This window comes from Oncorhynchus keta, chromosome 24 (genome assembly GCF_023373465.1).
Source record: "Oncorhynchus keta strain PuntledgeMale-10-30-2019 chromosome 24, Oket_V2, whole genome shotgun sequence".
Classification (NCBI taxonomy): Eukaryota; Metazoa; Chordata; class Actinopteri; order Salmoniformes; family Salmonidae; genus Oncorhynchus; species Oncorhynchus keta.
The window spans coordinates 31989553-32277910 of NC_068444.1; the positions used below are offsets into that span (position 1 = coordinate 31989553).

The window sequence follows — 288358 nt, forward strand, 5'->3', positions numbered from 1 at the left end:
ATGGCCTCTGCTGGATTTCAGAGGGGGAAACGTGAAGCGCAACAATATTGTTACTTCAACTGAGAGGAATTTGTGGGCACTAAATCAAAAACACAAACCCCAGGAGGGGGATTGGGCCACTGGAGACTGTCGAAATCAGACAGAGCAACAAACAAACATGCACACAACACACAAACACCAACCTCTCCACTACAGCTCGGTTGTTACCAGCTGTCATCCGCGAAAGACAGAACCACCACTTGCCAGAGACCCGCCTCAATCTTTACACCCTGCTTTCTGTTTACATACAGAAGCCATGGACCATGACATTATCTGAAACACAACACATTGTCATGTCCGCTCATTTCCTCAATGTACCACAGGGCCTCTTCAGTTATCACCCTGGCCAATGCTCCTCTGGACCATTTCCCCCTTTCCTCATCGTCAATGGCAACTCCTGTCAAGTTACAGTAATGTGCATGAGCTGCTGTTGAATGGGACTGAATGGACTGAGTGTGTCCAAAAAGCAAGTTACTCTGACAGTTATTTTGTGATCAGGGCCCATTGTTGTTATAGACTGAAACATGTTTTGATACATAACAGCCCCATATCAAGGAATCATTGTCACAAGCTCCAACTAGTCAGCTTTTTAAGGCCTACTTCGACAGCCAAGCGTCTCTTCATTGACAACATGTAATCCCAAAACTGGATCTGTATTTGATTACAGAACAATACCCAGAAGGCAGTTTGAACCAGGACACTTTGGAAGCAAAAACAAACAAAAACTGTGTCATTGTTCTAAATCGTGTTTTGCCCATAATAGTAAGTCAACTAATTCTTAAGCTATGAAAATATCTGAATGCGCAGCGTTAGTTCATATTGCATGGTGCAATCACTTTATTAATAGGCAAAAGCAGTTTGTTTGGATATCATATCCCCATGATAATTGAATCCAAATGTTTTGAAAGGAAAGTTTATCCAGGACATGACTGTTAGCTATATTACAGATTAATTGATTTGGTCTATTCAGAGTCAATAAACAGGGGATAAAGGGGGGTGTTGGAAATGCCTATAAACACTGACCTTGGTCTCTGTGAACCTACAGAGACAAGATATCCTATATATTTCTGACATCACATTGCTTTTGTGGATCATGAGTCAACAAAAGAAAAATGCATTATGTTCTCTATGGCTACAGAACTAGTAATTATTTCCCAAATAGGCATCTTCTGCGTGTGTGTGTGTGTGTGTGTGTGTGTGTGTGTGTGTGTGTGTGTGTGTGTGTGTGTGTGTGTGTGTGTGTGTGTGTGTGTGTGTGTGTGTGTGTGTGTGTGTGTGTGTGTGTGTGTGGTTCTTCTATCCTTGTGGGGACCTAAAATCCCCAAAAGTTCCCCACAAGGATAGTAGAACTAGGAAAATTCTCCCTCGTGGGGACATTTCCCACATCCCCATAAGGACAAAGGCTATTTTAAGCTTAAGGGTTAGTTTTAGGGTTAGGGTTACAATTAGTGTTCGGGTAAGGGATTAGTGGTTAAGGTTAGGAGTTAGCTTTAGGGTTTGGGTTAGGATTATAGGTTAACGTTTAGGAAAAATAGGATTTTGAATGGAAATGAATTAGATCCGCATGAGGATAGTGTATGTGTCCGCGTGTGTGTACATTTGTAATTATCGTTAACATCTAACATATACAATTCACACACTGACAGACGAATAGATTACACATACTAGGCCTACATAACACAAATGCACAGTACGACACACAAACATGTATACAATTATACATAAACATACCTATACCATATACAGACTATAAAGTAGGCTTGTGCAAACAAATATACAGACAAAACAAACATCTAGACCTCTCAGTGTCCACTAGCTTCTAGCTCTGTCCTGGTCTGCATGTGGGGAATCATGCAGCTGCTTTCGATTATCAGTAACCGGATTCACTTGTTTTAATTTAACTCACTACTGTAGCCTTGTTCCATAACACACATCAGAAACATGATTATCCACCAGCTTTATGTCCAATTTCCTTTCCAGTAAGGGCCTAAAGGGGAGAGATGAAAGCCTTCACACCCATTTGCCTACTTTAATAACTCACTACTATAAACCATGCAAACCACACGCACTGCCATCTCATCTCTTTGCATACTGTATATGAAGAGACGTGACTTCAGTCCTCTGTTCGTATCATTTCCATGTGTTTGATGCCATTGCATTAGCTCCATTCCAGACATTATTATGAGCCATCCTCCCCTCAGCAGACTACTGTTGTAACCTGACCTGGTTATTTCACCGTCAACTCAGCTAACAATCCAATGTACTCTTTCATATCATCTGTTCTCCATGGATACTTTCAAATGCATTTTCTACCATAATATTATTACCTCACACTACAACAACACAGGTCAGGCCCTAGGGGAGAATTGAGCCAAAGGGTTAGTTGGGCCACTTTCTGTTTCTAGGAAACCATACACAAAATGAATCACGTGACCAAATAAAATAAGTCCTGGAGTCTGTGAAGGAAGAAACAACATGGAAAAAGCAAGTTAGGTGCCCAAAAATTATTTTCACAAAGTAAAATTAATTTATTGTGTTATTGATTAAAACACACGGTTTTGCAATGAAGGTCTAGTTTCCGTACTCCTCTAAGTTCATTAAATTCTACACAACACCTAGGAGGCTCTTGGTTCTCACCCCCTTCCATAGACTTACATAGTAATTATGACCACTTCCGGAGGATGTCCTCCAACCTATCAGAGCTCTTGCTGTCACGATCGCCGTCCTCGTGGAAATAACCGGACCAAGGTGCAGCGTCGTGAGCGTACATATTTCTTTATTATAAATGTTGCCAACAAAACAAGAAACAACAAAAACGAACGTGAAGCTTACTAGGGCTATACAGGCCACTAACAAAGACAACTACTCACAAAATACAAAAGGAAAAAAAGCTGCCTAAGTATGATTCCCAATCAGAGACAACGATAGACAGAAGTCCCTGATTGAGAACAATACCCGGCCAAAACATAGAAACACAGAACAGAGTTTCCCACCCGAGTCACACCCTGACCAACCAAACATAGAGAATAAAAAGATCTCTACGGTCAGGGCGTGACATTTGCAGCATGAACTGACATGTTGTCCACCCAATCAAAGGATGACAGAATGAATCTAGTGCATAAAGCATACACTACAGATAGCTAGCACTGCAGTGCATACAATGTGGTTAGAAGTTTACTCAAAGAGAGAGAGAGAGAGACAATAGTTTAACAGTTTTGAACAAATTCATTTCTTTAAAAATGAAGGAGCAGATAGAGGGATTTTGTTGTATTTTTTTCACTTTCACTTACTTAGCTAGCAAATGCAGCTAGCTAGTTTAGCCTACTCAAACACCCGGTTCAAACAGAGAGGGATGCTATGTTAGCTAGCTGGCTTTGGCTATCCAACACTGGTACTCTTCCAAGCCAAGGTAGGCTTTTGTTTTAATTAACTTACTGTTGACTTTGAAGTTAATATGGTGACAACAATGTAGGCTGTGTGCAGCAGTTAGCGTTCATGATATGAAGGTTTGGAATGGAAAAGTTTTTTCGTCTGGTCGGAGAAAGCTGATATCTTGTGCACAAGGAAGGGAAAAGGTGAAAGGGGGGCATAGATGCGAGAAGGAATACAATGATCAGAGGGATCATGCTGTTTGTATGTGGCAGCTATGAATGTGAACTGTGTTTGCATGTGATCAGGGGTGTATTCATTCTGCCAATTCAGTAGAAAAACATTTCTTAAATGGAAGCAAACAGAACGAAACGGGGATAAACAAACCTGGATTTGTCTAATAGAAACTCTTGTTTGCAACTGTTGGACTAATGATTACACCCTAGATCAGCTAGATTAAGGAAAGAGTGTGCAAGGCAGTATTAAATGTGTCAATGCCCGTCAACAAAAAAGTGCACTTAAGTTGTAAGCTTTCCTCATGATGGGTATAGAGAAAATGAAAGTAGCATGTACTAGCCTAAACCTATTGATGTTACATTGAGGTGGGTGAATTGAATATGAATGACAGTCATCCAATATGCTGTAATAGAAATAAAGCCATGCCCATAAAAAATGATAAATCTCACTCATCTTAAATGGCATCGACCATCACTGTTTTATATATCAGTTGGAGTCTTCAATATGAGGTCCTAAACCTAGCATGAAAGTGTGCAGCTGTGTGGACTAATATAGTCCAAATGTTTGCTAAGGGTAAGTTGAGCCAATGGCAACCATACCAATTATATTTGATATTTTGACCGTTTTATGCATAATATAGTATTTTTGCAATGTATGTCATGCATATGAACTCAAGAGAGGGCTGGGCGATATGGTCAAAATATCAGTATTTTATGTTTCGAATAATAAAAGTTGTACATCTGCTTTATGAGTAAGTAATGTGTGACCCTAGTGGCAACACATACATTCTAAGTGGTTTCAATGGGTTTTTCTCCATTCTGATTGTTCTATACTGTTCAATTCAACATCAACCTAAAATAATTTCCTGCATTTCCATCAATGTCTTCATTTCCTGCACTCATTTGAGATCATTTCCACACTGCCACAATATGGGCAAAAAAACTAGGACTTTTTTTAAATCAAATGTTGCAATTGTGATTTGATTTGCGATTTAGATCAAAACACTTGGGTGAGATTGTTGGAATCATGGAAATAGAATGTGTATTCTAATTCTATAGTGGACACTTTGTTGTTTGACAAGACAATGAATGTAAATGCCAGGGAGGAGTTATTGTGACAGGGTAGGAACGAAGTGTTTCCTAGGGGACCTATAATCTTAGGCTACATTAAATGTTTCTTCATGTAGCCAACATATTCATGTATCACCTATTCCTCTTTGATTTAGAAGATACTGTTGCACTAACAACGTGCTGATTTAGGCCTACACCAGCACTGGTATCAGGCTGTTTTAGCTAGCTATGCTTGCTCTAACACAGTACATTTATTAGCTAGCTTGCTAGCCACCTAAATAGTGATTAGCATTAGCGGCTAATGCGATGTAGCTAAAACTTGATAAGAAAACACAAACCAGCTGTTTGCAATGTAAGAAAATAACTAATAGTGCAGTTATACACCACTTGTGGACTTATATGAAGAAGCAAAGTGGAAACATCGTTGTCATCGACATTGTTGCATGTGCTGAATTGAGCAAGCAGACTGAAAGCATTGTCTAGTGGTCAAGCAACAACAAATGTCGTTTGTGTTTTCCTATCCCTCCATTGGTGTGGGGGCTGTGCTTTGGCAAAGTGGGTGGGGTTATATCCTTCCTGTTTGGCCCTGTCCGGGGGTGTCCTCGGATGGGGCCACAGTGTCTCCTGACCCCTCCTGTCTCAGCCTCCAGTATTTATGCTGCAGTAGTTTGTGTCGGGGGGCTAGGGTCAGTTTGTTATATCTGGAGTACTTCTCCTGTCCTATTCGGTGTCCTGTGTGAATCTAAGTGTGCGTTCTCTAATTCTCTCCTTCTCTCTTTCTTTCTCTCTCTCGGAGGACCTGAGCCCTAGGACCATGCCCCAGGACTACCTGACATGATGACTCCTTGCGGTCCCCAGTCCACCTGGCCATGCTGCTGCTCCAGTTTCAACTGTTCTGCCTTACTATTATTCGACCATGCTGGTCATTTATGAACATTTGAACATCTTGGCCATGTTCTGTTATAATCTCCACCCGGCATAGCCAGAAGAGGACTGGGTACCCCACATATGCTCTCTCTAATTCTCTCTTTCTTTCTTTCTCTCTCTCGGAGGACCTGAGCCCTAGGACCGTGCCCCAGGACTACCTGACATGATGACTCCTTGCTTTCCCCAGTCCACCTGACTGTGCTGCTGCTCCAGTTTCAACTGTTCTGCCTTATTATTATTTGACCATGCTGGTCATTTATGAACATTTGAACATCTTGGTCATGTTCTGTTATAATCTCCACCCGGCACAGCCGAAAGAGGACTGGCCACCCCACATAGCCTGGCTCCTCTCTAGGTTTCTTCCTAGGTTTTGGCCTTTCTAGGGAGTTTTTCCTAGCCACCGTGCTTTTACACCTGCATTGCTTGCTGTTTGAGGTTTTAGGCTGGGTTTCTGTACAGCACTTTGAGATATCAGTTGATGTACGAAGGGCTATATAAATACATTTGATTTGATTTGAAATGTGCTCCTTGAGTGACAGGTGGCAGGGCTAGATCTATGTGGGAAGCGGCGTGGAGCGAGAGAGAACGGAGAGGGATGGCTCAAGTACTGGTGTAAACTTAAAAAATGGACATTACACACAGAATATCACAACTAACAAACCAAACATTCAAATACTGTTATAGAAGGTAAAGTAATAACCCCAAAACGGTGCACCAATACCGGTATATAGTAAAATATGGTATCCCACTCAGCCCTAACTCAAGATAGTGCAATTTTATTGTTACAGGGCAGACATCATCATGCCCCGTGTATAAAAAACAAAACAAGCAGGGGTCTAGGCCCCTTTGAGGTTCTTCCAGCCAAGGAAGTGAGAGAAGGGAAGAAGTCCATTTGAGCAGAAGCAAGGGATGAACAAATTGACTGAATGACACTGAAGAGGTACATTAACAAAAAAGAAAATGAACATGTACCTGTGTGAAAGAGAGGCTATGATAGAGTAGCAGAGGCACGCAAGGTCTTTTCTGATGACAAGGAGTCGGAGCTTGATAAACATATCAGAAATCTAACAGAACAGTTTACAGAACAGTAGCCTCAAATGCAGAGAACTTGCCTATGAATTGGCACATCGAAACAACATCCCTGTCCCAAACAACTGGTCAAGAAATGGAAGGGTAATTTTTTATTTTATTTTACTAGGCAAGTCAGTTAAGAACAAATTCTTATTTTCAATGACGGCCTAGGAACAGTAGGAACAGTGGGTTAACTGCCCGTTCAGGGGCAGAACGACAGATTTGTACCTTGTCAGCTCAGGGATTTGAACTTGCAACCTTCTGGTTACTAGTCCAACGCTCTAACCACTAGGCTACACCACTCCAGAGTTCTCCATTAAGTGTTTAATTGGGTTGAGATCTGGTGACTGACTCTCTCTCTCTCACACACACACACACACACACACACACACACACACTTTGAACCCCCTACGCTCTTATGAGTCCCCTCTTTCAAAGTCACTGAGATCTCTTCTTCTAGCCATGGTAGCAAAAATAATGCACAACTGGGCATTTGTATACATGACCCTAAGCATGATGGGATGTTAAATGCCTAATTAACTCAGAAACCACACCTGTGTGGAAGCACCTGCTTTCTATATATGTTATATCCCTCAATTACTCAAGTGTTTCCGTTATTTTGGCAGTTACTTGTCCAGCATACCACACGCCCATTCCATGAATTAAACTTTGACCTACCAGCACCATCACAGAACACCGTCAACCACCCAAGGTGGCTCAATTTACACTGTCCCTTAACTCAAATTACCATGTAAATGGTGCTTAGAGACCACTTTTTTTGGACAACGTTTTCAAAACTGTCATGTTTACATGACTTCTGATTATTTCCAGGGATACACACCATCCTGAAATATATGTAGAAAGAAGAAAGAATACCATATTTCCCTTAACCTAATGATGATGAAAGTAAAACAAAAAAGAGTAAGTGTCATCATACCCCACTCTCCCCACTCTATGGGTCAGACACACTAACAGAAAAATCGAATAGTCCTGCGCTTATGATTTGATGTATTTCTAAATTGATGCGTGACGTCAGAATTGCGCACGCTTTTACTGTCATATGTAATATTCTAAAAGTGAAATAAAACGTTACACTAATAACCGAAATCCTAACCTGAGATCCCATTTCACTGATAATTTACTCCCAAAACACTGCTCATCACGCGCACAGATAGACGTTTGTTTCATTACGCATTCCATTGAATATTTATTATATAGCAGTAACTTTTGTATAAAAACAAAGAAATACCTGTGGGAACCTGATGGTAAGGGGGTACCTCTTTGTTGCATTCTAGTGGAGCTGTCGGGAGTGAAGCGACTAAGCGAGACTGCCATTTGCACTTAATTCAAAAGTCCATGAAGATGTTTCGAAGCAGTTCAACGGAGTGCTATTCTGACTCCTTGGGACGTCCCTACCCTAGAACCTTAACCCTTACCCTAAACATAACCTTAACCCTTACCTAACCGTAACCATAACCTTAACAATTTTAAATGTCAACTTCAATGGGAGGTATGGACGTCCCAAGGATCCCAAATAGCACGGACAGTTCAACTAAGCGGCGCTCGACGCTCACGGAAACAGCTGTGCCAAATGTCCGAGTCACTCAATCTTCAGACAGCGTTGAAAATAGGTTTGTGGCGGTAGCCAGCAGGGCAATCGTGAGAAATAGAGACGTCATTACTCTGTTTGGTATGTAGGCTTGGGGAGTGACGTCTTCTCTTTTAACATTAGGATGACCAATATGTGATGGAATGCAAAGAAGAAAGTGATGTGATTTGAGAATTAGAAATACCAATGTGAAATCAAACCAATTACTTAAATAGATGTGCTACATACAGTATGCATCACTTAAATATTTTTGTCAAGACATTGCATGTGAGGTAGGCATAGGGTCTATAATGTATTTTTATTCCATTTGAAATACATTTTAATACGTGACATATATTTCTAGATGTATTTGTAATACATAGATTTGTATGGAAATATATTATTTGGCCAGTTCTTTACATTTCACTTTTTCTTTGGTATGGGCCAAGTCAAAAATAAAGAATAAACGTCCATAATGACATGAAAAGGTATAGACTTATACATAGGCCTATTTAGTAAGGCTACATTACATATGATAAACATCACCAAATCAATATCTGGCTGAATCATTATTTAGGCATAAATAACACTTAAACTACAACATGTCCTACCCCCTGAAATGAGCTAATTAGCTTTACCTACAACCCATTATAAACCTTGTGCTCCTCAATTTACCTCTGTGTTTGCCTCTCAAACTCGGTCATGTTTAGACCAGATACAGATTTTGTCAAATTAACTTCAGAAGTAGAAAATGTTTGCAGTTTAGCTAACCCTAACCATTTTCCTAACCTAATAATCTTTACCTGCTACATTAAATGATCCTAATATGCTGCATAGGTTAAGTTCTCCTAACCTGCTATGAAAAGTCAAATCTGGCAAAAGCTGTATTTCTTCTAGCCAAAACCCTCAAACTCTGACCAGGAGTTATTTACATTTCTTTAGCTTAACCTTGGCGTTTCTATTGTAGGCCTATAACATAATCGCATTTTACCCCAGACATTGACTCGGTACTGGTACCCCCTGTCTATAGCCTCGTTATTATTATTTATGACATGTTTTACATTAGTTTATTTTAATATTTTCATAACTCTATTTCTTGAACTGCATTGTTGGGCTTGTAAGTAAGCAATCAACCAATCAAATGTACTTATAAAGCCTCTTACATCAGCTGATGTCACAAAGTCCTGTACAGAAACCCAGCCTAAAACCCCAAACAGCATGCAATGCAGGTGTAGAAGCACGGTGGTTAGGAAAAACTCCCTAGAAAGGCCGAAACGCATTGTTGTATTAGGCGCAAGTGACAAATACAATTTGATTTCATTTGATTTGTAACTTTTAATCCACAGTGTCACACCCTGATCTGTTTCACCTGTCTTTGTTCGTGTCTCCACTCCACCCTGATCTGTTTCACCCGCCTTTGTGATTGTCTCCACCCCCCTCTAGGTGTCGCCCATCTTCTCCATTATCCCACGTGTATTTATACCTGTGTTCTTTGTTTGTCTGTTGCCAGTTTGTCTTGTCAAGCCTACCTGCGTCGTTTTCCGTGTCTCTGTTTTCTAGCCTTCCTGGTTCCGACCTGTTCTGCCTGCCCTGACTCTGAGCCTGCCTGCCTGACCATTCAGCCTGCCCTGACATCGAGCCTGCCTGCCCCTCTGTACCTTTTGGACTCTGATCTGGTTAAAGAACTTCTGCCTGTCCTCAACCTGCGTATTGCCTGCCCCTTATATTTTAATAAATATCTGTGACTCGAACCATCTGCATCTGGGTCTTGCCCTGTGCCATTATAGTACGAACTGGCCACGACTGACCCAACAGACTCAGATCGGTTCCGCAACGCTGACTCCCTGCAGGGAGCCACCATTGTAAAAAAAAAATGGGGAGCTACTTTAGAGCCTTATGGAAGGTCTCCATATGCTGCCGGGATGCCATAACCAGGGTTTCAAGACATTACTAGAGCAATTCTGTGGACTATCTATAAGGCAGCATGCCACAACGGAGACCTCCCGGACACTCAGTAATTCCCCTGTCAGTGATGATTTTGTACAGTCTACCCTGGCTTCCCGAGAACCCGGGTTACCTCCTCCTGAGCGCTATGTTGGAGACCCTGGGACCTGCCACCCGTTTCTTTCCCAGTACTCCCGCATCTTTGAGCTGTCATGGCGGAGGTATTCGATTCTCCGGCGTCCGGGAGAGAGGCAGCCGGCAGCTACTTCGATTACGACAAGAACCGCAGTCTCTGTTTGATACCTTTCTTCATGGACTATCTGAGGAGATTAAAGATGCGCTTGCAGCTCGGGAGTTACCCCTGGACCTCGAATCCCTCATAACCTTAACAATAAGGATCAATGGATGTCTATAGGAGCGAAAGTCACCGGAGTCCCCTTGGGAATCATTGGGAACGAGCGACTTGTTTTCTACTGTGCCTAAGCAACAGGGCAGAGCTAGGTTGTTGCCTCAGGAACGATTGCAGAGGTTTAACTCCAACAGTTGCCTGTATTGTGGTGCTACAGTGCACAACAAATCCACCTGTCCGGTAAAAGACCAGAATCATCAGCTAGGTAAGAGTACTATAGTGGGCCATACTGGGAGTTTTCTAACTCCCATACCTTGTACTCTCTTCCATGTTATCCTGCTGTGGGGTGGCCGGTCTAAATCTCTCCGAGTGCTCATTGACTGGAGCTGGTGAGAGTTTTATGGGCGCTACTCTGGTATCGGAGTTGGGTATCTCCACACAACTCCTCTTCATTCCCATGGACACCAGAGCACTGGACGGACCCACCATAGGCAGGGTCACTAATAGTACAGTTCCCATTAAACTGAGTGTGTCGGGCAATCACAGTGAGTCCATACAGCTTCTTCTTGTTGAATCTCCCCATGTTCCTGTTTTGGGATTCTCATGGCTCCAGAGGAACAAGCCCATTATTGACTGGACCACTGCTTCTATCCTGGGTTGGAGCTTGTTCTGCCACTCACCTGTCCCAGCGGTCTGCCTAGAACCAAAAGCAGCATCCCTGTCCAATCAACTCAACCCCGCTGAGAGAAACAACAACGTAGGGAATTGTGAACTTCTGGCAGTCAAGATTGCGTTGGAGGAGTGGGGGCACTGGCTGGAAAGGGCGGAATATCAATTTCTGGTGTGGACCAATCATATGAATTTAGAATATCTCCGCACCGCCAAGCACCTTAATTCTAGGCAGGCCCGTTGGGTCCTGTTATTCACCAGGTTCAACTTCACCATCTCCTACTCCCAGGGTCCAAGAATGTGAAGCCGGATGCTCTCTCTCGCCTGTATAGTTCTGCTGCCACACTGTCTGACTCTGAGACCATCCTCCCTACCTCATGTCTGGCAGCTACAGTTGTCTGGGGTATCAAGAGCATAGTCCGCAAGGCACAACGTTCCCAGCCCGGACCCTGCATTCTGCACCCTCATTGGGTCGTCGTCCAGCCTGTCCTCCAAGTTTCATGCCCAGTCCAACAGCCAGTCAGAGTGTGCCAGTCAAGACCTGGAGACTGCGCTTAGGTGCCTCGTCTCGACCAACCCCACCACCTGGAGCCGGCAACTTGTGTGGGTGGAGTACACCCGGAACACTCTTCACTGCTCGGCCACTGGGCTCTCGCCCTTGAGTCCTCCATGGGTCATCAGACCCCGCTCTTCCCAGAGCAAGAAGAGGTCAGCATACCCTCGGCCCAGATGTTTGTCCGCCACTGTCAGTGTACCTGGAAGAGAGTTCGGTCTGCTCTTCCCAAGGCCACCTCCAGGTATTGTCGACAAGCGGACCGCCTCCGTACTCCGGCTCCCCGCTATCTTCTCGGGCAGAGGGTATGGCTGTTTACGTGGGACCTGCCCCTCTGGGTGGAGTCCCATAAACTTTCTCCCTGTTTTATTGGTCCTTTCCTCATCTTTAAAGTCCTTAGTCCCACTGCTGTTTGTCTTCTGTTGCCCCATACCCTTCGTATACATCCCACTTTCCATGTGCCCAGGATTAAGCTCTTGTCTCGTCCTTTGTCTCATCCTGGACCTGGCCCTCATTCCCTCATTCCCCTGCCAGCACCCCGGTCAAGCAGGTATGTGCCCAGGTAGGACGCCAAGTGTGTGTGTGGGGGTGGGGGGGTCTGTTTCACCTGTCTTTGTGCTTATTTCCACCCCCCTCCAAGTGTCGCCCATTATCCCCAATGTATTTATACCTGTGTTTTCTGTTTGTCTGTTGTCAAGCCTACCAGCGTGTTTCCATGTTGATGTTTTTCCTAGTCTCTGTTTTCTAGCCCTCCTGGTTCCGACCTGTTCTGCCTGCCCTGACCTCGAGCCTGCCTGCCCCCCTGTACCTTTCAGAGTCTGACCTGGTTAATGAACTTTTGCCTGTCCTCGACCTGCCTATTGCCTGCCCCTTGTATTTAAATAAGTATCAGACTCAAACCATCTGCCTCCTGTGTGTGCATCTGGGCCTCGCCCTGTGCCGTTATAAGTAGGCAGAGGCTAGGCCTAGCTAGACTAATTATTGTGGAATGTTCTGTTTTGTAAAGTTGAGCTGAGTGGGCTATTTATATAATCATAGAGTTTTATGGAAACTCATTATAGCAGGTCATGATCACACCTCTCTCTGAAGTCTTTGGCCAACAGCAACTGATCTATGAAACATATTGAACTCATCCTTTTCCATATTCCCACTGCCCGCATCCGCAAGTCTCTCCAGAGGGTGGTGCGGTCTGCCAAACACATTACCAGGGGCAAACTACACGCCCTCCAGGACATATACAGCACCCGATGTCACAGGAAGGCCAAAAAGATCATCAAGTACTTCAACCAACCGAGCCACTGCCTGTTCACCCCGCTATCATCCAAAAGGCGAGGTCAGTAAAGGTGCATCAAAGCTGGGACCGAGAGACTGAAATCAGCTTCTATCTCAAGGCCATAACACTGTTAAACAGCGATCACTAACACAGAGGCTGCTGGCTATAGGCATAGACTAGAAATCACTGGTCACTTTAAGGAATGGAACAATAGTCACATTAATCATGTTTACATATCTGGCATTACTCATCTCATATGTATATATATACTCTATGCTATTCTACTGTATCTTTGTCTGTTCCGCTCTGACATCGCTCATCCATATGTATATAGTCTTATTTCATACCTGGATGTGTGTACTGGGTATACAGTGTGTAATTTGTTAGATATTACTTGTTAGATATTACTGCACTGTTGGAGCTCGAAGCACAAGCAATTTGCTACACCCAAAATAACCTCTGCTTATCACGTGTATATGACCCATACAATTTCATTTGTATGATTGTTGCAGTTTGCTTTCTTAATAACTGACCAGAGAGCAGTTTTGGTGTGTTGGGGAGAGCAATTTCCAAATGTATCCATGTTGGCAGTTAGAAAAAGTAGGATCACAGCCACCTCACCTTACAGTGTGTTTTTCCATGAATGATTACCTGATGAACTGGTAGTCATGTAAGCATGTCTATGTGTGTGAATGATCTGGGGAGAGAGAGTTTCTGGACCTTCTTGTGCCAGAAGTTAAAGCTTTGAAGCTCATAGTTTGCATGTGTGTTATTGGCTATCCTCAGTCTTGCATAGCATCACCACTATTACCTTGGTCGGTCTTGCGTGGCATTAAAAGGTTTGGACACACCCACTCATTCAAGGGTTTTTCTTTATTTTTACTATATTCTACATTGTATAATAATAGTGAAGACATCAAAACAATGAAATTTTACATATGGAATCATTTAGTAACAAAAAAAGTGTTAAACAAATCTAAATATATTTTATATTTGAGATTCTTCAAATACCCACCCTTTGCCTTGATGACAGCTTTGCAAACTCTTGGCATTCTCTCAACCAGCTTTAGGAGGTAGTTTCCTGGAATGCATTTCAATTAACAGGTGTGCCTTCAGTTAATTTGTGGAATTTCTTTCCTCCTTAATGCTTTTGAGCCAATCAGTTGTGCTATGACAAGGTATGGGTGGTATACAGAAGATAGCCCTATTTGGTAAAAGACCAAGTGCATATTATGTCAAGAACAGCTCAAATAAGCAAAGAGAAATGACAGTCCATCATTACTTTAAGACATGAAGGTCACTCAATCTGGAATATTTCAAGAACTATGAAAGTTTATTTAAGTGCAGTCGCAAAACCCATCAAGCTCAATGAAGAAATTGGCTACCTTGAGGTCCGCCACAGGAAAGGGCCAGAGTTACCTCTACTGCAGAGGAAAAGTTCATTAAAGTTAACTGCATCTCAGATTGCAGCCCAAATAAATGCTTCACAGAGTTCAAGTACCAGACACATCTCAACATCAACTGGTCAGAGGAGACTGCGTGAATCAGGCCTTCATGGTCGAATTGCTGCAAAGAAACCACTACTAAAGGACACCAATAAGAAGAGACTTCCTTAGGGCAAGAAACACGACCAATGGACATTAGACCTGCGGAAATCTGATGAGTCCAAATTTGAGATGTTCGGTTCCAAATGCTGTGTCTATGTGAGACGCGGAGTAGGTGAACAGATGATCTCCACATGTGTGATTCCCACCGTGAAGCATGGAGGATATGGTATGGGGGTGCTTTGCTGGTGACATTTACCACAGTATTCTGCAGCGATACACCATCCCATCTTGTCTGCACTTAGTGGGACTATCATTTGTTTTTCAACCGGACAATGACCCAAAACACACCTCCAGGCTGTGTACGGGCTATTTTTACCAAGAAGGCGAGTGATGAAATGCTGCATCAGATGACCTGGCCTCCACAATCACCCGACCTCAACCCAAATGAGATGGTTTGGGATGAGTTGGACCGCAGAGTGAAGGAAAAGCAGCCAACAAGTTGTCACGCCCCGATCTGTTTCATCAGTTCTTGTGAAGCTCTCCACCTCCTCTAGGTGTCACTTATTTTCCCCCGTGTCATTTATTTATCCCTGTGTTTCCTGTCTCTCTGTGCCAGTTCGTCTTGTATGTTTTCAAGTCAACCAGCGTGTTTTTCCCGTGCTCTGGTTTTCTATTCTCTTTTTCTAGTCTTCCCGGTTTTGACCCTTGCCTGTTTTTTGTGGACTCCGTTCCAGCCTGCCTGACCCTTCTGCTTGCCCTGACATTGAGTCAGTCTGCCACTGTACCTCTTGGACTCAGAATCTGATTTTGACCTTTTGCCTTGTGCCTTTCTCTTGCCTACTCCTTTTGGATATAAATAAACAACTAAGACTCTAAACCATCTGCCTCCTGTGTCTGCATCTGGGTCTCGCCTTGTGCCATTATACAAGTGCTCAGCATATGGGGGAACTCCTTCAAGGACTGTTGGAAAAGCATTTCTCATGAAGCTGTTTGAGAGAATGCCAAGAGTGTGCAAAGCTGTCATCAAGGCAAAGAATGGCTACTTTGAAGAATATAAAATCTGTTTGTTCAGCACGTTTTGGTTACTACATGATTCCATAAGTGTTATTTCATAGTGTTGATGGCTTCACTATTATTTTACAATGTAGAAAATAGTACAAATAAAGAAACCCTTGTTCGAGTAGGTGTGTCCAAATTTGACTGGTGCCGTATACAAATGTTATGATCCGTTTGAGCAAATACAACCAATGTTCTGACTGATGCTGGTCCATCAAAGCTTTTTAACTCTAATCTTGCCTGAATGGACAACAGAAAACAGGTGTCACCAAACTAAACTTATTAACTGTAATTCTCATGTTAAGATAATCGCTGTAGAGAATTACCTGTGGGACCGATATAATATATCAAACCATCTGTTCAAACCAGAAACAGGTTGGTATGTAGTCTAAGTGATGGTAAGTGAGTTACCCTCTTGATTGAATCAGGTCAATGAATGAGCTAGTTGAATATCAATGCTTCACCGGTACTAGAGGGGAGTAGTATGGGCTGGCCTGGCGTCACTGCATACTTCCCATGAGTCATAGGCTGGAGGGTTGAAGGCAGAAATAAGAGTTCAGAAAGACCTTATGATGTTATAATTTAACGTAGGGCATGCCACTTTTTATTTTATTTTTATAAATAACAGCAGAGCCAGACAGAAATAGAGGCTTCTATTTTAGTTCGTGTGTTTCTGTTGGATGCTTTCGTCTGGGGTGTGCATGCGAGCAGGCGAGAGAGTGGAGAATGTGTTTTGTTTCTCATTCTTTTCCTTGAAAAAGGAAAGAAAGAAGAGAGGAGCGAGCAGCCGGAACCCTTCTAAATAATTTTCAATCTGTAGAAAACTACCCACAATTGTCGAAATGATTAAACGTTTAGCAAACGATTGGAGAGAAGCTCTCCTCCAACCAACAGTCCAGAGTAAAGAAATGCTCATTTTGGTGTGATTGGAAATTGGTTGTTTTTTGTAGGTCTTGGTTCCTTGCCCTTCTCTCTGTCATTCCAGATATGAGTATCTCTTCAATAACAGAGAGTAAATTGATTTAGTCTCATTTTCAAAGCTCCCCACAATCCCTCAGACTGTAACAGTGGGTTTGGAGTTACTTCTAAGCCCTACACTCATAGTTTGTGTTACGTGATCGTGACAAAGGTCAGAAGTTAGGTCGTTTTTCATAGTGAATCTTAATTATACACTCCAATAGCAGTTACAGTACAATGAATCACCATTATGTGAAGACATTATGATGTGAAGACATTAGTCGTTCCTCTCAAAGTGGACTGGTTCCCTCCTCTTTTTCTTTCTTTCTTTCTTTCTTTCTTTCTTTCTTTCTTTCTTTCTTTCTTTCTTTCTTTCTTTCTTTCTTTCTTTCTTTCTTTCTTTCTTTCTCTTTCTCCCTCTCTCTCTCTCGCTCGCACTCTCTCTCGCTCTCTCTCTCTCTTTCTAAATCCCTCTCTCTGACTTTCTTTCTGTATTTCTCTCTCTCTCACACTCTTTCTCTGGTTGAAGCTATATGGAGTCCTTTTACACACACACACACACACACACACACACACACACACACACACACACACACACACACACACACACACACACACACACACACACACACACACACACACACACACACACACACACACACACACACACACACACACACACACACACACACACACACACGCACACACACACACAAATCACCCCAGAACAGTGTCTCACAGTGATATGTGGTATGGGATCCCTCAGATCAACATATTTCCTTTTATTCAAATGACTCTCTGGTTTTATGGAATACATAAGAGTCCAAACCTGTTCAGTAATAATAAATAATGATTTAATCTACATTATGAGAAACCTCATCACCTGGTTCAAATATTACAACCTTGTGCCCCGGCCAGCAGACGTTCAGAGAAGTCCTGATGCCAAGTCAATGAAGAGCTCTTCCATGAGATGATTTGATGACAGAATTAGAGATTGACTTGAAAGGTTGAATATTTTATGTCTGGGTCCCAGTGCCAAGAAGTTCTATTGCCTAACGGATGCAATCACTGTGTCGCTGAGGCATGGTTAGAGGGATATACTGCCATGTTCAGGTCAACTTCGCCTGTAGTGTAAAGCTCTAATGGCGTGGCAGTTTCAGCTCGTGTTTGCTTAGGAAAAAAGATTGATCATAATAACAACATTAGTAAATGATAAGTGACTCAACCGGAGTTGAGAGTAGAAACCAATAGGCACCTACAGTTCTGCCTGAACAGACTCCCATATGATGTAATGTTTCTCGGAGGCAATAGCGCAAGCACTAACACATGAAAGACGTTGGAAATTGGAAACAGATTTACAGATTTGACCTGACAAGTGTGTTTGTATGTATCCTGTTGGGTGTGTGTGTGTGTGTGTGTGTGTGTGTGTGTGTGTGTGTGTGTGTGTGTGTGTGTGTGTGTGTGTGTGTGTGTGTGTGTGTGTGTGTGTGTGTGTGTGTGTGTGTGTGTGTGTGTGTGTGTGTCTGTGTGTGTGTGTGCATCCCTGCGTGTGCTCCAACTAGTCAGGTGGCCCTCCTGAATTACAATTCTGTTTTTGCCATCTGTGAAACACACACTAACACAGACAGGGCCAGGAAACTCTTAATGCACAGACATGAGCCCCGAGGTGCATTCTGCCTGCCTGCCTGCCTCTGTCAGCCAGCCGAGCCACCAGCCAAGCTCTATAGGACTCAGATCTCACCCAATCTGCAGCCACTGAAGTGAATTCTGCCCAGTTGTTTCTAATTAGGGCCCAGCTTCTGGGATCAGCCCAGCAGATACCTTCATTCTGAACAGACACTGTGGACCTCCTTCTATAAACAACCAAACCGTCTGCTTTCTGATCTGACTGGGCCTCATCAGACCCACACACACACACACACACACACACACACACAGCTCGCCCCAGCCAAAATGTCTACAAAGGCTTCACCGCTCGCTACACTTTTGACTTATAATCTTATTTTGAATATTGGTTGACGTCACAGAGCAAGCATCCCTGAAGTTAACTGTGTGTGCCAGGATAAATCTAAACACAATGTCTCACAGCAACATCCCTGAAACGCAACAATGTCAGAACTAGTGCTATCAAACCATCTTTCTGGAGCAGCTCTCAAGTGCTTCCATTTCGATATTTACTCAACATGCCTGTAGTCTGTCTCGCTCTCTCGCCTTCTCTCTTGCTCTCCTCTCCTTCTTTCTCACTCTTCTCTCCTGTGCACATTCTCTCTCCCTCTCCCTCTCTCTCTATCACTTACTCAGTTGCTCCCTGAGTAAGTAAAAAAACAAAACATTCCACACCTACCTGCAATATTCACAAACAGTTCCAAGCTATTTTCCCTATCCGTCTCTCTTTTTCTAAATCTGATAATCCGAGAGGGAGAATAATGTGATTCACCTTTGCATTATCACCCTAGCTTCTATGACGGCTATTATCATCTTCTTAGGTTACCCATCCAAAGCCTACAGTTATGAATCTTAATAGATCTGTCTTTGAAGCCTGTATCACACAGCATACTTTAGTGAAATATCTTCATCCTCTGTTGTCACACTTTGATTACTAAAGTAGGAGTGAATCGAGAAACTGTTACAAGCCCTTAATATTGAGCAAGTCAAGTAAAGGACAGCTTGGTTACGAGTCTTTCATCAATGACATGCGGTATTATTTCATGATATTTATGTTATAAACTGGGTTATTTCTATGCCAGTACTAATAACCTTTAGAAGCTCTACCTGATTTGTGCAATAGATACATCCTTATCAACCAGGTGAAAAGAGGTTTAGCATTCTCTCCATACCAGGGCTGCCTGGAGTCAATCCCATCTCAATTCAGGAGAACTAAATGTACTGAAACTCTCATTCAAGAACTGAAAAAAAGTGGCATTTTGGATTGTTCAACTCAATCCACCAATTGATTTGAACAATATACGGAATTGAATTGTGTTTCATTTTCAATTCGTAAACGTAAATGTATTTAAATTCATGACTTGACAAATTGACCCACACCCTGCTCCCTAGAAGCAGGGCTAGAAGAAAAGACAGCACAATACTCACTCTGATCATTCAACAGAAGACCTGTTGCTGTAGAGAAGAGGAATCCGGATCCACCTTCGGGATGTCCTTACCCGACCTCCCCCAGGTTCAGATAGTACTGCAGTGACTGAGGTGTGAGTTCTCACTAAGTATTCTCCCCTCCCTGTCGCCTTGCTAGAGCCCAGATCTGGTACTAACTCTAAGTCTATTTCTAATCAGCACTGCTTTGTTTGCCGACCGTGTCCGGGTTGTTACCAGTCTAGGGTCTTATCACAGAGCTCTATTTGAGAGCGTGGTGAGGTCATCGGACAAAGAGTGACTTCTAGAAAATCATCTGAGACGATGGGTAATTAAGAGTTTCGGTGGTCTTCCGTCCTCAAGAGAGCGAGAGTTGCACCCCTTCTGAAAAAACCTACACTCAATCCCTCCGATGTCAACAACTACAGACCAGTATCCCTTCTTTCTTTTCTCTCCAAAACTCTTGAACGTGCCGTCCTTGGCCAGCTCTCCCGCTATCTCTCTCTGAATGACCTTCTTGATCCAAATCAGTCAGGTTTCAAGACTAGTCATTCAACTGAGACTGCTCTTCTCTGTATCACGGAGGCGCTCCGCACTGCTAAAGCTAACTCTCTCTCCTCTGCTCTCATCCTTCTAGACCTATCGGCTGCCTTCGATACTGTGAACCATCAGATCCTCCTCTCCACCCTCTCCGAGTTGGGCATCTCCGGCGCGGCCCACGCTTGATTGCGTCCTACCTGACAGGTCGCTCCTACCAGGTGGCGTGGCGAGAATCTGTCTCCTCACCACGCGCTCTCACCACTGGTGTCCCCCAGGGCTCTGTTCTAGGCCCTCTCCTATTCTCGCTATACACCAAGTCACTTGGCTCTGTCATAACCTCACATGGTCTCTCCTATCATTGCTATGCAGACGACACACAATTAATCTTCTCCTTTCCCCCTTCTGATGACCAGGTGGCGAATCGCATCTCTGCATGTCTGGCAGACATATCAGTGTGGATGACGGATCACCACCTCAAGCTGAACCTCGGCAAGACGGAGCTGCTCTTCCTCCCGGGGAAGGACTGCCTGTTCCATGATCTCGCCATCACGGTTGACAACTCCATTGTGTCCTCCTCCCAGAGCGCTAAGAACCTTGGCGTGATCCTGGACAACACCCTGTCGTTCTCAACTAACATCAAGGCGGTGGCCCGTTCCTGTAGGTTCATGCTCTACAACATCCGCAGAGTACGACCCTGCCTCACACAGGAAGCGGCGCAGGTCCTAATCCAGGCACTTGTCATCTCCCGTCTGGACTACTGCAACTCGCTGTTGGCTGGGCTCCCTGCCTGTGCCATTAAACCCTACAACTCATCCAGAACGCCGCAGCCCGTCTGGTGTTCAACCTTCCCAAGTTCTCTCACGTCACCCCGCTCCTCCGCTCTCTCCACTGGCTTCCAGTTGAAGCTCGCATCCGCTACAAGACCATGGTGCTTGCCTACGGAGCTGTGAGGGGAACGGCACCTCAGTACCTCCAGGCTCTGATCAGGCCCTACACCCAAACAAGGGCACTGCGTTCATCCACCTCTGGCCTGCTCGCCTCCCTACCACTGAGGAAGTACAGTTCCCGCTCAGCCCAGTCAAAACTGTTCGCTGCTCTGGCCCCCAATGGTGGAACAAACTCCCTCACGACGCCAGGGCAGCGGAGTCAATCACCACCTTCCGGAGACTCCTGAAACCCCACCTCTTTAAGTAATACCTAGGATAGGATAAGTAATCCTTCTCACCCCCCTTTAAGATTTAGATGCACTATTGTAAAGTGACTATTCTACTGGATGTCATAAGGTGAATGCACCAATTTGTAAGTCGCTCTGGATAAGAGCGTCTGCTAAATGACTTAAATGTAAATGTAATGTAAATGTGGTCACCTTGGTAACGATACAAGGCAGATGCGATACAACACAAAGACAAACTATTCAGATGTTCTTGATTTCATTCATACACAGTTATTGCTTAATCATCACTACTTTTTTCATACTCGGGTACAAATCAAACACGTAAAAGAATCACGGATGTACTGTATACTGTGCTGAGCATTGATGAAAAGTATCATTTGGGTTCAGACTGGGTCTCTCTGGGTCATATAATATTGACTACAGATGTAGGATCTTAATTTGATCAACCTGTTGCTGGACAACTTTACTGCAACTCAAAAGAAATATAACACTTGTAGTATATTTGAGGTTTAAATAGGCTTCTGAAATGTGTCATTTTCACTTTGACATATTTCATTTGATTTTCCCTTACAAAAAATGTATCAAACCCTACAAAACACAATGAAATTAGTAGACAACAGTGTAAACTCTCCAGTGGGTGTGTAGCAAATTATTATTTAATAACTGCCAATAATGTAACAGCTGCTAATAATATAACAACTTTTGCCTTTATAATGTAATAAATTCTGAATGCATAACATAATACAGTTTTTGTGCATAATATAATAATTGTATTATTATTATTACACTATGTGTTGATTATTACATTATAAAGTGGTTTTAAAATGCATCAATAGTGTAATAACTTAAAATATTAATTTAATAACAATCTAAAATCTCTCTCTTTCTTTAACGGCATGTCTATTAAAACCTCTAAAAGTCTATTCCTTTGGGGGTTTCGAATTGTGAAGATGGTCATTTAGCTATTTGATTTTTTTAAATGTGGACCCCTGTAGGTATAACAATTTTTTTGAATTTGCCCTTTACTACTATAGCCCATATAAATGCATTGAATAACACATTCTACGAGATATAAGACAGCTAAGCAAATACTGCTGTTTTTCCCGACACCTACAGTTTTTTATTTATTTTTTATTTCACCTTTATTTAACCAGGTAGGCTAGTTGAGAACAAGTTCTCATTTGCAACTGCGACCTGGCCAAGATAAAGCATAGCAGTGTGAACAGACAACACAGAGTTACACATGGAGTAAACAATTAACAAGTCAATAACACAGTAGAAAAAAAAGGGGAGTCTATATACAATGTGTGCAAAAGGCATGAGGAGGTAGGCGAATAATTACAATATTGCAGATTAACACTGGAGTGATAAATGATCAGATGATCATGTACAGGTAGAGATATTGGTGTGCAAAAGAGAAGAAAAGTAAATAAATAAAAACTGTGGGGATGAGGTAGGTGAAAATGGGTGGGCTATTTACCAATAGATTATGTACAGCTGCAGCGATCGGTTAGCTGCTCAGATAGCTGATGTTTGAAGTTGGTGAGGGAGAAAAAAGTCTCCAACTTCAGTGATTTTTGCAATTCATTCCAGTCACAGGCAGCAGAGTACTGGAACGAAAGGCGGCCGAATGAGGTGTTGGCTTTAGGTATGATCAGTGAGATACACCTGCTGGAGCGCGTGCTACGGATGGGTGTTGCCATCGTGACCAGTGAACTGAGATAAGGCGGAGCTTTACCTAGCATGGCCTTGTAGATGACCTGGAGCCAGTGGGTCTGGCGACGAATATGTAGCGAGGGCCAGCCGACTAGAGCATACAAGTTGCAGTGGTGGGTAGTATAAGGCGCTTTAGTGACAAAACGGATGGCACTGTGATAAACTGCATCCAGTTTGCTGAGTTGAGTGTTGGAAGCGATTTTGTAGATGACATCGCCGAAGTCGAGGATCGGTAGGATAGTCAGTTTTACTAGGGTAAGCTTGGCAGCGTGAGTGAAGGAGGCTTTGTTGCGGAATAGAAAGCCGACTCTTGATTTGATTTTCGATTGGAGATGTTTGATATGGGTCTGGAAGGAGAGTTTGCAGTCTAGCCAGACACCTAGGTACTTATAGGTGTCCACATATTCAAGGTCGGAACCATCCAGTGTGGTGATGCTAGTCGGGCATGCGGGTGCAGGCAGCGATCGGTTGAAAAGCATGCATTTGGTTTTACTAGCGTTTAAGAGCAGTTGGAGGCCACGGAAGGAGTGTTGTATGGCATTGAAGCTCGTTTGGAGGTTAGATAGCACAGTGTCCAACGACGGGCCGAAAGTATATAGAATGGTGTCGTCTGCGTAGAGGTGGATCAGGGAATCGCCCGCAGCAAGACCAACATCATTGATATGTACAGAGAAAAGAGTCGGCCCGAGAATTGAACCCTGTGGCACCCCCATAGAGACTGCCAGAGGACCGGACAGCATGCCCTCCAATTTGACACACTGAACTCTGTCTGCAAAGTAATTGGTGAACCAGGCAAGGCAGTCATCCGAAAAACCGAGGCTACTGAGTCTGCCGATAAGAATCTGGTGATTGACAGAGTCGAAAGCCTTGGCAAGGTCGATGAAGACGGCTGCACAGTACTGTCTTTTATCGATGGCAGTTATGATGTTGTTTAGTACCTTGAGTGTGGCTGAGGTGCACCCGTGACCGGCTCGGAAACCAGATTGCTTAGCGGAGAAGATACGGTGGGATTCGAGATGGTCAGTGACCTGTTTGTTGACTTGGCTTTCGAAGACCTTAGATAGGCAGGGCAGAATGGATATAGGTCTGTAACAGTTTGGGTCCAGGGTGTCTCCCCCTTTGAAGAGGGGGATGACTGCAGCAGCTTTCCAATCCTTGGGGATCTCAGACGATATGAAAGAGAGGTTGAACAGGCTGGAAATAGGGGTTGCGACAATGGCGGCGGATAGGTTCAGAAATAGAGGGTCCAGATTGTCAAGCCCAGCTGATTTATACGGGTCCAGGTTTTGCAGCTCTTTCAGAACATCTGTTATCTGGATTTGGGTAAAGGAGAACCTGGAGAGGCTTGGGCGAGGAGCTGCGGGGGGGCCGGAGCTGTTGGCCGAGGTAGGAGTAGCCAGGCGGAAGGCATGGCCAGCCGTTGAGAAATGCTTGTTGAAGTTTTCGATAATCATGGATTTGTCGGTGGTGACCGTGTTCCCTAGCCTCAGTGCAATGGGCAGCTGGGAGGAGGTGCTCTTGTTCTCCATGGACTTCACAGTGTCCCAGAACTTTTTGGAGTTGGAGCTACAGGATGCACACTTCTGCCTGAAGAAGCTGGCCTTAGCTTTCCTGACTGTCACGAACCGGCTCAAAGCCCGTAACAAAGGGAGACAACGTGGAGATAAGGAGTAGCAAAATATGTATTTATTAACTAAAGCAACTAAGTATAATATACAATGGTGTGTGTAATCAGTAATCAGTAGTGTAAGTGAGTGTTTTGCATGCATGAATGTGATAATGCAGGGTGATGAAAGGTGCCAAAGCAAACAAACAAAAGGCCACCAAGAACCACAACACAATCTACAAAAGGTGTCTGCATGGAGAGAGTCTCCTCCATGAATGTGGAAGAGGTCTATTTATCCTGGGAGACACCTGGCTCAGGTGTTTCCCATGTAGCTGACGACCCTCCCAACTCCACCCACCGGCATCCTAATAAGGAAACAAGAACAAAGAGAGAATACGGCAGACAGAGTGGGAGGGTCGTCACAATGACTGCGTGTATTGGTTCCTGACTTCCCTGAACAGTTGCATATCGCGGGGACTGTTCGATGCTATTGCAGTCCGCCACAGGATGTTTTTGTGCTGGTCGAGGGCAGTCAGGTCTGGTGAACCAAGGGCTGTATCTGTTCTTAGTCTTGCATTTTTTTTAACGGAGCATGCTTATCTAAAATGGTGAGGAAGTTACTCTTAAAGAATGACCAGGCATCCTCAACTGACGGGATGAGGTCAATGTCCTTCCAGGATACCCGGGCCAGGTCGATTAGAAAGGCCTGCTCACAGAAGTGTTTTAGGGAGCGTTTGACAGTGATGAGGGGTGGTCGTTTGACTGCGGCACCGTACCGGATACAGGCAATGAGGCAGTGATCGCTGAGATCCTGGTTGAAGACAGCGGAGGTGTATTTGGAGGGCCAGTTGGTCAGGATGACGTCTATGAGGGTGCCCTTGCTTACAGAGTTAGGGTTGTACCTGGTGGGTTCGTTGATGATTTGTGTGAGATTGAGGGCATCTAGCTTAGATTGTAGGACTGCCGGGGTGTTAAGCATATCCCAGTTTAGGTCACCTAACAGAACAAACTCTGAAGCTAGATGGGGGGCAATCAATTCACAAATGGTGTCCAGGGCACAGCTCGGAGCTGAGGGGCGTCGGTAGCAGGCGGCAACAGTGAGAGACTTATTTCTGGAGAGAGTAATTTTCAGAATTAGTAGTTCGAACTGTTTGGGTATGGACCTGGAAAGTATGACATTACTTTGCAGGCTATCTCTGCAGTAGACTGCAACTCCTCCCCCTTTGGCAGTTCTATCTTGACGGAAGATGTTATAGTTGGGTATGGAAATCTCTGAATTTTTGGTGGCCTTCCTGAGCCAGGATTCAGACACATTTACATTTACATTTAAGTCATTTAGCAGACGCTCTTATCCAGAGCGACTAACAAATTGGTGCATTCACCTTATGACATCCAGTAGAACAGTCACTTTACAATAGTGCATCTAAATCTTAAAGGGGGGGGGGGTGAGAAGGATTACTTATCCTATCCTAGGTATTCCTTAAAGAGGTGGGGTTTCAGGTGTCTCCGGAAGGTGGTGATTGACTCCGCTGTCCTGGCGTGGTGAGGGAGTTTGTTCCACCATTGGGGGGCCAGAGCAGCGAACAGTTTTGACTGGGCTGAGCGGGAACTGTACTTCCTCAGTGGTAGGGAGGCGAGCAGGCCAGAGGTGGATGAACGCAGTGCCCTTGTTTGGGTGTAGGGCCTGATCAGAGCCTGGAGGTACTGAGGTGCCGTTCCCCTCACAGCTCCATAGGCAAGCACCATGGTCTTGTAGCGGATGCGAGCTTCAACTGGAAGCCAGTGGAGAGAGCGGAGGAGCGGGGTGACGTGAGAGAACTTGGGAAGGTTGAACACCAGACGGGCTGCGGCGTTCTGGATGAGTTGTAGGGGTTTAATGGCACAGGCAGGGAGCCCAGCCAACAGCGAGTTGCAATAATCCAGACGGGAGATGACAAGTGCCTGGATTAGGACCTGCGCCGCTTCATGTGTGAGGCAGGGTCGTACTCTGCGGATGTTGTAGAGCATGAACCTACAGGAACGGGCCACCGCCTTGATGTTAGTTGAGAACGACAGGGTGTTGTCCAGGATCACGCCAAGGTTCTTAGCGCTCTGGGAGGAGGACACAATGGAGTTGTCAACCGTGATGGCGAGCTCATGGAACGGGCAGTCCTTCCCCGGGAGGAAGGGCAGCTCCGTCTTGCCGAGGTTCAGCTTGAGGTGGTGATCCGTCATCCACACTGATATGTCTGCCAGACATGCAGAGATGCGATTCGCCACCTGGTCATCAGAAGGGGGAAAGGAGAAGATTAATTGTGTGTCGTCTGCATAGCAATGATAGGAGAGACCATGTGAGGTTATGACAGAGCCAAGTGACTTGGTGTATAGCGAGAATAGGAGAGGGCCTAGAACAGAGCCCTGGGGGACACCAGTGGTGAGAGCGCGTGGTGAGGAGACAGATTCTCGCCACGCCACCTGGTAGGAGCGACCTGTCAGGTAGGACGCAATCCAAGCGTGGGCCGCGCCGGAGATGCCCAACCCGGAGAGGGTGGAGAGGAGGATCTGATGGTTCACAGTATCGAAGGCAGCCGATAGGTCTAGAAGGATGAGAGCAGAGGAGAGAGAGTTAGCTTTAGCAGTGCGGAGCGCCTCCGTGATACAGAGAAGAGCAGTCTCAGTTGAATGACTAGTCTTGAAACCTGACTGATTTGGATCAAGAAGGTCATTCAGAGAGAGATAGCGGGAGAGCTGGCCAAGGACGGCACGTTCAAGAGTTTTGGAGAGAAAATAAAGAAGGGATACTGGTCTGTAGTTGTTGACATCGGAGGGATCGAGTGTAGGTTTTTTCAGAAGGGGTGCAACTCTCGCTCTCTTGAAGACGGAAGGGACGTAGCCAGCGGTCAGGGATGAGTTGATGAGCGAGGTGAGGTAAGGGAGAAGGTCTCCGGAAATGGTCTGGAGAAGAGAGGAGGGGATAGGGTCAAGCGGGCAGGTTGTTGGGCGGCCGGCCGTCACAAGATGCGAGATTTCATCTGGAGAGAGAGGGGAGAAAGAGGTCAGAGCACAGGGTAGGGCAGTGTGAGCAGAACCAGCGGTGCCGTTTGACTTAGCAAACGAGGATCGGATGTCGTCGACCTTCTTTTCAAAATGGTTGACGAAGTCATCTGCAGAGAGGGAGGAGGGGGGGGGAGGAGGATTCAAGAGGGAGGAGAAGGTGGCAAAGAGCTTCCTAGGGTTAGAGGCAGATGCTTGGAATTTAGAGTGGTAGAAAATGGCTTTAGCAGCAGAGACAGAGGAGGAAAATGTAGAGAGGAGGGAGTGAAAGGATGCCAGGTCCGCAGGGAGGCGAGTTTTCCTCCATTTCCGCTCGGCTGCCCGGAGCCCTGTTCTGTGAGCTCGCAATGAGTCGTCGAGCCACGGGCGGGAGGGGAAGATCCAGCTGATTGTGAAGATCCAGCTGATAAAAAGTTGGAAGTTTACATACACCCTAGCCAAATACATTTAAACTCAGTTTTTCACCATTCCTGATATTTAATACTGGTAAAAATCCCTGTCTTAGGTAATTTAGGATCACCAATATATTTTAAGAATGTGAAATGTCAGAATAATAGTAGAGAGAATTATTTATTTCAGCTTTTATTTATTTCATCACATTCCCAGTGGGTCAGAAGTTGACATACACTCGATTAGTATTTGGTAGCATATTTGGTAGCATTTTGTATGGGATTGAGGTCAGGGCTTTGTGATGGCCACTCCAATACCTTGACTTTGTTGTCCTTAAGCCATTTTGCTACAACTTTGGAAGTATGCTTGGGGTCATTGTCCATTTGGAAGACCCATTTGCGACAATGCTTTAATTTCCTGACTAATGTCTTGAGATGTTGCTTCAATATATCCACATAATTTCCCCTCCTCATGATGCCATCTATTTTGTGAAGGCCCTCCTGCAGCAAAGCACCCCAACAACATTATGCTGCCAACCCCGTGCTTCACAGATGGGATGGTGTTCTTCGGCTTGCAAGCCTCCCCCTTTTTCCTCCAAACATAACAATAGTCATTAGGCCAAACAGTTCTATTTTTGTTTCATCAGACCAGAGAACATTTATCCAACTAGTACAATCTTTGTCCCCATGTGCAGTTGCAAACCGTAGTCTGGCTTTTTTTATGGTGGTTTGGAGCAGTGGCTTCTTCCTTGCTGAGCGGCCGTTCAGGTTATGTCGATATTGGGCTTGTTTTACTGTGGATATAGATACTTTTGTACCTGTTTCCTCCAGCATCTTCACAAGGTCCTTTGCTGTTGATCTGGGATTGATTTGCACTTTTCGCACCAAAGTCCGTTCATCTCTAGGAGACAGAACACGTCTACTTCCTGAGTTGTATGACGGCTGCATGGCCCCATGGTGTTTATACTTGCGTACTATTGTTTGTACAGATTAACGTGGTACCTTCAGGTGTTTGGAAATTGCTCCCAAGGATGAACTAGACTTGTGGAGGTCTACATTTTCTTTTCTGAGGTCTTGGCTGATTTCTTTTGATTTTCCCATGATGTCAAGTAAAGATGCACTGAGTCTGAAGGTAGGCCTTGAAATACATCCACAGGTACACCTCCAATTGACTCAAATTATGTCAATTAGCCTATCAGAAGCTTCTAAAGCATAACATAATTTTCTGGAATTTTCCAAGCTGTTTAAAGGCACAGTCAACTTTAGTGTATGTAAACTTCTGACCCACTGAAATTGTGATTCAGTGAATTATGAGTGAAATAATCTGTTTGTAAACAATTGTTGGGAAAATGACTTGTGTCATGCACAAAGTAGATGTCCTAACCGACTTGCCGAAACTATAGTTTGTGAACTTCCGACTTCAACCGTATATACTGTAACCCCTATTTTTGTTGGCACAAAACTACCTCCATACTTACATAAAATGTGTTAAAACTGGTACCATTTACCATGTACGGAGAATGCCATTGTGTTCGTGAGAGTCTCCTCTTTCTATAGAGTGATCATATTAGTTTGTTTGGAGACTACAGATGTTTTCGTGAGAAGACTGATTTTTGGGACGTCTCATGGTCTGACAAGCACCGCTGTAGCTCTGCCACGTTTCACCGCAGATGCGGAAGGGTGACATTGGCGGATGCAGTGGAGTGCGACCCAGATGCAATGCAAAAAAACAGACATCTCTAGTTCTAAGTCTATGTAAATGCAGCTGATAGACCCAAGTGGACCCGAATGGACCCGAAAACTACTCTGCATAGACTATAGCATATTTATTTTAATCTAATAAAGTGAATATATTGACTTATAGAAGGCCTCGCCAACGTATAAATACCTATTCGTTAACCAGAAGAGCAACTTGGCTGAAACATGTTTTTAATCAATTGAGATTTTTGTAGTAGATTGCAACAAAAAAAAGCACGCACAAGCACGCACACACACACACACACACACACGCGCACACACACACACACACACACACACACACACACACACACACACACACACACACACACACACACACACACACACACACACACACACACACACACACACACACACACACACACGAACGCACACACACACGCACACACACACACAAGCACACACACACACAAGCACACACACACACACACACACACACGAACGCACACACACGCACACACACACACAAGCACACACACACACAAGCACACACACACACACACACACACACAGACACACACACACACACACACACACACACACACACACACACACACACACACACACACACACACACACACACACACACACACACACACACACACACACACACACACACACACACACACACACACACACATGCACACATACACACACACAGACTCACTGATTCACTGACTGACTAGGGTTATGGGTGTTTATTGGAGGGTCAATCGTGTAATTTGAAAGTCTTGATGTACTGCTTCAGGAATGTGGTTTGGTTTTTAGTAAGCTATTACTGAAGCATGACACTTGATATGCATAAAAAAGAGAGTGAATATTGCTTTATTGGTTAAAGTTATTATACTATTTATGGAAAAACATATACCATCTTCATAATGTAATAATCAACAGATAATGTAATAATTATTGTGTTTGTGTTCAGCATATATATTACATTATTGGAAATGTATTTCCTTATTAGCATTTATTACCTTGTAAATGCAAACATTATTACATTATTGGAAGATATTACATTATTGGCATTTTATTACATTATCAGTTGCTACAGGGTGGTTTATTTTTGACAGAGGCTGGTCTCTGGGAAAAGTGGAGCTGGTTAGAATGATGGCAAGTTGGCAGGCATTAGGAGCTCTGTGGGATACTCACAGGCTAGCTCATCTGATATGCTGTAGAGGAGAGGAGTAATATATTCAAGTCCGTCTGGTATACATAGGAAGCAAGAGCAGTTAGCTCAACACTAAAGCTTCAAAACAGTCTGAGGATCAGAGATGTAAAGTAACTAATTGCAGCTACTATACTTACTGTAATTGAGTAGCTTTTACAACTATAACTTTATTTTTTTTTAAATTGTCACAAATTTTTCTTCTACTTAAGTAGAATGTCATTGAAGTAACAGTACTTCTACTTGAGTAGGATATTTCAGTACTCTTTCCACCCCTGTTGAATGAGCGAAAGAGGGAATTTGTGAGTGAGTGAGGGAAAGATTATGAATAGGTGAGTGAGTGAATGTCAGCTGAATGTCACCCCTCTGTAAGTAACAGAGGGGTGAATGAGGGATTTTTTGGGTTATAGACATATTTATCTGTAGAGTCTGAAGTACAGTATATTGACGTCTGGCAACTTTATTATTTAAAAAAAAAATCTAATGTTAACAGTATACATTTAACAAATCGTTTAGTTTTGAAACTTTGTTTTTCATTTTTTTTTTGCAACTCGTCAATGAATTTAGCTCCTACTGTACATTAATTTCCTCTCTTCCTTTCAATTTAATGCAAGGAAAAGAGTAACAACATTCAGATAACCTTAGCAAAATTTGCTAACTATCCAGGTCAGTGTTTTTATTTTAAAAGTAACAAAACTTTTACTCACTTTTTAAATTAGCTACTTTTTACTTTTACTTGAGTAGCTATTTGACACCAGTAAATGTAATAAAAAATAGTATTAAAGTAACAGTACTTCTACTTGAGTAGGATATTTCAGTACTCTTTCCACCCCTGCTGAGGATGAACTGAGCTGAAGATTTTAAACTGCAATTGCAACGATTTAGTATCCACAACAAATTTATGCGACGTCTTGCTCCGACCAAGACGTTGTTGGTCGCATAATGTGAGCGGTTGAAAGACGTGTGATTATGGGTCTTGCGCTCAACCCAATTTACATTTTAGGCCTGAATTGGCAAACATTTTTGGTTGTATCTTGTGTAGTGTGGGGGATGCTAGGATTAGACTTTTGCAACTTGTCGGCTACATTGCATTGCTACAGCAAGAGAGAAGAAAGCCACGGGCGCCACAACACATTTCGAAATCGCTGGGCGGGGGGTCTATAATAGTGAAGACATCAAAACTATGAAATAACACAAAAAAGTGTTAAGCAAATCAAATCACTATTTTATAGTTGAGATTCTTCAAATAGCCATCCTTTGCCTTGATGACAGCTTTGCACACTCTTGGCATTCTCTCAACCAGCTTCACCTGGAATGCTTTTCCAACAGTCTTGAAGGAGTTCCCACATATGCTGAGCACTTGTTGGCTGCTTTTCCTTCACTCTGCGGTCCGACTCATCCAAAACCATCTCAATTTGGTTCAGGTCGGGGGATTGTGGGGGCCAGGTCAACACACCATCACTCTCCTTCTTGGTAAAATAACCCTTACACAGCCTGGAGGTATGTTGTGTCATTATCCTGTTGAAAACCAAATGATAGTCCCACTAAGCCCAAACCAGACGGAATGGCGTATCGATGAGATGACCTGTATGCCTGACTGTTCCTCCTGCGTTCATAAATGATAGCTGGCTACACCGATGCCCTGAAGATCGAGGTGATGACAAAGGAGTTGTGTAAAGCCAAAGCAGGAACAGACTGGTATTCCAAGCTACCTCACGTCATTGCTCCACTCTAATGATTCAGCTGTTACGAAGACAAATGCGTGACTCAGTGGTTTTTCTACCTCAATTATAACCATGAACTATATTCTCATTTATGAAAAAAAGGTTCTAAAATGTAAAAATGCTCTCTTGAAATGTGTGGAGAAGTCGGCACCACCACTGATTGATGGAACTGTTACAGGGTCTACCTAACAATCTAACAATTGTCTAAATTTAGATCTGATTCCGTATTGCTGTTCTCCCTCCTGTCGGTCTATGTGGCCCAGGACCCAGTTATTACATCAGTTTTAGCTGTTTTGAGTGAGTGCGCTCAAGGACTGGGCTGAGAACACAATGTCATCCAACCGTAACAGAAACTGTTGGTATGTTGAACCTGACCCAGCATGGGGTGTAATGACAAAACAAGCACGATTATTCACTTCCAGATATATTATACTCTACCCAGTGCAAACTGAAAACATGCTCATATTAGTGCCTGTCTCTTCACACATGGTGGTATGGAAGGACTGAGAGCCCAGAGATCTGGGTTGCCTCAAAGCCCCATTTAAAGTCCTAAAATCTTTATTAACAAATGATTATATACATTCCTATCACTCTGGATGAAAATCATTTTTTTTGTGTACAGTTGGTATAGGTTGATTTCAGTAAAAAGATGAAAGCGTAAAATAATGGCATCCACTGACAAACTTCTTTACAAAGTCTTTGGATTGCTAAATGATCCATGGGGAATTGTCACGTTCTGACCTTAGTTATTTTGTTATGTCTTTGTTTTAGTATGGTCAGGGCGTGAGTTGGGTGGGTAGTATATGTTCTTTTTTCTATGTTGTAGTTTTGTCTTTGGCCTGGTATGGTTCTCAATCAGAGGCAGGTGTCGTTAGTTGTCTCTGATTGAGAATCATACTTAGGTAGCCTTTTCCCACCTGTGTGGTGTGTTTTGCGTCACCGTTCAGGACTGTTCATTTTGTCGTTTTATTGCTTTTGTTCAGTGTTCAGTACTCTTATTAAAACAATATGGACACTTACCACGCTACGCATTGGTCCTCCTCTCCTTCTCACGGCGAATATCACTACAGGAATCAAATTGTCAAACGTTTGAAAGTACCGTACTTCAGAAACAATTTTCATCTAAACACATAGTTACAGTTATCTGTAATCTGATATACTTGATTAAATAAGGCTTTCAACAGCAACCAGCAATGGTGGCCAAATGTCTGTTTTCTCCAAGCCTGGATGCTTAGGTGAAAGCCCTTAGATGTGCATTGATCATACATGTCTTGGTGGGCTACAAGTAGGTAAGCTGAACTATAGACAATTTGAGGAAAGGGAAAAGAGTTATTGCAAAGCATGCTATTCAATATATTATTAGAACCATTCAGAGGGACTCTGTGGGTTTGGAACCCTGTAAGTATCACTTTCCTCCAACTGTGACTGGACCACACTGCCTCCCACAGACTACAGGCCCAGTAACTACATACAGATGCTAGGATGTTGCTTCACGGAGTGGTGATACCTATCAGAGGGCTAAGACTATTCTAGAAATATTGGCACAAACAGTTTAGAAGATGCCGGAGAAGTCCCGTTCATTCCATATCAGCATGATAGACATCAAAGAATTTGAAGGGGGACGAGCTAAATGATCTGTCCTGTTTGGTGCAGTCTTGTTTTCCTGTGTCTGTCTCCCATTGAAATGCAATTGAACTTGTTCCCCCCTTAAGGAACAAGGCAATGGATCCAAAATGCTGCCATGATAGTCGTTACTGAAGCTATATTAGGCCTGTATTGGATTACCCCAGTTCGAAACCACCTGACTCCCCCACAATGTGCATGTTTATAATGTGATGAAGGCACATAACAACTATCTTATGTCAGGGAGAAATGCATTCAAACTGTTCAATAGCAAATGCCTTTCATGCACACTGGATTTATGACTTGGTCGCACAGGCGGTTTATTTAATATATCCAAAGTGTGTATCAATGGTTTGGAAAGTGTTCACACGCCAAGCCAGGAAATTAGATTTATGGACTTCATAATCAACATCCTTTCAACGTCTCTCGTTGTTTAACATGTAAGCTGTTGGTTCTGCTACACGTTACTGTTGTTTCCCCCCGCACAGTTCGTCAGTGCGGTGATTACCAGATTTCACACTGCAAATCGCATGTAGGAATACAACATTAACATTTTTGCTGACATCATATTTATATATTGAACATATTTTTGTTCTATAATGTGTGTATGTTAGCTTTATTAAGGTGCATTGGTTTGGGGAGGCTGAAAACAGATGGTTTCAGAGCAAAAGGGAATCATTTGAGAACTGTTGAACGGTACATTTTATAACAAACAGTTTTTCATAACTTTTAAACTTTTGCCGCAACTAACTTTGAAAGCCTTGATAGAGTGAGTCTAAGGCCATAACTTAACAGGCGTGTGTATACATGTATTTAAAAGCTTATGACAAACAGTGACAAATAAAATTGACATTTTTCTCTCTGCTTTCTCCCGGGGTGTCTAAACATCATGTAGCCAGTGACTTTAATATGTCAAAGGAGTATGAAACATATCCTTTGCTAGCCAACATAAACACACCACTGTTGTTTCTAAATCTACTGGGACATCTCCACACAGTCGAGCTCGGTTGCACAGCTTACAGAAGAATCCATTTATGATTTGTCTTCAGTCCGCTACAAAGGTCTTCACTTCAGTAGTTTCATAGCTGTTGGACCATGGAAACAATGCGTCGGGAATAATGGACGTCTCTCGAACACGATCCAGGGTTATAGGAGTTGTAACATAGCGAAGGCTTTTGACATTTGACATTGTGCTTGTTGGTGGAGTACGCATATAGACGTTTACATTTTTTAAATTCACATTTGTCACACTTCTTTGAATAACATGTCTATTTTCTCAGACTTTTATGATACAATTTTACGATTAAGAGGAATACAATGTATTAGTCATACTAACAATACATTAATATTAGACTAAAATGTATTCTCGGTCACTTAACATGTTTAAATGATATAACATAACTCTTATCGAGCTATTTCTTCTCCATTTTAGATCATACAGAGTTTATGACTGACTAAATATGTTTGATTGAGGGACTATTTGAGTCGATAGCCATAATGCGCATATACAGTACCTGCTGTATGTTAAAGACCCAGTGTGGTCAAAATTCAGTTGATCTGTATTTTGTGTCATATTTGTACAACAGCTTATAAAACTAACATTGTAAAAGTGTGAACAAATGTGATCAGTGTTCTTTCCTGATAGTTGCTGTTTGAAAATACAATCGACACAGGAACTTCTAATCAGCAGGTTTTGCATAGGTGGAGTTATGGCCTGCCTAGTGACATCACCAGGCGATATGTTAATCGACCAATAACAATGAGCGTTCCAAACCTCTCTGCCAATAACTGCTAGTCTTCAGGTTACATATCCCTCCCCTTAGGCCCCTCTAATTATGTCCCTCACTCTGGGTGCTCCCAGACAGTCCTACAATGGTTCCTCCTTTAAAAGTTGTGATCTTGCTCTGCGGGACTTAAGAGGTACTAAGCGTCACGGCTTCATTGCTCCAGACCACCACAAGGGGGAGTAAGAGCACTCGTTATGCATTTGGGTCCCACGGTTTTTATATGACCAATCATATCGAGTGGTTCCTTGCCTTGTGGAGTTCTTCAACAAAGATGGCTGACAAAACATTACGGTGGAACCAGATGTATGTTGTTATAACGTCATAACGAGTCAAGCAAAACATGTACAATTGAGAGGAATATGTTTGTTATTGTAGAGACAAAAGTTTGTGTATATTTTTTGGCCATAAAGTTAATTTACAAAAATCGCTATTTAGCAAGTTATCTGACTAGCTAACATTAGCCAGCTAGCTAGTGTCAGGAGAATGAATTTGTAATATGTGTGGTTTATGTTTTAGGGACTCCTGAGAAAACAAACAAATGAGGCTGTCGTCTTGGGAAACAATGGATGTAAAGAATTGTCTTTAAAAGTTATGTCATACTGCGTCACACCCTGCGTGCTGCTGCAGAATTCTGTGGCACGTCATTTAATTCTCAACCATTTCTTCTGTTACTGCAAGTTATTGCTAGTTGGACCACCAGAGGGCATCTTTGAGAAGCATTTGATAGTATTCTGTATTGGCATTACCAGAGAATTTAAAACCTAGAATTTAAAACCTACCTATAGTATATGGGATTGATTTTAGAATTCTTTCTTGGGAAATTTTTGTTTCTTTTTTAAGATTATATTGATGCCCCAATGAATCAATCTAAGCAACATAAAAATAAAAAAAAATATCAAAAGCTAGAGATTTCTGTGAATCCATCGCATCCGCGTATGTCGGCCTTCAATGTCAGCGGTAGAAGGTAGTACGAGCTTCAACCATGGTTGTCAAACCACAAAGACGTCTGTAGCGTCCGAATGGTTTGGCCTACAAACTAGTATGACCACTCAATGGAAAGATGAGACTCTCACGAACATGATGGTGTTCTCTTCAGACGAGCCCCATGCAACTCTTCTGAAGTTGGTGCCGCTGATGTGCCAACTTCTGTCTGTAGTGTCCTGAACAGTTTGGGCTACAAATCAAATCAAATATGAACTGTCACATGTTTTGTAAACAACAGGTGTAGACTAACAGTGAAATGGTTACATACGGGCCTTTCCTAACAATGCAGAATACAATAAAAAATGTAATAATAATAATATATATTTTTAAATTTTAACATGAGGAATAAATACATAATGAGCAATGATAGCTTGGCTATATACATATGGTATCAGTACCTAGTCGTTGTGCAAGGGTACAAGGAAATTGAGGTAGATATGTACATATAGGTACTGTAGGGGTAAAGTGACGAGGCAACAGGATAGCTCATAGACAGTAGCAGCAGTGTATGTAATGAGTGTGGAAATGTGTGTTTGTGGCAAATGTGTGCCTGTGTGTACACGTTATGTGAGTGAGTGTGTGTACAGTATGTGTTGAAATGTCAGTGTAAGTATGTGTGAGTGTGTGGGTAGAATCCAGTGTGTGTGTGCATACAGTCAAAAAGAGTCAATGCAGATTGTCCGAGTAGCTCTTTAGCAGTCTTATGACTTGGGGGTACAAGCTGTTCAGGAGCCTTTTGGTCCCAGACTTAGGGCTCCGATACTATTTGACGTGCGGTAGCAGAGAGAACAGTGTATGACTTGGGTGGCTAGAGTCTTTGACCATTTTTAGAGCCTTCCTCTGACACCATCTGATATGGAGTTCAACCCCACGCACTACCCTCTGTAGCGCCTTGCGGATGCTGAGCAGTTGCCATACCAAGCGGTGATGCAGCCAGTCAAGATGCTCTCAATGGTGCAGCTGTAGACCTTTTTGAGGATCTGAGGGCCCATGCCAACTCTTTTCACCCTCCTCAGGGGGAAGAGGCATTGTTGTGCCCTCTTCATGACTGTGTTGGTGTGTTTGGACCACGATAGGTCCTTAGCGATGTGGATACTTGAAGCTCTCGACACACTCAACTACAGCCCTGTCGATGTGAATGGTGGCCCTCCATTTCCTGTGGTCCATAAGCTCCTTTGTATTGCCCATGTTAAGGGAGAGGTTGTTGTCCTGTCCTTCTCCCTATAGGCTGTCTCATCATTGTTGGTGATCAGGCCCACCACCGTCATGTCATCGACACACTTGATGATTGTGTTTGAGTAGTGGGCAGCCACAAGTCGTGGGTGAACAGGGAGTACAGGAGGGGACAAAGCACGCATCCCCAAGGACCCCCGTGTTGAGGGTCAGCATAGCGGTTGTGATGTTGCCCACCCTCACCACCTGGGGGTAGCCCGTCAGGAAGTCCAGGATTCAGTTGCTTAGGGAGGTGTTCAGTCCCAGCGACCTTAGCGTAGTGATGAGCTTGGAGGCCACTATGGTGTTGAATGCTGAGCTGCAGTCAATGAACAGCATTCTCAGGTAGGCAGTGTGGAGTGCAATAAAGGTGGTGTCATCTGTGGATCTGTTTGGGTGGTATGCAAATTGGAGTGGGTCCAGGGTTTCTGCGATCATGGTGTTGATATGAGCCATGACCAGCCTTTTTGTGGAATTTCATTGCTAAATAAGTGAGTGCTTTGGCATGGTAGTCATTTGGACAGGCTACCTTGGCTTTCTTGAGCACAGGGACAATGGTGGTCTGCTTGAAACATATAGGTATTACAGACTGGGTCAGTGAGAGTTTGTAAAGTGAAGCCACTTGCCAGCTGGTCACCGCATGCTCTGAGTACGCATCCTGGTAATTCGTCTGGCCCTACATCCTTGTGAATGTTAACATGTTTAAAGGTCTTACTTACATTACAAACGGAGAGCGTGATCACACAGTTGTCCGGAACAGCTGGTGCTCTCACGCATGGTTCAGTGTTGCTTGCCTTGAAGCGAGTAAAAAAGGCATTTAGCATCATTGGGTAGCTCTCAGCTGGGTTTCCCTTTGTAATCCGTGATAGTTTGCAAGCCATGCCACATCCGTTGAATGTCAGAACCGGTGTAGTAGGATTCAATCTTAGTCCTGTATTGACACTTTGCCTGTTTGATGGTTTGTCGGAGGGCGTAAGGGGATTTCTTATAAGCATCCAAATTACTGTCCCGCTCCCTGAAAGCAGCAGCTCTAGCCTTTAGCTCAGTGCAGATGGCTTCTGGTTGGGATATGTATGCACTGTCACTGTGGGCACGTCGTTAGTAATGCACTTATGAATTAAGCCAGTGACTGATTTGTTAAACTCCATAATGCCATCGGATGAATCCCGAAACATATTCCAGTCTGTGCTACTGAAACAGTCCTGTATTTTAGCATCCACTTCATCAGACAACTTCAGTATTGACCGCATCACTGGTACTTCCTATTTGAATTTTTGCTTGTAAGCACAAATGATGAGGACAGTAATGGACAGATTTGCCAAATGGAGGGCAAGGAAGAGCTTTATATGTGTCTCTGTGTGTGGAGTAAAAGTGATCTAGAATTTTTTCCCCTGTAGTTGCTCAGGTGACATGCTGGTAAAAATAAGGCAAAACGGATTTCAGTTTTCCTGCATTAAAATCACCTGCCACTAGGAGTGCTTCCTTTGGATGAGTATTCTCATGTTTGCTTATGGCCCTATACAGCTCGTTGAGTGTGGTCTTAGTATGGTCATCATTTTGTGGTGCTAAATCCAGTAGACAGCTATATAGATGAAAACTCTCATGGTAAATAATATAGACGCTGCTGTTCTGTCCTGACAATGCACAGAAAACCCAGCTAACTGTATATTATCCATGTCCTTGTTTAGACATGACTCTGAACACAATAGTATATTACAGTTGTTAATGTCCCGTTCAGAGGATCGTCTCGAACGGAGCTCGTCCATTCTGTTCTCCAGCGATTGCACTTTCGTCAACAGAACATTTTACATTTACATTTACATTTAAGTCATTTAGCAGACGCTCTTATCCAGAGCGACTAACAAATTGGTGCATTCACCTTATGACATCCAGTGGAACAGCCACTTTACAATAGTGCATCTAAATCTTTTAGGGGGGTGAGAAGGATTACTTATCCTATCCTAGGTATTCCTTAAAGAGGTGGGGTTTCAGGTGTCTCCGGAAGGTGGTGATTGACTCCGCTGTCCTGGCGTCGTGAGGGAGTTTGTTCCACCATTGGGGGGCCAGAGCAGCGAACAGTTTTGACTGGGCTGAGCGGGAACTGTACTTCCTCAGTGGTAGGGAGGCGAGCAGGCCAGAGGTGGATGAACGCAGTGCCCTTGTTTGGGTGTAGGGCCTGATCAGAGCCTGGAGGTACTGAGGTGCCGTTCCCCTCACAGCTCCGTAGGCAAGCACCATGGTCTTGTAGCGGATGCGAGCTTCAACTGGAAGCCAGTGGAGAGAGCGGAGGAGCGGGGTGACGTGAGAGAACTTGGGAAGGTTGAACACCAGACGGGCTGCGGCGTTCTGAGGGTAGGGGCGGTTCCGAATGTCAGGGATTAGGGCCTGGTCCGAAGTGAGTAGCATGTCCTGTGGCGAAAACTCATTGAAGTCTTCTACGTCAATCGGCTGAATTGGGACTTTAAACATAACAGACATGTTTGAATCTGACATGTTTTCCATATTCCACACACACCCCACACACGTTTTCAGTGAGCAGTGAGAGAGAGAGAGAGAGAGAGAGAGAGAGAGAGAGAGAGAGAGAGAGAGACAGAGAGAGAGAGAGAGAGAGAGAGAGAGAGATAAGGATAAGGAGAGAGATAGATAGAGAGAGAGATATAGAGAGAGATGGAGATGGAGAGAGGGGAAGATGGAGATGGAGAGAGAGGGAGATGGAGAGAGGGGGACATGGAGAGAGAGGGAGAGGGAGATGGAGAGAGATAGAGATAGAGAGAGAAGAGGTGAAGGAAATGATCCATCACCCGAGATAAACTGTAAACAGCCTAATGACACGTGGCAATATAAAATGGAAAATTCAAATAAACACCAGTGGGCCTGTTTGGAGGCTGCCCTGGTACAATAGCCCAAACAATTGGGCATTTGAGTAATCATTACCAACCATAACTCAGAGCAGTGGCCATGTTAAATAAACAGTACACTTCTGGAAGGCATATACAACTAGGCCCACATTTACTTTAGGCGGATTACAGGAATCTGTGTGGTATGGGACACTGGACAGCCCTGGGGTCCTTGGCATCCCTGAAATGTCATATCAGTATCTTATGAGTTTTAACCAAAGGAAGACCCACTACCGTTACAAAATAGGCAAGAGAAACTTACGGCTAGTTGAAGACCGTCTACTGCATGCTAACCTGGTCCAGCTCTGTACGTGCTTTAGCCAACTCTGACTATCATTATAGTGTATGAATACACATACTGTATTTCATACACAATTTATACACACAAAAGTGGATACACATACCACGTTCGTATAGCACAGCACTCGCACTTCCCATACGAACACCGCTGTATAAGTATAAGTCTGTTTCACCTTAAATCTGGACCTTGTTGTAGGCTAACTTATGAGATGGTAAAAAGAGAGAAGGCACCTCTCCCCTTTCTCTCTCCTTTCTCTCCCTCTAACCCTCCCTTGCCTTTGCCTCCGCCTTTCAAGTCTGAAAGACTTTGTTATAGATCCAGAATTGATTTATAAAAGCGTAAACTGGTGTGTGTCCAGGAACATTCTCCACGCTGACCTCATGGGTGAATTCCTGAGCTCTAATTGACTCCTAATTGGGGCCTGATTACATGGCCATTAGACCGAGTTCAGCAGAAACAACATGGCCGACCCCTCGGCGGGCTTAACTCTAGCTCTCACTGCTGCCAATTACCTTTATACAGCCCAGGTAAGGTGTCATTGTGGGGCTAAAGCTCGCTGCTATCTCTAATGGTCAGTGGAGAGGAGGAATAACGGCACGTACCGTACTGGAGTATGGATGGAGAACATGTTGAAAGGTGTTGTTCGCTTTTAGAGGACTCCAATAATATCTCAGTTTGATGTTGGCCATGTGTTGCTGTTGGGCGAGTTTTGTGTAATGTAGTGTTTTTGTGACTGGCTGAACATGAAAGATTGGGAAGTCATACATTGAATTTAAGACTTAATTCACTTTTTAGTCAACTCATTACCTCAACTATGTGTTTCAGTCTTCAGTAGCTGAACAACATGACAGATTTTTGAAAGGTGTTCTGTAGTCCATGGCCCTGGTTGTCAAACGAACTCTAACCCTCCCTAACTGGTTCCTCTTTCATACTTCACAACATTTGAAATGAAAGCCATCACGGCCATCAGTGATTTTTCCCTAGGTTTGAGTTGTCAGCCACATGTCCATTCAAACAGCAGGTCAAAGCCAAGTCGTTGTCTGAAGATCATAGGCCTGTCTATTTAACAGCAGGGTCTAACACGCATAACAACTGGACTGGCCTCTATGAAGTTTCTGTGTACAACGTGTGAAAAAAGTTTCATATTGATGTTATTCTGCAGGTCCCCGGGCGGCCATTACTAACCCAATATTCTGTTGCAGAGTGAGAGAGCCTCCAGTCTGTTGCTCTTGGCCACTTACCAAAACATGAAAGCATGAAAATGATCCATCCAGTCATGGAGCCCCACAGCACCATCAGTGTTCCCTACTTACACAGACTGTGTGTGTGCGTGCGTGTGCGTGTGTGTGTGTGTGTGTGTGTGTGTGTGTGTGTGTGTGTGTGTGTGTGTGTGTGTGTGTGTGTGTGTGTGTGTGTGTGTGTGTGTGTGTGTGTGTGTGTGTGTGTGTGTGTGTGTGTGTGGACATGGTTGAAACTAGCCCCCTCCCACACCCACCACCACCTCTGCCATATTTCCCCAGAAAAGTGTAACAGGGCTATTTGCAGCTATTTGTAATGCCACATATTTGAATGGCCACAAGGTCCAGCGTTTATAGCTGTGCGGAGAGCATAGATAAACAGTGTTGACTTCCTCTCGGCTTGTTATCAGCTTTCTCATACACTCACTGCCCTGCTCTGTAACCCTGCGGCTCTCAATGTGTCATATCCCACTGGAGCACTGGAGGATGGGGCCCAGAAATAGCCTGTGTGTGTGTGTGTGTGTGTGTGTGTGTGTGTGTGTGTGTGTGTGTGTGTGTGTGTGTGTGTGTGTGTGTGTGTGTGTGTGTGTGTGTGTGTGTGTGTGTGTGTGTGTGTGTGTGTGTGTGTGTGTGTGTGACAGCCATGGGAGAAGCCTTCACACTGCTCTGATGACATGTTGACCTTAGCATTGTTGTCAATAAAACTACGTTGAAACCTTAACTTCCAAATGGTGTATCAAAGATGACTGCCAATCCACCCACCAGGGAATTTAGGCTTGAATGGGAATGTGATGAGGAATTGAGATGGTATGTGAGGGGAATAAGGTTTGGGTTGAGGGCTGGGTTTAGGAGTGTAAGGGAACAAGGCTTGGATGAGAGCTGGGATGAAGAGTTGAAATCAAGCTTGAGTTGACCCTGCACTGTGGGGTCTGTGTGGTCTGTGGGTTTGTGTTGCATGTATGCTTCACAGAAACAGATGTTTGTGCTGATGGAGAGTGGCATGTCTTCAGCAACGCTAGACTTTGCGTCATGTTGCTCGATTACACAACTTTGCCAAGAATGGCTTGGAACTATACAAATGTGAATCACTATTTCGCTCACATATGTGTGCACGTTTTAGGTGTGCCGTGTACACGTCTCAATGCCAGTGTAGCACAGCCAGTGAATTGAAGGAAAATTAATTCTAGCAGAAAATAAATCAAATGGAGAGAGAGAGAGAGAGAGAGAGAGAGAGAGAGAGAGAGAGAGAGAGAGAGAGTGAGAGAGAGTGAGAGAGAGTGTGAGAGAGAGTGAGAGAGTGAGAGCGAGAAAGAGCGAGAGAGAGTGAGAGCGAGAAAGAGCGCGTGAGAGAGAGAGAGTGAGAGCGAGAAAGAGCGCGAGAGAGAGAGCGAGAGAGAGTGAGAGCGAGAAAGAGCAAAGAGCGAGAGCGAGAGCGAGAGAGGGAGAGAGAGAGCTAAAGTTCTCAGTGAGTTATACTTGAACCCCCTCCTATGGTTACTCATAGTACTGATTGGGCAGGAAACTGTCTCTGTGTGTACCACTTCTGTGTTCAGCCAACCATGGAAGAAGGAAAAAAATCCTGCCAGAAACCTGTTGTGATGTGTATGTATGTTTGGTGATGTTGCTAACATTAAACATGACAGGCTTTTAGACAAATATTAAAGATGTAATTTACCTGTTGAGAAGCAGCAGACTGGGATGATTTATGTGAATATGGTCTCTACTGATTGATCTATTTAGAAACAAAAACCATTACACTATAAAAACACACTGTGGTTTCCTCAAAATGGTACCTGAATAAGGAAGCATGTCATGAGAAGGCTTGCCAGGTCACCTGATAAACAAACCTACATCCTTGGGGAAGGCCCTTTCCTGTTTCAGCATGACAATGCCCCCGTGCACAAAGCGAGCCAGGCCTAATCGCCCAACATCCGTGCCCTCACTAAATACTCTTGTGGATGAATGGAAGCAAGTCCCTGCAGCAATGTTCCAACATCTAGTGGAAAGCCTTCCCAGAAGAGTGGAGGCTGTTATTGTCACGTTCTGACCATAGTTCTTTTGTGTTTTCTTTGTTTTAGTGTTGGTCAGGACGTGAGCTGAGTGGGAATTCTATGTTTTGTGTTTCTATGTTGGGTTTGTTGTTTGGCCTGATATGGTTCTCAATCAGAGGCAGGTGTTTGTCATTGTCTCTGATTGGGAACCATATTTAGGTAGCCTGTTTTGTGTTGGGTTTTGTGGGTGGTTGTCTTCTGTCTATGCACCAGATAGGACTGTTTCGGGTTTCACATTTGTTGTTTTGTAGTGTTCTCATTTATCGTCTATATTAAACATGTTGAACACGGAAGAAAACAGTTATAGTAGCAAACGGGGGACCAACTTCATATTAATGGCTTTGGAATGAGATGTTCAACGAGCAGGTCATGTAGTGTACAGTACAACTGTTTCCGCGGGGAACCAGGGCTATCGCTCAATGCAAGCCATTTAGATCTATGGTGTTTATCTGGTGTTATTCCAGGCTGATTACATGTACACTATAAACAGGGTCCAGAGTTTTCCTGATCAGGCCATGCGATCAGGAAAACCTCAAGGACCTTTCACCCAAAAGTCACTGTGAAGTCTTCAAGGACTGCACACCGATGGCTGACAATGGTGTAGTCATGAATATAACAATAAATACACTGGAGATTATACTACTGATGAAGAACAGTGATATGACACACACAAAGGTTACACAAATGATCGACAGCACAAGCACATACACATCCAACTGATTGTAATCAAACACTGTGCATAAAGAAAAACAATGTGCTTGTCATTTGGTCATTTAGTTTCTGTAGGTTTAATGAAAGATTGGTGTTACAGGATACTGTTATTGTTTTCTATACCGAATAAAAATATAAACACAACATGTAAAGTGTTGGTCAAATGTTTCATAAACTGAAATAAAAGATCGTAGAAATGTTCCATTTGGACAAAAAGCTTATTTCTCAAAAATGCTTGGCACAAATTTGCCAAGATAATCCATCCACCTGACAGGTGTGCCTATCAAGATGCTGATTAAACAGCATGATCATTACACAGATGCACCTTGTGCGGAGGACAATAAAAGGCCCCTCTAAAATGTGCAGTTTTGTCACAACACAATGCCACAGATCTCTCAAGTTTTGAGGGAGCGTGCAAATGGCATGCTGACTGCAGGAAAGTCCACCAAAGCGGTTGCCAGATAATTTAATGTTAATTTCTCTACCATAAGCCACCTCCAACGTCGTTTTAGAGAATTTGGCAGTGCGTCCAACCAGCCTCACAACCGACTACCATGTGTATGGCATCATGTGGGTGAGTGATTTGCTAATATCAATGCTTTGAACATGGTGGCACTCTGGCGCCGACAGAGATGGCCGCCTCGCTTCGCGTTCCTAGGAAACTATGCAGTTTTTTGTTTTTTTTACGTGTTATTTCTTACATTAGTACCCCAGGTCATCTTAGGTTTCATTACATACAGTCGAGAAGAACTACTGAATATAAGATCAGCGTCAACTCACCATCAGTATGACCAAGAATATGTTTTTCGCGACGCGGATCCTGTGTTCTGCCTGACAAACAGGACAACGGAATGGATCCCATGCAGCGACCCCAAAAAAAACGACTCCGGAAAAGCGGTCTTCTGGTCAGACTCCGGAGACGGGCACACCGTGCACCACTCCCTAGCATTCTTCTTGCCAATGTCCAGTCTCTTGACAACAAGGTTGATGAAATCCGAGCAAGGGTAGCATTCCAGAGGGACATCAGAGACTGTAACGTTATTTGCTTCACGGAAACATGGCTCACTGGAGAGACGCCATCCGAGGCGGTGCAGCAATCAATCCCTATACCAGTCTGCTGTTCCCACATGCTTCAAGAGGGCCACCATTGTTCCTGTTCCCAAGAAAGCTAAGGTAACTGAGCTAAACGACTACCGCCCCGTAGCACTCACTTCCGTCATCATGAAGTGCTTTGAAAGACTAGTCAAGGACCATATCACCTCCACCCTACCGGACACCCTTGACCCACTCCAATTTGCTTACCGCCCAAATAGGTCCACAGACGATGCAATCTCAACCACACTGCACACTGCCCTAACCCATCTGGACAAGAGGAATACCTACGTGAGAATGCTGTTCATCGACTACAGCTCGGCATTCAACACCATAGTACCCTCCAAGCTCGTCATCAAGCTCGAGACCCAGGGTCTCGACCCCGCCCTGTGCAACTGGGTACTGGACTTCCTGACGGGCCGCCCCCCAGGTGGTGAGGGTAGGCAACAACATCTCCTCCCCGCTGATCCTCAACACTGGGGCCCCACAAGGGTGAGTTCTGAGCCCTCTCCTGTACTCCCTGTTCACCCACGCCTGCGTGGCCACGCATGCCTCCAACTCAATCATCAAGTTTGCGGACAACAACAGTGGTAGGCTTGATTACCAACAACGACGAGACGGCCTACAGGGAGGAGGTGAGGGCCCTCGGAGTGTGGTGTCAGGAAAATAACCTCACACTCAACGTCAACAAAACTAAGGAGATGATTGTGGACTTCAGGAAACAGCAGAGGGAACACCCCCCTATCCACATCGATGGAACAGTAGTGGAGAGGGTAGCAAGTTTTAAGTTTCTCGGCATACACATCACAGACAAACTGAATTGGTCCACTCACACAGACAGCATCGTGAAGAAGGCGCAGCAGCGCCTCTTCAACCTCAGGAGGCTGAAGAAATTCGGCTTGTCACCTAAAGCACTCACAAACTTCTACAGATGCACAATCGAGAGCATCCTGGCGGGCTGTATCACCACCTGGTACGGCAACTGCTCCACCCTCAACCGTAAGGCTCTCCAGAGGGTAGTGAGGTCTGCACAACGCATCACCGGGGGCAAACTACCTGCCCTCCAGGACACCTACACCACCCGATGTTACAGGAAGGCCATAAAGATCATCAAGGACATCAACCACCCGAGCCACTGCCTGTTCACCCCGCTATCATCCAGAAGGCGAGGTCAGTACAGGTGCATCAAAGCTGGGACCGAGAGACTGAAAAACAGCTTCTATCTCAAGGCCATCAGACTGTTAAACAGCCACCACTAACATTGAGTGGCTGCTGCCAACACACTGACACTGACTCAACTCCAGCCACTTTAATAATGGGAATTGATGGGAAATGATGTAAATATATCACTGGCCACTTTAAACAATGCTACCTTATATAATGTTACTTACCCTACATTATTCATCTCATATGCAAACGTATATACTGTACTCTATATCATCGACTGCATCCTTATGTAATACATGTATCACTAGCCACTTTAACTATGCCACTTTGTTTACATACTCATCTCATATGTATATACTGTACTCGATACCATCTACTGTATCTTGCCTATGCTGCTCTGTACCATCACTCATTCATATATCCTTATGTACATATTCTTTATCCCCTTACACTGTGTATTAGACAGTAGTTTTGGAATTGTTAGTTAGATTACTTGTTGGTTATTACTGCATTGTCGGAACTAGAAGCACAAGCATTTCGCTACCCTCGCATTAACATCTGCTAACCATGTGTATGTGACAAATAAAATTTGATTTCATTTGATTTGGAGGTGAGGTTATGGTATGGGCAGGCAGAAGCTACGGACAACGAACACAATTGCATTTTATCGACGGCAATTTGAATGCCCAAAAACACTGTGACAAGATCCTGAGGCCCATTGTGAGGCCCGTTTATTTTTAAAGGTATCTGTGACCAACCAATGTATATCTGTATTCCCAGTTGTGAAATCCATAGATTAGGGTCTAATGATTTTTTTTTAATTGACAGATTTTCCCATATAAACTGTAACTCTTTGAAATTGTTGCATCTTGCGTTTATATTTTTGTTCAGTATAGATTGTTGCACCTGCATGGGTGAGAACAATGAAGTGTGCATGAATGTTATACAATGTGTTAGAGCTGAAGACCACCCCTTCAAATACACAGGTGAGTTCATTTTGAGTGGTATGAAATCCCCTGGGACATATGTGACATGTTTTAGTGACTTTTTTTTAGTTTTTAATGTTGCCAGAGCCCTCCAAAGATGGAAGAAATTACAACCTCAGCGGGGGCTGTGCCTCAGCCGACACATGCCGCTTGTCTGCGAAACTCCCCTTTGCTACTAACTACAGCCGTTGTAAAGGGAGTCTGTGTAACAAAGCCATGGGGATGAGTCTGAGTTCTCTCCCTCTTCTGCTGGGTCTCCTCCTCATCTCACTGGTCTAGTTAGTGGGAGAATTCATGGTAATCCCAACCGTTAAGAGTGATATGTGTCCACAAGATCAGGAAATGTTGGACGTTAATTTGTTAGATAGAAATTAGGAAGGATGATGATTTCTATAATGATTTTAAAATAAAAAAGTAAAAAGTAGGCCGTTTTAATATTTTATTTTTTAATGGTGCTCTTTATATCGGGATATGATTTTTACAATATTTTATTATATAAATGCTCCTAGAAGACTAATAAAAACAATTTAACTTCAAACAGACACTGTGGTTTATTATATTAGGGAGTGTGTAGTGTGAGGGCTTGACTCAACAGGTGTGTATGTCTGGAGTATGGAGAAGACATTCTGGATACAGCTCAAATCTGAGTAAAATTTTTGTTAGTTGACCCTTGTGAAAATAATTTGACTGTGAATTATTTTTATTTAAACAAAGGGAAGAATAAAATTTATCAAATAAAAAAATACTCAGCAATCTAAACAAAATCCTAAAAACCTGAAGAAAGGTTTTGAGAAATGTTTGCAAATATATTAAAATAGAAAACTGAAATACCTCATTTATATTTACATCCTGTTTCCATTGATCATCCTTGTGATGTTTCTAGAACTTGTGGTAACCTGTGGTAAATGAAATTGATTGGACATGATTTGGAAAAGGCACACACGTGTCTATATAAGGTCCCACAGAACCATGCCATGAGGTCTCCGTAGAGCTCCGAGACAGGATTGTAATCGAGGCACAAATCTGGGGAAGGGTACCAAAACATTTCTGCAGCTTTGAAGGTCCCCAAGAACACAGTGGCCTCCATCATTCATAAATGGAAGAAGTTTGGAACCACCAAGACTCTTCCTGAAGCTGAACCCCAGGCCAAAATGAGCAATCATGGGGAGAACGGTCTTGGTCAGGGAGGTTGAATAAGAACCTGACGGTCACTCTGACAGAGGTCTATAGCTCCTCTGTGGTGATGGGAGAACCCTCCAGAAGGACAGGGAGTTATGCTGAGATCAAGATAAAAAAAATTCACAGATGTGCCCTGTAATTACAAAACTATACACATCAAACACAAAATGCCAAACAGAACATAGAAAATAGAGATCATAGAAAACAAACATTCATCATTAATAAGGTCATCAATCAGCAGTCTGAACTGCCCTGAACTGCCCTGAACTGCCCTACTTCCCAAACAAAGTCAAAAACATTTGACTCCACCATCAGTGGTGTAAAGTACTTAATTAAGTAGCAATACTTTAAAGTACTACTTAAGTCATTTTTGGGGGGTATCTGTACTTGTAACGAACCTCGTCCTCCTCTTCTGAGGAGGAGTAGCGAGAAGGATTGGAGGACCAATCTGCAGCGTGGTAAGTGTCCATAATGTTTATTTTAATACATAAACTGAACACTACGAAATACAAAACAATAAACGTGAAATGAACCAAACAGTCCCGTGTGGCGACAAACACTGACACGGAAGACAAACACCCACAACTCAAAAGTGAAACCCAAGCTACCTAAGTATGATTCTCAATCAGGGACAACGATTGACAGTTGCCTCTGATTGAGAACCATACCAGGCCAAACTCAAAAACCAACATAGAAAAACAAACAGACTGCCAAAATGGTCGAATTCACGCACTTATCAAGATAATATCCCTGGTCATCCCTACTGCCTCTGATCTGGCGGACTCACTAAACACAAATGCTTGGTTTGTAAATGATGTTTGACTGTGCCCCTGGCTATCCGTAAATGTAAAAACTAGAAAATCATGCAGTCTGGTTTGTTTAATACAAGGAATAATTTGAAATGATTTATACTTTTACTTTTGACACTTAAGTATATTTTAGCAATTACATTTGCTTTTGGTACTTAAGTAGATTTAAAGCCAAATATTTTCAGACTTTTACTCAAGTAGTATTTTACTGGGTGACTTTCACTTGTACTTGAGTCATTGTTTTATCTTTACTTTTATTCAAGTATGACAACTGGGTACTTTTTCCATCACTGGCCACAATAGATGATGTCACCATAGTCTAAGACCGGTAGGAACTTTGACTGAAGGATCTGCTTTCTACTATTAAGCAATAGTATTTCTACACAAGAAGCCCATTTGTATTATCTGCTTCTTAGGTAACTCATCGACTGAATGTGCTTTTCTTTAAAGACAACTTGTCGTCTATCCAAATTCTGAGATATTTATGAGCAGGGGCATGATCAATGTGGCCACCATCCAAGCTATAAGATGCCAAAACATTTGAGTCATTATGGTGCGCTCTCGAAAACAAATGAGGAAGCATGTTATGAGAGGGCTTGCCTGGTCGCACAAGAAACCTATCAGCACCCTTTAAAACTTTAAGTCACAATACTTGCCAACTATCTGATATGAGATTAAATGAAAAGATCATTGAATCTCATCAAATAGTTGAACACTGGCTTATTTACATGCGTTTTATTTGAAACTCAGGAATGGGAGTGCATTGCATAGGAAGATAGATGTAGGAATTGTACTGTATGTTCTTTATTTTATGATACATGTATTTTGACTTTGTAACCTTTACTGTGTATGACCTTTGAGTGTTGTTTAAAAACTGCTAGGAGGAGGGTGCAGAGATTGAGCTGCTAGATTTCATGCCCAAGGAAGTCACATTTCCTTTCTCTTGCTTGTTTAACAATAAGTGGACCTTTATCTCGAGAGGCCTGGAGTTTACATCAGTGAGAGCAGTTTCACAAGGGTAAGCCTATAGTATTATAATGATTTGTAGTAGTTCGACTGATCAATAGCCTTTTGTCCAAATAAGGTTAAAAAATATATATATTAACATGGACGTAGGGTCTAAGGACTGTAAGATAGATGGTAGAAAGTGAGTACATTTTCGTTTGAATTTCATACAGTACTCTGCGTGTTTGTCACTCACTTCTACTCGCAATTGAGTTCTTGAACAGAACCACTTCCATCTTCCAGTTATTTTTTTACTGCATAGCTATCCAAGATGAAGCTAATCCTGAAAATCTCCTTCACCTTCACACTGTTCTACACAGGTAACCTTTCAAATGGTGTTGTTTGGTTCCAATCTGTTATTGGAGCCAAAATGTCAATATGTTCACCTTATTTCCACATACGGGAGCAGTTGGTATACAAGTTTAGTCTGTTAACTATTAGTTAGTGCGTTTGATCAATATATAGATGTTTTGTGACTTTATTCCTGTGATCTGGTGTATTCTTCAGTAGCAGACACACTACAATGCTACACTTGCGAGTCTGATGAGTGCAGCGAAGCAACGTTGGAGTTGTGTTCTGGGGGAGAGGTGTGTTCCACTAGGACAACAGTATTTGGTGATTTAGGTAAGTCTGGTTTGGAGTTGACTGTGTTCTTGTAATGAATGGCTGCAATAAATTACAGGCTGATTACATAAATATGGTCCCGACCCCCCCCCGGACAGAAGAGACTCTGGGGCCCTTTCACTTTAAAGTCACTGTAAAGTCACTTTTACCCCCCGTCAGGCACCAGAGTCTCTAAGGATTGCACCACGAGAGAGGAAACCTGTGTATTCATGGACGCTACAACAAGAACATCAATCAGTGGTGGATACACACACACCTCCAACGCCGCGTACTGCTGCAGCACGGACGGCTGCAACAAGAATACTCTCCCAGGTAAGCTCATACATCCTTTCTCATTTCTTCAATTCTCTCAGAATCACACTGGTGACGTGGTTTCAGTATTTCATAGAAACACTACGGGCAACATTTTCTTAGTTTAACATTGTGCATAGTGAAAAACGTACCATGAACCTCATTATAACCTGGCAGCGTGATTTAATTGGATAATTTTCTTCAACAATGTGCATTATAAAGAGATCACTAAACTCACCTCCTTATAACACACATTGAAGAAAGAAAAGTTTTCAGCAAGATCACACTGTGAGTTTACAGTGTGGTTTATGGCTCTTTTGCATGAGGAAAACGTTTCCCCTATGTATTGTCAGTGCCTGATAAGTGGAGACTACTACTGATATAGGGCTGCAGGTAACCTAGGAGTGTTGGCAGGAAGTGGGCTGGCAACCGGAGGGTTGCTGGTATCAAATCCAAGCTCCACCACTGTGGCAGCCCCCCCGCGACTCTCCAACACATGTGTATTTTCACTGTCTTTCGGAGGGGTTTGTTTATAAGTGGATGTCACATGTCGGTTGGACCAATAAAGTCATCTTATTTTAATAAAGGACAGAACAGTGACACGACATCTGAAGCATGTATAAGGCTACACATCTGAGAGACAACACAAGCACAGCCATTATGTCAAACACTCCAACCGATTGTAATCAAATAATTGATCAATCAAGTTCTTGATATTTAGTTTAAAATATGTAGGTTTAATTAAGGACTTGCTTTACAGGATACTGACATTTTTATTTTTCACCTGTGGTACAGTTCTCAGTGACAAGCCCAATAAACTACAATGTTACACCTGCAAGAGTAAAGGGGATCAAGTCTGCAACACAGTTGTACAATGTGTTGGAGTTGAAGACCACTGCTTCAAATATACAGGTAGTTCATTTTCAGTGGCATGAAATCCCTCGGAAAGTATTGAACATTTGCTTCAATGATTTTTGTTTTGTTTTTCATGTTGCCAGTGCCCGTTGGTGATGGAAGTAATGATGGACGACACCTGGGCTGTGCCTCTGCTGATGTATGCCGTTGGTCCGAGACATCCCCCTCTACGCCTAACTTCAACTGTTGTGAAGGGAGTCTCTGTAACAAAGCCACAGGGATTGGACTGAGCTCTCTCCCTCTTCTGCTGGGACTCCTCATCTCACTGGTCTAGTTAGTGGGAGGATTCACGGTACTCCCAACCGTTAAGAGTGATGTGTGTCCACAAGATCAGGAAATGTTGGAGGTTAATTTGTTTGTAGAAATTAGGAAGGATGATGATTTGTATAAGGCTTTTAAAATAAATAGTAAAAAGTAGGCCGTTTTAATATCTTTAATTTGGCACTCTACTCTGTAGTGGGATATGATTTTAACATCACTGTATTTTATAAATGCTTATTATCACTATACCACTGCAGTGTATGTTACATAATGTATAGTACAAAGCTCAAGGTTGCACCCTTCCTCTCTCATAGGGCCCCAATCAGGCCTTTCCTACGCACTTCTCAGTAGTTGGTATTCAGACTTACCTTATGAAGGTGCATAACGGGCCTTGCAGGTGTGGTTTCCTTGCGCACACTGAGTAAACAAATGTAATTCAGCTGCTGAAAACCCCACTTGCTGGCCAATATATTTTCTCACAGAGTTTTCATTCAGTAGGGTTTTCAGTACATTTATCTTAAGCAATTCCGTTAAAACCATAACTTTTTGGGTGACTTGACCAAATTCACATAGACATGTGAGTTATAGATCTTTCATTCCCATTGAAAGCAAGTCTAAGTAGCAGTAGATCTGTTCTATGTGTACTATTTCTATGCTTCCCGTTCTGAAGTTCCATTTTTGCATAATTTATTTTTGGCTTTGTACACCACTTTCAAACAGCTGAATATGCAATATCTTTGGTTATGGAAAATATATTTCATAGCGGTTTAGATTGTACAATGATTATCTACACAATGACTGCTTGTTATGTCACATTAACTGAAATTCCGAGAACTATTTGATTTTTTGCAAACAGCAAATGGCGGAGTGATCTCTGCACAGGGTGTCTTTACGGTGTGCCTTTAAGTAGAATTTTGTGGACAGAGTGTCACGCCTTGGTCTTAGTATTTTGTGTTTTCTTTAATTATTTGTTCAGGCCAGGGTGTGACATGGGGTTATTGTATTGTCGTATTGGGGTTTTTGTAGGCATTGGGATTGTGGTTGATTAGGGGTGTGTCTAGTATAGGCTTGGCTGCCTGAGGCGGTTCTCAATCAGAGTCAGGTGATTCTTGTTGTCTCTGATGGGGAACCGTATTTAGGTAGCCTGGGTTTTTAGGTAGCCTGGGTTTTGTATTTCGTGGGTGATTGTTCCTGTCTCTGTGTAGTTTCACCAGATAGGCTGTAATTAGGTTTCACGTTCCGTTTTGTTGTTTTGTATTTGTATCAGTTATTTCATGTACCGCGATTCATTCATTAAAGACATGAGTAACCACCACGCTGCATTTCGGTCCGACTCTCTTTTGACAAACGAAGAACGCCGTTACATAGAGTACATTGAGAGAATGGGTTCAGAAAATAGGAATCAATGAGGGAAAGCCATCTAAATATATGCATAATCATTACCATTTCAACACCAACTGGTAAATGTAAAAATACTCTGATCTTGTAGATTATGAATCATAACAAAACAGGTTTGGAGAGCCTTTATGCACAAAAGACACTGAATGTATAAAACATTAGGAACACCTGCTCTTTCCATGACATAGACTGACCAGGTGAATCCAGGGGAATGCTAGGATCCCTTATTGATGTCACCTGTCAGTGTAGATGAAGGGGAAGAGACAGGTTACAGAAGGATTTTTAAAACTTGAGCCAATTGAGACATCGATTGTGTATGTGTGTCATTCAGAGGGTGAATGGGAAGATAAAATATTTCAGTGCCTTTGAATGAGGTATGGTAGTAGGTGCCAGGAGCACTGATTTGAGTGTGTCAAGATTGCTGGATTTTTTAATGCTCAACAGTGTGTATTCTTATTTTATTGAATCTTCATTTAACTAGGCAAGTCAGTTTAGAACAAATTCTTATTTTCAATGACAGCCTAGGAACAGTGGGTTAACTGCCTTGTTCAGAGGCAGAACGACAAATTTTTACCTTGTCAGCTAAGGGGATTTGATCTTTCAACCTTTCGGTTACTAGTCCAACACTCTAACCACTAGGCTACCTGCCACCCCTCACGGCCTACCCCGGCCAAACCCTAACCCAGATGACGCTGGGCCATTGTGCGCCGCCCTATGGGACTCCCAATCACTGCCGGTTGTGATACAGCCTGGAATCGAACCAAGGTCTGTAGTGATGCCTTTACGACTGAGATGCAGTGCCTTAGACTGCTGCACCACTTGGGAGCCCAATAATGATCCACCACTCAAAGGACATCCAGACAACTTGACACAACTGTGGGAAGCATTGGAGTCAACATGGGCCAGCATCCTTATGGATTGCTTTCAACACCTTGTAGAATCCATGCCCAGACAAATTGAGACTGTTCTGAGGCCAAAGGGGGTGCAACTCAATATTAGGAAGGTGTTCCTATTGTTTTGTACACTCAGGGTATGTTGATGAATCAAAAATACATTGGTTTGATTCATTTTGAAAATTGCCAGATTCAAATCTTTAACCCATGGTAATGTTGGAAGATTAGTGTATATGCAATGATAGTAGGGAGAATAGTGTACAATAGCAGGCTATTGACTCGTCTATTGCCTGCACTAACCATGGAACTGTGTGATAACACAAACTGTTATGGCTTGGTCTGCACTCGGCTCCATAGCGATTTAATTAGCCTACATGTCCTTTTGGTAACACTTTACTTGACACCCAGTGTCATAACACGGTCATAACCATGTCATAATATGTCATACCAGCTGACATTACGTGTCATAACCTGTCATAATATGGTTAGAACCCTGTCATGACACATATATTTTGACTTGTGACAAATTGCGTTATTTTATGGCTGGTTATGACACCTGCGTAAGAGTGTCAAAACCTATAAAACCTCCCACACAAGGCGAAACATTCCATGATACCGTAGCCTACGTGTCAACAGTTTGTTTATGTTATATAACATTTACTGAAATGTATCATATTAAATTATCATTGTAATTGCGTACACATTGATGTCAGACATGCACCTACCCCAATGCTCTGTTGCTGATGACTGGGAAGAATGCAGGAGAAGATTTCAGGATCAGGATAAAGATGCCCTCTTTTTGACTGATGGCTGACTTAAGGGCATGTCCGTGATAGGCCTATCGGGCTTATATGATTATGATAGTCATAATGCTTCATGGCAGTGTCATTAAGGGCATTTTCCACATTATTTAAAATGTGATGAAAAAAAACGACTGTAAAGATTTTATTACAACAACAACAAAGGATTTTAGAAACAAACTTTCAAACGAAAGGAAACTGAACAAATGTGGGTTTTGACACGCTTATAACCAGCCACAAAATAACACACATCACAACAGGTGTAAACATATGACATGGTTATGACTGTGTCATAAGATGTTATGACTCTGGGTGTCAAGTATAGGGTTACATGTCTTTTTTTACATTATCAACTGTTACTAATGATCCTCAGCAACAACCACATGTCCGTGACGAGGTTTACAGAGGAAGCTAATGAAGGTAAATGAAACAATCTAATTAAATGAAATGATAATGTAGACTATACAAACTGAAGGGAACTAACAGTAAATTGTCAGTTGAATAGTGGTATTTAAAATGATAGAAATAGGGAACAGAGAAAGTCGGGGATAGCCTATAATTAAGACAATTAAGACATTTAAGAGTGCCCATCCTTGCAAGTTAAAAGGCCGTACAATTTAAATTCTGCATAATGGGTCCGCATTTCAGAAACTACTGTGGGATATGTTGATATGCTTCAGTTTGCTGCCATATGGCTGGTTTCAGCGATTATAAGGTCAAATACATCTATATCTAAAACACGTGTCATTTATATTTACAATTCCCTTATGTAACGGCGTTCTTCGTTCGTAGAAAGAGAGTCGGACCGAAATGCAGCGTGGTGGTTACTCATGTTCTTTAATGAATGAAATGACGATACATGAAAATAACGTAATATACAAAATAACAAACGGAACGTGAAACCTGTCCCTGTCCGTCCCTCTCGCTCTCCCTACACCCCTCTCTAACCTGGCCCACGTCAATGCAAAATCCCCCTTTACCAAACCTAACAACACCCGTGCCCTAGCCCATACTACTCCGGCAAAGGCACAATCCCAAAAGACATGGCGCACAGTCTCCTCCCTGCCACAAGAGGATCTTTGACAGGTGGGGGATTGCACCAAACTATACCGGTACAAGATGGAACGTACCGGCAAACACTTATGAAGGCTCAACCAATTCAGGTCCTTGAGCCTGTTGTCCAGACCCCGCGTCGGCACTCCCTCCCAGACCACTTCCGAGATGCCCACTACAGGCGCCGGACTCCCTGCCTTTCTGACCTCCTCGTACAGTTGCCTGTGATCTAAACCTACTCGGGCAACTTCAACCTCAGGGTGCGCACGCAGCCACTTGGCCGCATGACCAAAGTGCCACGGCAGCTGTTCCGCCCGAGGACCCGTGTTAGACCACACCATTATGCTTCTCGCCTGATACGAGAAAAACACCCGCAGGAGGAAAAACACCCGAGAATCCTCAGGGCCCCCTCACAGAGAGATAACCCCCCAGGCACATCCGTTCTACCGCGCCATCTTCCGAAAAACTTGACGGAAGACTTTGCATGGTTCAGAACTGCTCCCGACGCTCGGGTGAAATCCCCAAAGATGGCAAGGGACCTTGTCAGGCACGAGTCCTTGCACAACAGCAAAGAAGTGTCGTCGGCATACTGCGTCATCTTAACACGCAGCCCACCACTTCCAGGGATCAGCAAGCCTTCCACCCCTGTGTCTTCCCTAATGGCAGCCCCCAGAGGCTCCATGTACAGAACGAAGAGGAGAGCCGAGAGTGGGCACCCCTGCCTGACCCCAGACGAGAGATCAAAAACGTCACCCAAGTGACTATTTACACTAACTCAACCCCCCTGGAGTTGCGCCATGTAGGACCATCCATTTTCGGAGTAGTGTGCAGACCACCATCTACCAGACCATGGCAAGCCATTAGCCTGGCAATGGCGCCCGCACTGCTATCCCCCCCTCTTCCTAAATCTGTATTAAAATCCCCCCCTATCACTAATTTCCTATTTGTGACACACAGGGGCGTCAGACAGTCCACCATCTCCCTCCTGTCTGCCACCACCTGTGGCCCATACACCACCACTAATCTAAATGTACAATCCCTTATCGTGACATCCACCCCTATAACCCTCCCCTGCATTACCACAAAAGAATCCTCCACTTTTACCTCCCTGTGCCCACACAAAATCCCTACCCCCGATGAGTGCAACCCCCCAACACCCCAAACCGACTCCCCCTTGTCCCACTCCCTCTTAAACCTACTAACATCCCCTCCATCCCTCAGGTGAACCTCCTGTAAAAAACAAAAATCAAACCCCACACCCTCCAAATAACTAAAAACCGCCCTCCTCTTAACAAAATCCCTTAAACCCCTTACATTTAAACTAACAAACGTAAAATTAGACCCCATGAAAAAATAAAAACATGTAATACACTCAAATTCTAAACCCAGACAGAAAAAAAAAAAAAAAAAAAAAAACAGGAGACTCACCCGATGCTCCCCTGCTCCATATCTACCGGTGAGAACACCATCCGTAATCCCGACATCCCCTCCTCTTCCTCCATCACACCATCCCAGGATGCAGGAATAGTGTTTGGCTCCGGGGTGCCCTGCACCCTGGGTCTACCCCCACAATCCTCCCCCTCCCCAGTGTTGCAGCTGGTTTGGAAAAAAATCGGGGAGGCTGAGTCCCCAAACAAAAAACTCCCCACCTCCTCCTCTACCCAGTCCTGAGTCTTGTTAGGTGTGTCCCCACCCAACAGGAGTTGAGGGCCTGGGGAAACCAGCAGCAACCCAGAGGTTTCTCCCACCCCCATCACTCTCTTGGCCATCCCCTCCCTCTCACTGTCGGCCAATCGCACCCTCCTCTTCATTCTCTTCTTTGGTGATGACGGCAGTGGAGAGATACCACCCTCCCCCCCGCCAGCTCCTCCACCATACCCCTCATCTCTTCCACCAGGGCACTTTCCCCCCAGTCCACTTGCTCTTCCACCGTCTCCTTCTCCACCACTCCTCCCTCGCTTTCTTCTCTCTCATGCTCCTCCACTCGGTTGCCTTCTTCCGCTGCTTTACCTGGTTCTCCTACTCTCGTGCCTTCCGTTTCCTTCTCTCTTCCATCCGCCGCTTCTTGCTCCTCCTCCTTCCTTGTGGCCTTCCCCTCTGGTCCTGTACTCTGGTCATGAGGCGTGCTTCCATCCCCTCCTCTTCTTCCCCCATCCCCCGCTCCTGCTCCCCCCCCAGCCGCAGACGCATATGACCTCTGACGGGCCGGGCACCCCCGCCACAGGTGTGCTGATGAGCCACACCCATGGCACGTCTTAGGCTTGTCACAATCCCTCGCCTCGTGTTCCTCAGATCCACAAAATCAGCATTTTCTTGTGCTGCACGAGGCGAATATGTGTCCGTAGGCCATACAGCGCCTGCAAAATGGGGGCTGACGTGCATAAAACAACGTCCCCCTGTCAGCCCCTAGGGAGAACATAGCAGGAGGATGGAGGTAGCCACCATGTCCCTTTGGATCCTCTCTGAGGAGGGCCTGGAAGCCTCTCCTCCCATTCCAAAACCCAAGGGAGTCTTTGAGGTGCCTTGCTGAGGAGACGTTATCCATGTATCTCCCGAGAAAAGCCCTCACCTCTTCGTCCTTAACGTAAGGGTTGTAAATGTTGACAGTTACAACCCTAAAGTTATTCTTCGCCAGGCTTGTTATTTCGTAGTGGCACATCGGCCTCTCACCTCCCACTGCTCTTGCCCTTCTCAGGATATCATCGTGTTTTTCCTCTGTATATAGTGCCACGTCGTATGCTCCCTCCAACGAGTTGCCTTGGAAACAAAACACGTCCTTCACCGTCAGCTTTAGAATCCCCATCAATATTATCCTTCCAAAAGATTCCCGTCCTAAAGGCTCCAACTCCTTTTCCTTCCAAGCAAACCGAATCGTGTTGGCCAGCCCAATCCCAGGGACCGACCGTGTTGATGTATTTAGCACCATCTCCGCAAGGAGAATGGCGCTCGTTCTCTTCTCTTCCAAAACAAGGAAAAAGGAAAAACCAAAGTGACCGAGCCTATCTGGTGAAACTACACAGAGACAGGAACAGTCACCCACGAAATACAAAGCGAAACCAAGCTACCTAAATACGGTTCCCAATCAGAGACAACGAGAATCACCTGACTCTGATTGAGAACCGCCTCAGGCAGCCAAGCCCATACAACACCCCTACTCAGCCGCAATCCCAATAATACAAAAACCCCAATACGAAATACAGCAACATAAACCCATGTCACACCCTGGCCTGACCAAATAATTAAAGAAAACACAAAATACTAAGACCAAGGCGTGACACCTTATCCAAACTGATTACTCATTTAACTAGTTCTTATCAAGTTGCAAATCACTGTGCATAGAGAAAGGTATTGCTTCTTTCGGGGAAAAATGAAGTAGATGTTTTTTTCTCACTTGGAACCGGCAGGATCGCTACACCTTATTCATGGTTTCCTTGTGCATAAAAGTGGTGGAAATATTGGGAAATTAAGTCTATTCTCATGCTTAAGTTCAAGGTCAGAATACATACTGTATAGAGAGAAGTGCATACAAAGGGAATAGAGTTGCATTTACGCGCTTAACTCAGGTCGGAACTGGGACCATAGTGATGGGGGTAATCCACGTTATGTACATTTAACAACAATGTGGGATTACAAAATATGTGTTTATGTTTGTTTGACATTTTCTGTACGATTTCTACTTTTTAAAGTACTCTCGGAAGACTAGCCATTGGTGGGCTAAGAGAGGTCCTAATAATAAATAAACTATAAAAATAAAAAAATTAAATGTGTTTTATTCGTACCTGAATGAGGGAGTGTGTCCTGAGCGGGCTTGACTCCACAGGTGTGTCTGTCTGGAGTCTGGAGCAGCGTCCTGGGCAAACTGTACACTGAGTCTACAAAACATTTACAAACCCCTTCTCTTTCCCTGACATAGACTGACCAGGTGAATCCAGGGAAAGCTGTGCTCCTTTACTGATGTCACTTTGATGAAGAGGAGGAGACAGGTTTAAAGGGAGGATTTTTAAGCCTTGAGAAAATTGAGACATGGATTGTGTATGTGTGTCATTCAGCGGGTGAATGGGCAAGGCAAAATATTGAAGTGCTCTTGAACCGGGGTATGGTAGTAGTCACGTTCAATAGTTTTCCGTGTTTATCAAGAATGGTCCACCACCCAAAGGACATCCAGCCAACTTGACACAACAGTGGGAAGAATTGGAGTCAACATGGGCCAGCATCCCTGTAGAATGCTTTCGACACCTTGTAGAGTCCATATCCAATGAATTTAGGCTTTTCTGAGGGAAAAAAGGGGTGCAACTCAATATTAGGAAGGTGTTCCTAATGTTTTGTACACTTAGTACACTCAGTGTGGATCAAGTAATTGACCATTATGAAAATAGACTCTATATGAATGATAAAAAAACATGATTTGTTCCAGTTTGACCTTACTGTGAGCATGATTTGTTCCAGTTTGACCTTACTGCGAGCATGATTTGTTCCAGTTTGACCTTACTGTGAGCAATGATTTGTTCCAGTTTGACCTTACTGTGAGCATGATTTGTTCCAGTTTGACCTTACTGTGAGCATGATTTGTTCCAGTTTGACCTTACTGTGAGCATTGATTTGTTCCAGTTTGACCTTACTGTGAGCATTGATTTGTTCCAGTTTGACCTTACTGTGAGCATTGATTTGTTCCAGTTTGACCTTACTGTGAGCATGATTTGTTCCAGTTTGACCTTACTGTGAGCACATAAAGGAATGCCAAGGTTACATTCACACAAAAAGGACGCAGTGTCAGCAGCAAATGTGTTGAGCAAATGTTGTATATTTTGTTTGGCAGACCTTTGTGTCTGCTATGATAAACCAACCACTCTACAGCCCTTGGAAATATGGAGATAAATGTCACATTATAACAATACTGTACCTGATACATTTGGGGGATTTGGGAAATTAATGATTAACTTCTGTGGATAAGAAGCAGTTTGAATAGGCTGAACGATCAGTAAATGATGTGAAACGGTTGAAAGACAGCTGTATTTGTAAGGAGCTCAGTTCATTTGTACCTCATAGCGGTCTATCTATCCACGATGAAGCTCATCCTGACAATCTCCTGCGCCTTCACACTGTTCTACACAGGTAGCTTACTGAATCCAAGTAGATTGGTTCTTACATACACCTTATTTTGACATACAGCCGTTATGTTTAATTTGATGTATAATAACACGATGACGATCGCAATTGATGAGTTTAGTTAATTGTTTGTTTAACGATCGACCACTATTGATATATACATGTTTCTTTTTTTCATAATCTTGGATGCTTTGGTTTCTAGCTGACATGCTCAATTGCTACACCTGTGAGCCTGAGGATGAAAAATGTCGGACAACAGTATTAAAGAACTGTGTGAAAGCAGTATGTTCCACCTTAACAAGCATAGAATATCCTTCAGGTAAGTATGGAGTTGAGTCTGTTCTTGTAATAATGGGTTGTAAATACATTTCAGACTCATTACACATTGAAGTATTTTTCCCCCAATATGTTTATATTTTATATTTCAAATGTACAATTGCACCATTGTTACAGTTTGCATTGTGAATGATTTTGAACCTCTCCTCTCCTCTCTCCATCAAATTCAGATTCCATCAGAGTATCTAAGGGTTGTACGTATGTCGCCGAAAACTGTTATTTCATGGATAAAGTAACAGAACTGTCAATGAACAACGGATACAGACAAGCCTCCCAATCCTCGTTTTGCTGCAACACGACAGGCTGCAACATAAACACCCTCCCTGGTAAGAACACCCATCTTGTCAAATTTACAAGCTCTCAGCTCTCCATTGATGGTCTAGTTTGAGAAAAGCAACGCTTGATATTTATTAGTTTGCGTAGGTTGTTATTTAATGACATGGTTGTTAATCTGTGGTCCGGGCAGCCCTCAGTGACAAGCCCAATAAACTACAATGTCACACCTGGGTGAATGGTACTTATGAAGTTTTGCAATGCGTTGGAATTGAAGACCACTGCTTCAAATATAAACGTGAGTTCATTTTCTCTGGCATGAAACCCCATGAGACGTGACACGTTTGAATGATTTTAATACATTTATAGAGTTCCAAAGAGACATTGACAACAGAGATGTGTTAGAGTCTTTTTTTGTTTTGCATGTTGCCAGAGCTCACTCCTGATGGGGGAAAAGTCACCATTTATGGAGGCTGTGCCTCCAGTGACTCATGCCTCTGGTCTGAGATGCCCAACCAGACGAACCTCAACTGCTGCAAGGGGAGTCTGTGTAACAAAGCCATGGGGATGAGTCTGAGTTCTCTCCCTCTTCTGCTGGGTCTCCTCCTCATCTCACTGGTCTAGTTAGTGGGAGGATTCATGGTAATCCCAACCGTTGGTGTGATATCCACAATAAATCAATGTGTCAATATATTGGTACATCTAAGAAATTTGAAACATAAGTAATATTATTGTGTTTGGATGTTAATTTATTCGCAAAAGAAATGGAAATTGTAGAATTGTTTTAAAATCTGTAGTCACTCATGTCACTCTTTACTCTTTACTTGTACGTTACGTTACTGTATATTATAAACTGCCCTGAATGCTGATTGGCTGACAGCCGTGGTATGTCAGACCGTATACCACGTGTATGACAAAACATGTATTTTTACTGCTCTAATTACTTTGGTAACCCGATTATATTATGCCTTTATATTATTAAGCAATAAGGCCCAAGGGGTTTGTGGTATATGACCAATATACCACGGATAAGGCCTGTATCCAGGCACTCTGTGTTGCATCGTGCTTAAGAACAGCCATTAGCCAATTTATATTGGCCATATACTATACCCCCTTGGGCCTTATTGCTTAATTATATAATGGCATAATATAACCACAAAACTATGTTACATACGGTACAGTGCAAAGATCAAGGTTGCTCCCTCTCTCTCATCAACTTCAATTGTACTCTCTTCCTAAACAAAGGTCTTACACACATCTGAAAGCAAGAAAGGAAAAGGAAATAGAGAGAAGGACCACCAAACATCTGATGCTAAACCAAAGAATGTTAACGAGGCCATAAATATATTTTTATACCTCTCTACTATGTTTGATATGATGCCATTATTGGGTGAACGTAGCAGGGTAAAGTCAGGTCTGATGGGGCAGAATATACAGATTTAGGAGATAGGTTTTTTCTCAGGTTTAGGATCATACCCCTATATTTTCACTTCTCTTAGTTTTTTCTGTACTGCTTTTTAGTTGAGGCTTGTAGCTAGCTGAGGGTTGTAACATGGCAGTGTGTACCCATTTACATCAACAGTTATTATCAATCAGTTATTATATGCTTAATGTGCTTTGGGACTAATAAAATAAAAGTAAATAATCCTATATGTGGATGCCTGTCATCTTTATTTGTTTATTTTGTGAAGATTAATAATCCCACAGTGGCTCAGACACAAAGGCATCTGTGGTAGTGTACATAACCATGCGAACAGATAGCCACCCGGCTAGCTGTTAACAACAGCCCTCTTGTATCAGTGACGAAGACCCTCTTTGATTGTGGAATGGAAAGCCGGACCCTGGGTTGGTCTGGTTGTTGCCTTTGGTCTGTCATGCTAATCTTCAAAGAGGGAGACGAACTGAGACTCCTTGGTCGATGGGTTCCGGGCACACACATACACTGGGTTCCCGGCACACAAACACATACACACACTCGCTCAGACACACTCACCCACACTTACGCAGACACACACACACAGACACACAGACACTCTCTCTCCCTCCCCCTTTCTCTCCTATGGAGGTCTACGCTGTTTACTCAGAGTTCACTTATCCCTTTGAAAGTGGACAAAAGAGGACAAAGACAAATATTTTATATTATGCTGCTGATAATGCCTTTATTTCATCCCCACATCAGAACCCTGAATGATAATAAACACTTTCTGTTTTCCTTTGCCAGATTTGACATATGTATCATCATGATGTTAGGATTGCTGATATTTACTGTACGTGACAGAAAGATGGAAAAACACAAACTGTTCATTGGTGGTTGGATCTTTTTAATCAGGAACAGAGAAAGTACATCTCAGATACTGTATAATGAATGAAGTAGTAGTGCAATATTTAGTGTTTATGGCCAATGCTTTTATGTCCCATTTGCTTTTAGATTTATCAGTCTTTCAAGCTTCAAAATGTTATGTTCATACTATTTTCACAAGGAGATAGGATTGCTTGATGTGCTTTATACGTCAAAGTAAATAGAAACGTAAAACCTCAATAAAGTTCCCAAAAAAGGTCATGCTTTATTAGGGTCAGCTATTGGTTAGGACCAGCCCTTACCCTTAAATAGAGGTCACTGGAGTGGTTGGATGAGGTTGACTAGGGTAGCTGTTTGTACTGCACTGGTGCCACTTTGTGGCAGGTATTGGCAATTGCATGTTTCTGTATTTGGGATAAGATAAATGGTCCGTCTATGGCGTCTTGCTCAACATTATACGCAAAAATGTGGGATAGCCTAATACAAGGCCTACGATTTGAGACTGAAATTGTTTTCCTTGAAATGGTGTGGTGGTAGGCCACCCTGAATATTTCCTTTTGCGCACAACGTTTTACCAAAGTGTATCACCTGTTGCAGTGCTTCTCATGTAGACTAAAGTGAATATTCTCCTCGGTCTTGAGAAGTCGGCACACAAACAGAAAGCGCGACTAGTTACCTAGTTAACCTATCTGGAAGAATGACATGGGTCAGAGCCAGGGGGTAGCTTTTGTTCCCCAAGCAACGGATGGTTCATTAATGCAAACACAGCGTTACTATGGAGGCCAGGACACAATCACTTTATACACAAACCCTCTCACGCCACCGGGTCACTGTGGTAGTGGGCTGAAAAGCCGAGGAGGATAGTAGAACAGGGCAAGAATGGAAGATTCTCCGGCGGAGGACAGGAGATTCGAATTCATAGAGAAATACGTGTTAAAAACTCTAAAACTGAAGCAAGACCGTTGGCAAAAATGTATTTCCACCGATGACAACAAGCAAGTTATTCAAGAGTTCTTGGACAAACCCGACCAAATGACACTGGTCGTGTCTCTGAATGCAGCTGGCCACTTGCTGCTCACTGTCCGGTTTCCAGCGACCGTTAAAAACAAGGGTGTTTACTTCGTCAAAAGAAGCAAAACAGCTCTAACCCCTGACTCAATGAAAAGTCATTTGGTATATGGAGACTTGTCCTACGCGCCGCTTGACCAGTTTTCTGCACTAGTGGAGGAGGTAAGAATTAAAGCAAAGCTCACTGCTCAGGACAGCTCACCCATAACAGGTGTGTGTGTGTATGTTACAAACACTTGAACTAAAATCAACGACTATACTTTACATAGGCATCTCATATTATGTTTAGGTAATGAAATGAGCAGTGGTGGAATAAGTACCCAATTGTCATACTTGAGTAATGGTAAAGATACCTTCATAGAACATATCTCAAGTAAAATGAAAGTCACCCAGAAAAATACTTACGTATGAAAAGTAAATGTAATTGCCAAAATATACTTATGTATCAAAAGTAAAAGTATTACTCATTTCAAATTGCTTATAATAATCAAATCGTACAGCACAATTAACTTGTTTTTTAAATTATTATTTACCAGCGGATAGCCAGGGCACACTACAACACTCAGACATAATTTACAAACGAAGCATTTATGTTTAGTGAGTCCTCCAGGTCAGAGGCAGTAGGGATGACCAGGGATGTTCTCTGAGTGAACTGGACCATTTTCTTGTCCTACTAAGTGTAACGGCGTTCTTCGTTTGTAGAAAGAGAGTCGGACCGAAATGCAGCGTGGTGGTTACTCATGACTTTAATGGAAAAAGTGACACATGAAATAACTAACAAAATACAAAACAACAAACGGAACGTGAAACCTAATTACAGCCTATTTTTTTTTATTTTTTTAAATAAAAAAATATTTATTATCTTCAATACCATTATTCATTCTTTACAACTCATAATTTACATACATACTCAAATAATGGTATTTTAATTAAACTAATTAAACTAAACATAAACCCCAAACAAAACCTCAGGGGAGCATCTTCCCTCCCCGTCACCCTACAAAATACCATTCCCTATCTCCCTGTCCCTAATCTATCCTCTTACAAATCTAAATGACACCCGGCCCTAAACCCCCCTTCCACCTCTCCCGAGCAGCATGCTGCCCCCACTTCCTCTCCTCCCTCTTCATCCTCCCCCTCAAATCTCCTTCCACCCTCCTCACTATCCCTTCCACCCCCTAATCTCTCCCTGTCTTCACCATGTTCTGCCTTGCTTCCCACAGCCCCCGTTTAAAGAGACTCATGAGAAACCAGAGCAGAAACCTGTCTCTATCCGTCCCTCTCGCTCTCCCTACACCCCTCTCTAACCTGGCCCACGTCAATACAAAATCCCCCTTTACCAAACCTAACAACACCCGTGCCCTAGCCCATACTACTCCGGCAAAGGCACAGTCCCAAAAGGCATGGCGCACAGTCTCCTCCCTGCCACAAGAGGATCTTGGACAGGTGGGGGATTGCACCAAACTATACCGGTACAAGATGGAACGTACCGGCAAACACTTATGAAGGCTCAACCAATTCAGGTCCTTGAGCCTGTTGTCCAGACCCCGCGCCTGCACTCCCTCCCAGACCACTTCCGAGATGCCCACTACAGGCGCCGGACTCCCTGCCTTTCTGACCTCCTCGTACAGGTGCCTGTGATCTAAACCTACTCGGGCAACTTCAACCTCAGGGTGCGCACGCAGCCACTTGGCCGCATGACCAAAGTGCCACGGCAGCTGTTCTGCCCGAGGACCCGTGTTAGACCACACCATTATGCTTCTCGCCTGATACGAGAAAAACACCCGCAGGAGGTAACCGGACGGGTGTATCACTGGCTGAGCAAGCTCCGTTAACAAGAAAGAAACAAAAATTGTGTCCAGCTTGAGGGGGAAATGTGGTACCCCCCTACCTCCCTCCCCGATGGGACAGATCATGCGTGCCCTGGCGACCCACTCGCACCTGCCACTCCACATAAACTGAAACACAAGCCTCACTAGAGGCCTCCTCAGACAAGCCGGCAATGGGTAGATGTATGCCAAATACAAAAAAGACGGCAACACATCCACCTTTAGGACCAGGACTTTGCCCATAACAGACAAATACCTAGCTTTCCACATTGCTAGCTTCCTCTGTACCACTGCGATACGCATGTTCCAGTTTAGCGTCGCTGAGCCGGAGGTCTCAAAATGGACCCCGAGAATCCTCAGGGCCCCCTCACAGAGAGATAACCCCCCAGGCACATCCGTTCTACCGCGCCATCTTCCGAAAAACTTGACGGAAGACTTTGCATGGTTCAGAACTGCTCCCGACGCTCGGGTGAAATCCCCAAAGATGGCAAGGGACCTTGTCAGGCACGAGTCCTTGCACAACAGCAAAGAAGTGTCGTCGGCGTACTGCGTCATCTTAACACGCAGCCCACCACTTCCAGGGATCAGCAAGCCTTCCACCCCTGTGTCTGCCTTAATGGCAGCCCCCAGAGGCTCCATGTACAGAACGAAGAGGAGAGCCGAGAGTGGGCACCCCTGCCTGACCCCAGACGAGAGATCAAAAACGTCACCCAAGTGACTATTTACACTAACTCGGCACCCCGCTCCGACATATAATGTACGAATCCATCCTATAAACTTCTCCCTAAATCCTAATCGACCTAACACTCTGATCAGGCTTTCACCTGATCTAGCGCTGCTACCATTAAAGGCAGTCCTCTATCTTCATTCAAGCGATGGAGTCTCTGATTAACTGTAGGTTCCATCTAATAGAGCGGCCCTCTACCCCGCACGTCTGATCCTCATGGACGATGTAGGGAAGGGCTGTGCGCAACCGGTCTGCTAAAACCTTTGTAATCTACACACAGCATGGTCAACGGCCGCCAGTTGCCACGGTCTGTTACTTCCCCCTTCTTATATAAAAGTGACAGCACACCAACAGCCATTGATCCCCCCCGGGACCCCCGTCTCAAGGATGGCCTTCAAGACTTTGAGGACCACTGGTCCAAGTATACCCCAAAACTTGAGATAAAACTCAGCCGGCAGCCCATCCATCCCAGGCACCTTACCTTTTCCCATCCTCCTAAGAGCGCTCTCAACCTCTTCTAGTGAGATCTGGGCCTCCATCACTTCTCTAATGTCCTCCGGCAACCGCCTGGACAAGTGTTCTAAAAACACATTTCCCTGCTCTACATCTATTTCCCTTTCCTTAAATAAACCTTGGAAATGATCAGTTGTCACCCTGACCATATCCTCTGGTTCTCTAACTATACTACCATTTTCTTCCCTAACACCATGCATTACCTTCCTACTCTGTCTTGCCCTAACCAACTTAAAGAACATAGCAGAACAAGTCTCATTATGTTCTAGAAAGCCACTATGCGCACGCTCCAGGAAAGCTCGAGCCTTCCGCTCCTGCAACTCCCTGAGCTGCGCCTTTAGGGTTGCGGATCTCTCCCAGTCAAACGACCCGCCGAGGTTGCCTGCTTCGTATTCGAGTTCAATTAACCTTTGGATACGATCCACCTCCCTCCTCTCCTCCCTTTTTTCCCTCTTGCAATACCCTATTATAAAAGCCCTAATCCTCACCTTAACTAATTCCCACCACTCTAACACCCCCTCGCACATGGACCGGAGGCCCTCAAGCCTCCAAAAGAAACCATAAAACCCGTCAACAAAAGCCTGCTCCTCCAGCACATCCCGATCTAGCTTCCAGTACCCCCTACCAAAGAGGCAGACTGGCGACCCCACCTGCAGGAGCACCCCGTCGTGATCCGAAAAGAAAACAGGCAACAGCCGCCCAGACAAATTACCCAAAGACCTGGGTACAAAAATATAGTCGAGCCTCCGCTCAACCCCCCTGGAGTTGCGCCATGTAGGACCGTCCATTTTCGGAGTAGTGTGCAGACCACCATCTACCAGACCATGGCAAGCCATTAGCCCGGAAATGGCGCCTGCACTGCTATCCCCCCCTATTCCTAAATCTGTATTAAAATCCGCCCCTATCACTAATTTCCTATTTGTGACACACAGGGGCGTCAGACAGTCCACCATCTCCCTCCTGTCTGCCACCACCTGTGGCCCATACACCACAAAAGAATCCTCCACTTTTACCTCCCCGTGCCCACACAAAATCCCTACCCCCGATGAGTGCACCCCCCCCAACACCCCAAACCGACTCCCCCTTGTCCCACTCCCTCTTAAACCTACTAACATCCCCTCCATCCCTCAGGTGAACCTTCTGTAAAAAACAAAAATCAAACCCCACACCCTCCAAATAACTAAAAACCGCCCTCCTCTTAACAAAATCCCTTAAACCCCTTACATTTAAACTAACAAAAGTAAAATTAGACTCCATGAAAAAATAAAAACATGTAATACACTCAAATTCTAAACCCAGACAGAAAAAAAAACAAAAAAAAAACAGGAGACTCACCTGATGCTCCCCTACTCCATATCTACCGGTGAGAACACCATCCGTAATCCCGGCATCCCCCCCTCTTCCTCCATCACACCATCCCAGGATGCAGGAATAGTGTTTGGCTCCAGGGTGCCCTGGGTCTACCCCCACAATCCTCCCCCTCCCCAGTGTTGCAGCTGGTTTGGGAAAAAAATCGGGGAGGCTGAGTCCCCAAACAAAAAACTCCCCACCTCCTCCTGTACCCAGTCCTGAGTCTTGTTAGGTGTGTCCCCACCCAACAGGAGTTGAGGGCCTGGGGAAACCAGCAGCAACCCAGAGGTTTCTCCCACCCCCATCACTCTCTTGGCCATCCCCTCCCTCTCACTGTCGGCCAATCGCACCCTCCTCTTCATTCTCTTATTTGGTGATGGTGGCAGTGGAGAGATACCCCCCCCCCCCCCCCCGCCAGCTCCTCCACCATACCCCTCATCTCTTCCACCAGGGCACTTTCCCCCCAGTCCACTTGCTCTTCCACCGTATCCTTCTCCACCACTCCTCCCTCGCTTTCTTCTCTCACATGCTCCTCCACTCGGTTGCCTTCTTCCGCTGCTTTTCCTGGTTCTCCTACTCCCGTGCCTTCCGTTTCCTTCTCTCTTCCATCCGCCACTTCTTGCTCCTCCTCCTTCCTTGTGACCTTCCCCTCTGGACCTGTACTCTTGTCATGAGGCGTGCTTCCTTCCCCTCCTCTTCTTCCCCCATCCCCCGCTCCTGCTCCCCCCCAGCCGCAGACGCATATGACCTCTGACGGGCCGGGCACCCCCGCCACAGGTGTGCTGACGAGCCACACCCATGGCACGGCTTAGGCTTGTCACAATCCCTCGCCTCGTGATCCTCAGATGCACAAAATCTGCATTTTCTTGTACTGCACGAGGCGAATATGTGACCGTAGGCCATACAGCGCCTGCAAAATGGGGGCTGACGTGCATAAAACAACGTCCCTCTGTCAGCCCCTAGGGAGAACATAGCAGGAGGATGGAGGTAGCCACCATGTCCCTTTGGGTCCTCTCTGAGGAGGGCCTGGAAGCCTCTCCTCCCATTCCAAAACCCAAGGGAGTCTTTGAGGTGCCTTGCTGAGAAGACGTTATCCATGTATCTCCCCAGAAAAGCCCTCACCTCTTCGTCCTTAACGTAAGGGTTGTAAATGTTGACAGTTACAACCCTAAAGTTATTCTTCGCCAGGCTTGTTATTTCGTAGTGGCACATCGGCCTATCACCTCCCACTGCTCTTGCCCTTCTCAGGATATCATAGTGTTTTTCCCCAATACGAAATACAACAACATAAACTCATGTCACACCCTGGCCTGACCAAATAATTAAAGAAAACACAAAATACTAAGACCAAGGCGTGACACTAAGCATTCAGAATGTAACGAGTACTTGGGTGTCAGGGAAAATGTATGGAGTAAAAATTACATTATTTTCTTTAGGAATGTAGTGAAGTAAAAGTAAAAGTAGTCCAACATATAAATAGTCATGTAAAGTACAGATACCTAAAAAAAATGACTTAAGTAGTACTTTAAAGTATTTTTACTTAAGTACTTTACACAACTGGAAATGAGTGAATAATAGCTATTATTATTATACATTATTTTGTAATACTCTTTACTGTTATAAAGTTGATGTTATACTTATTCACCCCCTTATGCCTTTCAGGTTGTGGTCCCATTGCTGTCCAACGGCAGGAACCACAGTGAATGGCCTCAGGTGGTATCCCAGGACATTCAGCGCCATGTTCATTCCCTGAAGACCAATGTGTTTGTGGTGTCTGGCCAAGTGAAAGGAAAGACTCTGCTGCCTTTACCACCTGGGGCAGAGAGAGTAGAGCAGGCTGCCTTGGAGAGGGACAAGAGGTAACCTAAATGACCGGCTGTCTCATATTATAACCGGACATTACAACACAGTAGGGTTATGCATTATAACATGTAATAACATTAATGTTCAAATACACTGCTCAAAAAAATAAAGAGAACACTTAAACAACACAATGTCACTCCAAGTCAATCACACTTCTGTGAAATCAAACTGTCCACTTAGGAAGCAACACTGATTGACAATACATTTCACATGCTGTTGTGCAAATGGAATAGACAACAGGTGGAAATTATAGGCAATTAGCAAGACACCCCAATAAAGGAGTGGTTCTACAGGTGGTAACCACAGACCACTTCTCAGTTCCTATGCTTCCTGGTTGATGTTTTGGTCACTTTTGTATGCTGGAGGCGGTGCTTTCACTCTAGTGGTAGTATGAGACGGAGTCTACAACCCACACAAGTGGCTCAGGTAGTGCAGCTCATCCAGGATGGCACATCAATGCGAGCTGTAGCAAGAAGGTTTGCTGTGTCTGTCAGCGTAGTTTCCAGAGCATGGAGGCGCTACCAGGAGACAGGCCAGTACATCGGGAGACGTGGAGGAGGCCGTAGGAGGGCAACAACCCAGCAGCAGGACCGCTACCTCCGCCTTTGTGCAAGGAGGAGCACTACCAGTGCCCTGCAAAATTACCTCCAGCAGGCCACAAATGTGCATGTGTCTACTCAAACAGTCAGAAACAGACTCCATGAGGGTGGTATGAGGGCCCGACGTCCACAGGTGGGGGTTGTGCTTATACAGCCCAACACCGTGCAGGATGTTTGGCATTTGCCAGATAACACCAAGATTGGCAAATTCGCCACTGGCGCCCTGTGCTCTTCACAGATGAAATCAGGTTCACACTGAGCATGTGACAGACGTGACAGTCTGGAGACGCGGTGGAGAACGTTCTGCTGCCTGCAACATCCTCCAGCATGACCGGTTTGGCGGTGGGTCAGTCATGGTGTGGGGTGGCATTTCTTTGGGGGGCCGCACAGCCCTCCATGTGCTCGCCAGAGGTAGCCTGACTGCTATTAGGTACCGAGATGAGATCCTCAGACCCCTTGTGAGACCATATGCTGGTGCGGTTGGCCCGGGTTCCTCCTAATGCAAGACAATGCTAGACTTCATGTGGCTGGAGTGTGTCAGCAGTTCCTGCAAGAACAAGGCATTGATGCTATGGACTGGCCCGCCTGTTCCCCAGACCTGAATCCAATTGAGCACATCTGGGACATCATGTCTCGCTTCATCCACCAACGCCACGTTGCACCACAGACTGTCCAGGAGTTGGCGGATGCTTTAGTCCAGGTCTGGGAGGAGATCCCTCAGGAGACCATCCGCCACCTCATCAGGAGCATGCCCAGGCGTTATAGGGAGGTCATACAGGCACGTGGAGGCCACACACACTACTGAGCCTCATTTTGACTTTTTTTAAGGACATTACATCAAAGTTGGATCAGCCTGTAGTGTGGTTTTCCACTTTAATTTTGAGTGTGACTCCAAATCCAGACCTCCATGGGTTGATAAATTTGATTTCCATTGATAATTTTTGTGTGATTTTGTTGTCAGCACATTCAGCTATGTAAAGAAAAACGTATTTAATAAGAATATTTCATTTATTCAGATCTAGGATGTGTTCTTTTAATGTTCCCTTTATTTTTTTGAGCAGTGTATATAGGTGTGTTATAACATATACACCTGTATTTCCCCAGACTTGATAGATATCAACATGTTTTATGATTCAGCTGGAGTCACCAGATCTTTAGGCTACCCTAACCCTAACTCAGACCTAACCCCTAACCCCAGTCTCAAACCCCTATCTAACCCATGTTATCGCCACCTACAGGGGAGATGTAGTGGACAAGAGCATCATCCATGCCATTGAGTCAGTGGTGATAGAATGGAGCCACCAGATTCGTGGGGTCCTGAAGAAGGACTCATCTGAGCCTCTGCTGGAGGGAATGAGTCCCACACCACACACTGAGATCAACTTCTGGAGGAGCAGGTCAGTACTGTAGTGGGCCTACACTATATGCCAGGGCCCTGCGTTGTGCTCACTAGGCAGGAAACAGTAGCATGTTTTTTTTAAACAGTGACCCATATATAAAGAAATGTTTGTTTTTTCTCGATATGTATGCATATAAAAACGAATGCATATGGCACTACTCCAATTAACTTCTCTGTGTAGATATGCAGACCTGGAGTGCATCCACTCTCAGTTCAAGTCCTCCAAGGTGACCAAGATGGCAGAGCTGCTGGATGCCATGGAGAGCAGCTACTACCCTGCCTTTAAAGACATGCTACAGGACGTTCTAGCAGGTAAACTAAAGCCCCATTTTAACAAATTGGCGATAAAGTGAAACCGCACTGTGGGTTCAACTAATGTTAATGCTGTAATGGAGGTGTTCATTAGGTGCTACTAAAACTAAGACACCGTGCAAGCTTTCTACTATCTTTGTGTCTGAAGGGACTGGGGACCCCGGATTGTCCTATTATATTAGAATGTAGTGAACTTGAACTTGTGTGTGTCTGATTCTGTATCTGCCTGTGTGTGTTTGTGTGTGTGCCCCAGCCCTAGAGGAAGCTAAGGACATTTGTACGTACCTTCGTCCGCTGCAGCGTCTCTTTGAGGACCTGGAGAATGTGGAGTTCCCTGAGGTCAAGGGTCAGATAGGGCCTCTGATGCACATTGTGTGTCTGGTGTGGTCCAACTCACGCTACTACAACACCCCAGCACGCCTTATCGTCCTGCTACAGGAGACATGCAATCTACTCATACAACAAGTACACGAATATACAGTCAATCATGTAATACTGGTGGTAGTAATAACTCTATGAAGTACTTTTCCTCCATTTTGCAGTAATGCGACATGTTCTCCAGTTGCATTGAAAAACAATTGTTTTTAAATGACGTTCATGTTTTGATGTGTGCTTTACTTACACGACGTACGGGACTGTGACCATGACCACATTCATACAGTCTCATGAATATACATGAAGGTTGTGGATTTGACTGCTAACTGCTGTTTTGATTGTTGTATATGTATAGGAAGGTGAATATATGTATATCTATGGATATGGGTCTTCATTTGACATCACAAGCTCTGATTTGTCCTCCACCTCAGGCGCGGGTGTATCTGAGCCCAGAGGAGGTGCTAAAGGGAGACGTGTCTGAGAGCCTGCGGAAGGTCCAGACCTCACTGGACATCCTAAACACCTTCAGACTGACCTATGAGGAGAAGAGGGCCAGCCTGGGCCAGTACCAGAGGAAGGGCAGGGAAGTCCGACCGTGGGACTTCCACCCACTCATGGTCTTCTCTGGCCTCGACCGCTTCATGGACCGTGTCAAAACCATTGAGGTGAGGATCAATTCATTAAAAACAGGGTTGACTTTTGAAAAAATATTTATTTTTAAATTTGCTTTAGAAACATTTATGGAATATTGAAACACATTAACTTATTGAACACATCAAAGTAGTGAAAATACACCCTACAGACATCAAAATTGTACAGATATCAGGATTCATATCTATTCAGTCCAAACACACTAATAAGCCAAACATACTGTGTACTAGGGTTGGGCTGTATTAAGATTTTCATACCATCATACAGTTCCTGTACCATACCAGGTTATACGGTATTACCGGCAGTGTACACAAGGGGCACTATTTCTTTCCAAACCCCCCCAAAAATAGCAACGAAAAGTATTGATCCAAGCTAGCCACTTAACTAGCAAGTTAGCAAACCAAATGCTGGAGCCCTGAGCTGGAGATAATGTATTAATCACATATTAATCCCCCCCCCGTATTTTGAAAATCATACAGTCGTCATTTACCATACCTTGTTATACGGTATATACTGTATACTGCCCCAGCCTACTGTTTACCATAAACACCATAACCGCAGCCAATACACTACATTAAATGTTTAACAGGGTCTCCTCTGTGTTTGTCCCTCTCTGTCCCTGTCTGTAGGATGTCCTCCTGACAGCAGTGGACCTGTTAAAGCTGGAGAAGGTGGAGTTTGGAGGCATCCGAGGCAGAGCTCTAAGCCAGCAGGTCCTGTGGCTCCACCAGGAGTTCCTGGACACATATAAAGTCCTCACTGAGAAGCCCTACGACTGCCTCGACGTCAACAATACGGTACAGCAGGGTTCCCCAACTGGCAGCCCGCGGACCGAACTATGGCGCATGGGTGATTTTATTTGGCCCCCGAAGTTTTCTGAGCAACAAAAAAAAAAAATATATATATATCATATATGTCTTTTTTTGTGAATTGTTGGACATAAAAGACTGTAAAAATACATTTGTTCCAATTGATTGTTCCAAAGTATTCCCACGCAGAGATATATGTGATTGTATTCAAGTCTAAGCAAGGTTTGAAATTATTATGTTTTAGTCAAATATTATATCTGTTTGGGCTTCTTGCTGTCAATTTGCAAATTATTTGTTTTTATGTTCCGGCCCCCTGACCATCCACTGAGGAAGAAATCGGCCCGTGGCTGAATCTAGTTAATGATCCCTGCGTTACTCTATAATGAAGAAGGAATATGGGAACAAGGGGCAGTTGTATGGACCCAGATTAAGTTAATAATAATCTACTGTAACAGCAGATATGGTTAATATTGGCCAAACACATTTGAAGTGATGCAATTTATTTGTGGGCTGTCTAAAAGCGCTGTCAAAAAGGGCTTGAAAGGACTGTCTAACTATCGACCTGACTGTGTGTGTGTTTCTCCATGTAGGAGTTTGAGGCAGACGTGTGTGAGTTCAGATGTAAGGTGGAGGATACAGACCGTCGTCTGGGAGCAGTTTTCTGTCAGGCCTTCGATGATGCCTCTGGACTGGAGCACGCATTCAAGGTGAGGAGAGGCACACCACACACACACACACACACACACACACACACACACACACACACACACACACACACACACACACACACACACACACACACACACACACACACACACACACACACACACACACACACACACACACACACACACACACTGATACCCTTACTGTCCTCCCTGCAGGTGCTAGATATGTTTGGCAGCCTGTTAGAGCGCCCCCTCGTGGCAGCGGATGCTCTGGACAGATATCCTCTCCTTATCAGCCTGTTTGACAGAGAGCTAGACTGCTGCAAACTGCTCTTCAACAAACACACACACACACAGGAGGAACTGGGTAAAACGCCTTGCTTTTAACTCACGCCATTTTATATCATAATTTCGTACCAAAGTAATACATGTAAAGAAATCATCAACACTCTTGCTATGATGAACGTTTCACCGTTTACTAGTTTACTAGTTTGCCTGCCACTGTTATCACTGCTGCCACATGATACTGTTTCTCCAGAACCTTTACCTCTCTAGTTCGTTTTTCAATCTGTGCGTTTCTATCACTCCAGGTTATACTCCTGTGAATAGGAACATGCCAGCTGTAGCAGGAGGTATGAGGTGGGCTCAGCAACTACAGGAGAGAATCCAGACCCCCTTCTCCATGTTCAGATACATCACCCACCCGTGAGTCTCCTCTCACCCCGCATCGCTACTTTACCCCTTAGATTCTGCTGCTGGTGGTTGTACCAGTATTAGCTTAGCAGAAGTTCAGCCTTTGGGTGTGGTGGTTTCTTCTCAGGTGTCTGGAGTCTACAGCAGGAGAAAGAGCCGTACAGAAGTATGAGGAGATGATGCAGTTACTGGATAGGTATTTTAACTCAATTTTATCTCTGTAACCCCCCCCCCCGAGATATTTTCTGCTACCACTTTCTGAACAACTCTATTGAAATGCGTTTAAAAAGAAAATCCTGTAAGCTTTAGAAATGCAGCATTTCTTTCTAGTGTAAATCAGTGTAGTGGATTACGTGTATGGAAGGCAGGGCCACAGCGGAATATAGCATGGAGACATAGAGCTCCAGTCGTGATTTATGTTTCCATTGTGTTAGTGTGGTTCACGGAGTTCTCATAATCTCATATGCTCTGTCATCATACTAATACCCTGTGTACAATGGCCCTACACAACACGTCCAACATAGGAACCTGCAAGACAAAGTGTTTCAATGATGTTCTCTCTGTGTGTGTGTGTGTGTGTGTGTGTGTGTGTGTGTGTGTGTGTGTGTGTGTGTGTGTGTGTGTGTGTGTGTGTGTGTGTGTGTGTGTGTGTGTGTGTGTGTGTGTGTGTGTGTGTGTGTGCATATTATTGTTATTTTATTGTGTTGCTATTTTCTTTTTGTATCTATTTGTTAATTTCCTTACTTTTTAACGGCATTGTCGGGAAAGGGCTCGTAAGTACGCGTTTCACTGTAAAGTCAACACTTTTTGTATTCGCCGCATGTGACAAATACCATTTGATTTGATATACGCACGTACACACATAACCACTCACATTACCACTCACATTACCACTCACATTACCACTCACATTACCACTCACATTACCACTCACATTACCGCTCACATAACCACTCACATTACCACTCGCATTACCACTCACATTACCACTCACATAACCACTCACATTACCACTCACATTACCACTCACATTACCACTCACATTACCACTCACATAACCACTCACATTACCACTCACATAACCACTCACATTACCACTCACATAACCACTCACATTACCAATCACATAACCACTCACATAACCACCCACATTACCACTCACATAACCACTCACATTACCAATCACATAACCACTCACATTACCACTCACATTACCACTCACATTACCACACACATAACCACACACATTACCACTCACATTACCACTCACATAACCACTCACATTACCAATCACATAACCACTCACATAACCACTCACATTACCACTCACATAACCACTCACATTACCAATCACATAACCACTCACATTACCACTCACATAACCACTCACATTACCACTCACATTACCACTCACATAACCACTCACATTACCACTCACATAACCACTCACATTACCACTCACATTACCACTCACATAACCACTCACATTACCAATCACATAACCACTCACATAACCACTCACATTACCACTCACATAACCACTCACATTACCACTCACATAACCACTCACATAACCACTCACATTACCACTCACATAACCACACACATAACCACACACATTACCACTCACATTACCACTCACATAACCACTCACATAACCTCTCACATAACCTCTCACATTACCACACACATAACCACTCACATAACCACTCACATAACCACTCACATAACCACCCACATTACCACTCACATTACCACTCACATAACCACACACATAACCACTCACATAACCACTCACATAACCACTCACATTACCACTCACATTACCACTCACATAACCACTCACATAACCACTCACATAACCACTCACATAACCACTCACATTACCACTCACATTACCACTCACATTACCACTCACATAACCACTCACATAACCACTCACATTACCACTCACATTACCACTCACATAACCACTCACATAACCACTCACATAACCACTCACATAACCACTCACATAACCACTCACATTCTGTTGCATCAAAGGTACAATATCACCCGTTCCATTGTTGTCCCTGCACCCAATCTAAAATACCACGATGAACAACATCTGTCCCCTGCACCCTGCTCACTCCAGTCAGACTTTAGGGACCTTGTTATACAGTTGTAATCAGCAGTGCTGCTTACATATTCCAGTCAGCTATTAAAGGCATTCAAACACACACACACACACGCATGCACACACACGTGTACACACACACACAGGTCATTATGCTAACACTAAACACTGATTTATAGTTTTAGCCCAGGCGTTTGATTGCCTCAGCGTCTGCTGTGCCTAACTCGGGAGATGAACCATCAGCAGGAATCCAATAAGGACCTCAGTGCTCTGAAGCCCTCACCATAAACAGTCTCTTTACAGATTGGTACAGCCGTCCAGGAGCCTGACATATTGTCTGTTCTCTGTAGTGAATGAATCTGTTTAGTCGTCCCCTACTGTATGTTCCTCCTCCTTTACTAGACTCCCTGTGTATGTGAGAGATTCAATAAATGAAATCAGCCACCCGAACCTGTTCACCCCGCTATGATCTACAAGGCGGAGACAGTACAGGTGCATCAAAGCCGGGACAGACAGACTGAGATACAGCTTTTTCCTCCAGGCCATCAGACTGTTAAACAGTCACCTCTGGCCTCATTCACTGTTCTCTCTACCCTGCACCTTAGAGATTGCTGCCCGATGTATATAGAGAACACTGGTCACTTTAATAGTGTTTACATACTTTTTACTCACTTTATACTGTAGTCAAGTCATTGGACACTGGTCACTATAATACTGTTTACATACAAAACACACCATTATATGTCTAAATATATGCAGTACCAGTCAAAAGCTTGGACACACCTACTCATTCAGGGGTTTTTATTTATTTTTTTATTTATTTTGTTCTACATTGTAGAATAATAGTGAAGACATCAAAACTATGAAATAATACATATGGGATCATGTAGTAACCAAAAAAGGCTTAAACAAATCAAAATATATTTTAGATTTTAGATTCTTCAAAGTATCCACCCTTTGCCTTGATGACAGCTTTGCACACTCTTGGCATTCTCTCAACCAGCTTCATGAGGTAGTCACCTGGAATGCATTTTTATTAACAGGTGTGCCTTTTTAAAAGGTCATTTGTGGAATGGGTGGCTACTTTGAAGAATCTCAAATATAAAATAAATGTTGATTTGTTTAACACTTTTTCAGTAACTACATGTGTTATTTCATAGTTTTGATTTCTTCACTATTATTCTACAATGTAAATGTAGTTAAAAAATAAAAAATAGTTAAAAAATAAAGAAAAACCCTTGAATGAGTAGGTGTGTCCAAACATTTGACTGGTACTGTATATTTAAGCAATAAGGCCCGAGGAGGTGTGTTATATTGTCCATATACCACAAACCCCAGAGGTCCCTTATTGCTATTATAAACTGGGTACCAGCAGTAAAAATACATGTTTTGTCAAACCCATGGTATATGGTCTGATATACCACAGCTGTCAGCCAATCAGCATTCAGGACTTGAACCACCCAGTTTTTAAATATATATATTCCGGTCTCTGACAATGCTCGTTCTGATATTTCTTATTTTCTTTTTTTTCTGGATAATGTGTGTATTGTTTATTTCACTTTAAAAAAATGGTATTACTGTGCTGTTGGAGCTAAAAACACAAGCATTTCGCTGCACCTGCGATAACATCTGCAAATTCATGTACACGACCAATGCATTTAGATTTGATATGTCTGTGTTGTTCTCAATCCTCAGTTTTGGTTTAGTCGCTTTCGCTGCATGTTTCTGTTTGTTACTAAAGAGCATTCTTCTTTTTTAATACAGTGGCTCATTAGAGAAACAAATGTCTGTTAATACAGTTCATTGAAATCTGCAGTAGCTTGTTTAGCAGTGTAATAGGAATGTGTTACTTGTTTTGTTAATTGATCAACTAACTTACTCTCTAAACCAGTGTTTCCCAACTCCGGTCCTCGAGTACTCCCAACAGTACACATTTTTTATTGTGGACAAGCACAACTGATTCTTCTTGCCAACTAATCATCAAGCCCTTGACAAGTTGAATCAGGTGTTTTTGTCCAGGGCTACAATAAAATGTATGCTGTTTGGGGTAGTCGAGGACCGGAGTTGGGAAACACTCAACCAACTAATTCTCTAAACCAGTTTTCTGGTCTACTTGATAATTTGTTGCCTTCACCCGGTGTCCCAGGTCTAAATCAGTCCCTGATTAGATGAGGAACAATGAAAAAAAAAGCAGTGGAACTGGTTTCGAGGTCCAGAGTTGAGTTAAACTAACTAGCTTTGATAACCAACTACCTCCCCCAGTTACTCCTGTCAGCTGTTTGATGTATGGACTGAGACGGTGGGAGAGAAGTCCCAATACAATCTCAACCTCCCCCTCATCAGCCGAGACCCAGCTACCCGCCTCATCTCTGTCAATTTCAACCCACAGGTACTATAAACGTAACCCCGTCAGTTTCAACCCACAGGTACTGCTAGGGGGAAATTATCTTGTATTCAACATTACTGTAAATTACATTGTTGCTACAGTGAACTTGTTATTTTTTCCTCTCCCCCTCCACCTCTCTCTCTTTCCCTTCCTCCTATCTCCTCCCCCTGAACCCCCCAGTTGGTCTCAGTCCTGAGAGAGGTGAAGTACCTGAAGGGCAGGCAGACAGAGTCCATCCCGGACACTGCAGAGCAGGTGTACACTAGCAGGGGTCAGCTGTGGCAGTACATAGCCAACCTGGAGCTCACTGTGAGGCGATACAACAAGGTGGTGAGCACGGTTCTGGAGGTGGAGCACCCACTGGTCCAAGGTCAGCTCAGAGACCTCGACACGCATCTCAGAGAGGCAGAGGAGGACATCAACTGGAACAGCCAAGGTCAGAGGTCAAAACTACAGGGGGAAGTGGGGCATTACGGGTGCCCTAATGTTTCAACTTGGGCAAAAAACGTCCACAATTTCCTTCTCACTTGGACTTGGCTACATTACTCTACTGTTCTACTGTAACTACTGTATATTCTCCTCACATGCCTATTTCATGATGTTCCCTCCACCCTTGTCAGTTCCGGGACAGGACTGACTGCGATGTCATGACATGAGACCCCAGGAGAGAAGATGTGTTTGGAATAGATGACTAAGCCACAGTGCTTCAATCATTGATTGATACAGTGTGATTCAAACCGTGTTGTTTGTGAGAGTTGTGGTGGTGCCTACTGTAGGACCCACAGCTTCCTGAAGGACAGGGTAGAGAAGCCTGTGTGGCTCAGTTGGTACAGCATGGCACTTGCAACAGCAGGGAAGTTGGACGATTCCCACAGGAGACCAGTACAAAAAAGACGAACAAATATGTATCCACTCACTACTATAACTCGGTCTGGATAAGAGCTTCTGCTTGATGACAAAAAACAACAACATATATATATATATACAGTACATACATTATGACTACAGTCTCAACGTCAACAGTGAAGAGGCGACTCAGGGATGCTGGCCTTCTAGGCAGAGTTGCAATAAAAGATTAAGATTGGCAAAAGAACACAGACACTAGACAGAGGAACTCTGCCTAGAAGGCCAGCATCCCAGAGTTGCCTCTTTACTGTTGACGTTAAGACTGGTGTTTTGCGGGTACTATTTAATAAAGCTGCCAGTTGAGGACTTGTGAGGCATCTGTTTCTCAGACTATACACTCTAATGTACTTGTCCTAATGCTCAGTTGTGCACCAGAGCCTCCCACTCCTCTTTCTATTCTGGTTAGTGCCAGTTTGCGCTGTTCTGTGAAGGGAGTAGTACCCAGCATTGTGCGAGATCTTCAGTTTCTTGCCAATTTCTCAACTGACGAGTTTCAGAAGAAAGTAATTTGTTTCTGGCTAGGAGAGATCTAGGAGAGATCTAGGAGAGATCAAAAAAAGGACCTTATAGTTGAAGACTTTTTTTTGTCCCATTAAAGTACATTGCAATGACTTAGGAAGTGTTCAAACTTTGGAGAGGTGTGTGGCCAGATGGAGACAAAAACAATATGTTACTTCTGGTGCTGCTTACTGTGCTGGATGCACTTGGGATAGTTATGGAGAATAATTAAAGGGGACAAGGTGTTATATAGAGCCTGCTTTATGGTAGATGTATGTGGAGCCAGTTCCCTATCATTTCACATTGAGGTTTTAGTAGAAGATGAAGGAGTTGGATAGCCTGGGTGCAAGTCTATTTAGCTAACTTGGTGAAGATTGTTTAGCATGGCATGAGTGGAATGACAGCTAAACAGGCTGGTAACCAGACTAGGGGTTGGGTTGGTAGCACCGGATGCCTCAGTGCCCTGCTTAAGAATAGATCAGTGGAAACACTGTAACAACCAGCTTTCCTTAGAGGGACATTACACTTCAACATTTGTCAGACATTTTTTCAGGGATTGAGGCGAGTAGCTGGATCTACACAAGTTGTGGGACATGGTTTCATCTTCACTTTACTTTCAAGGTCTGAAAACTTTCTGACAAACATAGATTTGAAACTGTGATGGCCCTTTTAACATGTGTCCATTTCCTCCCCCTGTTTGTGACCAGGTATCTGGGAGTACATCCAGGAAGTGCGTGAGTGTGTGTGTGACCTGGAGAAGAGGCTCCAGAGAACCAAGGACCACGTGGAGGAGATCCAGGGCTGTATGAGGGCCTTGGCCAGCCCCCTCTATGACCGAAGGGAGGGTAAGAGAGACACCCTTCTCAGCCTGGATGACCGGGCTGACAGGCTGGAGAGGTGTTACGCCCAAATACGCTCTTCCGGAGAGAAGATACACTTCCTGCTGAAGGTGACTATACCAAATAACATGAAGGTCATAAACACTTCTGGCTTTGCAGGGAACTTTATTGACCATATTAGGAGTTATGTGTTAGTCATCATTGCAAAAGTTTCGAATTTGGCAATTTTTGCAAATGTTTTGTTGTCTGAGTGAGGGAAATGCTGTGAATTAAGAGGACTCAATTTATGTTGAAAGATGAGACGTTGTGGATTATAATAAATACGGCTTTGACGTCAGACAAGCAATCCAAACCCCCGCGAGTCCAAATGTGCACTTCACATTTCCATATCATAAAACATGTCATATGCAGTGTCACCTTTTATGGTCATTGTGTTTGATGTACAGTTACAAGATGACATGGGGTCATACCCTGGGTTGTTCTGAACAGAGTGAGCCTACGTCTGCCCATTGTGAAGAAAGATCCCAGTGGGAAAAAGCAAGTGTGTGCACCCTTGGCACCTTTCTCTGCTCACCAAAATGACCATCTGTTTCTCTGAATTGCCTTGTGAAAGCAGAACACTGTAAGATTTTATAATTTTATAACTTAACCAGTCATATTGGCAATAGAACAGGCTTTCAAATGATGCCCACCTGACCCAGATAGTGATATACAATGGTCCGTTTCTGCGTAAACAACAACAGGGATGCAGAGTTGTGTTCCTAACAAAACAACCACAAGTGTGCTTGCTGTAGTTCCTCATCGGCACAGCTAGGAGAGCACAAAAAAGCACTTTATAGTTGAAGACAATTTTTTTGACCCATAGAAGTGCATTGAAATTGCTTAGGAACTGTGTACAATTTGGAGAGGTGTGTGTCCACTTGGAGACACCAGTCAGTCACCTCACTCAAACCCTTGTTATTTTGTTGTCTTATGTTGCACCTTCCCCACATCTTCCAGGAATATTCTCATCGTGTTACTGAATGTATCCAGAGTATTTTCAGATGTTGTTATCTGTGGAAATACTGTGAAAAGTACAGTAAATGCAAAACGCACAGAAAATCAAGTGTAATGTTTGGATTTAGTCTTGAGTCTGGTGAAATGATCTAATGATATTCCCATAAACTCCACTCTATTCCCTTTTAATTGGTACTATGGTTATGCTTTACTCACATATGTCTTATGTCAGAAACATTTCAATGTAACCGTATGCGTATAGGCCAATCCCCACGAATGTAAAGGGTTAAAAGGTGTGCATTATTCATTTCTTTATACAAATAAAAGGTGCATGTTCCGTGTACATGTTACTATTTGATTGTGAGTGTGGGTGTCTTCGTTCTGTGACAGAGTAACCTGGAGTTGTTCAGAGCAGACCCAGGTTCTGAGGAGTGGAAAGCCTATGTGGAGTACATAGACGACATGGTCATAGACGGCTTCTTCAATGGCATCGAATGCTCCCTCAAGTTCTTCCTCGACAACACCGGTGAGCAATGATCCGTTCCACTTGAATGATCAGTACATTTGTTTGTGTATCCACCTCAGGTTGGACTAACATGCTGGCGAGCCCTCCTGAGTGTAAGACGAGCACTTTGTACGAGACTCATACATTTTTGTGAAACAGCCCCCTTCTTCTCTCCCTCAGACCAGCGTGCTGGTGTGGCCCCTCTGTTTGAGGCCCAGCTCGACCTGAGGGTTCCTGACATGGTGTTTAACCCTTCGCTGGAGTACGGAGTTGCCGATGGCTTCTATGACCTGGTGGAGAGCCTGGTCAATGACATCTACAGGACCTCTTCTCTGGTGGCACGCCTGGCCGCGCACAGCAGCGTCCCACACTACCAGGTACTACAACACTACCATGGTTGCAGAATGCAGATAACTTTCCCTCAAATTCTTCGGTTTTCCAGAAATCCCTGTTGGAAGGTTCCCGGAATCAGGATGACAAAACCAGGATTTCTGGAAAACCTGGGAATTTGGGGGGAGTTGTTATATATCAAGTTTGCCACCCTAAATGGGATACTGTGAGATTCTGGCATTTTTTACCATGTTTATGTCTCTGCCTGCAGCATCAAGGAAGTTAGCGGTAGCTTCACAAGCCAATGCTTACTATAGCGTTAGCGCAATTACTGTTAGTCTACAGGTATGCACACAGAGTCATAAAAATGGTATGCACGAATCTCCCAGTATCCATTTAACCCATCATCTAGAATGTGTATTGTATCTATAATCTGTCATCTATAAAATCATCTGTAAAATAATTCTAATCTGCCGACTATCAGGCTGTTATGGAAGACATGGCTGATTTGGCGGACATGCGCCAGCTGCTGATGGAACGTGTGCAGGGCGTCATGGCGACGTGTTGTGAGTTCCGTAACTCTTTGGAGCGCTATGCATACCTGTACGTTGACGACAGGAAGGAGTTTATGCGCCAGTTCCTGCTGTACGGCCACGTGCTGACCAGTCAGGAGATAGAGACTCATGCAGAGGATGGAGTCCCAGAGAACCCACCTACACTGGAGCAGTTTAGAGAGCAGGTGGATGGGTAAGGGAAATAAATAGTGTATTTTTGAGTGTGTGTGTGCAAGTGTGTATGTAATGATGACTGTGTGTGTGTGTGTGTGTGTGTGTGTGTGTGTGTGTGTGTGTGTGTGTGTGTGTGTGTGTGTGTGTGTGTGTGTAAACCCAGGTACGAGCGTATCCATGAAGAGGTGCAGGGTCTGGAGCCAGTGTGTGTGTTCCAGGGGTGGATGAGGGTCGACGGACGGGCCTTTAAGAGTGCCCTGCTCAACATCGTCAGGAAGTGGAGTCTCATGTTCAAACAACACCTCATAGACCACGTCACAAACAGGTCGGCAGACTCTAACTCTACCAATATCCCACACAGGTTGTTAGGCAGATACCAGAGGATTCTGGGGAGAAAAAGCACTCTGTCAAAGTACCCTTCTACTTCATGTTGTCTCTCTTGTTTGTAAACTTTTAAACATTCTCTCTCTCTCTCTTGCTCTCTCTCTCTTGCTCTCTCTCTCTTGCTCTCTCTCTCTCTCTCTCTCTCTCCCTCTCCCTCTCCCTCTCTAGCCTGTTAGACCTGTTTTTAAACATTTAAACATTCTCTCTCTCTCTCTCTCTCTCTCTCTCTCTCTCTCTCTCTCTCTCTCTCTCTCTCTCTCCCTCTCCCTCTCTAGCCTGTTAGACCTGGAGGAGTTTATCAGTCTAGCAGAGCACGGGCTGGGTCACAGGGTGGAGCAGGGCGACTATGGTGGCCTGGTGGGGGTCATGGGTCACCTGCTGGCCGTGAAGGAGAGGCAGGGTGTGACGGACGCCATGTTTGAGCCGCTCCAACACACCATTACCCTGCTCAAGACATATGAACAGGAGCTGCCTGATGTGGTCTACAAACAGCTAGAGGTGACCCTTGTCCAAAGTCAATCGATCAATCTCCTACCTCTCTCCTTCCTCCTCCTCTCATTCCTCTGTCCCCTTCTGTGCTTCCTTTTGGCACTCATCCCTCTGTTTTGTCCCACTCCCTCTTTGCTCCTTCTGGTGGTACTCCTCCTCCTCCCGATACTCATCCCTCTCTTCCTCCTTTCTCTCTGTCCAGGAGCTATCAGAAAAGTTACTAATGTCTCTGTCCCTCCTTAACACACATTGTCCCCCTCTCCCTCCTTCCTCTGCCTTACACTTGTCTATTTCTCCCTCCCCCTAGGAGCTTCCAGAGAAGTGGACCAACGTGAAGAAGCAGGCGGTGGTGGTGAAACAGCAGGTGGCTCCTCTCCAGGCCAGCGAGGTGGCCGGACTACGCAGGAAGTGTGCCTCCTTCGACGTAGATCAACACGCCTTCAGAGAGAGCTTCAGGAAGAATGGGCCCTTCAGGTGACGCGCGCTCCCACACACAGGCTGAATTACGTTGACGGAAAGTTGTCCTCTCCCTTGTGAACTCATTCAATCCTCAGTCCTAAACAGTCTCTTAGCTCCTACCCCAGGACATGTGTGCTATTTGATCTAAAAGGGCTGGATACTGTAGGTGTAAGCAATGTGGTTATGGCTCCACATCCCCAACCAGAGGGCTAGGTAAAAACATTGCTTACACCCTTCTGCAAGCAAGACAGGCTTCTCTCCGTCATGGGCCACCATTGTTGTTCCCTCCTGTCACACCTCTACATCGACCAGTCTATAATTGTGCAGTGAACAGTTAACGACACAACGCTTACACATTAGGCAAGCATAATTGAATCTTTACATATGCTAATTACCCACACAGGTAGTGGTGCTCCATCATGCTGTCTAATTACTTAATTAATTATGCACATAATTTTTCCTCTGTAGTGACATGATTTTCTCATTAATGTCATGGATGTCCGGGTTGATAATTGACTATGTGCCTATGTGCCTATGGGCCTGGGTAGCCAACCTCCATTCAAACATGACTTAACAAAGTAGTCAGCTGAAACGGTGACAGACTGGTGCTCAGGCTGGTGTGATGTAGGTTTGTCAGTAAGACCCTTTACACGAGGGGCTTTCAAATCTATTTTCTCCCTGGTAGTTAATACATTTATAATGTCAGGTTAACTTAGTATCAATGTGAAACCATATCAGATGCTGAGAGAGTAACCTTGCTGTGTGGTTCCTCTGTGTGTTATTGTAGGTTTGACAGTGAGAACCCGTATGCCATGCTGAATGCATCCCACAAACAGATCCAGGAGAAGGAGGCTGTGATGGCTGGGCTGGTGGAGTCTGCCGGCCTGTTTGAGGTGACTGCCTCTGACTACAGACAACTACGACAGTGCAGGTGAGACAGGACTTTGCCCACAACGTTTCTTCCTTCGAGAGAGTTTGTCCTTCTACGGTTTTGCCTTAGAAGATCCAGGCCGGGTTACTGTAAAGCACTCGGTGTCAAATGTTTTTTGTGAAAAGTACTATATTAACACAATTGTTTGATTGATGTACTGTCTGACTGACTGACTTATTGTTATATCCTGTGGTTCCCCAGGCGTGAGGTGGGGCTGCTGAAGGAGCTGTGGGACATGATAGCTGTAGTAGACAGTACTATGGTTGCCTGGAGGACCACACCATGGAGAGACATCAACGTCGAGGACATGGAACTGGAGTGTAAACGCTTCAATAAAGACATCCGAGCATTGGATAAAGAGGTGAGAGGGAGAGATGAGGAGGTAGAGGAGAAGGAGGTGCAGAGGGGAGAAGAGGAGAGGGAGAGAAAGTGAGATATTACATTGGCCACAATCAAAAAGGAAAAACCCATTGTAAAAGAACATGTACATTTCCAAATACATTTCTCACACCTTGCCTCTCCCTTACTTTCTCTTGACACTCACCAGTGTTTTTGGTGGTTAATGCTGAATTGTATCATAAAAACCCTTCTTCCCCCTAGGTGCGATCGTGGGAGGCGTTCTCGGGTCTGGACAGCAGGGTAAAGAACCTCCTGACCTCCCTCAGGGCCGTAGCAGAGCTCCAGAACCCTGCCATACGGGCCAGACACTGGCACCAGCTAATGGCTGCCACCGGGGTGCGCTTCACAATGGACCAGGAGACAACACTGGCGGACCTGCTGCAGCTCAACCTGCACAACTTTGAGGAGGAGGTGAGGGGCATCGTGGACAAGGCTGTCAAAGAGATGGGAATGGAGAAGGTGCTCTCTGAACTCAACTCTACATGGACCGGTACAGTACAGAATATCCTTAAACTGAACTCAATTAGGACTTTTGTCAGATGCCTGTACATTTCATGTTTAATCTGTGATTGGTTTGGTTGATTGACTGACTGATTGGCTTGGTTGATTGACTGACTGATTGGTTCGGTTGATTGACTGACTGACTGATTGGTTCGGTTGATTGACTGACTGACTGATTGGTTCGGTTGATTGACTGACTGATTGGTTCGGTTGATTGACTGACTGACTGATTGGTTCAGGTTGATTGACTGACTGACTGATTGGTTTGGTTGATTGACTGACTGACTGATTGGTTCGGGTTGATTGACTGACTGACTGATTGGTTCGGGTTGATTGACTGACTGACTTATTGGTTGACTGACTGACTGATTGGTTTGGTTGACTGACTGACTTATTGGTTCGGGTTGACTGACTGACTGACTGATTGGTTTGGTTGATTGACTGACTGATTGGTTTGGTTGACTGACTGACTGATTGGTTCGGGTTGACTGACTGACTGACTGATTGGTTTGGTTGATTGACTGACTGATTGGTTTGGTTGACTGACTGACTGATTGGTTTGGTTGATTGACTGACTGATTGCTCCAGGTATGCAGTTCCAGTACGAGCCTCACCACCGTACCCAGGTGCCCTTGCTGCGCTCGGACGAGGACCTGATTGAAACCCTGGAGGACAATCAGGTCCAGCTGCAGAACCTCATGTCCTCCAAGTACATCGCCCACTTCCTGGAGGAAGTGTCACTGTGGCAACGGAAGTTATCAGTGGCAGACGGAGTGATATCCATCTGGTTCGAGGTGCAGCGTACCTGGACCCATCTGGAGAGCATCTTCATAGGCTCTGAGGACATCCGCTCACAGCTGCCCGAGGTCAGACACACACACACACACATGCACACACATCCTCCCACATGCTCAAAGACACACACACACACATGCTCAAAGACACACACACACACAAATGCACACACACTCGCATGCACGCATGCACTCCCATTTCACAAGTTTGTTTTTTTATCCTACATAAGGGCTCTGCCTGTACCACTTTCATGCATGTTAATTAATAAATCGCTCGTTGTCTAAACACCAGCCTACTTTTGTAAATCAGAATTACACATTTCCTTAATTACCTTGATGGCGATGCTGTTCCTCCGGTTCCAGTGGTAGTCTTAAAGCGAAATGTTTGTAGTTAATATCTCTCTGTGTGATTGTCCTCTGGGAACTCCTATCCCCTGGCCTGGCTCCCACAATGCAACTCTCCCCAGGACTCCAAACGCTTTGAAGGGATTGATGCCGATTTCAAAGAGCTGGCGAACGCAGCCCATAAAACGCCCAACGTGGTGGAGGCCACCAATAAAGCAGGCCTGTTCAGCAAACTGGAGGACATTCAGAGCAGGTGGGGGAAGGAGAGGGAGTCTGTGGTGGTGTGATGGGATTCTCTGTCTCACGGTGCACTGAAATTTGTGTTCGAGCAAAGAGAATGAAGAGATTGTGTTATCGATAGAAAAAGGCAACACATACAAATGTAAGAACTGACCCATGGATGTATTTATACACTTGCACATATTCACACAATTCACTGATAATGGGTGTGTGTAACCTTGTGTAGACTGTCTCTGTGTGAGAAGGCCTTAGCTGAGTATCTGGACACCAAGCGTCTGGCCTTCCCCAGATTCTACTTCATCTCCTCTGCTGACATGCTGGACATACTGTCCAATGGAACCAACCCACTCCAGGTAGGAACCTATACTCATTAGGTGTATCCACAAAGCCTCTCAGGTTAGGCATGCTTATTTAGGATCAGTTTAGCCTTTTAGATCATATTGAATACAATTATATTGACAGATTGAGACCTGATCCTAGATCAGTTTTTTTGCTCATACCTGTAGGACTCTGAGTCTCCACAAGGGAGCAGTGTTGGTCATAGTTTGCAAGAGTCTTTACACCTCATCCTGGGTATAAAAAGTGCTAAATTATTCTCTTCAATATTGAAGGATAGTTGAACAACGACTTTTGTTGAAACCTGTCAATAACGCGTGGTCCTGACTTTCCCTGACATTAGTCCCTACTCTTCCCGCTCTGTCCCTAGGTCCAGAGACATCTATCCAAGCTGTTTGACAACACAGCCAAGATGCAGTTTGAGACTGACACGGAGGGGAACCCTACTAAGACGGCTCTGGGCATGTTCAGTAGGGAGGAGGAGTATGTCCCCTTTAATCAGCCCTGCGACTGCACCGGACAGGTAACACTATGATGGGGGACAGGGATTGAAAGATGTTATAGCATTTGTCAGATGTTCTCTGTCCAATCTGTGAAATCTCAAAGCCTGTAAATCACATGTATTAGTTCCCTATTAGACACCTTTCGTTTGAATGAAAAGCCAGTTGTGTTTATTCATGTTGTCTGATGCCCCTCGGTTCTAAAATGACAAACACATTCATAGAATGGCTGTGTAGTATGTCATCATTATCTGTGTGGTTGCACTGTGTTCTATGTCATCATTATCTGTATGGTTGTCTTCAGGTGGAGATGTGGTTGAATCGGGTTCTGGAAACCATGCGGTCAACAGTGCGTCATGAGATGACAGAGGCAGTGATGGCCTATGAGGACAAACCCAGAGAGCAGTGGCTGTTTGACTACCCCGCTCAGGTACATTAGAATTAGAAGGTGTGTTAGAGCAGGGCTGTCACAAAAGCCTGCACACCAAATAGCTCTCCAGGAGGAGGGTTGACCGCTCCTGCCATGACCTGTGTCTTTTTAGCGATCTGTGTAGTGCTCTCAGCTCTGTAACTCGAACCTCTGTCTTCCTCTGACCTTTGACCTCTAACTTCTAATGTGTATATCGCCCTCTAGGTGGCCCTGACGTGTACTCAGATCTGGTGGACGTCAGATGTGGGCATGGCCTTCTCCCGTCTGGAGGAGGGATATGAGAACGCCATGAAGGAATATAACAGGAAGCAGGTCGCCCAGCTCAACACACTTATCTCCATGCTGATTGGACAGCTGTCGCCGGGCGACCGCCAGAAGGTCATGACCATCTGCACCATAGACGTCCATGCGAGGGACGTGGTCGCTAAGATCATCGCTCAGAAGGTATCAGTTTCAGTTTGTTTTCAACCTTCTCAATTATGAAGTTAACATAATGATAAAGGGTTTTTAAAAGTTTTGCAACTTTAACGAAGACAGAAAGTGTGTTGGATGTTTTTGTTTTACTCATCCCTGTTTTTCGTCTTCTTCCAATTCTCTCTCTCTCTCTCTCTCTCCATTCCCCCATCGCCAGGTGGAGAACTCTCAGGCGTTCCTATGGTTGTCTCAGCTACGTCATCGCTGGGATGAGAAGGAGAGACACTGCTTCGCCAACATCTGTGACGCCCAGTTCCTCTATTCATACGAGTACCTGGGCAACACACCACGACTTGTCATAACCCCTCTGACTGACAGGTACACTGACCAATAAAAACAATGTTTTCATCTCACTCACAGGTAAGTACTACTATGGTAGTTTACTTTTTTGATAGACAAGTTAGGGCGAGCCTAATCTCTCGTGAACAGATTCTGAGCGAAAACCAAATAATCTGTCAGGGCGTGATGGAATTGGTAGGATAACGAGCAGCAGTAGTTCTGGTGTTTGGATTTTCGTCACTGATTTATTGGATGTATCAGGATTGGGCGAAGGCAGTGCTTAAACTTTGACTGCTTTGCACATGTGGTGAAATTATCCCTTAACTCGGCACATGCAATGGGGCGGGGGCGGTTGTGGGTCAGGTCGGCTGTGGGCAGGGTGGCTACTTTGATGAATCTAAAATATGTTTTGATTTTGTTTAACACTTTTTTGGTGACTACATGATTCCATATGTGTTATTTCATCGTTTTGATGTCTTCACTATTATTCTACAATGTAGAAAATAGTCAAAATAAAAACTCTTGAATGAGTACAGTTGTGTCCAAACTTTTGACTGGTACTGTACATGTACCAGTCAAAATAGATTAGCTAGCTGGCTAACATTATAGGTTTAGAGTCAAGACTTGGGTTCATCATTTCTGTAAACACTTTTTATGCATGCTTATTTTTATTTTATCTTTATTTAACTAGGCAAGTCAGTTAAGAACAAATTCTTATTTTCAATGACAGCCGAGGAAGAGTAGGGGGCCAGAACAACAGATTTGTACCTTGTCAGCTCAGGGATTTGAACTTGCAACCTTTTGGTTACTAGTCCAACACTCTAACCACTAGGCTACCCTGCCTAGTGCAAAGTCCAAAGAAGTATGCTCTCAATGCAGTTATGCAGTCTAATACACCTACAGTGGGATGCCAAACTTGTTTAGCATTATCTAGTCCAAATATGGCACGATTCCACTGTTTTTATCCATTAGCATCACTTTCAATGAGAAACTTTTATTTTGGAGGTGAACTGCAAATTCACTATTGTGGCTAATTATTTTTTTAGGCAAGTCAGTTAAGAACAAATTCTTATTTACAATGATGGCCTACCAAAAGGCCTCCTGCGGGGACGGGGGCCTAGGATTGTTATTGTGGTTAGCTTCTCATATGTAGGAATAAGCGGGTACCAGGGCCAGAGGACTGACACATTGGCCAACATTCCGATAGAAATGTATTATGCAGAACGAACACGCCTCTCTGATTCTAAGGAATCATGTCAGTTCTATTCATGTCATTTCTATCTGCAACGTATTCCCTTGGATTAATAAGACAAATCATAAGGAACATGTTTTGTTGTTTAGCACCTTTCATACAAGCAATTGCAGCTTGAACCAGGTTCCTACATTATTATGGGAAATTATCACAGATAAAGTCTGAATATAAAAAGTGGATTTATGACCTGTTTCTGTAGTCCTCTGGCAAACTGTGCTGTGGCTGTGGAACTGACCATTAGCACATTCCCTTTGAAGCCAGAACAAAGCACCACAAAGACAATGGTGTTTGATGGCTGAATCACTGATCAGCGGCCATGTGCTCGTAGAGGCAGCATATGGCCAGAGACTGTGCTCTATCTCGTTATCTCTGCCTGTCAAACTGTTGACCACTGACCCTCTGTCATTCAGCCATACTGGAGTCAGGCAAAGTTTGATATAAAGTTGTCATTCACTCACAAATGGCTACTGGCCAACTTAAACAGTTTGATTTCAGGTTTCAGATGTGTTTGGATTTCAATCACATAATTCTGGAAGCTGTGTTTTTAAGGATTGTGATGGCATCCCCCTGGTAGAAAAACAATGATGTAATCATGCATACACAATACTTCTCAGTTAAAGTGTTTCAGCCCCTTCTGAGAACTGTGTTTAGGCATTCAGAACAAGCAGGTTTGTAGCCACCCAGACAGTTGTGAGATATATGGCCATATTTCCTAAATGACTATTAAAAACGTTGGCAACAGTCTCTGGATGACACAAATTGGATCGTTTGTCTTCCGGTAGCTTGCATATCTCTTTAACACACTCTCTCTCTCTCTCTCACAATATATTATCTATTTACCCTCTGCTTTCTGAAACGATTACCACATTGATTTCAGAGGCGAAACAACGCATTTATATTGATGATGAATTTCAGATTTGATCGTCTCCATCAGTCCTCCTCAACACCTTAGTGTGCTATTGAAACATGCAGATTGTTGTTGCATTTCAATGCCTGCTTGTTATTTGACTTGAGTTAATCAGCCTATGAAGTGAAGTTGTTATTACTAAGAATGTGTGTGTGTTTCCCAGGTGCTACATCACTCTTACCCAGTCCCTCCACCTGACTATGAGTGGTGCTCCAGCAGGCCCAGCAGGCACTGGCAAGACAGAGACCACCAAGGATCTGGGCCGAGCCCTTGGCATCATGGTCTATGTATTCAACTGCTCCGAGCAGATGGACTACAAGGTGGGCTCCCACTCCTTCTGCAGACAGGCTATGAATCATCTAAGTCAGGGTTGGGCAACTTTTGATGGGGGTGGGGGACACAACAAAACAACTCATCATGTGGGCCCGCAGTTGCTCACAAGTCTGCGTACCCACATCATACCTCACACGTTGTGGGCAAAACATCTTAGTGGCCCCACTCTTGACAGCAGAGAACATTTAAAACACTTTTTTAGAATTCATTTTGTGCAATTCTACACATTTTGCCACGGAGTGTAGAGCAAATGTTGCCATTTAAAGTAAGTTTGCTGCAATTCTACACACAGTTTCCCATGAGGCGGTGAGGAAAACTGGCTGTCTTACAGCTAGTTTCCTGCAATTCTACACATCTTGCCATAGGGTGGAGAGAAATGTTTGCAGTTTTTAATACACTGCTCAAAAAAATAAAGGGAACACTAAAATAACACATCCTAGATCTGAATGAATGAAATATTCTTATGAAATACTTTTTTCTTTGCATAGTTGAATGTGCCGACAACAAAATCACACAAAAATGATCAATGGAAATCAAATTTAAAACCACACTACAGGCTGATCCAACTTTGATGTAATGTCCTTAAAACAAGTCAAAATGAGGCTCAGTAGTGTGTGTGGCCTCCACGTGCCTGTATGACCTCCCTACAACGCCTGGGCATGCTCCTGATGAGGTGGCGGATGGTCTCCTGAGGGATCTCCTCCCAGACCTGGACTAAAGCATCCGCCAACTCCTGGACAGTCTGTGGTGCAACGTGGCGTTGGTGGATGGAGCGAGACATGATGTCCCAGATGTGCTCAATTGGATTCAGGTCTGGGGAACGGGCGGGCCAGTCCATAGCATCAATGCCTTCCTCTTGCAGGAACTGCTGACACACTCCAGCCACATGAGGTCTAGCATTGTCTTGCATTAGGAGGAACCCAGGGCCAACCGCACCAGCATATGGTCTCACAAGGGGTCTGAGGATCTCATCTCGGTACCTAATGGCAGTCAAGCTACCTCTTGCGAGCACATGGAGGGCTGTGCGGCCCCCCAAAGAAATGCCACACCATGACTGACCCACCGTCAAACCGGTCATGCTGGAGGATGTTGCAGGCAGCAGAACGTTCTCCACGGCGTCTCCAGACTCTGTCACGTCTGTCACGTGCTCAGTGTGAACCTGCTTTCAATTGTGAAGAGCACAGGGCGCCAGTGGCGAATTTGCCAATCTTGGTGTTCTCTGGCAAATGCCAAACGTCCTGCACGGTGTTGGGCTGTAAGCACAACCCCCACCTTTGGACGTCGGGCCCTCATACCACCCTCAAGGAGTCTGTTTCTGACCGTTTGAGCAGACACATGCACATTTCTGGCCTGCTGGAGGTCATTTTGCAGGGCTCTGGCAGTGCTCCTCCTTGCACAAAGGCGGAGGTAGCGGTCCTGCTGCTGGGTTGTTGCCCTCCTATGGCCTCCTCCACATCTCCTGGTGTACTGACCTGTCTCCTGGTAGTGCTTCCATGCTCTGGACACTACGCTGACAGACACAGCAAACCTTCTTGCCACAGCTCGCATTGATGTTCCATCCTGGATGAACTGCACTACCTGAGCCACTTGTGTGGGTTGTAGACTCCGTCTCATGCTACCACTAGAGTGAAAGCACTGACAGCATTCAAAAGTGACCAAAACATCAGCCAGGAAGCATAGAAACTGAGAAGTGGTCTGTGGTTACCACCTGCAGAACCACTCCTTTATTGGGGGTGTCTTGCTAATTGCCTATAATTTCCACCTGTTGTCTATTCCATTTGCACAACAGCATGTAAAATGTATTGTCAATCAGTGTTGCTTCCTAAGTGGACAGTTTGATTTCACAGAAGTGTGATTGACTTGGAGTTACATTGTGTTGTTTAAGTGTTCCCCTTATTTGTTTGAGCAGTGTATATCTGAGTGAGACTAAATTACAAAATCAATGGGTGCCCCCCGGATAATTCGACCATGATAACAAGTTTGGATAGCTGGCCACTGAACTAATTTAGCCATCTAAAAAAAGTTAACTGACACGGTCTAATTGACTGACTATCAGTGACTGACATAACAAGAGTAAAACATCTGATGCACAACCAAATTTCGAAATTTTACCTTGTGTAGTCTACTATTCTAATTCGCAACTGTAAGTTGAGACCCAGACTGAGTTTTTTTTGGGGGGGTGGGGGGGCATGGGTGGATGGGGGGGGGGGGGCCTTCAAAAGGGGGCGGGCCGCCAGTTACCCTGATCTAAGTCCTGCTTCTCCAACTCTACTCGGTGTGGATATCTGACACGGAGAGGAGGGTAAAGAGAGCTCCCTGTCGGTCTTTTCCTCTCTCTCCCTCTGTCCTTGAAGGAAGAACATAACAGTTCAACCTGATGGATGCATTTATTTTGCTGTTAAGTGGTGTCAGACGCCCTTCTCAGTGTTCCTGCTTCAACACACACACACACACACACACACTGCATATAGAGTGGTCAATAGAGACGCAGGCACAATCTCTTCATACAGCTTGTTGCTGCCTGCCTAGACAGGATAATTATTATTGCCCTTCTCACTCTACACACACACCACACTGTGTCAGAGAGAAGCGCTAATATGCACCAGGAGATGCAGCGATGGTGTAAAGTCATACAACCAAGCGGCACACACAGTCAGGCTTGGTTAGTATCAGGGCTCTGCCCCATAATAGAGAGGAGAGACTTGGATCCTACCTCTCTCCTGTCTAGTGAATCTCAGGAGGCTGTTTCTGTGTCTGTGGAGAAAGCTGATGGTGTGAGTTGGCATTTAACCTTTTTCATATTGGAGTAGACAGACGGCAGCAAAATGTCACCCGTTTAAGCAAGAAAGTTTAGGCCCTTGCTTTTGTGGTAAATCTCAAACGTCTGTCATTCTTACTTTCAATTTTACTCTGTATAGAACACATCTCCCTCTCTCTTCTCTCTCTCTCTGACCCTTCCTGCAGTCGTGTGGCAACATCTATAAAGGCCTGGCCCAGACAGGAGCGTGGGGCTGCTTTGATGAATTTAACAGGATCTCTGTGGAGGTGCTGTCTGTGGTCGCTGTGCAGGTAAGCATGTCCCTGGGCTAATCATACAGTGCGCTCCAAAGGTATTGGCACAGTGACCCTTTTTATTTAGTCTCTGTACTGTAAAGAAGAATATCATATGTTACTATTAAACACTTCTATTGCAGATAGTCCTGAATGAATCGTGAATAAGGATGAGCGAGAAGGTTAGACGCTAAAATATCATACCCCCATCCAAAATGCTAACCTCTCCTTTTCTTGTAATTGTGAGAGGTTAGCATGTCTTGGGGGTATGGTATTTGTGTGACTATAATTCCCACTCATTATTCACGATTCATTCAGGACTATCCATAATCATAGTATCATCCACATGACTGTAGATGTGTTTAGAAACATTTTACTCTTCCTTAAAAGTGACTCCTAAATTACACAATACATTATTTACCATTAATTTCTATTGGGCACAATACTTTTGGAACTCACTGTATACAGTACTAATAAGCAATGATTGCATTGAGTTAGCACAGTACCCATTCATATTTTGTCATCATTGTAATGTGTATCGTTGCAAAACTCATAACTAGCCTACGGATATTGTTGTACTCACTTTGTCTAGGTGTCCTAGGCCTAGTTACATGACCTGTAACCTAAATGAATGTATGCATTTATCTGACAAATCTGCATTTGAGGACGTGATGGATACATTCTTCCAGGGAGACAGCAAACCTCTTAAAACCAACAAACCCCCAGTAGCATCACTGCAAACTGGGACACTCACCGACGATCACCTTAATTGGTAGCACCTGATGTGCTTATCAACCAGACTCAGTATTTGGACAAGGTTGCTGCTGCCACCTGGGGGATGGAGTATGAAAGTGTATCCCAGATGGTGTGTTTGTCTATGTCCTAACACTTACCTTAACCCATATCATAACATTATGTGCAGTAGATGATGCGAATAGGGTTTCATCATCAGACTGGTAGTATAGCACAGCACAGCCAGTTTCTCTGCCCTCTCCTCGGCAGCTAGCTATGAAAGGAAACATTCTCAATAAGTCAGTGAGAGAGAGAACTTTGAAATTGTAAAGTGGCAGAACGGAGCAATAGCTGGGCGTTAGCAGGCGTATTGAATAATAAATCAAGCTTTGCTTGGAAAGGATGAAAGGAAGAAGACCTTGGATAAGACCGGGCAGAAAACAATCAAATGGTTCTGAAGGGCACTCTCCTACCCGCTCCAGTACCCTCTGTCACGCTCGTGAAAAAGGTCGGACCAAGGCGCAGCGTGTGTCAGGTTCCACATATTTTATTCGGGTGAAACTTCTACAACAAAAAAAACCCCAAGCACCGCCACATAAGTGGTGCAACTTGCACACATAAACAGTATCCCACAAAGCAGGTGGGGGAAAAGGGCTTCCTAACTAAATATGATCCCCAATTAGAGGCAACGATTACCAGCTGCCTCTAATTGTGAACCATACAAAACCAGCAACATAGAAATACACATTCTAGAACACCCCCCTAGTCATACCCTGACCTAAACCACTATAGAGAATCCAAGGGGTCTCAATGGTCAGGGCGTGACACTCTTCTCCTTCCTCTGCGCTTCACCCAGGTTGTGTTCATAACAGCACGCTACAGAAAACATTTTAAACTGTTTTTCAACGGAACAACAAAATGAGCGTTTCTCATTTCTCAAGTCCTGGTAGTGCCTCCCACCCTCTTTCTCAGTCTGTTTTTCTTCTGTTCTTTGCTTAATTAATACGACCCACCCGTCTTCTCCATAAGCGAATGTCAGAGGAAGGTGTACGATAATCCATTCTGTTTAAGGGGAGAGCAGGCGCCATAACGTAGCTGCAGTTTGTTAGTGCGTTCGCAGGTGGCAGGATCAATTCTCCATTAGGTAAAGGGCAGGGAAACAGAAGGCAGCACAGACACAGCTGAATGGAGACAAATTAGCTCAATTCAGCCCCTCTCTTATCCTCAACACAACTGTCTGTTGGTGAAATTGTCTGCAAAATACCAGACTGGATGATGAACAATGACTAATGGGTGTATAATTATGAGAGTGCTGTTTCATATGCACAGAGTAAACACATCATTTTCTAAACTAATCTATTTTACCACACCCTGTACAGTCGAGATCTTGGGTTCAGCCAAGGACAAGGAAAAGTTAATGTCATTCTTACTGTACACATCCTAGACACACACACAGATTTGCCAGTCCTTGCTGTGAGATTTTATCCCACTCTTCCACCAAGACACCTGCGAGTTCCCAGAGATTTCTGGGGGGAATGGCCCTAGCCCTCACCCTCCAATCCAATAGGTCGCAGACATGCTCAATGGGATTGAGATCCAGAGTCTTCGCTGCCCTTGGCAGAACACTGACATTCCTGTCTTGCAGGAAATCATGCACAGAACGAGCAGTATGGCTGGTGGCATTGTCATGCTGCAGGATCATGTCAGGATGAGCCTGCAGGAAGGGTACCACATGTGGGAGAAGGATGTCTTCCCTGTAACGCACAGCATTGAGATTGCCTGCAATGACAACAAGCTCAGTCCGATGATGCTGTGACACACCTCCACCTCCGAATCGATCCCACTCCAGAGTACAGGCCTCGGTGTAACGGTCATTCCTCCGACGATGAACGCGAATCAGATGATCACCCCTGGTGAGACAAAACCGTGACTCGTCAGTGAAGAGCACTATTTGCCAGTCCTGTCTGGTTCAGCGACGGTGGGTTTGTGCCCATAGGCGACGTTGTTTCCAGTGATGTCTGGTGAGGACCTGCCTTACAACAGGCCTACAGGCCCTCAGTCTAGCCTCTCTCAGCCTATTGCGGACAGTCTGAGCAATGATGGAGGGATTGTGCGTTCCTGGTGTAACTCGGGCAGTTGCTGTTGTCATCCTGTACCTGTCCCGTAGGTGTGATATTTGTTTGTACCGATAGTGTGCAGATGTTGTTACACGTGGTCTGCCACTGCGAGGACGATCAGCTGTCCATCCTGTCTCCCTGTAGCGCTGTCTTAGGCATCTCACAGTATGGACATTGCAATTTATTGCCCTGGCTACATCTGTAGTCCTCATGCCTCCTTGCAGCATGCCTAAGGCACGTTCACGCAGATGAGCAGGGACCCCAGGCATCTTTCTTTTGGTGTTTTTCAGAGTCAGTAGAAAGGCCTCTTTAGCGTCCTAAGTTTTCATAACTGTGACCTTAATTGCCTACCATCTGTAAGCTGTTAGTGTTTTAATGACCGTTCCACAGGTGCATGTTCATTAATTGTTAATGGTTCATTGAACAAGCATGGGAAACAGTGTTTAAACCCTTTACAATGTGAAGTTATTTGGATTTTTATGAATTATCTTTGAAAGACAGGGTCCTGAAAAAGGGATGTTTCTTTTTTTGCTGAGTTTAGTCCCTGACTGTCTTATATCTCTATATATCTCTGTATATCTATATATCTGTCCTGTCCAGGTGAAGAGCATCCAGGACGCCATCCGAGACAAGAAGCAGAGGTTTAACTTCATGGGCGAGGAGGTGAATCTTTTCCCCTCTGTAGGTATCTTCATCACCATGAACCCAGGCTACGCTGGCAGGACAGAACTACCTGAGAATCTCAAGGCCCTGTTTAGGTAACACATGGAACACGCACAAAAGTGTTTCCTTGCTTTTTAAATGCTGTAATGTCATTTTTTTAACAGTGAAATGATGAGACTGATGGAAAAACAAAGATGAGTTACCTCTTTCAAGGCATTCACCGTGGGATGTTTATGATAATGTTGACGGAAGAAAAGCTGACAAATGACAATGAATATATTCCAGTCCCACAGTTACATGTAGTACTCTTGGTGAACTAAATGTCCCCGACAGGATTTGTACCAGGATTGACTAGAAGCCACATGACTGTGTCAGCCCTCTGAACTAAATCTTACTCTCTATTTCTCCCTCCTTCCTTCTCTCTTTCCCTCTCTACCTCCCTCCCTCTCTGTAGGCCTTGTGCCATGGTAGTACCAGACTTTGAATTGATCTGTGAGATCATGTTGGTGGCTGAAGGTTTCCTCGATGCCAGAGTCCTGGCAAGGAAGTTCATCACCCTCTACACACTCTGCAAAGAGCTGCTTTCCAAACAGGTACAGTATGCTTCAGATCCCTGATCTTATGCACTAGCTCCATTATAGCCTGGTCCCTTGTCTGTTTGCTCTGGCTTGGCAACTCACATGGTCATTGTGGCAAGACAATGACCATACAGTAGGATTTGGCAAGACAGCACAAACAGATCTGGGACTAGGCTAGGCTCCATTATGTCCATATTGGTTATTACACAAAAATGGCTCGATATAGAGAAGAACTGAGTCATGACCGCAGTAAAATTCCATGTGACTGCTGAGTCATGGTAATCTCCTGTTATGCACTCTGGACATGCATTAGTAGTACGATCATCAGGTAACTAATGGCCTGGTACTCGGGGCTCTATTTAAGCAATAAGGCATGGGGGGGGTGTGGTATATGGCCAATATACCACGGCTAAAGGATGTTATTTTGCATGACGCAACGGGGAGTGCCTAGATACAGCCCTTAGCTATGGCATATTAGTCATATACCGCAAACCCCCGAGGTGCCTTATTGCTATTTTAAACTGGTTATCAATGTAATTGGAGCAGCACAAATACATGTTTTATCATACCCTTGGTATACGGCTGTCAGCCAATCAGCATTCAGGACTTAAACTGTCCAGAAAAAACACACAAAATGGGAAAACACAAAACCCATAGACGTGCACACAAGTACACCAAACAGACGGTCACAATAATTAATCCCGCACAAGGAACCAGGCGGGCCGGCTGACTAATAAAGCCTTACTACTATACTACCTAACTCAAAACAGGTGCACTCAATAAACACATAAGGAGGGGGAGGAAATAATCAGTGGCAGCTAGTAGGCCGGCGACGACGAGCGCCGAGCGCCACCCGAACGGGAAGGGGAGTGTCCTTCGGTCGGAGTCGTGACACCACCCAGTTTATAATATGAAATAACTTGCTTTGTGCAAACTTGTGTGTAAAAAGATATATGTATAGATTAAAGTGTTAGAATATCTTGTTTGCGCCTCCCGAGAGGCGCAGCGGTCTAAGGCATCACTACAGACCCTGGTTCGTTCCCAGGCTGGGTCGCAACCGGCCGTGACTGGGAGACCCATGAGGTGATGCACAATTGGCCCAACGTCGTTTCGGGTTAGGGGACAGTCTGGCTGGTCTGGACGTCCTTGTTCCATTGCGCTCTAGCGACTCCTTGTGGCGGGCTGGGCGCATGCACACCGTATGGTGTTTCCTCCGACACATTGGTGCAGCTGGCTTCTGGGTTAAGCTAGCAGTGTGTCAAGAAGCAGTGCGGCTTGGCAGGGTCGTGTTTCGGAGGATTCATGGCTCTTGACCTTCACCTCTCCTGAGTCCGTACGAAAGTTGCAGCAATGGGAAAAGATTGTAACTACCAATTGTATATCACGAAAAAGGGGTAAAAAATATGTTTAAAATATGTTTGACCATTTGTCCTTGTCTTACTTTCAAAATATGTTCAGCTGAAACCAGAAAAAAGGACACAATCATGTTTGGCATTTCAAAACAACAAAGACTATGCTTTGTCTGTCTAGCAAACAAGCACTTTCGGGAACTTTTGGTACATCCATTTCTATCCCTTCCATTACATTTCTATCCCTTCCATTACATTTCTATCCCTTCCATTACACATCTTTGTCATTCTTGGAAAAGGAAAATGTGCCTTAAATATTAATGTTCCGTCTCTCCCTGGTGTCCAGGACCACTATGACTGGGGGTTGAGGGCCATCAAGTCTGTCCTGGTGGTGGCTGGCTCCCTGAAGAGGGGTGACCCAGATCGGCCTGAGGACCAGGTCCTCATGCGGGCTCTGAGAGACTTCAACATCCCTAAGATCGTGACAGATGACATGCCAGTGTTCATGGGGCTTATCGGAGACCTGTTCCCTGCTCTGGACGTCCCCAGGAAGAGAGACCTGGAGTTTGAGAAGCATGTCAAGCAGTCTGTGCTGGACCTCAAATTACAGGCTGAGGATAACTTTGTACTGAAGGTGAGTTGTAATTACCTGTTGACCAGGGTGGGCTGTTTCAGCCTTTAGAGAGTGTTGGTTAAAAGTTATGTTTTCATGTTGATGAATGACTTCATGAATGAAACAATTCATATATAACAAGTGACCCAGGCCTAGAATCATCAAAAAATACATGAAAAGACACCGTTTTTTGACGGTAGATGATAACCCTGTAAGAGCCCAGCCCATAATACTGTAATGTCCCTGACCTTCAATAACACTGCCAGGGAAAAGAAACCACACTTCAATCTTGGTAATTAACAATAAAACAACAAATTCAGCTTTTGCGTTCCTCTGCTACTAGTTCCCTTTTCTCCAAAAGCCATGTACCTGGTGTTGCACTGTACTGTATCAGTGGTAAGTACACATTAGTGTCAGAGCAGTCTGGGTTGTGGATGAATCGGCCAAATATACCCAATCCAAACCCTCCGGTTATACTGTAATAACGTCCCAGGTGGAAAGGTCCACCGTCCTTATTCTAGCCATTATGCTGCGTTCACACACACACGCACACACATACAATGTCAGAGACAGAGGAAAGCGGGGCCAGGGGAAATGAGTGCAATCTGCAGCAGGTCAAAGCGATATGGTAGCAACGTAATGACACTCCATCACGCCGCTGTACCGCAAGAGCAGCTCTTAACCCTGCCACTGTCACAGACACCACACATGGATATAAACAGGGAGGGAACAGGCTGATGAGACAACGGCAGGTCAATAATGATCCATTTGTATCGTCTGAACCTTACACTCTCCGTCTCTGTCGGACACCCTATTCCCTGAAGCCATGTTAAACTATATTATAGTGCACGACTTTTGGCCACATTCTGTTGGTCAGTAAGATTAGAGTGAAAGGAGGAAGTCCAGAGGGGAATGGGTTTATTTGACTTTAGTGTTAGCCTGTCATAATGTTAGCCTGTTGTAGTGTTAGCCTGTCATAATGTTAGCCTGTTGTAGTGTTAGCCTCTCATAATGTTAGCCTGTTGTAGTGTTAGCCTCTCATAATGTTAGCCTGTTGTAGTGTTAGCCTCTCACAATGTTAGCCTGTTGTAGTGTTAGCCTCTCTTAATTTTTGCCTGTTGTAGTGTTAGCCTCTCATAATATTAGCCTGTTGTAGTGTTAGCCTCTCATAATGTTAGCCTGTTGTGGTGTTAGCCTCTCATAATTTTAGCCTGTTGTAGTGTTAGCCTCTCACAATGTTAGCCTGTTGTACTGTTAGCCTCTCATAATGTTAGCCTGTTGTATTGTTAGCCGCTTGTAGCGCTAGCATTAGCACCTGTCAGCTGGCCACATCTCAAATCTAATATCAATGTGGGTCTTTCGGATGCTAACACTATGGTGAGGGTGAATAGCTTGAGTCAATTGCATTGATTGAGAATGCCATCAGTGAGTTTCACTGTGAAAGGAAATATGATTTTCTCTCGCACTCTCGCTCTCTCTCGTTTTCTTACCGTTACAGAGACTTTGATATTTGCCACAATGTACTTTAATCTGTTATTTTCTCATGTTCCTGTCACATCCACAATTCAAGTTGTTAATATTTTGTGCATCAAAGTGTTGCTGATATTAATGAGGTGAATTTGATACTTTACATAACACAGATGAGGCCGTTTTAGAGGAAGCATAATTTGTTCTTTCCACACTGTTTGCTGTTTGCTTTATGCAGTAAATAGTGCTCTTTCACAGAGCTGTAACGTGAGTGACACACTGTATGGTACTGATCTACTCTGCTGCATTGCAGTGAACCATACCATTCTTTATAGCAAAACCATACTATTTGTCTCTCCCTTTCTCTCCCTGGCTCTCTCTCTCTCCTTCCTTCCCCCAGGTGGTACAGTTGGAAGAGTTGCTGGCGGTGCGCCACTCTGTGTTTGTGGTGGGTAATGCAGGCACAGGGAAGAGCCAGGTGATGAGGTCTCTCCAACGGACTTACCAGAACATGAAGCGGAGGCCCGTGTGGGCGGACCTCAACCCCAAAGCTGTGACCAATGATGAGCTGTTTGGCATCATCAACCCTGCAACCAGGGAGTGGAGGGATGGTGAGGGGAGGGCATGATGATGACGGTCGTGATGGTGATTGTGATGATGATTGTCATGATGGTGATGATGATATGACCAACATATAGACCTTCGATACATGTCTGTTTTCCAGGTCTGTTCTCTAACATCATGCGTGAGCTGGCTAACCTCAGCCACACTGGGCCTAAATGGATCGTACTGGATGGAGACATAGACCCCATGTGGATTGAGTCTCTCAACACTGTCATGGATGACAACAAGGTGTGTGTCTGTCTTCCTGTCTGTGTTTCTCTGTCCGTCTGTGTAATAACTCTCTGTACCTTTCCCTGTATTAGGTGTTAACCCTGGCGAGTAATGAACGTATCCCTCTCAACCCGACTATGAGGTTGGTGTTTGAGATCAGCCACCTCCGGACTGCTACTCCTGCTACTGTATCTAGAGCCGGTATGCTAGTCATTCGCATCCTCCATTACCTCTCCTCCTCGTGTCCTTATCCTATCCCTGTCCCCCTGCTCTCCTCTTCTTTTGTTGTTATCCTAGACCACGTATTTCACAGTTAGATCACATTTGACATGTATTTGTACGTACTGTGTAGTAGTTACCTGTTTACATGTGACTACAGAGTAACAAGCTCTGCTTGTCCCTCCAGGCATTCTGTATATCAACCCAGCAGATCTGGGCTGGAACCCACCTGTATCCAGTTGGATTGACAGGAGGGAAGTCCAATCGGAAAAGGCCAACCTGACAATCCTGTTTGACAAGTACCTCCCCTCATGTCTAGACACCCTCAGGTCCAGGTAACACATCAGCTGTCAGTATGGAATGGTTCATAGTGATCTAGATGGTTCCTCTGGACTGAGGGGAGAGAGACTGTAGACATGGAAGAGGGTGAGAGGGTGAGAGGGAGTAAGAAAGTTTAGAGAGAGAGAAGACAGAGAGGGCGAGTGACAGAGAGCAATAGGCCTAAATAGTGTAAGACATAAAACAAATATATATACTGTATATTTATTTCACTGATAGTCTTACCCCTATGTCTGTAATGTGTGTGGTCAGGTTTAAGAAGATCATCCCAGTCCCGGAACAGAGTATGGTCCAGATGCTGTGCCATCTGTTGGAGTGTCTGTTAACCCCAGAACACACCCCTCCAGACTGCCCTAAGGAACTCTACGAACTCTACTTTGTCTTCGGTGCTGTCTGGGCCTTCGGAGGTGCCATGTTCCAGGACCAGGTAGGATGGTTGAATGATTCCTATGATTGTGGTTGGTCCTCTGTAGCTCAGTGGGGCTTGCAACACCAGGATAGTGGGTTAGATTCCTAGGACCACCCGTACTTAAAATGTAAGTTGCTTTGGATAAAAGTGTCTCCTAAATGGCATATATTATTATGAAGTATTTTTGTGAGACACATTCCTACGTAGTGGATAAGTGCTTTCCCTCAGAGTCAAAGAATAAAATAGATTGCTTCAGAAAAAGTGGTATACTTTTATCACGGGTGCAAACGCTTTAGTAAATCGTCATCTAATTCGCTCTACAACTCCCCTCAAAGCTTCAGATGATGAGAATTGCTTCGCATATATTTCAGTAAAGTATGGTGGCTTTCAATGCGAGGACTCCGTACTGTATTGCAGCTTCATCTTCAAAACTAAGTGTATTCCACTCACAGTCCTAAACACTATAGCCGGCTGAATTTTTAACCAGAAGCGAACAAAGTGACGAGCGGTTGCTAAGCAACTCAGACAGCTCCGTACAGTAACCATGTCCATCTACGTTATGGGATAAAACAGTCTCTCCTAGCATACCAATGTACTCCACTATATTTCCTTATCTACACTGCATTTATATGCTAAGTGGGTTTATTGACTGTAGAGCAGGGCCTGAACACAGTAGACAGCCTGGAGAGAGGGAAAGGAGAGAGGAGAGAGAGGAAATAACAGCTCAGGGATTTTAATTTTTTACTGATGGGTACCCACTGGCCACAGACGTCATTTCAACATCAAGTTCAACATCAACTCAACATTAAGGTTGAGTTGTTAACTAATGTGAATTCAACGTGAAATCAACAAAAATGTCCCCAAGTCATTGGATTTAGGTTCAAATTTACATGGACTTTTTTGAAAATCCAATCGCTTTTCCACGTTGAATCATCGTCATCACATTGACTTTTCTTGTTGAAATGACATGGAAACAATGTTAACCAGTTTCCACCAGTGGGTAGTTGTTCCACCAGTGGGTAGTTGGATAGGAGTGTCTGTTTCATTTGATTGTTTTTTAATGCAGACCGAAAGTGTGATCGCAACGCAATAAACCATAACTTCCTCTCCCAGAAGTCTCTCAAGACTATTGAGATTGACCCAGTGTGTGTGTGTGTGTGTGTGTGTGTGTGTGTGTGTGTGTGTGTGTGTGTGTGTGTGTGTGTGTGTGTGTGTGTGTGTGTGTGTGTGTGTGTGTGTGTGTGTGTGTGTGTGTGTGTGTGTAGTTGGTGGACTACCGTGTGGAGTTCAGTAAGTGGTGGGTGACAGAGTTTAAGACCATCAAGTTCCCCTCCCAGGGGACCGTGTTTGACTACTACATTGACCCCGACACCAAGAAGTTTGAACCCTGGTCCAAGATGGTGCCCAGGTTCGAGATGGATGCTGATATTCCTCTACAGGTACGGTAAAGTCTTGTGTTACTGGTGTCACTTCATGTCACTTCTATAGTGACAATATACCATGCATTAGCTGCTTCAAAGCTCTTCTATGTAGTCATCGACGGTCTACAGAAAAATATCTTCTCATTACATATTCTTTACAATTTATCAGATGCTCTTTTCTCCAGAGCAATTTACAATAAGTGAACATCAGTGGCGTAAATATTGCACAACATCCGGCTTGAAGGACCACAATAAGTAATGGTTTAGGTTGTAATTGGAGTTGAGTAATCTGATCCTAGATCTGTGGGGAAACACCAACCTGTAGAGTATCTACAGTCTATCTGAACTCTGTCCCCTATCTCCACTCTCCCAAGGCATGTCTGGTCCACACCACAGAGACTATCCGCGTCCGTTACTTCATGGACCGCCTCTTGGAACGCCGCCGGCCCGTCATGCTGGTCGGGAATGCCGGTACTGGGAAGTCTGTTCTGGTCGGAGACAAACTGGGATCACTGGACCAGGAGAAATACATGATCAAAAACGTCCCCTTCAATTATTACACCACCTCTGCCATGCTACAGGGTAGGGAATGGTCTGCTACTACTAGTGTACAACTGCAAATAAATATACTGTAGCCTAGCTGGTTCTCTCCATTCCCTCTTTCTACACTCATCCTCCATCCATCTCTTTCTACACTCATCCTCAATCCATCTTTCTACACTCATCCTCCATCCATCTTTCTACACTCATCCTCCATCCATCTTTCTACACTCATCCTCCATCCATCTTTCTACACTCATCCTCCATCCATCTTTCTACACTCATCCTCCATTCATCTTTCTACACTCATCCTCCATTGATCTTTCTACACTCATCCTCCATCCATCTCTTTCTGCACTCATCCTCCATCCATCTTTCTACACTCATCCTCCATCCATCTCTTTCTGCACTCATCCTCCATCCATCTCTTTCTGCACTCATCCTCCATCCATCTCTTTCTGCACTCATCCTCCATCCATCTCTTTCTGCACTCATCCTCCATTCATCTCTTTTTACATTCCCATTCCTCTCTCTTTCCACTCTCATCCTCTCCCTCTTCCCTCTCTCCTGCAGCGGTGTTGGAGAAGCCCCTGGAGAAGAAGGCAGGCCGTAACTATGGTCCTCCAGGCAGCAGGAGGCTGGTCTACTTCATAGACGATATGAACATGCCAGAGGTGGACGCCTACGGCACCGTGCAGCCACACACACTCATACGCCAACACCTGGACTACAACCACTGGTGAGAGGACGTGCACACACAGACCCTGCAGTCACACACACTCATACGCCAATGTAACAGTGCTCTTGCGTCTGTTCTTGCGTTGTGTACAACCATCGACACAGACTCCAACTTGTAGCACCAATCATGGAGATTTATTCTGATAGATACAGCACAAAATTGCACATAATGCAATGCACGGCTCACCATCCAACAATGCACTCACACACTGTACAAAATATTTGAAACCCCCCCACTAGACACAGTAAGTTGCTAGCTAGTATTGGCGGGAATTCTTTACAACAAAATGCACAACAAATATGCACCGAAAACGTTGCATCTTATGTGTGATGTTCTAATAATATTTACAAACAAATTGATATAAATTGTACTTTAAAATCATCACTTGGGAGTATAAAAATCACTTTCAACCAACAAATTACCCCTGGTTTGGTGCTTGTTCACTGGGACGATTCTAATTTAAACATCCGCCTTCGTAAGCAAGCCACGCAAACCAGCCAAGAAGATGCCATGTTGAGTAGGTGAAGACAAGACAAAACTAAAAACAAAAGCCCATTGGCTTAACAATAAAGTGGCAATGTGAATCACCAATATAACCCTGTTACACCCAACACCTGGATTGTGAGGCACAGCTGAGTGAGCATAATAATTCGCTTTTTAACATTTTTGCTGAACTGATGGTCTGCATCTGATGGTCAGTCTGAGGGGATGGAGAGTGCAGTGGTGAGGCTGCCTCTCACACGACTCACCATCCCTCTCTCCCTCCCTCCACTGAGAAAAGTAGACAGTCGTCAAGCTGATGGCGAAACTCAAGTCGCAGTGCATTGTTTCCGCCTCATGCACCAATTAATGTTGTTAATTCGATGTCCAGATAAAGTGAAATATTACTTGATATAAAAAAAGAGTCAAGCCGCTAATAATAACAACGCAGGTTTACGGAAACACTTTGCTGTAGTCGTTCATTACAGCTGCAGTGCTGGTTGTAGCGCGAGTGGAAGTAGGGAAAACATGCATTTTATGGCTTATTAAAGTTTTGAAGTTTAAAGTTTTGAACAAAGTGTTGACATTGCTGAATAACTTAAAAATGGATTTACTCATAAAAACAGCAGCGCTTTGCTGTATTCGTTGAATCTCTCACTAGTCATGCTTTTAAACGTTTTGAAATCTCAGTTTCAGCTTTGCTGTGTGCTCAAGGCTTCTTTTTACAGTCTATGGCTCAAGGAGACTGAAGACGCTGTGATCTAAGCTAACTGGTTTGCCAGCAGTAGGCCTATAGGTGCACTTGATTTGCTTTCTGGGTTCTACCTTCAGACACATGAAATGGTTTAGAATGGGAAACTTTGCCTTCCCGGCGCTAGGGCTTCTGAATCAAGTGCACCTACTGCCAACAGCATGAAACAAATAACAAAAATAGGAACGCAAGGCTTTATCATAGTTTTTTGAACAGAAATGTTTGGTGAACGACTAGGAATGCTTTGGAGATCAACCAGTTGATCAACCGGTTGGTGACCACTGCAGTAGATGTATACTTTTTGTCCTATGTATTGTTATCACAGATGACAGTGATGTGTTATGGAAAATAACTATGTTCCACTTCATAATTTAAGAACCCTATAAATGTTGGACAATTACAGTAAAGGCACATTAATTCAGAGTTACTGTTCCACAGCTCTTTTAAAGAGGGTACTGGCTGGCTAACCCTGCTATAGCAAACCTACTGCAGTGGGTTAGTCCAATAATTGATCTGTTATTCAGCTTACTACAGCAGAGCATGTCTTCAGTTTACTATTCAAAGGGACACTCACTGCAGTTGCTGTTACTAAAATATCCTACAACTTAAATGATGTCCAATGTGAGAGCTTGGGCATGTGATTTTCCTTAAAAGGATTGTGTAGTTGGGGCATCAGGCATAGTAAGCGTATTGTAGACACAGCCACAGGGGTGTGTGTGTGTGTGTGTGTGTGTGTGTGTGTGTGTGTGTGTGTGTGTGTGTGTGTGTGTGTGTGTGTGTGTGTGTGTGTGTGTGTGTGTGTGTGTGTGTGTGTGTGTGTGTGTGTGTGTGTGTGTGTGTGTTTTACACACGGTCAGCCAGTAGAGTTATGGAGAGTACCTCAGGTATGAAATTGAGAGGGGAAAGGGTGTTACTAAACTATGCTGGCTTAAGGCAGAATTGAGGCGTGCATATTGACAGGAGCACATGAAGAGTGTGTTTCTGTATTTCATTGCAATGTGTATGTGCCTGTGCTTTTGTGTGCCTGTGGACGTGTTTAACTATACTTATGGGGACCAGAAGTCCCCACAAGAATAGTAAACGAACAAAACATTGACATTTTGTTAGTCCCCATACGGTCAAATGCTATATTGAACAAAAATATAGACGCAACATGTAAAGTGTTTCTTGAGCTGAAATAAAAGATTGTAGAAATGTTTCATACACACAAAAAAACGTATTGTGTACAAATGTATTTACATCGCTGTTAGTGAGCATTTCTCATTTGCCAATATAATCCATCCACCTGACAGGTGTGGAATATCAAGAAGCTGATTAAACAGTGTCACGTTCTTTAAGGATCGTAGACAGGTGCAGGAATGCGTAATAGGGGGTTTTATGACTCCACCCAAAATACTTGAACATGACACGGGGACGAAGCCCAAAACAAACAAGTATATAAAATACACACGGATGTAACCCAAACAAAAGAGTGAGGTTTAAACGTCTAAAGATTACACGGGGCGAGACCCGTAATAACACTACACAGGACGAGACCCGAAATAACAAGTGCACCAGCAGCGGGACGTAACCGGCCTCGGGGACGACCACAGGGGCATGGTGTGGGTCGGGCAGTGCGCCAACGTTGAAAAGCACTGCGGTGGCAGTCGGCCTGTTCCTTGTGCCGACGCACGGCCCGCCAGTTCCTTGTGCCGACGCACGGCCCGCTGGTGACGAGTGTGCACAGCGTTCCAGGTCTCCTCAGCCCACCCAAACCACTCGTCCACCGCAGGGGCCTCGGTCTGGCTCGAATGCCAAGGTGCCAAGGCCGGCTGATGCCCCAACACGCACTGGAAAGGAGTGAGGTTTGTGGAGGAGTTGCAGAGGGAATTCTGCGCGTACTCAGCCCAAGGTAGAAAATCCGTCCACTCCCCCGGCCGGTCCTGACAGTAACACCTTAGGAACCTGCCCAGTTCCTGATTGACCCTCTCCACCTGCCCATTAGCTTGAGGATGGTACCTGGAGGTGAGACTGACCATACCCCCAAGGCATTCCATGAAAGCTTTCCATACGCGTGAGGTGAACTAATGACAATGATCTGACACAATGTCCTCTGGGATCCCATAGTGCCGGAAGACGTGTGTAAAAAGAGCCTCCACGGTTTGCATGGCCGACGGGAGCCCGTGCCGAGGAATGAGGCGACAAGCTTTGGAAAACCAGTCCACAACGACAAGATCGGTGGTGTTCCCCTGGGAGGGGGGAAGGTCGATGACAAAGTCCACCGAGAGGTGAGACCAGGGAACCGGCAGGGGAAGGAGCTTTCCATAAGGGAGGTGTCTGAGTGTCTTTGACTGAGCCCAGATGGAGCAGGAAGAGACGTCCTCGCCAAGGTGGGCCACCAGTACTTCTCAGACAGGCAGGCGATGGTATGGCTTTTCCCAGGATGACCCGATACAGGCGCCATGTGTGGCAGTTAAGGAGGCAGTCCTGTACATTTACATTTTACATTTAAGTCATTTAGCAGACGCTCTTATCCAGAGCGACTTACAAATTGGTGCAAACACCTATGACAACCAGTGGAACAGCCACTTGCATCTAAATCTTGTTGGGGGGGAAGGGGGGTGAGAAGGATTACTTACCCTTACTTACCCTATCCTAGGTATTCCTTGAAGAGGTGGGGTTTCAGGTGTCTCCGGAAGGTGGTGATTGACTCCGCTGTCCTGGCGTCGTGAGGGAGTTTGTTCCACCATTGGGGGCCAGAGCAGCGAACAGTTTTGACTGGGCTGAGCGGGAACTGTACTTCCTCAGTGGTAGGGAGGCGAGCAGGCCAGAGGTGGATGAACGCAGTGCCCTTGTTTGGGTGTAGGGCCTGATGAGAGCCTGGAGGTACTGAGGTGCCGTTCCCCTCACAGCTCCGTAGGCGAGCACCATGGTCTTGTAGCGGATGCGAGCTTCAACTGGAAGCCAGTGGAGAGAGCGGAGGAGCGGGGTGACGTGAGAGAACTTGGGAAGGTTGAACACCAGACGGGCTGCGGCGTTCTGGATGAGTTGTAGGGGTTTAATGGCACAGGCAGGGAGCCCAGCCAACAGCGAGTTGCAGTAATCAAGACGGGAGATGACAAGTGCCTGGATTAGGACCTGCGCCGCTTCCTGTGTGAGGCAGGGTCGTACTCTGCGGATGTTGTAGAGCATGAACCTACAGGAACGGGACACCGCCTTGATGTTAGTTGAGAACGTCAGGGTGTTGTCCAGGATCACGCCAAGGTTCTTAGCGCTCTGGGAGGAGGACACAATGGAGTTGTCAACCGTGATGGCGAGATCATGGAACGGGCAGTCCTTCCCCGGGAGGAAGAGGAGCTCCGTCTTGCTGAGGTTCAGCTTGAGGTGGTGATCCGTCATCCACACTGATATGTCTGCCAGACATGCAGAGATGCGATTCGCCACCTGGTCATCAGAAGGGGGAAAGGAGAAGATTAATTGTGTGTCGTCTGCATAGCAATGATAGGAGAGACCATGTGAGGTTATGACAGAGCCAAATGACTTGGTGTATAGCGAGAATAAGAGAGGGCCTAGAACAGAGCCCTGGGGGACACCAGTGGTGAGAGCGCGTGGTGAGGAGACAGATTCTCGCCACGCCACCTGGTAGGAGCGACCTGTCAGGTAGGACGCAATCCAAGCGTGGGCCGCGCCGGAGATGCCCAACTCGGAGAGGGTGGAGAGGAGGATCTGATGGTTCACAGTATCGAAGGCAGCCGATAGGTCTAGAAGGATGAGAGCAGACGAGAGAGAGTTAGCTTTAGCAGTGCGGAGCGCCTCCGTGATACAGAGAAGAGCAGTCTCAGTTGAATGACTAGTCTTGAAACCTGACTGATTTGGATCAAGAAGGTCATTCTGAGAGAGATAGCGGTAGAGCTGGCCAAGGACGGCACGCCTGTGTGCATGTAGCCGCGGTTTTCTGGGCACTGTGCAGGTGCGGGTTCCGTGCGCAGGGCCTGCCGTATGTCACAGGTGTGGAATATCAAGAAGCTGATTAAACAGTATCACGTTCTTTAAGGATCGTAGACAGGTGCAGGAATGCGTAATAGGGGGTTTTATGACTCCACCCAAAATACATGAACATGACACGGGGACGAAGTATATAAAATACACACGGATGTAACCCAAACAAAAGAGTGAGGTTTAAACCTCTAAAGGTTGGGATGTGCCAGCACGGGAGCAATGGTGAAGCGTGCCATCAGTGTCTCCGCCTCTGCCATCCAACGAAGCCGCTGGGAACCTACTCTCAGCAGGGAGGTAAGAGGCGCGACCACCATGCTGAAGACCCGGAAGCCCCGGATGAACCTCCGGAAATAGTTGGCGAACCCCAGGAATCGCTGGACTGCTTTCACAGAGTTGGGGATGGGCCATGGCCTTGCTCCTCCATTTCCACTCCCTCCGTGGACATGAGGTAGCACAAAAATGACAACGACCGCTTCCCAGCACATACCTGACTAAGGAGACATGCTGGGCGCGGTCAGCAGAATAGATCAAATTGTTGTCTATATAAACCACTACGCCCCAAAGGGGCGCCGTCCCCCATCTTTCTTTTTAACAAAAAATAAGCTTGAGGAGGCTGGTGACGTGGATAAAACCCTGCTGGAGGCTCTCCTGCCCAGTCATGTGAAATCAATAGATTAGGGATTCATTTCATTGACTGATTTTCTTTTATGAACGATAACTCAGTAAAATCATTGACATTTTTGTTCAGTATATTTCTTGGGGTTTTAGGGATAAGGTAGAATTAGTGTTATGGTTAGAATTAGGTTTGGGGTTAGGAGTTAGGTTTAGGGTTTGGGGTTAGGTTTTCGGGTTAAGTTAGGGATTTTGAATGGTTATACATTGTGTCCCCCCACAAGGTTAGTTAAGTGTGTGTGTGTGTGTGTGTGTGTGTGTGTGTGTGTGTGTGTGTGTGTGTGTGTGTGTGTGTGTGTGTGTGTGTGTGTGTGTGTGTGTGTGTGTGTGTGTGTGTGTGTGTCCAGGTATGACAGGAGTAAGCTGCTGCTGAAAGAGGTCCACAGTGTGCAATACGTGTCCTGCATGAACCCTACAGCAGGCAGCTTCACCATTAACCCACGACTACAGGTACACACACAGACACGCTTACAAACAAGCACAGACAAACACGCATGCACTCACACACATGCATGCATATCTGATGATGTTCCGTTGTCTCTATTGCAACGTTTCATTAGCATAATTATGGACCCCTAAACATATACACATCATTTTTTAATTTTCTCCATTTCTCTTTGTAGCGTCACTTCTCAGTGTTTGCCTTGTCCTTCCCTGGAGCGGAGGCTCTTAGCACCATCTACAGTTCCATCCTCTCTCAGCACCTCAGGGGAGAGGGCTTCAGTGCTGCCCTGCAGAAGAGCTGTCCTACCCTGGTCCAGCTAGCTCTGGCCCTCCATCAGAGTCTCACCTCCACCTTCCTGCCCACCGCTGTCAAGTTCCACTACATCTTTAACCTCCGAGACCTCTCCAACATATTTCAGGTGATGAATGCAAATGAATGAATGGATTGACGGGTGCACACACACACACACACATTTACAATTTACTATCCCTGGTGACATTTTTTACATTGATGCAAATGTTCAGTTACTGAAGCTGGTACTGTACACTCAAAACTAAGACCTAGGGCATTTTCTCCTTCATTCATGAATTGTTCCATTAAAACAGCACTAGTTAAATGATTTGGCATGTGCACTCAAAACCCATCTCTTTTACTTTTTTAATATATTGTATCAAAGTTTGGATTGGTAGAGTTTTATTGCACCCCAGGCGGTAAAAGTTTAAGTACTGTAACTAATTTCTCATCTAAATGATTATTGATTTAGTAAGGTGTGCCTAGTGTAGAGAAATAAGGCTGAAATTTGCAGAAAAAGAGAGAAGAATGGATTTGCTCTCAGGGGTGTTTGTAACGATTTAATGTATTTAAATGAATATTATATTATACTGTAACCTCTAAAGCTGTCATGAGAGAGAAGCTTATGCGCAATATTTTTCTGTCACGATCATCAGCGATTCCAGGGGGGCAAAGACTCTCATTTAATACAAGCACCAATACATAATTAATACTCTAAGCCGTTCAAGCATAGTACTTTAGTTTTCCTAATTCCTTCCCTGAGACCTCCAAGCCTTGGAACTGTTTCGAGTCACACCCTTATCCTCTTATAAAATGTGCATACAGAACGTCGGAATGTACAGTAAGTCATACTTCAAAAGAACAGGTTCTCAGTTATTCATCATTATTAGCCTTAAATCTAAGAGTTCAGGTTTAGCAATTATAATGAGTTGAGGTTGAGCTATTATAATTATTCCAACCTCACCTTTAACGATGAGGGACCATAGATTCAACACTAGAGAGTTTATTATCTATAATTACAGACCACGGACTCCAGCCCTGCTGACCCCTTTATGTTACCTTTTAGACCTTAAATCAACGTTGACGACAGTACAGCATTGATTTCAATAGCAGTGGCCTGATGGGGGTAGAGCTCATTAAACGTAGCTTTTGAACTTCGAAGAGTCTCAGTGCGGTGCGTTTTGGTGAAGCCTGCATTCTAAAGGGTCTGTGTAGTGTCACTGGTGTCAAGCGGGTAGAGGGTGTGGGAGAAAGGTGGGAGAAAGAGAGAGAGAGAGCAGGATAAATCCTTGTTGTTTTTTCAGCTGGGGTAATAAGGAGAAAGTGAGATGGGGCTCAGACACAGCCCATAGTTCTCTTTTGAACTTGTCTCTCCATATGTCTTCACTATTCAGCTGCTAACTAGCTCCAGGGCCTGAGGATAGCTAGCTACACAGGGTTGAAGAGACACAGCCTGCTCACACACTCTAGTCCACATTCCACCTTGTCTGCTTGTCCTCACTGTTTTTAAGAATGGAAAGTTCTTTCATTTACAAATAAAGCTCCTGAAAAGTTTACAAATCATCTTAGTGTCTTCAGACATTGTCGGTGCCCCAAACTTGTTCTTTGAAATAGCTAGTCAGACGAAGTGAGGACTAGTAAGTATTATGGAGCAATAGCCACGCAGGTCCTATTGTGTTGGTGCTTACCATTACGTCATAGTATTTCTTCTATCGCAATTTTGCTGTCCTCTTGTGTTCATTAAAGTTAGCGAAATGTGGATTATTTCTGAAGAGCTTTACCTAAGGAACATTAGTTTGGTGACTTTTAATGAAGCAGCAGTTAGTTTAGTTTCTTTGTAAACACTGGAACACTGGTACAATCAGCCCAAGGCGACTACTGCCTCATTATCATCAGCTCTAATGAGGGAAACCAAGCTGAGGAACCTAACGGGGGAAAACACTTTGTTACAGCATTTCCAAGAGAAGTGTTCAGACAACATTCAAGGTAGTGTCTAAGCCTTTCTTCTCTTCAGCAGAAATCCTCATATTTTCCAATAGTTACAGTCCTCAAGGTGGTTGTCACAAGGTTGTATTGATGTCACAAGAAGTGATCAGTTATTTTCTCCGGTATTCCTCTCTCCTCTTTCTGTCACTCTTTGGTTTTCCTCCGTCCCTTATTGATTGAACTACAACCACAAGGCTATCACTAAACACTTTTGTAGTGTTTGTCAAGTTTTCATAGTTACTTCACTGACAACAACTCAAAGCCAGATCCAGCTTAATATGATGACAGAAACACACCATCATCCTATGGGGACATGTTGATGTTTGATAGTTAACTAGATGCCAGTAGCCAAATCCCTGCTAATAGGACAAGAAAAACACTCTATGTTCCTATAGGGATGTGTTGTGAGAGAACTGTATGCCACAGCACCAGACCGTCAGGAACGCTGTCTATCGTTTGTTTTTCTGCCGTACACGGCCAGCGGGCATAACAGGGATCTGTCTGGCGAACATCACCCTAAATGAGCTCTGGTAGAACAGAAGGAGAGTGGGAATGAGGGAAAGTGAGAACAAGGGAGAAGAAGAGCGATGGGTAGGAGAGGGGGAGGAGGGAAGGAGAAATGGAGGGAAGAGAGCAGGAGAGATGAGAGAAAGTTATGTCAGCATGGTTAGGAGAGAGAACTCCATCTACTGTATTATACTTAGGGTTGCAAAGGGTCACAAACTTTCCAGGATATTTCCAGAATTTTTCCATGGGAGGTTAAGCCTGGCAATTTGGGGAATGTTGCTTAAATTCATCAAAAAAGTTAGCTTATAACAGTGAACCGTTTTTGTGGGATACACATAAGGCAATTCTAGGTCTTGGGGCATATTTTGGTTAAATTGCAACCCTCTGAATACACAGTTCATTCTTCCATCACATGTGCAAAGCACTCTTCCATCACATCATTCTCAAGAGCTGATTCTCAAGATCTTGCACACTACTGAGATGCTATTGAGCCAACACTACTACAATGTCTGAGCCAAGGACTACATGCTTTCTGGTAAGTTTTGATTGCAATACTGGGTGGGGTGAATAGATTTTATACGGCAGACATTATTTTTTGTTAACTAGTAAATAGTAACCTACAGCAAAGTGTGTTTAAATCATGTTAACAATTTCTGCTAGTTAGTTTTAGCTGCCATGTGGGTTTTAGCTTGCTTGAGCCTCCTAACTGAGGAGTGTTAATTCACCTGTTTCCGTACATTTCATTTTATAATGTTTATCTTAGAAAAGAGTTGTTTAATCTAACTTTTCTAACCTTTACAGGAAAATGCCACTAAAAAAAATCTGATGTGTGGAGACATTTCACTGCAGCTAATGTAGAAGGAAAAGCTGTGTACATTTGCGAATACTATGCCAAATCATATGTGAAGAATGCAAGAAAGATGCAGAATCATCTGGCATAGTGCAAAAAGTTCCCTCAAGCTCACGACAAGCAACCTCTGACAAAATACCCTCTACTTCTATTCGAGGTGAAAATGTTGAATCAGACACCTTATCGATAGCAACAGCTCATGGTCCTCCTGGAATCAGACACCTTATCGATGGCAACAGCTCATGGTCCTCCTGGAATCATAAGTTTCACTCAATGGAGGAACGTAGTCAGATAAATGCTGATGAATGTCTTGCTCGAGCTGTGCATGCAACTGGTTCACCTCTGATGCTCACAGGCAATGCATATTGGAAGAGATTTCAGAATGTTCTTCTCCCAGCATACACCCCTCCAACCAGACATGCTTTATCTACTCATTTGCTGGATGCAGAGTTCAACAGAGTTCAAGTGAAGGTCAAGCAAATCATAGAGAAAGAAGACTGTATTGCAATCATCTCTCATGGGTGGGCGAATATTCGTGGGCAAGGAATAATTAACTACATAATCTCCACCCCTCAACCAGTATTCTACAAGAGCACAGACACAAGGGACAACAGACACACCGGTCTCTACATTGCAGATGAGCTGAAGGCAGTCATCAATGACCTTAGACCACAGAAGGTATTTGCACTGGTGACAGACAATGCTGCGAAACATGAAGGCTGCTTGGTCTAAAGTGGAGGAGTCCTACCCCTCACATCACACCCATTGGCTGTGCTACTCATGCATTGAATCTGCTCCTCAAGGACATCATGGTACTGAAAACCATGGATACACTCTAAAAAGGAGCTGAGGAAATGGTTAGGTATGTGAAGGGTCTTCATATAGCAGCAATCTACCTCACCAAGCAAAGTGAGAAGAATAAGAGCACCACATTGAAGCTGCCCAGCAGCACTCGTTGGGGTGGTGTTGTCATCATGTTTGACAGTTTCCTGGAGTGGAAGGAGTCTCTTCAAGAAATGGCCATATCACATTCAGCCGTATGAACAGCCCCATCAAGAGGATCCTCCTGAATTATGTATTGTGGGAGAGAGTGGTAAGCAGCCTTGAAACCTATAGCAGGAGCCATTGCGCGGATTGACGGAGACAATGCCATCCTGTGTGATGTTCAGACTCTGCTTGCAGATGTAAGAGAAGAAATCCGTACTGACCTGCCCACTTCACTGTTGCTCCAAGCAGAGGAAACTGCTGTTCTGAAATGCATCAAAAAGCGTGAAGACTGAAGTCCATACACGCCGCAGCATACATGTTGGACCCCAAGTATCCTGGCAAGAGCATCCTGTCTGGTGCAGATGCATATGGTGTCATCACTACTGTGTCTCGCCACCTTGGCCCGAATGAGGGAAAGGTTCTTGGCAATCTGGCGAAGTACACTTCCAAGCAAGGGCTTTGGGATGGAGATGCAATATGGCAGTCGTGCCAACATACTGTATCTCATCAGCCACCTGTTGGAAGGGATTTTGTGGATCTGAGGCTCTTTCCCCTGTAGCCTCCATCATCCTCTAAATCCCACCAACATCAGCCAACATCAGCCACCTCAGTGCGCAACTGGTCCTTGTTTGGGAACACACACACCAAAGCATGCAACAAAATTGGTGGCCATCCGTGCAAATTTGAGGCTTTTTGAGCCTGACAATATCAACAAGGTTGGAAAGTGACAGTGAAGATGAGGCCTCAGAGTCTGATGTTCAAGAGGTGGACATTGAGGAGGTCCAGGGCGAAGACATGGAAGCCTGAGAGGAAGACAACCAAAGCTTTAGTTTCTAGACTATCATTTTACAGATAATATGTTGAAAACGTTTTTGGGAGATGTAATGGATGGGTGGCAGGGTAGCCTAGTGGTTAGAGTGTTGGCCTAGTAACCGGAAGGTTGCAAGTTCAAACCCCTGAGCTGACAAGGTCATGTGTCATTCTGTCATTCTGCCCCTGAACAGGCCGTCATTGAAAACAAGAATTTGTTCTTAATTGACTTGCCTAGTTAAATAAAGGTCAAATGAAATTTAAAAAAATTGGGGATCATTCAATATTCCCTTGCTTTTGCTGTTCAGTGAAATCATCCCATGTGAAGAGTCAACTCATTTAAATAGTTTTTTAAAATTTCTATTGTTTGGATTTAATCATTTGCAATTATGTCTACTGATGGTAAGGTAAAATGTTTATGTTTCTGTATCCATATGATATGGTAAATATATCCAATGCAAAAAACATCTACATTTAAATGGTATGAATATAAATGTACATATATTTCCGTTAATTCCCATATATTCCCGTTAATTCCCACGGAAAGTTTCACCTCTGAATATTCCCCAATGTGCAACCCTAATTGTACTGTCAGTCTAACATAGAAAGCCCAGTCCGCTGAGCTGGGGATAGCTGTAGTAGTTAACCAGGGAGGAGGAGAGGTGTTGTTCGGAACCCAGAGCGACTGGTCGGCAGAGAGGAGTGGAAACAAGCCTCAGACGAAATCAAATCAAATTGTATTTGTCACATGCTTTGTAAACAACAGTTGTAGACTAGCAGTGAAATGCTTACTTACGGGCCCTTCCCAATAATGCAGAGAGAAAATAATATATATATATATATATATATATATATATATATATATATATATATATAATAGAAAAAGTATAACACAAGGAATAAATACACATTCCTTGGCTATATACACGGGGTACCAGTACCAAGTCGATGTGTAGGTAATTGAGGTTGACTTGTACATATGTAGGTAGGAAAAAAGTGACTAGGCAACAGGATAGATAATAAACAGTAACATCAGCGCATTTGATGAATCAAAAGAGTGCAAGAAGGGTAGTCCAGGTAGCTATTGGTTAACTATTTAACTAACTGTTTAGCAGTCTTATGGCTTGGGGGTAGAGGCTGGTCCTAGACTTGGTGCATCGGTAGCAGAGAGAACAGTCAATGCTCTGACTCATACCCATCCCTCTCTTCTGTGGACAATGATAGAGGGGGAAGAGGGGTGGGGTGGGGGGGCTGCCAAAGAATGACTGGAGGAAAAGAAGAGGAAGATATTACACAGATACCTCCAACGCACTCCGTTACGACAGTCATCATCAGATCGGATTCAGTTGGCTGTAACACGCGAGGTGATGATGACGACGTTGATTTGCATACGTTCTGCTGCCTGGAGCACACAGCATCTGTTAGTTTGTGTTTTTTCTCCCTCGATGACGGGCCGCAGAAAGGGACAAACAGTGCCGGGGCTTCACCGGGCCTATTCCTCATGCTAGGACAGCTGCTGGGAGAGGAAATGGGATTACACTGAGACATGGATGAGTTCTAGTCTTTCCCTGTGGGACAATGTTAGTGTTTAGCTCATCCAGAGCAAAGCATATCATCTTAGATTAGTTAGACATTCATCTGTTGGAAGGTATTATTTGATTGATCTGAAGTTTGCCATTCAGTTCATTTGGGAGCGTGTTGGAGATGCCAGGGTTTGGCTTGTGAAGAGAAAAGTATGATAAATGGTCTTACTTTTATGAAATATGTGTCTCTTAAATAAACAGTAATTACTCAGAATATATACATGAAATCAAACCAAGAAGTCCCATTGATTTATTTTCTTGCTTACATAAACCCCTGGTCTTACTTTCTCTCACTCCTTTTCTACCAGCATTTAGCCCCAACAGTGATCGACTTACCCACATTTATCTTTCAGAATCTGATCCTTTTTATGGTATAACTTGACTTTATCTGCCTCCTGTCCTGACCAGGGTATTCTGTTCTGTACCTGTGAGTGTCTGAGGGGTCCTGTGGATCTGGTGAAGATCTACCTCCATGAGTCCAACCGTGTCTACAGAGACAAGATGGTGGAGGACAGAGACACACAGGCCTTTGATAAGCTGCAGGCAGACACTGTGAAAAAGTTCTATGAGGTAAGGAGAGAGTTTTACCAAGTTACACCCAAAGAAATGGAGACACACACGCAGGCGAGCACGTGGACGTACTCCCCTACACACACACACAGGCACACACACGCAGGCGAGCACGTGGACGTACTCCCATACACACACACACACACAGGCACACACACGCAGGCGAGCACGTGGACGTACTCCCCTACACACACACACATGCACACACACGCAGGCGAGCACGTGGACATACTCCCCTACACACACGCACAGGCACACACACGCAGGCGAGCACGTGGACGTACTCCCCTACACACACACACAGGCACACACACACAGGCGAGCACGTGGACGTACTCCCCTACACACACACATGCACACACACGCAGGCGAGCACGTGGACATACTCCCCTACACACACGCACAGGCACACACACGCAGGCGAGCACGTGGACGTACTCCCCTACACACACACACAGGCACACACACACAGGCGAGCACGTGGACGTACTCCCCTACACACACACACAGGCACAGGCACACGTGGACGTACTCCCCTACACACACACACAGGCACACACACGCAGGCGAGCACGTGGACGTACTCCCTACACACACACACAGGCACACACACACAGGCAGGCACACACACACACACAGGCACACACACGCAGGCGAGCACGTGAGCGTACTCCCCTACACACATGCACAGGCACACACACACAGGCACATACACGCAGGCACACACATGCAGGCACACACCCACAGGCACACACACACGCAGGCACATACACGCAGGCACACACCCACAGGCACACACACACGCAGGCACACACACACGCAGGCACACACACACAGGCACACACACGCAGGCACACACCCACAGGCACACACACACGCAGGCACACACACGCAGGCACACACCCACAGGCACACAGACACGTAGGAACGCACAGACACGTACACCCACAGACAAAAGAACGGGCACACACATTTCACACACACACTTCACACACAGGCATGCAAACACACGCTGACTCACACACACACACACACACACACACACACACACACACACACACACACACACACACACACACACACACACACACACACACACACACACACACACACACACACACACACACACACACACACACACACTGTTGAGGAGAGAGTTTTACCAAGTTCAGCAGAGGAAGACGGAGCAAGAGGTGGAGGGGGGAAAATCATTAGACAGCCTGCTCAGAGTTGGAGGCCGGACATCAGTGACCAGCGCAGCGAGGAGAGGGAAGAGGAGGGGAATGGAGAGAATAGTAATCAGGAGACTGACTGTCAGGGCCTGGGCCACCAGCCCAGCAAATTGGAAAACATTTTAATGGTTTTCTGACCGCTGTGCCCTGACTCCCTACCCTCCTGACTTTATCACAAACACACTGTTCATGCTTACAGCCAGGGAACTGACACCTACACACACAGGGGAATACACGCAGACACACACACACCCACAAGTTGATCACACACACTTTTTTTGCACACACACACACACACACACACCACCAAAATATAAAGCTCCGGTTCCGGCATGTCAGCTCGTCGTTTTCAAGTGTTCTCTAATGAGAAAGAGACAGGAGAAAGGAGAACGTTATCACAGTTCCCCTCAGATGAGCTGCAGTCTTAGGGAATACACTGTAGGAATGTACATTTCCTCAAACAGAGGCCTGCGTTTAGAAACATCCCGCTATCATAAATATTTGAAGTGTTAAACATAACTAGTAAAAGTGAACACAGAGTAGCCTACTCCAGGAAATGTTTTGTTTGCTGAATGCTGAGTTCCTCCCTGTCCAGACTGATTCCATTTAACCGTTCCACTGTAGCTAACTGAGGCTTTGTCCTAAATGGAGCACTATTCCTGATATAGTGCACTGCTTTTGAACCAGAGCCCAGGCCCTGGTCAAAAGTAGTGCCCTAAATAGGGAATAAGGGGCCATTTGGGATGCATAAAGAATGTGTCTCCCCTCAGGATATGGAGGAGACGCTGGAGCAGGCCAGGGAGATGAACATGTTCTGTCACTTTGCCTCGGGGGTGGGGGAGCCCCGGTACATGGCTGTCCAGTCCTGGAGCTCCCTCAACAAGACACTACTGGAGGTCCTGGACAGCTATAACGAAGTCAACGCTGTCCTCAACCTGGTTCTGTTTGAAGACGCTATGGCTCACATGTAGGAAGGAGAAACCTCTATTTGGCTTTTTAATGTACTTATTATAGGTCCCTCTTTTGCTATGTCACTAATAAAAAAGAAATGAACTGAGAAACACTTTTAATGACGTATCATCAGTAAATAATGCCGATTGCCTCATAAAACCTCTGCTTTTGTCCCTCTCTCTCTTTCCCCTCGATCTCTTTATTCCCCTCCCTCTCTCTCTCCCCCCTCCTGTAGTTGCCGTATCAACCGTATCCTGGAGTCTCCACGTGGTAACGCTCTTTTGGTCGGCGTAGGCGGCAGCGGCAAGCAGAGCCTCACTCGATTGGCTGCCTTCATCTCCAACCTGGAAGTGTTCCAAATTACCCTCAGGAAAGGCTATGGCATCCCTGACCTCAAGGTACACGCACGCACGCACACCCGCACCTGCATGCACTGACCGAGACCATTGCATATTGCATGACTTAAACTACAAATGTTCCCCATTCTGTTCTACTGGGAACTTATGTCTAGCAGCTGACCAGCTAAATGCTCCCTCTCTCTCTCTCTCTCCCTTCTCCACTCCCACCCTCCTTCCCTCCACACCTCTCTCTCTCTCTCTCTCTCTCTCTCTCTCTCTCTCTCTCTCTCTCTCTCTCTCTCTCTCTCTCTCTCTCTCTCTCTCCCGTCATCCCCCCATCAGACTGACCTGGCATCCCTCTACATCAAAGCTGGCGTGAAGAATGTTGGCACGGTGCTGCTAATGACTGATGCCCAGGTGGCAGATGAGAAGTTCCTCGTTCTGGTCAACGATCTTTTGGCATCGGGTACGAATGGGACGGGGACATTGGGGAAGGGAGTTGGCTGGGACATTGGGGAAGGGGGTTGGCATTGGGGTTGGCTGGGACATTGGGGAGGAGGGTTGGCATTGGGGTTGGCTGGGACATTGGGGAGGGAGGTTGGCATTGGGGTTGGCTGGGACATTGGGAAAGAAGGCTATGTGTCACCCTGTTGGCATTAGGTAAGGCAGGGGAAGCCAGAGCCATATACAAAGAGCTCCAATATACTGTATCTGGCCTTGCCAATAGCTGCCCATGTAGATGAATGAGAGGAGAATTCTCTATTTCACAAAGAAGAACAGCCAGTTAACATGGCTTTGTGTGAGTGTGCTGAAACACTGCTACTGCATCACTGTTAGAGGTGATGCCAAACGCAAATGTCCACCTCCGGGTAGACAAACAAGTCAGTTCTAAACTACAATTCTATTCCATTATTCAGATGGATGAGGAGGAGAAAAAACCTAAGTAAAAACCTAAAGAAACAGGATTTCTTTCTCCTCTCTGCCTTCCTGTGAGTCTGAGTTGCAGTACTGTAATAGTAATGCTCAGAGCTTCACCGTAAATCAGTGATGTGAGTCATCCAGTCACTAGGACCCTCGCCTGTCACTACCTCCTGTTTACACCCCTTCAGTGTTAGAGGAAACAGTGCCACTGTTCGCCCCAGCACATTCTGTTATTGTTTTGTTGATAAAGCATCCAGCATGGTAAAAAAACATTTGCAGGACCTATTCTGCTCTTCTATCCCACATGAAGTGATGTGAAATTATACAAGTGGGAAAAACAGTGTTCGTTGTTTGAAGTAACTTCTTTATTGTTGTAATATCACAGATTTATCCTCATCTGAATGTTCTATTGTAGATGAGCTCCCTATTGGTTTAGATCTGAATGTTCTATTGTAGATGAGCTCCCTATTGGTTTAGATCTGAATGTTCTATTGTAGATGAGCTCCCTATTGGTTTAGATCTGAATGTTCTAGTGTAGATGAGCTCCCTATTGGTTTAGATCTGAATGTTCTATTGTAGATGAGCTCCCTATTGGTTTAGATCTGAATGTTCTATTGTAGATGAGCTCCCTATTGGTTTAGATCTGAATGTTCTATTGTAGATGAGCTCCCTATTGGTTTAGATCTGAATGTTCTATTGTAGATGAGCTCCCTATTGGTTTAGATCTGAATGTTCTATTGTAGATGAGCTCCCTATTGGTTTAGATCTGAATGTTCTAGTGTAGATGAGCTCCCTATTGGTTTAGATCTGAATGTTCTATTGTAGATGAGCTCCCTATTGGTTTAGGCCTGAATGTTCTATTGTAGATGAGCTCCCTATTGGTTTAGACCTGAATGTTATATGATCGGTGAGATCCCCATTGGTTTAGATACTTCAACAACATGTTGGAGTGTTCCAATATATGACCCTATATGTGGGATGCACAGGTAGCATCTATGGCACTTGCACTTAGAAATGTACATTTCTACATAGTCGAATTGTGACATGTTAGTAATGGTCTGGAACAGAAACCTCCATACACAGTAGCCCCCCCAGGACTGTACGTTACCCACCATGTCTCTGTGTGATGTGAATGTTCTATCCCAGGTGAGATTCCTGACCTGTTCCCAGATGACGAGGTTGAGAACATCATCGGGAGCGTCAGGAATGAGGTGCGAGGACTTGGAATGATGGACACCCGGGAAAACTGCTGGAAGTTCTTCATCGATCGAGTCCGCAAGCAGCTCAAGGTGACAAACTGTCTTGCTCAGGGACATGGAGCGTTTCTTTGAAGTTCATACCTCTCTCGGGTGTAATAAGTTGAGAAACATGAATAATAATCATTCAAATGAAACTGGTCTAGAAGTGGTTGTAAACAGGTTTCTGTAACCAGCTTTGCCTTCCGAGTTGTTACCACTTCCTGTGTCAGACCATAGAGATTATACTATTCAGAGGTTCATGACATTTTTCAGATACATTTTTTTTAGTAAGGTCTAGTCTTATTATATTGCTGTGAGAGCTGTAGTTTGGGTATGAACTGTAGGCCAGCATTTCTCTCTGTGTGACTACAGTCCTGATGAGATCGTGCCACCACTATACCCTGTTGTCTGAGGGAAAGCGTCAGGCCAGGGGTTAGCAGTATTATTATTATGATGAGGTTTGGAGCAGAATAAATGAGGGTAGTAGAGTCCCATGGGTCGGTGTTTAGAGAGGCTGGATCACACACATATACACAAACACACACACACACAAATAGAAAGGTGGACACACATACACGCACATAAACACATACAGCTGTATTCCTCATCCCTGTGCTAGGTAGGTGGCTGTGTGTTTCTCCCCTGGGGGCAGTGGGCTGACGGTGTGTGTGTGTGTGTGTGTGTGTGTGTGTGTGTGTGTGTGTGTGTGTGTGTGTGTGTGTGTGTGTGTGTGTGTGTGTGTGTGTGTGTGTGTGTGTGTGTGTGTGTGTGTGTTTCTCTGTGTGTGTAGGTGGCCCTGTGCTTTTCTCCGGTGGGCAGTAAGTTGCGGGTGCGTAGCAGGAAGTTTCCAGCTGTGGTTAACTGTACAGCCATCGACTGGTTCCATGAGTGGCCACAGGAGGCGCTGGAGTCTGTCAGCCTCAAGTTCCTACAAGAGGTCGACAACATTGAGGTGAGATCTCTCCTTCTCTCTCTTTTTCCCTCACACTTTTCTTTCCCACTCTCTCTCTCATTCTCTCTCTCTCTCTCTCTCTCTCTGTTTCTCTCTTTCTCTCAAACACTTTTCTTTCTCTCTCATTCTCTCTCCCTCTCTTTCGTAATCCTCATCCACAATAAAACCTCTAACACTCTACCTCTGTTGTCCTCCCAGCCGGAGCTGAAGGAGTCAGTGAGTAAGTTCATGGCCTACGTCCACGTCAGTGTCAACCACACCTCCAAGGAGTACCTGTCCAATGAGAGGCGCTATAACTACACCACTCCCAAGTCCTTCCTGGAGCAGATCAAGCTGTACCAAAGCCTGCTGGCCAATAAGAGCAGAGATCTCACCATGAAGATGGAACGCCTGGAGAACGGCCTACAGAAACTCAACAGCACCTCCGCTCAGGTCAGACCTTACCTTACTTTATTCTAACTTAACCTACTGTACCAGCCTCTTTCTCACCTTAACCACCAAGATGGAGAGGCTGGAGTATGGCCTGTAGAAACTCAACAGCTCTGCTCAGGAGATTTTTAAGCCTTGAGACAATTGAGACATGGATTGTGCATATGTGCCATACAGAGGGTGAATGTGCAAAACAAAATATTTAAGTGCCTTTCAACAGGGTATGGTAGTAGGTGCCAAGCACACCGGTTTGAGTGTGTCAAGAACTGCAATGCTGCTGGGTTTTTCAGCTCAACAGTTTCCCGTGTGTATCAAGAATAGCCCACCACCCGAAGAACATCCAGACAACTTGACACAACTGTGAGAGGTATTGGAGTCAGCATAGGCCAGCATCCCTGTGGAACGCTTTTGACACCTTGTAGAGTCATCAACAAATTGAGGCTTTCCTGAGGGCAAATGGGGGTGCAACTCAATATTAGGTTAGGTGTTCCTAATGTTTTGTACACTCAGTGTATGTTCCCTGATTCAACACTTGAAGGGACAGGAACACATCAGCAAGTCCCACACGCAAGAAAGTCTAATTATAGTGTTGGTGACACACACACCCTCCAACGTTACTAGCATTAATGCATTACAATGTGTCACCAACCCCCTATAGGAATACCCAGCAGGTCACATACATACATTACAGCACATACTTACCCTGTAATTGTGTTGACTGTTCATTACAGTTACACCCCCTGACCCCTTTTACAACAGGCTTCATTAATGGTCGTTCTATATGTGTTCACGTCCCTATGACAAGCCTCTTGCAATAAATGTACTTGTTTTGTAACATCAACACTTAATTCAGAAAGTCAGAGGTCGGCTGTCTGGTAAACAACAATAAACAAGGTTGCAGGGGTTAAAACGGGGAGATGAGGCTGAAAATGACTCATCGGCTCCCCAGAGAACATATTAAAGGGATTCCTGTGGGCTGTATTCAGCTCCTCTGGTCTGGATTTTGGTCTGTTTTTGTGGCAGCCATCTTGGATGATGAGTGTTAATAGTGTTTTAATGAGAGGAGAGAGAGTGGGTTGGAGCTGAGATGCGCTGATACCGCAGGATGTATCTGGGAGCGGATCAGGGGAGTTCTTGCGCTGCACACACATGCACATACACGTGTGTGTGTGTGTGTGTGTGTGTGTGTGTGTGTGTGTGTGTGTGTGTGTGTGTGTGTGTGTGTGTGTGTGTGTGTGTGTGTGTGTGTGTGTGTGTGTGTGTGTGTGTGTGTGTGTGTGTGTGTGTGGCTCCTAGACTTGCCTCTATCAGTGTAGAGTTGCGTGGGCGAACAGTGCTCTTATACTCTTTATAATGAACCTACACACACACACACCTCCTCCTCTTCTTTTGTCTCTCTGACACTAATCGCTGTGGGAGGCTAATGTCTCATCTCCAGTCGTGTAAATGTGAGGGTTCTAACCTCCAATCTACCCTCATCCACAGATCCCTGACAGGGAGCCAGATAAAGGAAAAATTGGAGGTTATATATAAAAATGATTTAAAAGCCCAATGCAGCCGTTTTTATATATCAATATCAAATACTTTCTAGGTAACAATTAAGTTGTAGATTGTATTTTCAACCAGCAACTGTCCAATTCTTTCACACTTGTACAGTGTAAGTGTCATTAGCTGTTGTAAAATATTATTGAAAACATAGGAAAAACTTAATTTCAACTGCACTGGGCCTTTAATGATACTTCTTCAACCACGTTTCTCTGTTCTGATAACATGATCTGATGAGTTCTAGTGTATCGGTCCCAGACTCCCAGTCTGATGAACTGGTTATGGTACTGTAGGGGAAAATACCTGCTCTCCTGTAAATTAGATCTTCAGAATTTCATCTTCCATAGAGGGAGGGTGGTAGGCAGTTATACGGATTTTAATTGATAAAGACAATGCACCCTGTCTAGAAGCTAGGGTATTATGTGTGGGTGTTAGATAGCCCCATACACAGTGGTACGTGTTTACATGTATATAGAGAGCTGTCCAGATGTAGAGCGATTTCACTGTTTATCTCACAGCCACATCTCATAACAATTAGCGATCGCTCTCTCGCAATCCATCTCTCTCTCGCTCTCTCTCTCTCCCTCTCTCTCTCCATCCCTCTGTCTCTCTCTCTTTCTCTCCCTCTCATTCCCTCCATCTCCCCCTCCCACCCATCACTCTGATGGCTCACTCGGTGCCCGTCAGGTTCTGTCTGGATTGATTTCATCAGGACCCAACAGAGATATCTTCTACACAACACCCTCAGCACTCTCACATCATGTGTAGTTAATTATCTCAAAGAACAACAAATATCACTCTGTTTTATTTCCCCTGTGCAACATTTTGATGAAGTCAGATGGTAATGTAGAAACATGCATTCTGTGGAAATTGTGTGTGTTTCAGGTTTTCATTTGTGTGTGGTGTGTGTGGCATGAGTGTATGTGTGTGGCATGAGTGGGTGTGTGTGGCATGAGTGGGTGTGTGTGGCATGAGTGGGTGTGTGTGGCATGAGTGGGTGTGTGTGGCATGAGTGGGTGTGTGTGGCATGAGTGGGTGTGTGTGGCATGAGTGGGTGTGTGTGGCATGAGTGGGTGTGTGTGGCATGAGTGTGTGTGTGTGGCATGAGTGGGTGTGTGTGGCATGAGTGGGTGTGTGTGGCATGAGTGGGTGTGTGTGGCATGAGTGGGTGTGTGTGGCATGAGTGGGTGTGTGTGGCATGAGTGGGTGTGTGTGGCATGAGTGTGTGTGTGTGGCATGAGTGTGTGTTTGTACCTGCATGCATGCATGTGTGTATGTGTGTGTGTCTGTGTGTGTCTGATTAGAGTTCTAGCGCCTAACGCTATTAAATTATCCAGTAGATACAGTTGAAGTCGGAGGTTTATAATAATAATAATAATAATATATGCCATTTAGCAGACGCTTTTATCCAAAGCGACTTACAGTCATGTGTGCATACATTCTACGTATGGGTGGTCCCGGGAATCGAACCCACTACCCTGGCGTTACAAGCGCCATGCTCTACCAACTGAGCTACAGAAGGACCACACTTAGGTTGGAGTCATTAAAACTTGTTTTTCAACCACTCCACAAATTTCTTGTTAACAAACTATAGTTTTGCCAAGTCGGTTAGGACATCTACTTTGTGCCTGACACAAGTCATTTTTCCAACAATTGTTTACAGACAGATTAGTTCACTTACAGACTCCCAAGTCTGGTTCATCCTTGGGAGCAATTTCCAAACGCCTGAAGGTTGTTTTTTTTTAAACATTTTTTTCTCCTTTATTTAACCAGGTAAGCTAGTTGAGATAAAGTTCTCATTTGCAACTGCGACTTGGCCAAGATAAAGCATAGCAGTTCGACACATACAACAACACAGAGTTACACATGGAATGAACAAAACATAGAGGCAAAAAAAAGGTACCGCATTCATCTGTACAAACAATATAAACCCCAGGGGACCATGCAGCCGTCATACCGCTCAGGAAGGAGACGCGTTCTGTCTCCTAGAGATGAACATACTTTGGTGCGAAAAGTGCAAATCAATCCCAGAACAACAGCAAAGGACCTTGTGAAGATGCTGGAGGAAACAGGTACTAAAGCATCTATATCCACAGTAAAACGAGTCCTATATCGACATAACCTGAAAGGCCGTTCAGCAAGGAAGAAGACACTGCTCCAAAACCGCCATAAAAAAAAGCCAGACTACGGTTTGCAACTGCACATGGGGACAAAGATCATACTCTATGGAGAAATATCCTCTGGTCTGATGAAACAAAAATATAACTGTTTGGCCATGATGACCATCGTTATGTTTGGAGGAAAAAGGGGAATGTTTGCAAGGCGAAGAACACCATCTCAACCGTGAAGCACGGGGGTGGCAGCATCATGTTGTGAGGGTGCTTTGCTGCAGGAGGGACTGGTGCACTTTAAAAAATAGATGGCATCGTGAGGGAGGAAAATTGTGGATATATTGAAGCAACATCTCAAGACATCAGTCAGGAAGTTAAAGCTTGGTCACAAATGGGTCTTCCAAATGGACATTGACCCCAAGCATACTTCCAAAGTTGTGGCAAAAAGGCCAAGGACAACAAAGTCAAGGTATTGGAGTGGCCATCACAAAGCCCTGACCTTAATGTCAGAGAAAATTTGTGGGCAGAACTGAAAAAGCGTGTGCGAGCAAGGAGGCCTTCAAACCTGACTCAGTCACACAAGCTCTGTCAGGAGGAATGGGCCAAAATTCACCCAACTTATTGTGGGAAGCTTGTGGAAGGTATCCGTTTGACCCAAGTTAAACAATTCAAAGGCAATGCTACCGAATACTAATTGAGTGTATGTAAACTTCTGACCCACTGGGAATGTGATGAAAGAAATAAAAGCTAAAATAAATCATTCTCTCTGCTATTATTCTGACATGTTGCATTCTTAAAATAAAGTGGTGATCCTAAGTGACTAAATGATTAAGTGACTAAGGATTAAATGTCAGGAATTGTGAAAAACTGAGTTTAAATGTATTTGGCTAAAGTGTATATAAACTTCCGACTTCAACTGTATACACTACCGTTCAAACGTTTGGGGTCACTTAGAAATGTTCTTGATTTTGAAAGAAAAGCGCATTTTTCGTCCATTAAAATAACATCAAATTGATCAGAAATACAGTCTAGACATTGTTAATGTTGTAAATGACTATTGTAGCTGGAAACGGCAGATTTTTAATGGAATATCTACATAGGCATACTGAGGCCCATTATCAGCAACCACCACTCCTGTGTTCCAATGGCACGTTGTGTTAGCTAATCCAAGTTTATAATTTTAAAAGGCTAATTGATCATTAGAAAACCCTTTTGCAATTATGTTATCACAGCTGAAACTGTTGTCCTGATTAAACAAGCAAGAAAACTGTCCTTCTTTAGGCCAGCAGCACGGCCAGGTGGACTGGGGACAGCAAGGAGTCATCAGGCCAGGTAGTTCTGAGGCATGGTCCTAGAGCTCAAGTCCTCCGAGAGAGAGAACGAAAGAAAGAAAGAAAGAAAGAAAGAAAGAAAGAAAGAAAGAAAGAAAGAAAGGGAGAAAAAGAGAAAGAAAGAGAGAGAGAGAATTAGAGAGAGATATTTAAGACAGGAGAAATACTCCAGATATAACAGACTGACCATAGCCCCCCAACACATAAACTACTGCAGCATAAATACTGGAGGCTGAGACAGAAGAGGTCGGGAGACACTATTGCCCGACGATACCCCCGGACAGGGACAACCAGGTAGGATATAACCCCACCTACTTTGCCAAAGCACAGCCCCCACACCACTAGAGGGATATTTTCAACCACCAACAGGGCCGAGTATAGCCCACAAAGATCTCTGTCACGGCACAACTCAAGGGGGGGTGACAACCCGGACAGGAAGATCACATCAGTGACTCAACCCACTCAAGTGACGTACCCCTCCTAGGGACGGCATGGAAGAGCACCAGTAATAGGGTTAGAGGCAGAGAATCCCAGTGGAGAGAGGGGAACCGGCCAGGCAGAGACAGCAAGGGTGGTTCGTTGCTCCAGTGCCTTTCCGTTCACCTTCACACTCCTGGGCCAGACTACACTCAATCATATGACCTACTGAAGAGATGAGTCTTTAATAAAGATAAAGGTTAAGACTGAGTCTGTGTCTCTCACATGGGTAGGCAGGACATTCCATAAAAATTGAGCTCTATAGGAGAAAGCCCTGCCTCCAGCTGTTTGCTTAGAAATTCTAGGTACAATTAGGAGGCCTGTGTCTTGTGACCATAGCTGTCACGACTCCGACCGAAGGACACTCCCCTTCCCGTTCGGGTGGCGCTCGGCGGTCGTCGTCGCCGGCCTACTAGCTGCCACTGATTATTTCCTCCCCCTCCTTATGTGTTTATTGAATGCACCTGTTTTGAGTTAGGTAGTTAGTAGTAAGGCTTTATTAGTCAGCCGGCCCGCCTGGTTCCTTGTGCGAGATTAATTATTATGACCGTCTGTTTGGTGTACTTGTGTGCACGTCTATGGGTTTCGTGTTTTCCCATTTTTGTGGGGGTTTTCTGGACAGTTTAAGTCCCCCTGTTTGGGGCATTTGTTTGTTCTTTACGCCCTGTGTTTTCGTGGGGTTGGCTTATGCTTGCCGTTTCTTTGTGCATTAAAATAGCACTCCCCTGAACTCTCTGCTTCCTGCGCCTGACTTCTCACCCACTACACTCAGATCGTTACAATAGCGTACATGTAGGTATGTACGGCAGGACCAAATCAGAAAGATAGGTAGGAGTAAGCCCATGTAATGCTTTGTAGGTTAGCAGTAAAACCTTCAAATCAGCTCTTGCCTTAACAGGAAGCCAGTGTAGAGAGGCTGATCAATTTGATGTTATTTTAATGGACTTTTTTTCTTTCAAAAACAAAGCGACCCCAAACTTTTGAATGGTAGTGTACATGTTATCTCTCCATTTGTGTCCCCTTTTTGTCCATTTCTCTGCTTTGAGAACATCCTAGTTTTGTTTTTATGCAATAGATCAATATTATATGAATGATAGAATGATGTCTGTTCTGAGGGTCGGGTCTTAAAAATGTTTGGTCCTGTAAAAACACACATCAGAGATTCTATTTGTCGATAACAGATTCATTCTGTGTGTGTAATATATGTGTTGATGTCTGCTTATAATACGTTATCATCGTGACAAAAATGATCAGCAATACAGCCTTCCTGTCATCACAGATCTCATATAAGGCATGTGACACTCTGCTCTCCACCGGTCACTATTACAGGTAGAAGAATCAACCAAACCTCAACCATGACCTGCCATCTCCTATTCTCTCCTGTGATAGGTGGACGATCTGAAGGCCAAGCTGGCCGCCCAGGAGGTGGAGCTCAAGCAGAAGAACGAAGATGCTGATAGGCTGATCCAGGTAGTCGGTGTGGAAACAGAGAAGGTGGGTGGCACTGTAAAACATTGTTGGTGGTGGGTGGGTCGAGTTCCCCTCATCCTTCCCTAAACACGGACACGGACAACTAAAGTGCTTTTAGAATCTGGATAATTGCAATCCACATGTTCTAAAGCATTATTGTGAATCACTTTGAGACTTTGTGAGAAGCATTGCTGTGTACGACAATAATTCCCACGTCCTTTTTCTTTGACCTATGACCAGGTGTCTAAGGAGAAGACTGTGGCGGATGAGGAGGAAGAGAAGGTGGCGGCCATAGCGGTGGTGGTCACAGGGAAACAGAGAGACTGTGAGAAGGATCTGGCCAAGGCTGAACCAGCCCTCATAGCAGCACAGGAGGCTCTTAACACTCTCAATAAGGTGCACACACAAACACACAAATACACTCACAGTTTGATACCTTATGGGTTTCATTTCCAGTATATCAGATTTGATATGGAATTATGGTGTTTTCCACAAAATAATGTACTAAAATATTCACGGCTCAATGTCCAGCGGTTTCTTACTCTCTAGCCCTATAGCCGTTCTCTGTTGGTTTTATATGGGAGAGCTGTGGGATTCACTAAGCACCTGAGTGGTTTAAGGTGTTCTGTGTTCACCCAACCAGAACTGACATCTCTTTTCCGGCTAGGCTACCCTCTCTAAAGACTCCAATTAGTATTCCCTGTTGTTTTCTTCTTCTTCTTCTTCCTTCTTCTTCTTCTTCTTCTTCTTCTTCTCAAAGTCAGAAAATTGTTCCAATTTTTATAAAATTACTTTTTTTCTAGAATGCCCTGACTGAACTGCTGATTAAAGACTACTTTATTGAAAAGTGTATTTACTGTGATACAGTATGTGGTTGTCGCCCCTATCTTAAGATGAATGCACTCTGGATAAGAGCATCTGCTAAATGACTAAAATATCATATAAATGTAACTGTAGTCCTTTACTCCAGTTTTTCATGTGTTTTTATTCATCCTTCCCTTGCACTGAATAACCTGGCAGAGTGGAAGTCCTTCAAGTGCATTCCAGTTTTTAATCTCTGTCATTGTCTCTATCCCTCCTTCTCATTTTTCATAATAGCCTGGTCAAGCTGATGTCCTCCAAATGCACTTTCTCTTTCAATCCATTCTTTCTTCCCTCCATCTCTCCCTCCAGAACAACCTGACTGAGCTGAAGTCGTTTGGTTCTCCTGTGGTGGCTGTGACCAACGTGACCGCTGCAGTCATGGTTCTGATGGCACCGGGTGGTCGAGTTCCTAAGGACCGTAGTTGGAAGGCTGCCAAGGTGATGATGGCCAAAGTAGATGCTTTCCTGGACTCCCTGGTCCATTTCAACAAGCAGAACATCCCAGAGCCCTGCCTCAAGGCCATACAGCCCTATCTACAGGTAGAGTACAGTCTTACCTATTGGTAGAGTACAGTCATACAGCTTTACCTGCTGGTAGAGTACAGTCATACAGCCTTACCTACTGGTACAGTCACACAGCCTTACCTACTGGTACAGTCATACAGCCTTACCTACTGGTACAGTCGCACAGCCTTACCTACTTGTACAGTCACACAGGGTTACCTACTGGTACAGTCACACAGCCTTACATACTGGTACAATCACACAGCCTTACCTACTGTTTTATTTTAGGTAATTTGATTGAGAATAATTCAGTGATGATAGTGTCATATTATTGTGATACTTTATTAAACCGTCTTTTGAGGAAGGTGAGAGTGTTGAATCTGTTAGAGTACCCAAGAACGCAACATGCAAGACCAGTTGTACTTACCAGCTTGCATAACCTCGGACATGATGTCAAGCAGCACATTTTCATTGAACGTGTTAATCGTGTCCCTCCACCCCATGCCAACACTGCAGGACCCAGAGTTCCAGCCTGAACTAGTGGCCTCTAAGTCCAACGCTGCGGCGGGCCTCTGCTCCTGGGTCCTAAACATCGTCAAGTTCTACCAGGTGTTCTGTGAGGTGGAGCCCAAGAGACAGGCTCTGAGCAAGGCCAACGCTGAGCTGGCTGCAGCCCAGGAAAAACTCACAGTCATCAAGACCAAGATCAACGTGAGTTAACCTAACACTGATCAGGTTGAATCTGATTTAGAAACAGTTCTTAGTTCTTGGTTTTATAGTCCACTATATCATGGTATCAGAAGTCACATTGTGAAAATGTAATTCATCTAATTACCTAATAATAAATTGTATGTTTCTTTAAGGGAGTATAAAATACATTCTATTCAGAGGCTGTTATATCTCTCTCAAGATGACTATCCCAATAGCTGTAAATAATAGCTGTGAGTCAACGGCCTATTGTGTATTTGACATTCAGACCCTCATTCTTAGTAGCGTCTATGCAGTCCCTCTTTCTGAAGTCAGACCATGTAGCAGCCCTGCCGTAGCAGCCGCCTTGCTGTCTGCCAACGTCCAACCCTGAAGAGTTTCTAGTTTAGACTCTAATAAGTTCCAAATCCACTTTTTTCCGCCTGTCGTTTGTTCAACTGTCAGCCAAAGCATTTGTGCAGAAAATGGCTCCTGAGCCAGGGGGAATTAGCAATCCTCAGTATCATATAATATGAACCTGTGTGTCTCCACCAATTAATTGTGTTTGTCCTTGTAATAACTGCCTCCGTATGCCTAATAAATCCTTTGTGAAGATTGATCACATTTCAGCAACTTTCAGAAAGCTGTGAAAGTTTTGTTTCATCCGGAGTAGCTTGTCGTCGGGTAACAAGTGTTTAGATCATTTGAAGTTTTATCTGTCAATTTACCAAGCAATCTCTCTGTCTCTGTCTCTCTCTCTGTCTCTCTCTCTGTCTCTCTCTCCGTCTCTCTCTCCGTCTCTCTCTCTGTCTCTCTCTCCGTCTCTCTCTCTGTCTCTCTCTGTCTCTCTCTCTCCATCTCTCTGTCTCTCTCTCTGTCTCTCTCTCTCTGTCTCTCTCTTCATCTTTCTCTCCGTCTCTCTCTATGTCTCTCTCTCTGTCTCTCTCTGTGTCTCTCTCTGTGTCTCTCTGTGTCTCTCTCTCCGTCTCTCTCTCCGTCTTTCTCTCTGTCTCTCTCTGTGTCTCTCTCTGTGTCTCTCTCTCTCTCTGTCTCTCTCTCTCTGTCTCGCTCTCTGTCTCTCTCTCTGTCTCTCTCTCTCTGTCTCGCTCTCTGTCTCTCTCTCCGTCTCTCCCTCCGTCTCTCTCTCTGTCTCTCTCTTCATCTCTCTCTCCGTCTCTCCCTCCGTCTCTCTCTCTGTCTCTCTCTTCATCTCTCTCTCCGTCTCTCTCTCTGTCTCTCTCTCCGTCTCTTTCTCTGTCTCTCTCTGTGTCTCTCTCTGTGTCTCTCTCTGTCTTTCTCTCTGTCTCTCTCTCTGTCTTTCTCTCTGTCTCTCTCTCTGTCTCTCTCTCTGTCTCTCTCTGTCTCTCTCTCTGTCTCTCTCTGTCTCTCTCTGTGTCTCTCTCTGTGTCTCTCTCTGTCTCTCTCTCTGTCTCTCTCTGTCTCTCTCTGTGTCTCTCTCTGTGTCTCTCTGTCTCTCTCTCTGTCTCTCTCTGTGTCTCTCTCTGTGTCTCTCTCTGTGTCTCTCTCTGTGTCTCTCTCTCTCTCGTCTCTCCCTCTGTCTCTCTCTGTCTCTCTCTCCGTCTCTCTCTCCGTCTCTCTCTCCGTCTCTCTCTGTGTCTCTCTCTGTGTCTCTCTCTGTGTCTCTCTCTGTGTCTCTCTCTGTGTCTCTCTCTCTCTCTGTCTCTCTCTCTCTCTGTCGCTCTCTCCTGTGTGTGTGTGTGTGTGTGTGTGTGTGTGTGTGTGTGTGTGTGTGTGTGTGTGTGTGTGTGTGTGTGTGTGTGTGTGTGTGTGTGTGTGTGTGTGTGTGTGTGTGTGTGTGTGTGGTTGTGTGTGTGTGACAGCACCTTAATGAGAACCTGGCCAAGCTGACAGCCAAGTTTGAGAAAGCCACGGCCGACAAGCTCAAATGCCAGCAGGAGGCCGAGTCCACCGCTCGCACCATCTCTCTTGCCAACCGCCTGGTGAGTTGGCCAGACACACACACACACACACACACACACACACACACACACACACACACACACACACACACACACACACACACACACACACACACACACACACACACACTTACCTGGGGGCATACACATCGCCTGCTGATCAGTATTCAGTAAAGAGATGTGTTGTGTTGACAGTGTGAGAGTGGTAATCTCCACTTGATGAGAGACAGGCCAACAAAGGAATAGAAGGATCAGCATTTTCTAAAAGTGTCAAACAACATTGTAATCATTATTGCTAACTTAAGCTTATTATTTTCAAACCAGCTGTGTTCTATACTTTTATCACACTTCTATTCATTGATGTTATTGTAATTAAGACAGGCTACTGACGGTATACTTTTTTAATGAGTCTACAGCTAGCAGGGTGCAGTGTGGGTAATCAATGTCACTCAGGGCAGAATGCTAATTGTAGAGCCTTAACTTTGACTTTTGTGTTAATCATGCCTTGGTATCAATATGAGATTTGTATGAAAATTCTAGATTTTTTTTCATAATATTTTTTTTACTTAACCAGGCAAGTCCGTAAAGAAGAAATTCTTATTTACAATGACGGCCTACCCCTGCCAAACACTGGGCCAATTTTGCACCGCCCTATGGGACTCCCAATTACATCCGGTGTGATGTACATCCTGGATTCGAACCAGGGACTGTAGTGACGCCTCTGGCACTGAGATGCAGTGCCTTTGACCACTGCACCACTTGAATTGTGATCTGGCCTGTCTCACTCCATGGTTATGTGTGGTGTTGTGTCCTGCCGCGTCACATTGTGTTGTGATCTGTAGGTAGGTGGTCTGGCGTCGGAGAACGTGCGTTGGGCGGAGGCAGTGGAGAGTTTCAGACGTCAGGAGAGGACTCTGTGTGGGGACGTCCTCCTCATCACAGCGTTTGTCTCCTACCTGGGATACTTCACTAAGCGCTACCGACAGCAGCTCATGGACAACATCTGGAGACCATACCTCAGTCAGTTACAGGTGGGACAACACACACAGAGCCATATGCATGCACACATAATAATCAACATTTCTGTTATCACATCATTGTAAAAGTGTTTGCCATTCATTTAATGAACGTCCTGAAAAGCAGCTGGTGAATAGAATCAGGGCTGGACCAAATGCCCCCCCCCCCCATGAATCTCCAAGAGGATGTTGTCCACCCCTGATCCATGCCATTTTGATGCCTGTGGCTTCTATGCTTGTTTACTAACCACCGTCCCCCATCCCACCTCCCCTCTCTCCCAGGTGCCCATCCCAGTGACCCCTGACCTGGACCCTCTGACCATGCTGATGGACGACGCTGACATCGCGGCGTGGCAGAATGAGGGCCTGCCGGCTGATAGGATGTCCACGGAAAACGCCACCATCCTCACTTCCTGCCAGCGCTGGCCCCTCATGGTGGACCCCCAGCTACAGGGTGTCAAGTGGATCAAAAACAAATACGGAGAGGATCTACGCGTCATCCGCATCGGACAGAGAGGGTGAGTCACAAGATGGCAGCTGTTCTGGAGAGAGTTTTTGAAGAGGGTATATAATGGGCTCTCCTTGACAATCTTAATAGAGACCATAATTGCCTCTTTTATTGGGCAGAGTGGGTGAGAAAGACTTTACTCAGAATCACTTCCTGGTTTAATGAATTGCTATAACGATGTAGATTAAACATTTTCTTCAATGAAATTTCCACATCATTACCCATCACCGAGACTGTTCAACAAGCATAGTACAAAAAGTCTTTAAAATATTGGCTAAAACTGATTAAGGCTTAAGCTCTTTCTAGTGACAGTAAAACTCCTATTCACGGGTCTGTGTTGACTTCTGGGCATGTGTCTCTCAGGTATCTGGACTCCATAGAGAGAGCTCTGTCTGCTGGTGATGTGGTTCTGATCGAGAACCTAGAGGATACGATAGACCCTGTTCTAGGGCCATTACTGGGGAGAGAAACCATCAAGAAGGGCAGGTGCGTGACTCTCTAAGTGATTTCCAAAGCATTTTCTGTCAAATCTGAAACCTGCTTTAAAATAAACCTGTCAGCCAGTTCCAGTAGGCTGAATCCTACCGACCTTGCACGGTCACTGTCAGAAATTGAAGCGAGAAGTTCATTGACACATTTGAAATGTGGATTTATCCTAGTCCAGCACGACTTCAATCATCACACCTCCAACTACTCTCCTCTCCTCTCCTCTCTCCATCCACCTCTCCTCAGGTACATAAAGATAGGTGACAAGGAGTGTGAGTACAACCCCAGCTTTAGACTGATTCTCCACACTAAGCTGGCCAGCCCACACTACCAGCCCGAGCTCCAAGCCCAGTGTACCCTGATGAACTTTACCGTGACCAGGGATGGTCTGGAGGACCAGCTACTGGCTGCTGTGGTCAGCATGGAGAGGCCTGACCTGGAGGAACTCAAGGTGGGGCACAGTTAGCGTTTCGTCTATGATGATGGTCGTTAGCTAGGTTTCCACCCCCACCCCCCAAAAATGTTTTCAAGGGAATGATCAAATATTTGCATGGCAAATATATGCACGTTTTAACAGCGGAAGAGTGTTTCCTTCAAACTGACTGGATGGTTTTGTCACAAAAACTGTTGCGATAAACAGCGAACTTGCCCAATCTCGTCTTGGTGCATGCTGTCTAGACAACAGTTTGCTGATAACGTGGAGACGGTAGGTTATATGATGTCATATGGATAAGAGCAAGATACATTTTATTTGATAATTGGCAGCCAATCACCGATCATCATGTCACCAGCATACAAATAATACCCTAGATATCTATTGGAAATTTGCATCAAGCTCATCACCGTCCATCACTTAACCACCATGTGAAGTTCATAACTTATTTCATTTGTCTATTCATCTCTTCATGCTTTTCCACGTCGTGGTGGGAGGACAACACAACACATCATGGTGTGAATCCTTGTTTACTTCAATGTGACGGTTATTATATCAATATTGACAAGTAAAAGTGTTTCCACAGCAAATTTCCCGATCTATTTCACCACAAAAAAATCGACACATCTAGTGTATTTTGTATTGTCAACATTAGGACATTATACCAACAAATGTGCTGTTTCCATCAGGCCTGTCAGGAGTGTTTATATACGTCCGCATAACATGGTTGAATGGAAACATGGTTATTCTGTGGTGAACGTTCTGGCACTAAACGGCCACTGTGGCTAATATGGAGAGAATCAAAAGGGATCTGAGATAGGAATTCTAGTACCGCTTCTTTACGTGCTTGAAACTTCAGGCTTCCCTCTCATTCAACTGTTAATGTACACCATCGTTCAAAAGTTTGGAGTCACTTAGAAATGTCCTTGTTTTTGAAAGAAAAGCACATTTGTTGTCCATTAAAATAACATCAAATTGATCAGAAATACAGTGTAGACATTGTTAATGTTGTAAATGACTATTGTAGCTGGAAACGGCAGATTTTTTTATGGAATATCTACATAAGCGTACAGAGGCCCATTATCAGCAACCATCACTCCTGTGTTCCAATGGCACGTTGTGTTAGCTAATCCAAGTTTATCATTGTCCTGATTAAAGAAGCAATAAAACTGGCCTTCTTCAGACTAGTTGAGTACCTGGAGCATCAGCATTTGTGGGTTCGATTACAGGCTCAAAATGGCCAGAAACTCATCAGTCTATTCTTGTTCTGAGAAATTAAGGGATTGCCAAGAAACTGAAGATCTCGTCCAATGCTGTGTACTACTCCCTTCACAGAACAGTGTTAACTGGCTCTAACCAGAATAGAAAGAGGAGTTGGAGACCTCGGTGCACAACTGAGCAAGAGGACAAGTACATTAGAGTGTCTAGTTTGAGAAACAGAAGCATAACAAGTCCTCAACTGGCAGCTTCATTAAATAGTACCCACAAAACACCAGTCTCAACGTCAACAGTGAAGAGGCGACCTTGGCCTTCTAGGCAGAGTTGCAAAGAAAAAGCCATATCTCAGACTGGCCAATAAAAAGAAAAGATTAAGGTGGGCAAAAGATCAGACACTGGACAGAGGAACTCTGCCGAGAAGTCCAGCATCCTGGAGTCGCCTCTTCACAATTGACGTTAAGACTGGTGTTTTGCGGGTACTATTTAATAAAGCTGCCAGTTGAGGACTTGTGGGTGTCTGTTTCTCAAACGAGACACTAATGTACTTGTCCTCTTGCTCAGTTGTTGCTTCTTTAATCAGGACAACAGTTTCAGCTGTGCTAACATAATTGCCAAAGGGTTTTCTAATGATCAATTAGCCTTTTAAAATTATAAACTTGGATTAGCTAACACAACGTGCTATTGGAACACAGGAGTGATGGTTGCTGATAATGGGCCTCTGTACGCCTATGTAGATATTCCATTAAACATCAATAGTAATTTACAACATTAACAATGTCTGCATTGTACCTCTGATCAATTTGATGTTATTTTAATGGACAACAAATGTGATTTTCTTTCAAAAACAATGACATTTTTAAGCGACCCCAAACTTTTGAACGGTGGTGTGTGACGAGCTACATTACTGGAAGTGGGGAATCAACAGTGAGGATACTGTAGGAACATATGGTGTGACTCTCCCTTGGGTATCGAAACGAGCTCTAGACATTTACCAGTCAGACACTCAAACCAGTCCGGTTTCATTTAGTCTTTTCATCTTTCGTCTTCAGATACCATCTGAGAGTTAGACTGTCAAGAGTCGAGCAGGGTTTGATGTCTCTTCTCCTTAGGTGTAACTAACAACAGATTCATCAACACTGACTAGAGTTAGCGACTTTTTGCAGCCTCTCATCATTATCTCGCTCCTCTTCTTTTAACAAAGTTTTAACATCACAAGCGGCTGCGATAGAGCCCGCGGCGGCGAGCTCTTTGATTCCAAAAACAATCGTCAGACGCTTTGATTAGCGAGACGTTAACTGGAAGGGTGATAATTATTGGGCCCTGGGTCCATCACGTAGAGAATATTGTGTGTGTGTGCGCGCGCGTGTGTGCACGCTCACATACGTCTGTCTGCCCTCGTCAATTAACTAGCCTCATCAACTGCATCTTGATGAGCAACTACTCAGCATTGTAATAATAATGTCGGTAAACTAGCCTGTCGCTTCAGTAACACCTCAGCATTACATCTCAAATGACACCCTATTCCCTACGCAAGTAGTTCACTATTTCTGACCAGAGTCAATAGGATGTCACCTTGAACTGTGTACCAAAATAGCACCCTATTTTGTAGACAGCGCATTACATTTAAACTTCATCCTCTGGTTGAGAATATGGTGTCATTTGAGATGCTTGGCTTGCCTTCCAGTGTTGAAGGTAATGAGAGTGGAGGGTTGTTATGTAGGGAGAGAGAATGGCCAACATGTGCAGTATCTGAATGCAGGTAACTGGAAGAATGGTCTTGATCAAAGCCCAGGAACTTAATGATGCCACATGCTCACAGCATCGACGATAACCAGGATCGGCTTTGTGTCCACGGCTGTTGGATATGGATGTCCAGAAGCCTTTAGACAGGACAGTCACTGAAACACTGCTACTATCAGCATCCCTGTCCATCCCCCGCACTCAGTAATACACACACACACGCGCGCATACACACTCAAGCACCCATGCGCTCACACACACGCACACACACTCTTGTCTTAATCTCCCTATCTCTATTCTCCACTCCCCCCCCCCCACCACCGCATTAAACCAAATCAGAAAGCCCAACTTTACTCAGAAACACATTCGGCTGACGGCAGTGTTTTGGGAGAGATCAGGAACTCTGATAATTGTAAAACTCAGTCAGCGGGTCGGAGTAGTGCGGAGTGGAGATTTACTGTAGCAGTGATTCTATTTACATCCAGTGGATTTCATTCAGCTTGCTGCTTGTTGGCATTGGGCCTCTGTAGGGAGGGTTTAATCAGACCTGTAGGCTTTCATCTGAAGACAAATCATAATTTTTAATAACCTGAAAACACACATGCAGACACACACACACAGAGAGATGGGCACACACACACACACACAGATGGGCACATACACACACAGAGATGGGCACACACACACACAGATGGGCACACACACAGAGAGATGGGCACACACACACAGAGAGATGGGCTCATACACACACACCGATAGGCACACACACACAGACGGGCACACACACACAGGCGGGCACTTACAAACACACACAGAGATGGGCACACACACACGGAGATGGGCACATACACAAACAGATGGGCACACACACACACACACAAAGATGGGCACACACACACACACAGACGGCACACACAGACGAGCACTTACAAACACAAACACACACACAGCTGGGCACACGCACACAGAGATGGGCACAGACACACACAGAGATGGGCACACACACACACACAGAGAGACGGCACACACACACACACACAGACGGGCACACACACCGACGGGCATTTACAAACACAAACACACTCACAGATGGGCACACGCACACAGAGATAGGCACAGACACACACACACACACACAGATGGGCACACACACACAGATGGGCACACACACACACAAACACAAACGCACACAAAACGGCAGTGTTATTTTAAGCCGCCTGTGTGTCCCCTCAGCAAAACGCAGCGGAGAAGTGAAATGTGATTTAATGAAGCTTGTTTAATTAGCATTTCATGGAGATGGGAGGAGAGGAAGAAGAAGATGAGGAAAAAGAGGGGAAGGAAAAGACGTGATGTGGAACTCTTATCTTTTTAATTAACGTTAAAAGTTAAGCGGGGTAAACGCGTGGCTAACTCCATGCACCTGCTATCCAAACAATTCCCAGTAGAATTTGTTTATTTGGTTATAACCTGTTCTGTGTTCCCCAGTAAACAACACGTTTCCTCTCTACTGACTGATAACAATCACAGTACTGATAGGAGCCTGTAAATAGAGCCTGCCTGTAGACCTGTTTATTGTCTCTGAATCAACTTAATGCCATTATTCCTCTAATGAGTTTAGAGTTTAGCTACTGAGCTGAATAGGATAGTTTGGATACTGGATGCTGATTGGTTGATAGGCATTAGTTATTCATGATAATCCACGGGTAATAATATAATATTTGCCATTTAGCAGACGCTTTTATCCATAACATTTTAGTCATGCAAGCATACATTTTACATTCGGGTGGTCATGGGAATTCGAACCCACTACCCTGGCGTTATAAGCGCCATGCTCTACCAACTAAACCACAAAGGACCGTAATTTGTGATAACAGTTACATTTGAAATATTCCCGGTCCCATAGTTCAGCCAGGCAATTCATAAACTTTATCTCCACTGGAATAAAGATGTTGCCAACATTAGATGTTTTATTCAGACAGCGGGGGTTTGTATAAACCTTGCTGCGCTTTGCATTCACGTCTAGCCTAAGAACAGCCCTAAACTGTGTGTTACTCTCGATAATCCACGGGTTCTCTTGCCTTATTGCTTAATGAACTCATCCAAAGTCCAGTTAAGAAGTGTCAAATGTCAACACTCCATTTTCAGAGAGGGGGACACCCATAGAATCCCCCTAACAATTTTAATAACGGCCTCCCACTCGGGTGCAGTGTTTTTGTGTGTGTGTGTGTGTGCGTACATGAGTGTGTGTCTGATGCAGCCTAGGAGAGTGGGAGAGAGGGAGAGAAAGAGAGGGAGAGAGATCCGTTTTCCATATTGCCTCATCAGGGCTGTTCACGGGCTCTCAGTAATCATCTGCCTGAAATGATAGATGTATTATCTCTTTTTAATCCCAATTAGGGATTTCTGCTATCTGGTTAATTGTTTGTTTTTCCCAGGCCGGGTAATTATGTGAACAATATGCAGACTGAGAACTAAACATTAATAACTGACTTGTTATTAAAAATTGGGGGGTGTTTTGATGTGGCGAGCTTTGCCCTCGTACAGTGGAAAGAGAGGGGAGACAGAAGAGAAAAGGTCAAGGTCGTGACGTGAACTCACAGGGCAAATTGCTTCACTTGAACCCCTCCTCCAATTATACATATACTTGTTTCTCCAATTATGTACCTCCAATTATATACAGTATGTCCTTGACACCATTCTTGTTACTGATTTGGAACACATTGGCATGTAATTGTTTTGGGACTAACTAGAATCAATCACCCAACCAGGTTACAGCTAAGAAGTAATCCGTACAAGAGCAGGAAGACTGTGTAGGAAAGTTTTTTGGGGGGATGAAACGGCAGGAGGCCAAGCAGAGCGAAGGACAACGAAACAAGGGTCCTGACTATCTTTGAAAAGTGAAAGTTTCTTGGTACCCTGGCATTTTAAAACAAAGGGTGTTAAAACCAAAGCATTGAGGCTTTCTCAGAAGGCCAGGTTCACCTCTCCATATGGTGTGCGATGATTAATACCCCTTAATCCAGGCCATGTGCAGGCATTCAGGAGTGTGTGTGTGTGTGTGTGTGTGTGTGTGTGTGTGTGTGTGTGTGTGTGTGTGTGTGTGTGTGTGTGTGTGTGTGTGTGTGTGTGTGTGTGTGTGTGTGTGTGTGTGTGTGTGTGTGTGTGTGTGTGTGTGTGTGTGTGTGTGTGTGTGTGTGTGTGTGATCCGTCCAGTGCCTGTCCGTGTGTTTGTGTTTGTTTGGTTTACCATCAAAGCCTGTGTATCCTGCAGCAGCATCGACTCTCTCATCAGACGGCAGCAGGGTGGTGGAAGTCTGTTGGCCGCTGCTTGATGTCGTCAGCCTTGAGAGGAAGACATTCTAATCCACCCCAGAGCCTCCTCTTCATCTATCCAGATAGCCCATGCATAGACCATTGATTGCTTCTGCCTTTGAGGCATCCTTCAGTATGCCTGCACTGAATTAAGCCCCCACCATCACCTTTAATGCGTGTTTATCTACCACCAGCAGTAATTAGTGTCCCGAATCAAGGATGGTTCCACACGTAGTTCAACAGTGTTTCTAATCAAACATGACCATCGTCCAACCCTGAGCAACCCATCGCCCTTGGTGCCTTGTTTACCTCAAGGAACTTTCGAGGTTCGCCAAGGATAGAATAGAATAGACTAGAACTTTACTGTCCACCCTGAGAGTGACATTAGCATTTGGCTTCACCTCACGAGATAAAAGATAACCCCAGGTCAGCCGCTACGGAAGAGAGAGGATTTGTTTTAATGGCTGCCATTTACGCCTCTCTCTGTTCTCTGTCATTTTGTGTTTCAGTTCTTTATTTGTGTTTCTTTGAGTTTGTTAATCTTACCTTTTTGACCCTTGTGTGTCTCTGTATTTTACTGCAATGTTTTATTTCATCTGTTTTAGTCCATCTGTTTTAGTCCAATCTTTATTTTCCATTTGTTTATTTCTGTCTGTATGTTACTGTAGTGGAACCTGACGAAGGAGCAGAATGGTTTTAAGATCACGTTGAAGATGCTGGAGGACAACCTGCTGTCCCGTCTCTCCTCCGCCTCAGGGAACTTCCTGGGAGACACAGAGCTGGTGGAGAACTTGGAGATCACCAAACGCACTGCCGCAGAGATAGAGGAGAAGGTTCTCTCTCTTTTATTATCTCTATTTTTATCTCTGTCTGTTTCTGAGTCTCTGTCTCTCTCGCTTTCTCTCTTTCTAGATTTCTTTCTCTCTTTCTCATCTCTGTGAAATAGCAGGAGAGGAGAAGATGGCTTTGGAGTTTAGGATGGTTTGAGTTAATATTGGAGAGGGTCTGGGTTGAAATATTTACGAGTATATAAGCCTGAGGTAGACTGCCATTAGGGTTTAGCTTGTGCCTAAACTGATTTGACGGGAGAGGGGAATCTATGCTCTCTGACATATACAGTTGAAGTCAGAAGTTTACATACACCTCAGCCAACTACATTTAAACTCAGTTTTTCACCATTTCTGACATTTAATCCTAGTAAAACTTCCCTGTTTTAGGTCAGTTAGGATCACCACTTTATTTTAAGAATGTGAAATGTCAGAATAATAATGATTTATTTCAGCTTTTATTTATTTCATCACATTCCCAGTGGGTCAGAAGTTTACATACACTCAATTAGTATTTGGCAACATTGCCTTTAAATTGTTTAACTTGGGTCAAACGTTTCGGGTAGCCTTTCACACCTTTCCTCCTGACAGAGCTATTGTAACTGAATCAGGCTTGTAGCCCTCCTGGATCGCACACGCTTTTTCAGTTCTGCCCGCACATTTTCTATAGGATTGAGGTCAGGGCTTTGTGATGGCCACTCCAATACCTTGACTTTGTTGTCCTTAAACCATTTTGCCACAACTTTGGAAGTATACTTGGGGTCATTATTCATTTGGAAGACCCATTTGTGACCATGCTTTAATTTCCTGACTGATGTTTTGAGATGTTGCTTCAATATATCCATATAATTTTCCCTCCTCATAATTATACCTATTTTGTGAAGTGCACCATTCCCTCCTGCAGCAAAGAACCCCCACAACATGATGCTGCAACCCCCGTGCTTCATGGTTGGGATGGTGCTCTTCAGCTTGCAAGCCTTCCCCTTTTTCCTCCAAACATAACGATGGTCATCATGGCTAAACAGTTGTTTTGTTTCATCAGACCAGAGAACATTTCTCCAAAAAGTACGATCTTTGTCCTCATGTGCAGTTGCAAACCGTAGTCTGGCTTTTTTATTGCAGTTTTGGAGCAGTGGCTTCTTCCTTGCTGAATGGCCTTTCAGGTTATGTTGATATAGGACTCGTTTTACTGTGGATATAGATTCCCCCAGCATCTTCAAAAGGTCCTTTGCTGTTGTTCCGGGATTCATTTGCACTTTTCGCACCAAAGTACGTTCATCTCTAGGAGACGACGCGTCTCCTTCCTGAGCGGTATGAAGGCTGCGTTGTCCCATGGTGTTTATACTTGCATACTATTGTTTGTACAGATGAACGTGGTACCTTCGGGTGTTTGGAAATTGCTCCCAAGGACGAACCAGACATATGCAGGTCTACACTTTTTTTCTGAGGTCTTGGCTGATTTCTTTTGATTTTCCCATGATGTCAAGCAAAGATGCACTGAGTCTGAAGATAGGCCTTGAAATACATCCACAGGTACACCTCCAATTGACTCAAATGATGTCAATTAGCCTATCAGAAGCTTCTAAAGCCATGCCATCATTTTCTGGAATTTTCCAAGCTGTTTAAAGGCACAGTCAACTTAGTTTATGTAAACTTCTGACCCATTGGAATTGTGTGGAGTGGTTGAAAAATTAGTTTTAATGACTCCAACCTAAGTGTATTTAAACTTCCGACTTCAACCGTAGTATGCAAAGATACGACAAAGCTAGACGTCTGCTCTCAATGCTACTGTAAACCCTAAGCAAGCGGGGACGTCGTAGCTCTGCACCTTTTCGGAAATATATTAGCAATGGTACTTTATGGACCTTTTACCGCAGTGGGCTAAATCAGGGTCACAGAGAGTGTTTCTTGGTAGTCTTAAAAAATCTACTTTGAAACAAAGTATACACCAAAAAGAAGAACCTGCACCATGTCAGATAAATTTAAAAAAACAATGACTTCTGAAAAATATGAATAACATTCCACCCATGAGGCCACTAGAGGGATATTTGGTCATTTGACTGCAGGAAAGGGTCATCTCCACATCTAGTTCTCCACCTCTAAAGACTATCCTACAGATGTTTTTGAATACACAGTATATTGAGATGCTGATGCAGAGCCTCCTGCTCACTGCTGACTGTACTCGCTTACTGTAGATCGAAGCGTTGGCACAGTCACAAATTGGGAAACTTGGCAAGTGAGCAGTAGAAAAGCTCTTCATTAGGCTCAAGGACACCGCTTAGAGACTGAGATGTGAGAGTTGATTCCTTTACAAAGTGCCACTACTTTGTTAATACTGGCGCAGTATGTTCAGTGAATGTGTGGCAACATATTTTTCACCTTCTCTATAGGCATGTTGAATTGGATCATTAAATTGGAATTGCTGCTTTGTTCAGTGGGAGAGGATATTGTACTCTCTGTTATAATTCGCTATAATTTCCCTGGCTGGTGAATGAATCCTATGTGTGTTTCACGTGCCTGTGTGTGTATTTACGCATGTGTGTGTGTATGTGTGTATGTGTGTTTGCTGTGTGTGTATTGCAGGTTAAAGAAGCCAAGGTGACCGAGGCCAAAATCAACGAGGCGCGGGAGCACTATCGGCCTGCGGCAGCCCGAGCATCCTTATTGTACTTCATAATGAACGACCTCAATAAGATCCACCCAATGTACCAGTTCTCTCTCAAGGTACACCCACCTCTATTGACCTGACCTGTTATTGACACTCTCTAGTGAGCACACACACAGTTCACTATTCTCTCTCTCTCCGTACATTCTCTAATAACCCACCATGTTTCTCCCGGCCTCAGAGCTCCCCAGTGAGCTAAGTCTTTACCCACGCTGCTCTGTTTTCTGCCTTTTCCTCCATTAGTTTCCAGTGTTTTATGCTTTCTGCTCTTTGTGTTTGTCGCTTCCTAACGCTTTTATGCTTCGCCTAATGTCCCTGCTATTGTCACCCTCCAAAGCACTGAGGAGTCACGGGGTGAGATATGGTTTGCAATCACACTGCTCTCTGCAGGTAGCTAGCCACCCTGGGCCAACTGTAGAGAGTTTAAAGGCCCAGTACAGTCAAAAATGTGATGTTCCAATATTTGATATATATTTTCACACTGTGAGTTTGGAATAATGCTGTGGCATTTTCAAAATGAGGATGATGCCCTTTTAGTGTACGAGCTGTTTGAAAAGACCGCCTGAAATCTCAGTCTGTTTTGGTGGGATGATGTTTTGGCCTGCCTGGTGACATCAAAATGAGTTCGCCAATAAAGAAAAAGAGTTACAAACCTCTCTTCCAATAACAGCAAATGTTCAGTTTTCCCCTCCCACTCAAACCACTCCCAGCAAAATTATTGCTTGAGAAATTGCTCTTTGCTAAGAAGCTTTCTTTTACCCTGTTTTCTCCCCAATTTCGTGGTATCCAATTGGTATTTACAGTCTTGTCTCATCACTGCAACTCCCGTATGGACTCGGGAGAGGCGAAGGTCGAGAGTTGTGCGTCCTCTGAAACACAACCCAATCAAGCCGCACTGATTCTTGACACAATGCCCACTTAACCCGGAAGCCAGCCATGTCAGCGTGCACTGCGCCCGGCCCACCACAGGAGTCGCTAGTGCGCGATAGGACAAGGACATCCCTGCCGGCCAAACCCTCCCCTAACCCGGACAGCGCTGGGCCAAATTGTGCGCTGCCCCATGAGTCTCCCGGTCGCGGCCTGGACTCTAACCCAGAATCTCTAGTAGCACAGCTAGCACTGTGATGCCTTAGATCAATGCACCACTCGGGAGCCCCTCTTTTTGAAAATTTTAATTGAAAACAATCACAGTATGGTACTTAATTGTTACCCAGAAATTATTTGATATTGAGATAAAAACGGCTGCATTGGACCTTTCACCAGATGAAATGTCTCTGCTGTAGATAAAACGCACAGGGCAGACGCATATATTTTAAATGCAGTCAGTTGAACAATTGCCTTCCAGCTCGTACTTTGGATATGTTTCAGGAAATAAATCATTTGGGTTCTAGAAGTGTGTCTGCTATCCATTGTGTTTTTATGCTCCAGACGTTCATTGTGGCGTTCCAGAATGTTCTATCCATAGTGTCTGTTATCCAATGCAGTACTGAGTCTGTTCTATCCATTGTGTTTCTATGCTACAGGCGTTTAGTGTAGTGTTCCAGAAAGCGGTACTGAAGGCCCAGGCAGACGAGGTGTTGAAACAGAGAGTGTCTAACCTGATAGACAGCATCACTGTCCAAGTGTTCCAGTATACCACCAGAGGCCTATTCGAGTGTGATAAACTCACATACATCGCACAGCTCGTCTTCCAGGTACACAGAAAGTCAGAGTTCAAAGTTCAATAAAAGCTTTATTGTACATTTTTGGTCAAATATAAATGTTTTACATGTCATTACACAGTGATGAATATTAGGTACTGATCACTGCCCTTTAAAACTTCGGAGGTCTCCTTTTCTGTCTTTAAAAAATAATAATATAGGAATTCATGTTATTTTGTCATTGTGAACCCAGATCCTGTTGATGAATAAGGAGATCAACCCTACAGAGTTAGATTTCCTGCTGAGGTATCCCGTCCAACCAGGAGTGACCTCTCCTGTCGACTTCCTGTCCAACCATTCCTGGGGCGGTATTAAGGTGAGGCAAACAGGAAGCGAAGATGACACAGACCTTCACAGTTGAGGTTGAAGACGCGTCTAACCACAGATCTAAGATCAGTTTACCCCACAAAAGCCAAACCTTCACCATCAGGGGACAACACGCTACTTTAAATCAGTGTCTAGGGATAAATTAATCTTACTACATACTTTAGAACAAACCATCCACTGACTATCCTTGTCATTTATGTATGACTGAACTCCCCTTTTCCCCTGTAGTTATTTTAGCACTCAGTCTGTTTCCACTCCATAACTCAGTACATCTGTGGAAGATAACAGAACATAATGGGTACAGTGAAGTCTACTTCCACTACAATAAAGCAACCTTGGTCCTCCAGTACCCCCAACAGTACACATTTGTATTGGTACCCTGGACAAGCACACTTGATTCAACTTGTTAACTAATCATCAAGCCCTCGATCGAATCCGGTGTGTTTGTCCAGGGCTCCAACAAAAATTTGAACTGTTGGGGGTACTGGAGGACCGGAGTTGGGAAACTCCGCTCTTAGCGGTAAGACCATTACCGCTAAAACATGTATGAAATAAAAAGGCATGCCATTCTTTTTACAAAAATGTTCATTTGAGAAGTTGCTGCCTCTCAAGGGTTCACTACTCTCACATATCTATTAGGTGAAATTCCACATTGTGCCACCACAGCAGCAAGATTTGTGACCTGTTGCCACAAGAAAAGGGCAACCAGTGGTGCACAAACACCATTGTAAGAGGGGGGGTGTGAGAGAGAGGGAGAGAGATCTTTCCGGAAAGGTGGGGGGCTACGACATCCCCACTTGCTCAGGGTTTACAGTAGCGTTGAGAGCAGATGTCTGGCTACTGTACTCCAGAGAGCATAGTTCCCCCTCCCATCAAATCAGTTGATGTACAAGCTAAACCCTAATGGCAGTGTACCTCAGGCTTTCGTACTCATAAATATTTCAACCTGGACCCTCTCCACTATTAATGATCCTAAACTCCAAAACCATCTTCTCCTCTCCTGCTATTCCACAGAGATGTCGGTCTAGGTACGATTAATTTAATTCAGTCACTCTAGGAACATAATCAGTTGGAGAGGATGAGATCCTGTGATAGTGCCTGGTGGCCGTGGCCCTCTTAGATGATATTAGAAGGATGGGATGGAGAGGAAGCCACAGGGGGCTGTAGTATTCTCTCCTGACCTGAGAATCTGCCAACCCAGATACTGGTAATTAACTAAGTGGAGGAGTTGGAGTGACTTCATCTTAGCTCATTAAGGGCCGTGGTGGGTATTTCCGGGGAAGGAGTTGTGATGTTCTTCGATAGGACCTTGACTTGATTGACAGAGACTGAGATGAGAGGACAGGTGTGTGTGTGTGTGTGTGTGTGTGTGTGTGTGTGTGTGTGTGTGTGTGTGTGTGTGTGTGTGTGTGTGTGTGTGTGTGTGTGTGTGTGTGTGTGTGTGTGTGTGTGTGTGTGTGTGTGTGTGTGTGTGTGTGTGTGTGTGTGACATTCAGAGCACTCTGTGAGGCCACTGTTTTTCAGTGATCCAAAGCTGAGATAAGAACAAATGCTGTCAGATAAAAGTCTAGAGTATGTGCCAGGTTTGTGCTGCCGAAGCATATTCCCCTTTTCTACCCGCTGTTATAAACAGCCTAATGTCTACTCAGCACTATGGTTTGAATAAATACAATTCATATTGGCGTAAAATAAGATAAGCACTCTGTCTTATTATGAGACTTTTCCAACCCAAACTTTTCTCCTTTGTGGCACTTATATGAGGTAAACAATAAGAGCAAATAACCATTTGTTCATCCTTAGAAAGGTTTCAGAGACGGTGGGAAAATACTGTGTATATGAATTAACCCCTGCCTATATTTACATACAGTATCTACCTCAATTACCACATTAACCCCTGCCTATATTTACATACAGTATCTACCTCAATTACCACATTAACCCCTGCCTATATTTACATACAGTATCTACCTCAATTACCACATTAACCCCTGCCTATATTTACATACAGTATCTACCTCAATTACCACATTAACCCCTGCCTATATTTACATACAGTATCTACCTCAATTACCACATTAACTCCTGCCTATATTTACATACAGTATCTACCTCAATTACCACATTAACCCCTGCCTATATTTACATACAGTATCTACCTCAATTACCACATTAACCCCTGCCTATATGTACATACAGTATCTACCTCAATTACCACATTAACCCCTGCCTATATTTACATACAGTATCTACCTCAATTACCACATTAACCCCTGCCTATATGTACATACAGTATCTACCTCAATTACCACATTAACCCCTGCCTATATTTACATACAGTATCTACCTCAATTACCACATTAACCCCTGCCTATATGTACATACAGTATCTACCTCAATTACCACATTAACACCTGCCTATATTTACATACAGTATCTACCTCAATTACCACATTAACCCCTGCCTATATTTACATACAGTATCTACCTCAATTACCACATTAACCCCTGCCTATATTTACATACAGTATCTACCTCAATTACCACATTAACCCGTGCCTATATAACAGTATCTACCTCAATTACCACATTAACCCCTGCCTATATTTACATACAGTATCTACCTCAATTACCACATTAACCCCTGCCTATATTTACATACAGTATCTACCTCAATTACCACATTAACCCCTGCCTATATTTACATACAGTATCTACCTCAATTACCACATTAACCCCTGCCTATATTTACATACAGTATCTACCTCAATTACAGTATCTACCTCAATTACCACATTAACCCCTGCCTATATTTACATACAGTATCTACCTCAATTACCACATTAACCCCTGCCTATATTTACATACAGTATCTACCTCAATTACCACATTAACCCCTGCCTATATTTACATACAGTATCTACCTCAATTACCACATTAACCCCTGCCTATATTTACATACAGTATCTACCTCAATTACCACATTAACCCCTGCCTATATTTACATACAGTATCTACCTCAATTACCACATTAACCCCTGCCTATATTTACATACAGTATCTACCTCAATTACCACATTAACCCCTGCCTATATTTACATACAGTATCTACCTCAATTACCACATTAACCCCTGCCTATATTTACATACAGTATCTACCTCAATTACCACATTAACCCCTGCCTATATTTACATACAGTATCTACCTCAATTACCACATTAACCCCTGCCTATATTTACATACAGTATCTACCTCAATTACCACATTAACCCCTGCCTATATGTACATACAGTATCTACCTCAATTACCACATTAACCCCTGCCTATATTTACATACAGTATCTACCTCAATTACCACATTAACCCCTGCCTATATGTACATACAGTATCTACCTCAATTACCACATTAACCCCTGCCTATATTTACATACAGTATATACCTTAATTACCACATTAACCCCTGCCTATATTTACATACAGTATCTACCTCAATTACCACATTAACCCCTGCCTATATGTACATACAGTATCTACCTCCATTACCACATTAACCCCTGCCTATATTTACATACAGTATCTACCTCAATTACCACATTAACCCCTGCCTATATGTACATACAGTATCTACCTCAATTACCACATTAACCCCTGCCTATATTTACATACATTACCACATTAACACCTGCCTATATGTACATACAGTATCTACCTCAATTACCACATTAACCCCTGCCTATATTTACATACAGTATCTACCTCAATTACCACATTAACCCCTGGCTATATATGTACATACAGTATCTACCTCAATTACCACATGAACCCCTGCCTATATGTACATACAGTATCTACCTCAATTACCACATGAACACCTGCCTATATGTACATACAGTATCTACCTCAATTACCACGTATTCCTGCACATTGATATTGTTATGGTACCCCTTGAATATAGCTTTATTCCTGTGTGTTTTATTTCTCATGTGTTTTTATCATTTCTTTGTTAGTTAACTCTGTATCATTGGGGAAGAGCTTGTAAGTAAGCATTTCACTGTAATGTCTACACCTGTTGTGTTGGGCGCATGTGACAAATACAATTTTATTTTATTTTATGAGAACAAGAAAATGCATTCCAGTTTTGAATACATGGTTACTTTGGATGAGGGACTGTATCTATGAATTAATTTATATTCACCAGAGTTGTAGTTTCTGGCAAATGTTTAATGCATATTTTTTTGCGTACGCTTTCCTCTTGTACATTCATCCCTCCATCCCAGTCTCTGTGTTCCATGGACGAGTTCCGTAACCTGGACCGGGACATGGAGGGTTCAGCCAAGCGTTGGAAGAAGTTTGTGGAGTCGGAGTGTCCTGAGAAGGAGAAGTTTCCTCAGGAGTGGAAGAATAAGAGTTCCCTACAGAGACTGTGTATGATGAGGGCCATGAGGCCTGACCGCATGACCTACGCTGTGAGGTGAAAGGTCAAACACCTTACCCTCTGACCTACTGTTAGAGGATATACAGTACAACTGTGGTTCTGTTTTTTTTGTGAGGATATCTTTTGAATTTCCCTGTCCCACCAATTAACAAACATAATATAATGTAAACAGCTAACATTCAAGCCAGTGAGCTAACATTTAACCCAGTGGCCATTGCCCACAGCTACAGTATGTAATAGTTATTTCATAGAAAAGTAATAAATACTATGTTTGTATGAGTGCATTTTCAGCTTTTAAACTAACCACCATAAGCCATGAGCAGTGCTCTGCATTCCAAATGTGTATTTTGTACAGATAACTACCAAAATAAAGGAAACATTTGCTCAAGTGTTTCCTTTATTTGGGCGGTTACATGTACAGTACCAGTTAATCGTTTAGACACACCTACTCATTCAAGGGTTTTTCCTTATTTTTACTATTTACTACATTGTAGAATAATAGTGAAGACATCAAAACTATGAAATAACACATATGGACACATACAGTATCCAAAAAAGTGTTAAAGAAATCAAAATATATTTGAGATTCTTCAAAGTAGCCACCTTTTGCTTTGATGACAGCTTTGCACACTCTTTGCATTCTCTCAACCAGCTTCATGAGGTAGTCACCTGGAATGCATTTCAATTAACAGGTGTGATTCGTTAAAAGTGAATTTATTTCCTTCTTAATGCGTTTGAGCCAGTCAGTTGTGTTGTGACAAGGTAGGGGTGGTATACAGAAGATAGCCCTATTTGGTAAAAGACCTAGTCTATATTATGGTAAGAACAGCTCAAATAAGCAAAGACAAATGACAGTCCATCATTACTTTAAGACAATTTCAAGAACTTTGAATGTTTCTTCAAGTGCAGTCGAAAAAACCATCAAGCGCAATAATTAAACTGGCTCTCATGAGGACCGCCACCAGAAAGGAAGACCCAGTGTTACCTCTGCTGCAGAGGATAAGTTAGTTATAGTTACCAGCCTCAGAAATTGCATCTAATAATCTAATAAATGCCTCACAGAATTCAGAAAGTAATAGACATATCTCAACATCGACTGGTTGAATTGCTGTAAAGAAAATACTACTAAAGGAAACCAATTAAAAGAAGACTTGCTTGGGCCAAGAAACACAAGCAATGGACATTAATCTGGTGGAAATCTGTTCTTTAGTCTGATTAGTCCAAAGTGGACATTTTTGGTTGCAACCTTTGTCTTTGTGAGATGCAAAGTAGGTGAACAGATCATCTCTGCATGTGTGGCTCCTCCTCCGTGAAGCATGGTGGAGGAGGTGTGGGGGTGCTTTGCTGGTGACACTGTCTGTGATTTATTTAGAATTCAAGGCACACTTAACCAGCATGGCTACCACAGCATTCTGCAGCGATATGCCATCCCATCTGGTTTGCGCTTAGGCTGTATAAGGGATAGCACCTCCAGGCTGTATAAGGAATATTTAACCCAGAAGGAGAGTGATGGAATGCTGCATCAGATGACCTGGCCTCCACAATCACCCGACCTCAACCCAATTGAGATGGTTTGGGATGAGTTGGACCACAGAGTGAAGGAAAACAAGCCAAAAAGTGCTCAGCATATGTGGGAACTCCTTCAAGACTGTTGGAAAAGCATTCCAGGTGAAGCTGGTTGAGAGAATGCCAAGAGTGTGCAAAGCTGTCATCAAGGCAAAGGGTGGTTACTTTGAAGAATCTAAAATATATTTTGATTGGTTTAACCCTTTTTTGGTTACTACATGATTCCATATGTGTTATTTCATAGTTTTGATGTCTTCACTATTATTTTACAATGTAGAAAATAGTTAAAAAAAGAAAAAAGAAAAGCCCTTGAATGAGTAGGTGTCCAAACCTTTGACGGGCACTGTTTGTATTGAACATATCATGTCTCCCCACAGAGATTTTGTGGAGGAGAAGCTGGGGAGTCAGTATGTGGTTGGCAGGTCGCTTGACTTTGCTGTGTCCTTTGAAGAGTCTGGTCCCGCCACACCCATGTTCTTCATCCTCTCTCCTGGAGTAGACCCACTGAAGGACGTGGAGAAACATGGTAATGGGGTCCCCTACACTGTTAACACCAATGTGCTGTCATTACTCAAAAATGTTGAGGAAACTCGTTGCACTTAATATCAAATCAAAATGGTATTCGTCACATGCGCCGAATACAACAAGTTCCATACACCTTACAGTGAAACGCTTACTTACGGGCCCCTAACCGACAATGCAGTTTCAGAAATATATCCGAGTTCAGTTATTTAAAATGTTTTTGTAGTCTGCTGTGACTTTGGGCTAATTCATATTTTAGATCATTTACTGATTAATTACTGGAATAATTCAGTGATTTGATTGATTTGATTTGGTTATTCTCTCCAAATGAATCATTGACCGTTATCGTGTTAATACTATCAACAATATCATTTTACTACCGTCGAGCTCTGGAACCTCAAGAACCAGATCACTCGAGAAATATCTTTATGCCACAAATAGTTCATTCAATGTTTTATTTACTAGACCAAATAAGTTGGAACATGAGGTAGCTAAGAAAATACAATATCAAGGCAGGGTATAATGGGATTCAATTCAGTTATTGAGGTGAGAGTCACAGGTCTGTCCGTATAAACGACTTTCCGTATTCAACTCAGGCAAGTACAATAGTACATTCACAAGACTTTTGAGGATGATATGGTCTTATTAATTGAAAGAGAAAAAGTGATTGGGCTACGTCATTGGCATAGGCTTTCACAGCTGTGAAATTATAGAGAGCGTCTCCAACCACGAATAGACAATGGGCTCGGCTGCCAGTTAGCCTCCGATATGGACAATGCCAGGACAGTATTGAACATGGGCTTGTAAATTAGACCTGCCGTCTTGCAATTACTCAGTGACTTCCACTAAGTTTCACACACAACGCCACTTTATATAGATAATGTAACAGGGGAAATTACTTTTATGTCGTTGTTGCCTTTCAGTTGGGATTCTGTTATGATGGGATGAAAATGGGATTTGATGGTTGGCCAAGTCTCTCGCAACAGTAGTCGATGAGGCCAGTGGACTGAAAATAGCTCACAGCCAAAGGAGCGCGATCTCTCTCTCAGTTCTCAGTCCAGGAAAGTACATTATATTAGAGAACTTCCATACAGTGAATTCTTCCTTTGGTCCAGTCGGGATGGATTGCAAACACAGTCAGTTAGTCTCCAAGGCAAACAGCGCGTTTGCAGGATCCCCTCTGGGATGATTGCTTCCGTTTAAGTATGATGGGAGAAGTTGATCTGAGTTTGGTTTCCAAGGAGATGGGATCACTCATGGTGTGGCCGCCCCTTGAAGAAACTTGATCTCCTCATCTGTTTGCAAATCCTGTCATTTATAGGGATACTCATAGGGCTCTAATGACCTGACATGGCATCACGAGACCACCCCGTTGATTCTAGATATTGGGGCGGCAGGGTAGCCTAGTGGCCTAGTGGTTAGAGCGTTGGACTAGTAACCGGAACGATTTCTTCATAAGTGTCCACAGCATGTTTCTACTGCACAAAACAGTTTAACCATCTCTAGGATGAAGTACGTAGCCTGTAGGTACCAAACAGGATATTGGTAAAATGCATCCGTTCTTCGGTTCAGAAGAATACCTGTTATACCCATTTTAATGACATAGAAGAATCAGAAGAACATTCTCACATTATGCTTCAAGTTATATCAACATGTATGAGTTTTTCAGTTGAATACATTAATACATTAATACATACATGTTAAGGAAACGTGTTTAAATGTCCTTGCGCCATTTTCCCTTTGTCACAAAGAGTGAAAGTTAATCTCCTCCCTTGCCATACACATCTCTTGGCACTCTAAAGCCTGGATGGTTGTTTACCCAGTAACACATGCAGATCACAAGGCGGTCTGCTGACTTGCTGAAGGCGACTGTTTTCTGCCTTCTGACCCCCCTCAGGGCCACTCACATTGTAAAAGGAGAAGAGGGAGAGGAGTTTATTTGTCTTGTGATAGCTTGTAAGAGGGCGGCGCCGCCACAAACAGAACTGTAAACCCTGCCCTGGAATGTGGGACTTAGGCTCTCGTTACAACGACTCAAACATGTAGGGGGTCCAGATTTAAATTGTATCAGCTTGAAATTTACTAAGCCACGCCTCCAATATAATTTTCCACTGTACCTTACCTTTTCGAGTGAATTGTAGAGTTACCACCCATGACTGTATTTGTTAGTAAAAGAGACATGGTTGTGGAATTCGTTCATTTTCAGTCCTGTGGCTTTCACCAAGTGAGTTCCTAGGTGAATATTAACATTATAATTTAACTCTTTATGACATTACATTTCTCATTAAGGCCATATTATGAGGCTTAGCTTTACTCTAATACAGTGGCCAGAAACTCATGGTTTACAGGCCACATCTGGCCATCAGGGCATTTCCAGGAATCGTCCAAACGGGATATCTGGAAAACATTGGGAAATTTACCGGAATTTTGCAACCCTACCTGCAAGTCACATTATGCTGGCTTGCAAAATGATGTGTAATTCCTATTGGAATCTAGCCAGAGTTAAGATATCCAACAGTTGGAATTTTTCATAATGACTGCCAGGGTTAGGAACAGTGTTGGGAGACTGCTAAGTGTCTTGCCGTGTCTGAATCCTGGCTTAGGAAGGCCACCAACAATTCGGAGATTTCCATACCCAACTATAACATTTTCCATCAAGATAGAACTGCCAAGGGGGAGGAGTTGCAGTCTACTGCAGAGATAGCCTGCAAAGTAATGTCATACTTTCCAGGTCCATACCCAAACAGTTCAAACTACTAATTTTAAAAATGACTCTCTCCAGAAATAAGTCTCTCACTGTTGCCGCCTGCTACCGACCCCCCTCAGCTCCCAGCTATGCTCTGGACACCATTTGTGAATTGATCACCACCCATCTAGCTTCAGAGTTTGTTCTGTTAGGTGACCTAAACTGGGATATGCTTAACACCCCGGCAGTCCTAAAATCTAAGCTAGATGCCCTCCTATCTCACACAAATCATCAAGGAACCCACCAGGTATAACCCTAAATCTGTAAACAAGGGCACCCTCATAGACGTTATCCTGACCAACTGGCCCTCCAAATACACCTCCGCTGTCTTCAACCAGGATCTCAGCGATCACTGCCTCATTGCCTGTATCCGCTACGGGTCCGCAGTCAAACGACCACCCCTCATCACTGTCAAACGCTCCCTAAAACACTTCTGCGAGCAGACCTTTCTAATCGACCTGGCCCGGGTATCCTGGAAGGATATTGACCTCATCCCGTCAGTTGAGGATGCCTGGTCATTCTTTAAAAGTAACTTCCTCACCATCTTAGATCAGCATGCTCCTTTCAAAAATGCAGAACTAAGAACAGATATAGCCCTTGATTCACTCCAGACCTGACTGACCTTGACCAGCACAAAAACATCCTGTGGCGGACTGCAATAGCATCGAATAGTCCCCGCGATATGCAACTGTTCAGGGAAGTCAGGAACCAATACACGCAGTCAGTCAGGAAAGCAAAGGCCAGCTTTTTCAAGCAGAACCACCAAAAGTTATGGGACACTGTAAAGTCCATGGAGAACAAGAGCACCTACTCCCAGCTACCCACTGCACTGAGGCTAGGTAACACGGTCACCACCGATAAATCCATGATTATCAAACTTCAACAAGCATTTCTCAACGGCTGGCCATGCCTTCCTCCTGGCTACTCCAACCTTGGCCAACAGCCCCCCCCAATCCTCCCCAGCTTCTCCTTTACCCAAATCCAGATAGCAGATGTTCTGAAAGAGCTGCAACACCTGGACCCGTACAAATCAGCTGGGCTTGACAATCTGGACCCTCTATTTCTGAAACTATCCGCCGCCATTGTCGCAACCCCTATTACCAGCCTGTTCAACCTCTCTTTCGACTCTGTCAATCACCATATTCTTATCGGCAGACTCAGTAGCCTCGGTTTTTCTAATGACTGCCTTGCCTGGTTCACCAACTACTTTGCAGACAGAGTTCAGTGTGTCAAATCGGAGGGCATGTTGTCCGGTCCTCTGGCAGTCTCTATGGGGTGGTAACTCTACAGGGTTCAATTCTCGGGCCGACTCTTTTCTCTGTATATATCAATGATGTTGCTCTTGCTACGGGCGATTCCCTGATTCACCTCTACGCAGACAACACCATTCTGTATACTTCTGGCCCTTCCTTGGACATTGTGCTATCTAACCTCCAAACGAGCTTCAATGCCATACAATACTCCTTCCGTGGCCTCCAACTGCTCTTAAACGCTTGTAAAACCAAATGTATGCTTTTCAACCGTTCGCTGCCTGCACGGCTGGCCATGCAGCCTGACTAGCATCACCACCCGGGATGGTTTGGACCTAGAATATGTGGACATCTATAAGTACCTAGGTGTCTGGCTAGACTGTAAACTCTCCTTCCAGACTCATATCAAACATCTCCAATCTAAAATCAAATCTAGAGTCGGCTTTCTATTCCGCAACAAAGCCTCCTTCACTCACGCTGCCAAACTTACCCTAGTAAAACTGACTATCCTACCGATCCTCGACTTTGGCAATGTCATCTACAAAATAGCTTCCAATACTCTACTCAGCAAACTGGATGCAGTTTATCACAGTGCCATCTGTTTTGTTACTAAAGCACCTTATACCACCCACCACTGCGACCTGTATGCTCTAGTCGGCTGGCCCTCGCTAATCCTTCTCACCCCCCAAAAAAGATTTAGATGCAAGTGGCCCACTGGCTGTCAGGTCATCTACAAGTCCATCGCTAGGTAAGAGCGCCGCCTTAAATCACAGTTCACTGGCCACCCATGGCTCCACATCTACACCATGCTAGGTAGCACACGCTCCAGCAGGTGTATCTCACTGATCATCCCTAAAGCCAACACCTCATTTGGCCGCCTTTCCTTCCAGTTCTCTGCTGCCTGACAGGAACGAATTGCAAAAATCGCTGAAGTTGGCGACTTTTATCTCCCTCACCAACTTTAAACATCTGCTATCTGAGCAGCTAACCGATCGCCGCAGCTCTACATAGTCCATCAGTAAATAGCCCACCCAATTTACCTACCTCATCCCCATACTGTTTTTATTTATTTACTTTTATGCTCTTTTGCACACCAGTATCTCTACCTGCACATGACCATCTGATCATTTATCACTCCAGTGTTAATCTGCAAAATTGTAATTATTCGCCTACCTCCTCATGCCTTTTGCACACAATGTATATAAACTCTTTTTTAATTTTTTCTACTGTGTTATTGACTTGTTTATTGTTTACTCCATGTGTAACTCTGTGTTGTTGTCTGTTTACACTGCTATGCTTTTATCTTGGCCAGGTCGCAGTTGTAAATGAGAACTTGTTCTCAACTAGCATACCTGGTTAAATAAAGGTGAAATAAAATAAATACAAATAAATAAGTAAACAATTTCAAGTGGAACAAACATTTCAGTAATGGGTGCGAAAAATCTAACTAACTGATTGGATTAGTTTTGAAAAATGTATTTATCTTTTCTAGCATAAGATGAATCAATTAAACACTCCATGTACAGTGCATTAGGAAAGTTTTCAGTCCCCTTAACTTTTCCACATTTTCTACGCTACAGCCTTATTCTAAAATGGATGAAATAAAAAACATTCCTCATCATTCTCCACGCAATACCACGTAATGACAAAGTGGAAACAGGTTTTTAGACATTTTGGCAAAACAAATACAGAAATACCTTATTTACATATTCAGACCCTTTGCTATGAGTCTCGAAATTGAGCTCAGGTGCATCCTGTTTCCATTGATCATCCTTGTGATGTTTCTAGGACTTGTGGTAAATTTGATTGATTGGACATGATTTGGAAAGGCACACACGTGTCTATATAAAGGTCCCACAGTTGACAGTGAGTGTCAGAGCAAAAACCAAGCCATGAGGTCGAAGGAATTGTCCGTAGACCTCTGAGACCGGATTGTGAAGAGGCACAGATCTGGGCAAGGGTATCAAGAAAGATTCTGCAGCATCGAAGGTCCCCAAGAACACAGTGTCCTCAATCATTCTTAAATGGAAGAAGTTTGGAACCACCAAGACTCCTAGAGATGGCCTCCAGGCCAAACTGAGCAAATGGGAAGGAAGGGCCTTGGTTAGGGAGGTGACCAAAAACCCGATGGTCATTCTGAAAGAGCTCCAGAGATCCTCTGTGGAGATGGGAGAACCTTCCAGAAGGACAACCATCTCTGCAACACTCCACCAATCAGGCCTTTATGGTAGAGTTGCTGGACAGAAGCCACTACTCAGTCATTTTGGATTTTAGATTTTGCCAAGAGGCACCTAGAGGACTTTCAGACCATGAGAAACAAGATTATCTGTTCTGATGAAACCAACTCTTTGGCCTGAATACCAAGCGTCACGTCTAGAGGAAACCTGGCACCATCCCTACGGTGAAGCATGGTGGTGGCAGCATCATGCTGTGGGGATGTTTTTCAAAGGCAGTGCCTGGGAGACTACTCAGGATCGAAGGAAAGATGAACAGAGCAAAGTACAGAGAGATCCTTGATGAAAACCTGTTCCAGAGTGCTCAGGACCACAGACTGGGGCGAAGCTTCAACTTCCAACAGGACAACGACCTTAAGCACACAGCCAAGACAATGCAGGAGTGGCTTAGGGACAAGTCTCTGAATGTCCTTGAGTGGCCCAGGCAGACTTGAACCCAATCAAACATCTCTGGAGAGACCTGAAAATAGCTTGCAGAGACGCTCCCCATTCAACCTGATAGAGCGTGAGAAGATCTGCAGAGAAGAATGTGAGAAACTCCTCAAATACAGGTGTGCCAAGCTTGTAGGGCTATACCCAAGAAGACTCGAGGCTGTAATCGCTGCCAAAGGTGCTTCAACAAAGTACTGAGTAAAGGGTCTGAATACTTATGTAGATGTGCCATTTCAGTTTTTATATATTTTTTTTAATTTGCAAAACTGTTCAAAAAAACTGTTTTTGATTTGTCATTATGGGATTTTCGTGTGGATTGATGAGGGGGAAAAAACGATTTAAGCCATTTTAGAATAAGGCTGTAACATAACGGGGCCATAATGGGGCCTAAGGCACTGCCTCTAAGGCACTGCCTCACAAACCTATAGGTGTCAATATACAGATCTGGGTTCGGTCCCGGGCCGCGACCGGGAGACCCATGAGGCGGAGCGCAATTGTGTTGTCTGTGTTAGGGGAGGGTTTGGCTGGCCAGGATTTCCTTGTTCCATCACGTTCTAGTGACTTCTGCGGTGGGACGGGCGCATGCACACTGACACGGTCGCCAGTTGGACGTGTTTCCCCCGGCACATTGGTGTGGCTGGCTTCCGGATTAAGCGAGCAGTGTCAAGAAGCAACTTGGCAGGGTCGTGTTTTGGAGGACGCATGGCTCTTGACCTTTTCCTCTTGCGAGTCTGTACGGGAGTTGCAGCGATGGGACAAGACTCTAACTACCAATTGGCTATCGCGAAATTGGGGAGAAAAAGGGGTGAAAGAAAGAACCATGCCTGTCCCACCACAGAAGTCACAGGTTCTTCAGCAGTGTTTGATATTTTTGTTCTCTTTTTTCCCCTCCCCAATTTCATGGTATCCAATTGTTTTTAGTAGCTACTATCTTGTCTCATCGCTACAAGACTAAGGTTGAAAGTCATGCGTCCTCCGATACACAACACAACCAAGCCGCACTGCTTCTTAACACAGCGCGCATCCAACCCGGAAGCCAGCCGCACCAATGTGTCGGAGGAAACACCGTGCACCTGGCAACCTTGGTTAGCACGCACTGCGCCTGGCCCGCCACTATTTGGTCTTATGAAAGATTCAAATGTGATTCAAATGGAAATGCGACTGACAGGGTTATATTGAACAACGTGTGAATAAAATTATTGGGCTGCTGAGGCTGGATTGTAGATAACATGTTTTGTAAATTTGTTTCTCCATACCTTGGAAACACAGTAACCTAGTTTGATGTTTGAGTGAATAGTCTCCAAGTCTTTTTTATGTTCTGGCGTGAAATCAGCTATCCTCTCATCATGTGATATGAGATCATTCTCCCACTGAAGCTCAGATAATTGGTCAGACACACTCGTTCAAATGCACACACACACACACACACACACACACACACACACACACACACACACACACACACACACACACACACACACACACACACACACACACACACACACACACACACACACACACGTATAATTGATGGCCACACCCTTCTGTGCGCACGCGTGTGTGTGTTTGCACACATGTTTGCATGCATGTGTATGACTAATTATCCAAGCCCTCCCTGTATGCGTGACCAATCACATCAAAGCTAAAGCAGCTAACCAATCAGATAGGCCTGGTGTAGAGTGTGAAGAGAGGGCCAAAGGCAACACAGATCACACAGAATGAAGAACCTTGAATCTATACACTTTACTTTAGGAAAATAATGTGGCTCTTCGCTAAATTTCAGATGGCCAATTTTTCTTAGGCGATAATGAATCTACACTGATTTACAAAATATTAAGAACACCTTCCTAATATTGAATATTTGCCGTCAGAACAGACTCAATTTGTCTGGGCATGGACAGTACAATGTGTCAAAAGCGTTACACAGGGATTCTGGCACATGTTGACTCAAATGCTTCCAACAGTTGTCAAGTTGGCTGGATGTACTTTGAGTGGTGGACCATTCATGAAATACCCAGCAGCGTTGCAGTCCTTGACACACTCAAACCGGTGCGCCTTGCACCTACTACCATACCCTATTAAAATGCACTTAAATATTTTGCCTTGCCCATTCAGCCTCTGAATGGCACACATACACAATCCATGTCTCAAATTTGTCAAGGTTTAAAAATCCATCTTTAACCTGTCTCCCCTTCATCTGCACTGATTTGAAGTGGATTTAACAAGTACCACCAATGGGGATAAAATCTATCAACTGGATTCACCTGGTCAGAACAGGTGTTCCTAACGTTCTGTGCACTCAGTGTATAAATGAATCGCACTTTATAAAAAAGAGATTACTACTTTATTAATAAAACGGTCGATCATTTCAATTTTCCCAAAACTGCTGTGGATTATATGAATCATTACTGTGTGATCTTTCTTTCAGGCAGGAAGCTGGGCTATACGTTTGACAGCGGTAACTTCCACAATGTGTCTCTGGGCCAGGGACAGGAGGTGGTGGCTGAACAGGCTCTGGATCTGGCAGCTAATGAGGGACACTGGGTTATACTGCAGGTATTCAGATACACACACACACTCAGAGGTACACACAGGCGCATGCATACATACACACACACACACGCACACGCACACGCACACGCACACGCACACGCACGCACGCACACACACACACACACACACAGACACACACACACACACACACACACACACACACACACACACACACACACACACACACACACACACACACACACATAGCCGACTGCCTAAACCAGCCGTTGCTAAGACAACACTGAGCTAATATACAGCTGGGATTCCAGAACAGGCCATGTCATGAAATGTCATTTTACTTTTGTGTAATTAAAAAAATCTATTCTTTCCCGTGTTTAAGGTCATATTGTTTCTCTAATCCATTGTGCTTTGCACATAGTGTTGGCTTTTTGCTCTCCTTTGTGGTTCAACTGCCTATGAAATAGTATAATTTCCTGGAGAGAGAGAGAGGCCCGGTATTATTCAGTACAGTATCTGGTTCCTCAGTGTGTGTTCTCATATCTGGAGGGCAAGGCCAGTCAGCGTTTGCATTTTAAGTCAGCTCGTTTGTTGAATCCTAATGGGGAGTATCGACAGATATGAACGCCGGCACAGGGCACAGAGACAACTCTTGGAGAGAGAGTGTGTGTGTGTGTGTGAGGGGGGGGTCTCCTTTATTCACAGTGCTGGTAAAGCAGAGAATTTCTTGCTATCCCTTTCTTTCTCCTCTCTTTCTTCAGCTCTCTCTCACCTAGTCATCACAGAAACAAGCAGCATCTCTTTTTCAATCCATCTCTCCTTCTGTCTCTGTCTGTCTCTCTCTCTCCCAGCCACACACACAGCCAGCATCACAGAGACAAGCAGCGATTGAATTACCTTTGCATAAGACTCCTGATCGATACAACTTAAAAAAGCCTTGTCCCCGTGGCAACCAACCTCACCGCCCACTCACTCTATCATCCTCTGTCTGTCTGTCTGTCTGTCTGTCTGTCTGTCTGTCTGTCTGTCTGTCTGTCTGTCTGTCTGTCTGTCTGTCTGTCTGTCTGTCTGTCTGTCTGTCTGTCTGTCTGTCTGTCTGTCTGTCTGTCTGTACCACCCTCATAGAAGGAGGGAGAAAGAATGGAGGGACGTCTGTCTCTTTTCTATTTCAATCCCTCTTCTCATCCTCTGCCACTGTCTCCTGCTCTTTTCACACCCTGCCTCACATTTTCCAAAATGTCTCCTCTTCTGCCTCACATTCCTCCCATCTTTCTAACCTCAGTCATCCCATCCCACTCTCGTATCCAGGCCTTGATCCCACAACAAACACACACACACACCTTTTACCTCCCTCTCATCTCCCACTGGTCCCTCCATCCCAGCATCAGATCAGTAGCAGGCTGCAAAGCTGGGTTAATGGCAGGTTCTACTTGACTGCAGGTAAATTACTCTGGCCCCTGTTCTCCTCTCTCTCCTATGTTTCTGACGGGAGCATTATCCCTATACCACTGCACACCGGGCCCTGTCCTATCCTTACTCTTCACAGCCCAACCAGGACCACCCAAAGACACTTTGAGAGATGCAGAAACCCACCTAGAGAGAGAGGGAGAAAAGAGAAAAGGCAATCAATCTGGCAGATTGGAGCTGAATAGGCTATATCCCCCAGACCTAGGAATATATTTGAGCTGAAGAGCCCATATCCCCAGCAGTGGGATTCTATTGAGTGGACCTAAAATACCCAGGTCCCCCAGGCACTTACTCCTAAAGGCACAGGGACGCTCACAGTCTAGCAAAATAGATGGAAAGGAAATAGGGCGAGACGCTTTAGAGAAAAAGTTAGTTTCTCTCCCTCTTTTTCATCTTTCTTCACTTCACTCTGTAAGGAGCATGATAGCTTGGGTATTTGGGTAGTGTTGTAAAGTTTAATGCAGACCACTTTTTCTTCTTGTGAGTTTTCAGTGAGAGAATGATGTGAACGAGAGTTGAGTTAATCAGAGTCGTCACTGTAAGGATCCTATTGCCATAGGCTACATGCCATTTTAAATCCTCATTTCATTCAGCCATACTTCTTCTTAGTCTTTCATTATTTTTATATCATATTTGCCTTGGCGCCCTAGCAGCAGCCTAAGCAGAAAGCTCCTGTAAATTATGAAATATTTTTGTAATTAATAGATTTTCTTTATCTACAAATCTTTTTAAGAAGTAAAAAATAATATAGCTAATTAATGAAATCCTCTACAAAGTCAAGACTGAAGTTGGCAAGTAATTTGTTTGTTTGGTAAACTAGCTAACGTTAGCTTGCTAGCTGTTTTGATTTGAATGCCAGCCAGTGTCCGGAGGTTTAGGATGGAGACAAGCCGAAAGCAAGAGGTGGGCAGCGATGAGGATCGTAGTGAGGACAAAGTTACAAGGCTGCTCTTTAATTATTATTGAAATGTGGTGTGCTTTCTGGCGCCACATGACTGCCGTAGCAACATCCAAGTGGATGCTCAATTTTGTTAGTAGTGAAGGACTAGCTAGTTAGCAATCTACTACGGAGTACTTGTCTTTTTTGTGTGTGCTTTGAAGCGCTTTGAGATTCTTTGAAAAGCGCTATATAAATTAACATAATAATACTAATATTTTTTTTCATCTACAAAACTATTCCGGTGCTGAATATAGTGTGGATGTTTCTTCTGCAGAATAGCTATATTCTCAAACTCTACAGTCTGTTTGGTTATCCTTAATGCCTATTCTGTCATTCTGCCCAAGTCTCTGCTACAGAGACATTGTTATAAAGACATAGTCAGAGGCCAGCTGTGGAGATGCCCTTAGGGCAGAGGGCCTTGACGTGAGCAGAGGAAGCCGTGGAGAGAGTGAGGACTGAGTGTGTGAGCAGAGGAAGACGTGGAGAGAGTGAGGACTGAGTGTGAGAGCAGAGGAAGACGTGGAGAGAGTGAGGACTGGGTGTGTGAGCAGAGGAAGACGTGGAGAGAGTGAGGACTGAGTGTGTGAGCAGAGGAAGATCTGGAGAGAGTGAGGACTGAGTGTGTGAGCAGAGGAAGACGTGGAGAGTGTGAGGACAGTGTGTGAGCAGAGGGAGACGTGGAGAGAGTGAGGACTGGGTGTGTGAGCAGAGGAAGACGTGGAGAGTGTGAGGACAGTGTGTGAGCAGAGGAAGACGTGGAGAGAGTGAGGACTGAGTGTGTGAGCAGAGGAAGACGTGGAGAGACAGCCGGGTGGGCCTTGGTGTTGCCACAGGCCATGTTCACTATTGACATCATGTCATAGCAAAAAACAAAATTAGTCAGCGATGGTGACAACATCATTATAAGAACTGGGGGGTTGGAGGTACTTAACAGAGAACAAAGAAAATATCTCGAGGGTATTTTTCTTTCTCCTCTCTCTCTCCCTCTCTCTGAGCCTGGGTGGTTTCATTAAGGTGACAGGCTCTAAGGGAGGCCTCAGTCTGTCTGTCTGTCTGTTTAGGCTCTTTATTACACACTCGTTAGTTAGACGCCAACAGGAGAGCTTGTTCTTCAAGGCAATGAAAAAGCACTTCAATTTAAAGTTTTAATTTGTGTCTCGTTCAATATGCTGTAGGTTTACAGGCTCCTAACTTGGATCTATCTCAATATTACCCCCTCAGCTTCGGGCTATGTATTCTTCTCACTAAACACACAAGGAAACGTCTTCTCGTTCTCTTTCGCTTTTATTTATTTGTTTTGTCATCTAAAATTTGAGGTGATGTTGCTCCAGAGGATCTCCTGTCATTTGGAAAGAGGGTTAACTTGAACAATCAGAGGGATGATTAAATTTAGAGTGCCGTAGGAGATGAGGAGAAGGCAAAGCGGCTTATGAATTAATGACTGCAGTTATTAGTGGTGTAATTAGATTTGGGTAACACGCGGGCGGGCAGCGCTCTGGGCGGTGATGTGATGTGAGAGGCTTGGCTCATCACCATGAGGACTTCCTCTCTCAGGGTTAGGAGTGAGGACACACGGAATGGAAAATTGATCTCAGACAAGTTTATGTAGTGCTATCGCAATGTTATCCCTATACAGGGTGGAAATGTACATTCTGAGGGGAATAGAAAAAGCTAAAAATGCACAGTCACACCTGCAACAAAATGTGTTGTGTATGTAAATGTGGACTTGTTTGAGGCATGCTGCCTGTATTTATTGATGTTACTGTAATATTTCTCCCTATAGAACATTCACCTGGTGGCGAGGTGGCTGGGTTCTCTAGAGAAGCATCTGGAGCAGCATGGAGAGAACAGTCACCAGGACTTCAGAGTCTTCATCAGCGCTGAGCCTTCAGGGACCCCAGAGGGCCACATCATACCACAGGGCATCCTGGAGAACTCCATCAAAATCACCAATGAACCACCCACTGGCATAAACGCCAACCTGCACAAGGCCCTGGACAACTTCAACCAGGTAACACACAAATAGGCATACAATGTATGATTTCTCTTTCTCTCTCTCCCTCTCTTCATTTTCATTTGCCCGTAAAAGAAGCAGTCCAGATGTCCCATGTTTACGTGCCAGTTTTTCTGTGGTGTTGTCATCAAGTTGCCTATTTGGTGTGCATTAGCAGCTAACAGATTGAGTTTTTTTATTTTTTATTTCACCTTTATTTAACCAGGTAGGCTAGATGAGAACAAGACCTGGCCAAGATAAAGCATAGCAGTGTGAACAGACAACACAGAGTCACACATGGAGTAAACAATTAACAAGTCAATAACACAGTAGAAAAAAAAGAGTCTATATATACATTGTGTGCAAAAGGCATGAGGAGGTAGGCGAATAATTACAATTTTGCAGATTAACACTGGAGTGATAAATGATCAGATGGTCATGTACAGGTAGAGATATTGGTGTGCAAAAGAGCAAGAAAGTAAATAAATATAAACAGTATGGGGATGAGGTAGGTAAAATTGGATGGGCTATTTACCGATAGACTATGTACAGCTGCAGCGATCGGTTAGCTGCTCAGATCGCAGATGTTTGAAGTTGGTGACGGAGATAAAAGTCTCCAACTTCAGCGATTTTTGCAATTCGTTCCAGTCACAGGCAGCAGAGAACTGGAACGAAAGGTGGCCAAATGAGGTGTTGGCTTTAGGGATGATCAGTGAGATACACCTGCTGGAGCGCGTGCTACGGGTGGGTGTTGCCATCGTGACCAGTGAACTGAGATAAGGCGGAGCTTTACCTAGCATGGACTTGTAGATGACCTGGAGCCAGTGGGTCTGGTGACTAATATTTTGCTAGGGCCAGCCGACTAGAGCATACAGGTTGCAGTGGTGGGTGGTATAAGGTGCTTTAGTAACAAAACGGATGGCACTGTGATAAACTGCATCCAGTTTGCTGAGTAGAGTATTGGAAGCTATTTTGTAGATGACATCGCCGAAGTCGAGGATCGGTAAGATAGTCAGTTTTACTAGGTTAAGTTTAGCGGCGTGAGTGAAGGAGGCTTTGTTGCGGAATAGAAAGCCGACTCTAGATTTTATTTTAGTTTGGAGATGTTTGATATGAGTCTGGAAGGAGAGTTTACAGTCTAGCCAGACACCTAGGTACTTATAGATGTCCACATATTCTAGGTCGGAACCATCCAGGGTGGTGATGCTAGTCGGACGTGCGGGTGCAGGCAGCGAGCGGTGCGGGTGCAGGCAGCGAAGCATGCATTTGGTTTTACTAGCGTTTAAGAGCAGTTGGAGGCCACGGAAGGAGTGTTGTATGGCATTGAAGCTCGTTTGGAGGTTAGATAGCACAGTGTCCAAGGACGGGCCGGAAGTATACAGAATGGTGTCGTCTGCGTAGAGGTGGATCAGAGAATCGCCCGCAGCAAGAGCAACAGTATTGATATATACAGAGAAAAGAGTCGGCCCGAGAATTGAACCCTGTGGCACCCCCATAGAGACTGCCAGAGGACCGGACAGCATGCCCTCCGATTTGACACACTGAACTCTGTCTGCAAAGTAGTTGGTGAACCAGGTAAGGCAGTCATCAGAAAAACCGTGGCTACAGAGTCTGCCGATAAGAATATGGTGATTGACAGAGTCGAAAGCTTTGGCAAGGTCGATGAAGACGGCTGCACAGTACTGTCTTTTATCGATGGCGGTTATGATATCGTTTAGTACCTTGAGCGTGGCTGAGGTGCACCCGTGACTGGCTCGGAAACCAGATTGCACAGCGGAGAAGGTACGGTGGGATTCAAGATGGTCAGTGACCTGCTTGTTGACTTGGCTTTCGAAGACCTTAGATAGGCAGGGCAGGATGGATATAGGTCTGTAACAGTGTTACCTCTGTCAGTGACCTTAGAGTCAACTCTGACCTGTGGAAGACACAGTCATCCACTGCAGTAGAAACATGGCTCTCTATGGGGAAGAGGCAGATTTGGATGGGATGTTCGGATGTTTATCGACAAGCCATCTTTCTGTGATCGAAATACAGTATGACATAATTATGTGTGTGTATGCCTTCATGCATATGCATTTATGCTCGTTAGAATTCCACCTCTACCTCATCAGTGCACTTCTATCTACAGTAAAACAGCTGTTAGCCAGAAATGTAGCGTCTTATCAACAAGTTATCAATGCTTCTCCATCTGTAACCTACCATAACCTGCTGGGGTTCTGCCTCCATACCAATACTGCAATGCTTAGCTTCCACCCAACATGCCATTTTAAAGTGCTGATGCCTATCTCTCTGGTAGTGCAAGTTTGTGTGGTAGCTAACACACACACACACACACACACACACACACACACACACACACACACACACAGGTCCCCTAAGGTACTGTAGAGAGCAGGGAGGGACAATATTCCAATCATGTACTGTACAGGGTGAAAGCTAATCAATGGTTTGTCTCTATACAGCCAGAACCCTGAGTAACCCACAGTAAGCCAGAGAGATGACAGTGTCTTTCTTCCTTCCTGACCTTTTCAACCAGCAGATACAAAAAGCTTTAGTTTCCATTCTCATCCCCTGGCTGTGTGTGTGACGGCCAGCAGAGGACAGGAGACATTAAAGGCCTCTGGAATGACAAGGTTAGGATTTTTTTGATGTAGTTACACAGTTCTCAAAGGGCTGGAAGACACGTCATTGTAGATGTATTATCAGGTCTTGGTTTATGCTTCTTCTTTGCTGGTAGAGAATGTAATCAAGTGTGTGTGTCCTCTAACAGTGTATGGATAGGGAGGCAATGCTTCACTCTCAGCTGTGAGCAGCCAGAGAGGCACTGTGTGCAGAATATTAACTAACTTTCCGTGTGTGTGTTTGTGGCGTGTGTGTGCTCGTTTGTGTGTGCGTGTGCGCGCTTGTGCATACGTTGTAGGAGTCAGCTCCCTTGGGCTCGACAGGGGAAAAGCCAGAGGGCCTTCACCACAGTACTCAACCTGACACAGGCAGGAATATAAAAAGAGCATTTAAACCGCTGTTTTCATAGAGGTTATTGGCATACTTATTTCACCGTCCCTCCCCTAAGGCCTCGTGCCATCTTACATTCATTCCCCTTATCTGGGTATAATGAGCCAACGGGATGAGGTCGCCTGACAAGTAGTAACAATTAAAAAATAATCTCATCCTGATGTTTATTTCCATTCTTTGTCTTCTTTCTGTCCCGCGGAGCCCCTTCGTTGCTGGGGACTTCGGCACAGAGACACCTCACAGAGAATCAGCCACAGCTTCTTACTTTCAACACAACGCTTTTGTATTGGAAAATCTTCAAAAATGCTACCCGTACTTTTCTGAGGCAGACAGTGAAACAGTGAACTTGGTTGACATTCGTCAGGAAGAGTTTTGAATGTTTATTTAGTTGTCTGGGCCTTTGTTTTCTTCTAGGACACTTTGGAGATGTGTGCCAGGGAGAATGAGTTTAAGAGCATCCTGTTTGCGCTGTGCTACTTCCACGCGGTGGTGGCTGAAAGGAGGAAGTTTGGACCTCAGGGCTGGAACAGATCTTACCCCTTCAACACAGGAGACCTCACCATCTCCATCAATGTACTCTACAACTACCTGGAGGCTAACTCGAAAGTAACCAGTCCACACACATGCTGTATCTTATGTGCCACAATAGTAATAAAGACAACCATGTTCCATGACAGTAACACCCTTTTCACACTATTGTGCTGACCCTAAACCAAATTATGGATATTTTATTTGGCAGCTATGATGGATGTGTAAACCAGGCCAACTTAGTAGAACTTGGTTTTGCTCAGCTCGATTCGGTTCTGTAGTGTGAAAAGCATTTAAGATTCTAAGGTGCATTATAACTCATTTTATCTCTCGGCCCCAGGTGCCATATGATGACCTGCGATACCTGTTTGGAGAGATCATGTATGGAGGTCACATCACTGATGACTGGGACAGACGACTCTGTAGGACCTACCTAGAGGAGTTCATCAAACCTGAGATGATGGAGGGAGAGCTGTACCTGGCTCCCAGCTTCCCCTTGCCTGGGAACATGGACTACAACACCTACCACCAGGTCAGTAAAGAACCACATCTACCATCAGACCCCCGGATTCTCCCTGCCTGGGAACATGGACTACAACACCTACCACCAGGTCAGTAAAGAACCACATCTACCATCAGACCCCCGGATTCTCCCTGCCTGGGAACATGGACTACAACACCTACCACCAGGTCAGTAAAGAACCACATCTACCATCAGACCCCCGGATTCTCCCTGCCTGGGAACATGGACTACAACACGTACCACCAGGTCAGTAAAGAACCACATCTACCATCAGACCCCCGGATTCTCCCTGCCTGGGAACATGGACTACAACAGCTCTCAGGTTACCTCACATGGCTTAAAGCTGCAAAATATGTCACTCGTTGTATTTTTTCAATGTTCAAAAGCTCCAATAAGTGGGTAGTGGTCATCCAATGTGATGCAACAGTAAGGATATTGCGCGTCTAGCCTGCTTGAGAACCGCTGTATTCATTGGTTTTCGTTTCACCGGGTCGGGTCAGATTTTCCCTCAAGATTTTGTAGTGTGCACAAGTGACAGCTCAGGGATATTCTAACGGGTAGCATTATGATAGCAAGCTAGTTGAGCCCATGGCCAATGCTTGGCTAGCGGAGCTAACTAGCTTACAGACATGGCAGACGCATAAGTAAGTCATGTCAATTATTAAATAGCAACCTTGAGAATGTGGGGGGGGGGAAGTTGGTTCCTTATCTGTAACTTATCTATAACTATATTGTATACTTGGTTGTTGTGTCAATTGCGGAAGTAAAAAAATATCATCCATCATTTATTAGATAGCAACCTTGACAGTCTAAGGTCTAAGTCTGTTGTGTCAATTCAAATCTACTTGTTTTCCCCATTTTCGGCGTGCTGATATTTCTCTCCAACTCTGGAATCTGTTCTGTTTGCTTCTCTGTTATGACAGCAGGAACTTTGCTTCACCACAGCCCTCTTTTAAAGAAAAAAAATGACAACTGCCAAGATTTATATCAGTAACACTCTCTTGCTAAAATGTCTGCCAGCCCTCGCAGCCTGTCCACATTCCTCCCACCAGCTCCCCAGGGAGAGGTTGTATTTAATTATCCCCAGCCCGGGTGTTGTTCGCTGGGCACGTCTAGGCTGACAGAGACACCTGGCATGGAGGTCTGGAGCGTTTTACACTTGGCCAGCAAACAGATAGAGAGGGAGCTGAGTGGCTGAGACTTAGCTGGAGCGCCTGGAACTGGAAAGGCCTGGTGGTCCCTGGGGGTCTGTTAGGCCATGTCCACTCCCTCATCCATCTGTACTGCCCATTGTACAGGAGAGAGATAGGGATGGAGGAGGGGAAAGGGAAGGAGGGCAGGCTATGGGATTATTTGAGATACTTCTCAAAGAGGTTTTGAGATGTTTTCAGAACATTTAGGGACCAGGACAGAGAGGAGCTTTGACTGGGATAAGCCGGTTGAGTGGGGGGTTTGGAGGAGAGAGGGAGAGAACCAATACGAAGTAGTGATGAGAGACATGGATGGGTAGCAGGGGGATTCGTAGACAAACAGCATCTGGTGAAGATAAGGTCAAGCACATTGACTGCCTTGTGAGTGGTAGGGGACTGGGAAAGTGTGAAGTCAAAGAGGAAAATAGTGGAAAGAAAGAGGTGGAAAGAAATTAATTGAAGGAAGGCGTTGAGAGGTTGAAATCTCAGAGTACGATTAGCGGTGACCATTGTCAGGAAGTGAACTTATCACGGCATCGATCTTATTAAGGAACTCTCCAAGGGCACCTGGTGGGCCATAGATGGCAATAATGTTAAGCTTGGGTGGACAAGTGACAGTGACAGCATGGAATTCAAATGAGGATATGGATCGGTGTGAAAGGGGAAACCTTTGAAAATCTCCAGGAGAAATGAGTCGCCCTTTGCCACAACAATGGCCAGATGTTCTAGAACTATAACATGTCTCATTCTTTCCTTTGCTTTAACAGAGCTTGGCAAAGTATATACCATATCTGGCATCCACCATATTTTCTTAACCCGTTTTTTTTCTTCAGATCAGTGCAGATGAAGGACGGGAATTCACTGTAGAATATTGAAATGCAAACTCCCACTAATTTGGTGTTCTAACGTGTAATTCCCTCTTCCTCCAGTACATAGATGACACACTTCCTGCAGAGTCTCCCTACCTGTACGGCCTCCACCCCAACGCTGAGATCGGCTTCCTAACGCAGACGTCTGAGAAGTTGTTCCGGACTGTGCTGGAGATGCAGCCCAGAGACGGAGGGGCCGGGGAGGGCAGTGGGACCACCAGAGATGAGAAGGTAGGGATGGACTAACTGTATGGAGGAGGAGCAATGCGACAGTCATATATGGTAAAAACAGTTTCCTGGACACAGGCTAACAGCCTACACCCATTGAGGTTCTCCATTGAGCATGGTTTTGGAGTCCAGGCTTCATCTGTGGCCCAGAAACCAGCCCATAGAGTGTAGAGGAAGTTGGGCCAATGTTAGAGCGATTGCTGCCTCTGAGATTCTAAGTTCTGTGAACTGATTCATATTTTGAAAGTGTCAAACCTGAACCATACTGATTGTAAGGTAAAGAACAAGGTAGTCTTTGGTCCAAGGCTCCATCAGGTCATAGATCTATAACACCCATCTGGCACTGACAGGAGTGACATAATACAGCACACGTCACCTCTACCCCCTGACAACCTATATGGTTACCTTAACTACACTCTCCCAATGTCTGGACAATCTTATTCCCTTGTTCCCAATCCCCATATGCCTTACCTTAAATACACTCCCATGTGTTACCTGAGAAAAACTAGTCCAATGTCTGAGACAAATATGATCATAGTGAATGAGCTCAATCCCCCCCTTACAATCTAAAGCACTCAGAAAAGTGTTATACTTAAGCAATAAGGCCAGGGGGTGTGGTATATGGCCAATATACCACGGCTAAGGACTGTTCTTACACACGACGCAAAGCAGAGTGCCTGGACACAGCCCTTAGCCGTGGTATGTTGGCCATATACCACAAATCCTGAGCTGCCTTATTGCTATTATAAACTGGTTACCAACGTAATTAGAGCAGTAAAAATAAATATTTTGTCATACACGTGGTATACGGTCTGATATACCACGGCTGTCAGCCAATCAGTATTCAAGGCTCCAACCACCCAGTTTATAAATTCCAAAACATTATGACCTCACTTTTCTAATATGCAAGCTAGCTTCCTGTTTAATGGGCGTTTGATAGATGTAGAGCAGTGACTTCTCCTTGTGTCCCTACACTATCTCACGCTTTAGTGCTGTCTGACTTTTCATGATATAGAAGTGTGTGTGTGCACATACATATGGGTGCGTGTTTATACGTGTGTGTGTGTGTAGGGTGTGCCTGGGTGTATTATGACGGCTGACCTTTACAACTGAGAAACAGAGATAGTTATGTCTTAACAGATGACAACCAACCCTAGCGAACAATGTCCGTTTGAGCGCTTCCTGTTTGATATGCAGGCTGCCGCGGAGCTGAAGAAGACAGATTCAATATTTGAGCGGAGAATCCATAGTTATGATGACCTCCAATCCTTTGTTCAATGTTTAATCCGTGGATTGATCTCTAGTGCTGGAAAATGTGGACACAGACATAAGCGTTCATCACTTACCCAACGGAAATATGAGACGAGGATTGATTCTCTGGGGATTTGACTTTTATTAAAGACAAACGGCTGCTGTTGTTGCAAATAATTCTCGTCAATATTTATACTTTTTTTTCTTCCATAATTTTCTTCTCAAGGAGTCATTAGTGCTTGGAATTCTTATCATGTTTACTCGACGGATGTAATCTTCTTTTGATTCCCTACTTTTCAGTAACAAAATGTGACACCGGCACTGAGAAATTCTTGACAATGAACACAATCTATCGTTCCGTCATTAATACCGTCTTCACAATACATACAAATACAAATTCAAGGTTAATATTTACCCCCTCTTTTGTGACTGTCTCATCACACACACCACACACACATACACACACACACCTTTACCCCAGGTACGGTCTGTGTTGGAGGAGATAATGGAGAAGTTACCAGAGGAGTTTAACATGGTAGAGCTGCTGGGGAAAGCTGAGGAGAGGACACCCTACCAGGTGGTGGCGCTGCAGGAGTGTGAAAGGATGAACACACTCACCCAGGAGATAAGGCGATCCCTACGGGAACTCAACCTTGGACTCAAGGTGAGTCAATCAATCAATCATTCTATCAAGGTCAGCCAATCACAAACAGTCTTCTTTGTCTACTTCTTCTACTGACTCCAGCACAGTTACTTTGAGCTAATAATATATGCCATTTAGCAGACGCTTTTATCCAAAGCGACTTACAGTCATGTGTGCATACATTCTACGTATGGGTGGTCCCGGGGATCGAACCCACTACCCTGGCGTTACAAGCGCCATGCTCTACCAACTGAGCTACAGAAGTTTGAAGTTCAGATAATTACTTGTTTTGGGGTAAACAATGCCAGTGTCCACCGGTGGTGGGTGGCTGGGCACTGCCAACAGATAGACCACTTCTAAGAAAAAGAAACAATGGCATTGGAGTCAACTTCCCCTTTTAGGGTTGAAAAATATATATTTTTTATCATTGGGGTAATGAGTCACGCTCTGTTGGTTAAGCCTGTATACAGTAGCTGTAGCAGTCTGGTCTGCTCTGTTATTATTCCTGCATAACTTTGTGTCACTAGTATTCCTCTGAAACGCAGGCTGTCTTCTTAAGTAGTGGTGAGTCAGCCCTCTGGCCCCTAGTGTGTGTGCGTGTGCACGTGTGCGTGTGCGTTTTGTCTTACGTGTTAGTCATAGTGAGGATTTGAGAAACAATGACCTTAAACACTGGAGAGAATATATTTTTTTAAATACATAAAAGTAAAATGACGTTTCATGGCATGGCCTGTTCTGGAATCCCAGCTGTATATTAGCTCAGTGTTGTCTTAGCAACGGCTGGTTTAGGGTTAAGGCAGGTGGCTATGTGCGTGTGTGTGAGTGCCTTTTCTAAGGAGTTATGAGCTTCGATGCCTCAACACATTGCCTCTGGTAAATGGCCTCAGTGAGTTAAAAGCTACGTACTTTATTTTACCACTCAAATGTACTCATATTTCGACTTTACCTTGCAAATAAATTGGAACTATCAGAATCTCAGCCTTGGCTGGAAGCATTTGGGGGGTGGGAGGGGGTGTCCTGACTTGAGGGATCTGAGTGATTTGGGGGAGAGTTAAAAGGGCGACTGGTTCAGGGTTAACGCTCTGCAGTAGATGAGATACGTCTGGGAACTCTTTATCGCCTCAGTAAAGAAGGGTTATGACGGCGAGACATGAATACATTCATCAGCTAGCTACGGTATCATTCGGTGGAGGACACACTGTGTGTCATAGCCATTTAACTTGTTAGCCTCCATCCTTATAATTATTCTGTTTTCTCTTTGGATAGAAATTGAAGAAAGTGAGTGACTGCTTTAGTTTATGCATGCTTCACCAGCTATGGGTTGCTGTTGCTAGTGGTTACAGGGTGGTATTGCTCAATGACACACAGGATTTAAATTTTAGTGTGAAAAAGACAACTCCAATAACTGTGAGATTTCTCCTCAGTGTTCTTGCTGAAATCCACAGGAAAAAGTACATTATTAATTCAAACGTTGTTTGAATACAAAATGTGCCTTACTAATTAAACATTTTACACAAACTCATTCCATAATTGACTGCCAATAAAGGTTCTCTAAATCTCATTCCCCTCGCTTTTTCTGATTGGTTCCTCCCTATCAGGGAGAGCTGACTATGACCAGTGACATGGAGAGTCTCCAGACGGCCATCTTCCTGGACCTGGTCCCAGAGTCGTGGACCAGACGGGCCTACCCGTCTATGTGTGGACTGGTCCTGTGGTTCACTGACCTGCTGGGGAGGATCAAGGAGCTGGAGGCCTGGGCCACTGACTTCATCTTGCCCTCAGCCGTCTGGCTGGCCGGCTTCTTCAACCCTCAATCCTTTCTGACAGCCATCATGCAGGCTATGGCTCGCAGGTAGGTTGGCATGATAATCGATATTACAGAAATATAGCCTGAAAAAGTGGATTCAATGATACTTGTGCTAATGCAGGCTCTGCACGATCACACATATTATCAGATAATGGAAACAAAACTGTTATTCACTTTAAAATAATGTGAGAAGTACAGTTTTTCTAATTTCAAAACAGTTTTCTCTGTGAGAATTGAATTCACCTTGTACCTAGAATTCCCACTGTCAATTATCACGATAAAAGCTGTTCTCACGATACTACTTTTTTTTTATATATATTTTTTATTTCACCTTTATCTAACCAGGTAGGCAAGTTGAGAACAAGTTCTCATTTACAATTGCGACCTGGCCAAGATAAAGCAAAGCAGTTCGACACATACAACGAGACAGAGTTACACGTGGAGTAAAACAAACATGCAGTCAATAATACAGTAGAAACAAGTCTATATACGATGTGAGCAAATGAGGTGAGATAAGGGAGGTAAAGGCAGGTGATTGTGATACAACATTCCATGATGTTCCCATGATTCCTCCTGTCAGGAATGAGTGGCCTCTGGACAGGATGTGTCTGCAGTGTGACGTCACCAAGAAGAACAGAGAGGACTTCAGCACTCCTCCCAGGGAGGGGGCCTACGTACATGGACTGTACATGGAGGGAGCTCGCTGGGACACTCAGGTACAGAGAGGGGTTATATAGGGGACATATAGATGACACAAAGGTGACATAGCTAGTGAGACTTGGGTATGTATGTCAGAGGGGGCCTACGGACATGGACTGTACGTGGAAGGAGCTTGCTGGGACACACAGGTGGGGATGTCACCTCATTGAGGAGTCGTGTGGCTGCCGTATCAGTGACTTAAGAGTGACATAGTCGTGTTGTGTGTGTACATAGGTTTCCCACCTTCACTGCACGCGTGAAGAGGCTTTTACAGTCCATACATGGTTAGAGAGGGTAAAGTAGTTATTGAATTAAAGTTTATCTCAAGGTTACTTCAGTTACTACTGTAGTATGGAATACTGTGTGCGTTAGTGTGCCAGTCAGGCTTGCTTTTTTATTATATGTATGCATCCAGCTCTCCTGCAGGGTCCCAGTGGACCCGTTAATTAGTGAATGTGTCGAGTATGCACTGGCACACTTTAATCACCCTTATGAGTGGCACTGCTGTGTTCTCTCTTTATTAAAAGCTGGAGACAGACAGACAGGGAGAGGTATAGGCAGACAGTCAGACTGAGAGACGAGCAGCGAGGGAGACAGGCGGGCAGTCCGGGAGGGAGGAAGGCAGGCAACGATGGAGACAGTCAGTGTCCTCTCCCGTCCTCTCCCCCTCTCCTCTCCTCTCCTCTCTCCTCCTAACTTCTGTCTTGCACTCATATTGGCTCCTCTCATCTCCACTCCTCCTCTCAGCCCTGGGCCAGCACTATGCCCGTGTAGTGTCAGGGTGTAACGGAGTGTGAACGGGAGTGTGAGCAGCGTCCCTCCATCTGGAGCCCGGCTCTGGCGCTGCAGCTGTACAAGTCAAAGATTTATGATAAACCAGCTCATCTGTATGAATGAGCCAAGCTACTTATTCAGGGGATGCGGACATCAAAGGCGAGGGAATACACAGTAGCACTCTATGTGTATATAATACAGATCTAGAGATGATAGTGGGGGGATGGGAAGGGTGTGTGTTTGGTACTGTAGCTTATTTGCTTTGTCATTTTTTTGTTGGGGGGGTTGCAGGTACAATATTCAATTTACACAGTTTATACCACACGTACCTGTAGGCTGCCACTCAAAAGTAAAGAAAAAATATATACAAACAGAGAAATGATCAGATTGATCACACATGATTTAGTAATAATACAATTGGTATGTAAAGAAAAGAGAAACAAAAAGAGGTGGGCCTACACCCCCATCCCATTCCCCACAGCCCAACATGTCTCCGTCCAACCCTCCGCACCCCCCCCACCTCACTTTCCACTCTTTCCCACCCTGCCTGGCAACACAGGTTGGTTGTCTGTCTCCACCACTTATCCCCTAAGCCCCAACCCGCCCCCCGCCACTTATCCCCTAAGCCCCCACCCGCCCCCCGCCACTTATCCCCTAAGCCCCAACCCTCACTGCCACTTATCCCCTAAGCCCCAACCCTCACCCTGCCACTTATCACCTAAGCCCCAACCCTCACCCTGCCACTTATCCCCTTAGCCCCACCTTTCCCCCACCTCTTATCCCCTAAGCCACCACCCACACCCCGCCACTTATCCCCTAAGCCCCCACCCGCCCCCGCCACTTATCCCCTAAGCCCCAACCCTCACTGCCACTTATCCCCTAAGCCCCAACCCTCACCCTGCCACTTATCACCTATCCCCTGCCACTATCCCCTTAGCCCCACCTTTCCCCCACCTCTTATCCCCTAAGCCACCACCCACACCCCGCCACTTATCCCCTAAGCCCCCACCAGTCCCCCACCACTTATCCCCTAAATTACCACCCACACCCCGCCACATATCCCCTAAACCCCCACCAGCCCCCCACCACTTATCCCCTAAGCCACCACCCACACCCCGCCACTTATCCCCTAAGCCCCCACCAGTCCCCCACCACTTATCCCCTAAATTACCACCCACACCCCGCCACATATCCCCTAAACCCCCACCAGCCCCCACCACTTATCCCCTAAGCCACCACCAGGCCCCCACCATTTATCCCCTAAGCCACCACCAGGCCCCCACCATTTATCCCCTAAGCCCCAACCCGCACCCCACCACTTATCCCCTAAGCCCCCACCAGCACCCGCCACTTATCCCCTAAGCCCCCACCAGCACCTCGCCACTTATCCCCTAAGCCCCAACCCGCACCCCACCACTTATTCCCTAAGCCCCCACCAGCCCCCCACCACTTATCCCCTAAGCCACCACCCGCACCCCGCCACTTATTCCCTAAGCCCCGACTAGCCCCCCACCACTTATCCCCTAAGCCACCACCCGCACCCCGCCACTTATCCCCTAAGCCCCCACCAGCACCCCGCCACTTATCCCCTAAGCCCCAACCCGCACCCCACCACTTATCCCCTAAGCCCCCACCAGCCCCCCGCCACTTATCCCCTAAGCCCCACCCCACCACTTATCCCCTAAGCCCCCATCTGACCCCCACCCCACCACTTATCCCCTAAACCCCCACCTGCCCCCCACCACTTAGCCCCTAAGCCCCAACCCGCACTCCGCCACTTATCCCCTAATCCCCCCACCCACCCCTCACTACTTATCCCATAAGACCACACCCCACCACTTATACCCTAATCAGTTTTCATTGGAAAGGGTTAACACTGAAGAGAAAAAAAGATAGAATCAGGATTTTTCTTTGCTGGTCTCTGGGTAGATAAATCTAGCTAGCTAAGTCAGCCATTGGTTAGGCTATCAGTAGCTAGATAAAGGCATCTGCCATTCAACTGTATACGGGCAACATTTGGGAGTGACAGTGGAATCAACCAATCACATTTTGACCTAATGCCTGGGACCGTTTTTACAAAAACGTATGGAAACTTCTGCCTTCTTGAAGGCTAACAGGTCACTGCATAATAGCGAGCAATAGTTTTCCCACGGTCTAGCTAGCTGGCTTTGTTGTTGGTTAGTTTGCAGTGGCTGCAGCAGGTGTCAGCCATCTCTCTTTGTTGCATTTAAAGTGGAACTGACAGCATTTCAGCAACATGAAATCTTATTAAAATCTGTTCATATACACCCCCCAGGGGGGTTGTCAAGTGACTACTGAGATATGGTCATTTTCACATTTTCATAAATGATTATAATGTTTGGGAATTACATATACTAAGGCATTTGTGAAAATCTGATAGCAAAATAGAGTGGGAAAGCAGCCTTGTGTTTGGACAATAATAGACACTGCAGTAAATAAAAACAGCTGTCTTGTCCAGGACTGGTCGACACAGACCCATGCGCTATAGCCAGTCAGATCTACAGTAGGCCTTTATGCAAACAAGCCATTTGCCACACGGCCCTGCCATCATTCACTTTGAACTGGATTGTGTGTTTACAGGCAGTTGCAACAGCACGACTTTAGATCTTTAGAACTCATTCGCCAAAACTAACAAAATACACCGGAATAGATTTCTGCAAATATGTAAACACCTTGGGGGTCCTCTTACATTTGGTCAAACAACCATGAAAAGGTAATCTCTCTCTCCCTCAGTTATGCACATCATGAACAACAAGATCAAGAACTAATTCTAGCCAGAGCAAGATGAACTCAAATCTAATGAAGGAACATTAGATAAACCCTCTCAAACTTTTTCATCTGTTGCAATAATAAACCATGGGGAATTGTAGCCTCCTCGTCCTTCTGCAGCTTGCCTGCCAATGCATGCTTGTCCCAACCAAGGACCCAAGCTCACTGGCTAAAGTTGGCTAGCTTGCTACTTCCAGACACAAATGAGAGAACCCTCACTCTGACCATTTTACTCGCCATAGCAGAGCTGGTTAGGCTGTTTACATGTTATCTAGAGCGTTTTTTTACTCTAACTTTTTTTTGTCTACGTTTACTGACACCAGTCATATTCAGCAGGTGTTGCGTGTTTCTAAATTCATCAGTTGTTCTGCACTCTGGCACACTCATATGAGAGTGCTCTGAAATCGGAGTAGATAGCCAGAGTGAATTTGTGAATTTAAGAAAGATGCTAACTGGATAACTGTCGATAAAGTTATTGGTAGCTGTGTATAGCCACCGAAAACGATACGAGAGGAAACATTTTGTTACTCACCCAATCCTTCAATGACATGACATCCTCCTAGCAATCTAGCTAATGTTAGGCTCTGTGTTTTTAGCTTGCTACATAAATAGGTACGCTAGCCAATTAGCCATGTTATGACTGACTTGTGATCATTGCCCTTGCTTGTTTGATTGTATATTGACATTCCCAGCCTTAGTTACATTCGTCAATTTTTGTCCAGAATATTGAGTCGTTGAAACTGAAACAGTGAACCCCAAATGGAGGCAGCAGACAATGTACCAGGCCAGCTGTGATTTACAACCTGATAGCAAATATTTTTGGGACTACCAATAAATGTATTGGGGAATTATATTACTGCATTGAACTGCATCCATCTATTCTGCCAACAATGCCTTAGTGTACGTTGTGGAACGTTGAGTCCAATATAACCTATTTTTAAAACCTCTTATGGAGTTGATTTTGTAGCATAGACAGTGAATTAGATATTTTTGACTGATATTATGATTGTCTGTTTGTTTCATATCTGAAAAGGAGTTAAAACTATAGGTTCACCACTGTACTAACCTGTCACACACTGAAGACCTATAGGTTCACCACTGTACTAACCTGTCACACACTGAAGGTCCTATAGGTTCACCACTGTACTAACCTGTCACACACTGAAGGTCCTATAGGTTCACCACTGTACTAACCTGTCACACACTGAAGACCTATAGGTTCACCACTGTACTAACCTGTCACACACTGAAGACCTATAGGTTCACCACTGTACTAACCTGTCACACACTGAAGACCTATAGGTTCACACACTGAAGGTCCTATAGGTTCACCACTGAAGGCCTATAGGTTCACCACTGTACTAACCTGTCACACACTGAAGACCTATAGGTTCACCACTGTACTAACCTGTCACACACTGAAGACCTATAGGTTCACCACTGTACTAACCTGTCACACACTGAAGGCCTATAGGTTCACCACTGTACTAACCTGTCACACACTGAAGACCTATAGGTTCACCACTGTACTAACCTGTCACACACTGAAGGCCTATAGGTTCACCACTGTACTAACCTGTCACACACTGAAGACCTATAGGTTCACCACTGTACTAACCTGTCACACACTGAAGGCCTATAGGTTCACACACTGAAGGTCCTATAGGTTCACACACTGAAGGTCCTATTGGTTCACCACTGTACTAACCTGTCACACACTGAAGACCTATAGGTTCACACACTGAAGGTCCTATAGGTTCACACACTGAAGGTCCTATTGGTTCACACATTGAAGGTCCTATTGGTTCACCACTGTACTAACCTGTCACACACTGAAGACCTATAGGTTCACCACTGTACCTAACCTGTCACACACTGAAGGTCCTATTGGTTCACCACTGTACTAACCTGTCACACACTGAAGACCTATAGGTTCACACACTGAAGGTCCTATAGGTTCACACACTGAAGGTCCTATTGGTTCACACACTGAAGGTCCTATTGGTTCACCACTGTACTAACCTGTCACACACTGAAGACCTATAGGTTCACACACTGAAGGTCCTATAGGTTCACACACTGAAGGTCCTATTGGTTCACCACTGTACTAACCTGTCACACACTGAAGACCTATAGGTTCACACACTGAAGGTCCTATAGGTTCACCACTGTACTAACCTGTCACACACTGAAGACCTATAGGTTCACACACTGAAGGTCCTATAGGTTCACACACTGAAGGTCCTATTGGTTCACACATTGAAGGCCTATTGGTTCACACACTGAAGGCCTATAGGTTCACCACTGCACAAACATGACTATAATAGATATAAAGGTTGTATTCATGTTTCAAGAAAGGAGTGTATATATTTGGCTTGGCAAAGCGGTTTTAGGGCTGACTAAATGGAACCTGATAATGAGTTTTTTACTTCGCTGGTCTCGGCTGATCTCGGGAAGAAATTATGAGTCCTCACTGTCCGAGATCGAGTCAAGACCTAGTACAAATGTATTCAACACCGAGACAAGACCGATACACTCAATATGTGGTCTCAAGACCGTATTACTACAACACTGGAAAATAGGTTTATATATTTTGTTTGTATGTACAGAACATGGCCAAAAGTATGTGGACACCCTTTCAAATTAGTGTATTCAGCTATTTCAGCCACACCCGTTGCTGACCAGTGTATACAATTGAGCACACAGCCATGCAATCTCCATAGACAAACATTGGCAGTAGAATGGCCCGTAGTGAAGAGCTCAGTCACTTTTAACGTGGCACCGTCATAGGACACCACCTTTCCAACAAGTCAGTTTGTAATATTTCTGCCCTGCTAAAGCTGCCCCGGTTAACTCTAAGTGCTGTTATTGTGAAGAGGAAATGTCTAGGAGCAACAGCGGCTCAGCCGCTAAGTAGTAGGCCACACAAGCTCACAGAAGGGAACCGCCGAGTGCTGAAGCGCATAGCGCATAAAAATTGTCTGTCCTCGGGTGCAACACCCACTACCGAGTCCCAAACTGCCTCTGGAAGCAATGTCAGCACAAGAACTGCTCGCCCGGAGCTTCATGAAATGGGTTTCCATTGCCGAGCAGCCACACACAAGCCTAAGATCCCCATACGCAATGCCAAGTGTCGACTGGAGTGGTTTAAAGCTCTTCGCCATTGGACCCTGGAGCAGTGGAAACGTTCTCTGGAGTAATGAATCAGGAGGAATAATGGTCTGGGCTGTTTTTCATGGTTCGGGCGAGGCCCCTTAGTTCCAGTGAAGGGAAATCTTAACCATACAGCATACAATGACATTCTAAACGATTCTGTGCTTCCAACTTCCAACATACATTTTTTTAGGGGGATTGGTGTGGAAGAACTTGACTGCCCTGCACACAGCCCTGACCTCAACAACATCAAACACCTTTGGGATGAATTGGAACGCCGACTGCGAGCCAGGCCTAATCGGCTAACATCAGTGCCCAACCTCACTAATGCTCTAGTGGCTGAATGGAAGCAAGTCCCCGCAGCAATTTTCAAACATCTAGTGGAAAACCTTCCCAGAAAAGTGGAGGCTGGGAGGGGGGACCAACTCCATATTAATGCCCATGATTTTGGAAGGAGGTGTGCGACAAGCAGGTGTCCACATACTTTTGGCCATGTAGTTTAAGTGTTGGGCTTTATAGATTGTTTATATGTATGTGTTGGGCTTTACAATCATGCACCTGAGCTCAATTTCGAGTCTGAATACTTATGTAAATAAGTTATTTCTGTTTTTTATTTTTAATACATTTGCAAACATTTTCAAAAAACTGTTTTTGCTTTGTCATTTGTCATTGTGTGTAGATTGCTAAAAATGCCAAGGTCATATTTGTCCATATTCTGTTCCAGTTAAAGGGTTGTTCAGATTCACTTAGATCTGTGGAAGTACAGTAGCTTATTAATAAGATACACTATAGGCAGTTTTGTCTTTGCAACAAATAAATATCTATTCTCTCCTAATGGTGACGGTTGCTGTTATCTTTTTATATTTCCATCAACCCAATACACCTTCAGGAAGATGATTGTCATGAATTTCAATGAGATGGGGCGGTGTCTTTTACGACCCTCATTATTCCTATTTACCTAAATACACATAAAGCTATCAATGTTTAAAAGAATGCAAAAAAAATGTACCGACTGCTGATGCAATTAGGGCTGTAATTCAGACGGACGTCATAAAGTGGTTTCGTCTCTTCGTCCTCCAAGCTTCTCCTCCAAAGTCATTAGGATTTACATTTGTTTCCTGGAGTCAGCTAGCTTCGTGGTGGAAGTTCTGTCTCCTGGACACTAAGTGGAGAGAGGATTAATTAGTGAGATGGACCGCTCTGTTTCCTGTTTGAGTGTGTTTGGAAAGTCTGCTCTGAAAGGCAGGAGAAGACAGGATAACTTCAGACTTATAGTGACTTTCACACACTGTTCAAGGATACCCCAAATATTGAGCCCCTAAATTGTCCCACTGCCAACTCAGTTAGATTAATTTAATTACATTTGATGTATTGTTTAAGAATGATTTAATTCAGTTTGACCAAATACAACCTTCAGGAAATAAAATAGCTTTAGTTATATGGTAATACTTAATTTTCACATTATTCCTGTTGTTTGTCTTAAGGGCACCTACACTGAAGAAAAGTGTATAGTTGAGATACTTTTTTCTCAAAGACCATGTCATTGTCCTCTCTCCCTCTCCCACCAGGCTGGTATGATGGTGGATGCCCGTCTGAAGGAACTGACCCCCACCATGCCCGTCATCTTCATCAGAGCTATCCCTGTGGACAAGCAGGAGGTGCGTAACGTCTACCAGTGTCCTGTCTACAAGACCAGACAGAGAGGACCCACCTATGTATGGACCTTCAACCTCAAGACCAAAGAGAACCCTTCCAAGTGGACACTAGCTGGGGTGGCCCTGCTACTGCAGATCTAAATGCAAGTTGTATCTTGTTTTTGTAGATCCAAAGTTCTAAACATACTGTGACGTTTCGGTCAGAGACCTTCATCAGACATAATCTTGCCAGCCAACTTCAGAATGGAGTCGATTTGACTGACCTTTTTCTTTGCACATAAACATGAACCTAGCTAACTGTACAGCACACTTATCAGACCGTCTTTTAATAGTTGTTACTAGTTGAGTTCTAGATTGATCCCACTTGTCGAAAGGAGGAAATGTTCCTGTCAAAATGAGGAACGAAGTGAGAAGGTTCAAAAAGAAAGATTTATTATGTCTTAAAGAGAAGAGAAACCCTACACCAAATAGATAGGTTTGTCCTGTAATACTTAAAATCAGTATAATCCAAAAGTAATCTACTCTGGAGATCTCAAATAGTAGTTTCTTCTTTTTTTAAACACCAATTTTGTAGAATAAAGCTTTTATATTGAACCATCCAAGAGTGCAGTCAGGTGATTTGCGTTCACTGCGTTGCTCCTTTCCCCTCCATTTTCTCTCATCTACAGTCATTCTCTAACTTTCTCAAAGCAGTCTTCTCCACCAACCACCTCCTTCCTAAATAACCTTCCCAGCTGTAAAGCTCATTCTGCAGTCTCACATATACTGTATACCCATCCATTGCACCCAGACATGTGCAGACTACACACATACACACGCACTCACACGGACACCATAAAAGGATCACGAGGAGGGATTCATTTTATCGTGGTGGTGTATAAGTTATGATGCCTCAGCTATCTCTATGTCGCTCTCTTTCTCTCTCATCAGCTCCGTCTCCCTGGTGTCTCCTATATCCAGTTATTGGAGGGCCTTAACAAAGCACCATGAGACAGAGAGGCATGAGGAGGAGGGATGGAAAGAGGGAGGAAAATGAAGAAAGCAATAATGCAATGGGAGGCAATCTATGTAGAACTTGCAAATTACACCTTCAGGTAGTGTTATGAAAATAGATTGTGCCTTTGCCTATGTGGCGCATACCGGTATACACAGTACAGATGATGCATGGGACTCAGGAGAAATTATTACCCTCTTATAAGCTTAGAAGAAATAATTCAAAGTGCTTTTGAAGTGCTGCGTTTTTGTTGACTCTTTCTATTCTATGAGCTCTTTGGACCAAAGAGAAAGTTAGCACTTATCTGCCTTCAAACAATACTGTTGTGTCTCGTGGGTTTCATAACCACACCTTTATAAAAATGCAATAATGATGAGAAGGGAGACAGGAATCAGTTCAACCATTTATCTGGAACGTGCTAGGTCTAGAACACATACAACACCATCATGCTTTGCGGCACACCCCCAATACACCACACCTTCTCCCCTTCGACTTAAATTGTAACCATTGTGAACAACAGTCCTGAAAAGTTGACCTTGAGCCCCCAGGTGAAAACAGAGTGTAACAGTTCTGGACGATTCACGACTGGTGTTTCTGTCAATGTAGCTTTACTCAGCAGTAACTGATCTACGTGCCGTTTCCAGATGACATCCTCTGCAGTCTCGACAGTGTAGGACACAGAACCAGTCTGAGCAATGACTGTAGCAGGAACCCACTTTGTTCCGCTGAGGTAGTTCCTAGCTAAGAGTTTCTCCAGGATTAAAAGCTTGGTCCTTTGCTTTTTTATTTTATTTTATTTCACCTTTATTTAACCAGGTAGGCTAGTTGAGAACAAGTTCTCATTTGCAACTGCGACCTGGCCAAGATAAAGCATAGCAGTGTGAACAGACAACACAGAGTTACACATGGAGTAAACAATTAGCAAGTCAATAACACAGTAGAAAAAAATGGGCAGTCTATATACAATGTGTGCAAAAGGCATGAGGAGGTAGGCGAATAATACAATTTTGCAGATTAACACTGGAGTGATAAATGATCAGATGGGCATGTACAGGTAGAGATATTGGTGTGCAAAAGAGCAGAAAAGTAAATAAATAAAAACAGTATAAAAACAGTATGGGAATGAGGTAGGTGAAAAAGGGTGAGCTATTTACCTATAGACTATGTACAGCTGCAGCGATCGGTTAGCTGCTCGGATAGCTGATGTTTGAAGTTGGAGAGGGAGATAAAAGTCTCCAACTTCAGCGATTTTTGCAATTCGTTCCAGTCACAGGCAGCAGAGTACTGGAACGAAAGGCGGCCAAATGAGGTGTTGGCTTTAGGGATGATCAGTGAGATACACCTGCTGGAGCGCGTGCTACGGATGGGTGTTGCCATCGTGACCAGTGAACTGAGATAAGGCGGAGCTTTACCTAGCATGGACTTGTAGATGACCTGGAGCCAGTGGGTCTGGCGACGAATATGTAGTGAGGGCCAGCCGACTAGAGCATACAAGTCGCAGTGGTGGGTGGTATAAGGTGCTTTAGTGACAAAACGGATGGCACTGTGATAGACTGCATCCAGTTTGCTGAGTAGAGTGTTGGAAGCCATTTTGTAGATGACATCGCCGAAGTCGAGGATCGGTAGGATAGTCAGTTTTACTAGGGTAAGCTTGGCAGCGTGAGTGAAGGAGGCTTTGTTGCGGAATAGAAAGCCGACTCTGGATTTGATTTTTGATTGGAGATGTTTGATGTGAGTCTGGAAGGAGAGTTTGCAGTCTAGCCAGACACCTAGGTACTTATAGATGTCCACATATTCAAGGTTGGAACCATCCAGGGTGGTGATGCTAGTCGGGCATGCGGGTGCAGGCAGCGATCGGTTGAAAAGCATGCATTTGGTTTTACTCGCGTTTAAGAGCAGTTGGAGGCCACGGAAGGAGTGCTGTATGGCATTGAAGCTCGTTTGGAGGTTTGATAGCACAGTGTCCAATGACGGGCCGAAAGTATATAGAATGGTGTCGTCTGCATAGAGGTGGATCAGGGAATCGCCCGCAGCAAGAGCAACATCATTGATATATACAGAGAAAAGAGTCGGCCCGAGAATTGAACCCTGTGGCACCCCCATAGAGACTGCCAGAGGACCGGACAGCATGCCCTCTGATTTGACACACTGAACTCTGTCTGCAAAGTAATTGGTGAACCAGGCAAGGCAGTCATCCGAAAAACCGAGGCTGTTGAGTCTGCCGATAAGAATTTGGTGATTGACAGAGTCGAAAGCCTTGGCGAGGTCGATGAAGACGGCTGCACAGTACTGTCTTTTATCGATGGCGGTTATGATATCATTTAGTACCTTGAGTGTGGCTGAGGTGCACCCGTGACCGGCTCGGAAACCAGATTGCACAGCGGAGAAGGTACGGTGGGATTCGAGATGGTCAGTGACCTGTTTGTTGACTTGGCTTTCGAAGACCTTAGATAGGCAGGGCAGGATGGATATAGGTCTATAGCAGTTTGGGTCCAGGGTGTCTCCCCCTTTGAAGAGGGGGATGACTGCGGCAGCTTTCCAATCCTTGGGGATCACAGACGATATGAAAGAGAGGTTGAACAGGCTGGTAATAGGGGTTGCGACAATGGCGGCAGATAGTTTCAGAAATAGCGGGTCCAGATTGTCAAGCTTGCAGTTCATGATGTTTGACTTTGCATTGTCTCCTTTGCTTTCGGAGGTTTGTGTAGGTTGACGCTTGTGCGTTGCTCTCTCTTCATGAGTAGCTATACAGACGAACCCTTGGTTGTTGCGTGAGGTGTGTTCCTGTAAGATAGCAGGAAGCTGTTCGAGCGTTGGTGCAGTGTTCCTTCCTAAGACGCTTTTAAGGCCTATTTCATGGTCTGTACGAATTAACCTCTCCGCCAGCCCGTTGGTTGATGGATGTGACGGGTGGATCTGATGTTCTATACGCCTTTCACCTGTAGGAACGTGGCCAATACTTGGGACAGCTGCGGCCCGTTGTTGCTAACAAGTTGGAGTGGCAATCCAAACCTACTAAACACTTCTCCAAGCTTCTCGATGGTCTTCTCAGCAGTAGTAGACCTCATGATGGCAACCTCTGGCCACTACCTATCAGTATCCACAACCACAAGAAACATTCTGTCTTCGAATGGACCTGTGAAGTCTACATTTATGCATTGCCACACCTCTAGCCATTCCCAGTGATGAAGAGGTAGAAGTTGCGAACCTTCTGACATGAGGAATATGCTTTCTCCTCAATGCTTCCATCCAATCCAGACCACCAGAAGTAGCTTTGTGCGATTTCCTTAATGTGAACCATTGCACAATGACCTGAGTGTAACTGTTTCCTCTGGTTTCCTTTGTGAAGGCCCACAGCAGGCAACCGGACTGTACTGACATCTGCATTGCAGTGTAGTTCTGACTTGCGGAACCTGATGTCGTAGTTGTTGTGGTGGACATACTATGCTGTTTTTAGATAGAGAATTGTCAATTTTTATATGCAAGTGCTTTTTTGCTGATGCAGGCTGGTCTTGTGTGACTTAGTCATAAGTCTGGACGTACTGCAGTCGGGTGCGACTGCAGTATGTGACATCCCATTTGTACTATCTGCAGGAACTCATCTGTGTGGAAACTTGCAGGAAGGAACACACAATGGTGGCAACGTCAGCTATCGTAATCTGCACAGACAATCTAAACGCCTTTTATACACTATTTTCCCCACCCCTGTTTGCATACATCTGCTAACTGCCAAAGAGGTTGGACTTGTCTATAAAAGCTGAGAGCCAACTCTGTTCGTTGGGCTTTTAACGCTGCACCATTGAGTGATTGTTAACCGCTCCATTTTTGCAAATCTCATAAAGTTATTTGAAGAATCTCTCTTCTGGTTAGTGTGTGCTGACAACAACAAAGCCTTGCAGCAAGTGACGGAATCCCAGTATGCGGTGCAAAGATGCTTGTCTGCGGACAATGATCTGTAAGAAAGGTGAACATCCTCCTATACAGACACTGGTGAAACTTACGCACTCCAAAAACAATGCCTACACTCTTAGAAAAAAAGGGTTCCAAAACGAGTCTGTGGCTGACCCAATATGAAGCCATTTTTGGTTCCAGGTAGAACTATTTTGGGTTCCATACATTTTCTTCAGCACTGAGCAAATTTCTGGTCTGCTGAGCGCAAACTTGAATGTTCAGAAAATTCTGTGTAACAACATTTACTGTGAACACTGAGGCTGTACCTGCTTTAAGTTGCAGTTTTAAACGTGGCCGTGTATGCTACTGTGGCTATTTCTTCACCTGCCAGAGTGGCCTACCATTAAAAACAATGGAGAAAAATGTCTCGCCTACTCCCACTCCCCCTCTCCAGCGCTCAACGTTTCCGGTCTACTAACCACCGGTCCTGGCACCATCATTACGCACACCTGTTCCCATCATTACACACACCTGGACCACATCATCACCTTGATTACTCTGCCTTTACTTAGCCCTCAGTAGCCTCAGTCATCAGGCAGTTTTTGGTTTTGTCACGTTCAGTATGCTTAACGTTCTACTGATTAGTTAATCTGCCTTTTATTATTATTAAACTCACCTTCTGCACCTGCACCCTGACTCCCAGCGTATACAAAGCAAAACATGCATCTCATAACATGGAAATAGCTGTTCTATCATTCAGCCTACAGTATCAGCCAATGTGTGATGTTCAATGTAGGCCTACATTCCATGAGACTTTTGAAAAAAACATGCCAGGCTTAATATTAACCTATTTATCCACTTGTCCTTCAGACAAGGAAGTGACTGAAAATGTGTTGTTTGATGCAAAAAAAAACAGTTCACAAAATAACATTTATTATTCCCATACCATTATTACAGAGAATCAGACAAATTATGCTACTCTGCCTATTGGCTACTTGGCTTATTCAAGACCATCTCAAAATACAACACTGCCCCTTTAAGACATGAAAAAACCTCTTAACTTCTTGCGTCGAGCCATGCCGGATCCGGTAGCGTAATCATAGCCTCAAGCTCAATACCATAACGCAACGTTAACTATTCATGAAAATCGCAAATGAAATTAAATTAATATGCTAGCTCTCAAGCTTAGCCTTTTGTTAACAACACTGTCATCTCAGATTTTCAAAAATATGCTTCTCTACCATAGCAAACTAGCATTTAGCATTTAGCGTTAGCATTTAGCATTAGCATTTAGCATTAGCTTTAGCAGGCAACATTTTCACAAAAACCAGCAAAAACATTCGATAAATCATTTACCTTTGAAGAACGTCGGATGTTTTCAATAAGGAGACTCTCAGTTAGATAGCAAATGTTCAGTTTTTCCTGAAAGATTTTTTGTGCAGCAGAAATCGGTCCGTTTGGTGCGTCACGTTTGGCTACCAAAAAAAAACGAAAATTCAGTTATCCAAACGCTGAACTTTTTTCCAAATTAACTCCATAATATCGACTGAAACATGGCAAACGTTGTTTAGAACCAATCCTCAAGGTATTTTTCACATATCTCTTCAATGATGTATCGTTCCTGGAAGTATGAGTCTCCTTCTGTATCGCATGGTACAAGGATTGCCACTGGGAATTACGCAACGACTTAGACAAAGGACACCGGACGGCCCCCTGGCAAATGTAGTCTCTTATGGCCAATCTTCCAATGATATGTCTACAAATACGTCACAATGCTGCAGACATCTTGGACGAACGGCAGAGAGCATAAGCTCGTTCACAGCATATTCCCAGCCATATAAGGAGACGTTAGTAGAACAGAGCGTCAAAAATCCTGATCATTTCCTGTTTGAAGTTTCATCTTGGTTTCGCCTGTAAGATCAGTTCTGGGGCACTCACAGATAATATCTTTGCAGTTTTGAAAACGTCAGAGTGTTTTCTTTCCAACGCTGGCAATTATATGCATAGTCGAGCATCTTTTCGTGACAAAATATTGCGCTTAAAATAGGCACGTTTTTTTTTATCCAATAATGAAATAGCGCCCCCATAGCTTCAAGAGGTTAAGCTGACTCTCTTTTCAAAGATGGTTAGAAATGAACACATCTTGTAGAAAACAACCACCTTGATTACTCTGCCTTTATTTAGCCCTCAGTAGCCTCAGTCATTATTTGTTTCGGTACGTTACATTGAAAGTGGCTAATATAGCATTGTTTTGATCACAATTCCAACAGTAGAGTGAAAAATTGATAGTTTTAACTAATCTTGTGCTTCTCTGCCGGGCTGATATTTCTTGTACGCAGCAGTCTGAGGGGAGCTGTGTGCCCGAGCACGCGCTCAGTTTAGAGGAAACATTGGTTCCATATATACCCCTCTGATATAGGACATAACTGCTCCTACACCATATGGATTAGAATCACAAGCTAGTTGGCTGGGCAATGCAGCTTTGAATTTTGTCAGTGCGGCAGATTTCAATAGTGTTTGCTTGGTTTTCACAAATGATTCTTAGCATTGTTCTGTCCATTTCCATGTTTTGTCCTGACAAATAAACTGATTCAGTGGCTTCAGCGTCATTGCAGAGCTTGGGATAAAGCATCAGTAGCAATTCAGCAACTCCAGGAGGATATATGCTGATGTTGTCTTGGACATTCTAACGTTCTGAGGAGCTGGGATCTCCAAGATAGACTTGTCATTGGACGGAGCCTTGTGGAGGCCCGTAGCTGCGATGACGGGTATGAGGCATTCAACCAATGATTGGAAGAATGCACATTTGTCCTGACAAACTCGCAGCCTGTAGTCCTTCATTCTCTGTAAGGTCACATTCAAGTTCTCTAGATGGTCCTCTTCGTCCTTTCCAGTAACACGGATGTCATCCAGGTAGCATTATGCTCCTGGCAATCCACTCAAGATCGGGTCCATTGTCCTCTGGAACAGAGGTGGCGCACTTGTGATTCCAAATGGTAGACGACAGTACTTGAAGAGCCCGGTGTGTGTCACGATGGTCAGCAGCGCCTTTAACTTTTCATCTACTCGATTTTGAGGAACTTTTGACCCCCAGCTATGCCCTTGAAAAGGTTGTCAATGTGTGGTAGCGGATACTGCTCAGCGGACAACATAGGGTTAACTGTGGCTTTAAAGTCTCCACATATCCTGATTCCCTCCTTAAGGACTGATACAATGTGTGTTGCATATTCACTCATGCTGACTGGCTCCAGTACTTTGTTCTTGACTAACGCGCCCTCGACTTTTGGTCTGATAGCAATGGGTTGTGCTTTCAGAAACTTTGGGATCTTGTCTGGCTTAATGCTAAGCTTCACTGTAATGTCTTTCATGCAACCCAGCTCTCCATTAAAGACTCCTCCATGTTTTTTTAAAGACGGCGGGTAAGATATGTGTCTCCACACACGAATGTCCTGGTAGGGATGGATAGTCTACTTTCACGAAGTATAATGATAGCTTTTCAGTTTGTCAGTTTAATTGACCGGTGACCTCAGTGATGCCTCTCACGGCAACAGATTCACTTGCGTAAGTCTGGTTGAAGTGGAAGGTGTTTGAGTTGAGTTGATTTTATTTTTACAGGGACAGTGCACATTAATCTACGTTTCAGTAAAAGTGTCGGTTTTAGCCAGCCGGCTAATTTTCAACCGCAGTCCCTGGGCAGGTTATTAAAAACAATTACAATATAGACAATAGCAACATAGGACAAGCAAGACATAGCATACAGACAGAGCAACATAGAACAAAATGCAGCAAGACAAGCAAGTTTCAGTGTCTTTTTGTAGACTGGGTCTGACACGAGATACAGCTGCCCCCGTGTCAATCTCCATTCACACTGGTTGCCTCTCTAGCAACTGAAAGACATGGTAGCCGTGCAGTCCCCCAGCAACAGTCAGTACATTCAGTGACTTCCTCGTCTGATGAGTAACTCACCTCGCTGTTCTCTTGCTCAACAGCGTGAACATGTCCCTTTTTCCTTCGTTGGAAAGTCTTTCTTGTTTTCTCAGTCTTTAATGTTTTCTGTGAGCTCCTTTTGTTTCTGCAGGCTCGCTTGATGTGGCCGTTTTACCACAGACCCAGCAATCCATGTCCTTATACCAGCATGTAGATGCCTAATGTCCCGCCGTGCCACAGCGGAAGCGTGTGCCTTGATTTCCCCGCCTCAGATTTTCAGTTGCAACTCTGTGCCCTCGTCCTGATGAACTCGACTGCCGGGCTTCGTAAAGCAGCTACTTGATATCATGAAGTGCAGCATAATAACGTTCGGTACCTCATGAATTATATAGCTTCTGAAATGGTACAGGAGGGATGGGTTTTCGGCAATAGCGAGCTACAACCCATGAGTCTTTAAAGGCCAAAAACAGCATGGCCATTCATATTTCATTATTTAGGGAGAGCTTCTGGCATGGAAGTGTGGGGCGAGAATTTTAGAATTTTGGGGTTGGTTGGGAAAGATTCTTATCAAAAGAGGCTCCTGCTCAGAATGGCAAAGAAGGTAGCTTTAATCATCTTCTGAGCCACACGTCAGCCGGTTGCTAGGTTACAGGTCAGTTCTGAGAAACTGCTAATGTGAAAAGCTTGCAATGGTTTGCTGTGTGTAACATGAAAGCAAGTGACATACTAATTTGAAGGAAATGGCTGCAGTTCTTCAGTTGCCTTCGGTAATGACAGGGATCATGCGATGTATTTTTCCCTTGCCCCAGGCCCCTTTGCAATCATTCATACATTATCTTCAGACATGCAAAACGAAATCAGGAGTCAAACGTTATCACCTCCAGCACTGCACAGTCACATTCAGATACTGCAGTAGCAGGTCATGAAAGAATGGAAGCTTAATATTTGACCCCAATAATACCCATAGAGTTGAACCCCCTTCCTCCTTTTTCAGTTTTCATAATATGTTTTTTCTTCTTTTTAAAGCTAGACATTGATGTTCATTATAAAATGTCACTTGTTCTCTGAAATACTTTCTGTGAAAACAGCAGGGAAGGTGGCAGCCATGACGGCAAGCTTCTTCAATAACAAGCAAGTGCTACCTGGGGGGGTTCTGATTTGTTTTGTTTTTACCAAGCAAAAATGATTGGATGCCAACTTCAGTATTATACTTACTTGTATTATTATAACTTAAATAACCATTTATCAATAGTATTATCAGATATTAACACCAGCAAAATGTTCCATCAGACTTTTATTTTGCTCTTTATCCTGAAGTAACAGGTTTGGTTATGTTTCCACTTGCCACTGCAGAAATGTGTTCAATGTTTATGTATTTCTATTGGTTGGTTCAAGTCAATAAGTTGTTATGTCATTGGCTACGCTTGAAGACAGGGGGAGATTGCGAATGTCAATTCTTCCCAGTCTGATATTTACATGCAAGTGGTAAGTCACGTTCTCAAATAGTGCATTATATTTACGTATTTACAATGTGTATGAGTTCACTATGTACTTGTACCAGTCAAAAGTTTGGACACACGTACACAGTCAAGGGTTTTCCTTTATTTTTACTATTTTCGAAATTGTAGAATAATAGTGAAGACATCAAAACTATTAAATAACACATAAGGAATCATGTACTAATTAAAAAAGGTTTATCAAATATAAATATATTTGAGATTTGAGATTCTGATGACAGCTTTGCACGCTCTTGGCGTTCTCTCAACCAACTTCATGAGGTAGTCACCTGGGATGCATTTCAATTAACAGGTGTGCCTTGTAAAAAGTTAATTTGTGGAATTTCTTTAGTTCTCAATGCGTTTGAGACAGTTGTGTTGTGACAAGGTAGGGGTAGTATACAGAAGATAGCTCTATTTGGTAAAATACCAAGTCCATATTATGGCAAGAACAGCTCAAATAAGCAAAGAGAACTGACAGTCCATCATTCCTTTAAGACATGAATGTCAGTCAATCCGGAAAATGTCAAGAACTTTGAACGTTTCTTCAAGTGCAGTCGCAAAAACCATCGAGTGCTATGATGAAACTGGCTCTCATGAGGGCCACCACAAGAAAGGAAGACCCAGGGTTACCTCTGTTGCAGAGGATACGTTCATTAGAGTTACCAGACTCAGAAATAGCCCAAAATAGCCCAAATAAATGCTTCAGAGTTCAAGTAACAGACACATCTCAACATCAACTGGTCAGAGTAGACTGTGTGAATCAGGCCTTCATGGTCGAATTGCTGCAAAGAAACCACTACTAAAGGACACCAATAATAAGAAGAGACTTGCTTGGGCCAAGAAACATGAGCAATGGACATTAGACCGGTGGAAATCTGTCCTTTGGTCTGATGAGTCCAAATGTGCGATTTTTGGTTCCAACTGTCATGTCTTTGTGAGACGCAGTAGGTAAACGGATGATCTCTGCATGTGTGATTCCCACCATGAATCATGGAGGAGGAGTGATGGTGTGGGGGTGCATTGCTGGTGACACTGTCTGTGAGTTATTTAGAATTCAAGGAGCACTTAACCAACATGGCTACCACTGCATTCCGCAGCGATACGCCATCCCATCTGGTTTGTGGTTAGTGGGATTAACATTTGTTTTTCAACAGGACAATGACCCAACACACCTCCTGGCTTCCACAATCACCTGACCTCAATCCAATTGAGATGGTTTGGGATGAGTTGGACCGCAGAGTGAAGGAAATGCAGCCAACAAATGCTCAGCATATGTGGGAACTCCTTCAAGACTGTTGGAAAAGCTTTCCATACTTTGAAGAATGTCAAATATAAAATATAATTTGATTTGTTTCACACTTTTATGTATACTACATGATTCCATATGTGTTTCTACAATGTAGAAAATAGTTAACAAAGAAATACCATTGAATGAGTCAGTGTGTTAAACGTTTGACTGGTGCTGTATATACGGAACAAAAATATAAATGCAATGTGCAACAATTTCAAAGATTTACAGATAAAGGAAATCAGTCAATTGAAATAAATCAATTAGGCCCTAATATATGGATTTCACATGACTGGGAATGCAGATATACGTCTGTTGGCCACAGACACCGTATAGATAAGGTATGGACATGGATCAGAAAACCAGCCAGTATCTGGTATGACCGCCATTTGTCTCATGGGCATGGATCAGAAAACCAGCCAGTATCTGGTGTGACCGCCATTTGTCTCATGCATCGCGACATATCTCCTTCAAAGAGAGTTGATCAGGCAGTTGAATGTGGCCTGTGGAATGTTGTCCCAGTCCTCTTCAATGGTTGTGCGAAGTTGCTGGATATTGGCGTGAACTGGAACACGCTGTCGTACACGTCGATCCAGAGCATCCCAAACATCCTCAATGGGTGACATGTCTGGTGAGTATGCAGACCATTTTCAGCTTCCAGGAATTGTGCACAGATCCTTGCTACATTTGTCCTCAAGATCTTGTCACTGTATCTCTTTGCATTCTAATTGCCATCGATAAAATACAATTGTGATTGTTGTCCTTAGCATATAGCTGCCCATACCATAAACCCAAAGCCACCATGGGGCACTCTGTTCACAACGTTGACATCAGCAAACCGCTCGCCCACACAACGTCATACATGTGGTCTGCGATTGTGAGGCCAATTGGGGGTACTGACAAATTCTCTAAAATGACGTTGGAGGCAGCTTATGGTAGAGAAATTAACATTAAAATATCTGGCAACAGGTCTGCTGGACATTCCTGCAGTCAGCATGCCAATTGCACGTACCCTCAAAACGTGAGACATCTGTGGCATTGTGCTGTGTGACAAAACTGCACATTTTAGAATAGCGTTTTATTGTCCCCAGCACAATGTGCACCTGTGTGATGATTATGCTGTTTAATCAGTTCCTTGATATGCCGGACCCGTCAGGTAGATGGATTATCTTAGCAAAGGAGAAATACTAACAGGGATGTAAACAAATGTGTGCACAACATTTGAGAGAAATAAGCTTTTTTGTGCATATGGACAATTTCTGGCATCTTTCATTTAAGTTCATGAAACATGGGACCAACACTTTACATGTTACGTTTAGATTTTTGTTCAGTGTGTATACAGTATATACAGGGCCTTCAGACACTATTCACACCCCTTTACTTTTTCCACATTTTGATGTGTTACAGACAAAATATATAAAATATATTAAATTGGGATTTTTTTGTCACTGGCCTACACACAATAACCTATAATGTCAAAGTGGAATGATGTTTTTTGCAAGTGTTCAACACCTTTGTCATGGCAAGCATAAATATGTTCAGGAGTAAAAATGTGCTTAGCAAGTCACATGAGTTGCCTGGACTCATTGTGTGCAATAATAGTGTTTTAGATGATTTTTGAATGACTAGCTCATCTCTGTACCCCACACATACAATGATCTGTAAGGTCCCTCAGTCGAGCAGTGAATTTCAAACCCAGATTCAAACCAGGGAGGTTTCCCAATGCCTCCATAAGGGAACCTATTGGTAGATGGGTAAAACAAAGCAGACATTGAATATCCCTTTGAGCCTGGTGAAGTTATTAACGACAGTTTGGATGGTGTATTAATACACCCATTTACTACAAAGATACTGTGCCTTTGGAAAGTATTCAGACCCCTTGACGTTTTGCACATTTTGTTACATTACAGCCTTATTCTAAAATGAATGAAATATATTTTTCCTCAGCAATCGACACACAGTACCCCATAATGACAACGGAAAAACAGGTTTTTATACATTTTAGCAAATTTATAAAGAAAACCCCCTGATATATCAGATTTACTTTTGTATTCAGACCCTTTACTTAGTACTTTGTTAAAGCACCTTTGGCAGTGATTACAGCCTCGAGTCCTCTTGGATATGACGCTACAAGCTTGGCACACCTGTATTTGGGGAGTGTCTCCCATTCATCTCTGCAGATTCTCTGCAGATTTTCATCAAGGATCTCTCTGTACTTTCTTCTTTCCCTCGATCCTGACTAGTCTCCCAGTATCCCACATCCCATCAGCACGATGCTGCCACCACCATCCTTCACTGTAGGGATTATTTCAGGTTTCCTCCAGACATAATGCTTGACATTCAATCTTGGTTTCATCAGACTAGAGAATCTTGTTTTTCATGGTCGGAGAGTCTTTAGGTGCCTTTTGGCATTCTCCAAGCGGGCTGTCATGTGCCTTTTACTGAGGAGTGGCTTCCATCTGGCCACTCTACCATAAAGGCCTGATTGGTGGAGTGCTATGGTTTTCCTTCTGGAAGGTTCTCCCATCTCCACAGACGAACTCTGAAGCTCTGTCAGAGTGACCATAAGGTTCTTGGTCATCTCCATGAGGCCCTTCTCCCCCAATTGCTCAGTTTGGCCGGGCGGCCACCTCTAGGAAGAGTCTTGGTGGTTCGAAAATTCTTCCATTTAAGAATAATGGATGCCACTGTGTTCTTGGCGACCTTCAATGACTTCAATGACTTCAATATCTGACCAAATTATGAAAGATGAGAATTGTACTTTTGAATTCCGTAAAGTCAGTGTGTAAGAGGTGAAAAAATGATTGTTGTCTATCAACAATGACAAGCCACCGGGGTCTGACAGCTTTGATGGAAAATTACTGAGGATAATAGAGGACAATATTGCCACCCCTATTTGCCACATCTTCAATCTAAGCCTACTAGAAAGTGTGTTCCCTCAGGCCTGGAGGGAAGATAAAGTCATTCCTCTACCCAAGAATAGTAAAACCTCCCTTGCCGGCTCAAATACCCGACTAATCAGCCTGTTACCAACCCTTAGTAAACCCTTAAAAAGAAATAAAAAAAAAAACCTTAAAAAATATGTTTGTCCATATACAATGCTATTTCACAGTAAACAAATTGACAACATACTTTCAGCACACATATAGGAAAGGACTCTCAACATGCACGGCACTTACACAAATGACTGATGATATGCTGAGAGAAATTGAAGATCAAATTATTGTGGGGGCTGTGTTGTTAGACTTCAGTGCAGCTTTTGACATTATCGATCATAGACTGCCACTGGAAAAACTTATGCGTTATGCCTTTACACCCCCTGCTATAATGTGGATAAGAGTTACTTGTCTAACAGAACACAGAGGTTGTTCTTTAGTGGAGGCCTCTCAAACATAATCCAGTTAGAAGCAGGAATTCCCCAATTTTCAATCTTTACTAATGACATGCCACTGGCTTTGAGTAAGGCTAGTGTGTCTATGTATGCGGATTACTCAACGCTATACACGTCAGCTACTACAGCGACTGCAGTTAGTTTCGGAGTGGGTAGCAAGGAATAAATTAATCCTAACTATTTCCAAAACTAAAAGCATTGAATTTGGGACAAATCATTCACTAAACCCTAAACCTCAGCTACATCTCGTAATGAATAATGTGGAAATGGAGCAAGTTGAGGTGACTAAACTGCTTGGAGTTACCCTGGATTGTAAACTGTCATGGTCAAAACATATTGATACAACAGTAGCTAACATGGGGAGAAGTCTGTCCATAATAAAGCGCTGCTCTGCCTTCTTAACAAACAGCACTATCAACAAGGAAGGTCCTACAGGCCCTAGTTATGTTGCACCTGGACTACTGTTCAGTCGTGTGTTCAGGTGCCACAAAGAGGGACTTGAGAAAATTGCAGTTGGCTCAGAACAGGGCAGCACGGCTGGCCCTTAAAAGTACACGGAGAGCCAACATTAATGGCAAAGAGTACGCAAGTATAAACACCATGGGACCGCGCAGCCGTCATACGCGTCTGTCTCCTAGAGATGAACGTACTTTGGTGCAAAAAGTGCAAATCAGGGCCTCCCGGGTGGCGAAGTGGTCTAAGGCACTGCATCGCAGTGCTAGCTGTGCCACCAGGGACCCTGGGTTCGAGCCCAGGCTCTGTCGCAGCCGGCTGCGACCGGGAGGTCCATGGGGCAACGCACAATTGGCCTAGCGCTGACCAGGTCTCTAGGCCACAGTGTTTCGGTGTTTCCTCCGACACATTGGTGGGCTGGCATCCGAGTTGGATGTGCGCTGTGTTAAGAAGCAGTGAGCATGGTTGGGTTGTGTTTGGGAGGACACATGAATCTCGACCTTCGTTTCTCCCGAGCCCGTATGGGAGTTTGTAGCGATGAGACAAGATAGTAACTCCTAAAAACAATTGGATGCTACGAAATTGGTGCGAAAAAAGGGGGTCAAATTTAAAATAAAATGTTTAAAAAGTGCAAATCAATACTAGAACAACAGAAAGGACCTTGTGAAGATGCTGGAGGAAACAGGTATAAAAGTATCTATATCCACAGTAAAACGAGTCCATAACCTGAAAGGCCGCTCAGCAAGGAAGTAGCCACTGCTCCAAAACTGCCATTAAAACGCCAGACTATGGTTTGCAACTGCACATGGGGACAAAGATCGTACTATTTGGAGAATTGTCCTCTGATATGATGAAACAAAAATATAACTATTTGGCCATAATGACCATCGTTATGTTTGGAGGAAAAATGGGGAGGCTTGCAAGCTGAAGAACACCATCCCAACCGTAACGCACGGGGGTGGCAGCATCATGTTGTGGGGGTGCTTTGCTGCAGGAGGGACTGGTGCACTTCACAAAATAGATGGCATCATGAGGGAGGGAAATTATGTGGAAATATTGAAGCAACATCTCTAGACATCAGTTAGGAAGTTAAAGCTTGGTTGCAAATTGGTCTTCCAAATGGACAATGACCCCAAGCATCCTTCCAAAGTTTTGACAAAATGGCTTAAGGACAACAAAGTCAAGGTATTGGAGTGGCCATCACAAAGCCCTGACCTCAGTCCCATAAAATATTTGTGAGCAGAACTGAAAAGGCGTGTGCGAGCAAGGAGGCCTACAAACCTGACTCATTTACACCGGCTCTGTCAGGAGGAATGGACCAAAAATCACCCAACTTATTGTGGGAAGCTTGTGGAAGGCTACCCAAAACGTTTGACCCAAGTTAAACAATTTAAAGGCAATGCTACCAAATGCTAATTGAGTGTATGTAAACTTCTGCTCCACTGGGAATGTGATGAAAGAAAGAAATGCTGAAATCAATCATTCTCTCTACTATTATTCTGACATTTCACATTCTTAAAATAAAGTGGGGATCCTAACTGACCTAAGACAGGGCATTTTCACTCTGATTAAATGTCAGGAATTGGGAAATTTGAGTTCAAATGTATTTGGCTAAGGTGTATGTAAACTTCCGACTTCAACTGTAAATAAGGTATTTCTGTTTTTTTAAATCTGTTTTCGAATTGTCATTATGGGTTATTGCGTTGTAGATTGATGAGTGAAAAAAAAACGCAACTGTAATGTAACATAATGTGGACAAAGGGAAGGGGTCTGAACACTCTCTGAATGCACTTCATATGGAGCATTGTGTGTAGGCCAGTGACAAAAATGTATAATTTTAGCTCATTTAAAATTCAGTCTGTAACACAACAATTTGTGTGAAATGTCAAGGTGGTGTGAACCCTTTCTGTCTGCAGTGACAGAATGCCTGGATTAGTGATCTGAATTCCTAAACGGTGTCTAGGTTTCCTGGGTTTTAACTCTGTGAATCCTCTGCCTCTCTGTGTCCCAGTCAGTGCTTGTTGTGAGGACCAACCATCTGTGAGCAGTGTTAGCATGGTGCTAGCTGGGTTCTGGCTGGGCTCAGGCCTCTGTGAGCAGCTTTCACGTGGCACTAGCTGGGTTCTGGCTGGGCTCAGGCCTTGGGTAATTAACTCTGACAGAGTTGATGAGCTGCTAATTAAATGTTTATCTGGATTTGGCATCTGTCGTTAAACAAAACGTCTGTTAGCTGTCTCTCCAATCTGAGGATTATCAAGAGTGAGAGCTATTGGGCCTGGATCCCTGTGCTAGGAGAAGATAAGGTTGGAATTATGGATTTGGCAACAACATTTTCAACATAGAAATAGTTTTTTACTCAGGTTTCTTTCAGCTGATTGTTTCCTGAATGAAGATGGACTAGTTCATTTGGACTGTTCACTGCCACATGGACACTTCAAGACAGTTTATTGTAGAGAAGTTTTAAATGTTGCTATTATCATCTTATTGCTGTGTATTAAGTTTTAAGATCCCCACTAAAATGTCAGATTATGTCAGATTAAAGCCAAAATATCATCTTAATGTCTCTGAGTTCCAACACCAGTCCTAATTGCAAGATAAACTAACCAGCATCGTTCTCAGGGTGTGGAGCTCCCGCCAGCTCAACTCTTATTGACTTGTTTGCAGGTGGATTAGAGGCACAAACAGAAAAAACGATCCTTCTGAACACCCTATTACACAGATATCCATAACATAGATTAGCATAGGCCTGTGGGTCTTCAGAGGAGTGTGAAGGACAAATAATTATTTTTACTTGGGAAAGGTGAAATATGGAGTTCTATATGTTTCTCACTGCTATCGTTCATTGGAAATGTGGCACATTGTCCTCTAGGTTATCCCATGTGCTGTGTGTATGGGTTGAGAAGAGGAAGGTCACAGTCTGTTGTAGGACATTTGAAGGTTTCCATGGATTGCGACGCGAATTGGCCAATGTTTCCTTCCTTCCCAATCAAAGATGACAATTCTCTCTGAGGGCAAAATAGGAATGACAAAGGCACAGGGACAAATGGAACAGCAACGATAGCTAAAACCAAATATTTCCAGAACAAAAAAAGTCCTTAGTCCGCCCTCAACTTTGTCAGCATTAAAACTGGAGGAGTGATAGAATGAAGTCTTGTATTGTGGAACGAGACGCTGTTTTTAAAATGTGGAGACAGTTTGAAAGCTCCTGATTATGTTATGGAAAGCCCTGTTCTTGGCCTGATTCCCTTTTCTCACAGTGGATATGGCTTTAACAGTCTCCATATCCACCCGCCTGGGCATCTTAGGCCTACCTTTTACGCTCCAGCTGATTCCCCCATCCATAGATTTCTTTTGATTGGAGTGTCATATTTTCATCTAAATGCTGATCGGTTAGAGGATTGGGTGCAAATTGGAAACCGAAACTTATTCCGGCTTAGTTCCCTACTCTTTTGTATTTGTGGACCAATGTGATTGCGGGGGCCTCTTTTGTGTTCTGTGAGAATTCACGTTCGAAACCCACAGGAGTTCAATGAATTTTAAGAAGGTCTGAAATTGCAGTGGCTACCATACTAATTCAGATATCAGAAGTAAAGTACTGCAGTAGCCTGCATCTGTGGCATATTTCTAGCTATGGCAAGGCTGTCACGTAAAACTGTCTGTCAACGTGACAGACTATATGAAGATGGTGCCGATAGACATGGCAGCTCTGCTTCTAGATCCTAAGCATCTTCACACTATTTTGTTTTTGGATAATTAGCCCAGAACGTTTTTGGGTTATTACATACAGCCGGAAATACCTTTTGACTATCAGAGCGAAGGTAACTCGCCTGCATTCCGACCAGGAATATGACTTTTCCGAATTGGATCCTTTGGCAATTGAACTTATCCCAGAGGCTGACCCAAGACACCACCGGCGGAGAAGAGGTATTTGGAGTGGACTTCTAGTCCAACTAAGGAGGCGTGCACACCATTCACCGCTTCCGAGTATATTACTCACTGATGTTTAGTCCCTGGACAATAAAGTAGACAAGCTCAGGGTGAGGATCTCATTCGAGAGAGATATCAGGGACTGCAACATACTCTGTTTCATGGAATCATGTCTCTCTCTGAATATACTGTCGTTCATACAGCCAGCTGGGTTCTCAGTACATCACGCAGACAGGAATAGAGAATTCTCAGGGAAGAAGAAAGCTGGAGGTGTATGTTTCATGATTAACTACTCATGGTGTGATTGGGATAATGTACAGGAACTCAAGTCCTTTTGTTCACCCGACCTAGAATAGCTCACAATCAAATGTTGACCGTATTACCTCCCAAGATAATTATCTTTGTTTATAGACACAGCCGTATATATTCACCCTCAAGCCGATTCCACATCTGCCCCCAAGGAAGTACACTGGACTTTGTGGCCACCAACATGGGCTGCTCACGAGGACTATGGGCTCTCCTTCTCCATGGCCGGTGTGAGTGAGACATTTTAGCATGTTTACCCTCGCAAGGCTGCCGGCCCAGAAGGCATTCCTAGCCGCGTCCTGAGAGCATGCGCAGACCAGCTGGCTGGAGTGTTTATGGACATATTCAATCTCTCCCTATCCCAGTCTGCTGTTCCCACTTGCTTCAAGATGTCCGCCATTGAAAGTAAAGGTACTGTAACCAAACTAAAAGACTATCTATCGCCCCCATAGCACTCACTTCTGTCATCATAACATGTTTTGAAAGGCTAGTTAAGGATCATATCACCGACACCTTACCTGACACCCTGGACTCACTTCAATTTGCATACCGTCCCAATAGATCCACAGACATACTGCACCTACTTATTCAAAGGTTTTTCTTTATTTCGACTATTTTCTAAATTGTAGAATAATAGTGAAGACATCAAAACTATGAAATAACATATGGACTCATGTAGTAACCAAAAAAGTGTTAAACAAATCAAAATATATTTTATATTTGAGATTATTCAAAGTAGCCACCCTTTGACTTGATGACAGCTTTGCTCACTCTTGGCATTCTCTAAACCAGCATCCTGAGGTAGTCACCTGGATTGCATTTCAGTTAACAGGTGTGCCTTGTTAAATGTTCATTTGTGGAATTTATTTCCTTCTTAATGTGTTTGAGCCAATCAGTTGTGTTGTGACATGGTAGGGGTGGTATACAGAAGATAGTCCTATTTGGTCAAAGAAAAAGTCCATATTATGGCAAGAACAGCTCAAATAAGCAAAGAGAAATGACAGTCCATCATTACTTTAAGACATGAAGTTCAGTCAATGCAGAAAATGTCAAGAACTTTTAAAGTTTCTGCATATGCAGTCACGAAAACCATCAAGTGCAATGATTAAACTGGCTCTCATGAGGACCGCCACAGGAAAGGAAGACCCAGAGTTAACTCTGCTACAGAGGATAAGTTCATTAGAGTTACCAGCCTCAGAAATTGCAGCCCAAATAGATGTTTCACAGAGTTCAAGTAACAGACCCATCTCAACATCAACTGTTCAGAGGAGACTGCGTGAATCAGGCCTTCATGATCGAATTGCTGCTAAGAAACCACTACTAAAGGACATCGATAAGAATAAGAGACTTGCTTTGGCCAAGAAACACGAGCAATGGACATTAGACTGGTGGAAATCTGTCCTTTGGTCCAATGAGTCCAAATTTCATATTTTTGGTTCCAACCTCCGTTTCTTTGTGAGATGCAGAGTAGGTGAACGGATGATCTCTGCATGTGTGGCTCCCAACATGAAGCGTGGAGGAGGAGGTGTGATTGTGTGGGGGTGCTTTGCTGGTGACACTGTCGGTGATTCATTTAGAATTCAAGGCACACTTAACCAGCATGGCTACCACAGCAATCTGCAGCGATACGCCATCCCATCTGGTTTGCGCTTAGTGGGACTATCATTTGTTTTTCAACAGTACAATGACCCAAAACACCTCCAGGCTATGTAAGGGCTATTTGACCAAGAAGGAGAGTGATAGAGTGCTGCATCAGATGACCTGGCCTCCACAATCACCTGACATCAACCCAATTGAGATGGTTTTGGATGAGTTGGACTGCAGAGTGAAGGAAAAGCAGCCAACAAGTGCTCAGCATATGTGGGATCTCCTTCAAGACTGTTGGAAAAGCATTCCAGGTGAAGCTAGTTGAGAGAATGCCAAGGGTAAAAAGTTAAAATAAGGAAATAAACCTTGTAATGAGTAGGTGTGTCCAAACTTTTGACTGGTTCTGTATATTTATACTCCGGACTCCGATGTTGATCATCCTAATATTTATATATTTCTTAATTCTATTTTAAATTTGTGTGTTTGAGCTAAGAACACAAGCATTTCGCGACACCCGCAATAACATCTGCTAAATAGGGGTTTGCGACCAATAACATTTGATTTGATTATGATAGGGATAGGTGTGACCACCCCTGAGAAAAACAAGATCACTGTGTCATGGGAAAAAATGAATCCCACCTCTAATTTGTGTTCTCTTTAACTTAATGAGATTATGTATTTTCATGTATTTTCACATTTTGGTTATTCTATGAGATGATCAATTGCTTGAATATGTACAGGCAAAGGAAAGGCTACCGTTTTCTAAACGTTCTCATGTGTAAGTGTACGAAAACCCCACCTTCAGCTCTCACTCAGCCCTTTCAAACCCCTGCAGGTATTGATTGGTCATGCTGGTCAGCTGTACCAACGTAAAATGATATGATTGACATATGCTCTTTTTCATACACATCAACAAACAGAGCACAAATATAGTCATTTCAGAAGAGTATTGTCTGTTTAAAAAAATATGGATGGTTTATTTGACCCTACTGCAACAAGCATATAATCACCATGTTTTTCAACTTCTCATATTAGTCAATAGAACACAGTTTACATCCAAATATGAACAGTGGTATAGTTTTTATCAACACATTCGTTCACTTCTCATTCTACAAACATAGTTGAAAAGACACACATTATAGTATTCATTTATCCTGTCAAATACTTGGTTAAGTGGGTTTTCTAGTCTGAACTGATCACGAAACGGTGGTGGTTTATAACTTACTTGTTCAGAATCTACTGAAAACATTAGACAGTCTAATACAAAAGCCAACCAGTATGGACTGGTCCATAATACTGCCTCTAGAATTATAGCTTATTTACAATCATCTATGAGCTAGCCATCACCGAACAAATTTATGAAAGAAAGAACAGAAACAGAGTATCTCATTAATTGATTGTACTTTTTAAACCCACTAAAACCAATTCTCCATTTAGTAAAAATGGAACACTTGTCTCAGACTGAGGCACCAATAAAAGTGCTAGTAACGTTAGTTTTGATTTATTTCAAGATCTCTCTACAGCTATGCGTAAGACTGGCGTTACAAACGGTAGTTTATATTTATATATTTATAAAGTTGTTACAGGGCCGTCCCGGTTTCATCACCCGTGGTTGTCTTGTCGTGTCTTTCAACAACACTTGTCTTGGAGACATCGATTGGATCAGTCCTTGTGTTTTACCATGCAAAGCCCTTTAGAGTTGCGGTAGAAGTTCAAAGAAGAAGAGATTTGTGTTGGACGGTTGGACAGAAAGGCTGACTGAGCCTCGGTATTCTCATATAATCAATGTCCCCTCATATGGGGGAGCTGGTGCTTAGGGCATAACAGGAATAACAGTAGAGTAGTTTGCCAATTTCACAGCACACTACCACAGCTGAGCCATGTTTATCTGGAGTCAGTCTTTATGGAGTTTGTGTCTACAGAAGAACTCCAGTCTATTACAATACAGTACTTGGTTCTGGTGAAGTCCGGAAAGGCAAAGAGATGAGGGTATTATCTTTTGATTGACTTAGCAGGAAACTAAGCTACAGAGTGTCATGTCCCACCTTACAAACAGTCAGTCTCTTCCCATCCCTTTCCCCACACAAACATAATCCTTCCCATACTAACGATTAGCTGTTAGCGAGTTAGCATTACCCATTGCGTCACTCTTAAGCTAGCCGTTAGCGTGCTAGCCAGCGTTAAACAGTCACTTCGGTCTTGCTGCCTGTGCGATAGTGCTGCTGCTGCTGCTGCTGCTGTTGCTGTTGCTGTTGCTGTTGGTGGTGGTGTTGGGGGATGTAGTGGAGCTGCTCCACAGTGTGGGTCCTTCTAGAGGCAAACTGCTGCCTCTTATTAGTCGTGTGGTTCATGGCTAGAGTGTTGGCGTGTGCCCCTTGTCCTGGTCCTGGTCCTGCTCCGCCTGCCGCTCCTGCGTTGTTCGAGGCACTGGGATGGGAGTGCATTTTGGTCATCTTGTAGCGGTCCATGAGTGGTGTCGTGGGCATGAACACGTCCGGGTGCGAGATGGCGTGCGACATCGACTTGTCGTTGTTTCCCCGGAAACCGCCGGACATGCTGCCAACTACACCACGCTTTAGCGACATCATCATTTTGTCCGGCGAGATCAGAGGATCCTGAGATAGCAGGCGGTCTTGGGAGTACAAGCGGTCTTGCGAGTAGAGGCGGTCTTGGGAGAAGTGGCGGTCTTTAGGGTACATGTGGTCTTGCGATTGTAACAGCCTGTCTTTGGAGTACATGCGGTCCTTGGAGTATAGCCGTTCCTGGGACATCAAGCGGTCCTGAGGAAGCAGGCGTTCCTGAGACCTCAGCCTCTCTGCAGACAGTAGCTGCTCATCAGACAGGATTCGTCCTCCATGCTCGGTCATCCCCATCCCGTAGGAGATGCTATAGTCTTCCTGGGGGCCTCGGTGTGGGGACAGAACCCGGTCCTGAGACATGGCCCTTTGGACTCGGGGAGGCCTCTGTCTCCTGGGGGCCTGCTGGGCCTGGGGCTGCTGGGGTGGGGCCTGGGTCACCTGGGGCTGGGTGGGCTGGCTCTGGAGCTGCTGCTGCTGCTGCTGCTGCTGTTGGAGGAATGGATGAAGATACAGTCAACTCTTGATATATTCAATGGCTTGGGACTTTTGTAAATGCATGCTCTGAACAGGCACCACTGCATAACAAAATGCAGATTTATACAAATATGTAGATGCAGTACTTGTTCCTGGTTCATTTTGATGACGTGTAAGGGCAGGGTGCTTCTGGCTGCCAGGTCAGGGAGGTGACGCTTGCGGGTGTAGTAGTCGTCGACGTCTTTATCCGCTGTGGAGAGACAGAGGGAGACAGAAGAGGTGGATTAGGAGAGAGAAAGAGGGTGGGAGAAGGTAGAGAGAGAGAGAGTAGGAGGGAAAGAGAGAAAAGGGAAGTAAAGGAGATTGAATAGCGGGTCTAAAGGGTGCTTCGAGAATACGACAATCCTGGCCCCATCTGTGATTTTACCGGCGTTTCTGGCTGTGGACTTTCCAAAGGTTGCGTACAAGTCTGTTAACAAACAGTGTCATACTGCATACACCACACAAAGACGTCATACACAAAGGCTGTTTGAAAAGACGCAGGATCACGTAACATGGATGAAAATTCATCTGCACGTTCATGTATTAACAAATCGAACATGGATACGGGTTGTGTCCAAGAACAGGTCTAGAGATATGTGCATGTCTCCAGATTGTCTTGGCAGGATGTGTGATATCACACCCTCACACCTTGTATGTGTTATAAAGGAGACTCACTGGGAACCATGCATCAACCATTAGTCATACGTACGGATTTGACATATTCAGACACACACAATCACGTGCGCCACACACACACACACACACACACACACACACACACACACACACACACACACACACACACACACACACACACACACACACACACACACACACACACACACACACACACACACACACACAGATGTACAGTACACACATGCTCACATACAAACATCCTGTCAAACTAAGATGTAAAGAATATATGTTTCATGGTCACATATACCGGATAGGTGCAGTGAAATGTGTTGTTTTACAGGGTCAGCCATAGTAGTACGTCACACCTGGTGCAAATTAGGGTGAAATAACTTGCTAAAAAACACATCGACAGATTCTTGACCTTGTCGGCTCCAGTATCCGAAAACAGAGACTTTACGGTTCCTATCCCAACGTTCTAACCACTAGACTACCTGCCGCCCATGACTAAGTAAAGCTGCGGCAGAGATTATATATATTTATATATATAAAAAATGGAAACCTTTGAAGTTCACACCCAAAAAGACATCTGTCTTCCTCTGAGTCTGTTCCTTTTCACTTTGGCTTTGAATGTTTTGCTGCTAAAGTCAGATGGAGATGAACTTTCATAACATGAATCCGTTAATAATATTCATTATTCATAAATTGAAAAATAAAACACCTCTCCAGAATCCAGAGAACAATAATACACCATTGTAGAATAGATCCAGCTGTATAAATGATGGACACAAGGCTTCTTTCTAATACACCTCAGGCTGATCAGTCCTTTCACACAAACGTCAATTATGACAGGGCGCTAAAAGGGGATTGGCTAAAGCGAATTACCAGATGAATAACAAAAATATACATATATATATATATATATACTGTATAGGCTTTTAATTGGCATGGAAATGATGTGTGTTATTAAATAAATGAGCCTAAATCAGTGAAATATACATCTCCTTAATGAATAAAAGAGCAAATTAAAGTAAGATGTCATCATTAATTCTAATAGATTAATAGATTTGAGAAACATGTACTATGCATTTGAATTCCCTATGGGGAAGAAGGCAAGGCCAGTTCAGGCTGAAAATAAATCATCTGAAAAAGGAATGAACGTGTGTGCAGAGACACACTGTACGCTTAACTTTCAATTTATACATCAATTTACATGTATTAGTAGATGCTGAGATTTGCCATTTCATTATTCCAATAAAGGAAATGCGTCTCTATCTCGCCTCTGGCTCTATCCTACATGATCTATCAGTAGAAAGATGCCTTTTGGCTATTTGCTGCTGCAAATGATTTGCTTTGGAAGCAGATAAAGACAGTCAGGCTGGGCTGGCACTGCCTGAGGACAGTGTTAGTTTTTTAACATGGCAACAACATTCACCATGCATTTTGTAACATTACTTATTAAGACAATTTCTCAAGCACTGACATTTCCCATGCAATGACATAGCATCTTCCAATCAATATGCAGTCCAATATCTATTAGACAATAACAAGCACAAGAGACACCAGAGACAGGCACGTGTATACGATTTTGACCCACTCGAGAGATAGCAAGCACTGATGGGATCAGATCCTTCACTTTGAAATACATTTTATGGATTTCAAGTCTCCCCATTAGACCCTGTAAACTCAATAGGTGCTTTTTTTGGTTGAATAGATCTCGTATTTGATTCAGTGTGAGTGCGTGCATGCACGCGTGTGTGCGCGTGTGTGTGTGTAACAGTACCGACTTTAGACACACCGACTTTCAATTTTAGACTACAATAGATTCAGATCTCTCCCTTTAGTCCCATGTGGCTCTGTTGGTAGAGCATGGTGCTTGCAATGTCAAGGTTGTGGGTTCAATTCCCATGGGGGACTAGTGTTTGAATGTATGCAATCCCTACTGTAGGACCCTCCAGACAAGAGCATTTGCTAAATTACTCAAATGTAAGTAGGACAGCCATGATGCAATTACACAAGCCTTAAGGAATATTTGTGTTCTGCTCAGTATGACGAGATGAACCCCAGCGTAGTACACTGAATCAATACAGAGCTGCAACTAGAGCACAGTACAGAGCTTAATGTGGTTAAATGCTCTCACTGAGAAATGGTGGCTGCTGCTTTTCTAAAGAGACATCTTTAAAGAGAGAGAGTGACTGTGTGGTGTATTGGAATGGAATACCAGTGAGGTGTGGTTTTGATGAAGTTATGGAGGGGCATGTTTGATGTGTGTATTTGTAATTGTCTGTCCCCTCTCATCCAGGCACTCTGTTTATGCCTTCAAGAGTCAGCACTTTCTGGAAAGGTTGTGAATGCTGATACACTGAATATTAGGACCCTTTCAGAAAATGAGAATGTAGCCTTTCATTTTGACGTATCCCATCACTACATTTTAAGGGGCGTGTGGTATAATCCTTCATAAACGTAACGAGTCGAGTGTAGACTTTTTAACAAGGCAGAGTAGGCATTAACATATGCATTAGAGTTTTTAACATGCCAGAGTAGGCATTAACATATGCATTAGAGTTTTTAACATGCCAGAGTAGGCATTAACATATGCATTAGAGTTTTTAACATGCCAGAGTAGGCATTAACTTATGCATTAGAGTTTTTAGCATGCCAGGGTAGGCATTAACTTATGCATTAGAGTTTTTAACATGCCAGAGTAGGCATTAACATATGCATTAGAGTTTTTAACATGCCAGAGTAGGCATTAACTTATGCATTAGAGTTTTTAACATGCCAGAGTAGGCATTAACATATGCATTAGAGTTTTTTAACATGCCAGAGTAGGCATTAACTTATGCATTAGAGTGTTTAACATGCCAGAGTAGGCATTAACTTATGCATTAGAGTTTTTAACATGCCAGAGTAGGCATTAGCATATGCATTAGAGTTTTTAACATGCCAGAGTAGGCATTAACTTATGCATTAAAGTTTTTAACATGCCAGAGTAGGCATTAACATATGCATTAGAGTTTTTTAACATGCCAGAGTAGGCATTAACTTATGCATTAGAGTGTTTAACATGCCAGAGTAGGCATTAACTTATGCATTAGAGTTTTTAACATGCCAGAGTAGGCATTAACTTATGCATTAGAGTTTTTAACATGCCAGAGTAGGCATTAACTTATGCATTAGAGTTTTTAACATGCCAGAGTAGGCATTAACTTATGCATTAGAGTTTTTAACATGCCAGAGTAGGCATTAGCATATGCATTAGAGTTTTTAACATGCCAGAGTAGGCATTAACATATGCATTAGAGTTTTTTAACATGCCAGAGTAGGCATTAACTTATGCATTAGAGTGTTTAACATGCCAGAGTAGGCATTAACTTATGCATTAGAGTTTTTAACATGCCAGAGTAGGCATTAGCATATGCATTAGAGTTTTTAACATGCCAGAGTAGGCATTAACTTATGCATTAGAGTGTTTAACATGCCAGAGTAGGCATTAACTTATGCATTAGAGTTTTTAACATGCCAGAGTAGGCATTAGCATATGCATTAGAGTTTTTAACATGCCAGAGTAGGCATTAACTTATGCATTAGAGTTTTTAACATGCCAGAGTAGGCATTAACTTATGCATTAGAGTTTTTAACATGCCAGAGTAGGCATTAACATATGCATTAGAGTTTTTAACATGCAGGTCATTCAGCGAGGCAGTGGAAGCTCTTTCAGCGTTTCTGCTAACGCTGGACTATGCTGTGGCGAGGACCTACTCAGTCTCTTGAGGGAGGAGTATCTGTTGAGGTCGGCCTTGACGGCGGCCTCGTAGGTGGGCGGCAGGTGGGACAGGCTCTGGAAGGAGCGCGAGGAGGACAGGTCGTATGGCTCCGTCTGCGAGGTCAGGATGCCACTCATCCTAGTGTTCTCTGGGGAGACACAGCAAAACAAACAAGATGGGAAATGGGCAGGCTTCCTAAAACATACCCGGAGTCAGAACAAAGGCAACGCTGGTAGAGCACAGCTGCTGAGGAAGGGAGGGAGGGGAGTGAAGGGAGGTGTTCATCTGACAGGAACTTGTTCAGAGAGCGTTTCGTGGAGTCTGGGAGGTGGGGGGTGGGCTGAAAGGAGAGGGGGGTTAGGGGACGTGGGTTGAAGGAGGCGGTCACTAGGCACTGTGGGATTGTTTGGCACGGAGGAGATGACAACGGACCAATAACAACACCACATCAAACAACGGATGTCTGCTTCAGAGTGACCCTGATTGTGACAGTTTGTGTGCTGTGATCTGAGGAGGATGGGGAGTGGGGTGGGATGGGGAGAGGGATGGGGAGTGGGGTGGGGTGGGGAGAGGGTTAGGACAGGGCAGCAACCCGCTCATCAGCCTGATGCGATGTGATGCCAGAGCGAGAGAGGGGCATACTGGGACTCTGGCCCCTCTCTCCCTCTCTTTCTCTCTCTCTTTGCCCTTTTCGTCTCAAACTCCCCTCGCTCTATCTTGCTCCTCTCTCTCCTACTATCTCCTAGCTCCCGCTCTCTCTCCCTCTGACTACTCTCTTTTCCCTCCCTCTCTGCATCCCTCTCCCCATCTCTCTCTCCCCTTCTGGCTGTGAGTCTGTCACGCAGAGCAGTGGGCAGCAGGGTGCGGCTCAAGTCCTGGCTCCAGTGGCCAGATAAAAATAGAGGGATGGGTGACTGCTGCAGGAGAGAGTTGAAGAGGGGGGAGAGTTGAAGAGAAAGAAAGAGAAGTTTGAAAAGGACAGATGACAGCAGGGGTCCGGAGAGAACTGTGGGGGGGTGAGATTTGGGAGGAGAGAGACCCAGCTGTGAAAGAAGTGTCTGCAATACACTCTCCACACAGGGAAAATAGACTCACACTGTGGCATGCTGTTAGCTACCTCCATAACCAGAAACACACGTCACTGCTAAATCACCACGCACAGTACAGCCACACCACGGACTATGTGGACAGGGGAAGGTACAAAGGCTAAGGGTTGGTGAGTGTGTGGAAGGGTGTGGTGGTGAATGGAAGGGTGTGTGTGTGAGTTAATTCATGTGGGTTTATGTGTGTGTGCGTGTGTGTGTGACTTACCCCGCCTCAATGATCGGTGAGCTACCCCACCCAAGTGGAAAACAAACAGTTCAGAAACATGTTGATGGTGTGAAACAGCATTCAGACCAACCCAACCAACACACACCTCATTCAATGCCATCAGTCCAGCAATTACCTCTGGAATAAACCAACGACGTATATAATTTTTATGTATTCGGAACAGACCAAAATCTAATGTGCCTTTAGATATAGTAATAATGCACCTCATATGTACAAAGAGCAATTTTGTATACCCTCTTTAATTGACAGAAGGTCAGCAGTTGCTTCACACACAGAGGATAGCAGAGGTTGCACTCGCTACATAGACCAGCCTTATCGGAGCAACACAGAACACTGGCATACCAAGCCCTGTTTATGTGGCTTGTGATCAAAGCGTGTTCGTTCGATGTGTTGTCAGAATGGATTTCTCATGTTTCCCATAGAATTCAGGGGGTATTTCATTCGTGGAACACTCGTCTGGTTTAGCAGTGTGTAATGGAACACACATTGAGTTGACACACAGGAGCAGATGCGTTACGACTACAGAATCTCCTTAAGACGCAGCGGAAGCATTGGAGGGGAAGGCTTCTACACAGGGTTGAGCAGACACTGAACATCAGCCAGAGAGGACAATCCAATGTTAAACAAACACAAAGAAATGTTATTTTCTCTCCTTTTCATTCTTCTTTATCCTCGCCTCACCCTTTGTCCTTATGCAACCAGCACTCTTCCTCCTATCTATTCATCAGCCTCTATCCCCCCTAAACCCAGCTCTTGTGAATGAATAGAGAACATTGGCAGAAGAAAATCTGTAAATGTAATGAAGCTGGGGGTGATTTCCTCACAGAGAGCAGGGGTTACAGTAATAGCACTCCATCTTCTAATGACAGAGGAGGAACGTGTACGATGGTCGTACGCTATAGCCGGGACACTGTGACCTTAAATGGAGGTTCACTTGATGCCCAGCCAATCGCATTTCCTTTTAGTAAGGTGATAGACATTTATTTGTTTTTTATTCGCTCCGTTCAAAAGAATACATGGTCATGATGATGAAATGTGACACTTCTGTGATTCTATCGTTAATAAAAAATATATATTTTCAATAAGAGAATGTTAATTTTCAATAAGAGAAATTGAAGAGTAGGTTGGCATCAGTGGTAGCATATATTTGTGTCAAAAGAGTGTTTCAAAGTTAATTCCCCAAATCTGGGCTACATTACTTTGAGAGAATGGCCTGGTTTGGGGGAAAAAAAGTGATTTAGTGACATTTGTCTTTCTACAAATAACTGTGTGGCTCTGATTCAGCATCCACACTAAGTAATGTACTGGGCATGAATTCTAAGTAGTAGCCATGCTAGAGTGGGTATTGGAACATAACCCCGTATCTGGATGCTAGTGCTGTTAGCTGTCCTTACCATTGTGGGTGCGTGTCGGGCTACCTAGAACCACATGGTTGTAGTTTTGCTGATGGGTACCTGTGAAAAGAGCAATGGAGAGGATCATTCAATGTGCATGAGATAAGCATATCAGATATCGTATCTGATCAAAAGTAATGACATGGTTAATACAAGCAGAGAGCTAGAATTGGCATCATTAAAGGGATGGTTCATCACGAAACAAAAGCTTGTCAGATGTTTTCACACTTCAAAAATGGTGTTTAAATCAATCTTAATAATATATGTTTTTTTAAACATCTGACAAACGTAGATTCAGACATAGAGAATCCCTTTAACAACTTCCAGCCAATGACATGGATATCATGAAGCAAGATGAGAAAACAGTAAGGAGAGGAAGGGCAGGTAAAATAGGGGCGCAAGGGGAAAAACCGGGCGGGATGGAGAGGTGGAGACTCTGGAATCATTGAGGAGAATGTGCAGAAGAAGAGCTGCATGTACACTGAGCATGTGTTATTCACATACACACTGACATGGGACATGAGTGCCCTTGTTCTTTCAAAAAAATTGCATTACTGAAAATTAATTGCATTACTGAAAAGACACCATAATAAAAATAGTAATATATCTGAACATCTCATTTGAGTTGGACCGTTCTTTGTGATATTATGATCCTTGGATTCAGACATTTTGGGATGACAGTGAAGGTGAGAGCGCTTGGATGAACATGCTGTAGCATTGCACCCCTCGGCACAAACCCCTGTCACTTAACCAACTGTCCATCCAGACCATGTGGACTGTTTTGGGCTGAAATGAGATGGCAGAAAGATGGTCCCTTTAAAGATCCCATTGTATTGAGTCAGGTGATGAATGGCAGCTATTGTGTGTTTGTGTGTGTGTGTGTGTGTGTGTGTGTGTGTGTGTGTGTGTGTGTGTGTGTGTGTGTGTGTGTGTGTGTGTGTGTGTGTGTGTGTGTGTGTGTGTGTGTGTGTGTGTGTGTGTGTGTGTGTGTGTGTGTGTGTCTGTGCAAGAGTGATCCAGGTGAAAAAGCAATGATACTGTAGATAGATGGAAGACACACCGTCGACCGAGTGCGGCCACCGTTGAGACACATTCATTTGGCTGTGTGCTGTTGTGCCTGTTTAATCATGCATTAGCAGTCACAGTGCTGAGAGGGGATAGATGATGCTCGTTCTCACATCATGGGTTTTAATATTTGTTATAGGAAGATGGAATGTGTCATCAGAGTAGGTGGGTGTGTATGTGCGTATTTTATTTCTATTGTGGAGAGAGAGACTGTTTGCAGACAAAGTGAAGTCACAGACGTGAGGGCAGGGTTTGGTTTGTGGAGAGAGAGACTGTTTGCAGACAAAGTGAAGTCACAGACGTGAGGGCAGGGTTTGGTTTGTGGAGAGAGAGACTGTTTGCAGACAAAGTGAAGTCACAGATGTGAGGGCAGGGTTTGGTTTGTGGAGAGAGAGACTGTTTGCAGACAAAGTGAAGTCACAGACGTGAGGGCAGGGTTTGCTGAATATATGAATGTATTTAATGTTCTTGAAAAGCACCAGACATAAAGAACACACACACGCACACACATGCACTGTGATCTCCATTTTAATTACATTGTGCCATAGCTGTAAAACCAAAACACTTTCCATTCACTTTTGTAGTTAATCCACACACAGTGCTGACACCCCAATCACACCTTTGAACTTCAGGCTTGGCCCCACACTGTCAGTGCCCAGATAGAGAAAGCACTGAGACCTCCATAGAGAAATAGAGAGAGCCAGTACTGCAGAGCTCCCCATAGTGAAAGCACTGAGACCTCCATAGAGAAATAGAGAGAGACAGTACTGCAGAGCTCCCCATAGAGAAAGCACTGAGACCTCCATAGAGAAATAGAGAGAGCCAGTACTGCAGAGCTCCCCATAGAGAAAGCACTGAGACCTCCATAGAGAAATAGAGAGAGCCAGTACTGCAGAGCTCCCCATAGTGAAAGCACTGAGACCTCCATAGAGAAATAGAGAGAACCAGTACTGCAGAGCTCCCCATAGAGAAAGCACTGAGACCTCCATAGAGAAATAGAGAAAGCCAGTACTGCAGAGCTCCCCATAGTGAAAGCACTGAGACCTCCATAGAGAAATAGAGAGAACCAGTACTGCAGAGCTCCCCATAGAGAAAGCACTGAGACCTCCATAGAGAAATAGAGAGAGCCAGTACTGCAGAGCTCCCCATAGTGAAAGCACTGAGACCTCCATAGAGAAATAGAGAGAGACAGTACTGCAGAGCTCCCCATAGAGAAAGCACTGAGACCTCCATAGAGAAATAGAGAGAACCAGTACTGCAGAGCTCCCCATAGTGAAAGCACTGAGACCTCCATAGAGAAATAGAGAGAGCCAGTACTGCAGAGCTCCCCATAGAGAAAGTGTAGACAGAGAGAAGTTTTGCTGAGTTAAGAGCCCCTGCACTGCACTGGGCCCTAATTAAGAAGGAAGAAGGACCAGTTCAATGATCCCGCTGTAATCGGGGGACCAATTAGTTGTGTTAAACACACACACCACAGCAAGCACATTGGTTCCTTGAAAGTTGTGGAAACTTATATTTTTTGGTTTCACATTGGTTGTGGGAACAAAGTCATACCAGTAAAATTGATTCTTTTTTTTTTACATTCTGAGGACAGAAGTGAACATTTAGCCTGTTCTGGGAACACTTATTTTTAGGTGGCAGGGAGGTTCAGAGAACGTGTTTGTCTGGTTCCTTGAATGTTTTCCTAGGAGAGTTTTCTAAAGGCTCTGAGAATGGAAATGATGTTCTTTTGAATAACTTCCTTCACTGAATGTTTCAATAGGACGTAATACCACTGCTAGCTTTTTCCAAGCACAGATAGGAACCATGAACATGTATTTCCTCAGGCATTAATCATGCAAACACATTTATGTTTTATTGTGACAAGGCATCTTTGGGATTCAAACCTATATTCTTCTGTTCTCTATCCATGGAATTAGTCCACTGCGCCACCAGGATGGAGCCAGCGCGCCATGTTTTTTTTACACATACAAAGCTGTTCATTTGAGTATATTCAAACAGACCCCATTTCAAAGGAAACAAGCACTCATTAAGATCAGGTGTGGCCAATTAGTGGGCGCGGCCAACACACCTGAACACACTTAGGATAGAGAGGGTTTTGTTGATGCTGAGAACGGAATTTATATTTTTTTAAATAACATTATTACTAAAGTTTTCTTGTGGTTTTAATGGAAAGTGTTCTCATGATTCTAAGAAAGGAATGTTTGTTTTTAATAACATTATTAGAATGTTCTCTGAATATTACTTACCCACGAACAGGACCAAGCCTGGAATGCAGAGGAGTGTCTGCGCCTCGATCTAGGTTGGGCAAAACTTAACATGGTGGTGTTTGCCTTAGCAATCTCAATAGTACTCGATACCATCTACTGTATCTTGCCTATGCTGCTCTGTACCATCACTCATTCATATATCCTTATGTACATATTCTTTATCCCCTTACACTGTGTATAAGACAGTAGTTTTGGAATTGTTAGTTAGATTACTTGTTGGTTATTACTGCATTGTCGGAACTAGAAGCACAAGTATTTCGCTACACTCGCATTAACATCTGCTAACCATGTGTATGTGACAAATAAAATTTGATTTGATTTGGAATAAAGACCTCCTCCATTCCTTTCATTATTGAAAGAGATTTTGATGTCTCACATCTCAAAATAGGGCTACTTAATGTTAGATCCCTCACTTCCAAGGCAGTTATAGTCAATGAACTAATCACTGATAATAATCTTGATGTGATTGGGCTGACTGAAACATGGCTTAAGCCCAGTGCTAAATGAGGCCTCTCCTCCTGGTTACACTAGTGACCATATTCCCGCGCATCCCGCAGAGGTGTTGCTAACAATTACGATAGCATATTTCAATTTACAACAAAAAAAAGATTGCATTTTGCCTTTTGAGCTTCTTGTCATGAAATTCATGTAGCCTACTCAATCACTTTTTATAGCTACTGTTTACAGGCCTCCTGGGCCGTATACAGCGTTCCTCACTGAGTTCCCTGAATTCCTATCAGACCAGATAATATTCAAATCTTTGGTGACTTTAATATTCACATGGAAAAGTCCACAGACCCACTCCAAAAGGCTTTCAGAGCCATCATGGACTCCAACATTTTGTCCAACATGTTTCCGGACCTACTCACTGCCACAGTCATACTCTGGACCTAGTTTTGTCCAGTGGAATAAATATTGTGGATCTTAATCTTTTTCCTGATAATCCTGGACTATCCCATTTTATTAAGCTGTTGTGCTGCGACTCACTGCCTTCCCGAAGACAAACAATGTATACGAAATGCTTCCGTCTGGTTTTAGACCCCATCATAGCACCTAGACTGCACTTGTGAAGGTGGTAAATTACCTTTAAATGGTGTCAGACCAAGGCTCTGCATCTGTCCTTGTGCACATTCTTTTGGAGAGATTTGAAACCCAAATTGGTCTACACGGACAAGTTCTTGCCTGGTTTAGATATTATCTGTCGGAAAGGTATCAGTTTATCTCTGTGGTTGGTTTGTCCTCTGACAAATCAACTGTAAATGTCGGTGTTCCTCAAGGTTCCGTTTAAGGACCACTTGTTTTCACTATATATTTTACCTTTTGGTGATGTCATTCGGAAACATAATGTTAACTTTCACTGCTATGCTGACGATACACAGCTGTACATTTTGACAAAACACGGGTGAAGCCCCAAAATTGCCCTCCCTGGAAGCCTGTGTTTCAGACATTATGAAGTGGATGGCGGCAAACGTTTTACTTTTACACTCAAAACAGAGATGCTAGTTCTAGGCCCCAAGAAACAAATGGATCTTCTGTTGGATATGACAATTAATCTTGATGGTTGTACAGTCATCTGAAATAAAACTGTGATGGATCTCGCATTACTCTGGACCCTGATCTCTCTTTTGACAAACATATCAAGAATATTTCAAGGACAGATTTGTCCATCTTCGTAACATTGCAAAAATCTGAAACTTTCTGTCCAACAATTATGTAGGAAAATTAATCCATGCTTTTGTCACTTCTCGATTAGGCTACTGCAATGCTCTACTTTCTGGCTACCCGGATAAAGCACTAAATAAACTTCCGTTAGTGCTTAAAATGGTTGCTAGAATCTTGACTAGAACAAAAAAATGTGATCATATTACTCCAGTGCTAGCCTCTCTATACTGGCTTCCTGTTGATTTCAAGGTTTTACTGCTAACCTACAAAGCATTACTTGGGATTGCTCCTACTTATCTTTCCGATTTGGTCCTGCGGTGCATACCTATGTCACAAGACGCAGGCCTCCTTACTGTCCCTAGAATTTCTAAGCAAACAGCTGGAGGCAGGGCTTTTTCCTAAAGAGCAACATTTTTATGGAATGGTCTGCCTATCCATGTGAGAGACGCAGACTCGGTCTCAACCTTTAAGGCTTTATTGAAGACTCATCTCTTCAGTAGGTCCTATGATTGAGTATAGTCTGGCCCAGGGGTGTGAAGATGAATGGAAAGGCAACGAACCACCCTTGCTGTCTCTGCCTGGCCGGTTCCCTTCTCTCCACTGGGATTCTCTGCCTCTAACCCTATTACAGGGGCTGAGTCACTGGCTTACTGGTGCTCTTCCATGCCGTCCCTAGGAGGGGTGCGTCATTTGAGTGGGTTGAGTCACTGACGTGATCTTTCTGTCCGTGTTGGCGTCTCCCCCACCCCCCGGGTTTGTGCCCTGTGGGAGATCTTCGTGGGCTATACTCGGCCTTGTCTCCGGGTAGTAAGATATCCCTCTAGTGGTGTGGGGGCTGTGCTTTGGCAAAGTGGGTGGGGTTATATCCTGCCTGTTTGCCCCCGTCTCAGGGTATCGCCAGACAGGACCACAGTGTCTCCTGACCCCAGTATTTATGCTGCAATAGTTTATGTGTTAGGGGGCTAGGTTCAGTCTGTTATATCTGGAGTATTTCTCCTGTCTTATCCGGTGTCCTGTGTTAATTTAAGTATGCTCCCTCTAATTCTCTCTTTCTCTTGGAGGACCTAAGTCCTAGGACCATGCCTCAGGACTACCTGGCCTGATAACTCCTTGCTGTCCCAGTCCACCTGGTCCTGCTACTGCTCCAGTTTCAGCTGTTCTGCCTGCTGCTATGGAACCCTGACCTGTTCACTGGATGTGATACCTTGTCCCGGACCTGCTGTTTTTGGAATCTCTCTACCACACCTGTTGTTTCTAACTCTGAATGATCGGCTATGAAAAGCCAACTGACATTTACTCCTGAGGTGCTGACTTGTTGCACCCTCTACAACCACTGTGATTATTATTATCTGACCCTGCTGGTCATCTATGAACTTTTTAACATCTTGGCCATATACTGTTATAATCTCTTCCACCAGTGTAAGACTGGCTGGACTGGCCACCAGTCCTACACTGGTGGCCAGTCCAGCTAGAAGAGGACTGGCCACCCCTCAGAGCCTGGTTCATCTCTAGGTTTCTTCCTAGAGAGGGAGTTTTTCCAAGCCACCGTGCTTCTACCCCTGCATTGCTTGCTGTTTGGGGTTTTAGGCTGGGTTTGTGTACAGCACTTTGAGATATCAGCTGATGTACGAAGGGCTATATGAATACATTTGATTTGATTTGATTTGCTTTTGGGGATTTAGGTTGGGTTTCTGTTCAGCACTTTGTGACATCGGCTGATGTAAAAAGGGCTTTATAAATACATTTGATTGATTAATAAAGTTTTTTTTATGGAAAGTTATAACATTCTCGGGAACAATTTTAGAACGACTTTAAATAGAACAATGAGGAAACCTGTAGGAAACTTTTTTTCTGAAATACTGAAATTACAACAGAAAAACGTTTTTTTTTTTTTAGAACATTCCCAATGTCAAACCAGTTGGAGAATGTTCCTACAACTACCAAAATGTAAATTAAATGTAACCAAGCAATTTGTTTATGAATGTAGCTTGCTTGGGGTTAGGTAAAAGACCCAGTGTAGTCAAAAACATGACTTCTGGGTTTTAGATTATTTCCAAACTGTGAGGTAGGAATAATACTGTGAAATTGTGAAGCTGTTGATAATGCCCTTTTAGTGTAAAGGGCTGTTTGAAAAGACCGCCTGTTTTAGTGGGAGTTTGGCCTGCCTGGTGACATTAATAGACCGGTAAGAAAGAGAGTTCCAAACCTCTCTGTCAGTAACAGCCAGTTTCCAGTTTTCCTCTCTCCACTCCCAGACAGTTCTAGCAAAACCCTTGCTTGAGAAATTGCTCTTGCTAAGAAGCTTCAATTTTACCAATTGAAAACAATCACAGTAAGGTACTTCATTGTTACCCAGAAATGTTTTGATATTGAGATAAAAATGGCTGCATTGGCCCCTTTAAAGGAGGGACGGGCAAAATATTGTTGGATTTGAGTCATTTTAAAGACGCCTGCCTATTAGCTGTATCAGTTATTGGTTCTGCCAGCTGAATGAGAAGGAGAGAAGGAGATAAGCACAGGGACTGAGCATATAATTACACTGTATATTTATTATTCCTGATTGAGAGGTTAACCAGGTCTCCAATCTAAATTGATAAAATGGGTATTTTGTCTGTCTGCAACTTGATGACGCAGCTGTGCACTTTGTCTGTTGCCAGTCAAACAAAATGAGATGATAAACCCAGATTTATGCCGGCTTGTGTGGTTCCGTGAGGTATTTGACATCATTTCTCTTCCTGTAGGCACATATTGCATCATATTAATATTAATCAGTATTTTCACACCTGATACAGCACATGTGCGCCTGCATATTAACACCCAGATGGCTCAACACTTACTCACTATCCTGACATAACTTATCCTATCACACAAATCATGACATCCGGGAATGTAAGATAAGTGGTAAGTTAACACCTTAACACTAATGCTAACCGCACTAATATGGCACAATTGGTGCATAAACACCTAGTAATGTATAGCCCACCAATAAATAGCTTAGCATCACTCTCCTTCAAACTGGATGCGGCAATCTGAGCACATTGTTAAAGCTCAGGGCTTAAGAATCCTTCTAAACTTCCCATTAATGTTAATGACATCCTGTGAGAACCTCAGTAATGAGGACACACCAACCTTCAGTAATGAGGACACTCCAACCCTCAGTAATGAGGACACGCCAACCTTCAGTAATGAGGACACGCCAACCTTCAGTAATGAGAACACTCCAACCTTCAGTAATGAGGACACTCCAACCTTCAGTAATGAGGACACGCCAACCTTCAGTAATGAGGACACGCCAACCTTCAGTAATGAGGACACGCCAACCTTCAGTAATGAGGACACGCCAACCTTCAGTAATGAGGACACGCCAACCTTCAGTAATGAGAACACTCCAAACCTCAGTAATGAGGACACGCCAACCTTCAGTAATGAGGACACGCCAACCTTCAGTAATGAGAACACTCCAACCTTCAGTAATGAGGACACGCCAACCTTCAGTAATGAGAACACTCCAACCCTCAGTAATGAGGACACGCCAACCTTCAGTAATGAGAACACTCCAAACCTCAGTAATGAGGACACGCCAACCTTCAGTAATGAGGACACGCCAACCTTCAGTAATGTGAACACTCCAACCTTCAGTAATGAGGACACGCCAACCTTCAGTAATGAGAACACTCCAAACCTCAGTAATGAGAACACTCCAACCCTCAGTAATGAGGACACGCCAACTTTCAGTAATGAGGACACGCCAACCTTCAGTAATGAGAACACTCCAACCCCAGTAATGAGAACACTCCAACCCTCAGTAATGAGAACACTCCAACCCTCAGTAATGAGAACACGCCAACCTTCAGTAATGAGAACACTCCAACCCTCAGTAATGAGGACACGCCAACCTTCAGTAATGAGGACACTCCAACCTTCAGTAATGAGAACACTCCAACCTTCAGTAATGAGAACACTCCAACCCTCAGTAATGAGAACACTCCAACCCTCAGTAATGAGGACACTCCAACCCTCAGTAATGAGAACACTCCAACCGTCAGTAATGAGAACACTCCAACCGTCAGTAATGAGGACACTCCAAACCTCAGTAATGAGAACACTCCAACCCTCAGTCATCAGTGTTCCCTTTGAAAAGAGAAAAACAGAAAACAAACAAGGTCATCAGTGAGCAGAGGGTGAGCAGCTGTGTATCTATCCCCTATCCCCTCTCTCTCCTCCACCCAACCCAGAGATGGGTCCCTAACATCCCCTCCAGAGCCCCTCTGGGTGTAGCAGAGTTGGTGTACGCAAACTCTTCTCCTTTCCTCCCAATACAAAAGACCGTTCGGAAACACAGTCATGCAACAACTTCCACATTCTCAGGCAATTTGAACCCTTTCACATATAAATTTTAGTTTTGGGATGATTTTGGTTATCATAAGGGTATCATAATTGCCTGACTGTCTGACTATACAATTTCACTTAATATGAGTGAAAATTATAGGATGACATTTGGTGTAATTGCTCAACCCCTGCCTGATCTTTTCGTTCTAAATAATGTGCAATGACATTTTCACAGATGCATCTTCCATTTATTTTTCAGTATTTGAATAAACACGTGTGTATGTACATGCGCCTGTGCGAGAGGGTGTCAGACCAGGGGTCTCTCTATCCTATTGGCTTTGTTGACATCGAAACACTGCCAACACATCTACCCTGCCCTTCTCGCCCCCTCTCCTCCCTCTCTTTTCCACCTCGCCGCGCCATGGGGCTGAGAGCCACTGTGGACTTGGCATTTAACAACTGACAAAGAGTGTTAACATTTAATCGCTAAATGTTAACTGCCAGCTTGACTCAGTACGGCGGGCGGGGAGACTTTATTTGACCAATGGATGGAACTTCTGTCTCGTTCTGCCTTCCTCTCATCCCAACTGTGGAAACAGCTTATTTCTGACCCAATTGTGGGACCAGCGATACTGGTTATGAAGTTATATCTAATGCTGCTGCCTCCAAATGTAGACCTATAGAACTCATTTTAGACTCAGTGTGCCTAAGTCTCTGGGTGTTAGACTTATGTACAGCCAGACTTTTATAGACTATAGGCTAATCATTTAGAACCTGACCTAGATTAACTGGTAGAAGACTATGCCAGCTGATGGGATAATTAAAGTCAGTGGGGCAAACATATTTTGTTCATAAGAGGTAATCATATACAGTAGCCTACAGGATATAGAAGGGCAAGTAGTATTAGCCTGTTCTAGAATGCCAGTAAGACATGACAGAATAACAGTAAGAAGTGCCCGTTGTCATGTAAAAATCCTCCCAGCGTGAAATAGTTCCCAATCGTTCTGATTGTGTTGTGATTGTAACGTCATGTTGTAAAAATCCTCCCAGCGTGAAATAGTTCCCAATCGTTCTGATTGTGTTGTGATTGTAACGTCATGCTGTAAAACTTCTCCCAGCGTGAAAATGTTTCCAGTTCAATAATTGCACGTGCGTCTCTTTATGTGGATGGCTGAGCTTGTGCGGATGTTTCTCTCACACCCTCCCGTAGTGCCAACGTCTTTGTAATCGCAAAAGATCTCTCCTCACATCAACCCTCGGGACATTGACGCGCGAGTCTGGGTGTTTATATGCTGACCTCACGCCTCAACAAGCTTCAATACTCCTGGCCACCATTGATTGGCAGATGTGTGAAACAAATGTGCGTGCCCACAGAGCAGTTGTTCAAGGTCGAGGAAGGGTGTGAGAGAAACATGCGGGCTGCGTTTCAAACTCATTCAAGATACACCCTCGTCCACATACCCTCATTCCCTTGGGGGAATCTCCGCGGCCATATTTGTCGTCGGTCCAAACGATTAGCCAAGCAAGGGAAATTTGCAACGTAAGCGCCTCAGCCCTCGTTTTTAATGGAGTTTGCGAGTGTACAATTGTGTTCACTTCGGGGCCTGAAACACCACATAATTCAATTCACTATGATTGTACATCCGCTAAGAAAAGTCTGCAAAAACTTAAAACCTCAACGTCAAGATGGAGTCAGCATACAAGTGTAAGTAAAAAACAAATGTAAATAAGTTAGAAATGGTGCTACTAATGCACAAACACGTCTCGTAAAAGTAAGGATGCTTTTGTTTGGTTAGCTTCGGAAATTGTAGAAATAAAACATTTTAACATAGGCCGACTAATGTTATTTAGCTAATTAATTTTCTAGCTATCATACAGTAGGTGTATATTTAAGCAATAAGGCCCAAGGGGGTGTGGTATATAGCCAGTATACCACAGCTAAGGACTGTTCTTATGCATGACGCAATGCGGAGTACCTGGATATAGCCCTTAGCTGTGGTATATTGGCCATATACCACAATCCCCTAAGGTACCTTATTGCTTTTATAAACTGGTTACAAATGTAATTAAAGCAGTAAAAATAAATGTTTTGTCATACCCATGGAATACGGTCTGATATCCCACGGCTGTCAGCCAATCAACATTCAGGGCTCGAACCACCCAGTTTATAACAATATATTATATATTTAATGTAAGTAGACATGCAATCATAATTGACTGTAGCACATATAAAGCACCCACAAGCTACCGGTGGCTGAAAACACAATCATCGCAGGATGAACGAGTGACGAATTTACGGGCAAGGGTGGTCCATTTAAAAATCATTCCTCCCTCGCCTCTTTCCCAGCAAGTGTATACTCATCATACGTCATGATACGTCATCAGAAGCATCCACTTAATTTAAGGGCTGAGGGAAGAGGGTGTGTCTGCAACATTGAAGGTCCCCAAGAACAGTGGCCTCCATCATTCTTAAATGAAAGAAGTTTGGATCCACCAAGACTCTTCCTAGAGCTTCACAAACTGAGCAATTGGCGGAGAAGGGCCTTGGTCAGGGAGGTGACCAAGAACCTGATGGTAAAATGTTCACACTGGGAGAAATTTTACAGCATGACGTTACAGTCAGAAAGATTGGGGACTATTTCAGGCTGGGAAGATGTTTACATGACAGGTGGCAGGTAGCCTAGCGGTTAAGAGCTTTGGGCAAGTAACTGAAAGGTTGCCGGTTCGAATCCCCCGACGGACTAGGAAAAAAATATGCAAGGTACTGAACCTTAATTGCTCCTGTAAGTCGCTCTGGTTAAGAGCATCTGCTAATTAACTGAAATGTAAGTGCCAGTTTTAGAATGGTAGCGAGCATTTCATTGTCAGTGTCTCATCTCTCTCAATAACCCAAAGGCATTTAAGGCTCACTTGCTGCTATAAATGCCAATCTCTGGTGACAAATGTGTGTTCATTTAGCAATATGATGGACGCTGAACAATAATCTACCAGAGTGACCCTGTGTTGTCACATAATACTTTAAAAAAAAAATCTTGTGTTCTAGACCTCCGAGGCCAGCGTTTCGCTGACATTTACAGAGACCTTGAGAGACCTCATAGTCTCTCTAGACAACGTAGAAGATAATGATGTTCACCACTATGTCTTGGCCTCCTCAAATCACATGGGACCAAGAAGAATAGACAATATGTCAGGATTCAGTAAATGGAAAAAAATACCTCATCCTCATATTTTCACACCCCAACTGTTCCGTTAGAACTATACTGATCAGAAAATATAAACGCAACATGCATACGAAGTTACTGAGTTGCAATTCATATCATTGAATGTATTAGACCCTAATGAATGGATTTCACATGACTGGGCAGGGGCGCAGCATAGGCTGCCACTCACTTGGGAGCCAGGTCCAGCTAATCAGAATGGGTTTATCCCCACAAAAAGGGATTTTGACAGAAATAGCCCTCGGTTTCATCAGCTGTCTGGGTGGCTGTTCTGGTGGACATTCCTGCAGTCAGCATGCCAATTGCAAGCTCCCTCAAAACTTGAGACATCTATGGCATTGTGTTGTGTGACAAAATTGCACATTTTAGAGTAGCCTTTTATTGTCCCCAGCATAAGGTCCACCTGTGTAATGATCATGCTGTTTAATCAGCTTCTTGATATGCCACACCTGTCAGGTGGATGGATTATCTTGGCAAAGGAGTAATGCGCACAAACAGGGATATAAACAAATTTGTGCACAAAATTTGAGAGAAATAAACTTTTTGTGCGTATGGAACATTTCTGGGATCTTTTATTTCAGCTCATGAAACATGGGACCAACACTTTACATGTTGCATTTATATTTTTGTTCAGTATAATAAAGTAATATCTCTCTCTGTGTAAATTCTTTTTTACATACCAGCTCCCTCGTAGTCCTTCAGACTGTTGGTTGTGAGGACAGAAGAAGGGTTGTAGTGTTGCTAGCAAGGATAAGCACAGATTTATCTGATGTCTTCTTTAAGTAATAAGAAGTAACATCATTCAAAGCTGCCTTTATCCATACCTCTAGAGATCTCCTCTTGGTATGCTGAGGACTGAAAGAGTCCAGGAGCATAGAACAAACAAACAAACAAACAAACAAACAAACAAACAAACAAACAAACAAACAAACAAACAAACAAACAAACAAACAAACAAACAAACAAACAAACATACATACATACATACATACATACATACATACATACATACATACATACATACATACATACATACATACATACATACATGGTATAGTACAGTATCTAGGACCTGGGTATAAATAGTATTTTTATCCCTTCAAACACTTAAGCTGCGGCTTGGTTCAGTGGAACCAATTAGATAGTCCCGAAAGTGCCAACAATACCAATCCAGTGCGCTGGGTGAGCTAAACCAAACACACTTAATGTATTTGAGAGAAAACACTGTTTTGACACAGGCCTGATGGTACAGTAGGTTAGGAAAATACGGACAGTATGGGACAGCTTGGGCTTATTAAGGCACAACACGATGGAATAGAAAACCACTTTACTTGTCAGGTCAACTGCAATGAAAATCATCAAGAGATTTTCTCATTTCCATTTCCACTAAGATCATCTTATAGCCTACTAATAGTACTTTAAAAAAAGTATTTTTTACATTTTTAGGGGTCACTGAAAGTGCCAGTATGGGTTAGTTGTGCTTGAGATTTTCTCTTTGGTTGATAGACCTTGCAAATCCACTGTGGGTGATTTTAATTAAGGAATTAGCTTTTTCAAAGGTTTCACAATATGTTTGAGATATTTCAATAAGACAAGATAAACTCCTCATCTTTGCAATTGACTCGACACTGATCTAGATGGTCTGCAGCGAATGTACACAAACAGATGTCACACATGATCCACCACACACAGTGACAGGAGCTAGAGGTCAAAGGTTAAAGGTCAGACAGAGGTCAAGGAGAGACACAGAACACTCAAGGTAAAAGTCACCGCTCACCACAGATATAGGATCAGATTACCTTAGCCCAAATCCTAGCCTAACTATTAGGAAGTTGATATAAGCTCTGACCGTGTATCAGTGGTTAGGAGCAACCTTTACCTATTCCACACACAACGGCCATTCCTACCATGGTGGCTTTGGGAGCGGACGGGCCAATGCTTTTCACCTAGAATACAGAAGGAACCAGGCACAGTAAGTAGTGGAGAGGACAGAGTTTACAGCATATCAAACCAAGAGAGGAGAGCCAGATAGAGCAACAGAATACAGCTGAAACATCAGAACATATTATATATTTTCTTTCAAATGTCACATTTGCCAATCAAATAAAGACATGGTATTGTACAGATCACTTCATATGATCACATAAGTAGAAATGAATGCGGGACATTTGATCAGCCCTTACTAAAGGTTATGCCACACACTCCAAGTAAAATACAGCTAACAGTAGACTGAACACTACGCTACTAGATTAGGTAAAAGGAGGTAAAGATTGAAGGTTATACGCGTATAAACGAGATGAAATGTGAGGCAGAATGAAGGTTGGAGGAATTACGAGAGAAGAAGGGCTGCAGGTTAAAAGGATGGCAAAGAAGGTACAGATCCAATACTAGAGGAGTAGAAAGGGGGGAGATGAAATGGAGAGATGAAAGAGACGAGGAGATGTAGAAGTCAGCTGTGTTCTGTACACCATGTTATCACCGAGGCGTGTGCACACACGCACACCCACCCACGCATGCATGCACACGCGCATGCATGCACACACATTGTTGGGTGTGAGGGTCCAGCCATGCGAAACTTTGATCCATCATTATAGATGATGGATCAGCTCCTCATACAGGCTGCCTGTACACACAGCAACAGATACTGATATTTAAAAATATTGGTTACAACCTTATTCTAAAATGTAATAAATAGTTGTTTTTCCTCATCAATCTACACAAAAAAACATAATGACAAAGCAAAAACAGGTTTTTAGAAATGTTTACTAATTTATAAAAAATGATAAACTGAAATATCTCATTTACATAAGTATTCAGACTCTTTACTCAGTCCTTTGTTGAAACACCTTTGCAGGCAATTACAGCCTCGAATCATCTGGGGTATGACGGTACAAGCTTGGCACACCTGTATTTTGGTAGTTTCTCCCATTCTTCTCTGCAGATCCTCTCAAGCTGTGTCAGGTTGGATGGGGAGCGTTGCTGCACAGCTATTTTCAGGTCTCTTCAGAGATGTTCGATTGGGTTCAAGTCCTGGTTCTGGCTGGGCCACTCAAGGATATTCAGAGACTTGTCCCGCAGCTACTCCTGCGATGTCTTGGCTGTGTGCTTAGGGTCGTTGTCCTGTTAGAAGGTGAACTTTGCCCCAGTCTGAGGTCCTGAGCGCTCTGGAGCAGGTTTTCATCAAGGATGTCTCTGTACTTTGCTTCGTTCATCTTTGCCTCGATCCTGCCGGTCCCTGCCACTGAAAAACACCCCTGCAGCATGATGCTGCAACCACCATGCTTCACTGTAGGGATGGTGCCCGGTTTTCTCCAGATGTGACACTTGGCATTCAGGCCAAAGAGTTAAATCTTGGTTTCATCAGACCAGTTTTGGCAAACTCCAAGCGGGCTGTCATGTACCTTTTACTGAGGAGTGGCTTCCGTCTGACCACTCTATCAAGGCCTGATTGGTGGAATGCTGCAGAGATAGTTGTCATTTTGGAAGGTTCTCCCATCTCCACAGAGGAACTCTGGAGCTCTGTCAGAGTGACCATCGGGTTCTTGGTCACCTCCCTGACCAAGGCCCTTCTCCCCCGATTGCTCATTTTGTGAAGCTCTAGGAGGAGTCTTGGTGGATCCAAACTTCTTTCATTTAAGAATGATGGAGGCCACTGTTCTTGGGGACCTTCAATACTGCATACATTTTTTGGTACCATTCCCCAGATTTGTGCCTCGAAACAATTCTGTCTCGGAGCTCTACGGACAATTCCTTTGACTTCATGGCTTGATTTTTGCTCTAACATGCACTATCAATTGTGGGACCTTATATAGACAGGTGTGTACCTTTCCAAATCATGTCCAATCAATTGAATTTACCACAGATGGACTCCAATCAAGTTTTAGAAACAGCTCAAGGTTGATCAAATGGAAACAGGATGCACCTGAGCTCAATTTCGAGTCGCATCGCAAAGGGTCTGAATACTTATGTAAATAAGGTATTTCTGTTTTTTTGTTTTTATAAATTTGCAAAAATGTGTGATTATGGGCTATTGTGTGTAGATTGCTGAGGATATTTTTTATTTAATCAATTGTAGAATAAGGCTGTAACGTAGGAAAATGTGGACAAAGTCAAGGGGTCTGAATACTTTCAGGATGCTCTGTGGGCCTACGTTCCCCACCTCTAAATGCCTAGCAACACACACACACACACACACACACTGATTTGTTAAGTAGTTAAGTAGTAGTATGAATAAGTTACAACCCAACACAGCCCTGACCTCACTATGACCAGATACATCCCAGAACAGGTCAGCTAGTGTGTTGCTGTGCATACATGTGTGTTGAGGTGGGAAGGCACATTAATAATACAGACATACAAACGCTTTAAGTGACTTGAAGCCTTGACCTAAAGAGCTAATGGAATGCTATGGCCCGATGTCTAACACACTGAAATCAGTTTGAGCTGTGGAAAGCCAAAGAGAGATACAAATATCCAGCATGGTACCCTATTTCCTATTGTGCACTACTTTTCACCAGAATCTTATTGGTATGGATCTACAGTACATGTAAGACATTGGGCTGTGTCCCAAATAGCACTTTATTCTCTATGTAGTAACCTGGTTGAAAGTAGTGCACTACATACAGTAGGTAATACATTTGGGTTGCAGATTTGGACTTATATGTACTTCCATATCTATATTTACTACATTAGAGACATTCTGTTCAATCCTAAATGGATTGTATTGATTATTCCATGTCTATTCGTGGCTAACTTCTGTTCATTGACAGTTTGGAAGAATGATGCCCCCTTAGGTCACATTGTTTAACAATCTGTATCCTTTGTTTCACCTATATCTACTGCTGACAGGTAGGGAGAGATGATGTCATTCACAAGTCAATGGTCAATGGGTTCATTCCGATTGGCAGCTTTGGCTGAATCTTTAGTCTTGGGTTTTTGGCCGTGTGTACACTTCAGTACAGGGAGTCTATAGCTGCACCACAACGAACCAAACAAACCCACTGGGGGGGACTGATTGCAGGGGCGTCATTCACCCCAGAGATCTGAGGGGACAAAAAGTATGTGAGGATGGCTGTGGGGTGGTCCGGAGGGAAGCTAGGCCCCCTCGACCATAAGTTGGAGAATTTAGCATTTTTCAAACACGTGAAAACAGCTTTTTCCTTCAATCTAGAGCCATAAGCATTATGCTTAATACTATGAACTCTTGAGCTGTATCCTGGTGGTTGTTTATTTAAAGTATCTGGATATGCTTCTCTGCTTCTGCTTCTGCTAAAATCTTGGTGAAAGATTGAAAGGAATGTGAGACTTCTGTACTTGCTTTTCTAAAGTCGACCAAACTTGCCAGCAGACATGCCAGCTACGATAGTTAGACTAGCTAGATACTCTAAATGCATTGATACCCTGAAATGTCTTCTTGGTAGCTAGTTATGAGAGTGGGACATTGGGAACAACAACAACTAAAACTATTTTAAACAGGACAAATCTGAGGAGGCACATAGTCCTGTTCCTCCTTAGGGCAGGAGGCCTCTGACTGGTTGAATCAACGCGGTTTCAACATCATTTCAATAAAGCAATTCAATGTGATGACGTTGAATCAACATGGAAAAACTGATTGGATTTGCAAATAGTCATCAACGTCAGGGAGACATTTCAAAATGATTTTTTTTCTTTTTAATTCACACTCGTTGACAACTCAACCAAATGTAAATCAACGCTAGACGCTGAAATGACGCCTGTGCCAATGGGACTGCAGTGAATGCTATCGTGACTAAAGCAACAGAGATGTCACCGCCCTGAGGGAGACCCTCAAATGGCCAGCCGAGCTTGTCTACCGTCAGCGAGAGCCAATGTTTGCGAAGATTTTCATTTAGATTTGTGCTCAGGGTAAATACTTCTACAATGGCCCTGGTGTGTTACTCTAACCTGCTACTCCGGCCTCCACGGCAATATCTCTATAAGTCTGATGAAATCAATGAGCTGGAGTTAGCCTGCCTGGAGGTCATTTCAAGAACAAATGTGTGGCTTTTTGCAAAACACACACATATAAAGGACGATTGGAGAGCTAGAATAACATTAAAAAATGCTTCTCTCCCTCCACGTCTCTTCTCCCTTTCCCTTCTACCTTTCCTCCTCCCCTTCCCAACCTTGCTATTTTCATTCCTCTCATCTCTCTCTTTTCTTCCTTTCTCTCCTCTGCCTCTCTCTCCTCCCCTCTGTCTTTCATTTATCACTCTTCAAAGTTCAGTCAGTTTGTTCTGTGTGAGCAACACTCGAGAGTCATTCAGCATATAGCATAATCAATTGGCACGGTGTTTCTTCTCTCCATCTCTCTCTGTCTCTCTCGCTCTCTCTCTGGTATAACAGAAACCAGGCTGGGACTGGGTGTGATGTCATGTACTGCATGTGTGAGTGAGTGTTTGTGTTTCTGCTTCCCTGCTGAGTGCGTTGGGCTGTTATCTCTCCCTCTGATATCTCATTACATTACATAACAAATCTGCCTGATAGCTAGCATTATCATCCTCCTACAGCACCAGAAGCCATGCGAGATGATTACATTGTTAATAGCGTCATATGTCTTTGATTTTTTTTTTAACACCACATATGCAGGTGTGTTGGTAGGACTCATATCACACCTGGGATTTGAGTCTCCTGTGGCACAGGTGAAAGAACACATTGAACCAATACAGAAGAACAGCAGTAGAAACGGATGTATTTGGATGGGCTTGAAGGTTTCAGTGAAAGTGTTTAAGCAAAAGATTTAGCTGCGTCGGAGCTCCCATAAAGAACAAATACCAGCCACTGATCCCTACTGTGTAGCTTATGCAAATCATACAAAGATACAGTCGATTTACAGAGGTTTAGAAGTGTGGTGCAAAATATGCATGTTTAAACTGATACAGTGGTTTGGGATCAGTCAGGCATCAAAGCGGATTGTGTTGGTGATAATTAACAGCAGCACAGAGCAAATGTGTTGTCAGAGTTTACCAGTCTGCTCTGAAACAAGCTTTCTTCATTAACTCTCCATCTAGCAGCAATCCCCCAAGCACAAATAGAAGACAGAGAGCAAGAGAGAGAGAGAGAGAGAGAGAGAGAGAGAGAGAGAGAGAGAGAGAGAGAGAGAGAGAGAGAGAGAGAGAGAGAGAGAGAGAGAGAGAGAGAGAGAGAGAGAGAGAGAGAGAGAGAGAGAGAGAGAGAGAGAGAGAGAGAGAGAGAGAGAGAGAGAGAGAGAGAGAGAGAGAGAGAGAGAGAGAGAGAGAGAGAGAGAGGGGTGGGGATAGAGAGAGAGAAAAAAAATATAAAGGTAAGTAGAGAGGGAGAGCGAGATTTGCTAAAAATGTATGTAGGGTGATCAAAGTGAAAAATGCTGTTTTAATTCCTGGAATCATATCGTCCTGTCGACAAGCTCATTACAGAGAAACACTGCTGCAGGAGAGAGATGGGGAGGGAGAGCGAGAAATAGAGTCAAGTAGAGCGTAAGAGAAAAACAAGCAACTGAAACCCACAGATGAGGCCGACAATACAGATGCTGTAAAATGGCAGGACTATAATGCTCTTTCAAATGGAAGGACTATAATGCTCTTTCAAATGGAAGGACTATAATGCTCTTTCAAATGGAAGGACTATAATGCTCTTTCAAATGGAAGGACTATAATGCTCTTTCAAATGGAAGGACTATAATGCTCTTTCAAATGGAAGGACTATAATGCTCTTTCAAATGGAAGGACTATAATGCTCTCTCAAATGGAAGGACTATAATGCTCTCTCAAATGGAAGGACTATAATGCTCTCTCAAATGGAAGGACTATAATGCTCTCTCAAATGGAAGGACTATAATGCTCTCTCAAATGGAAGGACTATAATGCTCTTTCAAATGGAAGGACTATAATGCTCTCTCAAATGGAAGGACTATAATGCTCTCTCAAATGGAAGGACTATAATGCTCTTTCAAATGGAAGGACTATAATGCTCTCTCAAATGGAAGGACTATAATGCTCTCTCAAATGGAAGGACTATAATGCTCTCTCAAATGGAAGGACTATAATGCTCTTTCAAATGGAAGGACTATAATGCTCTTTCAAATGGAAGGACTATAATGCTCTTTCAAATGGAAGGACTATAATGCTCTCTCAAATGGAAGGACTATAATGCTCTCTCAAATGGAAGGACTATAATGCTCTCTCAAATGGAAGGACTATAATGCTCTCTCAAATGGAAGGACTATAATGCTCTTTCAAATGGAAGGACTATAATGCTCTTTCAAATGGAAGGACTATAATGCTCTTTCAAATGGAAGGACTATAATGCTCTTTCAAATGGAAGGACTATAATGCTCTTTCAAATGGAAGGACTATAATGCTCTCTCAAGCATCAATCTGTGGGAAGACTCTCTTTGGCCAGTTGAGGAAGTTTCATTTGAGGGGCTTTGACCTCTGATCTGTTCAGATATGCAGTTACAAACATCTCGTACCGTTTACAGTACGTATAGTTTTAACGTATCCAGCCGTGCTGCTAAGACCTGAATGATACAACATTTGAGATGATGATGATACACATCTCTCTCTCTCTTTCATTCTCTCATTCTCTCTCTGTGTGTGATCACTGATGTGATCTCTGATGTGTTATGGACAAATAACTTCTCCCACCATGGCAGAGAGCCAGCCACCTCTGGGAATATTCCCATTTCACGTCATGCTTGACATGCTTTACATTTCAATGTAATTGGAGATCCCATCTGGATTCAAACCACAGTAGTTTCCTGAAATTACCACCCTACTCACTGCGATCACAACAGTGTTGTCAGGCAAACTAATAGGCCACTGTTTTGACATGTTATGTAATGCTTTCCCATTGGCTAAACAAGTCACACAAACACACTGGTTGGTTTCCTTTGTTTCCCATTCTCTCCTTCCACTGTACAATCAAACCCAGCAGGAGTCTCAGTATCCAGTCTCCTGCCAATACACAGAGCTAATTCCAAATGCATTAATGATCAGACTAGAACAATACTGGTAACAAAGGCAAACGGTGTGGGTGTGCTGTCTGTGTCAGGGAGAAAACACGCGTTATTCAGTTGACTGTCAGTCGTTTGCTAAGATAAAGGCTTCTTTAAGCCTGACAGGGAATGGAAGACCCTGGTTGCAATTGAATTATGATTTGTCAAGAGTGGTACAAAAGAGACATAAGAATTCAGTGTCATGCCTTGTGGGAGGATTGGTGAGTTAATAAAACAAATAGTTTCCACAAAAGAGCTTGTTGAATTAGAATCTGGATGTATTCATCAAGAGTTGTCCTCTGGCCTATGGGTGAGTGAGGGAGGAAACACAAAAGAGCTTGTTGAATATTTCTCCAGATGCTTCTTTGTGTTGTTCGTACCACTGATCTGGGTATTGGGGAGAAAAGCCTCTAACCTTCCACGACCTCCAGATGTCCCTCTGGCATTGCTACTGTATTTTCATTCACTTTTGTTTTGCTTCTTGACAAATTTGGGATTTTCATAAGTTCAAAAGGGTGACCTGACTATGAAATTACAAATAACACTCAAAGTCACTTTACTTTTGATGAGCAGAATGTCCCCTTAAGAGCCTTGCCCTCTTGGCTCTACGCATCACCGAACATTCAAAAGCTATAACCATACCCGACAATTTGCCATGGGTACTTTGGGTGTTGGGCGAGACAAATTTGAATAATGATTAAGGGCATTTAATCTACCTCGGCCCCAATTGATATGCCAATCACACTGGTAAATCTAGTAAACCATGTCAGTCAGTCAGCCTCCAGCGGGAGGGGAGAGGAGGGGAGTGGAGGGGAGTGGAGAGGAGAGGAGGCCCAAGGACAGAGCTCCTTTCAGTAGCTCTTTAATTACTGCTGGCAGCGGCAGCCATAATGACCCAGAGTCATTGAGAATCAGTGAGCAGCCCAGGGCTACGGACCAGAACAGTAGCATTTCAAACCGTTACAACTTTATCAACATTTCAGAAGAGTGCCACAAGCTAAAGCGCCAGCCTTGATCAGAGCATAGTAGATTAGCGTCAGTGTCAATGGTTCATGATATGAACTTTATGAGGAGCACATCATGAGCATATCCTAATGTTGCGCTGTGAGTCACCATCTGTTTACTCATAGGGGAGAACACATGCAGACACACACCACAGGGGAACTGTAGTGGTAATGTTAATCCTGGTGTTATATCGCCATCAGTGGAGGGATGAAAATTAATTAAAGCATCTTAATCAATGCCATGTTTGCCTCCTTCAGCCTCTGATGATGATCCACTCTAAACCACCTCCCGGTGCTGACAGACTGAATTAACCTTCTGAACCTTAAAAAACATCCTGTAAGTACCAAAACGCATGACTCACTTTGTCAAAAATATAGTTCGGAGAGGGTAACGTTTTGAAGTTCTGGCTAGATAATTGGTTCTAAGCTCTACGAGCAATCAATATATAGTGTGTAGTGAGAGGCAGAGGGGCTGAGGTGAGGGGTGTCACCGTGGGGGGCCAGGGAAATGCCTGCCAGATTCTCACTACCATCCAATTTACTGCAGTAATATCCCTGTAGAATTCATTTCCCGAAAAATAGAGCCAATTTGTTCTGAAAAGAGTAATCTACACGGCGAATGCAAGGAATCCTAAATCGTGCGTTAAATTTGTTTTAGCATAAGACCTCCAGTTCCATGATTTTATAGAACTCTAGTTTTGTCTTTCTTGCGTTATTTGTATCTAGAAGTGTGGTACAAAATGGATGTGCCGAGGCCTATGTCTTTGTGTCTTTTGTGTGTTCTTACAACTCTCATTCTGAATGCACTCTTCCAAATAGACTAGACGTTGATTTTTCTCCTATTAAATGGGAAAAACACCTACTACTGCCCTTGAAATATCAACAATGGAACAATACCTGTTGAAACCATTCAAAATCACTCAGTTCGCCAAGACGAGTGATTGTCAAACGGGAAGAAATCGTTCAAGAAGAAGGAATATATCAATCGGAAACCAGCCATCTTTCTCTGTCTTTTTCTTTATCCTCTCTCTTTTTCTTTATCCTCTCTCTTGCCAAGAGGAAGAAAATAACCCTGTGGTTTAAATAAAATAAAGTATATATTCTCTTCACACCGAAATCCCACTGAGATAACACAAACATTTACTCAGCCAGAGCCATGACGTAAACAACTTCACATATTCAATTTGTAAACAATGAGACAATCTTATTCCGGCTCCCCTCGGTCGTGATAATGATACTCTTCAAGACAATGGTTAGTCAAGGACGCCTGTTACAGTAGTGTTTATTTCAACCAAACATTTTTTTACTGAAAATGTATGCTGACAGTTTTCTTTGAATAGTTTGATTTTCTGTTGATGCAAGTGAAATATTTGTTGTTGCTTTATGGAATAAACTGTCTGCAAATAAATATGGTAACTTAACTTTGATCTGTGTATCTGATTTAACAAGAAGTCCTTTCCCAGTGAGGACCAGAAATGTCCACATACTGTAGGTTTCCCTTAAGACAAACACAAATCCTTCCAACAAACCCCAGTCAGATCTGTCAAAAACACGAGCTACAATGGGCCTCTGTGAGTATATATAATTATTATGTTCAGTAGAAACTCTCTCTCTCTCTCTCTATCTCTCTCTCTCTCTCTCCTCTCTCCTCTCTCTCTCTCTCTCTCTCTCTCTCTCTCTCTCTCTCTCTCTCTCTCTCTCTCTCTCCTCTCTCTCCTCTCTCTCTCCTCTCTCCCTCTCTCTCTTTCTCTCTCTCTTCTCTCTCTTTCTCTCTCTCCTCTCTCTCTCTCTCTCCCTCTCTCTCCTCTTTCTCTCTCCCTCCCTCCCCCGGGGCGTCATATTTCACATTGGCATGCATTCAGTCAAATGAAGGGAAGGCAGTTTGATATATGGAGGGGCTCCAGAGATGAAGCATGTCCCCTGTGATTGCTCCCACAGCCATTACTCACATAGCCTGGTGATTACAGAGACTACATCCAAAATGGCACCCTATTCCCTATATAGTGCACGGCTCTTGACCAGGGCATAGAGCTCTGGTCAAAAGTAGTGCACTATGTAGGGTATAGGGTGACATTTTGGATGCACCTGAGTCTGTGGCTTGACTGCAGGCTGACTGTAGGAGTTGACGGCCATGCCCAACCTCATGAGGGAGCAGTCTCCACGGAGAGAGACCCAACAACAGCGGTTCGCTGGTAATCTTTGACTGCCAGTCTCAATCAATGGGGAGTTATAATGGATAATGTACAATCACCTTGTAGAGGGGATGGCAATGGAGGGATCTATGCAGAGCAGCATTGAGAGGTGTTCCTCCAAGACAATACACTGTAGCAGTAAACAAATGGGATGTTTAAAGTGCAGAGGAAATGTATTTGTATGAACCAGTATCCTGATGAGACTCGCAGCCTTCCCTTACAGCAATAGAACGACCTGTTGGGGGAGGGAAGTGGTTTTGTGTATTACTTTTCATAAGCACTTTGACATGTCAAGTGATCTTTTGGTATTTGACATTGCAGCTACAGCAGCACAACAACAACGTTACTGGCATCATGACATGTCAGCCTATTTCTCTTTGAAAAGGGTAAGTTGTACCCCACACATTCCTACCGCTAGTTAAACAGTCCATTAAGCAAGCATTAGCGACACAGCATTTTGTTACTGGTCAAAAAACCAGAGTACATTACACAATAATATATGCAGCAGTCTGCTTTCAAGTACCCATTTGGTAGAATCTCTATTACACAATTTACAAATGAGACTACATGTCTGTACAAGTTCGTTTTGTGCCTGCAAATAATATACAGCAAACGGACAGTAAATTCCTTGTAACCATGGGCAGGAAAAGCTGCAGTAATAATTTGGTAAATTAATTACTACACTGATTTACCTGTCTGAGAACACAACTCCTGCATATGGAATGATAATAGTACTCATAAAAAAGCCGACTAGATTTCACCCCGTCTACATGGTACATACAGTACAGTATTGGTTTAAGAAAAGAGGTACTTTGTGAATGCTTACATGCTGACCAGACTGGACACGTTGCGTGTGTTGCAAAATAAATGTAGAAATCCATGTTATACAATTATTTCACCCACACTGCTCGCGCACGCCAACGAGCGTCTGCGACGCCAAGGGCTGAAATAGAAGTCATTCCTATTTCTGACGCAGATCGCGTAGAAAGTCCTCTCCTCATTGGTTTATAGAAGCAGGTACCCACGTGCCATCTCCTCATTGGTTATACCCACATGGGTGATTGAAAGATGAACTTTGTTGCCGGTTGTCATGGAAGTTTAGATGCTGATCACCATATAAGTTCAAAGATGAAAAAGCCTGGAAGGAGGAGAGATGACTACAAACGATTCGGTTGGCCGGATTAGAGGTCCTTGTGCATTTCAGGTAAAATAACAATTCAATGTTTATATCCCAGGACAAATTAGCTAGCAAACAGCAAGCTAGCTAAATAGGACAAATTAACGCTAGCTAGCAAGTGCCATACATGTTTAATGCTTTTCGACTTGTCCCCAAATTAATATCATTGGTTCAGAGTTTGTTTTGATATTTTAACATGCGTGTCGTGATCGCATTTGGTGTGGGGGGACAAAATAAATATATGCACAATAGAGCACGGTGGCGCACCCGGTTTGGGTTTCGTGTTATGCTGCAGCCTCCTAGCAGGACAGTCTCTATTCAGTGAGGAATGGGTTGCTACGCTACTACTGTACTGTATGGCCTCATCAGTCCCAGTCAAACTGCACGGTCAAATTCAATTAGAGCAAATTAGACAACATTAGTTATGCCCTATTAAATTATTAGGGGAAAGTCATATTAAAGAACGGTTACATAATCATTTTTTCTCTCATATTCTTTCCCTTTTTTCTTTACAATGACATCGTTAACCACATCTGGCCAACCTTAAATGTGGGTGAACACTCTATCCTATATATGTCAGGAAATGCCCATAATTGGATTAAATGTTCAAAATGCAGAATCATAGATGGCCACCTCAGGTGGACGATGATTAAAACTTCTGATGTTCCCTAATGAGTGGAGCTAACTAAAGCTTGTTGAGCCCTTTCAGAAATAGGCCATGACCTTGGTTAGTCCCCCTTGCCTGACTGAATGCCCAAAACAACTCTTATTGGAGGGATTATGCATTATGTAAGCTCTTTGAGAGGATACTAATTGTCTGTTAATAACAGTTCACTACCACAATATGTCAGAATGATGCGCGTCATGGACTTTGAGATAATCTTTTCAGGGGCAGTAATTTATACAGTAGCTAGATAGCGTAGCATCTCCGATGCTCCGTGGCGAGCCCACCGTGAGCCTCTGGAAACAGCTCTAGCTAGCGGGCTCATGAACGAGCTAACAGGCCAGCAGTTAATGAGCCCCAAGCATTCCAGACATCATCCCCCAGAAACACTTTACATTTTTGTGACTACATTTCCCAGGGGGCAGCTGCATGACTGATTCTTCCCAGTTTAATTTAATGCTCTCTTGCTTCCCTAGATTGCTTTATCTGCCAGACAAAACCAGCGAGGCTATGGAGACACTCAAACTCAATCCTCAGATGAAGCCTGTTTTATTTTCTCCCTCCCATGAGCTGACTAAGAAACGATGCTCCACAAGACAGCGGGATAAGATTTTCACATCCAGCTGTTAATAATAAAACATTTTTAAAAAGTCTGGAGAGAAAAACGTTTTTCTAAACTTTGAAGCAGTATTGCAGCATCAACGTTTCTCTGTTAAAGCTACACTTTAACCAGCACTTAGAAATAGCCGAATTTCAGACACTAAAAAAAGATAGAATACTAATTAACTTGGTGTATTACGAATTTATGCCACCTGTGCATACCAATTGAACTAAATGTGAGGTCCTGAATAATGCAAAACCTGCTTTTGTAGGCAGAGAGAGAGTTGCCAACTTTACACTATTCCCGGCCCTCAACGTCCCTGTCTTTGTCTCTTAGCTAAAGCACAGAACCACACTTAAAACGATCCCCTAATGCAAAGACCTTGGAGAAATTATAATTATAGGCTATAGGGAAAGTTCACAGAGTCTGTGACTCACCTATGGAATGAAGGTCAGGCTATACGTGTTTTCGTCGAATCACAGATCTAGGGTCAGATTACCTTAGCCCCAAACCGAACCTTAACCATTAGTGGGGTAGAAAAAATATCTCTCTGAATCCGTGTTTAGGCCGTTAGAGGCTATTTCTTCTACCAGCTCCCTGTTTCCCATTACATTACATCTCTGTAAGTGAGACACGTAACAGGCCAGGGCTGAGAATGAGTCTGATGTGATATTGATAGTGTTGCTCCAGTCAGCTTGGCCGGTCGATGCTTTCAGGAGACAGATCAATGGCTGTGCCCGTGAGATGAAAAATATAGGAGAGGAATAATGTAGCAAGTCCTCCAGCCGGCCGACACAGCAAATTTCACCTTCCACTGTTCTGTCTTGTGTACCATGTGTGGAGCTAGGCTTGGCTGATACCGTATCTGTCCATTAGCAGCCCTTCTCCTTTGCTTCTCCTCTCCCCCTCCTTTCCTCCTCCTTCTCCTGTCCTCTCCGGGCTGAAACATGCATTGTCAGGACTTCCTCCTACAACTACAACTACAACAACAACAGCCTACACTGATGCTGACCAGAGGTGATTTTGTACTACACATCCAGTCCCGCGTCGGGTTGTTTATGTGGACAAGTGTGTCGTGTAAACATCACAACATCTAACATCACAGACATGCTTCTGCTGGCTCCCAAGCATGTTAATGGTGCGTTGGAGGCAACCGGAGGACTAATATTGTCAGACCGAAAAAAAGAGAAAAGCCAAGAAGAGAAAAGCTCACAGAGTTGACAGAGTAGTCATTTGTGTTGACGTTACTGGAATAGGGAGAGCGCAGGCCTACAGTTTCACTGGTGTGATGCTAGCCTTTAAGGGTATTCCCTCTGGATTTGTGACTGAGCTCTCCACTGAGGGCTTCACTGCCAGAGTCATGCTTTTAGACATCCAACCAGCACACAGAGAATCTGGAAAAGCGCCTGGAACCATTGGAGTTGGTGGAAAGATATGTCAATCTCATCACTGCCTTTTCTCAGAATGTAAAACACACACAGTGACTGAGCAAACAAATATATCTCCATCTGTGGAGTCAGTCAGTCAGCCAGTGCAGTATACAAAGTGCCATTTTAGTCCCAGTATATAAAACGCTGAAGGATCACCATCTCGACACAGACCCCGTCAGCATTCCCCAAGGGCAGGGCTTTGGACCGTAACCCTCAACAGACCTCTGATAGACATTACAGCCAATCACAAGAAAGAGGGAGACGGAGAGAGAGAGAGAGAGAGAGAGTGAGAGAGAGGGGGAGAGAGAGAGAGGGTGAGCAAGCAAAAAGGTAGAAAAAGACAGATAAGGCTGAGGAAAAGAGGAATATGTCAAACTAAGCCTCTGAACCGTCTCTCTGTACAGCCCCAGGATATGGAGCTTCCCACAATGTCCTGACTGCCTTCAGGAGGTTCTCCCTTGAGCGATCCCCCCTCTTTCTCATCCTCTTCCTCTTCTTCTCCTCTGGGAGTTGTTCCCTTGTTCCTGTCATCCTGAGCATGTTTGCTGAGGGCCTTGTTCTGCTCTGTCCTCCCATACGTAGCTGCCGTCAGTCTCTTTTCAGTCCCTCGCGCCCACCAGTGCACGCGCCCACCATGCACATGCCCACCATGCACACGCCCACCATGCACGCGCCCACCATGCACGCGCCCACCATGCACACGCCCACCATGCACACGCCCACCATGCACGCGCCCACCATGCACACGCCCACCAGTGGAGGCTGCTGAGGGGAGGACGGCTCATAATAATGGCTGCAACAGAGCGAATGGAATGGTATTAACCACGTGTTTGATGTATTTGATACCATTCCACTCATTCAGCTCCAGCCATTACTACGAGCCCTTCCGACCTCCTGTGGTGTGCGGACACACACACGCACACATGCACACACCGTCTCTGTGCTGTCCCTGTGTCCCACAGGCTCAGGACTACAGTACACTACTGCGACCACGCCAACTGTAGTACAATTAAGATAAGGAACTCAAATTCCCTTACAACAACACAGAACACACAATTGGGAAGTGGATTAAAATACCAATATGCTGAGGTGACAGTCAGGTGGTAAGATAAGTAGTGGGGTACGTGGTACGTGGTACCAGTAAAACATGAGCCTATCATAATGTCAGGAAAACTGTAAGTTGCTACATCACTATTTATCATTAGGCTACTGCATGTCAAAGGCATAAAAAAACGATTGAATATGGGTGGTGTATCTTATGCTCCACAATGTGATGTGGCTCGACTAGAACACTGAAATTTAGCCAAGGCAGAGATGAATGACTTCACAAAATAGATGCATCACGAGGGAGGAAAATTACGTGGATATATTGAAGCAACAGCTCAAGACGTCAGTCAGGAAGTTAACGCTTTGGTCGCAAATGGGTCTTCCAAATGGACAATGACCCCAAGCATACTTCCAAAGTTCTGGAAAAATGGCTGAAGGACAACAAAGTCAAGGTATTGGAGTGGCCATAACAAAGCCCTGACCTCAATCCTATAGAACATTTGTGGGCAGAACTGAAAAAGTGTGTGTGAGCAAGGAGGCCTACAAACCTGATTCAGTTACACCAGCTCTGTCAGGAAAAATGGGCCAAAATTCACCCAATTTATGTGGGAAGCTTGTGGAAGGCGACATGAGACGCTTGACCCAAGTTAAACAATTTAAAGGCAATGCTACCAAATACTAATTGAGTGTTTGTAAACTTCTGACCCACTGGGAATGTGATGAAAGAAATAAAAGCTGAAAGAAATCATTCTCTCCACTATTATTCTGACATTTCTCATTCTTAAAATAAAGTGATGATCCTAACTGACCTAAAACAGGGCATTTTTACGAGGATTAAAAGTCAGGAATTGTGGAAAAACTGAGTTAAAATGTATTTGGCTAAGGTGTATGTAAACTTCCGACTTCAACTGTACATGACAAATCTTTACGACTAGGCCCACAGAGATCCGATTGAGTTAATAGGGATTCTGTATGTAATTCTATAAATAATCGCATGCACTCATAAAGGTCCAGTACCAAGGAAGAAATGAAATCTACTTTCACCCTTTGCCCATACACTGTATGTCACACCTTGTTTTCTTCTACACACTTCACGTTCTTCAATATGTATTTGATTTCAATTCACTTTACAGTGTGTGCATGCTATGCAAGCCATGTGACACCAATATGATGATACAGGAAAGTCTACAGAACATAAAAGAGAATTTCTTCATAGTAAATGCCCTTTCGTGCATCACTCAGCATATCAGCATTGCTTAACACCGTGTTCCAGTCTGTTCATAATGGACCAGTGTGTCTGTAACCCCTCCTCTCTCTCCCTCCCCAGTATCATGTTCTTTTCATTCCCTTCATCCCTCCACTCAGTGAAATGTTAACAGAGCCGGTTATCCTCCTTCCTTTCTCCACTTCCTCCCCCTCCTCCACCACTAATAGCCCCTAGGGAAACTTCATTATTTATCGCTATTGAAGTGGGGCTTTTGATTATAATACCTAACCCTCCCCCCCTGTCTATTACCCCATAGGTCTGGGGCTGCGGAGGGAGAGAGGAGGGGGATTGATTACCTGTAGCCTCTACCAGACATGATTCAAGTGGGCTGTGAGTGAGGGAAGTTCACTGGATCAACGACAATGACGGTAACGTTTAGGCAATTTCGAATCAGATCCAATCTAATTTTATTTGTCACATGCTTCGCAAATGACAGGTCTGGACTAACAGTAAAATGCTTACTTACGGGCCCTTCCCAACAATGCAGAGAGAAATAAAGTAAAGAAATAATAGAAAAGTAATAATAAATACACAATGAGTAAGGATAACTTGGCTCTATACACAAGGTACCAGTACTGAGTCAATGTGCAGGGGTACGAGGTCATTGAGGTAGTTAAGAACATATACTGTAGGTAGGGATAAAGTGACTTGGCAACGGATAGATAATAAACAGTAGCAGCAGCATACAGTATGTGATGAGTCAAAAATAAGTTTGTGCAAAAAGGGTCAATGCAGATAGTTTGGATTTCTTATTGGTTAACTATTTAACAAACCATTTAGCAGTCGTATGGCTTGGTGATAGAAGCTGTTCAGGGTCCTGTTGGTTCCAGACTTGATGCATTGGTACCGCATGCCATGCGGTCGCAGAGCGAACAGGCTATGACTTGGTTGGCTGGAGTCTTTGTACATTTTTAGGGCCTTCCTCTGACACCGCCTGGTCCTGGATGGCAGGGAGCTCGGCCCCAGTGATGTACTGGGCCACACGCACTACCCTCTGTAGCACCTTTTGGTCGGATGCAGAGCAGTTGCCATACCAAGCGGTGATGCAACCAATCAAGATGCTCTCAATGGTGTAGCTGTAAAACTTTTTGACGATCTGAGGGCCCATGACAAATATTTTCGGCCTCCTGAGGGTGAAGAGGCATTGCCGTGCCCTCTTCACAACTGTGTTGGTGTGTGTGGACCATGATAGATCCTTAGTAATGTGGAGACCGAGGAACTTGAAGCTCTCCACCAGCTCCACTACAGCCCCGTCGATGTGAATGGGGGCGTGGCTCGGCCCTCCGTTTCCTGCAGTCCACAATAAGCTCCTTCGTCTTGCTGACGTTTTAGGGAGAGGTCTCTGACCTCCTCCTTACAGACTGCCTCATCGTCATTGGTGATCAGTGTCGTCAGCAAATTTAAGGATGGTGTTGGAGTTGTGGGTGAACAGGGAATACATCCCTGGTTAGGATGGAGGTAGACCGGCATGCCGTATTATTCATGTAGTACAGTGAATAGGATTTAATGATGTCTGAGAGATAGAAAACGAGAAAGAGGAGGGTTTACTCTGTAACACTGGACAGGGATGAGAGAGTGTATTTGCAAAATGGTGCACAGTGTTCCTCTCGAGATGTTCACTTCACACATTGATTTTTAAAATGGCATCCGGTGTCAGGTGATTATGGTGTCTTCAACCTGGCTCCTGCTGCAGGAAGAAGGGCAATGCCAAAGAGACAGGAGAACACACTACCTGTCTTTAAGAGAGGCATTGTCACAATGGATCGAAATGGGGGAAGTTTAAAAGAACACAACTACATAGTAAACCCTGTTTAAAAGAAGGGACAACCTTTACATGATGTGATAAACACACTACAGGTAGGATCTTCATTTCATCATTCCTGGGGTTGCAACTCAATATTAGGAAGGTGTTCTTAATGGTTTGTACACTCAGTGTAGTTCATCATGCCATTGATCAGAGTATTATTCAAGCTGTGTGTTTGTGTGTACAATATTTACTGCAGAGAGATACATTATCTGACGTAACAAAGACTTGATACCACACCATCCGAGACCAGCACCTCAGGCTCAAGATCAATACTCTAATAAACTCAACTCAAAACCCGACATCTCTCCAAAATGAACTAGAACATAAATAATCGACGATAAAACAAATACTTCCCTTTCCCCCCTTGTCATCATTGCCCTTTTAATGTTTTCATCTTTAGGAAATAGATTTGGAGATGGATCACAACTGAAGCTGATGAAGTTTAATTTAATCTCTTCTCATGTATCATTATTTTAACAATACCATCAGCGTTTCAGAGAGAGCTTGTGCGCTCGGAATGGCAAGTCCGGTTTCCAATTCCGCAAAAGGCAATCATTCCATTTGTGTTCGTATATAATGGAAGCAAGGAAAACAGAAATGAAGGAGGAATGGAGGGAAGAGGAGGGGAAGAAGGGGAGAGAGAGCGAACGAGAGCGAGAGAGAGAGAGCGAGAGAGAGAGAGAGAGAGAGAGAGAGAGAGAGAGAGAGAGAGAGAGAGAGAGAGAGAGAGAGAGAGAGAGAGAGAGAGAGAGAGAGAGAGAGAGAGAGAGAGAGAGAGAGAGAGAGAGAGAGAGAGAGAGAGAGAGATTTTTTAAAAGTTATCTCTCTTCCCCTGTCTTCATCGCTCTGGCTCCTCTCTCTGAATAATAGATTAGAGATGAATAGTGTAGTTTTCCTTGCAGGGGGGGGGACAGCCAAGCAGCATACTGATGTAGCTATGAGGTCAGCTCAGTACCGTCAAGATCAGCCTGCATGTTTAAAGGCACTTCAACAAGCATCCGCAAATGATTTATTTTTTAAATGATTAGTATAAATATTTTCATTGGCGTTATATTAGTAGCTGAACCGTTGCTGAAGGTCACCGGCTGCTCAGTCAGTATTCAATGACTTACTCTACAGTATGATAAACAGCTAGCTATATATAGTGCAGTCAAGTGTATTTTTATTAGGTATCTTTGTACCCCAGCAGTTTTTTGTGCACTGAACCCTTCCAACCCAACTGTCAATGTCCAGTCACACAAGGTGGGTTGAATAGTGCTACCGAACTCACCTGATCTAATCCAATGTTATTGGTCACATACACATGTTTAGCAGATGTTATTGTGAGTATAGAGAAATGCTTGTGTCCCTAGCTACAACAGTGCAGTAGTATCTAACAAGTCACAACAATACATACACAATACATACATACACAATACATACACACAAGTAAAATAATACAATTAAGAAATCTATAAATATTATGACGAGCAATGTCAGAGTGGCATTGACTAAAATACAGTAGAATAGAATACAGTATATACATATGAGATGGGTAAAGCAGTATGTGAAAATGATTAAAGTGACTAGTGTTCTATATTATTAAAGTGGGCAGTAATTCCATGTCTATGTACAGTACCAGTCAAAGTTTTGGACAGACCCACTCATTCAAGGGTTTTTCTTCATTTTTACTATTTTCTACATTGCAGAATAATAGTGAAGACATCAAAACTATAAAATTACAAATATGGAATCATGTAGTAACCAAAAAAGTGTTAAACAAATCCAAATGTATTTTATATTTGAGATTTTTCAAATCGACGATGACAGCTTTGCACACTCTTGACATTCTCTCAACCATCTTCAACCAGCTAAATATAAAGAAAACCCCCTGACTGAGTAGGTGTGTCCAAACATTTGACCGGTACATTTTCCACCTAAAACGGGGTTGGTGGTATGGATGTGGGGGGAAAAAAGCTCAGACTGGCTCAAAGAGGAGACGTTGTCCTTTTTTGCTGGGGATTCCAAGTTGTCAGATCACCAAACGACTCTAGTGAGAAAGACTGTTCACTGCTCACGTTCCGTCATAAAAAAATAAATTAAAACTAAACATGGTATTCTACTCCCTCCACTCGTGCTCTGAGCCCCTGGTGTTTAAGAAAAAAATATTGGACCCAATCCGTATGTTTGACACCTCTGTTCTAATGCATACACATGGGAGCTAGCTCTCGGTAAGCTAGAAGAGGCCTATTCCGGGATCATTATTTTTATTTCACAGACGGGTTGTGGCATTTGGAGAAAGCTTATCAGGTCAAGAGTCGGTCAAGAGGAGCCATGAACATGTGTCTTGAAATGTTCCCCATCAAGGCCTCCCGAGGAGCGCAAGGGTCTAAGGCACTGCATTGCAGTGCTAGAGGTGTCACTACAGACCTGGGTTCGATCCCGGGCTGCATCACAACCGCCCGTGATCAGGAGTCCCATAAGGCGGCGCACAATTGGCCCAGCGTCGTCCGGGATAGGGGAGGGTTTGGACGGGGGGGGCTTTACTTGGCTCATCTCACTCTAGTGACTCCTTGTGGCGGGCTGGACGCCTGCAGGCTACACTATTTCCAGAAACTGGCAGTCTCTATCAAAAGGATGAGACTAAATATGAATAATGAGAGAGAGAGAGAGAGAGATGAGTTACACCATGCCAATCCTTAATTCTGCGAACAGTCTCTTATGGTAAGGCTTGTCACATAACTATATGAGGATGCTTCAGTATTAGTTTGTGTTCTATTTCCAACATAAGTGGATAAGCTAAATTCCAGAGGCTGCTAAATAATGTCAGCAGCACTATTTCAGCACTGAAAACAACATAGATCAGCTGTGTATTGCTTCTTCTCCTGCGCATTTTGCTCAAAGAAGTTGAATAACAAATCTAAAGGAGGGAAATTAGCATGAAAAACTCCTCTCATTTCAATCGATGCATAAAATATCTGCACTTACTTTAATGAGCAGCAATAAAAGTTGCCACGCAGCGCGGCAGAGAGAAGAAGAGATGAGAAGAGAGCATCCTGATTGATGTTGCACATTAGAGAGTGGTAGCCTCCTTAACCGAGCAAACATCACAGCCTCCTCATTGTCCTCTCTTCCCTTCCTTCCTGTCCTCTCTTTTTTTTCTTCTCGGTCCTTTCCTCCGGCTCTCAAATGTTTTCTCTCTGTCTGTCTGACTCTCTCTCTCCCTCTCTCTCAGAACTCCCTGGCGAAGTTCTCTCAGAACTCCCTCTCCCTTCTACTCTCCTCTAATCTCCTCTCCTCTAATCTCCTCTCCATCCCTGAAGAGCTTTCGCTCTCTGAGAATATCTCTCCTCTCCTGACCTGGAGTGGGTGATAAAGCTCTGAAATAAACCCTGACATATGTTTACTTTTGATAAATAAAAAAATAACACGCCCGCTCAAACACAGGTACCAGTTAGCTAGCTCTGCAGCTCTACAATTAACATTCCCCATTTCTCACCATCACACGTTTTTCCCTAAATTCCAACACCATATCTCCTCAGCTCCATATTCAGCAGAGAATGCACCACCTGAGAGCAACAAAAATGGAGATGTCTAACATTCTCCTCTCTGCAATTGTGTGAGAGGAATCTTGCCCTCATTAAGTCCTAGCTGCTAATGAATGCTCTGGCCCCATCACTCTCTGAAGGACCATATTAGCAGGCCACTCATTGGATATTCTGCACAACACTCATCTGGCAGGTCAGTGACACCACCACCCAGCACCTGACCTCTAATGTGTGAGGGGGGTTCACAGATGAGCCAGCTTTCAATCAAATGCCTGTTTCAGGTAGTAGTGCTTATGTAATGAGTCACCTTTCCCGAGATCTTAAAGTGGAACTGACAGTGTTTTGACTACTTTGCAGATATGAAACAAACAGAAAATCAGAATATCAGTTAAAATGATCCAAATGCCAGTTTATGCTAGAGGTTTTAAAAATAGGTTCCATTTGACAATTCTATGACATACAGTAAGACATTGTTGGCAGAATATATGAATGCAGTTCAATATAATTCACCAATATGTCTTGGTAGTCCCAAAAATATTGCTAACAGGTTATAAATCACAGCTGGCCATTGTTTGCTGTCTCCACCCATTCGGATGCACTGTGGCCAAAAACTAGCAATACAATCAGACCATCTATTTATGTAGCTCTTAATTTAGCAAGCTAAAAACACAGAGCTCTCACATTAGCTAGCTACCTGCTGGGAGGATTTCATGTCATTGGAGGAGAGTGAGTGACCAACTTTTTCCCCTCATATTGTTTTTTTCAGGGGCTACAGCTAGATGCAGGTGTCATTTGGTTAGCTAGCAATAAATATGAATCACTTTGCTAGATAACTTAAACGACTGTTATCCAGTTAGCATATTGCTTGCGTGTATGAATTCACTCTGGCTATCTACTCCAATTTTAAAGCACAGAATAACTGATGAATTTAAGAAAGGGCAACACCCGCTGAATATGACCTGTGTCAGTAGCTAAACGTGTGCCAAAGAGCATAACAGCAAGCTACGAACGCTCTAGATAACATGTAAACAGCCTAACCAGCTCTGCTAGGTGCGAGTAAAATGGTCAGAGTGAGCATATAGTATGCTTACTTGTTCTCTCATTTGTGTCTGGAAGAAGCTTCAAAGGGGGAGACACCCTGGACCCAAACTGTTACAGACCTATATCCATCCTACCCTGCCTATCTAAGGTCTTCGAAAGCCAAGTCAACAAACAGGTCACTGACCATCTCGAATCCCACCGTACCTTCTCCGCTGTGCAATCTGGTTTCCGAGCCCGTCACGGGTGCACCTCAGCCACGCTCAAGGTACTAAACGATATCATAACCGCCATCGATAAAAGACAGTACTGTGCAGCCGTCTTCATCGACCTTGCCAAGGCTTTCGACTCGGTCAATCACCATATTCTTATCGGCAGACTCAGTAGCCTCGGTTTTTCAGATGACTGCCTTGCCTGGTTCACCAATTACTTTGCAGACAGAGTTCAGTGTGTCAAATCGGAGGGCATGCTGTCCGGTCCTCTGGAAGTCTCTATGGGGGTGCCACAGGGTTCAATCCTCGGGCCGACTCTTTTTTCTGGATATATCAATGATGTTGCTCTTGCTGCGGGCGATTCCCTGATCCACCTCTACGCAGACGACACCATTCTATATACTTCCGGCCCGTCCTTGGACACTATGCTATCTAACCTCCAAATGAGCTTCAATGCCATACAACACTCCTTCCGTGGCCTCCCAACTGCTCTTAAACGCTAGTAAAACCAAATGCATGCTTTTCAACCGTTCGCTGCCTGCACCCGCACGCCTGACCAGCATCACCACCCTGGATGGTTCCAACCTTGAATATGTGGACATCTATAAGTACCTAGGTGTCTGGCTAGACTGTAAACTCTCCTTCCAGACTCATATCAAACATCTCCAATCGAAAATCAAATCAAGAGTCGGCTTTCTATTCCGCAACAAAGCCTCCTTCACTCACGCCGCCAAACTTACCCTAGTAACACTGACTATCCTACCGATCCTCGACTTCGGCGATGTCATCTACAAAATTGCTTCCAACACTCTACTCAGCAAACTGGATGCAGTTTATCACTGTGCCATCCGTTTTGTCACTGAAGCACCTTATACCACCCACCACTGCGACTTGTATGCTCTAGTCGGCTGGCCCTCGCTACATATTCGTCGCCAGACCCATTGGCTCCAGGTCATCTACAAGTCCATGCTAGGTAAAGCTCCACCTTATCTCAGTTCACTGGTCACGATGGCAACACCCATCCGTAGCACGCGCTCCAGCAGGTGTATCTCACTGATCATCCCTAAAGCCAACACCTCATTTGGCTGCCTTTCGTTCCAGTTCTCTGCTGCCTGTGACTGGAACGAATTGCAAAAATCGCTGAAGTTGGAGACATTTATCTCCCTCACCAACTTCAAACATCTGCTATCTGAGCAGCTAACCGATCGCTGCAGCTGTACATAGTCTATCGGCAAATAGCCCACCCATTTTTACCTACCTCATCCCCATACTGTTTTTATTTATTTACTTTTCTGCTCTTTTGCCCACCAATATCTCTACCTGTACATGACCATCTGATCATTTATCACTCCAGTGTTAATCTGCAAAATTGTAATTATTTGCCTACCTCCTCATGCCTTTTGCACACAATGTATATAGACTCCACTTTTTTTTCTTCCTACTGTGTTATTGACTTGTTAATTGTATATTCCATGTGTAACTCTGTGTTGTCTGCTCACACTGCTATGCTTTATCTTGGCCAGGTCGCAGTTGCAAATGAGAACTTGTTCTCAACTAGCATACCTGTTTAAATAAAGGTGAAATAAAAACATTAAATAAAAAATAAAAAGCTAGCTAACAAGCTAGCCAACATTAGCAAGTTAGCTTGTGTACTTGACTACCGTTGTGAGGAATGCTCTGATCAACCCTACTCCTTAGCCAGTGCATCCAGTGTCAATCGGGCAGTGTTCGCTCAGAGAGCGAAAAGCTCTGAATTTACAAATGAGCACACTCTGACACTGGAGACAATGTATAAACGCACCCTTAGCTAGTTGTCAATCAGATGTACTTGGCAATTATCAAATCGGCGAGCAGGCAAGTTCTCATTCAGCTGTCAAAACGTGGGTTGGGACAAGCATGCATTGGCAGGCAAGATACAGCAGCAGGCTACTATTCCCCATCATTTATCAGTGCAATTTTGACAGCCAACTAGCTGAACTAGTTTGAGAGGGTTTATCCCTCGTTAGAGTTTAGCTCATCTCTCTCTGGCGAGCTTTAGTTGTTGATCTTGTTGTTGTTGATGTGCATAACTGAGGGAGAGAGAGAATACCTTTTCACGGTTGTTTGATCAAAAGGACTGTAAAGTTCCCAAATGCAAAAATCCATTCCGGTGTATTTTGTGGCTTTTGGCAAATGTGTTCCAATGATCTAAAGTCCCACTGTTGCTACTAACTACAAACACAGTCCAGTTCAAAGTAAATGATGGCAGGCCAGTGTGGCAAATGGCATATTCGCATAAAGGCCTACTGTACTTCTGATTGGCTGTGGCGCACCGGTCTGCGTATTAGGTTTTATGTACCGCAACATACATTAATTGCCCAAACGCACGGCCGCTTTCCCACTCTACATTGCTGAGGAATTTTCACAAATGCCTAACTATACGTCATTCCCAAACATTCTAATAATTTATGAAAATGACCATATCTAAGTGCTCGCTTGTCAGAAAATATAAAACAAATGTGTAATTCTTCCTGGGGTTGTATATGAACAGATTTGAGTCAGATTTCATGTTGCTAAAAGGCTGTCAGCTCCACTTTTAAGACTTGTGTTATAGCTGCCAGAGCTATATGTCTCAGCTCAGTGGGCTAACACAAACAGGTCACATGCACAAACAGATTATGTCCTTTATTAGCATCATTGGAGGCTCTATACTATGTATTGAGGCAGAGGAGGAGGCGGAAGGTGACTGATTGGGTTGACGCTTGTGTGTCATAGAAATGAATAAAGAAAGATAGGATCTGTGTGATTTGTTGTGTGTGTGTGTTGACATCGTAGGAGGCTCTTCCTGTTTGTTTTTAATGTCTTTGTCTCCGTGACGACGCTAACGAAGCTTCTAAGATTCTTGGGGGAGGATGTTTTGGTCAGGCGTCATGCAGCCCCAATTTTTTTTATCATGCGGTCTGATGGTACAGTATGTTGTTGTTCTATCAAATTTGATTCATTCCAAGTCTGATTCATCTGCATCTTGGAGATGAGTGTTTTAACAGCAGTGGGAGTTTTTGGCAGTGAGGGACTCATCATAATTCTCAGAATAAAAAGTAAGAGCTATTTAGAAGAAAACATCTGTCAGTATGACAACACAACTACATGAAAGTAGAAAATGTCCTTTGGCAGTAAACCTCTCACTCCCACCTCTACCCCCTCTGATCGCTCTGAAAAGGTATTTTCCCACCTTTTAAACAATTTCTCTGTTGTAACTCATGATATGCGAAACTCCATAGCTAGTCTGGGTAAAAGGAGTATAGGAAATGTACACACATACGTTGTAGATCATATGTGCTGAGAATTAACAGTAAACACAACAATATCATTTAAAACCGTCTGCTACTATACTGATTGATATCATTATATCAATCATTATCATATTATCACATCATATTTACAAAAACAATCCTCCAATGCCATGAAAACACATTTAAGGTCATCACCAACTGGAATTAACTCGGGGCTTGGTGAGGTAATGAGGATAGAAATAAAAGATTTGGGATTTTGTCTTTGTCTAAAGCAATTACTTCTATTCAGGACTGTTCCGGCCGTGGCTGAATGTCGAATCATCCTCACTGACTGACATACGGATGCGGGAAATTAAAATGACTGTCTTCAACCAATCAAAGCCTCTAAGTTGAATTGGAATGCTTTCTGGAATTTGCATGCATAGCTGGCTGTCAATCTATCTGCTCTCTGGGCTGTAGCGGAACATAATCAATCAAGGTGGAATTATAGTATCTCCTCATAAGTGACAGGGACTTTCAATCCGGCTATACAGAGTGCTGAGCTGTAGTATTCTCTATGGGCTTCCTAGCTTGGCTAAATATGTGTGACACATCTCAAAGACTGGTATAATGTGACAGGGATGTACTGTACGGACTTCTCTTTTGGGACACTAGCTGAATTAGAAACAGGCTAGTCAATAAATACAGTAGTTGTGACAGGCCTTGTATTATTTTCTACTTTAGATCACAGAATACAGTTTATTTTAAATTTTTTATGGGAGGTAAGTGTATGACGTTACCAACAGGCTCTTGAACAGCTTCTATCCCCAAGCAATACGATAAATAGGTAACAAAATAGCTACAATGGAACAAGTTTTCCTTGTATCTTTACTGACCGTTTATGTCAGTATTTGCAGGATTCCCTATCCACACACACTGGGCCCTACACACTCACTGGGCCCTACACACTCACTGGGCCCTACACACTCACACACGCTGTCACTCCAACACACACACACAAACAGTCACTCTGTCATTTGCTCACTCACACATGATATGCACATACATTTATACTGACTCTACACACCCGCACGACCACTCACATGCAAGCTGCTGCTACTCTGTTTATCTTACATCCTCTTGCCCTATATATATCTACCTCCATCTCTCCAGTATCCCTGTACATGTAAATATGGTATTGGATCTGATTTTTAAATATTTCCTGTATATAGTATAGTATAGTATATATAGTATAGTATGTTTACTTACTTATTTATATTATTAATTCTTCTTATTCTTGTTTCTCATGTTTTTTTTCTAGTAATACATTTTTTTTAAATGATTGCATTGTTGGGTATTGAGTTTGCAAGAAAGGACTTTCACTGTACTTGTGCACGTGAAACGGAAATCTGAAACTGTAGGGAGCAGAAAGACAAGAGCAGCTCTGATATGCTCTGATTTCTGGAGATATGTTAAAAAAAAACTATATTCGAACTACAGCGTTTACACATACGCCATTTAGAAGGATGCTCTCATCCAGAGTGTCAGCGTACGTTTTCATCCGTTTTTTTATACTGATCCCGTGGGAATCCAACCCACAACTGTGGAGCTGCAAGCCCCGTGCTCTACCGACTGAGTTACACAGGACCACTAAAGATGGAGACTGAAGATCAGTGGCAAACTGAATTTTTGATGTATACCTACTTTGATGTATTGCATGTCATAGTAGCTACATCAACAGAAAATATCTACTGCCATAGCATGGCTGAATGTCACCATTACCATTCACAGAACACAAACAGACTTTTACAATTCTATTTGATCAAAAAAAAGGCTGACTATACAGGGAATAAGGTGCCCTTTCGGAGACAGTCTAGGACAAAACAACAAGAGCAAAGGAATTGAAAGAGGCATCTTGGTCGTCCAGACAGATGGCAGAGGAGACAGGAGTGTCTGTCTCTCAGAACGATAAAGTCCAGATAGAGAGAGAGAGAGAAGCCCAGTAGGATTCAGAGCCAGCACAGATAACACTGACTACTGAACAGATGGCTACTCACCCCTCCGAATACACCTGTCCTGTCCTGTCCTCCTCACACAGATACAGGAAGTGGAAGGCTTTTAAGGTGTCACGCAACGCAAGGCATAAAAATGGATGGGCACCAACATAAATATCTGTCGACCGGCTGGCAGGTTGCCAGGGACACTGCAGGTTGGACAAGGTCCTTGAAGGTTAAATACTGACTGGATGTGAATGGGTGTGACTTGGTGTTCTACAGGAGTAAGTTAAAGATTGGTATAGCGGCGAAGTATGTAAATACAATCCATTAGGATGTGTGTGAATGTTGTTGCTATTGAGTGACTCGGTGGACCCATGAAATAGAAATGAGTGGGAGTTGACACATGAAGCCAATAGTTGAAGGCAACTCGGGATACGACGCAATGAGAAAAGACGTGTGTGTGTGTGTGTGTGTGTGTGTGTGTGTGTGTGTGTGTGTGTGTGTGTGTGTGTGTGTGTGTGTGTGTGTGTGTGTGTGTGTGTGTGTGTGTGTGTGTGTGTGTGCGTGCGTGCGTGCGTGTGTGTGTGTGTGTGTGTGTGTGTGTGTGTGTGTGTGTGTGTGTGTGTGTGTGTGTGTGTGTGTGTGTGTGCGCACATGTATGTGATGCCTCAAATCAGTATTTAAAAAAGAGCATCAGTATCTCTGAGAAAAGCTGTCATACACTCACTCACTCACTCACTCACTCACTCACTCACCACGCACGCACGCACGCACGCACGCACGCACGCACACACACACACACACACACACACACACACACACACACACACACACACTTTGTACAAGGATAAGACCGAGTTAGCCTATATATAATTTAGTCTTTGTGCTCTGGGTAAAGGCTATGCTTGAACTCCTTTGAGGTGGACCCAGTGTTGTGGTAAACCCTAACAGACAGATGTGAAGCTTCCAGCCCCTTTGACCTCTGCTATATAGTCCCCAGGGAAACAACAACACACAAACCCACACACTGCCCGTAATTAACGACTAAACACACACACAACACACACGCTGTAATTAACTAGCTGAACAGACGCCTGCTTATTCAACATCAGCCCTGAAAACTAAATCAGGACTCAAAAATAACCTTTTTCCTCCGATTTTGATCCAAAGCTTTTACCCACAACGAGAAGAAATCAACTGAGAGAGAGAGAGAGAGAGGGGGGGGGGGGGGGGGCGAGAGAAAATGAGCAAGACAGAGGAGGAGAGGGACTGCATGACAAAAAGAGAGCTAAACTGAGACAGAAACACAACTACACCATAGAACTACTGTAGCTGTAACAAGACCTAGTTTGCTTGTGTATATTTTTCGCAAGCTAGCCCAGGAGATCTGTTATATTCTAAGTGCTAAGATTCCAATCTGGAAATGTTGTAACAATGACTACCCATTGTTACAAAACTCTGGCTTTTGCTAAACCATGCCCCATGATGCCTCACAAATATACAGCTAAGGATGGAAGCAGAGGAAGCATCATCTGTGATGTTGGTAGAGAGAATATAAAAACAAAAAAAGAATACCAGATATATAATGTAGCAGCGATTCACATTACTCATGTTTCGTGAGAGAGAGAGAGAGAGAGAGAGAGAGAGAGAGAGAGAGAGAGACTGTAGCCATTCTGGATGAATACCATTGTATATAGTCCTACCCCCGGGGACCATAACACACTGAGACACAAAAAAGGAGCAAAGACACAGAAACTGCAAATTTGATGTAAACAATAAATCATCATTCTCTCATTAAAACAACAGAGGCAAAGCAGAGAATATTCACAGATGGAACAGAATAGGTTGAAAAATACATTTGAATCCCTCTCTCCATTCCTCGTGAGGACGAGAGATGTTGATTTTTGGAATATCACCCAATGCAGTTCTGGTCCAGCTCCAACCCTCCCTTCAGCCCCACAGAGTACAGGGTTTATGGGCAGGCAACAGACCAGATGTCAGCCAAACCCAGGGACAAATGTGTCCTGTGTAAATCTGCAGAGCCGCAATTACATGTTCCTCATCGGATGTGATGAACATGGATTCAAGAAGTATTGACTCTGTGGAAACAGATGATATACATCTCCTAATGTACAATCATTTATATAGCTTTTCCCATCCACTCTTCTACTGTACTGCTACCGTCCAAAGGGGACCAGAAATCATGGCGACGGAAGAAGACATAACTAAAATGTCGGTGGCAGAGGCTCATTTGAATATTTTTGTATTTCTTTTGTGCTACCGTGAGTTCCAGTGTCATTCCAGTTGATGTAATATGTTGTGTCATTATGGCCAGTGACGGTGTCTTGTGAAAGACTTGTGTTTCATTTAGAACCATGGCAGAGGGACAGTGTGCGCAGTATGGGTGAGGCTGGGTAGTTCCAATAGAATGCATGGCCTTTTGGGTTAGAGAGACGAGGTGTGTCTGAACTTTTGACTGGTCTGTACGTAAATTTGATATTTCCATTATAATGGAAATATATATATATATATATGAGAGAGAGAGAGATGGTTTGTTAGAAATCATTTACATAAGTATTCAGATCCTTTACTCAGTACTTTGTTGAAGCAGCTTTGGCAGCAATTACAGCATCAACTCATCTCAAGCTCTGTCAGATTGGATGGGGAAAGTTGCTGCCCAGCTATTTTCAGGACTCTCCAGAGATGTTCGATCGGGTTCAAGTTTGAGCTCTGGCTGGGCTCCAGGAGGTCCTGAGCGCTCTGGAGCAGGTTTTCATCAAGGATCTCTCTGTACTTTGCTCCTTTCATCTTTGCCTCGATCCTGACTGGTCTCCTGGTCCCTGCCGCTAAACAAATTCCCCACATCTTGATGCTGCCACCACCATGCTTCACCATAGGGTTGTTGCCAGGTTTCCTCCAGACGTGACGCTTGGCATTCAGGACAAAGAGTTTGATCTTGGTTTCATCAGACCACAGAATCTTGTTACTCATGATCTGAGATTCTTTATGTGGCTTTTGGCAAACTCCAAGCTAGCTGTCATGTGTCTTTTACTGAGGAGTGGCTTCCGTCTGGCCACTCTACCATAAAGGCCTGATTGGTGGAGTGTTGCAGAGATAGTTGTCCTTCTGGAAGGTTCTCCCATCTCCACAGAGGAACTCTGGAGCTCTGTCAGAGTGACCACCGGGTTCTTGGTCACCTCCCTGACTATGGCCCTTCTCCCCCGATTGCTCAGTTTGGCCGTGCTTCCAAACTTCTTCCATTTAAGTATTAGTGAGGACACTGTGTTCTTGGGGATCTTCAATGCTGCAGACAGTTTTTGGTACACTTCCCCAGATCTGTGCCTCGACACAATCCTGTCTCGGAGCTCTACAGACAATTCTGAATAATTATGTAAATAAGTTATTTCTGTTTTTTGGGGGGGTTTTGCAAAAATGTCTTACATCTTGTTTTCACTTTGTCAATATGGGGTATTGTGTGTAGATTGCTGAGCTTTTTAAAAAAAATTAAATACATTTTCGAATAAGGCTGTACCTAAACAAAATGTGGAAAAAGTCAAGGGGTCTGAATCCATTCCGAAGGCACTGTATATAGAAATATGTGTGTATCAGCTACAGTATACATTTAGCAACACAAAAGAGTGGGAGGAGATGGACACACACACAATATATATATATATATATACAACTCTTATTTTCTATTTTTGTATTTTATTTAATGTCATATCTGATGTTGTTGTTGCCTATTAATGTTTTATATGTGGACCCCAGGAAGAGTAGCTGCTGCATGTGCAGTAGCTAATGGGGATCCTAATCAACTAAACTAAACACTCAGCCGCGCGCATATACCCACTCTCTCACACACACACACACACACACACATTGCAACTTCTAGAAGTGACATATCCCTAGTGTGTGTTAAATGGAAGGTAAATGGAGGAGAATGAATCACAACAGGACAGTCTACAGTGATGCATACTAATCAGTATTTAACCCACGGGGAAACACAGGGCCTAGCTAATGACATCCATCTTGAGGAGGTGTGTGTGTGTGTGTGTCCTCCGTGGGTGTATGTAGATGGCTGGGTCATGATTTCCACCCCACGCTCTAAGCCAGGTAGACGGCAACATCGCTGTTTTTCTGTGCATTTTCTATTTCCTTTACCCCAATTTTCTTGACACCAAACAAAGATGTACACCGATAATAATGTATATAACTTGGCAGAGGTACAGTGTGCGCAGTATGGGGGAGGCTGGGTAGTTCCAATAGAACGCAAGGCCTTCTGGGTTAGAGAGGGAAACTGTCCGGGGTGAAGAGAGAGAGAAAGAGAGTCAAATCAAAATCAAATCAGCGTTTATTGGTCACGTACACAGTTTAGCGGATGTTATAGCGAGTGCAGCAAAATGCTTGCGTTACTGTGTGTGTGTGCGCGTGTGTGTGCGTGAGTACATGTGTGCGTGCGCGTGCGTGTGCGTGTGTGTGTGAGAGAGAGGAGAGAGGGGCCGTACCTGCGTTCTAAACCGTAAGCATTTTGGGTACGCGAAAATAGAAAGCTTTTATAGCATGTGAAATTGTAAAAATGTTGCATACTTTCAATGCCATTAGTACACAGCATGTAGTACTAGGCAGGGCAGATATCGGCCACACGGAGAAAGAGGTTAAGAGGGAATGAGAGATGAGAGAGGAAAGCAGAGGAGATGTATGTATCATTGTTGACTCAGCAGAAGGAGTCTGGTCAGTGTATGGAGGGATGGTGATTGGTGGATAAGGGGTTGGATAGAGGTATATGGATACATACGCTTTATACGGGTCAGAGGTTAGATAGAGTTGGATCGATAAGATTAAGGGTTATATAGATATAGAAAGTGTTGATATAGAAAGTGTTGTACTGTACCTTTGGGCTGGCCGCGACCCAACGTGACGAACCCGGAAGAGATGAAAGTATGAAGGTCGTGACCCCCACTGCTGCGGATGCTCTCCTTCCCGTATTGGAGACCTGCAAGAGCCAATCACAGAGTCAGAAACCTGGTGTAAATCTATAGGCACATCAAGGAGGAGTCTGCCAAAGACTGCTTACTTGCAAAGTTTCTCTTTTTGATCACCGAAGAACAGCAGACACTTCCGATTACTTTGATTCTCACTGTTGCTATCAGAACCCCTTGATCATTCTCTCTTTAAACTAGAAAATGGAAGGAAAACTAGTCTAAATAAATAAATAAACATGCTAATAAAAATCCATAGGAAAGACAACTCTGAACCCAATCATGCTTCACTTACTAGAGGTTGCCATAGCTGCAGATATCATGTCTTAGGCTTACTGTACTGTATTATCCTCCCATTCTATTACCATGGTAATTGTGTTGTGAGCAGTCTCACACACACGTACACGTACACGTACACACACACACACACAATATCATACCCGATCCTTCCTGTCTAACCTTTATCATGGTTGGGCCATGTTTCTGACCCTCGATGACAACCTGTGAATCCAAAGGACCTGTTCAAAGCCAATCCCAATCCCCTTCTCCTGATTCTTTTCCCAACGTATTAAGGTGAGATAGGACCTGTTCAAAGCCAATCCCAATCCCCTTCTCCTGATTCTTTTCCCAACGTATTAAGGTGAGATAGCGTGAAGCACCGCCACGGAAAAGGCTATGCATTACAAATTGGTTGTCCTTGATAAAAGGATACGTGACTTTCACCTCCAATGAGCACCTATGCACCTATGCACCTATGCACCTATGCACCTATGCACCTATGCACCTATGCACCTATGCACCTATGCATGTGACAGATGTAGGAGATAGAGAGGTACCTTCGACACGTGATAACTTTTTTTACCTTCTCGAGTTCCCGGCTCTATATAGCAGAAGAATGTTAATATCAGATAATTTCATTATGGAATGAGAGGGACAGATGTGGTGTTGTGTAGCTCGGAGAGACTGGCAAGGTTATTCAACTCCAAGGGCGATTAAGCTTTACCACAGTGAGACAGGCGGGGGTAATTGACATGGTGTAGTGGTTTTACAGCGTTGTCAGTTCCCTATCTACTGTGTAGGGGACATGGTGGCATGCACGTCATCTGTATCGTGTACTGTATGTACTTCTCTCTCTCTCTCTCTCTCTCTCTCTCTCTCTCTCAACCTCCCATGCACGGTAAGCGCTCAGCCTTTGTAACAACCAATCTACCAATGCTGTACTGTGCAATACTTATTCTTCATGTCAGAATTGTTGCTTCTAATTAACAAGAAGTAACTGTACGATGCTACACTTAAAGGTCTTCATAAAAGGAATTACACCCTCGCACCTGCCTTTCGACACCCACATACCTCTCACATACACACACGACCACGCACGCACGCACGACCACACGCGCACACACACACACAAACACACACATGCGCATGAGCACATGCAAGCTCTGACACACAACACAGGTGCACACAGGAGGTGGTTTATACAAACCATGTTGACACAGTCAGCATAGAAATACCCCTCTTTAAACGGAGGAGATGATTACCAAGCCCACAGGGAGGGAGAGCGGGAGGGAGGTCAGTGAGGAGATGTAATAGCCGTGCAGTTCTGGGATTAATTGTTGGAAGATTAGAAAAACAGAAAATGTCGAGAGAAAAAAAGTGCAGACTGAATCTGATTATGAAAAGTGCCAATCGGCGAACTATATCTTAATTAAACTAATGAAATCATAGTTTAGTAATCCAGGCAAAAATCATGCATGCTGTGCTGCCAATCTCTCCGAGGCAATAGACACACACAAACACACACATACGCAGAGAGTGAGACTAACACCCATACTCGTGCAGAAATACACACATAGTCTCACAAATACCCAAATACACACACACACACACACACACACACACACACACACACACACACACACACACACACACACACACACACACACACACACACACACACACACACACACACACACACACACACACACACACACACACACACAGCACTAAAGGGCTGTGGGAAATGTCCAAAAGTCATATCAAAACAAGGTTACGTAAAAAGCGAGAAGATGAAATGGTTGTCATTTGTATATAGTCACCATTAGCTGTTTGTGCATCAGAGTCATCGTTGGACTTTGAATGTCAGAGAAACTGTGGTTGTTGTTGAGTCAAAAATAGGACGTTAAGGATATGGATCCTGGAGTATAAACAGATATTCTGCACACTACAATAAACATAACTTCCTCTACTCATTATGGACTTTATTCACCTTTTTTCTTATAGTAACAACCAACATACAGTAACAAAATCTGTGTTTGCAGTGTAATGTAAATGTTTTTCCCCGTGAGAGGGTATGGGTCCAAAAAGAATGATTCATTCATTTTCTCTCGCTTCGTTTCTTTACTTCAAACCCAGAAGTACGTTTAACGTCAAATCCACTCAAGCCTCTAAACTGAACAACTGTCAAGGACTTTTCCTTGTTGTGGCTACAGGGTGTGTGATGTTAACTCTCAGACCTAAAAACAGGTTTCCAAGCTTACAACTCAAGCAGAGTGGATGACAATATAAATAGCATGGTATCCTATTCTGCTGTCTGCACAGTTTGCTCCGGGATCTGTTTTTAAAATGCCCGGACGGCGGGACAGGTTTTCTAGCAATTTACCAAGGATACCTGTGACATAACCGGCCTGCATTTTTTGGAATGCATCTAAAGCTATACTAAAAGAAAATCATCTGGTTTTTTTTGGCAAAGTGGGTTTTCTTGTTGTGATGTGGAAAAACACGGCATTCCATTTTAGGATCAGAGGGGGATGTCATTTCATCTCTAGGCTCAGTTGGAGAGGGTCCTCTTAGGCTTCTCCAGACCTTAGGCTTTAGCTATACCTGGTTACCGAGGACTCTGGGACATTCTGATTTAAGAGACCTGAGGGGCTCGTCTTGGAAGGCTGCAGCGTGTGTGTAGGGGTTTCTTTAATTTATTCATTTATTTGTGTCTTTCTTTCATTCGGTTTCTTTCTTTCTCTCCGTTCTCCATGTTCTGTCTATCTAACTGTGTCATCCTTAGCGGGGACATCTCTCATAGAAAGAAATCCTCTAGTCAGGAGCACAACAGTACGGTATTATACTGGAGTCGCATTTTGCCACACATGAATATGCAATTTCACTGCGAGTGAGTGGTTTCTATCTCTCTCTCTCCCTGTGCTGCTGTACCACCGATCCTGATCCTGTTAGAATGGCAACTCCCAATTTATACCCACACATTACCCATGTCATCTCTTCTGCCTGTCACTGCCTTTCATGTCCAAGACCACAGGACTTCCTGGTTCACAGTGTAGGGCGAGCTGGGCTGGGATGGGATAAGCTAGCCTACATGATGAGCTATGTTCACTTGCTAACACTAACAACGATTGTGTGCAGGAAGGCAGGCAGACAGAGACACAACCCGACAGGCAGACAGAAAGGCACAGAGAGAGCGAGATGCTTGACCTCCGCTGAGTATGACTTCCCACAAGGTCATCCAGTTGGGTGGGTGCTTTCCCCCTGTGCCTTGCACGGCTCGGTGGGCATTAGGACCAGATTGATACAGTGAGTCAGGGGGACAGACAGGGCCGCTGCCTGGGAGCAGACTGGGGTCAACAGACCGGCAGGGTCGACAGACCAGGGACGACATGGCCCGCAATGCTCTGCAACCTAAATGAGCTGGTCCGAAACCTGACACACTTGTTTGTCTAGCCTGCACATCTGTTTGTCTGTCCTGCTGTGTGTCTCTGCATGTCTTTTGTCCATACGAGTGGATTTTTAGGTCTTTCTCTGTCTGTCTGTCTGTCCTTCCTTTCTCTTGTTGTGTTGAGGTACAGAAGTATGGGTTTTCGGATATGGCCACAGTCTCTTCCTCTCTGCACTCGTTTTCTGTCTTACTGAGTATCTCTCAAACACCTTTCTCTTTTAGTCTTCCTCTCCCTCTCGCTCAACTCAGTCCTGCCTCACACTCACAGTAAACATGAGACAGGTTTGTGGTTGCAGGACTGTATGTCTTCAGAGATCCCAGAACCGAGATGTACTCCCCCTGTCAGTGTTGTTCTGTTCCCACTTCCCAGCTGTGTGGTTGAATCCCATTCCCATGCGTGCCGACGCGGTCATGGTCTCGCTGCGGTCTGTGTTTCAGTGTGTCATCCTTGGCTGACTCACCCGCTGAACCACTCAGCGTCCACCATTTCCACCCTGCCACAGACGGCCCGGCCCTGTTCCCTCACCAGCCACAATGATTGCCAGGTCTCAATTGTAAATGAGAACTTGTTCTCAACTTGCCTACCTGGTTAAATAAAGGTGAAATAAAAATAAATAAAAATGATCTACACTAACAGGGCCTCTGTCTGTCTTTCTTCCTCTCTCTACTGTCTCTATCCCTCTCTTCCTCTGTCTACTGTCTCTATCCCTCTCTTTCTCCCTCTACTGTCTCTCTCCCTCTCTTTCTCCCTCTACTGTCTCTATCCCTCTCTTTCTCCCTCTACTGTCTCTATCCCTCTCTTCCTCTCTCTACTGTCTCTATCCCTCTCTTCCTCTCTCTACTGTCTCTATCCCTCTCTTTCTCCCTCTACTGTCTCTATCCCTCTCTTTCTCCCTCTACTGTCTCTATCCCTCTCTTCCTCTCTCTACTGTCTCTATCCCTCTCTTCCTCTCTCTACTGTCTCTATCCCTCTCTTCCTCTCTCTACTGTCTCTATCCCTCTCTTCCTCTCTCTACTGTCTCTATCCCTCTCTTCCTCTCTCTACTGTCTCTATCCCTCTCTTCCTCTCTCTACTGTCTCTATCCCTTTCTTCCTCTCTCTACTGTCTCTCTCCCTCTCTTTCTCCCTCTACTGTCTATATCCCTCTCTTTCTCCCTCTACTGTCTCTATCCCTCTCTTCCTCTCTCTACTGTCTCTATCCCTTTCTTCCTCTCTCTACTGTCTCTATCCCTCTCTTTCTCCCTCTACTGTCTCTATCCCTCTCTTTCTCCCTCTACTGTCTCTATCCCTCTCTTCCTCTCTCTACTTTCTCTATCCCTCTCTTTCTCCCTCTACTGTCTCTATCCCTCTCTTCCTCTCTCTACTGTCTCTATCCCTCTCTTCCTCTCTCTACTGTCTCTCTCCCTCTTTCTCTCTCTCCCTCTTGTTCTCACTCTTGCACAAATCGGATGATTATAGGATGTTAACACAGGAGATTACACCATTGACAGGCAGCATGCCGTAGACACACAATGTGTGCACTCGTACACAAAGAATGAGTCCACTGACACATTTTAAGTTCAGTAACAGTCTCATGCAGATGATTAAGCAGGTCAAAGTCATGAAGGATAATGATGATGCACCAACACATTCACACACTTTACACAGTATTCTCATACCACTACACCAAATGTGTCTTTGATGATATGTACCCAAAACAGTAGAATATATGTACCAAACTATAAAGGTAACGTACCGTGGCTGGACTTGGACTGGTGGACAGGGGTGTAGTGGTTCTTGGAGGAGGTTTGTTGAGGAGTGTTGTCTTTGGGAGAGCCGTTCATCGCTGCAAAGTTCTCACAGTCGTACTGAGATATGGGAATGGGCCCCTGCTGCCTCAGGATGTCTGCAAGGGCCCTGGGGACACACAGAGAGAGAACTTTGAATATTTTGAGCACCAACTGTTACTGTTACTAATATTTAGCTAACTTCTCCAAGCAGCTACACTAAACTCCAAGGTGAGTGAGTGTTCTTGGCACTGGAAGGTTACAGAGAACCCTTCATAAAACAGAAGAAACAGACACAGAGTTGTGTTTATGAGAAGCCGTTGTAATTAGGTTGAACGGTACTGTTTTTCAGGCCGACGCCAGGTGCGTATGGAGGTATGGTACCCTCGGGGACGAGGAGGAGAGGGAAGAGAGGGAATAGAAAAACTCAACAGCCTCATGAAAGAAAATAACAACAATATTCAATTGTTTTTCTGGCAGCACTTCGGAAGAGGAGGAAATCAAATGATTTTTGCATTGATGCAGTTGCTCCAAGCCTTGTGCATTTCAAATATCTCTACAGCATAACCTTTGCTGCTCTATAAATATGGTTCCTGTTTTTTAGTTATTTCACACCTGTGTTTTTCAGTTAGGTACTTTAACATTGGATGTGCTGTTGTGCAGATGTGAACCTTTACTTAACTTGGCCAGTCAGTTAAGAAAAAAATGATTAGTTACAATGACGGCCTACCCTGGCCCGATTGTGTGCCGCCCTATGGGACTCCCAATCACAGCCGGATGTGATGCAGCCTGGATTCAAACCAGGGACTGCAGTGATGCCTCTTGCACTGAGATGCAGTGCGTCAGACCGCTGCGCCACTCGGGAGCCCATTATAATGGTAACTTTGACCTTAACGTGATACATTATTCACTGTCTCGAGCTTAGTCATGGGTTGAGTCATGCATGTATGAAAGGACCATGCGTCATAGAGGGAGAGTACAATGTTTGTCAGCGGTCGCTCATCGATGTCTTCTCTCCAACATGTGTTGTCCACTCGTCTGTGGTAACTGTAATGTGGCAAAGCCCAAAGGGAGCCGGGAAACAGCTGAGAAGACACACATAACTACAAACAGCTACTTGGTGGAAATCTCCAACATAATGCTGATTAACCCATGTCAGTTCACCACTGCAGGCTATGAATCCACACACCACCACCACCACCGAGAAAGTGTTAGTATGATAGGTGGTATGGAAGTGGGGGGGGGGCTTTGAATAGAAGTAATATTTAAAATTCTATTGTCTATAACAGTCAACTGATAACAAACTGGTTTGACAAAGGCCTTGACATTATTTATTAATTCAATTGTACCCCTTTTTCTCCCCAATTTCATGGTATCCAATTGTTTTAGTAGCTACTATCTTGTCTCATCACTACAACTCCCGTACGGGCTCGGGAAAGACAAAGTTTGAAAGTCACACGTCCTCCAATACACAACCCGACCAAGCCGCACTGCTTCTTAACACAGTGCGCATCCAACCTGGAAGCCAGCCGCACCAATGTGTTGGAGGAAACACCGTGCACCTGGCAACCTTGGTTAGCGTGCACTGCGCCCGGCCCGCCACAGGAGTCACTGGTGCGCGATGAGACAAGGATTTCCCTACCGGCCAAACCCTCCATAACCCGGACGACGCTAAGCCAAGTGTGCGTCGCCCCACGGACCTCCCGGTCGCAGCCGGTTGCGACAGAGCCTTGGCGTGAACCCAGGGTCTCTGGTGGCACAGCCTGCGCTGCAGTACAGCGCCCTTAACCACTGCGACACCCGGGAGGCCCGGCCTTGACATTTTACGAGTATTTTTACGAGGGAAATGTGCATAGACATTGCTGTGTGTCTGGATTTATCCGTTTCCATTTTAAGGAATGATGCATCATCAGTGCTCTCCATATTATTACATCGGGTTTATAATTATTCGCCTACCTCCTCATGCCTTTTGCACACAATGTACATAGACTCCCCCTTTTTTTCCTATTGTGTTATTGACTTGTTAATTGTTTACTCCATGTGTAACTCTGTGTTGTCTGTTCACACTGCTATGCTTTATCTTGGCCAGGTCGCAGTTGCAAATGAGAACTTGTTCTCAACTAGCCTACCTGGTTAAATAAAGGTGAAATAAAAAATATATATTTTTTTTAAATGATGCAGAAACCAGATTCATCACAACACCTGCAATGAAAAATGCTCAAAAGAGACATCAAATATGCATCAGTAGGATCAGTAGGATCAGTAGGATCATTCCCTCACCCACACACCTGGTTTGCCAGCCAACAAGTCTGCCTATCCAAATCATTTAGATGTTTCGCTTTGAACACCTCTGCAAAACAAATGTAGCTACTAAAACAATTGGATACCATGAAGGGTAGCCTAGTGGTTAGAGTGTTGGACTAGTAACCGAAAGGTTGCAAGTTCAAATCCTGAGCTGACAAGGTACAAATCTGTCGTTCTGCCCCTGAACAGGCAGTTAACCCACTGTTCCTAGGCCGTCATTGAAAATAAGGTTTTTTTCTTTAACTGACTTGCCAAGTAAAATAAAGGTAAATTTTAAATTTTAAAAAATGTGGCTTTCATGTGTACACTACTGTATTAATGGCATTCTGGCATTTAACCTCAATTCTGTATAATCCAATAGAATATAATTTGGAAAAAAATATGCACCATTTGAACTATGAGTGGGTGATAGGGTGATTTTTATAAGCAGTGTCAGACTGTATTGGCAGAACATATCTCTACCTGGTTAAAAGTCCAATGTTTTTTCATATAAAAGAGTTTCATTCCAAAATGCAATATATCCATTTTCAGAAATGTTGGTAAATTGACATGAATTAAAAACACATCTTGTGAAAGAGATAGAGCTAGTCTTTTTTCATCTTACCAAATCCACCCCTAACGTCCAAACTCCAATAGAAAAGTACCCCTATTGGGTTTTTAAAAAAGCTACATATAATGAAGTATCAATATATAAATAGATAACTTTCAACCACATTGTGCCAATATCACATAGCAGATTTTTGTATCCAGAAGGTTAACAGTGTATGCAATGTGTGTTTTCTTTTGGTAATTTAAGCAACTTTTGCAACAATCGCAAATCATTTGCTTTTCAATTATGGATTGGTTGAATGCTTATTGGCTGAGTGACAAAGCTCACTGTTTACAGCCTCCGTAGGTTTGCAGTGTTTCCCATGGCTGGGGATCGGATCAAAGAACCCTACAAAGGAGTTCTTTATAGAACGTTTAGGGGTGCCACATATGGAGCAAGCAGAACCAGAGCCATATATAGTGGGGTCTGAAATTATTGACTCTATTGACTCTACAAACATGAGCAATGACTGTTTAAAACAAATATTCAAATACTGAGCTATATTGTGTGCTCAAAAATAATTGGGATATTTTAATATTTTATACTAATACAATCCTCCAGAGAAACAGATTTGGTTTTTCTTAAAAAGGTATGGGTCAAAATAAAGAAAGTAGTCCAAAATGTAGTATTTGGTCCCATATTCCTAGTATGCAATGACTAAATCAGGCTTGTGACTCTAAAAAATATGTTTCCTGTTCGTTTGGGTTGTGTTTCAAATTCTTTAGTGCCCAATAGATATGAATGGCAATTATTATAAAGGAATGGTAATTAAGTATTATCCGTTATCATCGTAGCATCCACATGAATGTAGAAGTGTTTAGAAACATATTATATACTTATTTACAATAAACGTGACTCCAAAATGACACAATATATAATTTACCATTAATTTCTATTTGGCACAAATCTAATCTTAAGCACATCTAAATCACATCTAAAGTTAACGTTTGAAAAGTATGAGAACAGCCACAATTCATACACATAGAATGGGACCCATTCATGTCAGATATAACAACTGACACGTGAAACCTCACAGTAGGCTGAACTATGACCTCTGACCCTTAATTGCCATGGAGTAATATAGTCAGTCTACTGTACAACTGTTCCAGGTGCGGCTAGTGTTCTTAGTTCAAGGGTTAGATCTCTTGGTGTACTGTACTAGCTTAGACAACTGGGGGTTGTGGATACGCCCCATATTTACTCGGCCATGTTATACGGAAAACTGAAGATTTCAATTGACAGATTGATAATCCATACTATATTTTATACTGCATGCGAACATGATTTCATTACAGAATAATATGTTTAACGACATTGACATTTTTGTATCAAGACATTATAAACCAGATCATGTTGCGGCACACATACGAGCGGGCTTTGCACCCAAGCAGGCGTTCATTAATTCAGTCATTCTGACTTACCTATGGATATTCATTTCCTGAGGAGGCTCTGTGGCTTTGTCGTAGGCAACTTTAGCCGAAACTCCCACCACTAAAATAAATGCTATGATCCCACAGGTGATGTACACCGCAGTGTTCGTCTGGTCCATGCTCGGGTCAAAAGGCTGTCCCGTTGAGGCTGGCGACGGGGGGGGCGTTTTCACCCAGTCCGGCGTGTTGTAGTTTTTACAACTTGACTGATCCACTCGTTTTTCTTTTTCCTGGCAGCAGAACCGCAGGAAGCAGGACCCGCAGCAGTAGCGGTGAACCGTGTTGTTACACGCAAACTCTCTGTCAAATTGTCCGCTCACATCGTAGTAACCCGTGCACATATCGTAGTCCTTGGTCGTGTTCTTCTGCGGCGCAGCGGTGGGGACCGCCGCGGTGATGTTGGCTTCTTTTGCCTTGGGAGTCCTCTTGGTCTCCGTCTTCACTTTCTTGCTTCCCGTGGCGGCGCAGAAAACGCTCAGGGGATCCAGGTATATGAGGAGCAGCAAAAGGTGCCGTATCCCCATGGTGTGTCTAACCTGTCAATTCACTTCTGACGCGACGCTTGTGTTCTTTTCTGACTTGATACTTATAGTGAATGTGATAGGGCTCTTAGTCTGTCAAGGCTGTCGCAACCCTGGCATGCGCCACTCGCGTTGGTCCCCTCAGTATCGATACTGTTACCATACTGGGTAGAAGAGTGAGTTAAGTTTATCATTAATAGCAGAGCTTCTGCAACCCATTGCGCTCTGATAGGAGAGTCGAGAACCGGGGACTCTGTGCTTTCCGCTGGGTTGGAGGTTCTGAAATCGACCGGGTGTCGCTGTCCAATGTCCTGATTTCTATGGCGCGCCTTAGGTCGAGCTGTCTTTAAACAGTAGGGTTTGTGCGCACATCTTGCTGTGGTGAAAGTTGCGCTGTAGAGGAAACAAGCAAAACGCTTAATTAGCCATTATCCGCACGTCAAGGGTGGCGCATTAAGTCTACCAACTATTCAGCCACGCGATGGAAAACACTCATTTATTCCGATAAACGTTTTTTTTTGTCACAACCTTTCGTGAAGTATTTGACATTCAGGGCTTCTGGGCTTATCATATTGGCTGCATGCAGTCAATACGTGCTTGTTTAAATCCCTTTCAATGCGCAGACGTTGCAACTGGAAATATCCAAATGCATACAATTCTAACAGCGTAGAACCCATATGTACAAAACTGTTTTAATTGCAGCCAAATATTTGTTTTTACTCAGGCTATTCGTTGGCGATATTTTACTATTTCAATATATTAGACTGCTTAAAAGTAAGGTATTTAATTTTACCTTACAGGAAAAAGCACAACGCAATGTAATGTAGATATCTGCATATGAAGCTAAGGCACAAGCAATAGGTCAAAGTTAAAGTTTTGGTGATAAAACCTACCTCTATCAAGATTGCCGTTGACTTGCTTGCTCTCTGTCTGGCGCGGAGAGAGTGAATAGAATATCAGAGCTCAGCAAGAGACCACTTTCCACTTCTCCCCTCCCTCCCCGTCTCTCTTTTTTTCTCCTTCCTCCCATCCTTCGTCTCCCTCTCAAGGCGTCCACATCCATAGGTTCGGCTTGCTTCTAGCAGAACTCAGCTATGCGAAGCAACCATCTGTGCTCTCATACTCCCTAAAGACCTTTGCTTGAAAAACGAGAAATAAGCGGCAATATTACTGTGACTAGCTACCATAGTCACAACATAGCCAGAAACACGGGGTAAATATTTTGATTTAGATGTCAGCGTTATTTGATTCTAATTAATTTTGGAGTAGAATTTCCTTTTAATAAGTCACCAGAACTGACCTTCTCACAGTCATTCATTATAGATTCTGTGAGTTTTGCCTATTAGTGAAACACTGAGAAAACACGTAAGACTGTGTGTGTGTGTGTGTGTGTGTGTGTGTGTGTGTGTGTGTGTGTGTGTGTGTGTGTGTGTGTGTGTGTGTGTGTGTGTGTGTGTGTGTGTGTGTGTGTGTGTGTGTGTGTGTGTGTGTGTGTGTGTGTGTGTGTGTGTGTGTGTGTGTGTGTGTGTGTGTGTCAGAGGGAGAGAGAGAGATTCTCACACGCCTGCAACAGTTGACTGATCACAAAGCCAGGAAGCAGTTGCTTAGTAACCACTTTTTACTATTGCCATCCATCCTTGTTGTGATGAAAAATGTAAACCTCCCGATAGTAAAGAGCTCCTCTGGACTAGAGGGATGGATGTGCTCTGAGACATATGCACAGTCTCAGATGCAAACTGCACTGTACTGTATATCTATTTTATACATATAGTAAACAGCACAGACTGCTGCTAGAGCACAATGAGGTAATGGAATAGGCAAGCTGCTTATAACACCCCTCTGAAAGCACACGTTTCATGAATGGGCTATGTTTTCTCATTTCTTATTAATTAGCTTTTATTTTACCAGGTAAGTTGACTAAGACAGAACACATTCTCATTTACAACAAAGATCTGGGGAAGATTTGTAGGGAACTGGAGAGGTTTGTCGAATGAGCCACTTGGAAACTGGTGAGAATGAAAAGAACAACTAAACCACA

The 288358-nt window shown here is 44.0% G+C and overlaps 5 protein-coding genes and 2 long non-coding RNA genes across 22 annotated transcripts in view; 4 read left to right on the forward strand and 3 right to left on the reverse strand.

Moving 5' to 3' along the window:
- Positions 1 to 19851, reverse strand: part of myocd (myocardin) — a 162954-nt gene extending 143103 nt beyond the window's left edge. For 4 of the 6 annotated variants that reach the window (XM_052478147.1, XM_052478146.1, XM_052478144.1 and 1 more), the window contains exon 1: positions 7963 to 8190. The gene's annotated coding sequence lies outside the window, so the exon portion shown is untranslated. Of the gene's footprint in view, positions 1 to 7962; positions 8191 to 19742 lie in introns of those variants that run through there. The other 2 variants (XM_052478143.1, XM_052478145.1) reach the window with 2 other exon arrangements.
- A 31924-nt stretch (positions 19852 to 51775) lies between these two features.
- LOC118402644 (urokinase plasminogen activator surface receptor-like) lies at positions 51776 to 55292 on the forward strand. 7 transcript variants are annotated; one of them, XM_035800810.2, is made up of 6 exons: positions 51776 to 51899; positions 52130 to 52206; positions 52394 to 52510; positions 52670 to 52822; positions 53597 to 53713; positions 53800 to 55292. In XM_035800810.2, the coding sequence occupies exons 2-6, from the start codon at positions 52158 to 52160 to the stop codon at positions 53988 to 53990; spliced, it is 627 nt and encodes a 208-aa protein (XP_035656703.1). In that variant the 5' UTR covers positions 51776 to 51899; positions 52130 to 52157; the 3' UTR covers positions 53991 to 55292. The 7 variants fall into 7 exon arrangements, 6 of the variants coding, with proteins under 6 accessions (XP_035656703.1, XP_035656706.1, XP_035656705.1 ...); XM_035800813.2 differs by having other exon boundaries at positions 52397 to 52510; XM_035800812.2 differs by having other exon boundaries at positions 51795 to 51899; positions 52149 to 52206.
- Positions 55293 to 63068: 7776 nt separating this feature from the next.
- On the forward strand, positions 63069 to 65486 carry LOC118402645 (urokinase plasminogen activator surface receptor-like). Its single transcript, XM_035800817.2, has 5 exons — positions 63069 to 63233; positions 63430 to 63546; positions 63734 to 63889; positions 64030 to 64134; positions 64270 to 65486. Exons 1-5 carry the CDS (start codon positions 63185 to 63187, stop codon positions 64458 to 64460), a joined length of 618 nt encoding a protein of 205 aa, XP_035656710.1. The 5' UTR covers positions 63069 to 63184; the 3' UTR covers positions 64461 to 65486.
- A 1462-nt stretch (positions 65487 to 66948) lies between these two features.
- On the forward strand, positions 66949 to 197364 carry LOC118357394 (dynein axonemal heavy chain 9). The gene is made up of 76 exons (XM_052478153.1): positions 66949 to 67365; positions 73285 to 73481; positions 75323 to 75481; positions 75665 to 75795; positions 76049 to 76260; positions 76602 to 76835; positions 77451 to 77618; positions 78221 to 78337; positions 78515 to 78665; positions 78889 to 79003; positions 79119 to 79187; positions 83370 to 83496; positions 83674 to 83929; positions 85605 to 85846; positions 87123 to 87258; positions 87418 to 87614; positions 88052 to 88314; positions 88459 to 88620; positions 88955 to 89177; positions 89476 to 89642; positions 90415 to 90558; positions 90760 to 90919; positions 91159 to 91447; positions 92047 to 92324; positions 92720 to 92850; positions 93064 to 93190; positions 93544 to 93696; positions 93978 to 94103; positions 94308 to 94547; positions 94735 to 94895; positions 97179 to 97335; positions 100313 to 100417; positions 103849 to 104006; positions 104366 to 104504; positions 106185 to 106472; positions 108319 to 108529; positions 108643 to 108770; positions 108845 to 108953; positions 109159 to 109306; positions 109563 to 109737; positions 110985 to 111158; positions 111515 to 111722; positions 112254 to 112419; positions 118648 to 118750; positions 118924 to 119163; positions 126168 to 126329; positions 128332 to 128528; positions 128748 to 128910; positions 129193 to 129316; positions 130918 to 131060; positions 131800 to 131961; positions 132160 to 132393; positions 139244 to 139348; positions 139565 to 139720; positions 140498 to 140728; positions 141209 to 141403; positions 143221 to 143340; positions 144162 to 144350; positions 144618 to 144853; positions 145207 to 145329; positions 145576 to 145780; positions 152701 to 152865; positions 155443 to 155583; positions 157048 to 157218; positions 157418 to 157540; positions 161827 to 162020; positions 163928 to 164076; positions 173163 to 173290; positions 177436 to 177663; positions 181072 to 181263; positions 181526 to 181717; positions 183828 to 183998; positions 185728 to 185910; positions 187488 to 187741; positions 188277 to 188412; positions 196681 to 197364. The coding sequence occupies exons 1-76, from the start codon at positions 67015 to 67017 to the stop codon at positions 196906 to 196908; spliced, it is 13395 nt and encodes a 4464-aa protein (XP_052334113.1). The 5' UTR covers positions 66949 to 67014; the 3' UTR covers positions 196909 to 197364.
- Positions 192851 to 195947, forward strand: LOC127911443 (uncharacterized). Its single transcript, XR_008078554.1, has 3 exons — positions 192851 to 193092; positions 193602 to 193691; positions 194120 to 195947. It is a non-coding gene; the product is annotated as an uncharacterized LOC127911443 (long non-coding RNA).
- LOC127911442 (uncharacterized) lies at positions 193072 to 194123 on the reverse strand. The gene is made up of 5 exons (XR_008078553.1): positions 193978 to 194123; positions 193686 to 193819; positions 193344 to 193643; positions 193256 to 193279; positions 193072 to 193086 (listed from the first exon to the last, which is right to left on the reverse strand). It is a non-coding gene; the product is annotated as an uncharacterized LOC127911442 (long non-coding RNA).
- A 21621-nt stretch (positions 197365 to 218985) lies between the features above and the next one.
- On the reverse strand, positions 218986 to 287256 carry LOC118357734 (protein shisa-6-like). 5 transcript variants are annotated; one of them, XM_052478155.1, is made up of 10 exons: positions 287214 to 287256; positions 285791 to 286713; positions 281446 to 281606; positions 275896 to 275997; positions 242706 to 242744; positions 228255 to 228314; positions 226840 to 226860; positions 225524 to 225676; positions 221230 to 221333; positions 218986 to 221092 (listed from the first exon to the last, which is right to left on the reverse strand). In XM_052478155.1, the coding sequence occupies exons 2-10, from the start codon at positions 286321 to 286323 to the stop codon at positions 220211 to 220213; spliced, it is 2055 nt and encodes a 684-aa protein (XP_052334115.1). In that variant the 5' UTR covers positions 286324 to 286713; positions 287214 to 287256; the 3' UTR covers positions 218986 to 220210. The 5 variants fall into 5 exon arrangements, with proteins under 5 accessions (XP_052334115.1, XP_052334114.1, XP_052334117.1 ...); XM_052478154.1 differs by having other exon boundaries at positions 218986 to 221095; XM_052478157.1 differs by lacking the exon at positions 242706 to 242744 and having other exon boundaries at positions 218986 to 221095.
- Positions 287257 to 288358: the final 1102 nt, after the last annotated feature.

Excerpts from the sequence above, each read along its gene's own strand:
- LOC118357734 (XM_052478154.1), bottom strand. The coding sequence starts at position 286,323 with ATGGGGATACGGCACCTTTTGCTGCTCCTCATATACCTGGATCCCCTG. Across the intron at positions 281,607-285,790 it reads CAGGAAATGAATATCCATAG|GGCCCTTGCAGACATCCTGA; the intron begins GTAAGTCAGAAT and ends GTGTGTCCCCAG. Across the intron at positions 221,096-221,229 it reads TCAAAATGAACCAGGAACAA|CAGCAGCAGCAGCAGCAGCA; the intron begins GTACTGCATCTA and ends TTCCTCCAACAG.
- LOC118357394 (XM_052478153.1), top strand. The coding sequence starts at position 67,015 with ATGGAAGATTCTCCGGCGGAGGACAGGAGATTCGAATTCATAGAGAAA. Across the intron at positions 129,317-130,917 it reads CAACGATCTTTTGGCATCGG|GTGAGATTCCTGACCTGTTC; the intron begins GTACGAATGGGA and ends GTTCTATCCCAG. Across the intron at positions 139,721-140,497 it reads CTCTTAACACTCTCAATAAG|AACAACCTGACTGAGCTGAA; the intron begins GTGCACACACAA and ends CTCTCCCTCCAG.
- LOC118402645 (XM_035800817.2), top strand. The coding sequence starts at position 63,185 with ATGAAGCTCATCCTGACAATCTCCTGCGCCTTCACACTGTTCTACACA. Across the intron at positions 63,890-64,029 it reads CAACATAAACACCCTCCCTG|CCCTCAGTGACAAGCCCAAT; the intron begins GTAAGAACACCC and ends TGGTCCGGGCAG. Across the intron at positions 64,135-64,269 it reads CCACTGCTTCAAATATAAAC|AGCTCACTCCTGATGGGGGA; the intron begins GTGAGTTCATTT and ends GCATGTTGCCAG.
- LOC118402644 (XM_035800810.2), top strand. The coding sequence starts at position 52,158 with ATGAAGCTAATCCTGAAAATCTCCTTCACCTTCACACTGTTCTACACA. Across the intron at positions 52,511-52,669 it reads AACAGTATTTGGTGATTTAG|GCACCAGAGTCTCTAAGGAT; the intron begins GTAAGTCTGGTT and ends ACCCCCCGTCAG. Across the intron at positions 52,823-53,596 it reads CAACAAGAATACTCTCCCAG|TTCTCAGTGACAAGCCCAAT; the intron begins GTAAGCTCATAC and ends CCTGTGGTACAG.